Genomic DNA, 266333 nt, shown 5'->3' with positions numbered 1-266333 from the left:
ATTTCATTGCTATACACATTATTATTTGCTCATTATTTTTTACATTATTATCATTTCAAATAAAGAAATTGTTCTTCTTCAATATTGTATTTTTACACTTTTAGTATAGGTATGCTAAATCTGCTGAACAATTGCTGAATTTCAAAGTGCTTCACAATTAAATAAATAATTAAAAATATGATCAGTGATTAAAAATGGAGTTTACTATTTTTAAATAGGAAAAAATATTCTTATATGAAATCAAAGGACCGAAATAAATTTGAAATCGGTTAAGAAGTTCCAGGCAGCAAAAATAATATTTTTTCGGGACTGTGAAAGTAAAATAGTTCATATTTTAATAATGCTGAATCTAAATCTATATAAGCATAGTTGTAAAGGAATCTGTTTCGTTTTTACATTTAACCTTAATAAAGTTTTTATCAATTGATCGGATCTAGCAATCTTAATACTTAGAAAAATTCAACAAAAATGTTTTAATTAATTTCCCCTAGCGCAGAACAAGTCATCAGTGTTTCATGCTGTTATGAAATACAGCATGAAACACTGATGACTTGTTCTGCGTTAAAGGTAAAATTTTCCAAAACACGGCTTAATTACGAAGAATAATTTTTCAAATTTGCACTAAGTTAGATCGAATAAAAAATTATTTATGATTAAAATTTCTTGAATTTACAAACTCATTTTGTAATTAATTATTGATACATTTTTGAAAATGAATGAAAACAATTTTTTCCCAAACTACTTTTTTTTCTGTATTTTATATTTTGATACAAATATAATTCCGATAATCTAACAGATTATTTTCAGCAATTATTAGATTGTTTTTTTCGTAATTAAAAAAATATCAAAATATACATTTTTGCTCAATTAGAGCGTCAGGAAAAAATATATATAAAAGGGACATAGATGTCCCATCTTCGTCAAATGGTTAACCTACATGGCGCTACATTTTATGAATAATCTGACACTGATAGCCATTTTGAATTAATTATATATGTATGAGTATATTTTTTCATTAACATTTAAAATATATCTCACGTATTTATTCATAAAATTTTCATTTTAATATTTTTGCAGAGCTACATAAATTATTTACATATGCAATGGGAAGAAACTTAAAAAAACCCATTCATTGCGACTGGAATATTTAGTAATGTCATTGAGAGCATATTAAGAAATCACAGAATTAAATAGTATTCATGGTATAAATTTATTTTATCTTTTATATACAGGTTTTGCATAAGAAGTAAAATGGTTTTAAAAATATTGCGGAATTCGAAGCGTATGCTAGTGAACATAATCACTGATTATTCATTAACTTAACTATTCACGTCTTAATCAACGTACATAGAATATAAAAAAGTTCGCTGATAACAAATATAGATCACGTTCAAGACAATATATACTTAGTAACTTTTTACGACTTTGAGCTTTAATAGTGGCAATGTCAACCCACTCGAATAAAAACTTAAATTTATGCACCCCAATCTCCGCAACAAGAAATAATTCGACCCAATTTACATTTAATATCTTCATTTGCATCTAAATTACATTATTAAATTAATGTTTATTTTTTGTGAAACCAATAACAAACTAATAAATTGACGTTTGTGAGAATTTTTTTTCCCTCTAAACATTTTTCTGGTTACTTTACATTTCTGAGGGTTATGTAACGCCAGGAAAGTTTTTTTGTCGCGGACTGTTTACATTCCAGATCAATGACGCGATTGTTAGTCTTTCGATCCATTAGTAAAATGTCGTGCATCAGAATAATCATCACTGCCCCAGATTGTGTCAATCGCTTCCTTTTCTCTGTCACCAAATCTTCGGAGAAACGCATATGGACTGACCACTAAGGTGAATCACGGAAAATCTTTTCTCGAAATTTAAGATTTAACGATAAGGAGTTGTAACTGTAGTCGCATTTTCGCCAAATAAATTGTGGTCAAATTATGAAATATTTAGGCCTAAAGTTTATATTTGAGGGATTAAAAATGTAGTTTTAAATTTTTTTGAAGCATAAATTAAAAAAACTAAACCCAATATTAAAGTTAAGTTATTATTGTGTAGATTCGGAGTTAGATTTAGATTCTGAAGAAAACGAATGTTCAGATAAAAGCTTTTTACTGTTACTTTATGTTCCAAATTTTTGATTTCCGAACTTGAAAACTACTTTTTTATAATATGCGTTTTCAAAAAAAAAATAAATAAATAAATAAAGATTAGTTTTTTAATGAAATTAAAATTTCATTGTATACATACCGATTTTTTGACTGCTATTTTGCATTCAGAATTTGCATTTTTGAACTTAAATACAAAACCTTGTTTATGTTTATTAGCAAATATGCAGATTTTACATTTTCAACCCAATATACAATTAAGTTATTATTTTTGTAGATTCAGAATTTGATTGAGCTTTTCATAAAGATTATGAAGAAACTAAATGTTCAGATATGATTTTTTCGTTGTTGCCTTATGTTCCAAATTTTTTTTTTAATATTACACGTTTTCAAAAGAAAGCTTAAATTTTATTTTTTTGATCAACTTCAAATGTTATTGTTTACATACATATTTGTCTGATACTTCACATTCTCTATTTTGCATTACGGAACTTAAATACTAAAAATTGTTTTATACTTTTTTTGTAAAAGAAAAAAGGTTGAAATTTATTGCAATACTGTATTACTATTTTTAGATTCGTTTCTAGTCACTAAATTAAGCACATCAAAATTTCTAAGATATTTGCATACACGATATAAGTCTGTTTTAATGTACTAACGAATTTTATTATTTTGTTATTTTGCAAAATTGTTTGAAGATATATCTTAGGCATTGCGGGATTTGTTAGATTCGATTGACTTTTGGTACATTTCCTTTTTCGATAAATCGCCAAGAATGGATCTCTTTCACTGTTCAAAAGCGTACAATGTTTCTCGAAGCTCTTTTGCAAAGAAAATCATTCGCCAAAGAAAATAGTTATTCACCAAAAATAAAAAAAAACAAAAAAATCCGAACTTCCAGTGCCTTACACTTGAGACAAAGCTATAATTTTAAGCAATATGTTTTTTTTTCGAATGGCAGGCACTGAACTTTATTCGTTTTGCCTTAGAAGATGCCAGAGGTGTTACTCATTTCGCGTTACCCAGTGGGCACCTGCAAACCAAAGTCACGGAGGTGAGTAACATTGCCCACACCACACTGCCACAAACCCGTTCGCAAGCCACATTCACACATTCATGGGCCACATTCGCACATCACACACTACAGAGGACAACACAAGAGAGAGAAACATCCATGCCCAGAGCGGGATTCGAACCATTGACTTCGCGGTCAGGCGCGCTCACCGCTCGGCCACCTGGCCGGCTTAAGAATATGTATCACCCTGCAATAAAACACTATCTGGGATTTAGAACGGAGAAAAATTTTAAATAATTTAAAATTTATTTAAAGAAAAAAAAACTTTTTTTAATCGCTGATTCGTCAAGAATTTTTCACCTGGTCTGAAATGATCAAAATCGATAAATAATTCTCAATGTTTGCCAGTTTTTATATACTCAGATAATGAAGAGTTGAAGTAATTTTTAAAGGGTTAAAAAATTAGACCACAAATGCTAGTCATTTTAACAAAACTGTAGTTTTTTTTTTTTCATTTTGAAGTTCCGCACCATTTTTATAAATAGCCTTGAATTCGCTGGCTAAAGATACGGTAACTTGACAGTCGTGCAAAACTGTTGCAAAAACAGTTATAAAATAATCATATTATTCGCAAAAAAAACTTATTTTATGTGGCTACAAAATCTTTGGAAAGCAGCCGGGTTTTGGCTTTGCTTTTTTCCTCAACTTGACTGTCAAGTTCTTTCAAAAATGTAAAAATTATATATCTATATGCTTGGTTTTCTTTTGATAACCATTACTACACTATAAAAGATTCCGGGTCAAATTACTGTAAAAAGTATCGATACTCAGGGTGCCAATACTTTTTATCGTTTAATTTTACCGGACAAAAAATCTGATACACTTTCGCTTTTACGGTAATATTTATTGCAAAGTCAGTCACTGAATTCCTGTACTGAAATAAATATTACTGTAAAAATTACGTCATAAAATATTACGGACAAATAACTTTTACGTAAGCTGCACTCAAAGTAATAGCATTTTTTGAAGTAATTTAATCCAAATATTTTTTACAGTGGAGACTATTATTGCTAATAATTAGATAATTATTAATTATTGCTAATAATTTAATAATTATTGCTATAATTGCTAAAGAAATTAGCATACTGGTGAAAATACTAGGTACCATTATTTTTACCGTAAAACCACTGAATCCCTGTGATTAATTAAATATTACTGTAAAAATTACGGCAAAAAATGTTACGATAAAAATGAATTTTAAGTAAGCTGCACTCAAGGTAATAGTATTTTTTACTGTAATTTGATCCAATTTTTTTTACAGTGTAGTCACTTATTGCTAAAGAAACTAGCATAAAGACTGGAATAGAAAAAGAGTCATTGCTTTGGATTCTGTGTCTATACATTAAATAAAGTATTCTGAATTAAAACGCTTTCTAGATGTAAAAAACATTACTCACGACTTACATTAAAATCATAAAAACTATCACAGTTGCTGAAAATAGAGTAGTTCAGTTACAAACTAATAGTGTCGAGTTCAAAAGCACGCTATCTCAAATTCAGTTCTTCAACACCTTATATAATCATTCTTCAAAAAAATAATAATTTGTTTCAACTCAAACAGAATACTCCATTAATTAAATCGATTTTGTGCGTGTGCGTATTTCCTACCGTAATGTGAATACATAATGCTCAAATCAACTCATTCGCCCTTCACATGCAGTTTTGCAATATCGATCAATCGATATTTTTGATCTAGTTTCTCGTTCGAAAATGTCTAGGTGATAATTGCGTAGAAATAATGTCATTTTCTATCCTGTATCCGATTTGAAAGAGGTTTTGTTTTTCATCCAAAAGGAAATAACTTTCACTTCAGCACAAACCTTTAGATCTAAAAGCATGAATATAAAGATTAAAATCGTCAGTTTTAGAGGCTACAATTATCATAATCGGTTCGTATCTGTTGTCTATACAAAGATGAAGAAAAAAACGAAATAAAGGGACAATTTATCAAACGCTCTATGAGGAAGATCTTTTTTATGTGTACCGGAAGTAAATGCTATATAATTTGTACCATACCTTAGGTTGTTTACTTTTTTTTATTATGTATTCTTTTGAGTGTGATATTATCTTTAGGAGTGCGTGTTAAAGGTAATAAAAAATGTGAGTTAAGAGCTGTCATAAAGTATAAACATTGTGTTTAACTTTACAGGATTGTAATAGAAATGGGCTGTAAATTTTTAAAGTGAGATTGTTAAATTCTGATGAAATAAACAAAAGAATGAACCTAGTTCCTCATCCTTTAATTTTCTTGTACTCTTTTATTTATCCTTGAAAGGGGTTAGAAGAGATAGTAGTCATATTTTGGGAATTCTTACTGTTAAGGAATTGAGTAAATCAGAATTCTGAAGAAAAACTTTATTATATAGTTAGTCAATTGCATAAATTTTGTCTGAGGGATGAAAAATAAAATAGCAGCTGAACACTTCCAGATATAAATTGGTACAATTTTGCTACAACCTTAATAAGAACCTTAATGAACAATTACAAGTTTTCCGTTTAAGTTAAACCATAGTAATGTGCAATCAAAATAAAGAATTACGATAATATGGTTAAACCGCTTAAGGTCGTAGCAAATTAGTCGTTATTATGATTCAACAAACCCCAAAATTTCTGCACAGTTTTTTTCGTAGATTCCGTTCTTCTTAGGGGGTCAATGGGAACCAAAAAATCTATAAATTTGAAACAAGGATGAAAAACTTTTTTTAATAACTAAACAGTTAAAGAAAATTTAAAGAATTATGACGTGTTTTTTAAGGAAAGGTCAGAATTTCAGAAAATTGATTCGTACAGGATTTGATTCATTTTCAAAAAATAAAATAATTATGCTCGGAAATAAAGTTTTTTGAAGGTCATGGTGGATTGTAAAAGACTGCGCACAAAATTAAAATTTCCGCTTGTTAGATATTTTTTTTGGCTCTTAAATCTTTGTATATATACTTTAAAATAATAATACAAATAGTTCTTCAGCACATTTAGTTTTTTGCACATTTCATCCAAAATAAATGTATGCGGCTTAACATATTTAAAAATCAAAGAAAACATGGATAAAATTTTTAAATATTTTAAATATATCCTAAAATATATTAAATATTTTAAATAGAAATGCAACTCGTTAAAAGATTCAAATATATTTCAAAAACTTAACTTTTCTTAAGGCCTAAATATTTCTTAGTTATGCGAAGGACATGCAAGCAATGTTATAAGGCTCATATGTGTTATCCAGAAAGCTCACAAAAGGGTCATCAGACTTTACTTAACCTCCCCGGAAAATTCAATGAATTAAAAATTATATTTTAGTTTTAAGTATTGTATTAAATTATTAAAAAATACGTGTTTCTCAGCATATTAAATCACCTTTGATTTATAAACTGGGCATATAAATTATATTTTTAAATTTAATGCTAAAATTAGTTTTTTTAAATGATTTGTTAATTCACAAGTATAACAAAGAAAAAACTTAAATAGAAAACTAAGAAATGATAGAATATTAGAACTCATCGTTTTTTTCTTGCCCTCGAAACATATTTAATTTTAAAAGAGATCAATAAAAACATAATTTTAAAATTTAAAAGCTCTCTAAAATGTAAATTGGCTGTTAATAAACAATTAAATAAGGGAAATTGTTAGTAAAAACTTATAATGGCCGCATGAAAAATAGTTTTCAGCAAAAAACAGTATTCATGCAGGATTTTTGAAATATTTTAATTCATATTTTCCCTGATTTCATGCCTTGGAGAAATCGTTTGCAGTCACTCATTTGTATTATATGTATAAAGAGGGAATAAAAAGAACATAATTTAAGAAAAAATTATTGTAAACCTTTGATAGCGAAAGCTTTATAGTTAGTTATTCACCTTAGAGTCTCAGTTTTTTTTTGTTGTTGTATTCTTTTAAGTGAGGTATTTCTTTAGGCTGCTCACAAAGAGTAACAAAATCTACGAGCTAATAACAGTTATCAAGCTTAAACATTATGTTTTACTTTAAAGTATCATAATAAAATCAGTAATAACTTTTTGAATCGAGATTAATGCATATGGTGGAAGTCAAACAAAGGAACAAGCTTTATGTTTTATCTTTAATCTTATAATGCTCATCTTTGTTTTCGTAGTTTCCTCTTTGTCTTCAAGATAAATGTATAAGTATTCATTATATATACATAAAATTTTGTTTATTGTTAAAATAGTTTGTTTTGTCATAGAATATTGTTCTTTTTTTAATTATTTGCATAGCGTTTTCAAACATATACTCTAAAAAATTCCGGATCAAATTACCTTACAAAGTACCAACACTTTGGGTGCATCGTTTGTAAAATCTATTTTCACCGTAAATTATTATACAATAATTTATACAGTATTTAATTAGAGTGAATCAGGGATTTCACGGTAATTATTACTGTAAAAATTACAGTATGTCAGATTTTATGTTCCGTAACATGTCAGATGTAAAATAGATTTTTTGGTAAATTGTTCCAACTCCTTGAGTTTCGGTACTTTCTACCGGAATTTGATCCGGAATTTTTTACAGTGTACTTAGTGATTATTATTTAGGTCATTCTGCTTAGACCGTTCTGGTGTTACACTGATTATGCTATTTGTTCGATCAATGTTGGTATAGTAAAATTTATATAAGCTTATTACTAGCAGTGCGTTGCTTTCAAGCCAACTTATACAAGTGATCAAACTATCGGAGGATTAGGAATCATTGTTTACATCGCTGATTTCAAAGAAAACGTAACCTGTGATGTTATTGAAAAAAATCAGGAAAACTTTAATGCTGCAGTTGAATTTTCTTCAACGTGTTTTGAACACGTTTTTGATTAAATTGGAATGCACATTCAACATATACTCAAACTAAATCAAATTTTGTGTCTCTAATTTTTGCTGCCTTCTTTCTCAACTGGTGGTCGAAATTTGAACCCAGTTTTATTGAACCAGATTTATTTTTCCAATGTGACGTATACATCAAGTTTCCATATTCGTTCGATAGAAGGGACTTTATGTTAGTCTGAATAAGATAACTTCAATTACAATCACTTTACATAACGATAACTTAGTAAAAATGTTTGTACATCGATTTGTAGACCAGCAGAGGCATTTGGCTAAGAAATTCAACGTATGGATAGATGTTGTTCTTGCTCCTGATGTGCATAAACAGAATTTCAAATCAATCATTTCCAAGAGTAAGATTTGATTTTATAATTCAACGTAAAAGTTCTCAAAAGGCAATGTCATAACTGCAGAGCTTCTAGATAAAACGTATAACACTTTTTAAATATAAAATCGAATGCAAATTCTGTAGATTTGAAATATACATCAAAGTAGAGAAAAAGTAATTCAATTTAACACATTCTGTTTCTACCAAAAAATTTAAAAACTGGTTTGAATTGTGATAAAAGTTGAAAAATATTTTTTAATTGTTACTGGGGAAATGAGGTACTCTCAACTCGAGAAGAAGACCACTAATACACACCAACGTCAGCGCCAGCTGGTTGCTTATAAATAAGATGGCATGTTAATATTTTGGATATTGCTGGCGAAGGTTGAGCTAAATTTTCTCAGCATAAGTTAGAAAGTTAATTAAATACTACGCCGTATAAAGATAAAATATAATGTAGAATAGATAAATATAATTAGTACTTGTCCATGAATCTAGATTTATTATTTGCTTATGTATTTTATTATAATGATTAATTTTGTTTTGCATACCTGGCAACTTTGTTGCATAATTGTTTTGTGTACATTCTACATGGATTCGTGACCGTCTTTGTGTCAAGTAAGAAATAAACCGAACATTTTTTGGAGGAAGAATATAGAAAGCATCACTTAAGAGAATTCATATTTGAGGGGTAGGCTTACTCGATGGAATGAAAAGAACAGTTGCTAGCATAAATAAATACCACAAATGTCATTTTCCAACAGACAATCAGGATCCATACCTACAATAACGTCTCTTGCAGGTATTCTATTGCAATTACTAACAGTTTCACAACAGAAAAATGACATTAGCTTTGAAAAAAATTTAGATTGTACTAACATTGCTCATTAAATTCGCTAATTTTCATAGCAAGACACACACACACAAATATAAAAATAAACGAATAACAAGGAAAAGTAGTTCTGAAGGTGACCGAAGTTATTGCCTTAAGAGTTTTCCAGAGCACTAATTAAGCGCTGTTTCGGAGACGCCGAAATGTTAGGCGGTTGTGTTCGATTCATTGCATCTGCCGAGTTTTAAAAAGTTCACCAAAAATAAGAGACCCAATATTCTTTCATCTCCCATGTATAATAATAATAGATAAATTTTAAATCTTATCTATCAATATTTAAAAAATATCGAAAGTCATTCAATAGTTAAGTTAAAATCGCACAAGTACAGAGTAAAAACTGCCTTTTTGCTAACATTTATTTTAAATCCCGAGTGACCACCCCGACTGCTTTCCTTGTGGGAGGGCATTCTCGTAAATGTGTTCGATTCATTTTTTCTTCAACTTTTTCTTATTATATTAAGAGTGTATGGCACCTGTTTCATTTTACTGTAGGGGTGAATCAGCTATGATTTGAAACCAGAATATTTTTAGAATTTTTTCAAACACTATTTTTGCCAACTGTTTAGTTAGACTGAGAAATAAAGTACGGTCAAAACTACCAGAAAACGTTAAAATGTATAGTGCTTCTGGCTCTATGGGATCACGAAAAATATCGATAATTTCTTCCGAAGCACTTGATTTTGGTTAAATTGACTGTAAAATATGGCTTTATAATATGCAGTTGGTAAAATTTGGTATATGATACCTTAAAGCATGGCACACAAACCATTTATTCGATTCAATTTGCTTTTCAGTTTTGTATTTTTTACTAACTGTGTGGTGATAAGAACTGTACTTTTGAAAACTAGAATTTACGGTAAACACTATGAACGGAAAATTCACAAACTGAATGATTTAAATACATCATATTTTGGCTTTATTAATCAAAATTATGCTTTTTTTTCCCCAGAAGTGTCGTTATCACACAACACGGTAATTTTACTAGAAATTTTTTTGTGTAGTTTCCATCTTTCCGACCTAATTAACTGCACACTCCTTACCATGGAGTTAAAAATATTAATTTTAGTCTTTATCATTAAATTATTTGAGAGCCAAACATTTGTCAACTTTTAAAGCAATATTGTGCTTTTGAAATTATTACTTCTATTTGTGCATCTGTTCCTCCCTTCCTATCAACTATGCACCAAGATATGTAAATTTTTATTAAACACCTCTTTATTCGATACATTCAGTTTTAATTCCACTCTGAATCTTGTCATTTATTCTCATGGTTTTGGTTTTTTTAAAATATATTTTCAATCCAACCTTTCAAACATATTTTTCAAAGATTTTTGCCATGAATTACAGATCTTCAATTTCGCTGGCTAATACAAACAATTGCTTGCGTTTGCTTAAAGGACGGTGATTAAAAATAAGGTGACATATCGTTTTGTTTTAAAGAAGGCTGCATTTAAAGAGATACAATCTTCAACTGTTTCTTCGAATGACTTTGCTTCCTAATGATATATAATATTCTCCTGGTTAATTGCTTACTTTTGATAAGAAAAAAAATTCTTTTTTTTGCAAGTTTATCTACCGCTGTATGTGGTTTTTTATACTATACAAAATACCATTTAGAATTTTGGTTCATTCGTATTTCAAAAATTGGAACAATTACAGAGAGGTCACGCTTTTTCGAAATAAGAGGAAACACAATATATCCTTGCTGAGAAAAATTTTTTTTGAAGATCACAAAGAAATTCCTAAATGTCTGGCAGCAGTTATCAGAATATTTCTACTTCGAAATGAACTTGTAATTCTTCTGAAATTTCACTGGCATTAAATTTTAAATTTTTAAAAATTTTAGTCTTAAGATTATTGTCTTATATCCGAATAAAATCATTTTTTACTATTTCAGACGAAGTGATGCACTGAAAAAAGAGATTGAAATTAATTTTACTTATTATTTTTTCCTATTTTTAAGTTTATATTTAAATTTATCTTATTTTTAAGTTATTTTAATGCGTAAAATAGTACGTAATTTTTTGTCACTATTTGCATGCTTTACCATAGTTACTACACTGTAAAAAATTCCGGATTCAATTACGGTAAAAATGGATGTTATGGGAAATTAGTGGACGTTACAGCACATGTTGCGGAAGAAATAATCTTATATTCCTAATTTTTACAGTAATAATTACTGTGTAAAAGCATTGAATTACTCTAATTAAATAAATATAAGTGTGAAAATTACGGTAAAATATTTTACGATAAAAATGGATTTTATTGTAAAAGGGATTTTACGGATGATGCATCCAAAGTGCCGATAATTTATACCGTAATTTGATTCAAATTTTTTACAGCATCCAAAAAATATTAAAAACAAGAGGAAATTAAAACTTATTTCTTAAAAAGCATCTCGCAAGGTGAATGATTTGAAGTTTTAGGCTAACAAAAGAATAAAACCAAACGTCTTCTTCAAGGCGTTTTAGTCCACAGTGGACCTCGGCTTGTTGGGCAATGTTGTAACGATTTTTTCTGTTCTCAGACATAATGTATCAGATTAAAATTTTCATTTTGGTTAGATCTTTTGTAGCATCTTCAAACCACATCTCTTGTAGATCTTTCTTTGCCTCTTAAATTGATTTGCTTCAAATTTTGGAATTTCTAAGTCCCTTCGTTTAGTGCGTCTGTATGGCTCAGCCCATACCAAGTGCGTATGATTATCACATAAACAGGATTAAAATTGCATAGAAACCTATATCCGTAAATGTCTTCATACGTCGCTAGGGGCAATTCCCTATTTTGAGCTGTTTCTTCACGAGCTTCTGAACAGATCACAATAAAGAAGCGCCCCATGTCGTGTACCACGCATGGGATCCTTTGGCATGGGCTCTAGGCATTAACTACCCTAACTTTCATGAAAGTTAGTTGCAACACTTATGTGATCCCCTGTTATGTATGTTTTCAAACTTGTACAGAGTGCCAAAAAGAAACGGATACTATGAATAATTTTTGACCTTATTGGATCGTCACGCTCTAAGATTCATTCTTAATAGTTCGAGAGGTGTCCTCAAATATGCTAATTAATCAGTACAGACGATATTTTAAGTAGCGAACTACCCTAACTTTCATGGAAGTTAGTTGCAACACTTATGTGATCCCCTGTTATGTATGTTTTTAAACTTGTACAGAGTGCCAAAAAGAAACGGATACTATGAATAATTTTTGATCTTATTGGATCGTCACGCTCTAAGATTCATTCTTAATAGTTCGAGAGGTGTCCTCAAATATGCTAATTAATCAGTACAGACGATATTTTAAGTAGCGAATCAGTCACAAAAACGTACTTTCTCTGAATAAACGTGCCTTTTTTTCCACGGATTCTGATTTCTGACCCCCCAAAATATAGGGGATATCTGCAGTCTGGGAAATATGGTTCCTACAGTTTGGTCAGGAGAACGAGCTAAAGTTCAGGACCCTTAATGTTCTAAGCAAATATTAAAAATTTTACACGCAATTATAAAATTTGTTTTTCCAAACATAATTTCACGCAAAAAATAAATTTAAGTAAATAATTATTAAGAATCTGAAATCGTTGAGAAAAAAGGTATGTTTATTCAGAGAAAGCACGCTTTTGTTTCTGATTCCGTAACTTAAAATATCTTTTGCGCTAATTGATTAGCATGTTTGAGGTCACCCCCTCAAATCATTGAAAATGAGTCCAAGAACGTGAAGATCCGATCATTAGAGCAAAAGTTATTCAGGGTGGTCCGTTTTTTGGGGGGAGGGGCGCATTGACATAAATTTTGACAAAAATTGACCAAATTGTCCTTTAAAAAAATCTAGCTTTAGGAGCAAAGCTAACTCCAGATTTGAAATTCCCATACTCGGATTAGACAATGTCAAGTATTTACCTAAAATTTGTTCCACAGTGTTAAAAATCTTACTATAAGAGATACTACCTAAGGAGATTCGAATTTTTTTTTAAAACTTACTTAAGTTACTTTTATATTCCAAATTAAAATTATTTCAGAACCTAGGTTTTACCCCAAAAATATAAAATATAACTCGTTAGGCCAAATTTTTAATCAAAACGAAGTTTAAGTAACGCTGCTTTAATTAAAAGCAAACCAAGTTTCTTGTTTTAGAAAATATGTAGATTAGAGATAAAAATTGAGAAATGAAGCTAAACTCAAATTTAATGTTTTTTTAAAATAAAAATTATGTGATATTTTATTACTCTAAACTAAAATAACAATGTTAAATTGTCTCTATTAATTTTTTATACTAACTGTTAAATCTTTACTTATATTTGAAAAGCTACAGTTTAAGGTAATGTCCTTTTTTCCAAGTTCTATTCCAAAAAAATAGTTTAATGAATAAAAATAATTGTATTTTTTTTACTTCATTCGGGTCACCATTAAGCAACAAAAAAAAGAACAAAATGTATAAAAATATTTCTCTTCAGAAATTTGCTAAATATTTAGCCTTAATGATTTTATGTGTCTATGCTCAATCATTTTATAGCTTGAGGCGAATTTAAGGCAAGAACTTAATGATTCATAAAAGTCAATCATCAAAAAAGTGGAAAAAAATTCGGTCGTAAAGTCATTTCAGTTGCACTCGCCCATTCTCTTACACTATTGTTTTTTATTTATTTAATTTATTTCGAGGTTCAAAAACAACTTTTTAGCTATTTCGCATTCCCCGGAAAGAATAAGCTTCTTAATAATGAATTATTGTTTCTTAATTTATTTTAAAATAGATAAGGAAGTTATTAAATTTTGAAATTCGATCTCTGTAAGTAAGAACAAATAAAACAACGGATTATATCCGTTCAAATTTAATCCATTGTTTACAGGATATTCTAAAGTATAATTAAAATCCAGATTTTTTTTTTAAACATGGGTTTTACTAAAAAATGATAAATAATTATAAATATTTAAAATAGTTATTTCATTGCTTAGTAAGATTAAATCTTTGCAGAGGTCCTCAGAAACTAGTTTAGAAGAGAAATAATAAATCATCTCCTTGCGCAACATACGTTACATGTTTCGTAAAGACTGAAAGTTGGTCTATTAACTAGTTATTCGAATCATGATTCATAAGCAAGATGATTATAGATACTTAACAAAGAAATTTCTGATGGTACTGAATTCCCTGAAAACTGTTACAAAAGTCAAAAATGCTTCTTTCAACAAAATGATCAACATTTTAAATAAGACAAAAAACGTTGAATGATGTGCTTTGATAATTTTTTCTTTAGTTTCAAAATGACCTGAGTCTATTTTTATTCAAACATATAGTACATTTCAAGTATCAATTTAAGTTTTCTTAAGGTTACACGGTGAAAAAAATCATTCTTGTAAAATCACCGCACTGGATAGTAATAACAGCAAGCACTCCCGCAACAGCCCGTTGTGAGCCAAGGGGGTCATGGAGATTAAGGCTCCACAATTTCGTGACCAGCAGCAGGAGTGTGGCAATGTGGTCAACGTTTCGCACAGGTCGCCTTAATAAAAAATACGTAATTTTAAAACAGATGGCCTTAGTTGGATAGTAATAACATTTCTATTAAGAAAACATAATGTTGGTTAACAGAACCGAAATATACCATTTATAAACCATCCATTTGGTAATATTTTTGTTCATATTATAAAGCTTTGCCGATTTTTAAAATTATAGTTTTATTACCTCGTATTTAGTATAAAATACTAAACCGAATGGTAAATTTATCCGAATAAATGGATTTTATGCCCATGCTTTCAAGTCCCACGATAAAATTATCAAATTTTACCGTATTTACCAAATTTTAACTCATAACATAAAACAATATTTTATTGTACATTTTAGCAAAATCGTTACCAGAGTGAGCCAATAAAAATTAGCAAGCGTTCTTGTGTTCCCATAGAACCGGGAAAATGGTAAATTTTATCATATTCTGAAAGTTTTTGTTATACTTTTTTTCTCAAAGCAGATTATAAACTCAAGAAAACGAATCACGATTTTAAGGTTAAATATTTTATATTTTTAAAGTACGCTAAAGTTTAAAAGATAAGGAACAAAAATATTTTTGCCGACTGCTCAAGAAATAATGAAGCAAATAAAATGAAATTTTAAGTAAAATTAAATCAAAATATAACAAAAACAAGTAATAGCAAAAAGGTAGTGGCTCGAACTGAAAGTTATGAATTAGTGGGAATCTGAGTAATATAGTTTAAAAAAATGTGGAAAAAAAGGCATTTGTTTGGAGTTCTATATGGAACAAAACCACTTGAAGGCAATACAAGGTTTGAAATATACAGCCATGCAGTTTACAAAATAGTTTATATGATGTTGAGGTAATAAATCTATCCCAGTAAGAAGTTTTCTAAGAAAGTGACGAGCTGCAAACGCTCCGAAAAACGCTCTTCCGTAATGATATATAGAATTCAAGTCTAGATATCTGGCAAGACATTCCATCCTCGGACTAGTTTCGTTTTCAATGTATTTCCAAGCATGGAAAAGTAAATTTTTCAAAGTAACGTGTAAAAGTACTTAAAGAAATAAGTTCAGTAATATTTTAAAAAGTACGTTTATTTGTTTATTTTTCAATTTTTAAAAATAGGGAGTAAAAAATACAAGTACTAAGCAAAAAAGTAACAATTTTTAAATACACTAGGAGGAAATCGAAAATTAAAATTAATCTAAATATTTATTAAAAAAGAAAGAACAAAATATAAAATTCTTACTGAAAATGTAAAATTTTTATATTTTGTTACGAATTTTCTTTATTTAATTTGCAAAATAATAAAATGATTGCATTTCCATAAAAGAAACCCTTAGTTGCATTTTAAATGCTAATGATCTAACGAACTATCATGTGATTATATGTTATAAATCGAAAAATAAAAAAAAATTATCTTCACATGCCATGTCAAAATCAAAATAATAATAATAATAATAATAATAGAACTCTCGACCTTATTTGACGACCTTATTTTACATTTATCTTTATCTCGACCTTGTATTAAATTTTATTTAAAGAAAGCATGATCATATGATATTTCATTTTTTTAAATTTGAATGCTAAAAATGCAAAAATAAATTTTGTGATGAAAACTCTTGGGTTTGTAGCATTACATAAATTACTGAAATTTTTCGGAAAGCTTTCGATACGAACATGTAAAGAAAAAAAAGTATTCTAAAAAACAAAAAAATCGAACACATATTTTGCAATGTTTAAACGAATATTTTTTCTTGTACCCCCGCTCCTTGCCACGTAATAGTTTCTGAGGACGACTTCGGTACGATTGACAAAAAAAATTGCTTCACAAGCTTAAACAAAGCATAAAACAAAAGTATTAAAACATTTAAATCTAAATTCGTTTTTTTAATTGTTATTTTAATAACAATTTTGCAAAGAATTATTTATTCTACTTATAAAATAATGCCAGAGTAGTTGCACTGATCAAAAATGTCATTTAGATTTAGGCCTCATAAAAATGTCATTTAGTCACATATGGAGTTACTTTGTATTCAGTTTAAGATAAGGAAAATTCTTTAAATTGTGAATTGTTAGTTTTGTAATATTGCTTATCTTTTTTTAAAAAAAAGATAAAGTGTTTAAAAAACTTCTGTTTTTACTGTTTATAACAGTTTTAATCGAAAAAACAAACTGAACTTATGGACTTACATTTTCTACTAATCTACTACATGATCTACTATATTAATTAACAATCAATCACTTAATCAACTACATTAATCTACTTCAACAATCATGATTATTTCGTAATAATGAAAGAGAAAAATAGCTGAAAAATTTCATTCTAAAAATGTTTAAAATATAAAACTATTTTCTACTAAGTTATTTTAACATCAAATTTTTTTCAAGAAGTTAGAAATAAAAACAATTATAAATTTGCATGGTGTATAGCATCCATACTGAATTTTCTATCAATGTTTTTCGAAATTGTACTAATTCTTACTCCAGTTTTCATAAAATATTAAATAAAATAATAATAACAATAATCGGAAAATATGCCTCATGTTTAGTGACATTTTACGTGCATTAACGTAACCCAAAAAGTTAATGTTATCTTAGCTACTTATGTAATCATAAGAATGACAACGTGTCACAAAACTAACAAAAAATGGCCGCATTGTCGCAAATATTTTGAAATTGTGACGGAAGTATTATTTTAATTGGAAAAGAATAGATAGATTGCTCACAATTTACTCTCTATTGCTCACTATTTACTTTCAGGACGCAGTTGTAAGGACCACAATCTTCAAAATTCATTGAAGTAATTTTATTTTTGAATTTTAAAGAAGTAAGTTATGTTACACTTATATAAATTTTATGAGTCCAATTCCTAAAGCTCAAAATATAGGTACACAAAATATAGGTATAACACTTCCGGCATCTTCCGAGATGAAGAACCTGTTCAGTGCCTGCTGTGAAAAAAATTAGTCGTAGCTGATTTTTTTTACATTAATCATACCCTTTTTAAAAAAAAAAAGAAAAAGTTCAAACTTTGCAAGAATATTTTTCTTTTAATTTCTTGATGTATTTTTCTTTAAGTAAACTATACAACCAAGGTTATGATACTAATAAAACTCAAATATTACTCGAACTTTCAGAGAAATATAGCTGACGAAAGTAATGTAAGCCTGCTATAATTGCAAAAATATTTCGCTTGTCACATTAGTAATTGTGGAGAATTAATTAATAACTTCTAAAAAATTCATCTTTTTGCTTTAAATGGATACACAATCGCTGTTTAGATCATAAATACTCAAGAATGGGGCAATATTATTTTTATTTATGTACATTTTAATACATAATTTCAGAGAAATATAGCTGACAAAAGTAATGTAAACCTGCTATAATTGCAAAAATATTTCGCTTGTCACATTATTAATAGTGGAGAATTAATTAATAACTTCTAAAAAATGCATCTTTTTGCTTTAAATGGATACACAATCGCTGTTTAGATCATAAATACTCAAGAATGGGGCAATATTGTTTTTATTTATGTACATTTTAATACATAATTTCAGAGAAATATAGCTGACAAAAGTAATGTAAACCTGCTATAATTGCAAAAATATATCGTTTGTCACATTATTAATAGTGGAGAATTAATTAATAACTACTAAGAAATAGCACCTTTTTGCTTTAGTTGGATACACAATCACTGTTTAGATCATAAATACTCAAGAATGGGGCAATATTGTTTTTATTTATGTACATTTTAATACATAATTTCAGAGAAATATAGCTGACAAAAGTAATGTAAGCCTGCTATAATTGCAAAAATACTTCGCTTGTCACATTATTAATAGTGGAGAATTAATTAATAACTTCTAAAAAATGCATCTTTTTGCTTTAAATGGATACACAATCGCTGTTTAGATCATAAATACTCAAGAATGGGGCAATATTGTTTTTATTTATGTACATTTTAATACATAATTTCAGAGAAATATAGCTGACAAAAGTAATGTAAGCCTGCTATAATTGCAAAAATATAACGCTTGTCACATTATTAATAGTGGAGAATTAATTAATAACTTCTAAAAAATGCATCTTTTTGCTTTAAATGGATACACAATTGCTGTTTAGATCATAAATACTCAAGAATGGGGCAATATTGTTTTTATTTATGTACATTTTAATACATAATTTCAGAGAAATATAGCTGACAAAAGTAATGTAAACCTGCTATAATTGCAAAAATATTTCGCTTGTCACATTATTAATAGTGGAGAATTAATTAATAACTTCTAAAAAATGCATCTTTTTGCTTTAAATGGATACACAATCGCTGTTTAGATCATAAATACTCAAGAATGGGGCAATATTGTTTTTATTTATGTACATTTTAATACATAATTTCAGAGAAATATAGCTGACAAAAGTAATGTAAACCTGCTATAATTGCAAAAATATATCGTTTGTCACATTATTAATAGTGGAGAATTAATTAATAACTACTAAGAAATAGCACCTTTTTGCTTTAGTTGGATACACAATCACTGTTTAGATCATAAATACTCAAGAATGGGGCAATATTGTTTTTATTTATGTACATTTTAATACATAATTTCAGAGAAATATAGCTGACAAAAGTAATGTAAGCCTGCTATAATTGCAAAAATATTTCGCTTGTCACATTATTAATAGTGGAGAATTAATTAATAACTTCTAAAAAATGCATCTTTTTGCTTTAAATGGATACACAATCGCTGTTTAGATCATAAATACTCAAGAATGGGGCAATATTGTTTTTATTTATGTACATTTTAATACATAATTTCAGAGAAATATAGCTGACAAAAGTAATGTAAGCCTGCTATAATTGCAAAAATATATCGTTTGTCACATTATTAATAGTGGAGAATTAATTAATAACTGCTAAGAAATAGCACCTTTTTGCTTTAGTTGGATACACAATCACTGTTTAGATCATAAATACTCAAGAATGGGGCAATATTGTTTTTATTTATGTACATTTTAATACATAATTTCAGAGAAATATAGCTGACAAAAGTAATGTAAGCCTGCTATAATTGCAAAAATATTTCGCTTGTGACATTATTAATAGTGGAGAATTAATTAATAACTTCTAAAAAATGCATCTTTTTGCTTTAAATGGATACACAATCGCTGTTTAGATCATAAATACTCAAGAATGGGGCAATATTGTTTTTATTTATGTACATTTTAATACTTAATTTCAGAGAAATATAGCTGACAAAAGTAATGTAAGCCTGCTATAATTGCAAAAATATATCGTTTGTCACATTATTAATAGTGGAGAATTAATTAATAACTACTAAGAAATAGCACCTTTTTGCTTTAGTTGGATACACAATCACTGTTTAGATCATAAATACTCAAGAATGGGGCAATATTGTTTTTATTTATGTACATTTTAATACATAATTTCAGAGAAATATAGCTGACAAAAGTAATGTAAGCCTGCTATAATTGCAAAAATATTTCGCTTGTCACATTATTAATAGTGGAGAATTAATTAATAACTTCTAAAAAATGCATCTTTTTGCTTTAAATGGATACACAATCGCTGTTTAGATCATAAATACTCAAGAATGGGGCAATATTGTTTTTATTTATGTACATTTTAATACTTAATTTCAGAGAAATATAGCTGACAAAAGTAATGTAAGCCTGCTATAATTGCAAAAATATATCGTTTGTCACATTATTAATAGTGGAGAATTAATTAATAACTACTAAGAAATAGCACCTTTTTGCTTTAGTTGGATACACAATCACTGTTTAGATCATAAATACTCAAGAATGGGGCAATATTGTTTTTATTTATGTACATTTTAATACATAATTTCAGAGAAATATAGCTGACAAAAGTAATGTAAGCCTGCTATAATTGCAAAAATATTTCGCTTGTCACATTATTAATAGTGGAAAATTAATTAATAACTTCTAAAAAATGCATCTTTTTGCTTTAAATGGATACACAATCGCTGTTTAGATCATAAATACTCAAGAATGGGGCGATATTGTTTTTATTTATGTACATTTTAATACATAATTTCAGAGAAATATAGCTGACAAAAGTAATGTAAACCTGCTATAATTGCAAAAATATTTCGCTTGTCACATTATTAATAGTGGAGAATTAATTAATAACTTCTAAAAAATGCATCTTTTTGCTTTAAATGGATACACAATCGCTGTTTAGATCATAAATACTCAAGAATGGGGCAATATTGTTTTTATTTATGTACATTTTAATACATAATTTCAGAGAAATATAGCTGACAAAAGTAATGTAAGCCTGCTATAATTGCAAAAATATATCGTTTGTCACATTATTAATAGTGGAGAATTAATTAATAACTACTAAGAAATAGCACCTTTTTGCTTTAGTTGGATACACAATCACTGTTTAGATCATAAATACTCAAGAATGGGGCAATATTGTTTTTATTTATGTACATTTTAATACATAATTTCAGAGAAATATAGCTGACAAAAGTAATGTAAGCCTGCTATAATTGCAAAAATATTTCGCTTGTCACATTATTAATAGTGGAGAATTAATTAATAACTTCTAAAAAATGCATCTTTTTGCTTTAAATGGATACACAATCGCTGTTTAGATCATAAATACTCAAGAATGGGGCAATATTGTTTTTATTTATGTACATTTTAATACATAATTTCAGAGAAATATAGCTGACAAAAGTAATGTAAGCCTGCTATAATTGCAAAAATATTTCGCTTGTCACATTATTAATAGTGGAGAATTAATTAATAACTTCTAAAAAATGCATCTTTTTGCTTTAAATGGATACACAATCGCTGTTTAGATCATAAATACTCAAGAATGGGGCAATATTGTTTTTATTTATGTACATTTTAATACATAATTTCAGAGAAATATAGCTGACAAAAGTAATGTAAGCCTGCTATAATTGCAAAAATATATCGTTTGTCACATTATTAATAGTGGAGAATTAATTAATAACTACTAAGAAATAGCACCTTTTTGCTTTAGTTGGATACACAATCACTGTTTAGATCATAAATACTCAAGAATGGGGCAATATTGTTTTTATTTATGTACATTTCAATACATAATTTCAGAGAAATATAGCTGACAAAAGTAATGTAAGCCTGCTATAATTGCAAAAATATTTCGCTTGTCACATTATTAATAGTGGAGAATTAATTAATAACTTCTAAAAAATGCATCTTTTTGCTTTAAATGGATACACAATCGCTGTTTAGATCATAAATACTCAAGAATGGGGCAATATTGTTTTTATTTATGTACATTTTAATACATAATTTCAGAGAAATATAGCTGACAAAAGTAATGTAAACCTGCTATAATTGCAAAAATATTTCGCTTGTCACATTATTAATAGTGGAGAATTAATTAATAACTTCTAAAAAATGCATCTTTTTGCTTTAAATGGATACACAATCGCTGTTTAGATCATAAATACTCAAGAATGGGGCAATATTGTTTTTATTTATGTACATTTTAATACATAATTTCAGAGAAATATAGCTGACAAAAGTAATGTAAGCCTGCTATAATTGCAAAAATATATCGTTTGTCACATTATTAATAGTGGAGAATTAATTAATAACTACTAAGAAATAGCACCTTTTTGCTTTAGTTGGATACACAATCACTGTTTAGATCATAAATACTCAAGAATGGGGCAATATTGTTTTTATTTATGTACATTTTAATACATAATTTCAGAGAAATATAGCTGACAAAAGTAATGTAAACCTGCTATAATTGCAAAAATATTTCGCTTGTCACATTATTAATAGTGGAGAATTAATTAATAACTTCTAAAAAATGCATCTTTTTGCTTTAAATGGATACACAATCGCTGTTTAGATCATAAATACTCAAGAATGGGGCAATATTGTTTTTATTTATGTACATTTTAATACATAATTTCAGAGAAATATAGCTGACAAAAGTAATGTAAGCCTGCTATAATTGCAAAAATATTTCGTTTGTCATATTATTAATTGCGGAGAATTAATTAATAACTACTAAAAAATGCACCTTTTTGCTTTAATTGGATACACAATCACTGTTTAGATCATAAATACTCAAGAATGGGGCAATATTGTTTTTATTTATGTATATTTTAATACATAATTTCAGAGAAATATAGCTGACAAAAGTAATGTAAACCTGCTATAATTGCAAAAATATTTCGTTTGTCACATTATTAATTATGTAAAATTAATTAATAACTGCTAAGTAATTGCACCTTTCTGTTTAAGTTGGATACACAATCACTGTTTAGATCGTAAGTACTCAAGAATGGGGCAATATTTATGTACATTTTAATAGATAACCATACTAAAAATCTACGAATGTTACGTTAGTCACTATTATTGTGTGAGCCTAGACAAGATTCTCTTACCCATGCCTCTTTGATCTTACAACAGTCTTTAACGATAACTATTAAAACACTTTATTTATATATTATTTTCATAAAATGATACTATATTGAAAGACTTCAGAAAAGTCAATAATATTAATGAATAAGTTAATTTTGGAAAACAGGTTTTGTTTTTATTAGTGAAATTGTAAAAACTTACTGTTCTTTAATATTCATTTGTTTCTTGTATTGTTAAATGAGTGACAATATCTAGCAATGACAGAGTTGTGGAACAAATGAATAGTTTAATAATGGTAAAAAATAATTACTCTGCTAAAAAGAACTTTTACTGAATCTTCATTTTTATAAAGGGTATCATTATTTTTAATGCCTCTTTAAATAATCTAAACCAAGGACGGACAAAAATGGCTTTAAATTTTATAAGGTACAATTATTTTTCTTTTTGTTTGAAAAATCTAAATGTTTTTGCTTCAAATAGGATATTTTTCTTTTATAAGATTCAAAATAGGAGATTCATAACAGTTCATTGTTGAAATAAGCAATTTTCTCTGCCGTAAACTTTTTTTTACTTGTCGAGTTGAAGTTGATTGATTTTGAGCACATTGTTTGCTCTGATTCAAAATATGACTCCGAGTTTTTCCATCTACTATATTTTTTAAGATAAATTTTTTTTAATTCTATATTTTTTTAAGAAAAGTAATTTTGTTTGTTGTTTCAGATTGCTTAAGTTGATTCTGAAACTGCTAATTTCTGAAGACAAAAATATTTTTCCATCAGCAAATTCATTAGAGAATCGGCTGAAATTCTGAGTTAAAATATTTACCGTGAAAGCTTGATCTCAATCACCATTATTTACCAAACTCTCTCGAAATATGCTTTTCAGTTTTGTGTATAATTGCGCAGCGTTGTTTATTAACGCTTGATTGGTTACATATATTTTTTATTCCGAAATAAGTATAGGTATTTTACTTGTAAATAAATGAGATCCATAATACTTACAGTAAAGGAAAAAAGAATAAAAATAGTTAATTATAAAAATAAATAGTGTGAGACACAATCTATTATTTTAATGCTTCGTGAATAAAATGGGAGAATAAATGTAAAGGGAATAATTTTGAGTCTGGACCTCATGGGGATACTTATAGAATCTTTAGAGAATTTTATGGGAAATCCATGTTGACACACACGATTTACAAGTTTATGCCTATTTGGGAATAGGCTCGTGAATTCAACCCATACCTATCTACATCGCAAAGCATTGGCGATTCATGTAGGCAATTCATACAGGCCTTGAAAATGAGACAAATTCTTTTTAAAAAATCTGACATACCGCAATTATACAGTAATGAAATAAATATTACTGTAAAAATTATGGTTTAAAATTTTTCAATAAAAATAGATTTCACGAATGCTGTATTCAGGGTGCGATAACTTTATAACCAAATTTTTTCAGGAAATAATTACATTGTACAACACATTCAAAACAAAATTAATGTATAATAATCCCATAAAATAATATATTTATAAAAAAATGGAAATTAAATAGTTGCATTTAGAGAGCTTTGGAATGCGTACGATTAAAACTTAGACCTGTGAAACGTTGTATAAGAAATGAACTCGCTCATTTCTTCGTAAAATTTTTAAAAAAAAATAATAATATTTATAATAATAATAAAAAGTTCAAAAATTGTTTTTATGATTTCTTTTAAGTAATAAGGAAACATATACGTGAATATAAAAACGTGGCTGTTTTTATATTCACGTATTTGTTTCCGTGGATGTTTTTATATTCACGTATTTGTTTCCTGTTGGCACGTATTTGTTACCGTGGATGTTTTTATATTCACGTATTTTTTTCCTGTTGGCACGTATTTGTTTCCGTGGATGTTTTTAGATTCACGTATTCTGTGGAATGTGTACGATGAAATCTTAGACCTGTGAAACGTTGTATAAGAAATGAACTCGCTCATTTCTTCGTAAAATTTTAAAAAAAAATAATAAAAAATAATAATATTTATAAAAAAATGAAAATTAAATAGTTGCATTTAGAGAGCTTTGGAATGCGTACGATTAAAACTTAGACCTGTGAAACGTTGTATAAGAAATGAACTCGCTCATTTCTTCGCAAAATTTTTAAAAAAAATAATAATATTTATAATAATAATAAAAAGTTCAAAAATTATTTTTATGATTTCTTTTAAGTAATAAGGAAACAAATACGTGAATATAAAAACGTGGCGGCTTTTATATTCACGTATTTGTTTCCAGTTGGCACGTATTTGTTTCCGTGGAAGTTTTTATATTCACGTATTCTGAGGAATGTGTACGATGAAATCTTAGACCTGTGAAACGTTGTATAAGAAATGAACTCGCTCATTTCCTCGTAAAGTTTTAAAAAAAAAATAATAAAAAATAATGATAATTAGAATAATAATAAAATGTTCAAGAATTATTTTTATGATTTCTTTTAAGTAATAAGGAAACAAATAAGTGAATATAGAAACGTGGCTGCTTTTGTTCCAATGTATTTTGGTTCCTAAACTAATAACACGAAAAAAAGTACGCTAAGTGTAATACCTACATTGTAAAAATTTCCGGATCAAATCTTTTTGCCGAAATCTTTTTTCTGTAAAATAAGTTTTTTCGGAACATAGTAAAAAACAAAAAAATCAGACATACCGTAGTTTTTACAATAATAATTACAATAAAGTCACTGAATCACTCTAATTAAATAAATATTACTGTGAAACTTACAGTATAATATTTTTCGGCATAAATGGATTTAACGGTAAAATAGATTTTATAATGATGCATCCAAAGTGCAGGTACTTTATACCGTAATTTGATCCTGGATTTTTTAAAGAATATTGTTTAGTCTCCTAACATATAACAAGAGTGAAAGTTTTATGATACATAATATTCACAAGTGAGTATGTGTGACGATGTGCATAAATATTTTATCATATTTAAATCCCGCAACAATCTAAAGTGGGATATGTACAGTGTATAAAAAAACAGTCCTCCCTGAATAACTTTTGATCTAATGATCGGATTTTCACGTTTCAAGACTCAATCTTAATGGTTCGAGGGGGGGAGGGACCTCAAAGGTACTAATTAAGTGCAGACGATAATTAACTTACAAAATTTGAAACAAAAGCGCAATTTCTCTGAATAAATATAACTTTTTTTCGACGAACTCAGTTTTCTAACGCCCGAAATATAAGAGGAAGCTACAATCTGGCAAATATAGTCCCAATAATTTGGCTATTAGAGCACTCCAAAGTTTGGATGTCTTACTGCTAATTTTACCTTTTGCGTATTTCGCTATATCTTGAGAATTTTTTAAACGAGCACACAATTATTTTTATTATTTGCACACAATTATAAAATTCGTTTATCCAACGATAACTTCATGCAAAAAATAACATTTAGTGAATATTTATTTTAATTTTATTTAATAATGATCGAAAAAATTTTGAATTGTAAGGTATACAATTTCTTTTTCGAATTTTTTTCCTGCGAATTTGAATTTCAAAAAAATTACATTTAAAATTCGATTTCTCAAAAACTATTCGACCGATATTGCTCAAATTTTGTATTCTGGCATGTACAAATATTTTCTCTTAAACAAGGGAAAATATTATAACTTATGATTCAACATATTTTTTCGACCATTATTAAGTAAAATAATAAATAATAATAATAAATAATAATAAATATTTACTAAAAATTATTTTTCTAATAGGAACAGTCTTAATTTAGGAACAGTCTTTGGATAGACGAATTTTATAATTAATTGCATTTTCTTTTAATTATTAATATTACATAATAAAATAAAGTTTAAAAATTAATGTTTTTTCTCAAAGTTTCTTTGTATTCTGAAGTACTAAAAAAAAACTTAAACTAATTTGACAAATTTTTACTAAAAGATAGCTGAAATAAATTAAAAATATTCCGCTTTAGAAATATTCACTAAATTTAATTAAAAAAAACTGTAAAGAATAAGAAAGATGAAAGTGAAAGCAAAACTTTCTTTTGTTTACATTCAATCAATCTTTTGTTAGAGGAGAAAACGAACAGAGTTATTGAAAGGTGATGAAAATAGGTAAAGTCGTGGTGCATGACGGTGACGAACTAGTTTCGGAATAAAATGGCTATACTTTCTCCCCAACTCTCTCAAAAACTTTTTTGACACCCGAGTGAGAAGACTTCAATAATTTGTGTGCCAATGTCTTGATAATAACTAGGATACGTGAACTTGTCATATTTGTGTTATTTTACTGTGTGTGTTTGTTTTATTGCCAATTTCAAGGACTATTTTAAAATAAACAATGAATGAATATTTAAGAAAAAAGTAAGTGATATTTTATTTTAATTTTTAAAACATTTATTTTCGCGTATAATTTGACTTTGAACTGAATTTTATGTGTACTCCTCGAATGTAATTTGAAAAAAAAAATTATAAACTAAAATTTAGCTTTTCTGCAAACAATTGTGTAAAAGATACATTTTAAAAATAAATTAATGTAATTATTTGTAATTGAATCATTTTAAAATTTATTCACATTTTAATTTTGATTAAACACTAACTGAGCATTATAAATTTTGTGGATGATATGTATGCTTAACCTTTGTATTAATGTTAAGATTTTAACACAACATGTCATAGTCTTTAAGCGTCTGCATGTTCATTTCATAAATGTCATGAAATGTTCTACAAAATAATTTGCAAACTGTGGAATAGATAAGCATAATCCTCTAAAATATTTTATATTATTGAGTTAAAAATATCATGCATGACATTGGAAATTAATTTTTTTATCTAGTTCTTTATAGAAACTATTATTCGTTTTTCTTAATTTAAAAAATGTTATCATCGTTCATCTTTATATCAAGTTTTTCAAAAAAAATTTATTATAAAAAATGCGCGTATTATAAGAAAAATGCATCGAAACATGGATAAAAAATTCTAGTAAAATTACCATTTCGTAAGGTAATTACATTTCTGGTAAAAAAAATTCATGATTCTGGTGTTAAAAACCTTAATATGCGGTATTTAAATGATTAATTTGGTAATTTTTCCGTTGATATGGTAACGGTTTACCGGAAGAAATTTTGGTTTTCAAATTTATAGTTCCTATTGCCACACATCTAACAAAAAATACAAAACTGAAATATAAATTGAACCAAATAAATAGTTTTTATTGTTATACCGAGCTCTGAAAAATTGCCAAATTTTATCATCTCTACAAATTTTATCACACATTATACAACCATGTTTTATTGTAAATTTTACCAAAATCATTGCCTAAGAGAATCGGTAAAAACTACCAAGATTTTGGTTGTACCTATAGAACTAAAAACACAAAACATTTTACCATATTCTGGAAATTTTTCTTTTTTTTCCTCAGTTCAGCTACAACATAAAAAATATAATCTTTCCTTACAAATGTATTGAAAGTATTGCAAATTTTATACTTATTACGTTTTTGGAAATCATTTCATTTGCAATAGTTTCCCATTACTTTAGATCTTCTTGAAAAAGCACATTTTGTCATCTGACATCTAAAACAGAAATTTGATGTAATGTTATAAAATTTCATTTTTGAAGCTTGATTTGCTTAAACTTTAATCGTTAAATTATTGTTCTCAAAAACATATAATATATTAAGATTTTGAAAAATTCAAATTGACACATTGCTGTAAATATTAATTTTTAAAATTTGTCATTCACTTCATTTAGAATTTGATATTGAAATACATTAAACATGTGAAGTCACCAAAATAAATGATCCCAATTATGTATTATACATAAAATTCATATTATAGCATTTGCATTAATCCATTTCTTAATATATTTCCTTAAGTTTTCTGTCATCCATTTTCTTAAATTCATATTTAATTGAGAGCATATTTTTTTATCAAAAGAGGGATTAAGTTAGAAAAAGGCAGATAAAATAAATAAGTAAGAAAAATTCTTAATTTTAAGTAATGCTTTGAAGAAAAATTCTTTAGGATAAGAGCATGTAATTATAATTAATAATGCATACTTATAATGATTAAATGCATGCAAAAAATAAAATATATTTTAATTAACTTCTTGTTAAAAAATAAATGAAAAAATGCAAACCAGGAGCATTATGTTTGGAGGATTTTACAGAAAAAAAACTAATGAAACAGCATCATATTTGTATCAAAGTTCGATTTACTTAAATTTTGTACCAATAAGTTCTCTAAAACTAAAGGTTAAACTTATTTAGGGCAAAAATACTTGATGTAAAAGCAAAATAAAAAAAGGTTATTTTTTTTGTTCTCTTGAATAAAAAACGTGTGAAAGATTTAGTTATTGAAAATTTTAACATAACATGCAAAAATAATTTTAAGGTGTTAAAATTAAAAAAAAAGACCAAAACAAAATTAAAATGACAACAAACATAAAATAGAAACTTTTCATCTCATGACATGCCTTTTTTATATTCATCACCAGATTAAAGGAGGCATTTAACAAAAGTTCTAGAATTCACAAATTTTGAGTCGGAACAACACTATAAAAATTTTTTTTTCCCTTTCTAACCTTTTCAAACACTCTAAAGTGTGCCGATTTGAGAAAACACACATGGAGAAATGAAATCTGGAATAATTACCGTACTGTTCGGTAATGACATTTCTGTCAAAAAAAAAAAAACATAATTCTGGTTAGCAAGACTAAAATATACGGTATTTAAACCATTCATTCACAAAAAATTCGAAAAAAATACAAACCAGAAAAATAAATTTAACCAAAGAATGTGTTTTGAATCCATGCTCTAAGATATCATGATTAAGTTACAAAATTTTACCACATGCAGCAAATTTTATCGCATATTATAAGACCTTATCGTATTATTAATTTTATCATAATCATTACCAAAGCTTTTCGGTAAAAATTACCAAGCTTTTTGGCGCTTCCATGGAGACAGAAACACGGTCAATTGTATGATATTGTGATAGTTTTCCCCACACTTTTTCCCCAGTTTAAAAAATTTTGACAATAATCAACGTTCATCAACTTTCAATCAACTTTCTTCAACGCTTTATCAAAACACTCTCTTTATACTCAGAGTTGTTAAAAAAGTTTTCTCCATTTTCTACCATTTCTTCGCTTAAAACCCAATGCCCAACATATTGGACAACATTAGGTACAATTTTTCCACTGATAAAATTTTTTTTTTTTGCTTGTATGTTATGCGTTTGACTACATAAAAATATAACTGTATTTACCCTCGCTTTTTGGAATTTTTAATCTTAGCAAAAAATTATAAGAATCTTAAGAAATTTGATCCAAGTAACATTTCGGACAGTTTTGTGGCACATAAATATCTAATTATTTGAGTTTGACGGATTTCGTTTCATGATTCAAATGTGAAGAAAAGTATTATAAAAAAAACCCACAATCTTTTAAAAATGATACAACTTATTTTCCGTGAAAAAATTAAAAATGTTTAAAAAAAATTAACTAAGCTAAATTAATTAAATTTTTTAAATAAAATATTTTATCGCATTTATGAGTTTTCCTTCTTTTTAGCTACATTTTTCTGTGTAAAAATCGTTTTTTCTGCCATTATTTAAAGCCATTATTTCAGGTGGTTTTACACATAAAATGCTTGATTAAGATTTTCTTTTTCAAATATGGCTGAAATACTTGTAAAGAATGTTATAAATATTTTTGACAGTGCTTTTGAATTGCTTCGTAATTTATAAGCATAATTTTCAACGATGCAACGATGCATCGTAATAAACTTTAAATAAAGCTATTTTGAAGAGTAAAAAAAAACAATTTGTCTAATTTCAAATAGCCGTAAAATCCATAAAAATTCATACAAATTGCTCTAAACTATTTAGTTTGAAATATTTAGTTTTCAAATTGAGATATAAATATTTCTATATGCAATGAACAAAAATGACGAAAAAGCAAAACCTAAATAACTTTCATTAGCATGAATGAATTTCTTGATACTAAATTGTTGGAAACTAAAATGCAAGGTGTTCTGTAATGCGTGCTCTCAATGTTTATTATAATTTTTGTCAAAATTGAAATAAATAAAGTGCACATTGAAGTTAGCAAATTGATAATTTTGAGAGACATAAGAAACTGCCTAATACCTAAGACATGCTATTGTGAATGACGGGACAGAAGCATCAAATTCATGTGTTAAAATCATCTGTCTAATTGTATGGAAAAACTTCGAGGAGTTTTAAAAAAAACTTTTTTAAATTTTCTCGTTTTCTGGCAATAAAACTGGTTTTGGTGTATTCAGTCCCTTGTTTCTTCACTTAAATATCAATAACGACACCTAATGTGTCTACTTTTTATTACATTTTTAATAAAAACTAACAAAAATTTATAATGGCTGAAACTAGGGAGCACATTTTACCAATAAAGAATGTTTGTGAACTGATAAAAAAAAGCATGGTCAAAACTGTTAGAATATGATAAAATTTACCACATTTTTGGCTCCATGTGTACACCAAAAAATTCAGTATTTTTCAGCGAATCGCTTTGGTAATGGTTTTGGTAAAATTAACAATAAAATATGGTTTTACAATCTGTGATAAAATTTGGTAATTTTATCATGAAACCATGATATCAAGAACATGACATAAAAACCATTTAGTTGGTTAAATTTACTTTTTAATTTTGCATTTTTTACTAAAAGTTGGGTTATAAGAACTTAATATTGAAAACAAGAATTTACGAATTAACTGTTACCATATAAGCAGAAAAGTTACCAAGTGAATGGTATAAACGTATATTTTTCTATCATAAAACCAGAATTGTGTTGTTTTTTTTATCAGAAATGTCTTTACCAAACAATACGGTAATTTTACCAGAAATTTTTTTCTTAATGCAGGAATATAAGGATATAAGTTTTCTTTCTGTTCTTTAATGCTTTTGTTTAAATCTCGATAACATATTGTTAGTTAATTATTATTAAATTCAATCAAATTCTAAATTAAAAAGAAGTATTAAATTTTCTCACTTGGTTTATGCTTGAAGTTTAATGACGAAATTGTTATAATGATGTACAATTTTATGAACGTGCTATTGCTTTTTACACCTGGTAAAATATAACACGAGAAAGTGTGAGACCTACTTACACTCATAAATTCACCTCACGTAAAAGGTTCGTCTCAAATCAACCAATAAAAAACTATACATGACACTTTTACGGAACTCTTACACAAAACTTATAATTTGAAAAATGCATTAAAATTACAGAACTTTTGTAATATTCACAATTCACAAAAAATTTTCAATATCTAGAAGAAGTTTTTTGTATTATGAGAAAATGTATGTATTAGACGACATAGCTTAAAAGCAATGTATCGTCAGCCCTCATTTAACAAATTATGATTTTTAAAACCTGCAATTATACTTATTTACCGTAAAAAGTTCATCATTTCTTTAATATTTTTGTTATGTTTATGAAGTAATTTGTGTATAAAATGTTAGGGAAGATTATGCTAAGAAAAAAAGCTATAAAAAAATTAATGAAAAGGAGATGCAATTATAAATAACAAATATCACTAGCCTTTCTGGTCGAACTTTTAATATTCTAAATTATTAAAAGCTAAATTCAGGAGCTGAAATGTATATTTGTCTGAAAACTATTCTCAACTTTAGAAGCTCTTTTTCGTTTTCATTTCTACATAATCCATAATTCAGTTTATATCATTCGTTTTTAGAACGAAGAAAAAAAGTGGTAAAATTACCATTCTGTATGGTAATGAAATTTCTGGTAAATAGTAATAATTGTGGTATTAAAAACCAAAATAAAAGATATTTAAGTCATTCATTTAGTAATTTTTTAGTACATAAGGTAACGGTCTACTGGAAATTCTGGCGTTTAAAATTATATTTCTTATTACCACACATTCAATAAAAAGTACAAAACTTAAAAATAAATTTAACTGCATAATTGGTTTTCATACCATACTTTATGATATCATGATAAAATTACCAAATTTTACCACATTCACCAAATTTTATCTCGGGTTATAAAACTGCATTCTATTGTTAATTTTACCAAAATCACAAAAGTGCTTCTTTAAAAATTATCGAGCATTTTGACGTTCCCCCAAAACGGTAAATTTTACCATACTCAGGCAGTTTTAACCATATTTTTTTCTCAGTGAGTTTATGCATATGTTGCCCACAAAGTTTGAATTCCCGCATTATATAGAATGTCTAAGCATTATATAGAATGCCTGAAACTTGTCAGCAATGTATGAATTGATTCTTGCTTCACACATTTCCAAGCTTTCTATAAAATGTCAAATGAGAAAACGGTAATGTATTAAATATGTCTCCGAATCATTTCGAATGTAAAGAAATGTAATTCAAAATGTCATTCAAGCCTATCACGTTGCAACAAATAGGTTGTTTTTAATTTCTTGATTTTTATATGAAAATTTTGTTTTCCTTAATAAGAAAGCAAAATTTTTACGTTTGTTTGTCATTAATTTTTTCAATGACACATTCATTTTTTCAGAATAACATTTGCATTTTTGAAGAATGCACGTCATTCTGTAATAATCTTTTCTTATACTTTGCCTAAATAGCATTTGTCATTCTATAGAACGCCTAGGCATTATGTGCAATGCCTACAGAAAGTAAGTAATAATTTTCATCTTTCATACTTTATCTGAAAACGTCCGGCCTTCTATAGAATAGCGGCTTTTCTTACTTCGCCTGTAACACATGCACCAAAAACCTAATTTTAAACCTAATTAAAACCTGGCTTAAAACCTAATTTTGAGAGTAACTTTGAAAAAGTAATAAAAAGATTTTGATTCCTAAAAGATGGTCTTTATTTGGTTAATGTGCTGACAATTATTAATGAACTTGATTTAAAGTTGGGGTTACGTCAAATGGAGATCAATCATTTTGGTTCCCCAGCCGAAGAAAATGGTAACTGCTGATCTTGAATGTTATTCGCTTATAATTAGCAGTAAAAGTTAAATTTAATAGTGGAGACTGCATTTTACAGTAATACTTTCAGAAAACGGGTGAGGGAAAGTAGTTGTAAAACAACATTAACTCCCAGAATGCTCAGAGATGACACACGAGTGAAAAGATTGCTTCATCAAATATTTGAGAGTTTGCGTTTCATCAAAACTCGCGTCAATTCAATACGAAATGATTGTCAGTAGTAAAAAAATGCGTCTCAATAACTAATGACTCTTTAAAAGTGAGAGTTTTATTTCTAACTGGCTGAATACCGTAGAATACTAATTGAAAACTCCTCCCTACGGAGTAAAAAGAATTTAAATTATCAATAAATCAGTACTAAACAACACTATGAAATCAAGCACAAAGCTGAAAAACATATGCCAGCACAGTTGAAAAAGTTAAAACAATTCCAATTTTTTACCTTTTAAAGGTTACTATCTTTACGTTTTAAAAGCATAATTATGTAAAAAAAGATGAACACGTGTTTTCATATTACTTAAGGAATACTAGTTTAGTGACGTAGTCTGCTTATGCTACCTTGCTCACATTGATCGTTGAATTTATCAAACATAGCAAATAAAAAGTAATTAAATATCTAAGAACGTGCAACGCTTTTGATTAATGAGAGCTATAAACACGAAGCACCATTGTCGCTACCTTTAAAATTATTTACAGTTTCATTTATATCAATGGCGCTAGATCTAACCAATGAAAAAGCTGCATTTTTTAAAATTTTCTCTCCTGAAGGATTTAATTGACGATTTTAGGGTTTAGGATTTTTAGCATCTCTTGGGATTGGAGGGTTCTGGGCGGTTCACAATCGTTCTGGAGTCATAAGAGGGACATGCGCTAGAACTCTTTATTTTATTATAGATATTACAAAAATTCAACAAAACATTATTTTCATTTTATCGACCATTCAAAGAATATTATCCTCTTTCAGAAGAGTAAATCAGCTAATAAAAAATTTACAGACAGGTTTTTTCGCTTCAAATTTATCAAGATTTTTTTTTACGTTTGAGCAGAAAAATATAAGCCTAATTATTCTAACGTACAACATCACTCAAAAAAATGTAATTTTAAAAACTATTAGCAACTTTAAAACTAAACAATTGCAGCAGTAACCCAAATACAAAGAGCATTCACCACCAGTCTATTACGCTTTATTGAGAAGTTTTTTCCATTATTACTTTAGTATCTGAAATATGCAATCATTAGATAAAATGTTGCGTATCAACAATTCAATCTAATGATTTCATTTGAATAATAAACTTAAATGGTATTCAGACTTGTTAGTTCCTACAGTGATATACTCAACCAAGAAGCAGTACCCTTGAGGCATTAATTTACGATTGATTCGGTTCAGTACGATCATTTTTGTTTGATAGAAAGAATTGCAATTATTTTATAATTTGATTGTATTGTTCATAAATGTTTTGAAATTGAGTTAAACGAATGCGTCAAACATTTAGTGCAATTTTTTTGTCATCACTTATTTGAATATAAGTAAAACAATAAGTAATTGTCTGTTATTTTTCGCATGATATAGTTTTTGAGTAATGAATACACTAAGAAAATTTTCAACTAATGAAATATTCGTGATTGATTTCGATATTAAAGCTTTGCTATCTAGAGCTAGGAATCTAATTATCAAATAAATGGTTCAAATACCGTATATTTCGATTTCAGTAACAAAAAATACGTCTTTTTTTAAAACTAGAAACGTCAATGCGGCAATTTAACGAGAATTCATTTCTCCGTCCAAATACGCATAAATTTTTATGGTAATTTGAATTCCACTTATCTGGACTTTTGAAACCATTAAGGAAATGTTAAATTCGATGACTTATTAGGTATTTTATTAGTGTCTTTCATTATTCGATTTTCTGCGTTCTGATAAAAAAAAGTATGAACAAAATTAGCAAAATATGGTAAAATTTACTGTGTTTCTGGCTTTATGAGAATATCAAAAAGCTCGGTTATTTTTACTGATGTGCTTTGATAGTGATTTTGGTAAAAATATCAACAAAATACAATTTCATAACGTGCGATAAGATTTGACAAATGCAGTAAAATTTGCTAATTGTATCATGATACAATAAAGCATGGCATAAAAACCTTTTATTTGATTAAATTTACTTTTCAGTTTTGTATTTTTTACTAAATGTGTGGTAATAAGAAGTATAATTCTGAAAAACTAGAATTTCTGGTATAGTTACTGTGTAAACAGAAAAATTCCCAAATGACAAATTTAAATACCACATATTTTTATTTTATTAAATTCAATTTAAAAGTAATTAACATACGGTATGGTAATTTTGCAAGAATTTCCTTTCACCGTTCTTAATTAAATTAAAACCTCAATCAATTCCTTTCAAACAAAATGTCAATTTGTTATGATTGACCTAATTTTATTCGATCAAATATTATAGATTTGAGTAAATATTTATTTTCCATAAAAGCTTTTCTCAAATATATAATTAAATCATTCTAGTTATAGATCTAAGCAATATCATAATTATAATTTGTGGAAAAATATAAAAGCTTGATACACAAACGTCACTCTCTTATCAAGCAAGTGTCAAAATCAAGGTTATTTCCGATCGCAAGCAGTATGACATGTTTGTAGACAGTTCGGTTTCAAAGTTTCCGGGAATAATTAAGTACCTTTCACTAAGTTGCACTAATTCTTGCTTCCTAGAATCATTAGTGATATACTGGGCGTAAAGCCGGTTAGTTTAAACTGTACTTCCCCAACTTTCATGTGATATATTTAAAAAGACCTTGAATAGTCCTTGTTAAAATCATTAAAATGTGTTTTGAATAATTATTCTCACGATTGTCGCGACGGTACTAAAATAATGTGTTTATTTTCTTGCTTAAATGACTTTGAAACTGGGCTAGCATTTTAATAAATTAAATTTGTTTTCAGAAAGTAAATTTTGCATTATAAACTATTCGAAATATATAAATGCATATTAATTTTGAACTGAATAGTGAATAAATATTATTTTTGCACAAGCAAAATTAATAAATCGAAATTTTGATCTTTATAAATCAATCTTTATTTTGTAATAAATAAACAACCAAAGAAATCTTTGGAACAAAAATTAAGTTTTGAAAATAATTCAATTCTTGAGGAAAAATTTTTTAAATTAAATATATTTCTGAGAAAGGATTAACAGTAAAAAATAGTTCAATTCTTGAAAACATTTTTTAAATAATTCTATTTCTGAAGAAAGAATTAAATATAAGAAATTATTGAATTCACGAGGAAAGTAAAATTTTGATGATAATTTAATTTTTGATTTAAGCTTAGAAAATAGCATAAAATCTCAACAAAAAAAATTTCAATTTCGTCAAAAAAAACTAGTTTGTTTTTTAATTTAAATTTTATTAGAACTAAAAAAATTGATATAAAATTAAATAAAGTTTAAGAAAAATTAAAAATAAGTTTCTCATAAACAATGCGTTTGGGAAAAAAACAGATAGTTTTTAATAAAAATGCAGAAAATTTTAATGGAATCGCTTCAAAACTGTATTTTTAATTTAAATCTATCCTAAAAAGTCAAATTAAGAGCTATCTGTTTTTTTAATAAATAAATTTCATAAATTTGTACCCTAATATTTTACTTAAGTTCAGGAACAAAGAAATCATAAAAATAATTATTATGTGGTTAATCTACGTAACTAAAAATATCTTTTAAAAATAATTTTAAGAACTCAATAATTCGTACTATTGTATAAATATGTTCGTCATTTTGAAATGTTCGTAAAATCATATTTGTAAGAATACAAATCCTTTTGAAAATTTAAAAATTTATGTATAAGTATACTTTATTAATAATTACAATTTATAGATTAAAATTGAAAAAAATCTGCTGGCTCAAAATTATGAATTCTGACGATAAATGATATTAAAATTGCGAGAGTAATGATTTCAGGAAATGTAATTATCCACAACTAAATCTAAGTAATCAATCACTAGAAAACCTTCAATCTGAGAATTATTATTGATGACAAACTAAAGTTTTTCAAAAGAAAGGATTAGTAAAAATAAAAGTGTTTAACGTGGAAAAAAGCTGCATTTGATTTCCATGTTGAAATTAATAAGTATAAAAAATAATCGCAAAAATTATTAGAATAATTAATGAACCGAAAATAAAATTAAGCCGAACTGAAAGCAGGATAAACTTTTGGCTACAATCTTTCAACAGAAAAATAAAAATTAATTTTTGAACGAAAATTTAATGAAAGTAGTTTTAAAATAAAATTAAAACGAAAGCAAATGAATTGAGCAGATCTAATTTAATGTTGAATAATATGTCAATAACTGAATAAAGAATGAAATTTCAAATAAGTCATAATTCAACATTAGTTAAATAAATTTACTTTCTTGATTAAGTAAGGAATAAAGCTAATTTAATTTTAAATGAATTCGAAAACCCCAAAAACTTAAAGGGTATAATTTCTTATTTCAAGCCCTAAATAACAATTTTAAAAATTAATTAAGTATACAAAAAAAGATTTTTTTATTAACTAAACATAATATGTTTTGGAGCATATTAATAATATCGCATCAGAAAGAACTTCAAATATTTAAAAAAAACTACATTTTTCAATAAAAATAATAGTTTTTTTTCTCTAAGTAAACAAAAATAATTTAATTTTGAACAAAATACACAATATCATAATTAGTGTCGAGCTTTATTTTAAACCGCAAATCACAATATAAAAAAAAACTAATTAATTTAAGTAAATAAGCAATTATTAATTAATTGACGAAATACCAATGTCTTAATCGGGGATAAACCTTATCTCAAACCATAAACCACAATTTATAACACTGATAAAATTCTGATAGACATTGATAAGAAAATCAGCTTATCTACTTATTTGTAAAAGTGACGAATTTGCTAAGGTATGCAAGTGCCTTAAAGCAACATTTACAATATGCTATGAACAGGGTGAAGTTTTTAGTACCACTGTGTGAACAGGAAGGATAAGAAAAAAGAGTTTTGTCTTTTATAATCCCTTCTAGTCTTCCGTCTTTGAATAATTTGCAAGTGCTTCCCTCTAAATGTTATTTTGATCAAGGAAAACATTCGGCTTTACATTAAATTAAATATCGATTTTCAGCTTTAGTTCCCACTGGATTAGAGTTAAATCTTTTTTTTTTCATTCTGTAAGACAGTTACTTACGTGTTTTATTTCAATTGTCATCCCATTCCACAAAAATACAATATTTTAAAATCGTTTTTGACCTGTTTTGTTCAACTCATCATTATCCAGGGTCTTCTAGCATAATGATGAATCAATATCTAAACGTGTGTTCTTATCAAACTGTTTAAATTGCTATGAATGAATTGTTTCAGGGCTAACCAATTAATTTTAATTACAATGGATCCTTAACAACTTTTTATGTAATAATCATTTTATCAGCTATTATTGCGCTGGGCCCATGTCCGAGAATTCGTGGATTCGAACCCAGCCGGCCGAAAACTCCCCGTGCAGTAACGTGACTAATGCACGTTAAATCTGCCGAGTCGCAAAAGTCCTCCATGTTCCCATAACAAATCAATACGGGTACTGGATTGGAGATCGATCGTTCTCTGATTCAGGTCAAAATTACGATCTGTGGATGAATGAATGGGTCCACCCTATAAACGGGTGTGATGTATGGTGTGACAGAAGTCGAATTCTTGTCCATAGATGGCGTCACTGGAAAACAAGAACAATCGCACCCCCTCTGCCTAAACACGCATACGTCAACATCAGCTATTATTTGAAGGCCGTATTTACTTTAGTTAGTTAACTTTAACATAAAAGTAACACACTGTTCATAAGTTAAAATTCAATCAGAAGTTAAGGGACCAGAAATGTTGAGTAAATCAGAGGCAGCAATTTTGATATCTACAAATCAAATATATAGATTAATAAATGGACTGATATTTCCGACCAAATTAGAGTATAACTTGCAAAAACTTGCAAATTGTCCTCCAATATGTTAACTATAAATATGATCTTAACATAGTATTGCTTAGAGCAAATAGATCCTTGATTAAAAATTTTAGTACTTATTTTTTGACACATTTCTTTTTTCAGATTAAAAAGTGAACGTCAACTTTTTCAAAAATACCCATTGATGTGAAGAAATATGTACCCAAGATTTTTAAGAGGCAATTTTCAATTCAAACAATGCCACGTTAACAGCATGTACAATTAACATATAGAGTATATTTTGTGAATTTTTTGTAACTTCTTCCAATGAGTAATTCATTTGAAACTTGTTTCATAGTACAAAGAAAGCGCCAAATTTTTTAAAAATACCCATATATGTGAAGAAATAAATACTAAAATTTTTTAAGAAGTTTAGTTTAAACCATACCACATTAAGAGCATATAAATGGTTAACGTAATGGAGGATTGGCTAATTTTTTGGATGGTTAAATTTTTTTTAAAATTTTTTGCGTCGAATAATTCATTTGAAACTTGCTTCAGATTTCAAAGTAGATTCTCAAAGTCGATTCAGATTTTTTTTAAAAATACCAACATGTTTCAAGAAATAAGTACTCAAAATTTTTATGAAGAAATTTTTATTTATTATTATTTATGAAATTTTTATGATTTTTTTACTAGCAATATGAGCATATTTATCGATAACAAAATAGAGGACACTTTGCGACTGTTTCATAATTTTTTTTAATGAGAAATTCATTTCAAACTAATTTCAGATAGAAAGCAATTTTCAAATTTTTCAAAAACACTCATAGTTGTGAAGAAGTAAACACTGAAAATTTTTTAGTCACATAGTTTTTTAGTTCAAACTATGCTATGGATTTTATTTTGAGTATTTTTTAAATTTTTTTTCGATGAGAAAATCATTTTAAACTATTTTCAGATTACAAAGTGAGCGTGAGATCTTTCAAAAATTCCTATACGTCTCAAAAAATAAGTACTTGAAATTAAGAAGCATTTATCTACTCCAATTAATGCAACGTTAAGAGCACATTTATAGTTAACATTATAAAGGATAAATTCATAATTTTTTTATAATTTTTGAAAGGAGAAATTCATTTCAGACTTATATCAGATTACAAGGTGAGCGTCAAATATTTCCAAAATCCTCATATATTACAAAAAATAAGTACTAAAGCATTTGTTTAGTTCAAACCATGCAACGTTTATAGCATATCGATGATTACCTTGCACTACATGCAAATGTATTTCAGTATTTTTCAATTAAAAGCTGAATTTTACTAATGAATACTTAATTTAAAATGTCTCAATGTAGTATTTTTCTGATAACTTTCAATTTCAAAACACTCTCTCATCAATAATTTTTCAATTGATATTGATATAATTAACAGCATTGGAGAAGCGTAATATAAAAACCAATTGATTATTTCTTAATTTATAGATTTTATATTATACTGATGAAAAAATAGAGTGAAAACTGAAAGAATATGGTAAAATTTACCATATTTCAGGCTGTTTAATAACACCTAAAAGCTCGGTAATTTTTACCGTAGCACTTTGTCTGTGATTTTAATAAAATTAACAACAAAATACGATTTTATAATAAAGGATAAAATTTTGGAAATGTTTCATAATTTAGTTAATTTCATTATGATACCTTAAAGTATGGCATAAAAACAATTTATTTGATTAAATTTAAATTTCAGTCTTTTTTTTTCATTTTTTACTAGATGTGTGATAATAAGAACTATAATTTTGAAAACCAGAATTTTCGGTAAGCCGTTACCATATGAACGGAAAAATTACGAAATGAACGGTTATCGTAAAATTTGAACTACTGTAAAATTTGGTTTTCATTACCTGAATTATGGCTTTTTTTTTTACCAGACATGTCATTACCATACAGTACTATAATTTCATCAGATTTTTTTTTTTTTGCATGGCATTATATTACACCGTTTAAAAAAGTAGGCGCAAAAAAGTATTATGCAGTGAAACCTGCCAAGCTGACCATCCTTGTAACAAAGAATATGCATAGTGGAAGAAGTCTAGCTTTCATTGACATAATGCAAACCAGTCCCCCAATATTAGGTGCTGTCCTTGTGCCTGAAGAAAAAACCAACATTTAGGGGCATAACCAGAGGTTATTTAAAAGGGTTCGCACCCTCTTTTCCTCCTAATACTGGGATAGGGAAAGCGTTGGGGTGAAGAAGGTTTTTTAACCTTGGTTTGTTCGGCATTTTTACAATATTGATGAACAGTACTGTACTATTAATTAAGATATTTCTTTGACAATACATTTATATCATCTATGGTAATTAAATCTGCTAATAATTTTTTACATAGAAAGAAATAATAAAATGGCTGTTAGAGAGAAGCAGCTTACCCACAACCATGCATGTAAAGTTGTGACGTACATGAGACAGGTGACGTAATTCCTGTATGTCACTTTTCTTCTTATGCGCCTGCGTTGGATCTTAGTTCAAATGACGCTCTGCTAAATCTGTGCATGTTGCACACCCTATAAGTTGTTTTTATGCTACAGTGTACCACACAGAACAGTTCTTGCGTTAATTACGTATTCGAAGAGCTGGACTTCTCCTTTATAATCTTTTCTTGTAAGTTGACCAACTGTTTAAATTTATCACTATTATCAAGATAATAAAAAGAAATAAAGCTAAAAATGTTGGAAGATAGAAAAGAGCAGCTTTATTCTTTCAGCTAATGAAATCAAGTTACTAATTTTCATCAAGTTTCAAAATTATTAGCAAAGCTCAGTAGCAGATGGCACTGCTGAGTTATAAAACCTGAAAACGATGTTTTCTGCTGTATTTCAAGCCACTCTAGCTTAATGTAATGGATACCAAGTAAACTGTGAATGCTTCTCTTTCGTAATTATTGTCAAGAATCAAGGAATGTTCAGGTAGCTCTAAATTTTTAGGAATCAGACCTCCGTTCTTGCAAATATAGACTTCAAGCAGGAATAATTTATTCAGCAATTGAAGTACCTAGTAGTGATCAGTGATATAGTGGACAATAAATTTGCTTCAATTTGTGTTATACTAAAGATACTAACTTTTTATTACAAACGTGATTCTAAAAATTATTTTAATCGATATCAAAAACCTGTTAGTTGCTTGTAAGAGTGTTCCAAAAATTAATTAACCTCATGGAAGTGATTTAACTGAAATTCTTAGAACATGATATCTAGCTAAATTTCAAGTTAAACTTAAGATGGTTGACAGAATGTCTCACAATTTAATTAATACTTTTGAAAAACATTTATCTACAATCTACCACAAAAAACAACGTTGCAATTTAAACTTCATACCTAAAATCAAGCCTAAATAATCTTAGATATCATGTTCTAAGAATTGCATCTAAATCACTTCAATGAGGTTAATTAATTCCAAAAATTAATTAACCTCATAGAAGTGATTTAACTGCAATTCTTAGAGCATGATATATAAGTTTCAAGAAAAATTTCAATTTAAACTCAAGTTGGTTGACAGAATGTCTCACAATTTGATTAATATCATTAAAAAAATTTACTTTCAATCTACCACAAAGAAAAACGTTGCAATTTAAACTTCATCCCTAAAATCAAGCCTAAAAAATCTTAGATATCATGTTCTAAGAATTGCAGTTAAATCACTTCAATGAGGTTAATTAATTCCAAAAATTAATTAACCTCATTAAAGTGATTTAACTGCAATTCTTAGAGCATGATATCTAAGTTTCAAGCAAAATTTCAAGCTAAACTCAAGATGGTTGACAGAATGTCTCACAATTTGATTAATATCATTAAAAAAATTTATTTACAATCTACCACAAAAAACAACGTTGCAATTTAAACTTCATCCCTAAAATCAAGCCTAAATAATTTAGTGGACGTGCAGAGTAAATGGGTTTTAATCTAGGTCAGTAAACATGGGCGACGAATGCGAAGAAATTGATTCCTATTTCACACGCAAGCCTCTTTTAAGCAGATATCGATATCACAGTAAGGTGCTTAACGCATCATCGACTTCTTAATTTCGCCGATATATGTTATGTTTTCACTTTTCAATCAGTTCTATCTGGACTCGGTCCAATGAACTTCATCTGGAGAATTAGAAAATGAGTTGTTTACTGTAGCAATAAAATAATTTCACTAGCAGTTGGAGTATAAATCAAAATTTACGGAAAAGCCCCTATTATCCACGCAATTGGGTGGCTCGGACGCCACAGATAACAAAGATAGTGGATAATTCGAATGGTAAAAAGTAAGAAAAGTAAGGTGGGAGCTGGAAAATAATTTCAAAATGTGGATTTATGTATTTGTGTATAATTTACAACAGAAGTCTTTGTTCTAAGTCGAAATCACTAAAATAACGAATGGTAAAGAAAATAATTGGTAAACACATATTTCATAAACGTGTTTATGCATAAAATAATTTCTTCGAAAAAATCAATGATAAATCACGTGTAATATAATTTTTGAACCCAATGTAGATAAACCGCACGGCGGATGATCCACACACGTATAATCGGGGCTCTACTGAAATTTGAATAAAATTTTATTTCCCAAAATTTTTTTTCGATTTTTTGTGTTTGGATTCCTTTTTTCTTAATTTCCGCTGCGAGATAATTATTGTTCGAGCAAAAAAAAATTTATTTTTATAGCTGCTTACTTAAAATTGATTAACAAACACAGAGCTTGCTTTGCAGCTCAGAATAATCCACTTTCATCTTTCCAGATATTTTTTTCAAAAACAGTACCAAACATTTAACTTTTATTTTTTTCTTCCTTTTTCGGAAAGTGAAATTTATAATTATTTTACAATAATTGTTATTACATGAATCAGAAACTGTGCATTTTAGCAGAAATATTTTGCTAACAAGTTGAGCAGTTAAACTAGTTTTGCAATAATAATAATAATAATAAAGTCCCCCAGTGGACAGATCGTTAAGACACGGTTCCCAGCAGATCACCGAAGTCAAGCATCACTGACTACGGTCAGTGTGCGGGTGGATGACCACTTGGATCAGTCTGCGTAGGAGAGGGTGTGCGGTATTGGTCCTCGTTAAACTGTGCTACCGTAAAATGCTCGACTTCGCGCGCAGGTCATCGGGCTACCGAAGCGGGGGTGCCATCCCCTCCTCAGAGGATTAAAATTGTGATGGCATGTCTTCGGATCATCCTCCGGGATATTTCCCAGACCGTCGCCAATAGCCCATTGTGCAGCTCTAGTGTGACGTAAATTAGCAACAACAACAACAATAATAATAATAAATTAGTTTAAGAAACGTATTTTTGAAATATTTACAGGAAAAAAAATCAGAATTCCTAATTATGTATTTTTGAAAATGTATATAGAAATGCACAGAAGCTAAATTTGTTACAACGTTTAAAAAATCACAAATCTTAAAATAAATATTGAAAAAATGTTTATCTAATTGCGTGTATATATAAAAAAACATACATCTAATAATAATAAAATGGCCCATCTTGTTTGATTAGTAATACCCTCAGTTTAGCAGCAGAAATAAGTTATAGGTACACTAGTTAGAAATTTTGGAGTGTTTTAAACCATATATGTGATATAGATAAACGAATCTTATAATTGTTTGCAAAATTTTTCAATTTGCTCAAAAAGTTCTCGTGCTATAGCGAAAAGCCCAAAAATTAAATTAACATTAAGGGACCCAAACGATGGAGTGCTCTCCTGACCAAACTATTGGGGCCATATTTCCCAGATTGAGGATACCCCCTATATTTTGGGGTCAGAAATACGAATCTATTAAAAAAAGGGTATGTTTATTCAGTGAAAGGTATGTTTAAATATCGTCTGCGCTTATAATTCAGCATATTTGAGGTTATGCCCACAAGCTATCGAGTCCTAGAACATGAAAATCATTCATTCGATCAAAAGTTATTCAAAATAGTCCGTTTTCTTTTTGGAACACTGTACATATACACCGAAGAGCCATTAAATTATGACCACCCTCCATCTATAACAATTGGCTCGCCCAGGTTTTCATGGTTTCTCGCCCAGGAACAATGCTTTCATGAGGCACATTAGGACCCATAATTCTCATAGGACAATCCCTGACGTCTGTAAGCTACTTGAACATAGTTGCAGACCAGATTCACCCAATCATGGCAACAGTTTTTCCTGCGGGGGATGGTGCTTACCAACAGGATAATGTATCATGTCATAAGGGTCGAATCGTTATGGATTGGTTCAAGGAACATTCTAGTGACTTTCAAATCATGTCTTGGCCCCCAAATTGACTTTAATCCAATAGAACATTTGCGGTCCTACTTCGTGCAGCCACGCTACCCCCTCGCAATGTTAGGGAATTGCAGGACCAGTTGGTGAGCGCTTGGTACCAGATATCTCAGACTACCTATCAGCACCTTGAGGAATCAATGCCATGGCGGGTGCTAGCATGTTATTAGCAGGGTAGTCATAATGTAATGTTGGCTCTTCGGTGTATAACGTTTCAACGTTTCAATGATTTTTCTAGGAATGTAAAGAAGAGGAAAAAAGCTGGAAATATTGTATTGACATGAAAGTGACAGAAGGCAAATTTTATTTTGTGAAGAAGAGGAGTTTCCGTCTATTCATATAAATCTCGATATTAAAATTACTTCTCATCAAGAAAATCTTCATGAACTTAATCTAAGTGCAATGAAATGTTTCAATTGTAGTAGCAGAGAATCATCTGCAATCAATTAACGGAAGCATAGAACGATGTAAACTATTGCAGATATTTAACTGTGATATCACGGGATTAAGTAGGATTAGACATGAATGAAAGAGTAAGAAATAATTCAAGTATATTTTGAAGAATAACTTATAAAAAAGTATCTCATTGAATAGTAGAGTCATTGAACTTTATCACATATTGCAACAGAATTGCGACTTAAAAGTTATCTTTCGAAGTTTAAGACTGAGATAAAAAGTTTATAATTATTGAGTTAAGAGTTTAAGGAAAAGTAAAAAAAGAGTGGTTTTAGATTTTTTTTTTTTTTTTTTGAATTTCTTCGTAAATTAGAAATTAGTTACATTGCAGAGTGATTCTTACATTTTATAAACTGTATTAGCTCTACTAATACTAGTCATATTTGCTCTAGTCGTATTTGTAAGCTGTATAAGCTCTATTTTTTAGATAAAATCCTCTTTTTTCACCTTTTTCTTATTATTTTTATTTCGCATTTTGAAATACCACTTTAAGACATTAATCATATTTGTAAACTTATTATCAACACTATTTATAAGATAAAAACCTCCTTTTTTCACTTTATCTCCTCCTCAACTCTTTTTCCGATAATCCACTTGAAAACTTAAGTCATATTTGCAAACTATACCAGCTCTATTTTTTGGATAAAATCCTCTTTTTTTTCTTCAAATCTGTAAATCAAATTTTTTTTGATTTAGTTACAGAATCTTTGGCAGCTGTTTTCAACAAATAATTATCTGTTGTTAAGAATATTTTAAGAACCAGTTTTGTCAAAGAAATGAGATTACCTCGAAGCTTAAATTTTACACTACTATGATTCTGAAAAATTTAAGGGGGATGCAAAAAGGCAAATATCTTAGGTGTTTGAAAAGTTTTTTTAAAAAAAATTGCGGACTTTTCCATACTTTTTATCCTGATTTTTCCATATATCAAATTCTTCAAAATTAACAAATAATCATCAGTTCTGGTACATTTTATGATCTTAAACAATGTAGGGGTGAAATAATTCTTCGAAAGCTTTTTATTTTTAAATAATGTGGTGGATCTTCCCTTAATATTTGGTAGTTTTTTAGAAGCAGGATATGAAGTCACTGGTTGGGAATAGATAAAATATAATCTAACACTTCTGCACAATGGTTAAAGCTTACTCACACGCTTTTACTTTCAAAAAAATTTAGAGAGAGATTGAGCGATTTCACTTGACATTCCTCACGTTCAAGTATGAATTTTCTGTGCATGCTCTTTGGAGAACCGAGATTGATTTGCAGTAACTGCGCCACGCAGAACATGCGAACATGAACGTGCGTGAGAGACCTCTTTAGAAAAATAAAAGCTTTTTAGATGATAAAATAAAAAAAATTATTGAAAAAAAAGGCTGCACTTCTATTTGTGAAAAACTTTGTTGAAAATTGAGAGTTATTTTTATTATAAACTAATTTTTATCCAAAAGCCTTATAGAAACTCCGAAGAATGATTTGAAAATATAACAAATATTTCAATATTTAATAACAGCCAGTATCTATTTAAGATAAAATTAAAAGTAATCAATTCATATAATAGGATTTTATGAATTGATATGAGTATTTAATTCTCATCCATAAACTAGTTTATGAATATAAACTAGTTTATATCTTATCTAGTTTATATCGTACTATACTTATACATAAATATAAGTATAGTACGTTACAAACAGTTTTGTAACGAAGTTTATACATCATAGATTTTTCTTCAACGCAAATAAATGTTATCAATATTCTTAAAAAAATAGGGATGTTATAAATAATCTTCATTAATTTAATGTAGTTAAATAAATAAGATAAATTTTCATTAATTAAATATAGCTACAATTAATCGATAGTTAATAAAGTTAATCTAAATCTAATAAAATTAATCTATAATTAATATAAAAATAATAAAATTATCCGAAAAATTGCTTAATTTTAATTTTCAAATAAATGTACGGAAATTAATATACTAATGGAATTGACATACTAGGCAGAAATTAGGCACATTTCTTTATTCGTGAAAAAACTTCATTAAAGAATTTATCAATATTTTCATGAAAAACTAACTTATTTTTTAAAAAAGTATTTAGGAATTCGAGGAATGCGTTGAAAACATAATAAATATTTCGATATTCAGTATCCACCAATATTTATTTAAAATAATTTTAAAAGTAGTCAATGAATATTTAATAATCATTGATAAACTAGTTTGTAACAGCTTCAGTACGTCACAAAATGCTTTTTAACATAATATATTCATAGAATTTCCTTGAAAATGAATAAATTTAATCCACATTCTAAAAAAAACTAGGATATTTTAATTAATCTTCATTATTTTAACAAAGATATAATTAGTAAAATCTTTGTTAATTTAATGTAATTTTAATTAAAAATTATCCGAAAAATTACTTAATTTTAATTTTCAATGAAAAGAACATAAAATTGATTTAATAACGGAGTGGCCATATTAAGCAGAAATACAATAAGAATTCATTTAAATAAATAAGGAAAATTACAGATATATTTGTTTTAATTATATAATAGATGCAAATTTTAGTTTTTTGTGCTTAATTCTATTTTTTATTGATTTCTTATGGAATAGGTTACTCTTTCTTTTATGCACTTGAATTTTTATTTTCAAATATACCGTTTTAGAAAACGAACAATACCGGTTGAAATAAACTTTCTTTTGTGGCTATTAACCCAAATGTTTTGACATTGACATAGAGAAAATATTCGAAATGGTGAAGGTTTGATGTAAAGAGTTTCGATAACTTCGTACCATTTTGATAAGAACACACAATAGCTCTTGCTACATTTTTTCTGCTGGTTTCTGAAGGACATTAATTCTTCGTAAATTAAAAACTTATTTTTACGAATAAATGGCCATTAAGAACCGTAAGTGACTCCTATAACTCCATTTAATTCAGGTCACTAGAAAAATTTAATAGCTTAATTTCACCTTTTCTCAGGTTTTTATGATTTCCCTCAGAAGAAAGACCATAGTTTCAAAGTTGTAATAAATTATGCTTAATGGGTAACTCTTATAGTCTATTTCCAAAAAAAAATTATTAAAAAAATTGATGCAATTAGAAAAAACTTTCGAAACAATAGTATATTAATAAATAAGACTGAAATAGGCTTAAAATCTAGTATTCTCAAATGAAGCTAGTAAGTTAACTACAGAGCTCCTTGTTCAGATTATATGTTTTTATTTTAATTTCCAGTACTTATTTCTATTCCTTTCATCAATTCTTTAAAATTATTAATTTTAATAATCAGAATTTTAACAACTATAATTTTATTAAAATTTTTAAGTTAACCATTACTTCAAAAAAATTATTAATCACGCTAAACTTAATTTACCTAAAACTATTGATTTTAATTAATATAATTTCAGTAAAAATATTTATTTTATATAATACGCTAATTAGTTTCTCTAAATTTTTCTCTTATTATTATTAGTATTAGTTTATTAGTATATAATAGTGTCAACTTTTTAAATATGTCATAATATAAACTCTCTTCTCGAATAATTTCTTGAAATTATTAATTTCAATAATCATAATTTCTTTATAGTTATAATTTTATAATTACTAAAATTATAAATTTTTAGGTTCATAACTTCACTAATATATTATTCTATATAATCTAGATGATTATTCTATGTAATCTATATTTAAAGAACAAACTGGTATTATAATAGAAATTTTTTTCGACAGGAATTAATTAAATAAACTCTACGATTAATTAATATAGGAAATCGCATTAGAATAGAATACGATTATTACCTTAATATTACTTAATAAAATAGGCACATTTAGAGCTAAATGTAGCAGTAAATTTAAATTTTTAAATTTTTTTTTATAAATGTTGAAATTTAATTGAATTGAGTTAAAAGATAAATATTGAGATACTTTTTTCATAAAACTACCGAAGCAAATTCTAAAAATAACTTTATTAAAATCACTTCCTGGTAACTTTAACTTTTGGACAATTTTTACTAACTTTTTAATTGAAAAGAATTTATTTTAACTAAGCTAATTATTAAATTTAATTTAAATTTCTAATTTAAAATGAGATTAAAATAAATTAATAAGAATTAAAATGAAAATGAATTTAATTAAAAAGCAAATTTCTTTCAAACTATGCTAATAAAAACTAAAAGTTAATTTTATTCAAGGCACTTTATGACCACTTTAACTTTATTTAAATAAATATTTAATAAATTTTAGCTTATTTTGAACTTAGCGAAATTTAGCATATTTCAAACTTAGCAATTTAATTTAAAATTTATAAAGAGCTAAATTGGAAATTGAAATTTAGCTTCCGATTTAAAATAAAATTGAAATAAATTAATACAAATTGAAATTTAATATAATTAAATTAAAAGCAAAAATAAACTGAATTTCCGTTTCATTAAAACTATGCAAACAAAGACCAAAAATAATTTTATCCAAGACACATTCTGTTCTATAAAATATATTTTCAACTAAATTTACTAAGTTTTAGCACATTTTAAATTAATGAAATTTTATACTAAGTTGGACTTTAAACTAAAATTAAATTCAAAATTTGAAGTTAAAATTACATCTAAATTTAAATTTACATTAGGAATTGAAATTAAGTTTAAAACTCAAAATTAAAATTAAGTTTTAGAGTGAAAATTAAAACTAAAATTAAATTTAAAACTTAAAGTAAATTTAAAATTGGAAAGACATTTAAATTTATAAAAAAAATTTAAATAAAGTAATAAATTTTTTTTTATTTAATTTATTTTAACTTAATTAAAAAGCAAAAGGAAACTAAATTTTTATTCAAGTAATTATCCAAGTAATGTTCTGCTCATGAAAATATATTTTCAACCAACTTCACTAAATTTTAGCATATTTTAAATTAAATACAATATAATTTAACTTTAAAAAAGGATGGGTTCAAAATTGAAATTAAAATCAAAATTTAAACTTAAAATTACATACAAATTTTAAATTAAAATTAAGTTTAAAACTCAAATTTAAAATCAAGTGTAAAACCCAAAATTAATATCAAAATTTAAATTTAAAATAAATTTAAAACTTCAAATAAAGTAAATTTGAAACTGGAATGAAATTTAAATTCAAAAATAAAATTGAAACGAAGTAATAAAAATTGAAATTATGTTTAATTTAATTAAAATCAAAAAGAAACCTAAGTTTCATTTAATTAAAACTACAGACACAAAGACTAACGAAAATTTTACTGCCGGCACGTGTCGCTCATTTTAATTTCATATTCATTTCCATAAATCCATCTGTTTGAATTTTTCCTCGTCTCACTTTCAACATTAAGAAACAACATGTGCTGTAAATAAGTTTGAATCATAATTTTCATTTCTATGTTGTAAGTACGCATTATTATTCAGATTTATTCTAGAAGTTTCGATTGCTCAATATGGATTGCTTTAACAAACTTTTAAGCCCGCATATAAATTCAGTTTGACTTATTTAATTAAATTCTTCGTGATCTTGCGCGTTTTAATTATTTTACGTTTAAATTTATACTTTAAATCTACAATTTGCATGCCTTCCAAATAGCTTGATTTTGTAGTATTTCATACCTTAAATTAATCTCCTTATAAGAACTCTTTGCTTTTAATAAGAACTTATTGCGCATTAAAGAAATTATTGATTATTAAGTTCATTTAAATGTGATTTTAATTTCAACTTTATAGTCATTTTTGTGGTTGATAATGTTGTTTTTAAAACATCATTTGATATTATTCTTATCTTGGAATTACTAAATTTTTTTGAGTACTTCAAATATAATGTATTATAGTTTTAACGTTTCCTAGAAAGAATATGCCTTTCGTAAAAAATTTTGAAGGCTGAAATATATATATATTTAAATTTTTTTTAAATATTTTAAACTTTCTTTATATTATAAATTTCAAATAAATGGTGAATTGAAGGCCAGAATAATGACTATCCTTTCTTCGGTGAAATGAAAATTTATTTAAAATAAGGGTCACCCTGGCCTTAATTAGTTAATAAAATACATTTTTGAAGTAAATGAGAAAAATCAAACTTACAGATTTAATCAACCGTTAAGTTTAGTCGTTGACTATTGTACCAAAATTTCTAACAAGTCACTTAAACTTTCACTTTAAATCTTTAAATCTTCGAATGTGTGACATACATTTGAAAACTGAGTATAAAATTTATTTAGTAGCTTTAAGCGAATATCAAATTAATTTTTACAGAATTAATTTTTGTTAACTATTTTATTTTGTTTCTTTATTTTACATTATTTTCTCTATTTTGGAATTTAATATATATTCTGAAAAAAATAAATTTCTAAATAATTCATATATTTATTTTAATTGCTTGCCAGACTCAAACAGTAAAAATGTTTTTTTAGCCTTTCATTTATTTCTTTATTTATATATTTTTCAGGATTCAAATTGTTATCTTATTTCTATGTTTTTTCTACAAAATTCACTGCCAAAGTACAATATGGAATGTAAGAGGAAAAACTATGTATCAACCACAAAGGCTGCATAGCTCAGGTATGAATTTATATATCATTTATTACAAATACTTAAACAGAGTATTTTTATACTATAGGTACAATGAACTTTGAGAGATGCGATTTCGGCATGTTTTTCAGACCTCTTTTTTTCTAAAACTGTATGAATTATTTTGAAATCCTCATACTGTTGCATGAGGATCAGAAAGCATAATTATATATATATATATATATATATATATATATATATATATATATATATATATATATATATATATATATATATATATATATATATATATATATATATATATATATATATATATATATATATATATATATATATATATATATACATTACAAAATTTGAAGAAAATTTTTTAAATTAGCAAATTAAAGAAAAAGCTGCGTTTTTACATAGTTATAATTATAATTTGCTTTAAATTAGCTGGTGTTTAGCACGAAAAGGCTCTCGATATTATATTTCCATATTGTTCTTACTTTTTTATTGCATGTATTCTGTCTACTATCATTTACTTTTATTTAAATTTAATTTACTGACAGAAGGCTTTCAGCATTTTTAGCAGCTTTTGCGACCACACTCACCTAATGGGAAAAAAAGATATTTGTTTTGTTGTCAGCTTTTTGTGTCCCAAATAATTCATTTACTCACAAGTGCACTGTTAGAAATTTCTTGGAAAAATGGTTAAATGACTATTTATTTAATTGTTATTTTACTATATTCAAATAAAACAATCAAATAACCATAAATAAGACGGCAACTGTTAACTATAACAAAAGCCATTCATCAACTGCTTTCAGATAATACGGTTAAACAATCAGAATTTTATCGCACCAACTGAGCCAACCTAATGAAGCCACTTACTTTATTGCAACTACGTACATATTACAGACGAGAGGGCCATAGTTTGTCTAAGCTAAGAACTCCTCCCGCCACAAAGTCTGAGGCCGTCTAGGGCTATGTAAACAAGAATGGGGACATTTTAGGGAGGGTAGCTTCACTCTAGGCCTAACGCAAGAGACCGAAGAAAGAGGTTCATTTTCTCTCGCCGATCAGAGCCGAAACCTCTCCAAAACAGTGACCCCGCACCCCTACATGAAATAGTCATACCTCGTTACCATAGTCACCGCCACAGGTCCAGACGAATGTCTGGGGGAGTTCTTATTTTTGACAAACTATACTTTGTCAGTCAGTCTTATAACTGACAAAACAGGGAGAGGATCGAGTCCCAAAGTAGATACTACAATATTTCCTCCATTCCCTTCACCCCATGAAGAGTTTCCCGTGTCATATACATTCAGGCACATAACGTTCTAAATACCAAAAGATTATTTTTTCTTAAAATAAAGTTTTGAAAAGACAAATATCAGTGTGAAGATTTTAGTATCAATTATTTTCGTCACGTTGAGATTTCGTTATCTTTGTCCTCCATAACAAAATTTTAAACCCAATACTTTCGCTCTCAGTCTCAAAATTTCAAAAATAATGCTTCATCACCAATATCAAGGATTCATTGCAAAATCCTTTATCATCGACATCAAGATTAGATTCCAATATCATATTTTGCTCATCAACATCAGGATTTCAATAGCAATGTCGTAGTCTTCAGTATCAAGATTTCAATATCTTCTTCATCTCTATCTGCATCACGTGAAATCAGTATCAAAATCTCTGTTGTCGGTATCAAAATTGAGTAGAAAGTGAATTTATTTTGAACAAAAAATTAACTCTAGCTTTAAAGTTAATGTAAAACATTATAATCCTTTTGTGCAACAAACTTTTTTTTTTTTGCAGATTATGTTGGCCTATTTGTTCCTACTTTAAATTCAGTCGGACACATAATGTTCTGAATAAAAAAGGATTAATTTTTGTTAAGTTAGAGTTTTAAAAAATACAAATCCAGTACGAAGATTTCAGATTTGATTCTCGTCTTCTCTTTATCAGTATCTTCAAAATTTATTTGTCTTTGTCCTTTATATTAATATTCTAATACCAATTTATTCACCATCTGTATCAATATTTCAAAATCAATACTTCTTCACCAATATCAAGATATTTCAACATCAATATCTTCACCACCAACATCAAGATTTCAATATCAATATTTTAGTCATCATTATCAAGATTCCAATAGCAATGTCTCAGTCCTCAGTATCGAGATCTTGATATCTTTGTCATCACTAACTACATCACGCGAAATCATAATCAAGATCTCTGTAATCGGTATCAAAATTGATTTGAAAGTTAATACATTTTGAACAAACTAAATAACCGTAGATTTGAAGATAATAATTGCAAAGTTATAAAACCCTTTTGTATAACCAAATTTGCTTGCAAATAATGAAAAAAAATAAAGTTAGTTTCAAAGCCGATTATAAAAACTATCTATTTAGAATATTCTATTTCATAGTAATAGCTGCACATGTAGCAATATACGATTACTTCGTGGCCACTGTGCAAATGGAAAGTTAAAGGTTACACATGATTATTGAGATAAGGAGAAAATTGGCTAAAAAAATGAGATTGTTGCGTGTTTTAACAAATCTAAAAGAACAATAAGTTGTAATTCAAAATGGGTCAACCTAGAATTCTTAATTCGAAAACAAAAAACTCATGCTTAATCTTTAAATTCAAAATGATTCTTTAACATCTGCAAATTCATCTTACACTAACGACGATTGTATTCGTAAACAATATGATAACTTATTACATCACAGCAAATCTGAAATTTAGGTACATATTTAAATTTATATATTGCGAACGTGAATTGTTAAAAGGTTTAGGTTAAAACGTGATCACCACCACATTTTGAATATTTTAAATTATAAGAATGATTTTAAAAAACAGTTATAGAAGCTATTTATTATCGATATTATGGTTCATGGAAACTCATGGTCAGAACTTAAATTCAAAATTATTTCTTTTAATCTGAAAACTTATCTTACAATGAGGGTTGTATTCTGAAACAATATAAGTCATTAAATCAAAGCAAATGTGCAATTTACGTGCATATTTAATGCATATATAACAAGCGTGAGTTGTAAAATGCTTTATTTCAAACTTGCACAAAACTATTTTAATTTATATTTAAAAATATTTGATTATAAAACAATTCAGTAAACTATTTTTTAAATATTAGTATAATTTATAAATTCATGTAATATTTTAATAATAATATTAACATATAAATTAATGAACATTTTATAATTATAAGAATGTTTTAAAAAATATTTTAGAGGCAAACAATTATAAAGAATTTTTTTTAAAAAAAAGGAAATACAATTAATCTGCTTAAGGAGAGGATTCTTATGATTCTTGATAATCAATGAAATAAAAGATGGAAATGTTATAACTTTTCATTCTATTTATCAGATTTTAAAATATAAATACATAAGTTTCGAAATTGAAACTGTATCAGTTCATTTCAGAACTTGAACAGCTCTCAGAACCAAGATTGTCAGATTTTGTGATCTTCGTCCTAAGAATTTATTAAATATTCAATTTAATTTTGAAAAATAAATAAAGATTTCATAATGGCTGAAATAATACGGAAACCTTAAATTACAAACACAGACTCAGTTGATTCGTATCGAAACATATGTGTAGCATTTAGAGTTAGCAAAAATGTAACTAGAAACGCTATGATTAGAGTTGGGCAAAAATGCGTAAAGAATGCGTAATAGGATAGTAAATAATAAACAACTTGAATGTGAAAATCAGGTATTTTATCATAATTTTAATTGGGATCGTTTGGTTGGAATATGAAATCATGTTTAACTGCTACAAGCAGTCATGTACTATGTGCGAAATTCCAGATCAAATTACAATAAAAAGTACTGGCTTTCTTAGTGCCGGTACTTTTTGCCGATTATTACCGGAAAATGTCATAGAACAAAAAATTTGACATACCGCAATTCTCACAGAAATAATTGCAGTAAAATCATTGAATCACGGTAGATAAATGTTACCGTAAAAATTACGGTATAATATTTGACGGTGGAATTGATTTTATGGCTGATGCACCGAAAGTGCCGGTACTTTATACCGTAATTTGACCTGGAATTTTTTAAAGTGTAATAGTAATTGCATTGACTCGTCATTGAAATACATAAGTTGCATATTTGATGCCATGAATGCCCAATCTTCTCTGCCTCAGGAGAAATAAGTTACTTCGGAAAATATTCGAAATTCAGTTTTTATTCAGTCATTTATATCATTAGTTCGCTTTTATACTAGAAAAATGTTAACATCCAACAGTGAATGTATTGAAAGCAAACAAATAAAGTAAAAGATGTTCGTTTGCATTATTTTCCTATTATAATCAATGCCATAACTGAATGTCAACAATTATCTGTAAAAGTGAGAAATAATGATAGTTAAATTAAAATATTTTTATACCACGTCTTCACTCTGTAAAATATTCTGGATCAAATTACGGCATAAAGTACCGGCACTTTAAGACCATCATCCGTAAAATCCATTTCACCGTTAAATACTATACCGTAATTTTGCCATCAATATTTATTTATTTAGAATGATTCAGTGATTTTTCGATAATTTTTACTGCAAAAATTATAATACGTAAATCAGATTTTTTGTTCCGTAACATGTTCCAGTAAAAATTGATTTCACGGTAAAGATGTATCGGCACTCTGAGTACAGGTATTTTTAATCGTAGTTTGATTCGGAATTTTTACAGTGTTTCAGTGAATGCTGAATATCGACATTTGACGGAACATAAGGATTAATAAATAATTCATATCGCAAGTCTTAATTTAGACTAAACTTACATTTTGAAAGTACTTAGTGTAATTTCTATCACTGCTTATGTTTAAATTATCATCTCTAATCTCGATTGATTCCTTGTATAAGATTATCGTAATTGCTTACAATCATGACTGCTTGTAATCACGATTACAAGAGTTATTAGTAAAGGTAAATTATGATTACTTGAAATCACGAAAGCAAATTATTATTTAATATGCTGTAAGCAACTATAGCAAATTACAAAATAAGGTAGATTCAGAACGCTTCATATACAAAACCTAACAAAAATAGACTATTTTATTCCAAATTCGTCTCAGATTTTAAAAAAAATCTCTTTTTATAAACTTATATGAAAATTAAAATAACTTTTGTGACGTAAACTACCTATAATAAAGCAAACACCGATTGATTCAGTTGACGAAAATACCTATTTCAATTATTTAGATTTTGTTCTTGTTTAGAAAATTATAACTTAGCTAAAAAATAAGATTGTTACCTATGATTTATGTCTCCAAACTTACACAAACTCAAACTTACAAACTGTTACAAACTTACGATAACAATATGATTTTCATCAAAACCCAGCTCAATTTAAATTTTAACTTTTGTTTAAAAATTTATGTAAAAATAAATGAATTTACGATTAAAATTATAAGAAAATTCTATAATACGCTTTTTCTGAAAAAAATTCTTAAAAAACAATTACCCAAAGATAAAATACCGAAATGAAATGTGTGTTTAATGGATTCTTTTGAAAAATATCAGAAAACAAAATTAGCGGTCAGTTTCTGAAATTAAGCGTCTATTATTTCGTACATATAAAATACCATTATGTAATTGTATATTTTAATTTCTTTGAATATTGTAGAATATCCAAGAAGCCATATTTACCCTAGAGGTAGTGATGAGCTTGCAGAAAATTCATATTATTATCAGCCTGTATATGGGCCTCAGCGTCAGAATGATGCTTGCAGTATGAAGTAAGTATCTCTCTGTAGCCATATATATTTATTTTTTCACTGTTAATATGTTCCCAGCATAGAATTAACATCGAATAATTGCTTGGTATTTTTCAATTAAGAATATTAAATGTAAAAAGAACAACGTTTTATGAGCTGTTTTTAAGAGAACGGTCGTTTTAAGTTAATAAAGCAGAAAATTCATATCGTCTTCCATCAACTTTTAGCATCAGAATATTGCAATATGAAGTTAGTATCTCACTGTAACATTATACAAATATTTCCTTCAAATCACATGTGTGCAATGCATGGAATTTCCGAAACATATTTAAATATTTGCTTGGTTCCTATCGATTTAGAACATATTAAATGTTTAAAAAGAAGGTTTTATAGTTTATTTTTATGAAAACCGTTGTTTTACATGTGTGAAATTTAAATTTCTTATCATTATCAACCACTATCTATTTGCCTCAGCGTCAGAAGGAAGCATGCAGTATAAAGTGAACAGCCATATATTTATATTTTTTCAATTTTAATAAATGCAGAGCATAGAATTACCGAAACACATTCGAATACTTGATTGGTTTCCTTTGACAATAACTGTAAAAAAGGAGGGAAATGTTTTATACGTTATTCTTAAGAAAACCGCCATTTTAAGCTCATAAAACGGATGATTCATATCATTATTTACATGTGTGAAGGCCTCAGCGTCAGAAAGATTGCAGTATGAAATAAATAGCTAAGTGTAGCCATATGTTATTATTTTGTCAATTTCAATAGTTTCAGAACATAGAATTATCGAAACATACTCGAATACCTGTTTGGCTACTTTCGACAATAAATGTAAAATAAAAAGGGTAAATAGTTCTATAGGTTATTTTTAAGAAAACAGCCATTTTAAATTCGTAAAATGGATTATTTACCTGTATATGGGCCTCAGCGTCAGAATGATTGCAGTGTAAAGCATTTTCTGATTTAACCATTTGTTATTACTTTATAAACTTTAATAAGCTCAAAACATAGAACTACCGAAACATATTCGAATACTTGCAAGTTTTACTCGTTTTTTTTCTTTTTTTACTGATTAAAAACCGAAAGCCTCCATTTTAAGTTTATTAAACGAAAATTTTATATCATTATCCACCTTTATAAAAGCCTCAACGTCGGAAAGATAGTAATACATAGTAAATATCTCAGCGTAGCTATATGTAACTATTTTATTAATTTCAATAGGTTTAGAATATAAAATTAAAAAGGAGTTTCTTGTTATTAAAACAGTCGTTTTAGCTGTGAATAAAACTCATAAATAAAAATTAAAAGATAATAAAGTCATTTTTCTTTCTTAAATTAATACATTTTAAAAGACACTTTCAGCCCCCCTAAAAATATGGGCAAGACATAAAGCATACCTAAAGCAATCTCATGACTGTTTGTGAGTTAATGACTTTTTTATGAATCTTATGCTCGAAATTTTAGAATCATTCTAAAAAGTATTTTTCGCCCCCCAAAGATGATATTAAGATTTCGATATTGTTTTCGTATTAATCTAGATTAAATAATAATTTACGAACAATAAGTTAGTAACGCTAGTGATATGTTTTTCAAGATATATAAAATAATATAAAAATATTCTTTTCTTTATTTGATTTTTCAGAGCATCGATATTGGATGAGCGAGCGATCGATGCAACACGAGAATCCATAAGACAGTGTACACAAGACCACGATTCTTGCTATTATGCGAAACACAGTAAATATCGCGCCATCGATGGCAGCTGTAACAATATCAAAAATCCCGAATGGGGAAAATCAGAAGGATGTTTACAAAGAATTTTACCATTTGATTATGCCGATAGTAAGTACATATTTAAGATAATTTTTCCCCTAACAAGACTCTTAAATCCTAAGTACTTTTTAGTATTTCAAAAAGCAACAAATTCTCAAAAATGCAACAATTCGATCAAAACTTTGACTTTCCAAACTATTGCATGAACCTACAAAAATTCAATCTTCTATATGTTATGCTATCATTTCACTTACAAATATTTTGTTTTATTTAGTTAAAAAGCATTATGTTTTATTTAACTTACAACTCGGCGCTGAAATTATTATTTTGAACATAGTTCAAAATGATCGGGGTTTTTTTAATACTTTTTTTTATAACCGACGTTGAGCAGCCGACCCAATTTCCTGGGTTTACGGCTACTAATGTTCAACTCCGTAGCCATGTAGTCTTGAACCCAATCCAGAAGACAAGGGAACTCCTGGATCAAGTATAGGGAGAAATTTTGCCTTCGCGTAGGACTTTTTGATAGAACTAACCCGCATTTGCGTTAGATGGAGAAGAAGACAACGAGAACCTCCCACGGTTAGCCTGACGGCAAAGAGACTCTAACCTATGATCAGTCTGCCACTGAGGATATTTTACGTCAGCACTGTTGTCGGTGCAAGCCGGATGCGGAATTTGTATCGACCAGCCGTTGCTGAGATTCGAAGCCGGTTCACCTCATTGGAAGGAGAACGCTCTATCTCCTGAGCTACCACGGCTCAAAATGATCGTTTAAAAAAATCGAACGTTTAAATAAATGGATGTAGCTCAGAAGGTGTGCATAGGAAAATAAACAAAACTTGATACAACAGCATGTGAAAAAATCAAAACGCGTGTTAAAGAAATTTAATTTAACGGTGTATGAAAAAATAGACGTTTATGAAAATGCGAATTTAAGAAAATAAAGGAGACTTGAAGTAATCCTTGGAATAAATTGACCAATCGTTATTTGCGGGTTTGGCAAAACAATGGATCTAGCTATAAATGCAAGTAAAAGAAACTTGGCATATCAGAAAATGTTGCATACCAAATAAATATGAAAATGCACATAATTTTATTTCATTTTATTTTATATATTTAAACACTTCGGGCAATCATTACTTAAATCACTTACGGATCACCACTTACGGAAAATTATCTCATAAAATAGTTGTAACAATATTTGAAACTGAATCAAATGCTTTGTCTCTCATTTTAAAAAAAAAGAAAGAAACACGCATTTCTAACTATGGTTATTTTCTTTAATTTAAAGCACGAAAAACAACTACATTACCATTTACTACACTGAAGAAAATTCCGGATCAAATTATGGTATTGAATACCGAAACTTTGGGTGCATCATCATGTATAAACGTAAAATCCATTTTAACCATAATTTTAACTGTAACTTTAATTCTTATGTAATCAACCGTAATTTTAATTTTTATGCAATTTTATGTAATTAGGGGGATTTAGTGATTTTGAAGTAATTATTACTGGAAAAAAAATCAGATTTCTTTATTCCCGAAAAAATAGATTTTATAGTAAATACTACTGGCACCCTGAGTGCCGGTACTTTGTACCGTAATTTTTCTCAATTTAAGAGAAATATTTTAATGCATGATGCATGCTTTCTTACTTTTTTTGAAAAGTATTAATTTTATCACACAAAAGGTGTTATGACATGTCTAATGAACAATATAATTAAGTATAAAAGAAACAAAAAGAAAGCAAAAAATGATGAATAGAGGGTGATTTTTTTTATTTATTTTTTTATTTGTGTCCTTTCCGAATTTCGGAATTGGAATTTATGTGTTTTAGTTTATGTGCTTTGAAGCAGTAAGAGTTTTAAATAGCTTCATAAAAAAATTTACAAGTTGTTAAAAACTGGTAAGCTGACATATACCCATTTTTTCCCTACGTTATACCCACATGTAAAGCGTTTTACAGCAACTCAGCATTATGTGTATAGATTTTAATTACTTGTATGGACATGAAAATCTACTGTATGAATCTACTATATCCACTTTATTAATAAATACATTTTTTTCCACAGGAATTTCAAAGCCTAGGGTATCTTGTACTGGAAATCCACTGCCAAATCCTCGATTAGTATCAAATGTCTTTCATCAACAAAAACACTCCAAAAAGGATGATCTTACCACAGCCTTCATGGAGTGGGGACAGATGTTGGCACATGATTTATCTTTGAATGATGTTTTCAAGACTCCAGGTAATGTTTCATTGATTTTTTTTTATTTTTACTGTCATCGCTCACGTGAGCTAATTTCCCGATGTCTCAAAAAGTTACCAAAATTCTTACTAAGCCATTTTTCATATTATATCTTTTCTCATAACTCAAAAAGTTTTTCCAACAGGAGAAAAAGGAATTTCTTCTTATTTAGTTTTCAATAAAGAAAATTAATATTAAATTTTTTTTTAAATTTAATTTGTTTAATTAAAAAATTTTTTAGATATTTTTTACTGAGAAATAAAAAAAGTAATCTTAAGACTAGCAAATAAATCAAAGTTTTGAGGAAGAGAAATGTTTGAGATAAAATTTTTGAGCTGTAGAAAAAGGCAGGCTTAGCAAGTTTTGCGTTTCAACCATATTTTTATTTTTATTTTGTCAAAAAATTAAAAAAAATCTTCAAACTGCTTAATATTATTTTAGCTCAGTAGTTAATACCAGTCTTAAAATTAATACACATATGCATGTAGAAGTGGCATATTTATAAGGGCAAGCATTTAGGAGGATGGAGGCAATTGTAGCGAGTTCAAAAAAGTTTTAAAAAAAAAAGTTGTAATTGACGCAAATGTTAGGTATATGATCATTTTCAATGCAACAAACATACCTTTTTGAATCTAGGAGACAAAAAAAAAAAAAAAAAAAAAAAAAAAAAAGAATTTTTTTGAGAATTGGATATAAAAAAAAGTTTTTTTTCTAAACATTTCCATAAAGTATCTTTATAATATGAAAAAATAAACCTTAAAAAGCTTTTGTTCTTTTAATGTGAATTTATTCTAATTATTTATTATGTGTATTATTATTGTGTTTAACTATTGTGTTTTTTAAAATTTTTTCGTTCCTTTATTGTGAATTCTGTTTAGATTATTAAAATTTGAGAAAGAGTTATAGAACATTTGAATTATTTGCATTATTATTATTTTGCTCATTTAAAAAATGCATTTAATCCATTTTTAATTAAAATATAACACTGCGCACAAGTAAGCTGACCAGCGTCCACCCAAAAAAAAGAAGTAAAAAAAGAGGTAATAAATACTAAACGTATATTTCAAAACTCACTGATTTACATTCTCATTTTAATAACTGAAATCTTTCGCAGAGATTCTCTAACAGAAATATTCTTTTTAAATAATTGGAAATGTAAAGAGGTGAGATTTCAATTGTTCCTTTAGAAATTTGGCTGCAATTTTTTTAGTTTTTGGAGGAGACTGGTATAGTACAAAGCACTGAAATCCATCGTCTTAATAATGTTATTCAAAGGGACAGCTTCATCAAGTGATTAAAGAGATGGCGCTGCATGTTACAGAAATAAATATGGAATAAGACATTAAATACCTACATAGATAATTTTCCTTCCATTATTAAGCCAAAACTGTATTTTATGTACGAAACACTTTTTTTTTTCTAATGAAAGTAAGCAATTTCTTGAATTTCGATTCAATTGCAACGCATCCAAAACTCACTCTGAGATTAAAAACAAAAATATTTTAGTTACATTATGATTAAAAATGAAAATTAAATCAGTAAATTTAAAGTTGCAGAAAGCGACATCTATGTAAAAGTTTTGAAATAAAAACAAATCATGTAATTGGTTTGTGATATTCGAAATATAATAAAGCAAATAACTACGTGGTTTACTTTGGTATTTTACTTGTTAAGAAATTTAATATTTTTATATGAAGGAAGTTTAATTGCTTGTTAGAGCGTCTTTTTCGTAAGTTTTACAAATAAAAATAATTATTTATGTCTTATTCTAAAAATCCAAAACTGTAAAAAAATTAAAATAAATTCCATTTTTTCAATAAACTTAATTTATTGATTGGTAATTAATTTATTGATGTTGGTACATTTTGATATTCAATTGATATTTTTGATAAGCTTTTTTTTTCTTTGTTGATTTATTGAAATAAAATTACGACTGATAAATTTTTAGAGAATACAAGTAATTTTTTTTTTTAACATTAACATTTAATTATTGTGATGAAGTAAATTTTTTTTAAACCTTAATAATGGCAAATTTAACAATGTTTTTTTGTTTCTGCTTTAGAATCAGGGTACAATCTTCCAATCCAATGCTGCAATCCAGGACCAGTCATCAATGACAGGTGTTTTTCATTGCCAGTCCCACCAGGCGATCCCTTTTACCCAAAATATGGAGTGACTTGCATTAGTTTTGCTCGAACTGTACCTTGTCCTGTTTGCAGAGCCGGTAAAGTATTTCTATATTTTTACCATGCCTTTCCCCCCCCCCATATCTCCCAGCCTTTTCAAATTTCATGAAATATTTATTAATTCTCTAATTCTTTTCTCAGTGGGAAAAAAATTTTAATCTTATTATTTAAAGTAGTCGCAGATAAAGGGAAATCAAATTTTATTATTCTAATTTTCTTTCTCTAGCTGTAAACACATTTGCCTAAGAATTCCTATCCAGAATATGTTTGTCACTTGTTCCCACAAAGAGGGGTATACTATTAATTTTAATTAGGCTAGGAAATAATGTAACCACTTATCATGCTAAGAAGCGATACGCGCTATTACTGTCCAAAAATACGTAAAAATGCTGAAATCCCGAAATTTGTTGGATAATTTGGGCCATTGCCTAGGCTTCGCTCTATCCTCTGCATGTCACTGTTCATGTATTATTAAGTTACTGTTGCAGGTTAAAATATTTTTCATGAACATTTCGTTCTCTAGCTGTAAACACATTAGCCTAAGAATTCTTATCCAGAATATGTTTGTCACTTGTTCCCGCAAAGAGGGGTATACTATTAATTTTAATTAGGCTAGGAAATAATGTAACCACTTATCATGCTAAGAAGCGATACGCGCTATTACTGTCCAAAAATACGTAAAAATGCTGAAATCCCGAAATTTGTTGGATAATTTGGGCCATTGCCTGGGCTTTGCTCTATCCTTTGCATGTCACTGTTCATGTGTTATTAAGTTACTGTTGCAGGTTAAAATATTTTTCATGAACATATTCCTGAACGAAAGTTAGTTATCATATTCCCACAAAAGATTCTATTTTTTCATAAAATGCAGTTTTTTTTTAATTAACGGATTTTTATAATTTTTTATTTATTTATTTTAAAATGTAACGATAATTGTCTTTTGGTAGGCCAACGAGTACACTGGAATCAAAACACCGGATACCATGATCTTTCCTTAGTATACGGAAGTACTCCTGATGAAGCTCAAAAACTTCGAAGTGGCGATAGAGGTTAGTAATAATCACATTCTTCAATTATTTGAGCAATAGAAAATTTTTTTGTTGTTTCTAATCCCCAAGAGGTCTATCTTAATTAGACCAATTCCATAAGTCCAAAAATGTCCAGGAAGTCTAAAAACAGATGAGGTTTTGAAAAAACCTCGTCGATCTTAAAATCGATACAGTTTAGAATATGCTCGGGCGAAGCCTGAGCAGTCCTACATTTAGTGCAAAGTCCAAAAGTCTTTTGCCCCTGAACATACGAGAGACACCTCAAGTGACCACTTGAATCAAAGCAAAGCGAAGCAGCAAAGCGAGATAAACAGCAAGATTAAACAGCGAGATTATCAGCAAAGCGAGATAAACAAGTCTGCTGGCTTCTAGGTCCCTCAAAAAGCAAGGCACTTCCAGGTCGTTTTCTGAAATACCAACTATGCGGAGGAGGAACCCTCCAGAGGTCCATAAAAGAATTTTTGCACTCTGCAAAGACCTCGTTGAAAGTGGAAGGTAAATCTGGCTGTAAAGGTTCCAAAGAAGCATCTTTAGCCAGTGAGTCCGCCATCTCGTTACCTTTGATTCCAACGTGTGATTGAATCCATTGGAAGTGTACTCCAAAGTCCGCTGAGAGCCTGGAGAGCATCCCCAAAATTGAAGCCGCAGCCCTGTCTCCAACATTCATCCAGTTGCTAAGGTGTTGGATTGAAGATTTGCTATCCGTCAGTATCCATATATGCTTAAAGTCAGGCTCAGCAATATTCTCAACATGTCTTAGGCCATTTTCAATCGCAATAAGCTCAGATCTGAAAAGCGAGCGAAATTCAGAATTTCTAAATTTGAGACTCATTGTGTACGAAAAATTTTTTTAAGAACATAATACACCAGAATTGTCAAAATTAGTTTAGTTTTTCACTAGTAGAAAAATATATTTAAATAAATTTTCACATTATTTCGATTAGCATTGAAAAATCACAGCCTATCAAAGAGTTAAATGCTTTATTTTCAAACTGCATGTCATTAAATTATGCTTTTCTTATTATTGTTTTGCTCATTTTTAAACGTATGTATATAAGTTATTTTCTGAGAAACATTGCGCATGATTTATTAAAGTTTATAAGAATGTTTATAAAGTAGATTAATTTTGAAGTTAATTTTTTTGGAGAAAATAATTTTTCATGATTTCTGATTATTTATAATTATTATGATAACAATTAAAATGATAATGAATAGCTAATATTAACGAAACAGATGAATCTACTTTAAGAGAGAGAAATTTATCTAATCTTATTTAATATCCTACAACAAAATTAACTCAATATTAAAAATTATTTTCATTGAAGGCAAACATTTTGTAAGCAGATAAATTCTTTTAAACGAATGATAAATGCTCTTGCATAAAGTAAACAATGCTCTGCTTGAGAAAAAAAATGTAGAACCTCAATTATCAGAACCTCCTTTATCCAAATATTAATATTAATAAGACATGGGTAAGTACTAATTTTTTATGGCATTAATTACAAACTTATAGCTGTATAAGTGATTATCTTTTATTTAAAAAAACAAAACTTTTAATATCAAATACAATTCAATCTTAAGAGGGGATGAAAATAATTAAGTAAAGATTTCATTGCTTTTAACATAATTTTCAGTTGATGAGTTAAATCTAATACAAGTTCAGAAATATTTGTTAAAAATTACATATTTAACAAGTTCTTAATATCGCCATTTCCAATTAGGTTATAAAAATAAAATATGTATACGGATTCGTATAGGATATAACTTATAAATCCATGTATTTATTACGGCTACATAACAAACTAAACAAGGCTCTCAACAAATCATTTTTCGTACTATTAAATCTTAGAATAATCTAGATACTTCAGACAACTCATGAGAAAATATTTTGGGAACCTAATTTAATTAAAAAAATTTTTTTAACTAAATTGCTTTTAAAAATCATGTCAATGAAATATTAAAAAAAAAAAAGAAAAGAATTATTAATCCTAACAATTTAACATTTTCAACATCAGTTCAAAAAGTAACTACCAGTTCAATCCTCAAATTGATGCGAATTTTGATGAGTCTGCAAATTAGTGATCCGCATATTGATCTGAGTTTGCAGATGAATAAAATTTTATATAAGTTCAAAAAGTAAACGATTCGTTCATAAGTTCGTACTTTTCAAACTGATACGAGTTGAACTGCTAGTGAAGTTGACAATTGGATTTGTTTTATCCTTGGCACGCAAATAGTAGTATTCTGGTGGCCAAGGTTTTATCTAAATAATGCGAGCTCGTATTCGGTTTGGCCGAAGAATAAATTTGAAATTAAAAATAGTGCTGCCATCTAGACGATAAATTTGTAAAGATTAATAAGTTATTATCCATTTGTTTTGGCGATTTTACTTTTTTTTTTTACACGTTTGAAATAAACTGATTCAAAATTAATTTGGTAATTTCAAAATGTATATATTCCAAGTACTAAATTTTGGTGAATACTAAGAGTAAAATATGAGATGCATTGATACAGACATATATCTGATGCATCAGGGTCGAATTCGAAATGTTTTTTTCTCGACAGGTCACTTTATTATTTTTAAATATTTTATTTTGTTACATAAATATTTTTTCTTACTTTTTAAATGTCAATGCAATTTTATGTGAATTTGATGAGTCTAGATACCTTGGTTTTGTTAAAGAAATCTGCAAGATTTAATTTACATTGTTTCATCCGTCTATTCATTATTAGCGCATTTGCGTATTTTAATTTCACCACACTGTTCCACTACCAAAAGAAGCTGGTTATGCAAGAAAAATATAATATCGTAGTGCAGATGGATTCATAAAGTTTTATAAAGGTTCCAGATAAATGCAAATGAATAAAATCAAGTTCAAAAATGAATAAAATCTACTAACGATACTGTCTTAGATCAGGGCCGGCTTATGCATGTCGCGGCCCCTAGGCAATGCTCGTCTCGGGCCCCCATCCCTATCGTCTTCTAACTTCCTAATATATTTTTTCGTTTGATTCGCAACTAAATCCGAGTTTGAAAAGGTTTTGTGTTTTCTTCAATTGTTCATTAAGCTTATTTTGTTGCTCTTGCCGCTTTTTACGTTTTTCTGAACCACTTTGGTGTTTTTTCTTTACGGGTACCTCCGACATTTTGTTCCTGAAAAAAATAATCTTTCGGTTTAAAACAGAAATGAAATTTTCACCTTAGCAGCTCAAACATATTGAATTTCCTGCTTAATAATAAACACCCAAACTAATAATATTTGATAACGTTGAAATTAAATAAAATATGTAAATAATTGAATAATAAAACGGCACTTCACATTTGTCAAGTCCTGTAACTTCAGTTTACACTACACGGATTTTTACTCGTCGTTTCACCGATTTTCTCGAAGCTCGAAGCACTTCTGCAGTCTTTATAAATAAATATCCAATACTTAGCTCTAAATTCGTAAGTTTTGAAATACAAACTGTAAAACTCTCTTTTCATTCACAGCCGTAAAACTCGCAAACAAATTGCACGAAGTGAAAATTCAACGATTACATTAAAAATGTTTCAATAATGTTGTCTATGACACAATACAACGTATGTATTTAGCGGATCGGGGAATTCCCCAGTCATGCGACGAAAGAACCAGTACTGCCAACCTTATTTTTACATACTTTTTGGTAGCTTGGCCATAGAATATACATACCTATGGTAGGTACCAGAACAGTAAGTGTGCATTTACAATGTTGAATTTTGCGCGTTTTTCAAGCGTGATGTGTTAAAAAAGCTGCTCTTGCTGTATAGTCATCTGATTAGTCGGCGTTAAAATTACCGCTATAAAATTGCTTGCGATTATATTACTGCGTTATATATGAACTAACTACCATAATATTAATATCTAATTTGGAATGCGTTCAGAAATGAAATACGGTCGATGTAATGTACAGAGCAAGACAATCGTCATTGAAATTTCGAATTAAATTTTTACTGTTTAAGAAACATTGTCAATTTTTTTCTCTGTAACACAGGGCCCCTGAACGTGGCGGGGCCCCTAGGCAGTTGCCTACAGTGCCTAATGGATAAAACGGCCCTGTCTTAGATGCTGCTTTGTTTGTGGTTTATTCAAAGAAGGCGTGCGGTCTTGTAGGGCAAAAGTGCTAGTGAATTAAAAAATTACAACAAATGTATTTGACAAAAATATATTAACTAAATGTTCATATTAAAAATAAGTGTAAATATGATGTAGCAATTTTATTAAAAAAAATAACTCGATTTTCAATGTTTATTGATTATAAAAGATTAACCTCTATAATCCTAATATTTCGATTATCTTTAATAGGCTAAATAATTACTTCGGGTGAACAAGATCAGAATACATTTTTATTTTTGATTGAGAAACAATATCTTGAAGATAAAATTTATTTTTCTTAAGCGTTTCTGTAAAATAACTATACCATACGCAAGAAATTAAACGAACTTAAAAAGAGTGAAATTTGTAATCAATTTATGTTTAAGATAAAATTTATTTAACGGTTATTACTTTTTATTTTCTGAAATATTTTTTCTGACAATAAATGTTTTCGGGGATGATTTTTTTTTAAAAAAATTATACAATGAGCAGAATTAATAAAATATTATTTGATTATTGATTAACATAAATTTTACAGATTGTGTAAACTGTACATTACTCTGAGACAAGTAACTCAGAAAAATGTTAATTTAAGTTTATACTAAAATGTTATTAAAAGAGTAATATGCATTAAATGATACTTATTTTGAAATTATCTAACGTTTATTTTTGTTAGGAATGTTGGATGTAGATTATACCCCTAAAGCGGGTCCAATACTCCCATCTGTGCCAATAGAAGACCTATGTGTGTCACCTCCAGGTCAAAGTGCATGTTTCAAAGCAGGTATGGTGTGGTTCATTTATTTATTAGAAAAAGCCAATCATTGAAATATTGTTCTCTGAGATTTCTAACTGTAATAGCAAATGCTTTTGGATAGTTAAATTTTAACTCGTTCTGTTTAAAAAAAAACTAAATTTATTTGTTTTTTATATTATAAAGAAAATTTTAAAATTATAAAACCATGTCTTAATCAAAAAGAGCCGAGAAGATTTATTTTCCTAAAATATAATATAAGGAGGCTTCAGTTTCTGCTAACTGCTCTCACCACTTCCCGAAAATAATGACGCAGCTTCTGTAATCCAGCTTTGCATAAATAGTGGTACTCTTTTCAAAATAAAGTTGTAAAAATATGTAGTATATGCAGTACCTTATATATTTACATAAATTTTGGTATTATTCAGTCTCGGCGGACCTTAAAGAACCTATTACCACAGTACCGATATTAGTATATTAGATTCTCCACAAAAACGGTTGCAGCTATATTACTACAATTAATTAAGCATTATGGCTGTCAGTATGAGTTATTCAATACTTTACGACCCACAAAACGAAATATAACACTACTCTTCCTTCGTGAAATGTATAAACTGTAAAAAAAAAAAAGGTTTAGAAAAATAAAGGAAGAAGCACTAAAATAAAAAATTTGATAATTGAGATACGTAATTCAGAAGACCAATGTGTTTCTTCTCACAGTTGTAGCATGAAAGTGGTCTAATCTGAAAATTTACGTACGCAAAATTATCTGCTGTAAAAGAAATCCTTACAGCAGTATTTTCTTTATTAAATTAAAATCGGTATCCGAAATACAATGAATTTAGTTTTTTTTTAAAACTCGCAATAAAACAGCCAGCTAATCCTTTGCCATAAAATATTCAAGCATCTATCTCACTTGTTTTTTTCACGATGAGAGAGTATAAAAAAGAAAAGGAAATCTGCGCTTTACTGCATAGAATAATTTATATAGAATAAGGTAAAACTTAATCAAGACCATCAAATTAGTAATCAAAATATCACGCCATTTCACGACGAAATGACTGCCGGATCATGGGTCAGAGTCCCTTGGCAGTCAGGCTAACAATGGGAGCTTCTCGTGGTTTTACTCTTCGAATTAGTCCCATCAATAAGTCCTTCACGAAGACAAATTTTTCCTACTACTTGATCCAACAGAACCCTTGTTTTCTGGATTGGATTCAAAATTGCAAGGCTACGCAGTTGAGAATTAGGAGTAGTAAACACAAAAACTTCAGTCGTCTGTTCACCGACAGTTATAAAATAAAAATATATACACACCATTGTAAAATACTTTTTATGCGCATTTAAATTTTTACCTGGCTTTCATTGTAAAATTCACTTTTCCTTACACATGAATTTTTTTTTAAACTTGAAAAAAAAAGAGTCTGTTTGATCTGCCAGTATGGTTTCGTTTATGTCTCCTCTACATTACATTTTATCACCGGTCTTGCAAAGCTCATAAACATAATAGAAGTACGCTTTTTCATCCGCAGCCAGTAGCCTTGTAATTTTGAGTACAATTCAGAAGATAAGGAAACTTTTATGGACAAATCCGTCGATACCGTTACAGATTCGTCTTATTTTGTAAAAATAGCCTGTATTGACTAGGCAGCGAGGAAAGTCACAAACGGTTAGAACGATAGAAATTAAATTTTAACAACCTCTACCACTTAAGGTATTTGCCTTAATACTTCCAGGTAGAATTTTTAAAAACATGCAAAAAAATTTAAAAACAATTTACTCTAGAAAAGTTTTTGAATAAAATAATAGTTACTTTAAGAAATTAGTCTGCTATTGTGAAAATTATCTTTTATAGGTGATACTCGAGTCAATCAGAATCCATTTCTTATTGTTGTTCATACTTATCTGATGAGGCATCACAACTTCATATGCCAAGAATTGAGTGAAGTAAATCCACACTGGGACGACGAGAAACTTTATCAAGAAGGAAGGTAAGTTTTAGATTTATACCATTTGTAATTTGATTAACGTGCTTTTGAGCACGCTCGACCAAAAACCTTTAAGCATAGAGCACGCTCTACCAAAAACCTTTGAGCACAGAGCGAGCTCAAGCAAAAGCTTTTGAGCATAGAGCACGTTTGACAAAAAAAAAAACCTTTGAGCACAGAGCTCATAGAATTTTGTAGAAAATCTCGTTTTTTTCGCTCGTAGAATATAATAGGTATCCTAAAAAGTATGAAAAATAAAATTTGAAAATAACTAAAGGATATAGAAATGAATATATATATATATATATATATATATATATATATATATATATATATATATATATATATATATATATATAAGTTCAAAATGAAGAATAAAACAAAGAAAAATTATAGACAAATGAAAAAAAGGGGGTAGGAAATAATAAGTAAAAAATAACAAACAACATTTTATTTAAAAAAAAAATTAAATGTTAATTAAAAAACCGGAAAAAAAACCGGAAAAAAAAATCGGAATTTTTTTTTTTTTTTTTTATAAATAAAATGTTGTTTGTTATTTTTTACTTATTATTTCCCACCCCCCTTTTTTTCATTTGTCTATAATTTTTCTTTGTTTTATTCTTCATTTTGAACTTATCTAATGAGTGCTGTTTACTTGCAGTTTAAGCGCAATAAATGAAACTTATTGTTTTTCTTAACTTTCTTAGTGTTTTCTTGTATTTATTATATATATATATATATATATATATATATATATATATATATATATATATATATATATATATATATATAGAAGCGCTCCTAGTGGTTTACGATTGCATATCTAGCCATGGTTGCTTCATAATTTTCCCTACCTTCCTTTCTTGTTTATGACTGTTTTGCTGTACATTTATTGTGCTGTACTGTACGTGCATGGCGTAAAGTTATTGCATTACTTAGAGAGGAAAATAAATGTATTTTACTCTAAGACTTTCCTTTTTCCTTCATAGGCGTCTCAACATCGCTATAGCTCAATTCATAACATACTCAGCTTATCTTCCAAATGTACTGGGTGAAATTATGCAAAAGGAAGGTATCAATGTTTTACCTGGTGCCAAATATACTAAATACGATCCAGAACTCGAACCTACTATTGCTGATGAATATGCCACGGCTGCCGCTCGATATGGCCATACTTTAATACCTTCTCGCTTGTCTCAAATTGACCCTAAGACTAACGAAGAACATGGTGCTTGGCTGAGAGACTTATACTACAATCCCTTTGGGTTCCGATACGGAATGTATGATGAAACAGCAAAGGGAATGACTGTTGATAGAAAAGAAAAGCATGATGTTTTCCTAGGTATGTAATTCCAAGTTCAAAATTAAGATTTAAAATGCTTGAAACATTATTCTGTTTTTTATGAAAATTAATAATCATATACAGAATGACACTAAAACTCAACAACTGTCAAATGTCTTAAATATGTATCGAACTGAAAAAAATTTAAGCAATTATCTCAAATTTCACAAGATGTTATCTATAATTTTAAAATTAGCACCGCAACTTTACTTCTAGAGGTGGGGTACGGAACAACTAGAAAAATCTTAAATGGAAATGCTTCCATTTTAATGCAGATTTCGATTCTTCAGAAAACAAATGCATCAATTTTACTTTTAGATTTATGCAGTTTAATTTGGAGGTGGTGCTGTAATTAAGAAACATAAAAATGTTGAACAAGTTGTTTAAATTAGAGATATTAAGAAAAATACTCGACGAATTAGAAATTCACACGCTTATTATTTTAAAAATAAAGTTTTATTATATTGACGTCAAAACCTGGTATTTGAAATTAGGGTGGGGAATAATGTGAAAATAATTAATGTTTCTAATTTTTTCTAAACTTATTTTTTTGCAGAAGTTTAAGATTTTTAATACAGATATGAAAATATCTTTGAAACATATTTTTCCCAAAATTTTTTGCTTGCTATATTTTAATTCAAGTAGAACTATTTTGCAGTATTTTTAAGCACGAAAGGATTAAATTGCATGATAACAATGTTAAAATTCAACAATATTATTGTGTTATATATTGCTCGAAAAATGAACTTGCACAATAATATAGCTCAAGTTGAACTATTGTTAATATGATATTTTTGAAAGTTGTATTTCAATTAAAATTTAACTACATTAGAGTTTTGTTAAGAGCAGAAAAGATAAATTTGCATGAAAATATGGTTAAAATTTAGCGTTATTGTTGTGTAATCAATTGCAATGAAAATTTTACTTGTACGGTAATATAGTTAAAATTGAGTTCTATTATTTTGTTCTTAAGTATCAGAAGAATTAATGAAGAATAACACCTTTTAAAGAAAGCAGAAAATTTAAACGATAAAATAGTTACAAACTAATCCATACTTCTAATATAGTATAGGATAAGGAAGCATATGGTTTGGATTAAAGTAATAAACATGAATAACAGGGAAACATTTAAGTAAATAATATTGAGTCTCTATTAGGAAAAAACATAAACAACAATATTTTTATTATCATCCAAGAGCTTTCGTTTCTCTTAAAAACGTGAAGTTAAATTCTATTTCATATTTCTTATAAATAAATAAAATTAACTAATCGTCATTAACTAGAGGTTTTCATTATTCTTGGGGAAAAATTTTATATAATGGTAAAATAGTGAATTTGGAAACTTCAAGTTGCATGGAAGTGACGAATTTGGTTCATGTATGGTATCCAAGTCTAACAATATTGTCTAAGTTAGTTCAAATTAATTTTTATTATCTTTTCTCAAGCTATTATAAACTTATAACGACCGTTTAAAGAAATAATTAATTACAAATTTGGCGATTAATTTGTGAAGTTGGTAATTCCAAGCTACTTCGAAATGACCAACTTGATTCCAGCGGCTTATGTATGGTTTTTAAGTTATTGTCTATGTTATTCAAATAAACCTAAACTACATTTCTACAGCTTTAATTAATAATTTACAAATAAAAATATTTGGTTAATAATAACAAATAAAAGTATTTGGTTATATTATATAAAAAGATTTTTAAAAACTTAGGGGATCTTCTTGGTGACTCCGTTTCGATCGTTCAGCCTAAATTGCACCAATCAAATTCTCGATTTTTTAAAGCCAATATCATAAGTATTGTTTTCATACAATAAAAAATGCAATTGGCTAAATACTAGAAAATGTTTTTCATTACAAAAAAATTTGTATTAAAATATTTTATTTAAGACAAAATTAATTAGTTACAAAAAATGGAGGCGAATGGAATAACTCCACGCTTCTGTCAATTATTTGATCTCTGTGAAAGATCTGTGAACTTTTTAAACTCGGTAACTGTTATAACTGCATAAACGATTTATAGCTCGCTCCACTCATTTCATGTCGCTAAACTCTCCCTATGACAGATTAGCTTAGATTCAACCAGCTAACAAAATCTTCGAATATCTTTTGTACAAAATGCGTATTTAATAGGAATATTTACATTAATTCAATTATTAAATGCCTGCTTTTTTTCAGTTGATGACGTTAGAAACTATTTGTACCGCCGTACTTATTTGAATGAAACTACAGGTCGAGATTTGGCTGCCGTTAGTATCTTAAGAGGTAGAGACCATGGTATACCAGGATACACATACTATTTATCTTATTTTTTCAATATCACTATTCGAAGTTTTGAAGACTTGGAAAAGGTTTTGCCTGCAAAATCTGTGGAATTGTTAGAAGGACTTTATGAGTAAGACACTATTAGCTTATGAATATTTTCAAAATTAAAAAAAAAGAAAACTATAATAACGAATATATAATACTTTATTTTTCCTCAATCATTGTTTAAAATTACCTGCTAAAACTTTGATACAATGTTTTAAAATTCAAATTAAATTTCGTTATAGTTTACTTTTTTTTATTATTAAAATCTGAAAAAATGATGAAACTTCAGAACATACATAATAAAACTCTCTTTGTAAGATGTTTGCAAACATGACACTTTATAACTGAATATATTTTTGTTTGTTTGTTATAATTTCATAACTGTTGGCGCTTTTGCCTTTTTAGGAAGGTTTTTCTCTGTGATAGTGATTAAACAGAAGAAAGCTTTCAAAACCGCTGGAATTCTTTAATTTCATTGGTTATCACTTATTGTCACCAAGAGAATATAGAGTTTCTAAGCAAGTGATTCAATTATTATAAATAATTTCAAACTTAGTTTATTAAACTAAGAGCCATGCAATGAATTTTGTAATATATTTTATAACCGACGTTGAAGTTTACATCTATCAATGCTAATTTCCTTAGCCTTGTAATTTTGAACCAAATCCAGGTGACAAGGGAACTCCTCTATCAAGTATTGGGAAAAATTTTCCTTTGTGGATGATTTTTTGATGGAACTAACCCGCGTTGTATGGAGTGGGAAACCACGAAATTCTCCCACGGTGAGCCTCATGGCAAGGGGACTCTAAACCATCATCCGTCTGCAACTGAGGATATTTTACGTTAGCACTGTGGTCGGTGCATGCTCGGTGTGGAATTCGCATCGATCGGCTGATCAATTTGCTCGGTGTGGGATTCGCATGTACTGAATTGCTCAATTTGCTGCAACTGAAAGATATTGTAAACGAAAATCGTTTAATCGGTAGCTATAATATTTAGAGCATTTAATTTTCTTAAGTGTGGTTCAGTTTTTATTTGTCTTTTGTGGTATCGTAATTGGGGATATTACTTTAATATTATACTCTAACAAAGGCTCCAAAAATATCGTTGGTTAACCTTAAGTAAGTTTTTGTTGTTGTTGTTGTTAATTTACGTCGCACTAGAGCTGCATGATGGGGTATTGGCGACGGTCTGGGGAACACCCCTGAGGAAGATCCGATTACAATTTTGATCCTCTGCAGAGGGGATGGCACCCCGCTTCGGTAGCCCGACGACCTGCACGCGAAGTCGAGCACTTTAAGGTAGAGCAGTTTAACGAGGACCAATACCGCACACCCTCGGTCCCTACGCAGACTGATCCAAGTGATCACCCACCCGCACACTGACCGTAGCCAGTGATGCTTGACTTCGGTGATCTGCTGGAACCGTGTCTTACTTATCAGTTCACTGAGGGACAAGTAAGTGTTTTAATAGACTGTATATTTAAAATACAACCATTAAGTTGAACCTGTTAAACAAAACTTCAAATTAATGATTAAAGTCTGGAAATAAAAATTTAAAAAAAAATAATAAATGGAAACTTATTACAAGCTAAATGTAAAATTAATATGTAAATATGTCTTTCTGTGGCTATGACAAATAAAATATTTCTCAAAACTTTATAATTGATTCGTTCTTAAAAAAATCTTTTATGCTCTATTATTTTATATTATGAAATTTATAATCAAAAAACATAATACATACAATAAAATATTGTAATGAAATAATGCATTTATTTAAAACTTAATTGATCAAATTCTTTCAGATCTCCTCATGATATTGATCTTTATTCTGCTGGATTAGCTGAGTATTACGTGCCAGGAGGTTTTGTTGGCCCAACATTCGGTGCCATTCTAGGACAACAATATAAACGTATCAAATTTGGTGACCGATATTGGTTTGAACATGGAAATGAAGCTGGATCTTTTACGCAAGGTAAAAAATTAGAGAATACAAATAAATAAAAGTTCAATCATAAATTTACCATCTTTGATCGTACCAATTGAAAATTTTCAAATAGAAATTGAAATTCATTCTCGATTTTAAGTTATATCTAAAAAATTATGAGCCAATATGTGCATCTGAAAATTATTATTGACCCAACTTTCGTTTCCACATTTTAAGACAACAATCCAAACATTGATGGCCAATATTGGTTTGAACATGGAAATGAAGCTGGATCTTTTACACCAGGTAAAAAATTAGAAAATACAAATAAATAAAAGTTCAATCATAAGTTTACTATCTTTGATCGTACCAATTGAAAATTTTCAAATTTAAATTGAAATTCATTCTCGATTTTAAGTTACATCTAAAAAATTATGTGCCAACATGTGCATCTGAAAATTATTATTGGCCCAACTTTCGATTCCACATTTTAAGACAACAATCCAAACATTGATGGCCAGTATTGGTTTGAACATGGAAATGAAGCTGGATCTTTTACACCAGGTAAAAAATTAGAAAATACAAATAAATAAAAGTTCAATCATAAGTTTACTATCTTTGATCGTACCAATTGAAAATTTTCAAATTTAAATTGAAATTCATTCTCGATTTTAAGTTACATCTAAAAAATTATGTGCCAACATGTGCATCTGAAAATTATTATTGACCCAACTTTCGATTCCACATTTTAAGACAACAATACAAACATTGATGACCAATATTGATTTGAACAACAAAACGTAGCTGGATCTTCTTACACCAGGTGAAATTTGAGAAGAAATATTTAAAAATCCTGCCATCAATAATTTCAAACTGTGGATATGGCAAGAGGAAAAAAGAACTGAAGACATTAATCATATATCAAAACTTTTTTTCTTTAAAATTTGAAGTTCTTGATTTCAAATTGAATCTTAAAATTGTGTGCAAGGTTGTTTTGCTAGCCCAATATTCAGTTTGTTTTTAGGGCAACAATATAAACGTATCAAATTCGGTGACAAATATTGGTTTGCACATACAAATGAAGCTGGATGTTTTAGCAAGATAAAAATTGAAAAAAAAAATTTATGTATTGTGTTTCTGTATACAAATAAGGGTAAATATTATATTATCGCTTGCATCTTAGTTAATTATGCTATTAAACTAACCTTTTTATATTCATGAAAGTTACCAATGAAATATCCTAATTGATAAAAAAATTTTGTTACAATTTCAGAGCAACTTTTGGAAATAAAGCGATCTTCAATTGCAAGAATATTTTGTGAAACAACTAGGATACGAAAAATTCAAAAGAAAGCATTCAGACCGCCATCAGCAAAGTAAAAATTCAATTGTTCTTCCTTATTCACTTGTTTTAACACAAAACTTATATTCTGTTTCTTTTTCATACGAGAAATATATTTAAAGGAAAAGATTCTAACGTTCCTAAAAAACAAATGATAAATAGTTTCTAAGTATTATTTAATTTGATCGATTTTCTCTTAATTTTAAAAGCGATATATTTCATTATATTAAAAAATTGTTAGGGCCGCCACTGATTTGGGAATTCAACTTTACGTTACGTTTCGTTTTGCTTTGTAAAAACTGTAAGACTTAGAAACTTGAAATTACTAAGGTGTAAAGAAAAGTGTACAGTGATTACGATGAAAGAAAAAAAATAACATTCTATAATTAACTCAAAAGTTTTTAACTGTTAAACTTGTTAAGAAAAGTACCGTACTGGCAGCTCTACAGGTCCCAGGAATACTGAGTTAAAATTTGGCACACTGAAAGGGTCATATTTGATTATAAACTTAACGCAGAGCTTTTATTCTCGAAGTTTCAATTTACTAAAACGTTATGTTGTTCTTGTTGTCGTCCGCCATTAGGGCAGAGGAAGTGCGATTGTTCTTGTTTTCCAGTGGCCAAGAATTCGACTTCTGCCACACCTATACGTCACACACGTTTATACGACGAACCCAGTCATACATCCAGTCATTCATACACAAATCGTAATTTTGACCTAAACTAGAGAACGATCCATCTCCAATTCAGTACCTCCATAGGTATTGATTTGTAATAAGGACATGGAAGACTTTGTGACCCGACATATTTAACGTGCACCAGTCACCATTTACTGTACGGGGAGTCTCGGGCCGACTGGATTTGAACTCTCTTTCTCACAAACGTAAGTTCAGTTCCCTGCCAACCAGGCTACCCCGGTACACTAAAAATAATTTTTTTTTTTTTTTTTTTTGCAAATGTTTGTCACTTTTTTTTTTCTTGGTTTACTTTAACTTTGCCTATCTGTTCAAAATCTGCAAAACTTTAAAATTACGAAAGTGTGTAGAAAAATGTATCAGGAGTTCACTGGAAAAAAAATTGCTATTTAATTATTAGTTCGAGAATTATTAACTGTTCAAAGTGTAGTAAGATAAACCGTAATAGATCTTCTGTCCGCTGAAAGGAAGCTACGGAGTTGACATTTGACATGCTGATAGGACCAATTATAAACTTGAAAAGAGTTTTTTTTTCCCTCGAAATTCCAATCTGTTCAAAATTGCAATTTAGTTTTGCAATTTTGAACTATTAGCAATTTAGTTTTGTTACTATTGCAATATTGTAGTTTTTTTGGAGGGCATTTTTTTCTTTAAATAATAACTATTTATCCAACGTGCTATAAAAGTGTATCCCTTCTGATTTTTATTTCATAAGCTCACGCTTAACTTGATGTGAGATGTAACATAAAAAAGAATAACTAAAAAAAATAAGAGAGATTAAATGTTGCCAGATATAAATTTCTATGTTCATATCGAATACAGATGAGTGAGAAAAACTGTTTTGAACAATGCGTTATATGTTATATGACAAAGGTTATCGTAATATATTGTTAAAAAGCAAAATTACTTCTCATTTATTACTTCTTATTGTGTCGCACATTCTGAATTCCTTAGTTTAAGTTTTTTTCAAGTTGATTACTATTAAAACAAGCTATTCTAGCATTTCGTGTCGATTATTAGCGTATTATTAAAATATACTTAGACAAAATTATAATTATTATATACGTTATAAACAAAATTATCTTTCTTATGAATTTTAAGTAAAAAGACTTTTGTAAAGATGAGGGGGGAAGAACGGTAATTCTGAAAAGCTAATTCTGAGAAAGAAAAAAAAAACTGGCTCACGGACAGGAACTCTACAGCACGGTCCATCTTCACTATGTATTAACTCTCGGCAGAAGCCGATTTTTCCTGTTTTTAATTTTTCAAAACTTAGTAATCCTCAAACTCACTAGATGACAATCCAATCGTAATTTTTGTAAAAAATGACATAAACAGTATTTCCCTCTTCATCTACAATAATGAATGAGAATCAACCACGGGGGTAGGTGAACGAAGTGAACAGGGGGTGGGGCTTACTAGTAAGTTAAAATTATTTCACTTTTACTGACATTTATGTTTACTTAAAATATGCATACCATTTCCCCTGCAATATATGTAGCAAAACCATACGAAAGCTGTTCATAGAATATTTATAAATTGGATGTATTTTACTTGAATTACTTTCTTTTTTGGAGTTTTATAGACCACACGTGAATAATAATTTAAGATCTAATACTAGATTTTAAAAACCAGTGCACAAATATTAAATCACAATAAAATTAATATATATAATGTAATAGCAATAAAACTTATACACTACAACATAGATTACTTTTTACTTAAACCCCACCACATTATTAAAAAAAAAATTTTTTTCCTAGTCTTTCAATTTATTCCATTTTTTAATTTCTACAAATCGTAATTTTTCAATCTTTTTTTTTTCCTAAGTAAAATTTAAGGATTTTAATAATAGTAAAATATTAACTATTTCATATTTATTTATTTATTTTTCAAGGACACATTTTGTCCCAGAATAGACGATTGGGGACGAATTATTGTAGATTTCTCTTTTTACTGTACTCTCATTTATCTTTACGTTGCCGCATTAAACGATTGTATCTGCCCTTCATATTTTAATTAATGAAAAAGTAACATCACTAAAGTTTACTAATGTATTTATATTCTAATTATTCCGTAAAACATCGAAAAAAATGCAATATTTTTGATAATGTATCAATTGTTTTGCTTTGTTTCCCCGAGAAGAGAAGAATGGTGATAAGCAAATTACGGTTACCGCCATTGATCCTTTAATAACTGTAACAGCGGTGGATCATTTTTACTTCCAAACATACGACAATGTCGTATGACAATCGCAAACAATGGGATACTTGCAAGTGTCGTTGTGTGGGTGTCTCGATCCTCAGATCCTCATTGGTTGTTCAAACGTGGGATTTGTTCACGTTAGCAACTGTTTTTACCATTTTATTTCGAGCAAGCCAAGTCCGTCAGAATAAATTCTGTCTGACAGTAAAAATTATCTTAAGTGACACTTTCTATATTTATTCTTACACAAAGATTTCAATTCTTTCACAATATATTAGGAAAGTATTTTACTTAGCACAAAGTGAAGCATGAAGTCATGTAGAACATAAGCGAACTAATTATGCACTGAGGTTGCCAGGTGCACAAGGCAAAAATATATTACGGTTGCAATAAAATACAGAAACAAATAATAAATCTGAGTAACGAGAAATACGTAGACGGGAAAGTATAATGTTTCAACAAATTCAATGGGTGATGCAGTTAATTAACTTCCCGTTAATTAACATTCTAACTTATGTGGAGAAACTTAGTTCAACTTTATGACGCCATTTTGCTTATAAACGATTAGCTGGCGTCATAGGTCACGTGTGTTTCTGTCGTGATCTTCTTCTTCTTGAAGTGCAAGTACCCAGTTAGAAAGAAAAAATATGTTTCTGTGCACGAATTGAAATTGTGCTTCAACGTGTTAAAATAAAAAAAAATACACGTTGAGCTGATTTTTAGTATATGTTTTAGTTAAAAAATTTAGAGACCTTAACAAGTTGAGCATCGCGTCAGCCATCGGTGGCTGACACTGGACTTTCCATTTAGGCTGCGTTAACCACCGGTGGCTGACACTGAAATTACATTTAGGCTGCGTCTGCCACAGCTTGCTGAGACGGACCTTTCACATAGACCGCGAAAAACAGCTGGCTGACAGCGTATAACATGATATAAAACTATAAAATTTACACTCTTTTATGGAATTGCAGAAAATTTATTCAAAATTTACTTAATTATTGTGATTCTTGGTTTAATAAATTCAATTTAGTAGATTTTTATCCACCACTATTTCTACATAATTCGTAGGCTTATATAGTTCACCGCTTTTGTCAGATATGTCGTGATAAACCTTCGAAAAAAATAGCAAAATCCGTCTAATATTTGCAATTTTAGTTTGTAGTTAACTATACTGTTTGGCCAAGCGGACAAGCCATGTAAAATTAGCGTGGCGTTCAACGCGTTAATTATCAATGTAGAATCTATTAAACTATTTTATATACTACAATAATAAAATTGCTGTATTATTTTTATTTTTAGAAATCCTGTTGTTTCTTGCGAGGAGATTCATAGGTTTAACTTTGAGTTATGGAGAGAATAAGTTGCCAAAGTTCTTAAGGTAGATTGTAATATATAAAGTTTTATATAAGAACACATTATATTTTGTTATGATAATCATATTAATTTTGTTTTGTTTTTTCAGGTCCAAATAACTACCACAAGGATCATTTGGAAATTGTTGTGGATTTGTCTATAAATATGTTTTTTTGCACAGTTTACTGAACTTGTAAAATTTATTGTTTGATATTTTTTTATTTAATAAAGAGTTTCATAAAGTCAAGTTTTCTTTGTTTGGGTTGATTTATCAATAAAGGTAATTTTCAAAGATTAAAGTATGGTTAATATTTTACAAGGTAATTTTTAAACGAATTGTATGATTCGAAACGAACTGCATGATTACGTTCAACAGTATTATTAAATCCGATAATTAATTGCCTAGATCTATTCATATAGATTTATTTAATGCTAATCAATGAACTTAAAAGTAATTTGTCAACTAACCTACGAAATTTATGCAAACCAAGCTCGCTTCGCTCGCTACTAACTTAGGTCCATTGCAAATGCACAAAATTCTAAGAATTCAAAACAATCATTCAAATCCATATAGCAACTTTTTTTAAAAAAAAAAATTTGCATCATTTTTAGTAAATACTAATTCATTAAAATAAATTTGAATTTAAATAAAGACTCATTGACCGAAACTCATTTTTCAATGAATAACTAATAACAATATTAAAACAAAAAAATTCGTGATATAAATCAAAAATCGTCAAATAAATTCGTAATACATCAATTCGGTAAAAAAAGCGCTTTCGACAAAATACTAAAATAGAGATCTATCGACAAAGACTACTCACTTCTGCCTGGCTTAATAGTATGATCCAGGCTAAACTCGATCTGCCGTCAAGCTCTGGTATGAGATTGTCGCAGCTGAATTGTTATTTCAGTTTCCGTTTTTAAATGTGTTGAGCCACCGTTCCGTTTTCAGTTCCGTATTCAGTTTCCGTTTTTAAATGTGTTGAGCGCTATGTGTTGAGCCACCTCAACTAGATTTGGCATGTGACATTTTCAGCGACAATCATTAGTCGATTTTCTAGCGTTGCCATTCGGTGAGTTGTAATGAGGCTTTTTTTTTTGTCGTCGTGTAAGAGAAATATATAGAATTTTTTTTTCATATGAAATTGCAATACACTCTATTATCATTTTTTAACGGGTTGCTTTTATAGTCACGAGCATCAAAATTGAACAGTTCGTAAAAGTATCTGAGAATTTTAATGGAGGTAATAAATTACCAAGATCGGTTTAAATAGTTGCTTTTATATTTAAAAACTTACTAGATTTACAATAAATGTTTGAAACGCCGTCCTCTTTCGCAAATACCACAACGAGATCATTTCCCGATTTAGAAAACAGATTTAAGATCTTACAATAAATGATAAAACTGCAGTTGTCCTCGTTCATGTTCGAAATGTCGCAAACCATATTATTTGTGTTGGTTTCCGAAAATTTTAAAACTTTTGCTTATATTTGCATTTGAAAAATAATCCTGTTGCCCGTATCTTGCACTATATACCCACATATAAAGTTATTTAACTTATATCAATCATAAGAATCGGACAGATCAATCTTATTTAAGAAGTTAACTAGAAATATTTGACCTTAGTTATTTCTAAACAGCACAAGTAATCGCTTTAAACAAAATTCATATGGAATTCTGATCAAAGCGATTTCTTGTGCATGTTTCATCTAGTACAAAATGTTGATAATTTTAAACCAAAGAATTAAAAAAACTGATGTTCAAATTAGCAGTGTGTCTTACTTTAAAATTTCACTAGTTCTCACACCTATCACTAGTGTCTCGTATATTATATTTTTTAATTATTACAATTAAAAAAATCTCTCCCTAAACATACAAATATAAGTATAATTAACTCGAAATAAAAAATATTGAGCTATATAGTATAAATACTACTTCTTAAAAAGTACGTTAAAAATATCAAAGTAAAATTTAAATTTGTGACCTTAATCCCAGAGTTAGATTGCGTTTTGCGTAATTGCGCAAAATAATGAAATATGTAGCTCTGAAATTATGTATTATAAATAGCGGACTCCCTTTGCACGCTTTGCTCGCCAATATCCACACGGAGAAAAAAGTTCTCCTAAAATTACGGTAATGCATGATAAGAACATATCTGGCAGAAAAAACCATAATTCTAGCAATAAAACCAAAATATATGGTATTTATAAACTATTCATTTGGTAATTTTCCTCTCAGATGGTGAGGTATTAGCTCCCTTACTCTCATCACTTATCAATCCCTACGATTGCTTTGCAATAATCTTTTTTCCTGATGACTCCAAGTGAATGCTTTAAATGCTCCCAATGAATGCTTTAAATGCTCCCACAATATCTTATTAAATTTCCACTTTAACAGAGTTTGAGTAAGAAAAATTAAAACAAATTATTTTTTCACGGTTACCATAGAAATTTCTTAAACAAACTTCCTTCTTACATTCATTTTTAATTTTTTGAAAACCAGAAAAAAAATTATTTAACTTTTTTCGTGGGAAAAAGATCATTTAGCATTAGGGCAATAAGGTAATTGTGAGCAATATTTTACAATTTTAAATAATTATCTTATTTTTCTCGTTTTTCATGCGTTTTTTTATTATAAATTATGTAACTTATTGAAAAGTAAATATAACTAACTCATTTATCATTTAATAATTGTAAAATAGGGTATCTAAAGATGTGTGTCATATGCGTGATAACGTTATAACAACTGAACATTAATTTTAGATTTTTGTCTTTAATTTTAGATAATAAATAAAATCAAAAACATAAAAATAAAAGCAGAAGAGCAAAATTTTAGAAAAAATTACACACGTCGAAAAAAATTCGTTAAAAATTACCGTACTTGTGTGGGAATGACATTTAAGGTAAAAAAAAAAATATATGCACTATTTAAACCCTTCATTTCTTAATTTTTTCGTTAGTTTGGTAACGGGATTTACATGAAATTCTGGTTTATTAATTATAGTTTTAATTGCAACACGTTTAGTAAAAATACGAAACTTAAAAGTAAACTTCATCAAATAAATGATTTTTACGCCATGGTGAGAGAATAATTCTCTAAGGCAGGGGTTGCCAAACTTTTTTGATCGTCGACCCCTACATAATTTTTCGAAATCTCCATCGACCCCCATAAAAGTAATTTTCTGTTAATTAAAATAAAACTCTATTAGATACTGTGTTTGTACATTTATTTTATGATTTTGAACATTTATTAAAATAATAGTACATAGTGTATCAAAAGTTTTATGAAAAATATATTAATGATGAAATTTAATACCTTAATATTTATGAAATAATAAGTAATTAGAAGTAAGTAGAAATAATAAGTAAAGTAACTACGGATTTATTGCTTCTTAATCAATGACATGGGTGTGTCTGGTGTTTTTTTTTTTTTTTTTTTTTTTTTTTTTTTTTTTTTTTTTGCAAGGTTCGTTATATTGGGTTCAAAATTGGTCAATTTTAATCTTATCCCCTCGAAACTCCACATTTAATTTATTTCTGTTCTTAGTTAAGATTGAATTTACGTGACTGAAACCGGCTTCAACCATATAGGAACTTGGAAATGCTATCATAAATGGCTGAGCTATTTCTTAAAGTTGTACATATTTTTGCATTATATTTATATTTGTCCAAAATTTGCTTATTGTTAAATTTTTAAAAAGCGTCCTTGCTTCAAATCCCCATAATAATTCAGCAAGCTCATCTTGCAGGTTGATGCCCACGTTTTCAATTTGAGCAGAAAATGGCACAATAATCCAATCAGGGATGTCAATGTTTTCCAAATCAACAAAACGCAGTTTAAAATCGTCGCCCAATTTTTGAAGGTTACCTGTATATATTTCCAAGTCTTCTTTTATTTCTAATTGTCACATATCTGAAAAATACTGATAATCCTTCGACCAATCGACCCTTCCGGTTCGGATCGACCCCCATTCGACCCCCTGGCTCAGATCGACCCCCGCTTATGTTAAATAGACCCCTGGGAGTCTATATAGACCACTTTGGCGACCTCTGCTCTAAGGTATCGAGATAAAATTACCAAATTTTAGCACATTTATTACCAAACAGGATAGTAATAAACCATATTTTATTATTAATTTTACTAAAAGTCCTTAACAAAGCGTTTCAGTAAACATTACCGTGCTTTATGGTGTTCCCATGGAGACAGAATCTCGATAAATTTTACCATATACAGTTAAACCCCGCTATAGTGAACCTTCAAGGGACCGAAATTTAGGTTCACTATAACCTGAAGTTCATTATATCCGTACTGAAAAAAATTTTAACTAATTTTTCCAAACTGCCCACATTATTTAAATAAATGAATCAATTGACCAATGAAAAGAAATACAAAAATGATTAAAAATCAATATGTTGTAACAAAATATGTGTTAACTTTTATTTTTATTACTCTTCGTCTTGTGTACAAAAAATTTAGGGATGGCTTTTACTTAGGGATGGGAAACTGAGATAGAAGAAGCTAACAAGAAAGAATACTTATGCCTACATTCCACTTAATAGATGGTTTTAATAATAGATATGTGTATTTTATGTAGAAACTTCAAAATTACCAAAAAATGAAGAATAAAAATCAGTCGAAGACAGAAAAAAGTTCATAATATCCAATTTCCTCTGTTCTTTTGGTTCACTATATCCACACAAAAATATTATTATATGGGTATAGTAAGGCACGGGAGCGAACATTTCATTCACTATATCCGGAAGTTCACTATAAACCATGTTATGTCAAACCATAACGAGGTTTGACTTTAGTAGTATTGACCATATTTTTTTTTCAATGTGAATAAAAATTGCAGAAAAATACTGTCAGTCATAGAAAAAATATATAATTTATGCTCAAATATACTTATATTTGCGCATAAATTATTATATAGAGTTATATAAGAGTAAAATACTCTTAATTTCATACTGATGATAGCTACAGGTATCAAAGTCTTTTTAATATTCTTTTTATGTCATAGGTCTAACAGATTTTCATTGGTTGAGGCATTATAAAATAAATTCTTTATACATGACTAACTATACATTAAATAATTGCATCTAATCATTCAATCATGTAAATGTAATTTTACCCTACAATCCTTCATTTCATAAATTAATATAAAGATTCAAAAATAAAACATTGCTTCAATTGCCTATTCGAAGGTCATGTTTAAAATAACATTAAGTTCAGATCAAGTTAAGACAAGATTCAAGTTAAGATATCAAAGTCTTTTTAATATTCTCTTTACGTCATAGGTCTAACAGATTTTCATTGGTTGAGGCATTATAAAATAAATTCTTTATACATGACTAACTATACATTAGATAATTGCATCTAATCATTCAAACATGTAAATGTAATTTTACCCTACAATCCTTCATTTCATAAATTAATATAAAGATTCAAAAATAAAACATTGCTTCAATTGCCTATTCGAAGGTCATGTTTAAAATGACATTAAATTCAGATCAAGTTAAGACATTTCAAACTTTTAATAAATATTTCCCTTCTCAAAGCTGAAAATGTCATTTTTATGGAAATTGCCCATGGCATAAAAAATAGCAAGTGGGTAACAGCAGTAAACTAGTGAAGGTTATTATTGCAACTTTATTTTATGAAGCCTTGGTGAGTAAACAGAACAACAACATTTCTGAAATATTGATTATTTGGTGGCAGCATTTAAGCTTTCGTGAAAATTAATTAATTATCTTCATTAAAAATTATCATTTATCCAGAACTATTTTATCTTTTTAAGAAATACAGTTTAGAGTAAATTGAAATAACTTTTGTGCTCTCAAACTGAATATTGTAAGGAAAGAAAATACGTGAAAGAAAAGATGCCTTTATAGGGAATGACCCCCAGCAATGCCGGTGTCATTCTTAATAAATCTTGTTTAATAGCACAAAATGACATTAGGGCAAACCCCTTAGCATTTTGAGCTTTCTTTTAAAAAGTATGAAAGAAAATTACTTCAAATTTCTTACATTTTTAAGATATTCAAATCAGACATTTTTTATTAGTTGTATATAAATACTATTCACTAGAAAATTATGAGAAAGAAAAAATTTGTAAGTTTTTTTCCACCTACGCAGCACACACAAACACACACACAGATACATATATGTTTATATATATATATATATATATATATATATATATATATATATATATATATATATATATATATATATATATATATATATATAGAGAGAGAGAGAGAGAGAGAGAGAGAGAGAGGTATTTATATATATAGTATATTTAGTACTTGTAAAATCATCATTCAGCACAGTAGTAGTAGTACCTAGTACTAAAATTAATTAAGCATCATTGGCATCAATAACTATATCCAATTTTTTACGCCTCGAGTGAGTACATTTTCTTCTTTAATTTAGCATTTTAATGCAAATAAAGTACAAAAATTTTTTTAATCTGTACCTATTATCAAAATTAATTAATTAAAATTCTCGAAAGAAATTAGTAACGACATTAACATTATTATAATACTTTGGCGAACAATTAAATCGGTATTTATTTTGAAGGCGTTAAAAATAATCCAACTATTATTGCCGCCAGTAACGTTTAATTAAAGTGGTCTTAAATACTTAGATATTACCGTTATAAGTACTAAAGTAAAGAGAACCTATTATACCTAGATGCATAATGTAGGTACTGTGATAGTAATTTTTTTTACCGCCCTCCGAAACTATAATTAAATTTCTTTTCTAAAATTGATTTAATCAGAGCAAAAATTTATGTTCTAAGAATAATACTATACCAAACATAAAGCAAAATTCTTTAACCCTTCCTTTGGGCTACACCTATGAGTGGCAGTAAATCAATGTTGTTAAGCAAATGCTGTATGAAGAGCAAAGATTTTTGTTTCCTATTTTCTTTTTATCTTACCTTTACCAATAAAGATTAATAAATGACAATAATCGTGCAACAGCGTGACTTAAAATGAAAATATACATTTTAATTTCGAAGGCTGAGATCAGGAAAATCCCGTTGCACTAGTTTTTGTAATCAAGATGTCTCGGAAACGACATATTTTGGAAATGAAATTTCTCCTCGAAATGTTCATTTTTGTTGTATTATTTACATTTATAAAAACGTAATCATTTGAATATTGTACTTAATTTTATTTAAATCCATTTTTTTTAAACTTTCATTTCGAGAGAGATTCGGAACCCCTGAAGTGCGTTACTAAGTTACAATAACTCAATATTACTAAGTAAATACATTATTCAAAAAGTAAATGTTTTCTTTCCCCATTTACATTTTTATCTCTTTTTTTAAGTGAGAGAAATGATAAATTATTAATCAAGAATAATATACCTTCGTATTATAATCAGCTCGATCAAGAATAAAAGTTTACATTTTATTTATCAAGGTTTGCGTAATCAAAAAAAACAAACATTAGTCAAGTTTTTGTGATAAATATATCTCGGATATGACATATTTAAAAAACGAAATTTCTTTTAGAAATATCCAATATCATTTTCAATATCATTTATGAATCAATACCTTCATTTCAATACATTTCAATACATCAATACATTTCAATATCATTCAATATCATATATCGTTGCATATTGAAATAACCATTGTAGAACATTATATTTAACTTTTTAATCCATTTTTTTAATCTGTTTTCTTTCTTTCTTTTTATTTCGGGACAGGCGCGGAACACTTGAACATCCGAAATGAGTTACAAATCACACAACTAAATATTGCTTTTAAAAAAAATAAAAGTTGTTTTTTCCTATTTTCATTCTTATCTCTTTTTTTTTAGTAAAAGAAATGATAAATTAATAATCAAGAATAATTAACCTTTGCATTGAAATCAGTTTGGCAAGTAATAAAAGTATGCATTTAAATTATCAAGGTTAATGTCTTTAAAGATAAGTTATGTTTCTCAAGTTTTTGTAATAAAGCCTCCCGGAAATGACATGTTTAAGAAATAAAATTAATTTCTTTTAGAAAATATTCATTATCATTTTCAGTATCATTTACATTCTTGAGCAAGGCGTTTTCGCACACTGAATTAACATTATATTGTAAAATTGTATTGCAGGACTGGATATAGTGACCTTCATAAAAGCGACCTCATTCAAATTCTATCATGGTCGATTTAAGCGCGAGTAATTAGTGTTTTAGGTTTTCTTGCTGACTAAAGGAGAGTCGATTTCGAGTGGTAATTTTCCTTGCACCACTTCTCTTCAATTAGAATATTTATCCGAATTGTGAAAGTTGTCTACAATTCCAAATTGTGAAATTGAGTTCGCTTTCTGCTGAAATCTGATTTCGATATAGAGAGAGAGTTAACATCAAAGCATCCCCAGAAACAAGGTAATTGCTAATTTCATTGATTTTGGCAGCTGTTAAAATATTCGCTTTCCAATTTCAATACAGAAAAGGATTATTTTTCAATTATATTTTGAATCTTCCTTATGCAAATTAAATTGTGGTAACGTTTCGAAAAATCGTGGAAGGTAAGTCTTTTACAAAATACTCTGCAAGCATTTAGAATAACATTTCTTTATCATAATTATTTGCTTATATTATATAGTTGTTACCATAATTTTTTATTATGTTGTGTTTTTATTACTTCTTTTAAATATTTAAAGTAGTTCATTTTAATAATTTAAATAACTTCTTTCTACTTTTTTTCTTTAAAAAAAGGGGAACAAAATTTTTTTTTAATTTTAAATTTAAAATTTTCTTTCAATTAAAATTTTCGTAGAAAATTTCTTTTTATAATTATAGATGGCCTTAAAATTTTTTTATTATTTTAGCTGTTTAGCTGCACGTCGGTGAAAGATCGAATATTTCATTACATTCTTGTACATTCGGACCCTCACCGGTGCATGTCGACAATCACAAATATGCTTTGGTGAATGTCCGAAATATTTATTACATTCGATTTTATATGAATTTATTAGTGGATATAATTACATTTATTCGATATTTTAACCCTACACTGATGTTTTTTTAAGGTAAAGTGCCACTGCCCGATATACATACATTCGATTTGATATGAATTTATTCGTGGATATAATTACATTTATTCGATATTTTAACCCTACACTGATGTTTTTTTAAGGTAAAGTGCCACTACCCGATATACATTTACCCGGTATACCCTACACTGATGTTTTTTTAAGGTTAAGTGCCACTGCCCGGTATACATTTACCCGGTATACCCTACACTGATGTTTTTTTAAGGTTAAGTGCCACTGCCCAGTATATATTTGCCCGAGACTCCAAACACTGATGTTTCTTCTAATCTATCGTCAGTAAGTACTAAAATATAGAATAAATAAAAATTTATCAAATAAATATAATAATATTAACGATTAAATTAATATAAAATTGGATATAACAAATATTTCAGACATTCACCAAAGCGATTATGTGATTGTTGACAATCACCGGGGAGAGTCAGAAATAAGGGTATTTAGCAAATATTTCGGACATACACAAAGCGACTACGTGATTGTTGACATTCACCGGTGAGAGTTGACATTTTCCAGATTGCGGTCATTCACCGTAACATATATATATATATATATATATATATATATATATATATATATATATATATATATATATATATATATATATATATATATATATATATATATATATATATATATATATATATATATATATATATATATATATATATATATATATATATATTTGAAATTCTAATTGAAAAGACATGTTGTAAATCATATTAAAAATTTTATTTTTAAACTTTAATGATATTTTTTTTCCAAAGCCAAACCGTATATTGACATTCATCATTCGGGCATCAGAAGTTACTATATTTTAACTATATTTTTTTCCAATAACTAACTATATTTTAACTGTATTTTCCCTCCAATGCCGGCCCTCATTTTGACATTCGCCATTCGCGTATCAAAAGGGCATATGAGTTGACCACTCTTTCAGGGATCATCATATTCGGTGTGCTTACTTACAATAAGAAAAACAGACACAGAGGAGAATGAAAGAACATCCATGCTTCTGATCGGGATTCGAACACGAGATCTTTCTGAAATGAGGTCATATCCCTGACCCCCATGCAGGCAGCTGGGCCTTTAACTATATGGCTTAAAGACATTTGTTAACCTAACAACAATAATGGTCAGCTATGTACTCATTTTGACGAAAAAGTTTATAAACTAATTATATAAAAATATTTAATCTTCTGATTTTAAATGTTTCAATTTTTAACAAAATGTGTGATGTCATACTTCCTCTCAGATAGCAATGTTACCGGATAGCAACAAAAATACGACAGTGACGGAGACTCACTTTTGAAGTCACATGTGACCTCTGCGATGTCGATACGTGAGTTTTTGAAGGTTACTATGTCCACCTTTGGGAATGCCAAATTTTGACGTTACCCAGACATCAACACGAGACCACAATGAGACAGATAATTGTTACAGTGAAATCACCGTGCGACAAAGATGTGACATATTCACGTCGCAACTTAGTCACAATGTGACCCTGTTGAGACGTAAATGCCACAATTTTGTCACACTGTGACCCTGTTGAAACGTGAATATGTCATATCTTTGTCACACAGTGACCTATTTGAGGCGTAAATATGTCAAAGTTTCGTCCCACCATGACAAGTAACTGGTCTAACTTTATTGCAACAAGTCGCAAAATATACCCCAACTTTAGAAAGACAAGTCGTGAAATGGTTTCATGTGACTTAAAGTGATAGAAGTTGCAACAAAGTTTCTAGGTGACTTTAGTCCCAGTAAAATATATATGTGACTACCAAGTGAAATGTCACAATAAATAGTCATGGAGACTTTTATAAGATATCACAAAACAGAGTAACATTAAAGTCACATTATGACCTTCTTGGGACGATTCGAAACGATCACAACTGTGAGTGCTGTGACCGTTTTTGACTTTTATGACGTCGTTGTGACAATTTCTGCTATCTGGGTTGGTACACCTTCCTCCCTCTTGTTAAAAATTGTCATAATTTTAAGCACCCTTCTTTCAAGAACTTTTCAATTATAAATAACCCCAATGCATTTCCATTTAATATTATGTAGATACGCAATTTGTTCGAAATAGTATGAAATCAATAGTATACACTATAATTTAGTCTCCTAATATTCAAATAAGAGCCCACGGAGGAAGTTTGAACATGAAATTGAATAACTAAAATTTTAATACTTATGAATAAAATTGTTTCTTGATAGACTAATTTATGATGTTATATTTACAGTGAGTATGAAACAATATTTTATATTTTATTGTAATAGAATTTCGCTTTTTTTTCATTCCATTCATTCCAATATTGACACGGTATGATTATTATATTAAGTTATAAATAAAAAACAAAGAATTAATAAATTATTAAATCTTAACTTAAATTAAAACTACATATCTAAGATAAATGCGAAAAAAAATTTAAATTGAAAATCTCCACAGTTATCTGAAATTCCCTTATATAATTCTGAAACCTAACTGCTATTCCTTATGAGTAATATAACCATATTCAGATAACTATGTTTGCTGTTACCTCTAACAATATTAACTTAAAAATTCTTTTAATGGAAATAAGAAAGGAATTAAAAATATATATATCTATAAAACTATTACTTATAAAACTATGCTTATCTCTCTCTCTGTGTATATATATATATATATATATATATATATATATATATATATATATATATATATATATATATATATATATATATATATATATATATATATATATATATATATATATATATATATATATATATATATATATATATATATATATATATATATATATATATATATATTTATATATATATATATATATATACACAAATGACTTTGGATTAAAATGCAAGCTCCAAGAATTGAAAAAAAAAATTATTAAATCTAAACTCCTAAAATTGTTCTAGGAAATCTGCAACATCAATAACTGTAGAGCTCAAATCTATTCACTTAATATTCTCAATAATCATAATAATTATCAAAAAATAAATCTGTATAAATGTATTAAATATATTAAATCTTTATAAATATTAATCTAAATAAATCTTTATAAATATATTAAATCTAGATTTTTAAGAATCATTTGATTCATTCCTAAGTATTCTGTTTTTGCTTCATTATTATTCAGAAACCCATGTTTGTAATAATCATTATCTATTTCATCTAAAGAATGTTCTTGGATCCTTAGACAAAAAAACCATCAAATGAAGTTTAAAAAAATTTAGATATTTTTAAGAGTCCTAAGTACGGAAGTTCTTCTTCTCGCTTTACAGCAGCCATTCAAATAATTATACATAATCGTTTTTCTAAGGTTATACTTCGAAAATTTAAGAAAAACTTTTACTATAAGATAAAGATAATATAAAAAAAATACATAACCTTGAAAATTGATAGAATTCCAAGGCCGATTATAATATGTATAATGCTTTTGAAGGCCAATATGCAAATCATATACTTGCTACCTTTTATGTTTTAAAAATCTATCACGTACTGATAAAATGAAAACAGACGTAAAATACCAAAAACAAAACTAGTTGAATAAAATCTTCAGAAGTTAATCGTAGTGGCTTCAGTGTTTAGTTTAGGCTTATCTTTAGTTTAGAACTTAAATATCTGATCATAAGACACGGCAAATGTTAAAAAGGTAAATGCTTAATTATTTGTATGTGACGTAATTTTTTTGATTTACAATATTTCTATAAGTACAAATTTATCTTATGATGAACTTGAATTGGACATAAGTACTTACTTCATTTTTAAGTTCAGTTTGAATATTTGTATGTCTAGAACACCTATTGTTTGCGAAACAAAGTCTACTTTGACAATACAATGACTTCGTTATGTATAATCTTGAATTGTTCGTGGAAATGTTAAAAAAATTTTAAAATATCCGACATTTTTTGTATATTTTAGTTTTTAGAGCAGATTTGACTTCGTCTTTTTTCCTTTTTTTTTGTAATATACAGCTAAAATATTTATTTGCGTAAAAGAATTATGTGTGTAAGTATATACTGCCTAAACATTACTTAATCTCCTTCAATTTCCAAAACTTAGCAGAAGTTTTCCTTTTACACAATGTTTGGAGAACTAAATGAATATTGGTGCTTTTCTTTGTCCAAGTTTATGATGCACCATTTTTCAAGACTTTCATTTACTTACATGTAAAATCAAAAATTTTCATGAATATCACATAAATGATTCTTTATTAACTAAATCTCATACTAATATACTTCCAATATTTCTTCAAACTTTGTACTATATTACCAAAATTTTCCAGAAGTGTACTTAAACCATGTTTATGGATTTTATTTTATTTCTTAACTTCTTGACGCAGAATGTTTATTAAATATATTTTTCATACTTTTTTTCATTATTTGGCATTAAATTAGGACAAAATAAATGAAAAATATAATTTTGGCATTTTAATAATTCATAGTTATGAAATATAGCATGAAACATTGGCGTCTTTCTCTGCATTAAGAATAAAATCTTCCAAACACTGCTCACTTCGAAACAATAATTATGAAAATTTGCACTTATTTACAGGTATTTAGATCAATAAAAATAGTTGTCTATCGTTGAAATTTCTTTAATTTACAAAATCAATTATTGATAAATTTTTTAAGATGAATAAAAAAAAATTTTAAAAAATTTTTTGGTTTTAAGTTTTAATACAAATATTTTTCCGATAATCAAACTGATTTTTTAGTAATTGTTAGAGTGTTTTTTTATCGTTAAAAAAACACCAAAATATGCTAATAGAGCATCAAAAAAATGTATATATATATAAAAGGGAGACTCTTTCGTCTTAGTTTTGCTTCCTAACCCTGCTATTATACTTAATTCATAATTTTCATACTTCATTTTAATTATTTTAGAGGCCTCGTCCCATTTTCACTAACGCTCGTAAGACTTTTTTAAATTCCTTTCGAAAACTAAGCTTGCTTTAATCACTCACTTCAACTTTATAGCATCAATAGCACAAATTACGGGTGAAGCAGCAAAAAATCAAGGCATTAGGGTGCATTTTTCGTAAAAAAATACGAATTCCTTATTTAATTTCTCCTTAACCAATTAAAGAAAGAGTTTAAGAAAAGTAATTTAAGACGCATTGTTAATATTCCAAAATGGTGACTGTAAAAGACTATAATTCTACGTCTAATATAATTATTGTAAAATTAAATTAGGCCGGGTAGAAACTTAAAATAATTTCAACTTTGAAATAAAATAGTTTGAAAATTAATGTTACCTATACATCTTATAATCCTAGCTTATATTATATCTATGTAGACATTATAAAATCTTCGTAGACATCATAAAATAAGCTATACGCTTCGTGAACTTCGCTTGCTACACTTGCTCCAATCACCTCATTCCCATTTTTACCTTTTTACCCAACACCTTTATTTCTTTTATGCTTTATTTTAAAGTACATTAGACAAGTCTGTTTCCTCTCTGCTAGTTCAAGAGATTACCACCTTGCCATGCGAGCAAAACAACTTACTTAAACAAAAAAGCTACGATAGAATTTTAAAAATTTCTCTTGACTGGTTTACAAAAATATTAGCATCAAGTACCCTATTTGAAATAATTCCATATTTTTTTAAGTCAAAGCAAATGCTTTTGCCAAACTTTCTTCCTAAAACAAGCTTTCTTTTGCAAATCGTTCGGGATTGTATGAATTTCATGAAAAAGCTTTAAAACTAAACAATTTTGAAACTAATTCAAGTTCAAACAAAACGAAACTGAAAATTGCCCATCTTGAATTTTAAAAGTACACAAAATTTAAAAGTAAAAAAATCAAATTTCTCCTGAAAGTCACGCAGCTTTTTTTAAAAGTCTTACTTAATATTGACATGAACTAACTCAAAAATGAATGATCGAGTCTATCATATTTTTATATAAGAAACATTTAAAACTTCCTTAAAAATGCGCATAATTTCACGCTTTTTTAAAAAAAAAATATCCGATAGTTTCACCGCTTTAAGAGTGAGAAGCGACGAGAATTCTTTGCTTTTTAGTGCAGAGGTATTGTTCTGCGTTTCACATATTGCCTAAGACAGTAAATAGATATTGTTAACAGTCTTCATCTAAGTTTATTTAAAATGAAAAATGAATTTAAAGGCATTAAATTACTCATCAAAGAATTTTCTAACTTATAATGAAAGTTGGATTGGCTTGTAAGTAAAGACTACATGTTACATTTGTAACTCAATTGCGATTTTTATTCCGTAATTTTCAGAAAACTTATGATGATTTAAACTCAGAACATGTTAATGCGGGCAAGAAATATTTGCTTCAAAAATAATTTCATTCCCTAAATTTTTTAATAGTATTTAAAATAACCAAAATTCATTGCTAATTGTTTTTTTACTTATAGTGTAATATTCTAATGAAGTGAAAAATAAATATTTCTTAATGTAAATTTGAATAACCAATAATCTTATTAAATGTATACCTTAAAAAAACTGTATTAAAAAAGAATAATTGCTGTTACATCAGGTATGGACGACTCGTGACCTTCGAATTATCAATGTAAGGTCACCCACTTTCCAACTAAACATTGATTGTAAAACTGAACAATAATTAAAAAGTCTCTTTCCTGAAAATTTCAATCAACTTAAAAAAAAAAAATCCTATATATTATAACATTAAATTTCTGGACCATAATACCGTTGTGTTTTATCTAAAAATATTGATAATTTGAACTTATTATCGTAAACCTTATATACAATAAGAGCAGAAACATAGTTCAATTTTACCCCTTATTAAGGCTCGCACCATATTATAGTTCAACGTTCTGAAACTATTATTATATTATGTATGAAAATAAATAATGAAATTGATTTACCACAGTGAAGATTAAAAACTAGTTTTTAAATTAATTTGATTAAAGAAGAAAAAATGTGCTGATTTTAAATTACGTTTTAATTCGAAAATATTATACATATACATATTTGAAAACATATACCTTGTCTCTTAATTATTATATTATCTTTTAATATTATTCTTAGCATACTGAGGAATAGTTAGGTTATTATCTGAATTTAGTGTGACCCCCACCAATGCATTTCTCCATTAAAAAAGGATTGGTACCCTAATAATACTTAAACCATGTTCCATATACCACTAGAGTCCGTTAATACGACAATCCGCTATAGCAAGTGGAATGGCCGTTATAACGAGATTTTCTTCATAAATACCATATTTAATTTGAAAATAGCAGTATAAAATATTAAAAGTTCGCAGATAAACTCTACGCATCATTGATGCCACCGAATATTGTTTTCAGTAGCTCTGGATGCTCTGTCAAGAAATGCGTAGTCAACAAAAACGGGCTAATTTTTTTTTTTTTTTTTAAATAACAGTAGAAAATTTTTTACTCTGTAAGGAAAAAGTGTTAACTAAGCAGTTGATCGCCCTCACATGTTTGCTTTACAAACAGAGAGAGTTAAGATTGTAGGAAGGAAATCAGGTGAAATTATTGATACCAAAAATAAATTGTTATCTTCTATTTTGTTCTTTTTGCTCTAGTATTCTTAACTTTAATAGAAAAAAAGCATTTCCCTCTAAAAAGATACATAAAAAAAATAAAAGAAAGTCTTTCCATTGTGGAAGGCTAGTATTTATGAAACATTTTCGCAATTACAGAATTCCATAATACGTCAATCTTGTTATAGCGAGGTTTTATGGTATAAATAAATAAATTATGTAAACAATAATCCATTCATAGATTTCCATAACGTTTTTAGTCAAGAAGTGTATTTTTATATGCAAAATTGTAATTGCGGAAATAAAAGTAAACTACTTCACCATCCATTAATAGCGATATAAATCAAAAACGAGATAAAAATGAGTTCAGGTTTAAAATTATTTATGAGATGGAATAAAAATAAAACTCTTACTAATCAGTATAATTTCACAAAAATTTATCTCATCATTCTTTTGCAAAACAAAAAAAATCGTTTCTCATTAAACCAATTAAAAAAGTGTTTATCATACTAGATAATTGCATATTTGGCATAATAAAAATAAGTATTCCATTATGTTATTTTACTCGCATTCCTATGTAGATATTTAAAAACCAACAATCAAACTTTATTTTCGAAAATTATTCAGAACAAAATTAGAACTATATTTTGGAAGGAAGTCGATCAATCAAGGAAATAATATATAAACAAGTATATTGCCCATAAAATTATTTTTAACCAATACCAGAATTTCTGAATTTAGCTGTTTAGAAGTATGATGTTCAAATACAACTATGTCACAATCTATTTCTTTCCAAAGATAAAACTGTAAGATATAGAACCGATAAAGATATGCGGATTTAAGTTACTGATTAACGTAAAAGAAACTAAATAATTCTTAAAATTTTACATTGATATTCATTTTAAACTTGCCTCAAAAATAAAAGTAATTCTTTTTAAACGAAGTAATCATTTTTTTATTAACTCTTTTTATGTAAAATAAAGCACTATAATTTTTTCTCGCATATAGATGTGCATACACGGTTCTGCAATTGAATATGATTTGTGCATTGTTGGTGCTGGTATGTTTGGCAGCGCTGCGGCTAGACATGCATCCGTTAATCCCACACTAAAAGTTTGTTTGATAGGACCTGAAGAACCTACGGTAAGTAGAATATTCAGTGCGTTTGAATTTTATTAATCACGCATTTAATTTTGTTAATCATGCTTTTATTTTTGTTATTCATGCAGTTAATTTTGCTAAACATGCATTGCAAATTTTAATCATACCTTTTATTCTGTTAATCATGAATTTAATTTTGCTAATCATACATTTAATTTTGTTAATCATGCTTTTAATTTTGTTATTCATGCAGTTAATTTTGTTAAACATGCATTGCAATTTTTAATCATACCTTTTATTCTGTTAATCATGAATTTAATTTTGATAATCACGCATTTAATTTTGTTAATCATGCTTTTATTTTTGTTATTCATGCAGTTAATTTTGCTAAACATGCATTCTAATTTTTAATCATACCTTTTATTGTTAAGCATGAATTTAATTTTGTTAATCATGCATTTTATTTTGTTAATCATGCAGTTAGTTTTGTCAATCATACAGTAAATTTTGTGAATCATGCATTTAATTCTATTAATCATGTCCTTAATTTTATTGATCATGCATTTAGTTTTGTTAATCTTGCATTCAAGTTTAGTAAACATGTATTTCATGCCTAAATATTCTGTACTGAATTTCTTATCAGTTACAAATTGGCATAAGCGATTAAAAGACCTCCTGTCAGAACTCAACTATCAAAAGAGAGTAGATGGAGGAGGGCAATTTTAAATGCGCTTTTAATCATCTTAATTTAATTTTCACACAAAAACTTTTTGCGTGTTATTCATACGTGTACTAATGCACTTCTGCAATCAGCAAGGTAGTGCAGTATTATTCATTTGTCTGTTGTTGTTTTTTCTAAATTTTTAACAATTGTGTTTGTTTTTCTTAAATTACATTCAGAAAACTTTTCACGATCACCCAATCAAAAATTAAATTGAAAAAAAAATTAAAAACAGGCAAATGTGCAGTGCGCAAAATAAAAAGCGGACTACCCTGAATAAAATTTAATTTAATATTTGGATCAATCTTAATGTAATGGGGGTGACCTCAAATATGCTAATTAATTAGTGCAGACAATATTTTAAGTTACAAAATCAGACACAAAAACGTACTTTCTCTGAAGAAACGTACCGTTTTTTCGCCGAATTCTGATTTCTGACCGCAAAAATATGGGGGGTAGCCGCATTTTGAGAAATATGATCCGAATAGTTTCGTCAGGAGAGTGCTCCAAAGTTTGGACTCCATAATGATACTTTTACTTTTTGAGTAGTTCGCCATATCTCGCAGAATTATTAAGCAAATTGAAAAAATTTGCACACAATTGTAAATTTCGTTTATCTAATTAAAATTGAATGCAAAAATAAATTTTAATAAATATTTATTATTTTTTTTAATAAAAGGTGAAAAAAATTTTGACTAGTAAGGTATACAATTTTTCATACTATTTTAAATTATGTAAATTTATATGGCAATATGCGAAATTTGAGCGAAACTGGTTGAATAGTTCCTAAGAAATCGAATTTTAAAAATACCATATATTTAAAATTAGATTTCTCAGGAAGTATTTAACCGATTTCGTTCAAATTGGCAATCTATATTGCCATGTAAAATTACATACTTTGAAATGTTGTGAAACAGTGTATGCTTTACAATTCAAAATTTTGTCGACTATTGTCAAATAAAATGATTGAAAAATATTTATTAAAAATTATTTCTTCACATGGATTTGTCTTTTGATAAGCGAATTTTATAATTGTGCGCAAAATTGTTTTAATTTGCTTAAGAAGATCTCGAGATATGGGGAAATACGGGTTCGAATCCCAGTCGATACGAATTCCGCATCCGGCTTGCACCGACCACAGTGCTGACGTGAAATATCCTCAGTGGTAGACGGATCACGGGTTAGAGTCCCCTTGCCGTAAGGCTACCCGTGGGAGGTTCTCTTAGTCTTCCTCTCCATGTAAATGCGGGTTAGTTCCATCGAAAAGTCCTCCACGAAGGCAAATTTCTCCCAATATTCTATCCAGGAGTTTCCTTGTCTTCTTGATTGGTTCAAAACTACAGGGCTACGGAGTAGAACATTAGTAGTTATAAAACCAAAAACTAGGGTCGGCTGATCAACGACGGTTACAAAATATAAAATCAAATCATTAGATTAAAATTATTCAAGGTAGTCCGTTTTTGTCCTTTTTTCTTGGCGCACTGTTTATTGTAGTATATTGAGAAATTTTGAAACGACCGGAAAAGTAAAAGTATATGCTAACCATCAGGGATTTGACATTTGGTTAAAGAAAAATGAGTTATAGAGGAATATTTTCAAAATTTATTCATAACTGTAATAAATAATTATTATGATATTCCGCTGTGTCTGTTACCATCTGTTAACAACACGGCATTCTATTAAATACATGTTCATAGTATAGAATGCCTAAAATCGGCAGGCATCGTATGGCATGATTAATATTTCACACATCGCTTAGGAATTCTGTAGAATAACTAAATGCGCAAAGAATTGAACGATCAATTATTGAACGACACACTGCCCATTGTATAGAATGACTAATAAGAAACTTGCAGGTATTATGTACAATGACTTAGCTATAAATATATTATAATAATTCTCATGTCTCACACCTTGCCTAAGAACACCAAGAATTTTACAGAATGCCGGTATTTCATAATACATTGTAAGTGACACATTTATTATAAATGAAAGTTTCGCATTTATATTGTATTATAAATGAATTAAATTTTTTCATTAATTAAGGAAGAAGAGTTCAAAAATCGTGAAATCTTTGGAGCTCACTACGATGAAGGAAGAATTGTTCACGCAAATGAAACTTGTGAAGCATATCAAACTTTAAATAGAGAGTCCATTAGCAGATTTCGAGAAATCGAGAAATTATCAGGTAATAATTAAGTACAGCAATATAATCGAGTATCAAGAAATTATAAATCGATACAAACTTTGATTGATCACATATATTTGAACACAACGCATATTTAAAAAATAATTTAGCGCACTAAATCTCTAATTAACAACGCGCATTAAAGCAGCTGGCGAAAATCAGTGAGAAAATTATTATAAATGTAAATTATAATTTAATCAACAAAAAGTGCATAAATTTATCAGCACACATATGCACACTACCCACCTGAACTATATATATATATATATATATATATATATATATATATATATAAAAGCACTGCTAAATGAAAAGTCCGCAAGGGCAATAGCTAAATCGAACCCAAATAAAATCGCTGAATGGTTGGATGAAATCACGAATACGAAAACTTCTATTTTGAGAACAAAATAGTTTAAACTTCCGTCCTCCAGCGAGTATACAACATTATCATTTATATCTAAAATACTCTGCATAATACGGTATGAGGCGTAGGATATAAGACCAGATATTAATATACCCGAATAATTTTTTTAGCCAATTTTGAGTAAATTATCAAATTTCATATTCTTACATGGAATAAGCGAATTGTTTTTTATCTATCGAAATTATTTGAAACCATTGTTCAACTCTAAGTAGTCTGTAATTTTGAACCTAATTTAGAAGACAAGGGAACTCCTGAATAGAGCATTGGAACAAACTTGCCTTCGTAGAGGTCTATTGGATGAAACTAACCCGCATTTGCGTTGCATGGAGAGAAAGAACACGAAAACCTCACACGGTTAGAACGACGGCATGGGAATATTAGCCCACTTTTCGGTATCACTAAGAATATTTTTCGTCAGCACTGTGGTCAGTGTGAGCCAGGAGCATAATTCACTCCAACCGGCCTCCGTTGAGATTCGAACCTGATACCCCTCATTGAGAGGGAGCTCTCTATCTCCTGAGCCATCGCTGCACAATAATCAAAATAATATAATAAGTATGATTAGGATTAGTATTAAAATTGTTTTTTCAGTGCATCATTTGTGGAGTACAATTATGCGGAAATATTTTTAAAATTATGTGCCAAAAATGCATAAAATTTTAAAACCAATGTCGATTGGTTGCAGATTGAAAACAAATTAAACTGGGGGAAAATTTAATTTAAATAAAAAAAATATATACATTTTTCGAATAATGAAACAGGGATATAACAAGTTATTTAATGAAGTCAAGGATACATTGGTAATCGGATTCTTAAAATTGAAAAAGAAGATAAAGGTGAAAGAAAAGGAAAAATAAATTACGAACACAAGTTCAAAGAAATGAAAACATTTCACGGAAAAATGAAAATCATGCGGTTACTTGCAGTTTAAGCGGTTAATTGTAAATACTATGTGGTTTTCCGCATCTTTGCACAACTTGTACAGCCTGAATTTATATGATATTAATAATTTAGTTGCAAATTTCTTTCATTTTGATACTAAAATATTCATGACTCAGTTTTATATCTAATTTTACTTAATGCATTGCTGTATTAATGTTTTATTAAAAACTAAATTTAAGAAAAATTTATTTAGCATTGTTTTTCGCATTTTATAATTTTTTATCAAACGAAGGAAAACTAATTTTTTTAGGAAAATGATATTTAAAATGATATTTGTTATTATTATTTATTCATTGCATTTTCATTCAAGATATCAAATTCTACAACCCATGCGGATCAATGTTAATATTTGACCAACACCATTATGAAACTTGGCATCTTTTGGACAAAAACACACCTGGGTGCACTCAGTGCGTTGATCTATCTTCAAAAGATATTTTCTACAGAAGGTATGTTGTGAGATATTACACTAATAAAAAATTAATGACCTAATTTTAAAAAATATCAATAATATAAACTCCTCTAAAATTTATACGCAATATGTCGTGCAAAAATTACATTTACTTATTCCCAAGATCTTGTAAAACATTGACAAGCTCGTGTTAGTTGAGTCAAAGAGTTTGTGATGAAAAACAGCAATTTAGAGAAAATATTTATAAATATTGTTCTTAGTTAATTTTTCCTATGTCCCCCTTTTAAATTCAGCTCCTTACTTTGACATTGGCTCTACAAGGGTTGACCTAATGGTTGTTTATCATTTCTACAACAGGAACTAGCCGTGGTTTATCCCTTCAATTGAACCACTGAACTCATGAGGATATTTTTTCAATATGAAATTCATTTTTGTGAATTTTTGCTTCAAAATCCAAAGAGTTTTCTCAGACACTCTTATAAACATGCAGGAGAGTTTTGCCATACTGGCTATTTTATTTATTTATTTGACAAATATATTTCCATTTTGGGAGTAGAAAATCTTTGTTAAACCAAATGTTATTGAAAAAATTAACCGTTTGGGTGAAAACCTGTTATTTAATTTTGATTAAACAGTTTGGTTAACCTGTCTGTCATTATTTTCTTTCTCTAGTCGCTATTTTTCCTTTCTACAACAAAGATCTCTGTGCTTATGAAGCTATTTTTTTAAAACTGGAATACATTTTTGAGATCGTACATCCAAATATTCATAGATTCTCCTTGGGATTCAAATGCGGAGAGTTTCCTGGTCATTGTTAAACAGCCACTTTATTTTTGGCAATATATTCCTACACGTTTTCTTTACAGGAATTGGCAAGGAGCTGAATGTTAATGTTCCATTCAAGATGGAAACCTCTAGTAAACTCTGCTTCTTTTCTGACTGTCATAACTTACTTGTACTATTCCCTGTTAACTATTTCTAGAGCAAGAGCGAGTGGTTCTACCCTCTCGGACGAAAACATAATTCCAAACAAACAATGAAAATGTAAAGTTTTTTTCGTCCCACCATCATTGGCACAACAATCCATGGTAGGACTAGGCCTTTCTCCGAAACATTTCACCACTCAGTTCGCTTTACCACCAGATTTTACCATTTCAACACTCTAACTGTTTTGAAAACCGTGGTAAAAGCGTCCAGACATCGAAGTTTTGGATGTCCTCTAGCTCTACTACCAATTGGTTAGGAAATCTTATGTATTGGTAGTATTTAAACAGCAAATATGCAAATTTCCTTTTCTTCAACTTAATAATTTTTTTTTAAACTTCTGAAATACTTAATTATTTTAAGTAATACAGTTAAAAAAATCAATATAAATATAAAATACTTTTTTGTCTTGCCGCTATAGATATATTTTTGATAATTATAATAATAATAATATGCAATTACAAAAAATTCTGCTAAATTATGACTAACTAATATAATTTTAAATTTAAGATATTTAAAATAATAAAAATTGTTTTTAATTACAAATTGTTTAGACTTTCTTATGCTTTGTTTTTGATTTAGCAATGCATGTTCCATAAAACGATTGTAATTCAGAATAATTATTAATTAGTGTGGCAGTTTTATTATTCTTTATACTTTTTCTATATAACCAATGTACAGATAGTTTTTTAAAACGTTTGTATTTACGAATTCATAATAATTATTAATTACCATGATATTTTTTAATGCTTCCAATCAGAATATACAATGTTCAGATTGTTTCTTTAAACGACTGTATTTAAGAAATAATAATTAATTATTATTAAAAGTAGTTTTGCTTTTTCTTTATATTGTATTTAAAACGATAATATTTAAGAACAAATAGAAAATCAGCGAAAGTAGCTTAACCTACGCTGGATAACGCTATAGGACTCCAAAATTTCATTTTCTAAGACTGAACTTCATTTTGTTTATTAACCATTAATAATAATAGTATTTACATGGACATATGAAGTTGATAGTATTATTTTTATTGGACATATTTTTGTTTTTCTTTAAAAAATCTAAGTTCTGAAATTTCTACTAACCCTACATTTACAGACTAAGATTACAAAGCTATTGATAATTATCAAAAAGTGAAGCTAGAGGAAATTAAACGATTAATAGCTTAACAGATATGCAATTTTTTAGAGCATGTAGAAATGGTATTTTCTAATTTTAGAACAATTAAAATAATTTATATCTGTTCATAAAATTTTAAAATTTGTTTTAATTAAATTTGAAAAAAACTATTTTGCTTCGAATGTAAGGTAAAATGATAATGGAATATAGGGTAAAATGGCAAAATACTTCGCCAAACAAATGGTCTTTTTTGTTTAGAACGAATCTACGTTTTAACCGTGAAATATATTCAATAGGAAAATATAAATTTTTGTGCATATTATATTATAATATTTTATTAGTTAGCAAAATATTGAATTCGTGATTTTGAGTTATTCAATATCGAGTAAATTTCTAAGCTTATTTAAATTTCTAATTTATAAATCTGATTTTAGTCCTCGTGTGTTCTCTACTTAGGTTTCCGTTTTTCAAAGTAAAGGAAAATGCATCGATATTTTTTGATGATATGGGATCTGGTTATATTAGTCCGAGGAATATGGTTGCTGCGCAGAAGAAAGTCGCAAAAATGCAAGGATGTCATATAATTGATGACGTTGTCGAAGAAGTTAGAGAGCCAGTTAATGGACTGCACGAGGTAAAAATATTGTAAAACAAATTTAACTTTAAGGGTTAAGAAGGTCTTATAAGTATATTTGTTAGAACAAATGTTTTGAAATTCGACTCCCCTAAATGTTTTGAAATTCGACTCCCCTGAACTGTGAAGCAGGGGCGGATTCAGACATTTTTCCTGGGGGGGGGGTTCATAGACTCAGATCCCCCCCACAATAAATATTTTTATAAAAAAAAATTTTTTAAATATTTTTTTTGAAAAAAAATTGGGGTTTCTAATGCTAGTCTTCTCATTTATTTTTTTCATAATGAACAATACATAAATAATTCAAGTATTCAACATCTTTAAATAATAAATGTAATGCGTTTCTTAGAAATTTCGGCAAATCTGTCAATGATTTTTTCAACATCCAAATCAATTTCTCACTTCAAGTCCTGCTTCTGTGTCACGCTGCCATTTTGCCACCTAAAGATGAAATTCTGCTTCGACAACTTTCACGGAAGCATTTAAGAGATTCTTTAATGTTTACAATGAAACTATGACGAATATAGTTTTAATCTTTTAGATTATGATTCTTGAAACAGTGAAGAACATGTAATTAATTAGATGGAAAAAAAATCGATTTTTCGACCTACTTAGGTGTAAATGCCCCCTTAAATAATTTTTAAAATATTTTATTTCGTTTGTAAACTAATAAAAAAATTATTATTTTTATTTTTTTCAATTTGGGGGGGGGCATGACTCCTATTCTGTTTCGACAACTTTCACGGAAGCATTTAAGAGATTCTTTAATGTTTACAATGAAACTTTGACGAATATCGTTTTAATCTTTTGGATTATGATTCTTGAAACAGTGAAGAACATGTATTTAATTAGATGGAAAAAAATCGATTTTTCGACCTACTTAGGTGTATATGCCCCCTTAAATAATTTTTAAAATATTTTATTTCGTTTGTAAGCCGTTAAAAAAATTATTATTTTTATTTTTTTCAATTTGGAGGGGGGGTCATGACTCCTACGACAACCCCCCTCCACCACGCTGGATCCGCCACTGCTGTGAAGGAGGCTTATTGAATTTTGTCAACACTTTAAATAATGCATTCATGAGTTACAAAGTTATTAAAAATATTTATAACATATGTACAATACCAACACCGATGTACAATACCATGAAAATTATGGAAGTATATTTTCAGTTATGGAAGTATAATTTCATAAGTGCTTTACTTGGTGGGCCTTAGTAAATTCAAATAATGCGTAAGATTTATCACTATCAAAGCTTTTTTTTTAGGTGGAGTATTTCGAAAGATCAGTAAAGGTAGCTAAAATGTGAAATTATTTAATTTGTAACCATGGTTTAAATATTCTTTTCAAATAAAGGTTGGATAAAAGTCATTTACCCACTGAGAGATTATGCCTTTCTACTCTCCAACTTTGATAAAGGCTTAAGCATATTAAAACTACTTCTATTTAATTTAATTTTCTAATAAGCTATAACTATTAAATTCATCAAATTAATATATACCAATAGTTCTAATTCAGAATGAAGTTCTAAATGAAATTGTTTTTTCTTGGGGTTAAAATAATAAAAGCCGTTTAATAGGTATTAGAAGGTGAATAGGGACAATTTAATATGTGCATATTCGCGTAGGCCTTGAGCCTACTTCTTCTTTCAATCGGGCCCTGCAAATTCTTAATTAAAAAATTTTATGAAAAGGGTACTTCATAGAAAAAAATTTTATGAAGCGTAAAATTTTATGAAGTGGGTGCAATATAGAAAAAAATTTTATGAAGAGGGTACTATACAGAAAAAAAATTTATGAAGCGTAAAATTTTATGAAGAGGGTACAATATAGAAAAAAATTTTATGAAGCGTAAAATTTTATGAAGAAGGTACAATATAGAAAAACATTTTATGAAGCGTAAAATTTTATGAAGAGGGTACAATATAGAAAAAAAATTTATGAAGCGTAAAATTTTATGAAGAGGGTACAATATAGAAAAAAATTATGTGTAGTAATTGCACGGAAATTTTTTTTCTTGTCATGCTTTTTGTGACGACAACTAACCATTTTCGCTAAGAAATATGAAGAGCAAATTATTTTTGAGTAGTTAGAAAATATTAGTTTTAAGAATATGTAAATTAATTAATTTTAAGAATGATTTTAAAATTTTGGTGATTTTACCTCATTAATGTTTAATTAAAATTATTCATATCTGCAAGGTTCACTTTTAATAGCAATTGTATCATAGTGAGAGCTATTTTATTTCATATTTGTAAGTACGATTGACGAAAGCAATAAATCAAAAGCATCTTTTTCTTAAAGTAATTGTTTTTAGTTTATTATAGTTTGCATAAGCCAAGTTCAAATATTTACTTATTTATAGACATAAGTATAAAAATTCTGAATTTGTCATTAAAATATTTTTTTGTATTTATTTACATACGTTACGCATTCGCAGTAGAATCTTACCTAAGCCGCAGTTTTAATTTCTTACAAGGAAGTTTCATTTTTAAAAATGCCCATGAAACTTTCAAATTTATCACCATAATCCTTTACGAAAATAGATCTGACTAAAAATCCTCTGACATTATAGTAAGCAGAGTATTTTTAAAAAAAATTCAAATGACACAAACGATAATCAAGATATTTGCAAGAAGCTATATAATAAAAACAAAAGCTGTTTTGAATTAAACTAGATAACAAGAGTTGATCAAGGATAACTATTAGCATGGCTTTCGCATTTAAGTTCCGATTTCTTGTTGTTTTACCTTGAAAATAATAACAATAATAAAAACTTATCATTTTAGACATCAAATATATTTGTAGATTTCTATCTGCCTTTCTGTTTATTCATTTGCATAAAATATTCAAAGTGAGCTAGTTAGAATGTTTTTCTATTGCTTTAGGTCAATGACGTTGCATGTTTATTGACGTAAACACAAAAATGTAAACAAAATCAGAAAAAGGAAGTATTTTTTTAATATATTCAAATATTAAAACGTGTAGTGTTTATGAATTCATACGTTGCCTATCATTATTTGTGTTGTTCATTGTAAAATGTGATAAAACTTTATATGTTTAAAATGCTTTTTTTTTCTTTTGCTTAATTGTTTTACATTCAGTTACATGATTATTTTAGTTATATTTAGTTTCATTACAAACGCGAAGCAAAAGTAAACACCCTGAACAACTTTGGATCGAATGATCGGATTGTAATGTACTAGGACTCAATCTCAATGGTTCGAGGACCTCACCTTAAATATGCTAATTAATTATTGCAGACAATATTTTAAGTTACGAACTCATACACAAATATGTTTACCCACAGGTAATTCTATGAAAAACATAATTCTTAATAAAAATTTGCTCTTTTTATTATTTTATTTAATAATCGTCAAGAAAAATTTTTAAATTGTAAGGTATAAAAATTTTTACATTATCACAAAATTTAAAATTTTAACAAAATCGGCCGAATAGATCGTGAGAATTCAAATTTTAAATATACAACTTTAAAATTTAATAACTCAGAAATTAATTTGAACTCAAAATTTTAACTCAAAATTTTAGCATAATTTGACCAATTATGCTAAAATTTTGTATTTTGCCATTTAAAATTACATTCTTTAAAAATCATGTAATTTTTTTTAATTTTACAATTTAAAATTTTCGACATTATACATAATTTTATATTTCGAAGTATAATAATATATTTCGACATTATACATATATTTACACCCAGTATAAAATAATAAATAAGTAAGTAAAAATAAATAATAAAAATTAAGTGGTACAGACTTTCGACCGCTGTCCTGACCAAACTTTTGAGACCGTATTTTCCAGATTACGTTTACCCTCCATATTTTGAGGGTCAAGCATCCGAATCTGTTAAAAAAAATGTATGCTTATTCCGAGAAAGTACGTTTTTGTGCCTGATTAGATAACTTAAAATATCATCTGCACAAATTAATAACCATATTTAAAGTAAAGCATTGAAATTGAGTTCTAGAACTTGAAAATTCGATCTTTAGATCAATAGTTATATTTTGAGTATCAGGGAGCTCGCTTTGCACCCTGTACAAACAATAAAAAAAAAATAATGCTGACTTAAAACTTGTACATTTCATTCCTGCACATAAGTTTGCAAATACGTTCATGAATGAATATGCTCAGTTTGCAATGATATAATTTAGTACAATTTATGAAAAGAGTCGAAATGGGGGGTCACGATAAACTTCTTAAAATACTTAAATTTTTTGAAATATTCATAGTTTTGAAACTTAGAAAATTGTGAATGAATGTGTCTGTTTAATTTGTTAAATACTTAAATTTAGAGATAAACCCTTTATGTTTTAAGCAACAAAAAGACAAGTCTAGAAAACATCAGTAAGTAACCAAAATTTGCTCATAGCAAAAAAATTTAAATGAAGTAAATAATATTAATTCAAATTTGTAAGAAAAAATATATAATTCACTAAAAATTTAAATTCCGATGGTTCATTCAAATGTACCAACAAATGTACTTCCGATGGTTCATTCAAATGTAACTTAGTAACTATAATTTTATATCTCTAACTATAATTGATAACCATAATTTAAGGGCAAAAGCAAGCTGTGTCTAAAACCACTTACTAACATAGTAATATATTTCAACTGTCAACTTAGTTTAAACATTATTTCAATTCAAATTATTTTCCTCCGAATTTTTAATTAAAAATTTATACAGGGTTATTCATAATTCCCTCCGGGGTTTCGAAGCGTTATAGTAAAAAAACGAAGACGAATATGGCAAAAAAGAACAGATGAAATTATTCCGAAAGTATTCACGTTTTAATTTAAGCAGTTGCCGGTAGATGGCAGTAACATGTACCACTGAAGCCAGTTGTAGTAAATATAAGGTTGTAATAAACAGAGGAAATTATGAATAACCCTGTATTTTATAGTATATTCTGTTTGTTGCAGGTAATAACTGAACACAACATATGTATAAGAGCAAAAAGAATTCTATTGTGTCCAGGAGCTTTCATAAACTTAAAAAAGTTTTACCCGAATAAACCGCTGAAAACTTCTTTGCGTAAAGAAACAGCCACATTTTTGAGCATACCAAAAGAAGAAGCAGTAAGACTAAGGTGAAAATATGTTTTAATAATTTACTTAATTACTTTTATAAATATAGCTAGGATTTCAAAATATTTTTGATTAATTTTAACTACTTTTTTTTCCAATCATATACAGTGTTTTGTGATGATAGCCCTAGATACGGCTTAAAATCCGTGCAAAAACAAATATGTATAGAACGCTGTGAATGCGGTTTCTATCAAATAGGTATTGCATTACAATCCCTCAAGACAAAATGGATTATGATGACTTTAATCCATTCTTTGTTCATTCTGACTTCCACAACGATTGATAAAGATTTGGAAACGTTTTGTCTTCATTTAAATTTTATGGCCTTAGATTTTCCTAATTCATAGACTTCACCTTATCGCGCTACTACAGAACTCAAAAGTAAAAAAACATGCAGTGTGCTCTATAATCGATACCTCATACACTTATTGAATCCTTGTCAAAATGAAATATAAAAAAATTATCTTATTCAAGGCAGCAAATTAGTATTTATGCTGAGAGATATATTATTATAGGCGGCTATTGCAGGATACAAAAGCATATGCTGAGTATTCTGTAAACAAGGTCCATAAATATAGGTTGTCAGAATCCTTTTCAAAAATGAAGGTGGAAAAAAAATGTGCTCATTAAGAGCTGTGAATTAGTATTTATGCTAAATCGATATAATTTGAAGGATCACTTTTGAGGAAGGAGAGTTTAAAACTGTTTGATTTCACGGAAGAACAGAACAGTTGAAAGGCTGTTATTAGAAACACCTTCAAGCTTAAAATCAAACAAAATTTGATGTTTTTTTTAATCATCTGTCTCTTCTTTAAGTACAATTTGTCAGATTTAATTTCGGTAGTGCTTTTGTTTCCTCCTCACTGAAATACTTGCAAATATGTTTGAGTAGGATTTCAAAAATATATATTAAGGGCGTAAATTACAAAACACCTTGCATGTATTATACATTATTTTACATAGTGTGTTACAAAGCTGAACAATTAGTCATATAGCTTGCCAAAACAATCAGCTTTCACGATGCAATGTGAAGTCGCAAAGCAAATGCTTTTGCACTCGCTTTTTGAAAAATCCATCATTCAACTACTATTTGTTGCCAGCTATGCAACAAAGCAAGGGGCTACAAACGGCAATCCTGCTGACGAGGTAAGATTTTACAGGAATCGATTTCCAGAGTGCTACCTGACCGAATTAGTGTTGCATTTGCAAACCTTAGAGAAAACTCGGAAACATTCCAACGTCTGCGTAAACTGTTCTTTGAAGCCTATATATCAGTAGCTTATTTTAGCATTTAAGTTTTTAATAGTCAGGATTCCATATTCTTTACGTCTTTATCGTTTTCACCATGCAAACTGGCTGCTCACGCTTTTCTTTCCGTTCTTATATTGTATGGTTGTTAAAGTTATATCACTCTTTAGAATTGTGATCATTTGATCTGCTTGACCACGAAGGGAGCGACGTAATAGGATACAACATTAATCTGTATAGGTACAGGTTGATCTGTACAGGTATAGGCAACTACAAATAACCCATGTCACCCATAGTTATTTATAAGGTTGCACTGGAGCTACACTTATAAGTTACTGGTAACAGACTATGATTCATGCACGCGCAATAAACTACACTACCACAATTTAGATCAGATGGTAAGCGGTAATATTCAGTTTCTAAAGCTTCTACACCAAGACCCCAAACTAATAGATTAACATGGCCGGATTATATTTGGAGAAGCTCAGAATGTAATTCATCTAAGACCTTAATGTTCAAAAAACCTAAGGAATCCCAGGTAGAAAGAAGACACATCTAGATGGTTGAATAACTTTGTAACAATCGGAGAGATGTCGCTGCGGATAGATAATGCTAGAAAGAATGTATGCTTGAGGCGACGAAGGAAGACCTGCAAGGGGCTGTAGTGCGTGAGTAGAAGATTCTCCTAATCAGATTTATAATATCTAGATACATTTAGTTTAAGAAGTATCAGAGCTCTTGTAAATGAAAAGAGTAATTATTTGTCAGTAGTAGACATTAGATAAAAAAAAATTGAGCAGCACAATAAATGATAAACAGATATTTTTTAGATTATTAACAAGACCGATGCTCTTGTTGGTCGTAAAACATATACTAAATCTTATTATTATAGTGTCTCGGCAGCTTTAATGTTAAATTCAAAAAATATTTTTTTTAGTTCGATGCCAACTGTGATAACCCGTAACGAAGGTCCTAAAAATCAGCCAGATATCATTGGTTCCTATATCTTACCGCCGATTAAATATCCTGATGGTATGCTTTTTCTTTATTGTTACAAAACTTTTTTTATTTTATTTTAGAAGCTGTATAAGAAAATATTGGCATTTGTGCTGTTTTAATTTAATTTTTGCACCAATACTAGCTTGCGAAATTTCTTTTCATTAAAGTGTCACTTACAACCATGAATTTTACAATCGAAATTTGTAAAAATAAAATTTATTTTTAGACAAACACTACTTGAAAATTGGTCACATAGGAGAGATAGTAAACTCAGAATTAACCACATTGGATGAAGTTAAGAAATGGTATCAATCAACTGGCAGTGAAGATACTCTGAGTTTCTTTTCTAGAATGCTTAAGGATTTATTGCCAGGTGGGTATAATGAAATATAATATAAAAAAATATTTTAATAGTTAACTATAAAGTATGTTATCTGTCCATAAATATGTATACAAACAATAATCGAATATGATGTAACAAATACTTCTGGCCGCAGAACATAGGATTGAAAATACCCAGATCTACAGCTACAGTACTACTATGTTGGTAAATTAATCCCGAATTGATTTATCAACTTTATTAAAAAACTATTAAATAAAATAAATAAATATTTGGCTAAAATAAACACGTCAGAATGGGTAGTTAATAGTATATATAACCAGTTCTTAGCAAAATTGCATGAAATATTTTAAAAGCATAGTAAAACTTTATTTTTAGGAAATCAATAATAATAAAAAATACAAAAATATTAATTAATAAAAGGCATCGTACACTTTTAAAATTTTTTCCACATATTAGTAAATATTCTAATTTTTTTTAATTAGTACTTAGTAGAACATCCATCAACATTTACAACACTTATTAAAAGGGGAGAATAAATTAACCAGCTTCTTTTTATAATTTCTGCATCAATGTTCCTCTATTTTTTTATTACTTTTGTTTTTTAGTTCATTTTTCGTTCCATTTCGTACACTAACTTCTAATCTACAATTATGTTATATTGGGTTTAAATCTAACGATTGAGATTGTGCTTTTTAAACTTGTAGGCAATTATGGAGATATCAAAGTTAATAAGCAGACACGACAAAAAAAAAAAAAAAAAAAAACAGTTAATAATATTTCTCAATGTTAATAACAATTTCTAAAACTCAACAAATGGCGCTTTGCGCAGTAATGTAAAATCAGTAATTGTAATCAGTTTCCTCCATGACACTGTATCATGAACATCTTCCATGTTTTTGTTATTAAATATATTATGTTATAGGCGTTTATAATGATTTAAAACCCCGTGATCATCGTATTTAACAACCAGAAGCGAACGTTGAGAACCGTATGCTTAGGATCGTTATTTTGGAATAAAACAATGCCGAAGTCAATACCTAAATTTTGGGAGGATAAATTTAAATTGTTTCTTAAAATATTTAAATAAATAGCATGATTTAATATACCATCAATAAATAGTAACTTACCAAGTTTTCATACTGACATACAGCCCCACACAGAGCACATCCACCGTCATGCTTAATTGTTCCAACAGAGTTCTTAGGATTAAGTTTATTTTTTCTTCTCCATACGCCCATTAGAACCAAAGAAGTTAAATTTGTTTTCACGAGCAAATAAGACATTCCTGTAAGTTTGTGGTTTATTTAACATTAATCTTGCAAAGGAAAGCGTAAACTTTGTTTTCCGCAGTAAAAAAACCATGTCCAAACCAAAAAACCTGAGCGTCCATGTAATCCAGCTGCTCTGAAAGCACGTCGAACAGTTTCTGGTATAATTGTAGAAGAAAAACTTCATTTAATTCTGCAGAAACTAACAGCACTCAAACGCGCATTTTTCACAAATTTTGGAACTTTCTGATCCCGTTTCGTTAAAGTAATCAATTTTCGAATGATGTTCGTTGTTTCTTCAGGAGCCATTTTATAAGTAAGTAAAAACGAAGCAAGAAAAAACGAAAACCAAACGATTTTTTCAATGCCACCATAGTGTAGAAAAATAAATAAAAAGTAAGAAAAAAAGTAAATAAAGAAATAAAGCACCAGACGATAAATTTAATTTTAAATGGTAATATTTCAGTGTATGCATGATAACTCGTTGCTGCAATTTCTCTCATTTTTCTCTAAATCATTCAATATTTAAAACAGAAGGTTGGGTTTCAGACAGAATCACGTATACAATAAAAAAAAATGTAGAACTTATATTGGTATCAATTTCCAAGGTATTTCATTTTCAATAGCATAAAAAAAGCAGATATTTTTTGAAATAGCGTAAATACTTATTACAATATTAATAATTACAATAAATCGCTCCAACTGGTAACAAAACCGAATATAAATATATGCTTATTTTGATTTGCTAGCTTTTAAAAACGTTTATTTTAAAAAAAAATTCTTGATCATATCAAAAAAGAAAGAGAAAAAAGTGACAATAGCATACAAGCGGTTTCAGGAAAATGTCAGCTCCTCTTAGTCCCCCATGGTGTTTGATGACTGTATTGAGGGCTAATTATTTACGCTGGCCTCCACTTTATCTCAGGTATTACAGCCAATCTTTGGCTAACAGTTATGAAAGATCCAATTTATCTAAAATAGGTACCTTGCATCTAACATAAATATACAGTCGGACTTCTATTTAACGAACTTCCATTTTACGAATTTCTCTATTTTGCGAGGAACAAAGAACACTTAAGAAATTTCTTCGTAAAATAACTTCCAAATAGCGAAGTGAATTTTTAATTTAACGAACTTTTCCTTGAGATCCACTCTCCCTATTTCCCAAAATATTTCAGAAGATTTCACGCATGTTAACGCATTTTATGGGGGAAATGACCTTGAATTGATTTTTGAAGCCACTTAACTCTTAGAGAAAGCAGAAAATCCCTTTCCTAATTTTGTCTGCATTTCAAACGAAAAACTCAGACAAAATCAAAAGATTTTATCAGTAGCAATTAAACTTATGAACGCATGTGGTAGTGTATGTTTAAAATTACTTTGCAGCTATACATATTACACATAAATTTTGCTTTTTCTAGTTGAAACTGTATTTAGCAAGATAGTGTAACACTGGATAATGTTTTGCTCTATTCTTGCTTTCCATGCAGATTTCTTTTATGGTTAAGATTTATAAAATAAATAGTTAGATGCTAGTTTACAAGACAAAGGTGTATCAATTGCTGTTTTAATCATGTCAAGTTTTTATGAATTTAAAACCTCTTTCGTGTTATTTAAGCATTTTAAAAGTTAATTTTCTATTTAACGAATTTTTCATATAACGAACTCATTAATGGGATTTAGCAACTTTGTTAAATAGAGGTCCAACTGTGTGTATATATATATATATATATATATATATATATATATATATATATATATATATATATATATATATATATATATATATATATATATATATATATATATATATATATAATTTGTAGGGAGAATTGGTGAATTTGTGTTTTAGTAATTCATAAATAATAAAGACTAGAAATAAACTAACTCTAAATATTTATTGAAAAGGACAAAACACATTAAAATAAAAACAAGAATAAAAAAAATACCAGAATTTGGAAGAGGGGTTAAGGGTTCCGAATTAAGGGTCCGTACTCGATGGCGGTTCCTAGCGGACTGTCTTATTTCACCGCTGAGGAGCTGCAATAGTGGGGGAAAGAAGAGAGTTCGTCATAAATTCCAATTTATTAAAATATAGATACATTACCCTTGCTACCTTTACTTCTGGAAACTACGGAGAATGCGTAGCAGTTGTAGTCTCTGGTTTAATACAATTATTTTTCTTAAAAAAAGCTTTTTATTTTAAAATTTCTGCCAAACACATGAAACTGAAATTAAATTTCACAAAAAGTTTTAGAAATGCAGAACATGTGGTCAAATTTTGGCTATATCGGTATAAGTCACAATTACACAGCAGTTCAAAGGTCCATTATACCATAATCCAACTTTGAATGAGAGAGCTGTTTGTACAAAACTATATCTTAACTATGAAGCATGATAAAAATTTCAAAAGAAAGTTGCACTCTGTATATTTTGATTATAAAAACAGGTACACTGTTTATGTAAATATCCATAATTTGAGATGAATTAAGGATGCAAAATCATAATAAATTGCTTCGAATTAGTAATAATAAGCTTCTAATTAAGTAAGCAATTAAAAAAAACTATTAAGAAATGTGTAACTACAATTTCTCTGTCATAGAACATCAGTTAAGTACAGCATAGTGCAGAAACAAAATAAGGGCTCCACTTTGAACAGGGTAAATGGCTGACATTGAATTGAGTTTGTGTGTAAAGAGTTAAAGGAAAAATATTTTCATTCCAAAAAGCAAATCTTATTTATATTTATGAACATTTAATTTATTTAAGAGTTATTTTAAGTATTAATTTTCCGTATGCTTTTGAAGAGCATTATAAATATAGCATGAATTAAAATTTAACTCAAAATGTTAGAATTATGTCAAAATGATTAACATTTTTATCTATTGATTTTTTTCCCTTCTAAAAGCTTTGAATAAAAGTAAACAGATAATGCTTGAAAAAGATAGCAAAAAATAAGTAAGCACATTAAATAAAAGTAATTAAGTCACTAAAAATTTAAGTCTTAAAAAAATCAAATTATCTAGCTTATTTTTAAAATTTAAATTTCAGTATAATTTTGAAAACTAAACTTTAAAAAAAAGCTAAGCGATGTTAAGATACATCAGAACAAAATATTTTGAATATAGAAAATGAATGTCAGTTAAACTAGATTTTGAAAAACAAATTTATTTCAAAAATTGAAGGTAATCTATATAATAAACGTTTTCCATTCTGGTTCATAAAATCAAACGAAAATAAACTAAATCCTTAACATATAAATTATTTTTTATTTTCATACATGTAATAGAACAATTGAAAAATATTTCCTATTTTTTTGTAACAGGTTTAAAAGTTGAAAAGATCTTTAATGTTCCATGCGTCACAGCTGACAGTCCTACAGGCTTTCCTTACATAGATCGATTAACACCAACCGTAACTGTGGCAGCTATTGGAAATTCTAGGGGTGCAGCTATGTGTGAAGAAGTTGGTCGATTAGCAGCCCACTTAAGTGTTACCGGAAAATGGGATTCCAAAATCTCAAAATCACTTTTTGAAGTTATCTATGAATGATCAGTCATTTCAAGCATGTTTAAATTATTTTTCATTCAAGAATTGATATTGTATAACTGTATATAATGCAATTTTTTAAAAAAAAAATGGAGAAAAATTAAGAGTTACTTATTATGAAAATAATTTGTAATCTAATTTAGCTCATTGGATTTTGTATAAATCTTTGGAAATATTGAAAATGTTGCAATCTGTATGAATCTTTGGATTATTGTTGAAAATGTGGAAAATGTTGCATTTTGTATGAATCTTAGCATTTGTATGAATTCTAAATGCATATTTTCATGAAGGTTGGTTTTAATATGAATTTTTCAGGGAAATATATTTTCAAGAGACATTTTAGAAAGTTAGTTTTAACTGTACAGGCTGTCTCATAAATTGGGACTTATCTTAAACAGCAATTATGACGTACATACCATGAATTAAGAAAATGCACCAGAGAGATTTATAAAAAATTTCACATTATAATTGTTTTAGTATTTTTAATGATAAAATTACTTTCGGAAACATAATGTAAATACCCTATCAAATCAGAGGTGTACAGTTTAATCTATACCATGTGCTACTTTTTTTTCTTTTTTTAATCTCCATGCTAACAAATGATGCTTATTAATACTTTTAATTTTGCAACCTATGCCATATGGTGAAAAGAATTTCTTTCCCCATCGTTTATCCTTTATATTACCCTTCGATGTAAGGGGTCTTTGACCCTTTGTGCTTGCAGGTCACATCAATAAATTGCACAGATTACGCATCTAAATAATATAGGCATAAAAATTCCATAATATTGAAGAGAATCAGAGCACAGTTTCCTATTTGCTATGGTTTCTAAAATGTGGTGTTGTGCTAATTGTAATAAAATTCTACTAGAATTAATTCATTTTATATACTAATATTATAACAAAATATGATTATATTATATTGTCATAATAAATACAGCTACTGCACTAATGCGAATGAAAAAAAGATATTATGAAAAAATAAACATATTTGAGGCTTGAAACTGTTTTCGCATAGCATCAACAACTTGCAAAATATTAGTACAGTAGAGAACCATTTATCCGGTATCCAGATAACCGGGAAACCAGAAAACCGGGAAAAAGTTTGCTCGAATTTCCCGCCATTTTAAACTAGAACGAAAAAAGCGGAAATTGGACTCATCCTTGTAGTTGAGTAGAGGTAAATGTAAGGAAGGGGAAGATTTTTTTCCCCGTTTACCCAGAGAAACGTCATTTCCTCCGTGACCTTGAAGGCAGGGAAGGGAGGAATGTTTTATTTTTTAATTTAGGCCGTCAATCAAACTCAAGGGTGTGGCATGCTGATTTCGTTTTCTGCTTGATTTACGAGGGGGGTGGGGAAAATGCATTGCATGCATATCAGTGAATAGAAAAAGAAAAGAGAAAAATATATTTATTTGACATCGACTAATAAAAATAAAATCTTTTTCTTTTGAATAAATTCTTATTCTTTGGAAGTGCGGTATCAATTACAAGTTTTTCTTGGTGTGGAATCACATCTGCTGTAATTAAAAATCTTGTTTTTATCAACAAAAAAATAAAATAAAAGGAGAATTGTTTATTATTTTAAACATAGGATTATTTTATGAAGCAGATTGTAGTAATGTTTCTCTGATTCCACTACGTTTGATTTTTTTTCTTTTCGCGATAAATTTCGCACTCAATAAATTAATTCTTTTTATTCATAAATTTTATCATTAGGTTTTTTTTTTTTTTTTTTTTTTTTTTTTTTTTTTGAATTCCGTTGATCTTGCCTTGTTTCGGGTTTTAATATTTATGCTAGTGCCTTTTTTAACTATCGTTTTGGTTCGATAATTTTCAAGTGTTTTTATTTAGATTAATAAGTTTTCCTTTTATTTTATCGTTTCCCACGTATAATTAGGTATGAAATATATTGCGTTATTTAATCATTGGTTTTGCTTAGATTACTTAATTTAGGAATTGTAATTATTTTTAAATAATAAATATGAGAATTTTGTATTTTTTTAACTTGATTTTCTTGTCTAAACTTGCAAATTTTTTTGTTCCTTTAAATGTTATATTTCTACCATTTTTTTTTCTTTTTAAAGTTAAGAGTACCTTTCTTTTTTCTCTTACTTTATGCATTACACTTTTTCCTTGTACTTCGGGTTCGATAAAACATCGATTAACAACACTTTTTGGTCGATCCAGAAAACCGGGAAATTCAGATATCCGGGATAGCGATGGTCCCGAGCATCCCGGATAATTGGTTCTCTACTGTAATTTGAAAATTTCAATCATTTTTTATAAGGATCACCCATAATTTATCCTAATCAGTTATCAGAAATAATCATCCTTCTACAATAACTTTCATTTTTCCTCATCAATTGTTATTTTAATCAGAAGGAGATACTTCACCAAGGCACAAAAATATCATCAGTGGATATATGTTTTAAAGAGTATCTTGTTAGACTACACTTTCATCGAAAAGTATTTACTCACCTCATAATCACATGCTATCTTATGATAATCTTTATAATGGATTTTTTTCCTTCATTTTTATCATTTAAAGCAAATCATATAATAAGTACTGAGAAGTTGTACAGAGTATAATGTATTTCAACCTGATATATATAATATTTTTTTAATTGCAATACTCAACAATTTGAATGCAATTCTTTGACAATGTTCGTATGATAGATCTAGTACCTATCACTAAAATTATTGATTAATAACTGTTTTATACCTAAATAAATATTGCATGTTTAAAATATTGAAGTCTTATTTTTTTTGTAAGTGACTGATAACAGTTTTAATGTCAAATTAAGTGATATATATGGATAAACTGCATATATTGACACATCATTTTTTCAAAACACATTTTTAAAATTTATTAAAAACTAAATAAGGTTACTGACAATATATTTTGTTCATTATAAGTGCTCAGTGTCATATCTTGACTATAAATATGAGTTAATTACTTATTAAAAATCAACAATTTAAAATCTTAAATTGTCTAAAAAGTCAGATAGCAGCTAATTTTATCAATACCTCTGAAAAAATTCATCCAATTGAATATATTTTTCATAGTAAAGATTCATAGTAGTCAATTTAACAATCATTACAAAACTAAAGATTCCTGAAGCCTTTTTTGATGGATATGAAAAATTTTAAAAATACATTTATTTTAACTAGTATTTTAAAATACTGATACTTCATGGATATAAAAGTAATTTATACTTTTAAAATATTATATGATACCTTTAAAAGAGTACTACACAAAAATTTCATATCATATTAAGAAAGTATTAAAAATTTAGGTCTTAGAAGAGGGCAATTAAAATATGTTTTGGCAATTTATTGATATATCAATTTAGAAATATATATTTCTTAACAAAAAAAGTTGAATTGGTAATTTAAAAATAAGTAAATAAATAAAACACTATTCTAAGTAAACATTTTATGTAGAATAGTATAATTTTTGCTTTAGTAGTAAAAAATTTTAATGACGAACATGATTTAAATTATTTATTTACTGAATATTCTGTTAATTTTTTGCATTCTAATTCATGCAAGAAACAAATGAAACTTTGAATGCAAATAAAAGAACTTTGAAATGATACTGTAAAAAATTTAAAATAAATTTCATTAAGTAAAGATACAGAAAAAATAACAATTTATTTAAAAATATATTGCAAATACAACAAATATATGTATTGATAAATATTTAAAACCCTAAAAAAGATGTAAAAACAATTCATTCTTTTGCCATAAAAGAATGTAAAAAGTCAAATTTAGATCTTAAAATAAAACACCCCTTTGCATCTTGATTTTATAATAAAATTAAACATAGAATGATTGAATTCATAACAAATTAATTAATTACATATATAATAATTGAATTCAAAAGATTATAATTAAACAAGAGTATCAATTTACATTTTAAACATTAAGTATCACAAAAATGAACAGCAAGGAAATAAAAATAGATCAGTCAAAAATTTGATGCATTAATAACATGTGTGTGTATCAGATATTTGTTTAAACAACCATTACAACACTTACTATAATGAAAACTATGGATGTTCCCTTATAGGAATTTAACAAAAAACCTAAAAAGAGAAACACAATAAAATCATTTAGAAAGTTTTATGTCATGTTTCCTTTTAAAGTAACACTTTATCATTTTATATGATAATAATTATTATTACAAATTCATTTTAATGCTAAAGCAATGAAGTCAAAACAGAAAAACAATATTCTCTAAAAATAATAGTTGCAATTGTATGACATTTGTTGCTAGTACTACACATTGTAACTATATTTTTATAATTAACCATTTCTACATGTTCTATTTTAGAAATAATTTAAATCTTTTTCCTGCTGGATGTTACAAAAACAGTCATAAATACAATTTGCAACAAAGGAGCAATGATTTCATAAAAATGTAAGCAGACTAGCATTGCTCGCCATTAATACAAATTTATAGAGCTATTTAATCGAATTTGGATTGGAACTTCTCTTTTTAAATTGGATATTGATCAAAATTGAATCATATTTTGATTTAATTGTTATTAAAAGTTTCGTTGAAAATTTGAGGATTCTTAAAAACAAAATCAAATAATTAGGAAGATAAGAAATGTAGTTTAGAAAATTGATTTCAATTTATTTTTACAATTAATTTTATTGCTTTACCAGCTAGATAAGAGAATTATTTTTGTTACTAAATATCACTAGAGAGTGGTATTTAATTTTAAATTTGGCAAAACTAGTTTCAATTTAATTTTTATAGTAGAACAATTCACACTTTAGCATCAATTTTTAATTAATTTGTTCTAGAATTGAAAGTTATTTGCAGTGTACCTGAAAAGTTAAATTGTATATAATTATATTTAATATAATTAGCTTAATTGACCACTTTTTAGAATTAAAAACAATAGAGACAAATGTGAAAGCATTAAATAGGCACAGCTATAATAAAATCATGACACATATCAGTTGAAAGGGGATAGAATTAAAATTTTAATAATTTCTTCTCACATTGCAGTTTATTTTATTTAAAAAAAGCATCAAGCATCAAGTTAAGACAAAATTTTAGCATCAAGTTAAGACAAAATTTGGGCAAAAGTTCCTTAATCTGTAATATTTATATTATTAAAAAACAAGAGAAAAACATATTTATCAGTTATTTGGTTAAAATAAATTAATCAATAACAGTTTCTTTAAAATTTTCTAAAGATTTGTCAGAAAATTATGCAAAAAGTAATACAATGGTTTTGAAACTTGCAATCATTTTTAAGTTATTAAGAATTACAATGTAGAACAATTTTAATTAATTTTCCTAAAAATAATGAAAATACTTACATACATAAAATTTGATTTCATGAAAACTTCAGCACTCTTGTCAAGCAGGATCTAAAGAAGAAATTTTCATCCAAAAAAGGACTGTCAAATAAACGAACCATTTCTGAGTTCACAAATGTCAAAATTGATAGAAAATCTAAAGTTTTACTATGCTTTCTCAGTGCATGACACAGCAATAGTATGAAGTTTGAAAACCTTCGTCCGTTACTAAAAGCATTAGATCCTACAAACATAAATTAAACATTTCACTAAAATAAATCCACAAAAAAGAATAATTTTATTAATGCATATGAAAAAAAAGAATTGAAAATAGCAAGCAATATTCACAACATTAAAACATTATAATTTAATTTGCATGGATGGTGTTTTTAATACAGTTTTAAAAAAAAATCTCATGCTTTTTACCTTCACAACTTCTGGTGAGACAGTTTACAGCTGCTTACTAAAGCTCGTTGATATTTTTAAACATATAATTATTTTTTTCATTTAAGATAATTTCTGAACTCAAATCTGCTACATTTCATAAGATAATGATATCTTTGGTCGTTTGAAGCGAAAATTTGTTTTACTTATTTAGAAATACATTGTTAAAAAGGTGACATGGTTGATATATTTAGAAAGAGCTTGCTTTTTTTGGTACTCCTGATTTGGCTTCTTTTGACTAGAATATTGCAATTTATTCTTGTTGCAATCAGCACACTGTGATTAAGTTAGAGTTAGTATTTAGTTAGGAAAGAAAAAAAAAAGTTTAATTTGCAAATTATTGTTTGGATACAAATTTCAAAGTTACTATATTTTTGAAAATGTAATAATTGTTTCATAAAGAATTTTATTACAATATTAACTTAAAATTTTTATTACCTCTTAAACAACATGTGTCCTATCTTTTCCCATTTATGTTTATATTAAGTAACTAAATGTACTATCTTCACTATTTAGTGTCCTTTAATAATTTACTTCGTTAATTCTTAAAACAACGAGGCATTTGGCCTCAAAATACATTGGGTACGGTAAACCAGAAATATGTGTAGTAAAGAGTCTGCACACTGCTACCTAGTGCGAAAAACACCATCTATATTCTTATTAAAAAAATTAATTGTTAAAAGAGAAGAGAACCTAGTGTAATAATCTATCTTTTGTATCAAGATAAATAAGTTTTTAAGGCATTATTCTTTTAATAAGAAAATATTATTTGACTTTAACAATTTAAAATTAATGACTTTTTAATGAAAAATTTGAGGTTTCGCTATGTTTCAGCCATGCATACTATGGTGAGAAGCTTGAGAATATTCATCTATGTGTAACAACATTGAATCATACAAAAAGATCCTATAACTATGAGACTAAAAGAAAGTCACAAAAGGCAAGCATGTAAACAAACACAAAAAATAAATAAATAAAAATTTGTTAGTCTTATCACAGCATATCATAAAGGATTTAATTTCATATAATCTAACCATAATTTATTCATTCAAAAAGTTAAATTGTTTAAGGAAAGAAAAAAGCATAACGTGATGAGCATTATTTTTTTTTAATCAGGCGAAAGAAAGTTATCTTTTTAAGAAGTTTTTTTTTTAAAGAAACAATTACTTTAATTTAAAAATTGTCTTTAAATGAAACACATTAATTGGCAAGTTTATTTCCAAAAGTAAAAATAAATATTAAGAATATTAAACTCAAACACAAAATATTTCAGAGTGACTTTTAATTACTATGCATTTTATAAATTATTTTAAATGGTACACACAAACAATTAAATTTTAACTTTTCTTAATACTCTTCTTCTAACATGTGCTAAATGAGTTATCTAATTATATCCCATAGCACTACGGACTCAAAGATAAGAAAATGGACTAAAACTAGTTAACCCTTTGAAAAAAATAAGGTAAAAAATAATATTAAACAGACACTAGCATCTGTTTCATAATATTTTTTTCTGACGCTCTAATTACAAGTGAAAATATATTTTGATACATTTGTAATTATAGAAAACAGTCTGATAATTACTAAAAAAATCTGTTAGATTATCGGAAATACAGTAGAGTCCCGGTTATCTGAGTTTCCGCTTTAACCGAGCTATCAAATATTTCAAGGATTTTTTTTTGTTCTAGTTTATTTTTAAAAAAACCGCTGAAAAATAAATCTGAATTTTATCTTCCAAACACTCAGAAAAACAAAATCCAACAACTTGGTCTGATGAAATCATCGTTAATATCGTCAATAATGATAATGAATCTAGCGAAGATGATGAAGACAGTGATTATTAAAATCAACATATAAAAATCTCTCATACAGATGGACTAAAAGCTATCAAATGTACTATTGAATATATAGAACAACAAAAAGAGGCGACACCAGCCTTCCTGTTATCCCTAAAAAAGGCGAAACATTACTACAGAAAAGCGCCAAAGTTACGTAGAATGAAAAACGATTAAGGACTTTGTTTAAGTAAAAACTATTAATTCTTGTAAAGTATGCTTTTTAAATGTTTTTAAGTAAGCTTTTTAATTATAATATGAATTGTATGTGGTATACTCGTATACATTTCGTATTTCTTAAATATATTTCTTATAAATCTTATTATAAATATATTTCTTTCCGTTTTTATACTCTTCGCTTTAACCGAGTTTTTCAGTTATCCGAGTTTGTTGCAGTCCCCATTAACTCGGATAATCGAGATATATATTTATACTAAATTGTCTATTGTGTATATTTTTACTAAATTATTAAATCCAAAAAAAGTAGCTTTAAATTTTTTTTCCATTCATTTTCAAACATTTATGAATAATTGATTTTGTAAATTAAAGGAATTTTAATGATGAATCATTGTTTCTTTTATATCTAAATAACCGCAAATCAGTGCATATTCGAAAACTTAATGATCAAAAGTGATTTGTGTTTGGGAGATTTTACCTTTAATGCAGAAAAAGATGTCGGTGCCTCATGCTGTATTTAATAACCATTAATTATTAAAATGCTAAATACAATATTTTTTACTTATTTCAACCATAATTAATGTAATACAAAATAATTAAAAAAGTAAGAAAACTTTGTTTAGTTAAATTTCTGTATCAAAGGCTCAATAAAATGGGAAAATCAAAAATTATTTTTCAAAACACTTATTCATCTACAAACATGCATGAAATGTATCAGAATATTTAAACATTATCAGTGTTAATTGCTGAAAGACCATGAATAAGATTTCTTAAGATTTAGCTCTTCACAATAAACTAACTTTTAATGGACAGATAAAATTCTTAATAATCAAAAACACGAAAACAAAAACGAAACTTAAACAAAAATACGAAAATAAGAATCAAAGTAAATATAAATAAATAACAGTAAAAATAAATATAAAATGAGAAAATGCATTTAAAATAATTTAAGATTTCCAAATTGATGGTATGGTAAACATCTTTCAAAAAAGAAAGAAAAATCCTAAAATCTTATGAGGAAAAAAACGTTTTTTTTTAAAAGAAAATGGTGGGGAAATTTATCGAATTTTGTTCTGGTTTTTTGATTTTCCGGTTTTTTGATTTCTGGATAACGGGTTCTGTACTGTATCTATATGGGAATCTTTCCTTTCTTTCAAATACAGAGTGCAATCTAACAATATATATTAAAGTTTTGTCTTGCTTGTGACATCTAATGCTATCTAACTTTGAAAAATGTAATGAGTATAGAATCATCTTTCACATATTATTATACATTGTAAGGTGAAAAACAGAGTTTAATTTAAACTCTTAAAACTTGCCAGTTTAAAAGTTTTACATTAAATTGCTAAAACTTTATTTTAAACTATCAGTTAACCAAGATTTAATTGAGCATATTATATAAGCAAATCTTTTCACCACCAACTAATAAATAACAAAAATTATATTTCAGAATTGAAAAAGAGGAAATTAATCTAACCTGAGAATGTAGACAAAGCAATTAGGAAATCTGCAAAGAGAGGAATTCTTTTTGAATAATATTTTTTCCCTTTTAGGAGATCTACTAGACCAGCATCTTCTGACTCCCGAGAAGTATGAACACTGAAATTAGGTTTTTTTGCCTAAATAAAACAAAAAATTATTTATGAAAAATAACTTATTTACTTAATTAAAACGACAAAAAGAAGAACAAAAACTCATATTTATAAAATGTGATAAAAAGAAATGAATACAGATTTTCAGCAATTTTGAAATTAACAGTACAATTTAATGAATAAAATAATAATATGTTAAAAACTAACAATTTCTAGAGTGCTTAAATGCATACTTTTTTTTAGTAAAATACATTTTATAAATAAATATCTGAATAAAATAATAGTAGGAAAATTTACTTTTAGATTTTAACAAGGTTTGTTTTGAACAAGAGCCAACTAGGCATGCATAGTTCAATATGAATTTAATCAATTTTCAGTAATATTTAAGAAAATATAAATAAAAATTACAAACATTAAAAAAATTTTTTTTTAAAAATTAAAAATGCTGAAGCATGTTTAACCCTTTAGTGTTGAATTAAATGAAACAGTTTGTAAAAGAGGATTTCTGTTGAATATTCAGGTCTAACATATTAAGAAATTAGTTTCTTCAGAATTAACATAATAAGAAATTAGTATCTTTCTGTGTGAAAAATAACCACGTTTAACTCCAAACTGAACTCAGATACTATACTCTAAATGTTCAAAAAAAAAAACAAGTTTTTGTGTTTTGTTTATTTGGAATTTTTAATAAAATATTTTCATCATAGTTAACAATTGTAGGCTTTGTTGAGGGTCAAAGAGAAAAATAGGAAATTTTTTATAAAAGTATAGATGTACCATACGACTTTTAAAAAAGGAAAACTAGAAAAAGGACAATTTAAATTACTTAACCGTAATAAAAGCAAATTTTATCGCAAAAGAATAATAAAATAATTATTTTTCAGATTTCAGAATTACTTTATTTAGAAAAGAAAATTTTAACATTTTCCAGCATAATTTTATTAATTCTGGACAACTTAAAATAGTTTAAAATCAATGCATGGGAAAATTTTAATACTACTGATCCATTTAAATAAAAATAACCAGTATCAATTAGTTAATATTCCCTCATTACAATGTATAATTACAATTTGTAGCTGAGTTTAAGATTTCCATAATCAGATAATTTTAAAGTTGGGTTTCAATAATCTAAAAATGAAAACTCAGTGAATATGCCACTTAAAATTTTTGAACAAAAGCAATTTCAGTGGATGATCCTGCAATTCACCATTTAAAATTCTATGATATAATTACTGTATTGTTGATGGGAATCGATAATTTTTAAAATTGGATGAAATAAATGAATCAATAATTGTAAAATTATAAAAGACTTAAACCCCACTAAATTTATTACAGCATTTGACTGAAATGAGTAAGTGTATGACCCCTAAAATCATCACCATAAAAATTTATGAATAATATTATTAATTGAATTTCAGAATTAATTGATTGGAAAGCAGAAAATGTTCTCTTTACTTTATAGATCACTTTATTCTTAATTATTAATTTAATTATTAATTTAATTATTATTTTTAAAGAATAAAGTAAATCTAGATTCACTTAAATCTTTTCACTCAATTAAACAAGCACTTCTATTATTTCTTTTTTCAGAACTGACCAATTTAAAATTTTTCTTTTTTATACATATATACAATTTAATAACCTCCCATGATTCGATAAATACTACACTAATTATCTGAATTTATTATGCTTTTATATATCCTTTTAAAACTGTCTAAGATTTCTCTTATACAAAACACATATTTTTTAGAGATATGAACATGATTTTACATTAAAAGATATTTTTTTCTAAAAAACTGACACATATTTTAAAAAAAATCATCTTTATGCTCTTTATCATACCGTTAGATTTTGTTTCAAAAATTCTGAATTCAAAATTTTGTGTAAAATTAATAATAACTTCTACCTAAAAGAGTCAATTTAATCAATTATAAGAGCTGGTAAAATTTTAAACACACACTACTATCTCTCCTATTTTGAAATCAAAATTACACAAGTTTAAACTTTGCATGATGGAAAAATTTACTATCTTTCTTTCTACCAGCATAACAGTCTTATACAAGTCAGAGCCATCCTAACAAGTCATTTATATTTGGCACAATCAAAACCTAGGTTTCTCCATCTATTAATCTCAATGGTTTTAAGGATTTTCCACAGCATCAATCCGTCTGGTGTTTGGTCTACCCTTTTTTTAGCTGCCAGTAAACTTTCCAAAAGTCAACTTCTTAACTGGGTCACCATCATCTTTTCTACAGATGTGACCCAGCCATCCTATCCAATAAGATTTAATGGCTGAAGTAATGTTTGGTTAATTAAATTTTGAATATAATTCATAATTGTCAATTGAAGCTGCCAAACATCACTTTCTTTAACAGATCTGAAGATGGCTCAGAGTATTGAAAAAATTGGCAGTTTATTATCATCAGATTTATTCAAAAGCCAGCATTGGCTGCCATAAAGTAATAAAAGTTTAATTAGTGAAAATGTACTGTTCTTTTGTAAAATAAAGGATTTCAGATTATGTAATGATAAGTTTTTCGGGCATAATCTCCAGAAGTATACCGCAGAAATTAAACCACAATGTAAAGAGTGTTTTATAATAATTTTGGAACATTATTAATAAATTTTATCTTCTTTGAAAACATTTATACAACAATATGAAGTGGCAGATATTACAGACGTAAAAAAGCAATATGTAAAAAAAAAATCAATATCGAAAATTAAACATTTATTTTTTAAAAAAAAATTTAATAATGAATACAAATTTAATGACTGAATTACATAGAAAATTCTTAGATAGGAGATAACTAACAGTGACTAAACTAAAAAAAAGTTTTTATAAGGCATTTAACTTTTTTTTTACTAATTCTCAATTGCAAAATAATTTTTTTTGAAATAACGATAACAAAATATGAATAAATTCATAACAACTTAACTACTTCATAAAATGTTTTTGTATTTGATTTGAAAAGAAGCTGGAAATTAGTGGAAATAAAATGCCTGTATAAAAAAAAAATATTTACATTAAATAAGTAATTATGGACATAAAATATGGTTATTTTTACAAATATTAAAAAGGATTGTTTTACAATTAAAAATTTTTTATGAGTCAAATAATTTCATTCACCTGGAAAATAAATATTTTTGGCTTCCCAGGTAAAGTAGCGCAGAAAGGTGCCAAAACGCTATTTATATTATAAGACTGATCGGCTGCATAAAGTTCTGCTTGGTTTCCATATGATAAAAAACAACAAACTAAACAGCTAGCTTTCCTATGATCTTTCTCACTAACTAAAATTAAAACAGAAGCAAGAAATAAGAGGGAAGAAAATGCATGCAACTTAAAATAAAAACTTATTTCAAACATCAAGGATATTTTTCGAAAAAATAAAAGAAGTTTTGGTATCAAAAGAGAGAAAAAAAGGAAACAGCTTGGTCTTCAATCTAGACCAAAATAAAAAAATTTAATAGAAACCAAAGTCCTCCTCCCCTCTTACAAGCCATGTTTAGTTTAAAAACTATGCATGAGTGGCAAAAGAAGGCCTTTTATTAATATTAAAACAATAATAATACAAGGACATTAAAAACAATAACCATCATTTATTTTTAGAGTTTTAATAATTTATTTAATTTCTTAGTTTTAAAACGTCCAGAAATAAATGAAAATTAAATAAATAAGCAAACTAAAACTGACCTCTTTTCAGTATTATTCAGTTCAAATATTTAATAATTACAAAATAATTTTCCTGTAGAACTTCAATCTTCAGCATGAATTATTATGAAATACTTTTAATTTCTTAATATAACTAGTAAGTACAAAATTTTCTGATACACCATGACTTTTGACTAATCAATTTTTAATCGCAAATAATTAAAAAAATATGGTAAAAATATTAAAATAACTCAAAAATATAAGCTTTAAGCAGCAATAATAAAATCTAAACCTTCCGACTGAAGGTGTCATTTCATGCATTGCAGGGTGCGCAACCAGATTTTTCAAAAAAAAATTAAACATCCTTTAAGCACTCAAAAAATATTTTTAATCATTTTCCAAAAAAGAAATCATAATTAGGATATGTGCAGTCATAAAAATTATTTCTTTCTAATTAAAGTTATAAATATATGAACATAAAATCAACAAAATGTAAAAACATTTTCAAAAACATTTTCTCGATATTAACGATATCGATCGATATTATTTCGTGAATTATGACGACAATCGACACGACAAAGAAAAAAGCTCCCTTTGAAAGATAGAAAATTAAGCACTTTTTACAAATCCCAATTAAGGGCTTTTAAAAAAGGTAAATCAAAAATAAGCATCTTTAAGTACTTTTTAAAAATACTATGTAACCGGCATTTTATTTCTTCAAGCTTAAAAATAGCTCACAATGATTGATACTCTTTTCATTTCACATCTAAAGATATTAAGCACTCTTCTTAAGAGCACATATTAAACAAAATTTATCTTGATATTTTTAACAGTTGACAATATTTGTGATAAGATTATGGAACTATTGGATTGTATGGCTAAGATAAGATTATGAAAAAGATAAAAATTAATTTAAATTCAAAACCAATTTATATAAAATAACACTAAAAGAAAAATTAAATAAAAACCTTTAGCAATCACTTTACGAATATCTTTTAACGAGTAATCTTCATGCAAAGTAACAACAAAGCCAAGTTCCTTAAAGGTTTGGTGTAGTAAATCTGTATCTAGTTCAGTCTCTTCAATAAAGCTACATCCTAGACTTGAATCGAATCTCTAATGAATGAAATGAAACAAATCTTCAGAATAGTAATATTTTAAACCATAATAAAAGTTTTTAATATTTAATATTAAAAAATTTAAATAGCTTGGATAAATAATTTTTTAAGACTAACTTTTTGCTTTTTAAGCTTTATTTTAAGACCTGCATACATTCTAGTGGAATAAACCAGTAGAGGACAAAAACAATGCTTAAATCTACAAATATAATACATACATTAATAAAGCAAAGGAATCTCCCTGTTACACTGGAGTATTAGTTTCAGCAACAATAAAACACAGAAAACTGGTGAAAAAAATATTACAAATGAGAGACAAGAAAGAAACATACCAAATGAATTAGTACACAAGAATATAAGACAAATAAATATACATCAAGGATTCCATCTGTTTTTGGTAATGAAATAGACAGAAAAAAGCAAAGGGATGAAATAAAGAAAAAACACATAATTATTAGAGCTTGAAAATTATGTTACCTGGCATACTTGTGTTACGAAAATTTACAATCGGGCTTACTCTTTTCGATAAAAAAGTCACAAAAATTTTGAAATAAAACTTATCATACACATTTTGCCAACTCAAGTAAATTCAGCTATATTTTATATTTTTTCAAAAGAACTAAATAAATAAATAAAATGCAGTCATCAAAAAAAATTTAAAAAAAAAGAAGTTTAATATACTTGCATGCCAGGTTACTTTGGTTGGTTGCCAGGTTACATTGATCAGGCTTTACTGCCTGCACTGGTAAAATAGAAAAGTATACCCAAAATTTGATCAGAAAGTGTACCTTATGACTAAATATATGACATTCTCCTCTGTTTTTATAGTCCATAGAATATATTTCATCCTTCCACTGGCCAGAAACAAGGTTATCAGGTTTTCCTCTAAATAAAGATTCAATTTTTCTAAAATACAAGCAAACTACATTAATAAGCAATATGCAAATAAATTATACAAACAAATAATTGAGTTTTCATGAGAATATTTGCAAAATGTATGATTTTTAGAAATATAATTCTTGATTAAATACTTAACCCACTGAACCCCCAAGACTGGGAAGGCATTCATCTTCACTGCCCCTTTTTGTGAAAGCAGGTTGTTTTTTATTATATACTTGCACGTATTTTTATTGTTAGAAAAACGCAAACATGTTCCTTACTTTTCGTTATTCATTTTTGTACATTAGTTGATACAGAAATATATAAAATAAACTAAATTATCTATATTTCATGGGAGCAAATTCTCAATATTCTCCCTACCTTTAGTCCTTCTTTCTTGCTCTGACTTTTTCTTTATTTAAAAAAAGTAAAAGAAAAAAAATAAATAAAATAGTAGAAATAAGGTAATTTTTTAACTCCCCCTTTTTTTCATATAAATTAAGAATGCTTAAAGTGAAAAAAGCACATTACCTTTTTCATGTTTTATATGTTTCTTCCTTATTTAAAATAGAACAGAGCATAGCATAAATATATATATTTCTTAATTAATAAAACATAATAGTTGTTTTGATTGTATTGCCTTTTTAAGTACTAACATAACTGTCTGTTATTTTTCTTTCAGATTAAAAAAAAAAATTATTAGAAAAATGAAAGAAGGATTATGATATTTTAAACATTTTAAAAACTGACTGTTACATTATTCTTGCCCCCTACTGTGTACTATTATATCTAACCAGTTAATTTCTTAAAATATTACTTTAAAAGCAATTTTGAAAGTTTTACCCAATCACGAAATAACATTTAATTTATTTCTCAAGAGTGACACAGGATTAAAGAATAAATATCAATATAAAGAATTTTTATTATAATAAAACATACCTAAATAATGATCAGTGCTCTTATACATACTCTCTTTTTTAATACATTACTTATACATTGAAACCTATGTTAGTTGATCATTTGAGAGCCGATAGTTCACTTAGACAAATAGATAACACATAAAAAGGAATTTTAATTATTTTAGTCAGGTTGCTGATTATTACGATAAAAAAAGACAGGTTATAAAATAAAAACATCAGCTTAATAGGTTTCACAAGGACATTTCCATAACATGATCTTTACAACAACAATTGCCAAGGTGCCAAATGGATTTTAAACTAGTAATTTAAAAAAAACAAGAGGTTTTCCCAAGGGTGACTATGAATTATAACCTTCAAGTTGGTTGCTGTCAGGATTGAATGTCATACCTTAATCACTGCTCAGAGGTGATAGTTATTCTTCAAAAATGTAGATAACTCTATTTAGTATAAAGAAAATTCAGAACTTTATTAAGAAATTGAATTTGGACATAAAGAAAATTTTAAAGTATTATTGTATGTAAAGAAATATATATATATAGATTGCCTCCTCAACTTCTACCCTGACTGCCAGCAACCAACTCCTTTTTTCAAGATATTCGATCTCGCTCTGTTCCAAATCTCATTTTTGGAACTCCCACAAACAATTTCGCTTCCTTAATCTGCTACCTTTTCTTTTTACCTGCTGTCACTAATCATTATTGTCCAAAGGCTAAACTTCGGTAAATGAGAAGAAAATCTTTAAATCTCCAACTATCAGGGTTCGCCAAGTGGGCCCACTTTGAAAAAACCTGCCCGGGTTTTATTGGGTGGGCCCACCTTGAAAAAACCCACTTGGAACGATAAGTGGGTTTTTTGAACAAAAAAATGTTCTTATTAAAACTTATTGGTGCTTGTTTAAGTTTATGTAATTTATTGTGCAGCATAAACTTGTCAAATAGAGTTGCGTGATTTATGTGATTAAGTTTTTAATATTTGGAAAAGTAAAAGAAACTCGAATCTATAATTTTATAGTACTATTGCAAACTTTAAGTGGGTTTTTTCAAAAAGTTATATTTTAATGAAATTAAATCAAATAGAAATTTAAATAATATAGTCTGAAACGATCAATTTTTCAAATACCGTTGCATGCTTTATGTATTAATATTATTATTAATTCATATGTTTAAACAAATTGAAAAGATACAATTGTTTTTTTACTAAGTGATACATAAACAGTTTTATTTTCTGGCCTTAAAAAAATAAGCTAAAACTTTTTAAAATTATTCATCTAAAAATGAAATCATTTTCCTAGGGTTAATTAGTTGAAAAAAATGGGACAACTGATAACTCTTTATAATTATACATAATTTCAATTTCTTTTAATCTTATTATAAAAACATGGAAGTTTGGAAACATGGAAAACATTAAATATTTATTTCAGTTTTTTAAAGTAAAAAGTCAGATGAAATTTTAGTTTTTACTGATTATTATTTTATGATAGGTAATATAAAGCTTGAGTTAAAAATTGTGAAACGTTATGTACTTAACAATAAGGAAGATTCAAATATGTATTAGTGATAATACGTTATTTAAATTTAATATAAAGTATATGTAACAAAATTAAAATAACTTTTTGGATTTAATTCTATTTTTAAGCTTATACAACACGTTTTAATAAATAAAGATATTTACACAGTAAAACTTAAAGTTCATGAGCAACAAATGAAAAAAAAAAAAAAACAATTTTCCCCGGGTTTTTTCAAATAAAACCCAATTTTCTCCGGATTTTTTCAATAAAACCCAGACGGGTTGGATTTTTTCTAAAATACCCGGTTCTTTTCAAACCCTGCAAACTATCCCCATTTGTTATTTATTTTAGTTTCTTGTGTGGGACAAGATTTCGAAAAATCTTCCGCAGATCACGATACGGAAATCTTATCGGTTTTAGTCAGGGTTGGGTTTTTGACGTCAAAAAGTGGTTTTTGACATGACAAGGGTATAATACTGGTTTAAACCGTCAAAAACCCGTCAAAAATGTCAAAAACTGAAGTTTGCCAAGAAAATATATAAACTTCAAAACTACCAACAGTTGCCATGCATTATATTGAAATTTAATTATACTATAGGTAATCAGCAGGTTTTAAAATATTTTTTAATTAAAATTAAGGTAAAATAACAGATTTAAAATCTCAGAAATTTATATTCAAATGCATGTGCAGAAAAATTTTGCACAAAAATTTTTTAAATATTTATATTTAAAAAAATTTTTTTCTTCCTTTTGATACTTAAGAAAATTAAAAGTTTTTTACTATGTATTTTTGACATATAAGGAACATATAACTAATATTTATAAGGAACTTACAAGTTATGTTGTATAAATACAAACTTGATATAAGATACAAGTGTATAAAAATTTTTTTTTAATGTTATACCGAATATCTTTATTATCCAGTATGTTAATTTGAATTTAAAAGTAGTTATATTTATGAATAATGATAAATATAATTCATATTGTTTATTATATTTATTTATAATTATTACACTTATCATTTTAAAACAATTTTTATCTCTTAATTTTTTTTCTCCACTTGTATTAAGAATACAAATAATGCATATCTTGAAAGCAGGAAGTAATTATTCAACAGCTGAATATTTAGATATTCAACAAAACTATATCGTATTCAGCAAAATGAAATTCACAAGTATTTGGATAAACTAAATTTTCAGCATAGTAAATGAATAGGCTGAATATACTGTAAATCGACACTAACTACTCTGTGTATTTAACAGAAAGCACTTAAATTTATATTGTCTTATGTTAAAAAGATTATTAAGAAGATTTAAAAGAATATTAAAAAGATTTTTCTTTAAAAGATGTCTAATGTACAAAACTGCTAATGTTTATCTTTAAAAATGTCTAATTTTTAGTATAATCTATACTATACACTAAATTTGGTTATAAATAAATTTCTTAATAATATCACTGCAGATTTTCAATAACACATGAAAATTAATGCATAATATTACAAAAGATGTGAGTTTTCAAAAGTACAAGATTTTGGTTACTATTCAAAATATAAGTGTTTCTTCAAAATTTTAAATTTATTTTTTCTAAAACATATTTAGAAACACTATCCTTTAAAAAATATATAAATTTTATGTATTAATTAAATTTCACATATGAATAAAGGTTTTTGACATTTTCGACATTTTTGACAGTGAGGTTTTTGACGTGACGGTTTAAACCATGGTTTAAACTGTCAAAAACTGTCACATGTCAAAAACCTGCCAACCCTGGTTTTAGTGTATCAAACATAAAGTTTATTTCAATCATACTTTCCAAACTTGCCATCAACTTCATCATATTCTGATTGAGAGTCTTCAGTGATCTCAGGCTTATGATCTGAAATATTTTATTCATATACATTAAAATAAGAATTATTGAAAACAAATTATTAATAGTACTTATTTTAAAAATTCCAAAAGTGAAAGAAGATTATTAGAGGCAAAATCATAGATGCAATTACATGCTTTGAAATTATTTAAAGTATTAATTGAATTAACATTATGCAAGGGTGATTGTGAGTCAAAGTCAAATTTCCGGAAAATTTCCTGAGTTTTTTAAAAAGAAGTTTAAATTGAAAAAAATTTAAACAAGGCTTTTTTTTCCTTATTCTCAATATTTCTTAGATTACTTAAAATTTTACGCATACCTATACCATTTACACATAGGGTAACCCGGGGTAATTCACGATCACTCTGCTTCTGGGGTAAATAATGATCACCTAAGTCTTATTTAAAAAAATAATTTTTTTTTTAAATTTGAGACATGGACAAGAATGCTTGTACACTTTACTAACATATAACTACATTTACTTAATAACAGTTTTTTGTTTAATCTAACAAAATAAGAATCTTTTAAAATGCTTTCTGTATTTTCCATTCCAAAGATGGGTTTCAAAATGTGCACATTTCTGCAAAGATCCCCCTCCTTCTCTTAATAATAAATATTTTGAGTTACTTTCTTTTTCTTTGATATAAAAATACTGTAGGCTTTTGCTTAATTATTCCACATCTACTGTAAACATTATAATTGATTATACGAAACTATATCAAATGTTGCTCCTTACAGATGGGGTAATTATTGATCAATGGGGTAATTCCTGATCATTGTCATTTCTTCTCATAAATAGTATAAAAAATAGCTAATAAATAGTCAATTGTCTTTTCTTAAATAACAGTTCATATTTATTAAGTGGAACAACTATAAAATATATTTTAACTATAATCACAAAATTTGTTTTTAACTGTATACAAGAAAAATGTGTTCTGATATGCACCATTTCTAGCTTGTCTTACCTTGCTTCTGTCTTAAATTTATGTGTGTACATAGTTAGAATAATTTTTAGGTTGATAAATTAACCTAATATAAATATGGTGAGAAATTATAAGCTTAAAAAGGATACTAAGCTTCTAGAAAGCAAAAATAGTGAATTTCTTTTAATGATTGAAAATGAAAATTTCAGTGTGAGAGCTGCTACCAGAGCTGAAGTGTTAATCTTTATTCCTGATTTTAAATAAACAGTTTTATTAGCTGCTTAAACATATCTTTTTGGTTTATTTGTTTGATCTTAATGTCTTATTTGTTAATTACCATTGTATAGTTATTTTTAAACAGCCCATTTACTATAAAAACTGGTGATCAGTAATTACCCTAGAAATGATCAGGATTTACCCCAGAATTGATCAAGAGATGGGGTAATTCCTGATCACTAAAAATTTAAAATCTTTTAAATTCTAATTAGAATTTCAAACAAAAGAAGATAGCATAGGACTCATCTCATATAGCCTCAAACTTCCAGAAAATATTAAAATTCCATCTTGAATAGTTTTTTCACAAAATAGATGTTTGCATTTTTTGATCAGGAATTACCCCAGGTTACCCTACCTATGATGACCTAGAGAAGTAATTAAAATTTACAAATATGTCTTTCTTTTTTGAGTTTATGATTATAACAACTATTTACTGATAAAAAATGAATATTAATCATGAACATAAGCTAATAAAGTATCTCTCTGGCTCTCCCTTACAAACAAATAAATTAAACTGTGTTTTTAAGTTCCACCTTTGAAAGTTTGATTTCCGGAAACTTCTGCGATTAATGATTTTTTGAAACATCTGGACCTTCGAAAACTTCCGGATCACTGTTGGAGAAAAATCCTGAAATCCGGCACAATCAGCCCTGATTATGGGATGATTAACCATTATAATTTTGTTAATTATAAATATTCTAGAGAGATATTTATACCACAAAATATGCTAAGTTACTTTAAATTCATTAACGATTTCACTTTTATATAAAATGTCACAAAAAAAATTTTATAGTACCTAATACCTTTCATTCATATTAAAGTTGTTAAGAGGGTTATTGATGTGTATAATTCAGTTTTAGTTTCTTTTCAGAATGGAATTTCAAGCAGAAAAAAATACACTATAATTTTAAATTGCACTTACCCATTTCTATACTAAATATTTTTTCCCTAAAGTAATTTTCTTTCTGTTTTTATTTGTAAATAATACATTTCGAACTGCCTGTTTCTGTTTCATTTAAGACTAGTGTTCGTATTTTTTTAAAATATTCATTTAATTATTTATTCAAATTTTTCTGCAGATCAAATTGAATTAGAAGCATGAAAAAGGAGATATTCCATCTCAATTCAAAAGGAGAGTTCCTAACTCAGTTACGCATTACTTAAAATATTTTTATTTGAGATTACTCTTTTATACAAAAATACGCAGCTAGAAGCGATGTAGTTTAAATTAAAAATAATAACACCGGCAAACTCCGAACAACTGAATTAGTTTCACTTTGGATTTTGATTGATGTAACGCTATTTATCATGGGTAATATCTTAAAACCTGTTCCTTAAATATTTGCGCCTCTATATTATTATAATCTATAATGATATTCGCTAATTTTTCCTGGATGCTTTTTTTAAATAGATTGTTTTTATGATTTTTAAAACTGATGTAATACTTTTATGTTGTTAAATAAAATTCTTTAATGGTCTTTGAAGTTCTATCACACCATGAGATAGTTAAAATTTCAGTTGGATGAGATAGTTAAAATTCAATTCGAAATTAAAACTTAAATTGTTTTTTTTTAATGGAGGAATTTGTAATAAACCACGAAAAAGAAAAATTGAAAAGAAAATAAATAGATAAAAAGTGAATGCAAATTTTTGATTATATGTTTAGTCTCTTGTATTATCTATCACGTATCACTTTAATTTAGATATGCATAAATCTGGAAAATGTCAATTAAAAATTATTTTTTTAGCAATTTTTGAATTTATTTAGAAATTTGCCTGAAGTGATTGTTGGGGCTTTTTTTTTTTTCAAAAAGCCCTGAGTTTTTTTTTTTTTTCAAAAAGCCCTGAGTTTTTTTTTTTTTTTCTTAATCTGAAGGCTGTTATAATAATGAAAAATGGGGCAAACCCTAACCAGGCTGAGCTAGAAAGCTTTATATAGCTGCCCCCTGAAATTCAGTTAAAAAGAAAGCCTCACTTGTTGTCAACCATGAGTCTTTTATCTGTGAATATTTTGGTATTTTGATCTACATTAAAATAATCACTAAATATTGTTGACTACCAGGGAAAATTCTTTTTAAAAAAACATAATTATGAAGATGGACTATCTCCAAGGATTAAACTTCTAGACACCATTCGATAAACTTCTACATAAGTTTTTTAAGAATAAAAATTAAAATTCTCTTTGGCCATCCTTTATATATGATCACGATTCTGTATGGCAGAGAGTAAGCTGTTGTATTCTAATACAGTTCATGTCTTAACGCTAATTGAGTATCAAGTGATTTGTCTGCTCTGTCAGAGCAATCTAGGGAACTAAGCAAAGTAGAGTAGTGCTGCCATTTAATGAAAAATGGGAGAACTACAAGTTTGTTGTCTATGCTCCACGTCCATCACCAGATTCTCTAACCACTATGTAAAAGGGTTTATAATGTACAATCTTGTAATCAGGAAGCATTGCATTGAGAATCTTTATGTAATTACAAATTAAATTTTTAAAATAAAAAAAATTCCTCCATTTAAAAATTTTTTTCAAGAAACTTATAAAAAATGATTAGCTTATGTCTTTTAATTAACCTTTCCTTAACAATTTTAAAATCTTTCTGTCAATATTCGAATTTTTTTTTATTATTATTTATTTCTATGATAGTAACATTTTAAGTTTTTTAATCTCTTCTTTGTAGCTTAACTTGTTGCTTTGTAGCTTTCTTTGTTGTTTAACTTGAACTTCGAATTTCAGCTTCTTCTAGGACTACTGATTCTATACAATCAGAGAAGGATGAAACAGACTTATTTAGGTTTGCTTTTTAATATTCTGGAATATTGATATATAAATATATATATGTAACATAAAAAGCTTTAATTCATCTTTTCATGTTATTCTTTTTCTGTAAATCCTTTTCTTAATTTACTATTCAAAACAAAACACTCTTTCTCTCACTTTTAAATTCACATCCTGAACTTTAATCTATTTTTGGCTCAAGTATGCATTAATTAAAAGTAAGGCATTTTTCCCTTTGCTTTTTGTGGGAATTGCGCAACCTATTTAATAAACCAATTATAATTATTTATGTTTACCTTTTTTCTTGAGATAAAATAAAATAGAGGGAAATTCATTTGCTACTTTCCCTAGGATAAAAACTAAATCACAGAAATTTTGGGGTGCAATTTGAGCTCCACTATTGCTAAAAAAATTCTTTGAATATACTGAAGTATTTTGAATATGTGAAGCTCAATAAAAATATTTTTGCCTGTGCTTTGAAAAGCATTGCATATAAATATTGTTCATAAAATTGCAAGGTCCCTTTTCGGTTACTCTACAATAACATTTCATAATGCTTATCTTTGTTATTCGCTAGCAAACTTGATAAAAGCTTGAAAAGAAATTGTTTAAAAAAAAACTACCTAACTAGCGCAATAAATTTTATTTCAAGCAACTTTGAAAAAAATCTCCGTATTTATGTTTGTCATTAAAATTCATTCCAATTATAAGGTTCCAAAATTCATCTCCAGTTGTCAAAAAATATAAATCTTTTGTTTTTCTTTTATTTGTAAAAAAAATTTTAAATATTGCCATAAAATGGAATCTTTTGTTTTAAATATTGCCATAAAATTAACTGATATTTAAAGCAAATGTAGTCTGAGTATTTATTTAAAGGTGAAAGTACTTCTGGTGTTGAAAATGTAATGAAATTGAGTATTCTACAAAGAAAGTTTGAAACCTAAATTTTCTTGACAAATAAGTACAACAAACTTTAGTCAAAATACATTTTTCTAATATTTTTATAGTAGGCATTATTTGCTATACTTTCTGTTTTAGTTTTTGAGAAAAACTTATATTGCTCTTATTATATCAAGTTATTTTCAAATTACTATCTTTAACTGAAACAAAATTCAATGGAACTTCTTAAAACTAGTTTTATTTATTTAATTTTATTTTTGTGATCCTTTTCTAAGCTTTCAAATTGACTACTCTGTATATAAGTAAGGCCGTACTCAAGCTGGGGATCATGAGATTGATGAAGATAATGTTTTATTTTATTTTCATGTATTTTCTTCTAGTCCAGAGAATTACTGCTTTGGTGATTCTCCTTTTTCAAAGCTATTGAAGTCTGCTGATGTGTTAATAAATACTGATGATTTTGTTTTTTCCATGGCTTATGATAAAATTGGAAAATGCCTTATCTTCAATCACACTGTATGTATGCAATTTTTTTATTATTGTTTTTTATAATTATTTGAAGAATATTAAAAAAATGCTTAAGAAATTTTGTCCTGGAGTGATTTCATATTTGCCGAATTACAGAAAATTGTGTATTTTTGTTTTAACTATTTAAATTATGTTTTATGTTAACTGTTATTTGCCTTTTTTTTTGTTGCTATTATGTCACTTTTATTAAAATTGCATCTCTTAATAAATAGATGTTACTAAAAATAAAATAGTATACTCTTATAGATTTAGTATTCTTTTATAGATATGTTATTTGTTTTTTTATTTTTTAACAATTTCGATAAAAATATTTTAACTTCATATAATTTCAGTTTATGTAATTTTAAAAATCATTATAAGTAGAGTAGTTTCTTTATTTATGACCAATTGAAGCTTTTTTTTTATATATATACATGCTCTTCAATTATTATTGTAGACAACCAACCAAAATTATAATAATGTTCATTTTGAAGACTATATTTCTCTTCTCTCATTTTAAGCCTTCTTTGGAATATTTCACCTTTAGATTGCAAACATATATATTTAAGATGAGGAAATTAAAAATTGCTTAACTTATATGCATGTTATGAATCATTTATTTAGTTTCTAATTATTAAAACATTCATTAATTTTGTATTTTAGTAGATGACACCACAGATTCTAATCACACCACAGTTTCTAATCACTTCATAATTTTTACTTCCTTTTTGTTCGTTTGGTTAATTAAAGATATGATTTATTTACAATTCTTAAAGTTCTATGCTTTGGGACTGAGTACTAATTTTGCAACGCAGCATAACGAATAGAAAGCATAAACCTTTAGCATTTTTAATAATATGCATTTTTTGTAAAAAATTACAAAAATATGTATATATATAAATATTTGAATAAAATCAACCACTTATTGAAATTGTATTTATTAATTATTGATAAAAATGTGACTACAATTACCCACACTTCATTTCCCCCCCTCTTGAGTTCTTGTTGAGAAATCTTCATAATTTTAATTTTAGTAAATTGGCCCATTTTCTAAATGTACCTATATGAAGCTAAACCTATATGTACCTATATGAAGCTGTACCTATATGAAGCTAAGTGTCTATATTTTCGGTCTGTACTAAACATCTGTGTCTATACTAAAACATAACAACAAAAGTGGCTATACTAAATGTCGGGTTGATCTGTTAATTGATATGTTTAAAATGTTTTATTGAAAATTAATTACTAGCGATTCTAATTCCAAAAAAAAATTTTTATGGCTACTTTTGTTTGTCAGTTAGCTTCAGCTTTATTTTGCTGAATATAAAATGCTTTTTTTATATTCTCTTTATTAGGCATACAGCCCAAATTTAGAACTAAAACCAAGATCTTGTGGTGATCCTGATGCAAAAAGATTTAAACTCCTGTTCGAAGAGCTAGATTTTGATGTCGAAATATGCAAAAATCATGAGTATTGTGAAATTATGAAAGAATTATCTGAAGGTTTATAGTTATACATTTTATCATGCAATTTAATTTCTAATGGGAAGAAAATATTTAAAAGATTAGCTATTGTGAGATGATGTACATAAAAATAAAGTTCAGTACTTCTGAGTTTTGACTGACAGATGTTAAAAGAATTGCTGTATACCATACTATATTTGGAGTTCTCAGGACTGCCAACATCCCAGATTTTGCCTTTTTTTCTAGATTGTGGTAAGAACTTAGAATTGAGGCTGTAATAAATATTCTTCCACCATTCAGTATTTGACCTATTCACCGAATATTCAGTTGGCCGAATGTTAGGCCGAATATTTTTTGAAAAATCATTTTTTTACTGAATTTTTTTTTCAATTTGAATAGATTAAATAAAGAATAATCTAAAATGGTATTTTTTTTTTTACTATGTACAGTGGTGCCATTCTTCAGTCCTGAGGACTGAAATCGGTCTTGAGAAAAGATCAGTGGGATGAAATCCAATTTCATCATTTTTTTACTGAATTTTTTTTTTAAATTTAAATAGATTAAATAAAGAATAATCTAAAATGGTATTTTCTTTTACTATATACAGTGGGCCATTCTACAGTCCTGAGGACTGAAATCGGTCTTGAGAAAAGATCAGTGGGATGAAATCCAATTTCCAATTAATATTTATTCCCATTTAGTTGTGTAAATAAGTTTTGGAAATAAAAATTAAAATGTCTTTTTTTCTGTAATAAAATATTAACTAATATTTTCTGCCAAATCAATAAAAAATATAGGATTATTTTTAAAAAAAAACAAATCCTACAGAAAGGGTCTTGGACATAATTAATATGGTTAAGTTGTTTAACACCCCTGCATCTTGTAAGAACTTGGTAGGTAGACTTGTTTGGTAGGTAACAAGACTTGTTTGGACCCTCAGACTTGTTTGGTAGGTAAGCAACATCCCTACACTTAAGCCACTATGAATATCTTAGAGGCTCTTCACCCTGATCCAGTCAGATTTCCTCACTGAGTATTGATTTAAGAGAAATTAATCAATATTTTTCTTAATTATCAAAGTTTAACTCCATTTGTAATCTTATCTGTAAAGAATTGGTGTTAAAATTTGATTTGCTTCATATTTCAAGAAATAATAATTAATTATTTAAATTCTCTTAAAATTATTACAATAGATCTGTAGTTGATATCTAATCTATGTAAAGATAGTGGTTTGATTAAAATTTGATTTGATTCATGTTTTAAGAATTAATATTTACCAGTTATTTATTAAATTATCATTGTACGGCTTTATTCATAATAGCTCACATAGGGATTTCAATTATAATTAAATTATTGTGACTGGGGAAGACTGATTATTTCATTTCCATTATTAAACAGTTTTCAGTGATGTAATTTTATCCGCCTGTTGATTAATTGGTTCTTTAAATGTTGCTGTTTGAATATCTATAAATTGCATAAATATTTGTAATTTGGTGTAAAAAAGTAATAAATTATGCTATTTCATTTCCATTATTAAGCAGTTTTCAATGATTTAATTTTATCCGCCTGTTGATTAATTGGTTCTTTAAATGTTGCTGTTTGAATGTCTATAAATTGCATAAATATTTGTAATTTGGTGTACAAAAATAATAAATTATGCTAAAGTTAAATTTGATTTGATCTAGGTAAAAAATTTTTTTTTAAAAAACTGTCTTCAAATTGGCATGTCTCAGTATTTTTATAAATGTATTTTTTGAAAACTTGTGCTTATTTTGTTATAAAATTTAAAATTATAACTTTAATTTGCATCCATAACGTTGTTTATATTATTTTAAAATATATCTTTTTTTCTTTTTGAAGTTAATGAAGCTGGCTTTGATAATTATGGTTGTTTTGTATGCTGCATTATGACTCATGGTTTTTGCAATGGAATGTTGTATGCATATGACACCGAGTATCGTATAGATGATGTGTGGGATTATTTTTGCTCTGATAAATGTCCAACTTTGGCTAAGAAGCCAAAAATATTTATTATACAAGTAATCATTTTGTATTTTTATGTAAAGTCTTTTATTTTGTGCATTTGTAATTTTTTTTGTAGCATTTTGTATTATTCATACAGTAGACTCTCAATTGATTAGGAAATGCTTCATCCCAGATAATCCCATTTATTCAACTTTTGATGAAAAATGATAAATAATGTAAAATAATTACGCAATAGAGCATTATTCGTTAATTTGATTCAAAAGAAAAAGAATTAACGAAATTAATAATTTATTATCTGTTGAATGGTGTGATGACCAATCTCATATTCATGCATTAAGTAATAATTTAACTGTTTTTCCATTTTTTTAATTTCAATATTTTTAGCTTTTGATTTATACTAAGAATGATTCTTTTGCAATTTGACATGTAAAAAATACGAACTGAATGTAAAGCTTGCAAAAAAAATTTTAATCTGAACAACTGTGATACCTTGGAAAAGATTGAATCATATCTCGCCTTGTTGCACCCGCAAGTGTTCTAGAATGGGAGCTAAACTGATTGGCTGTACTCAAGGTCAGCTGTACAAGTCCAATAAAATAGGAAGGAATAATTATGAGTAAAATATGTATGTACTTTCCTGTACATTTTAAAGGCTGGAATCCTGATGACTCGGGAGATAGAGCGTTCGCCATCCAATGATCAATCCCGGTGATGACTGGTCGATACGAATTCTGCATCCGGTTTGCACCGACCACAGTGCTGTCGTGAAATATTCTCAGTGGTAGACAGATCATGGGTTAGAGTCCCCTTGACATCAGACTAACAGTGGGAGGTTCTCGTGGTCTTATTATCCATGTAACGCAAATGCAGGTTAATTCCATCAAAAAGTCCTCCACGAAGACAAATTTCTCCCAATACTTAATCCAGGAGTTCCCTTGTCTTCTGGATTGGGTTCAAAATTACAAGGATACGGAGTTGAACATTAGTAGGCGTAAACCCAAGAATTGGGTTGGCTGTTCAACGACGGTTATAAAAAAAAAGGCTGATATCCTTGCTTTTTCTGGAGTGTTGTCCTGGATAATTTGATCCCATTAATCGAGCATTGTTAATCGACGTCCGGTTAATTGACATAATTTTTATAATATAATTTTTTGTATTACATATTAAATTATGCTTCTAGTAACATATAAACATTACAGCAAAAGCCTTTTTCTTACTCTGCAGCAATTTTCAAAATTTATGTTTTGATGTTGAAATGCTATTTTTTTTTTATTATATTTGAATAATTGTAATTTTTAGTTTTGAAATTGGTTTTTGAAGAATAAAAAAAGGTACATTGTTGGAAAAAAAAGCAAGAGATATTTTAAATATGATTCAATCATTTTTTTTTTACATCTTAATTAAAGTAGTTTGTTTTAATTATATATTTAGCTCAATGATTTTAAAATTCAATGTTGTTTCTTGATATTTAAAATTTTTATATTAGAACAAAACCCAATTAATCTTTAAAGCCCATTAAGTTTCCATTTACAAAATTATTACTTAATAATAAAAAAAGTTTCATATTTTGGTAAAAGATTTTTTTTTTTTTAATTTAACATGCTTGAAGTTTAAAACAAATGAAATTATATCCTAATAGTTTATTTTCATAAATGTAGCTTTGTAGAAAAACAGAAACTTTTATTAGTCAGTAGAAAGTTACTTACTTATTTTGTGGTACCAGATTTTGTAGGGTAATGAAACAAGTTATTTAAATTGTTTATTATTAGGTATTTGAAATTTATTTATTTTTAATTATAACTACTACAGTATTAAGTGATCTAAAGTATTTTGTGTTTCATAATTCATGTTTTCTGCTTTCACCTCGAAAACAAATTTTCAACTTAGTATTATATTCTGCATTACTTATGGCATACTTGAAGCTTTCTTTTTTGAACCACATAAATTGCAATTGCAAAATTTTTAGGTTAAACATTCTTCAGATATTTTTGTTGATTGTACATACCATCATTAATGTGATTTTCCAAATTATTTGGTACCATCATGTGGGGCTACTTTGTGCAAATTCGAATTTGGCACTTTTCAAGTGCTGCTATTCAGTATTGTGTTTTTTTCATGTTAAAAATGAGTGGAATTTGAAGATAGAAGTCTCCTCTATTACTACAAACATTTCTTCGAATTTTAAAACAATCTCAGAGTGTGTTTTGTTTATCCAATGTCAACAACTTTCCGAGAACGTCGGACGTGGAAAAGTGTGCGTGGAAACTTTAGCTGTGAAAGGCAAAGACGTTGATAAAAAAATTGTCGCAAGTACAAAATTTTTTATTTATATATTAATAAACAATTATATCATGTTAGCATTAAAAAATTTTGAAAATTAATAACAAATAAACGGAAAATTAAAAAAAATGCACTGTGGGGCTATTTTGTGCAAAGTTTCATTTGCTTTTTTTTTCGACAGGAAAATGGTCAGATGTTATAAAAAAATACCTGGAACGAGAAACTACCGTGATTGCACTTTAGAAAAGCTGCAACAATGTTTGCAAGCAGTTGCTGGTGGTATGTGGATTGCAGAAGCTTCTCAGAAGTACAAAATCCACAGAAATACTATCTCTAATAAAATTCACAAGAAACACATGAAACATGCTAGTAAACTATTATTTTCCTTCTACAAAGATTTTTCAATGAATTAATCAAATGATTCAACACATAAAAATATATTTTATAGGTTATCATCAGGTGATTTTGACAGAAACTAAAGAGCAAATTCTGTCATATTCATTCAAGCATGTTATGTTCAAATTTATCAATATTATAAATGTTAATGAATATGTAATAATTATTTTTTTTTGAAATTTCATCTATTTCAATGTTCAAAAATGTATATGGTTTCCTTTTAAACTCAAATATTTTGAAATAAACATTCTTTTTAAGAAAAAATTCTTTATAAAAAATGGTTTTTTAACGCTGAAAATTATTTTCATACTAATATCTTTCCATATCTTGATGTTTTTGTTATTAAAAATGTCAACAATTAACTTTTTTAACAATTTTATATCAATATTTTACTAAAAACATGATTATTAAACTGAATTCCTATCGCTGCACAAAGTAGCCCACTTGGGGGCTACTTTGTGCAAGGTATGTTTTGACTTATAATTTGTAAATAATACATACAAATAATGCCAATATTGATCAGATTCACTCGTCTGAGTCCAGTTATGAATATAATATTCATAAATTTTACTGAAGTTTGAATTAACATAGTTTTTTTACATGTCAGAGTTCAAAAACTGCGAAATCCTGCACAAAGTAGCCCAACATGACGGTACCAATGAATAACCAAAAACCTTTTAATTGCTGAAAACAAGAGCATCTGCAGAAATACTATCCAAAAAATTTTCACAAATAATTTAAATAATTTGTTTAATGTTACAAAACCTAAAGCCTATAGGATATAATTTAAATTTTATGCATTTAACTTTTAGAAAGTAAAAGCTAATTATCTGTAAACATTGTTGTCTTGAAAATAAATATAATTTAAGCACAATAAAAATAGACAATTTTGTGTTTTATTAATTTTTTTTTTAAATTTTGAAATAATACAAATACTATATATAAAGTTGCAAGATAAACCATGGTAATATATAATAAAAATTACACAGTACACACATATTTGTTCATCGTAAGATACTATTTAAAAATACAACTTTTTAAGATTTCGATTAAAAATGCAAATAAAACTTAAAAATCAACTGAGTCTATAGCACATTATCATACAATGGAATTCTGGTCTTATTTAAAATAAATTAAATATTATCATTTAAAGATAAATATAATTTTAATTATGTTAGATTTTCTGGGAATACAAATGTACCCTCTTGACCTTTGCCTTTAAAGCTGGGTTTTATGATGAAGCACTTTAAACAAAACATTCAAAGATCAACAACATCATGACATTACATAAAAATAGTTTTCTGTTAATGAATAAGTTAGAAAAAAAAATGATGAAAATACAGTCCTTAATCTAGTTGCCATGCCAAAGAATTCTGTAAGTGTTGAAAACTTCTATATCACTATTTTATTGAAAGGCAAAATTCTGCATAAAACACATTTTTGCTAAATCACATTGATTAGACTTAAAATGCAATTGAATTGAATTGAGTTCATCACAGCACTAAAGAAGAAAATAAATTGATAAAGTGATAGAATAAATAAAAAATGCTAATTTAAGTTTTTTATTTCCATAGTTTTCTATAAAAGGCTGCATGCTGTTGAGATTAATTTAAATGAAAATGTACCCTTTTTTTAGAATCAGAGTATGCATTTAATACCCTACTGTTTGTACAGTTATTACTAATAAATTTTTGTTGCTAATTGTTTAAGTGGAACTAATTTATAAAAGTAAAGGAAGAAAAAAGCTTAGAATTTGAGAAAAGTTTTAATTTTGAAATTTACAATTTAGGCATGCAGAGGAGAGGACCCTAACTTTGGACAAAAGGTTTCATTTTGTCGAGAGTCAGAGGATTTGGGAGACTCTGAAGAAGCGGATTTGAAAAATATTGAAGATGGAATTAGTCTTATTCCAGATTCTCCTATTTACAGCGATTTCCTCACTGCTTATTCAACATATGATGGCTAGTAAAGTTTTGATTTTTTAAAATTTTATTTATTATAAAATAAACAAGTATGCTTATTTTTACCTTTCGATTTATGTTGTTTTTATATTTATAAATTATCAAAATTGTGGTTCAATTTATAAAAACTCTAATGAGGAAAAAACGGGCAACTTTCTTAACTCTGCTTAAATGAGTTAACTCTACTTAAACTGGCTACTTTGGTGTCCTAGACTGTTGACACTCTAGAAAAAATCACTGTCTTATCATCAGATAAGTGATTGTGCACAGATCACTTCTGAGGAGTGATTTTTCTGCAAGAAGTTTTTGATATCTATATAGCAGTTTTTTTTCTTCATGGATTAGTCAGTGAGAAATAAAGAATATGAATTTGTAAAAGTGAAAAAACACCACAGGTTTGACAATACAGTGTTTAGCATTAAGAGATGCAGTTTTGTGGACACTTAAGCAATTGCTTGCAATTAATAATTAAATTTTTTCTTGGAATATATTCCATTCAAAATAGGTCAACAGTGTACAACAAGTTTGTATGAAGGAATTGTCTGACCATTACAAACAATTACATTTCGTTACGAATAGAGTAAACTTATATTCAAATTCAGTCCTCTTAATTCATATATCATAAGATAAATTGAAAGACTTACCCTTATAAGGAGGATTTGTAAAAGAGAAATTGTAGATTCAGCTATTGAAAAGGAAGGTTTTCAAAGCACTTTTGAAGAAAAAAAAAAGCCTTTTATTTTCAAAAGATTTCACATGTGGAGCTACAGTTATTGGTAAATTGAAGATATTTAGTAAAAATCACCAAAAAATTTTTTGCATCGTGCAAAAAGTCAAAAAAATATTTGATTGGGAAATTGCTTAAGAGTTGTGAAAGCAATTTGAAATATTTTAAGTTTCTGCAATGTCTAAAAATTTCTGATGAGAAAAGTTCTCTTTTAAAATCATGTTAAGGAAATATTTGATTTGGAAATTGTTTTAGAGTTGTGAAAGCAATTTAAAGTATTTTAATTTTCTCCAATGTCAAAACATTTCTGATGAGAAAATTTGTGAAAATGTTCTAAAAATCACTAATTGATTACCAAGATCAATAAATCTAAATGAATGGCATTTACTCCAAATTGAAAAAATAAACTTAAATCATGATATTAGAAATGATAATTTCTGGTGTACAGTACTTAAAATGAAAGATGCTGTTATCCAGACAAAATGAGAAGAAGGTACTCAAAATGTATTTTGTCTATTAATCATATTAGCATTAATAACTTTTTATATTTAAAATTATTACACAAGCTAGTCGTCATACTGCACAAAGTATAAAATTAGGCTTTTATGTGGGTAAAGTGCAATTGTAAATCAAAAATCATCATCATAGTTGGCCAGACAGCCCAATGTGAGCCAATGCCTTTCTCTGAAGATTTCTCCATGACGACCTCTGATTCACCTTTGATCTCCAATTCTTTTCATTAATTACGAGAAAATCAGACTCCTGAGTCAGCCCATCTCAACTGCGGCCTTTCCCACTCTCTTGTTCCAGTGGGTCTAAAAAGCAGTATCTTTTTTATTGTATTGTCACCACTGATTTGAATCACTTGGGCCATCCGATTCATTCTATTTATTTTTTATGTATTTAGTAATATCAGTTTGTTTATAAATCTTGTACAGTTCAAAGTTAAATCTCCTTCTCCAGTTATGGTTTTCATTTACACCACCAAGTATACCCCGCAAAATCTTTCTCTCAAATATTACGATACAATTTTCCTCCTGTTTTGTCATTGTCCAAGCTTCTGAATTGTATTTCAAGACTGGCTGGGTTCAAAATTGGCAATTTGCTTGTTTCAAAATTGTAATGTATACATTAAATGCATTTTGCAACAAATATTTTTTAGTATAGTTCTTTAAAGTCTATGTTTAACTAAATTTTGTCAAATACTTTGATTATCTTTATTGCTAAATTGACTTTTTTTAGCTATAGATTATTTCTAATATGATTTTTTTTAAAAAATATAATTTAATCTAAGCAAATAAAAAGGTTTGCAGAAAGTGGCTATGAAATGAAAAGGACTTATCAGTATTGGTCACTGATTCATTCTGTTTGATAAAAAAAAAAGAAGTGTCGTAGGGAAATAAAATTAATCTAACAAAGCAAGCAATGATTCCATGATTACCAATTAACTTCTTTAAAATCTATGCATATATTATTTAACTGAAACTGGCAGAATTTTTTTCGTCACAAAATAAATGAGGCTCACGTTTTATTGTAACATTTTGTAATGAATTGGAAAAAAATCACAAGAAACTATACTTGGTATCAATTTAGACAATGGTCAATATTAATGAAGACAACAGAATTAAAACTTATTTTAAAAAACAAAAACAGTAAATCGGAAAGAAAGCAATGATTCTGTGTCATTATTGTACTAATTAACTTCTTTAAAATTCATACTTTACTAACTGACATTTTTTTTCAATTGACAGGATTTTTTTCATTCAGAAATTCACATTTCTCATATTTTATCACAGCATTCTGTGATAAATTGAAACAAAATCACAAGAAACTGGATTTGGTATCAATTTTGACATTGGTCAATTTTGAAATTGCCTACAATTTTAGAAGTCACAGTAAGGATCCCTCAGAAAACAATCTAAAACAGATGACGTGCTTTGATTCTTCATTGACAAAATTGGTTAGGTTTCCATAGTATATTTTTGCCATGTAAGTATACAAGACTTTTTTTTATAATTAATGTTTTTATTTTATTGCTTTTATAATAATTCATTGCTTATAAATTTATCGGTAATAATAGTATTTATCTCATTTTATTACTCATAAAATAACTTTATTTAATAATAAATTGATAAATATTAGTGTCTTTGTGAAAATCGGGTACATCAAAAACTAAACATTTTTGATGTTTCAACTCCAGCTTTTCTCCCAGATGATAAACTAAGGCTCCAGCAATTTTACTACATGCGTGATTTTGAGTTTGATTTTAATCTGAAATTTGGCATGCATAAAATTGCAACATAATAATCAGCTCACACAGATTTAATTTATAGTTCTGATAATGGGATTGGATGCTGGAAATGGGAAATCTCCAAAGCTTTCCGAACTCCTGTTCCAAGTTCCTGATGAGCCAGATTTAGAAAATCTTTTTTTTTTCTACTGATGAATCTTTTATTTTATTAAACAAGGAAAAGCTATCAAAGTGATGCAAAGCAGTAAATATTGTATGCAGGGTTGGCAAGATTTTGCCGCAGGTGGAAAAAACCATGGTAAATACCGGTAAAAACCGTCCTGGCAAAAACAGGTTTTTGCCAAGCAAATTGGCAAAAAGTGGCAAAAACCTATATTTTCCAAGATGAGAGGACAAAAACACATTTTTGATACAAAATTATTCCTAAAATTGAAATATATACTATGAATATAAATAATTACCAAAAAATGAACAAAATTATTATTCCATAATAAAATGATAATGTAATAATATATCACTTTAGTAGTTTAAAGCATTATTAATTGGAAAATTTGCGATTATTCTCTTTTTTCCAGTGAAATGAACTTATTTTAAAGTAATATAACTATAATTTAAAGCATAAAATATCTATCAACATGTGTAGTTAATTATTATAGAAATAATAATTTTTTATAATATATGATAATATTATACAAATAATAATATTTATTTATTTGTAAAAAAACTTATTTTAGGATTCTAAAATGAAAAGAGATCAAAAACTTTCAATGTTTTAAAAATTATTACCCTTATATTAATTGTTAATATGTTAAAAATAATTTTTTCATGTAATGTATCAAAATTATTATTCCTTATGATTTATTTAAATTTGTTTCAAGTATTTTGTAATAATATTTAATCAGCAATTTAGATAATTTGGTTTTTGCCGGTTTTTACCAGTTTTTGCCGGTTTTTACCAGGTTTTTGCCACTGTCCTGGCAAAAACCCCTTTTTGCCGGCAAAAACTCCAACCCTGATTGTATGTATACATAATGAATGTGACCAAACTCTGATTCAGTAAGAGCTTACTTTCAAATGTCTTAGTTACCAGAGACTGCAAAACATTTTATTATAAAAAATATGTTTTGAAAAACTGCAGTAAATTAGTTTATTTAGAATTCTGATTTAATATGATTCACGATTTTGCGAGGAATATTTTTACTTTTTTTCAAGTTTTAAAATGACTATGTAAACTTTGAACATAAATTGAATATTATAGAGGAGTTTTATAAAAACATTTATGAAAATTCTTTTATTGAAATTATCAAAAGAAAGTACTGTTTGTGGATATTCCACTTCCCTCAAAAAATTTAAAAAAATCTTTTAGCTCAATTTGTTAAAAAATCATATCTAGATAAGCTATAAAGAAAAACGATTTAACGTTCTTCATATATCTTGCTATACTATACTTGCAACTTAAATAATATAACTTTAAAGGTGTTGCTATGCATACCATTGCATAGATTCTGCATACCATTGAATAGAACTTTTGCAAATCGCAGAAACTGACAGAGAAGAGGGAAGAAAAAATTAAACCATCCCCAGCCACATTCGAATGCATGAAGTTATCCGATACTTTATTTGCTGGTCACTTTAGTTTTGCTATGCATTTTTGTTGTCTTCGACTGATGCAATATAATGTAAACTTATTGTACTTATATACTTAATGATGATGCTTATGTTCTTTTTTCATTTAGAAAATATTCTCATAAAATATTCTTGTTCCCCAAAAATGAAGTACCACTAAATATAATCGGAGTTTTACTATACAGTTTTCTAAAAAGCAAAATGGTTGTTTTCGGACACAGACCACTAAATATAACAAGTGAAGATTAAAAAACTGTCTTCCAGTTGCCACTTTATTGTTAAAAATGCACCCATGTTGTGCAATTTATTATTATTTTTTAAAAAAATAAACATGAAATTGTTATGAACTAAAAAAAAAAAATGGTCATTTTTGGACACAGACCACTAAATGTAACATGTGAAGATTAAAAAACTATCTTCCAGTCGCCACTTTTTTGCTAAAAATGCACCCATGTTGTGCAATTTATTATTATTTTTTAAAAAAATAAACATTAAATTGTTATGAATATAGTATAATCAAAAAATTACTTTATTTCTCGCTTGTTTCTTAAAACATTTCTTAATTTTTGAAATGAGCCTTGTCAATTTTAAATGTCTTGTTCTTTTTAAAATTTTGAAAACATGGCTACTTGTTTTAAAAAGTCATTACTGTTAAAAAAATTTCAACTAACCAATGACAAGTAGCAGGATTTCTTTACTTTGTCCTATGCAATGTTCTTGAGGGTGCCTCTTAGCAAACTGAATAAAAACACTGTAATGTATTTTAGAAAATATTTATTTTAGTGTTTTGTACTCTGAAAATCTTTCCACCTTAGATTTACTGATGGGATATTTTCTACTAGAAGCAAACTGCAGGTTATCTGCTTATCATGTAACCAGGTGTTCAGTGTATTTACATAAAATCGAGTAATACCTTAATGCCTTTAGAATATAATTCTTCTTTTTTGTATATGTTTTTTATTTGATCACAGTTTATATTTTAATGCTTCTTATTTTATAAAAAATTAAAGTAAGAAGAAGTGGAACATATTGATCTTAAACTAATGAATATCTTCAAATTCAATGTCTTCTTTTTTTTTAGGTTTTAGCTTCACCTGAGATGTACAGTACAGTACAGTTTTTGATATTTTTTCACTTTTTATGTATTTTTCTATGTTGCTGCATCACATGTGATTGCGACTGAGTCTGCATACATACTTTTGGAAACATTTTAAAAAGGAAATATTTTTTTAAAATAATGTTTTATAAATATGAATTATGAGCTTTAAATTTTAATGTAAAAAATAATATTTTTATCTATAAATATTTTAATGAATGTTTTTTGTTGAATTTTTTTCTATACTATTAATTTTAAAAGTGCAAAGATTAATTTGCATAAATTTTGCTAAATATTAAATTTATTTGATTATTTATCTATTTTATTGCATGTTGTTCTTTCTAACTATTTAATTAAATTTTGCGTATTGAAAAAAAAACGAAATTGTTACTTTTAATCACTTTGTGCACGCCATCTTCTGTTTTTTCTAACGACATACTTCTTGCTAAATTACAAAATTATAAATAAATCAGTTGGAAAGTTCTTGAAAAATTAAACATTTTTAAAACGTGAATTTTTAAAATTATTTATGAGAAATTTGAATAATTTTTCGTGAAAGTGTTACATTTTATATTTAAATCAAAATTTATAATAGGTGATCTGTTTTTGTCATAGTTGAACTTGGAGAATTTAAAGCTTAAGGCTTTATGAAAAAAATTTAGATTGTTTAAAACTTAGAATTGCATTAGTTACACACATTTAATGAAAATTATAAATACTTTATACAAACATCCCAAAAGTAACATTTATACTTTATATTAAATCTTAAAATAATTAAAGAAGATTCTCTAAAGGAGTTTTAACTGTTAAAATTAGACTCCTGCTTTTGTTATAGAACAAAAAACCACATTTATAATTTAGTATTTCATCCTTCAAAGTACAAATATGATTAGCTGACTTAAAAAAGGCAAAACGTTAGATTTCGCTCCCTTCTTTTCATAAACTTGAAAAATTTTCTTCTTCGTACTCTTCTCATTTAGAAATTCTATTGAATTGAACTTTTCTGCCAAATCTAAAAGTTTTATGCTAAAAAAATTAACACGATTACTGAAAATTCTTTAATTTTGATTACCTTTAATTGATATTTTGTAAATTATGTTTAATTTTTTATATTTAAATTGTGCTTGTGTATGTTACACATTTGAATTCATGCGGTATCATACTTTAAATGCTATAGAATTTCCATAGTTTCCTGAAATATTTTTCTTACTAGTAAAAAAGTTAATTTATTAATATTTTGAATAATAATTTTAATTAGAAATTAAGAAATTTTGACTGTCTCTGTATATAAATACTTTAGACAGATATATAAAAGATCTAACAGTTGAATTTTCATGTCATCAGTTTTGTAATAGTCTTATAAAATTTCTATTAACTTGAAAAGTTTCTGCAGTAATTCAGTACCACTGAAAAAAAAATTAATTTGAGGCTCTCATAATGAAGAAATGATATGTGAGAACCTTTATTATTAAAGGTTATGAAGTCTTAGTCTTTTCTTATTATTTCTAGTGGGGATTCTAAAAAACATGGCAGAGCTTTTTTTAGTTGTATTCTGAAAAACTCTTAAAATTTTGTATTATCTATAGTTTTAAGCTTGCTATTACATTGGGTAAATATGTTTGTAAAACTAGTTATTTTATTCAAAAATTCTTCGAGCAGCAAACCTATTCCAGAGATTCCCAACCTGGGATTCGTAGTCAAGTCAGGGTTTGAAAATGCCTAGCCTATCTAGGTTTTTTTTCGAAATATTTTATATCTTTTTATATGAGTCCTTAATGAGATTGCAGAATTCGCTTCTAACAACAAATGAAATGAAAGTTAAATATTTGGTAACTATTTATAACTTCTTTTGTTGCAATAGGACGAAAGGAAGTTTTGGTTTCATGCAAATTCAGTTTTGTTACATTCTTTTACTTAATATATCGTACTTCGTGCCGAGTATCACCAGGGGTCTGTCTAGGTTTTTCTTAAAAGTACCTATTTTGTGAAAATTTTGACATAATTTGTGAAAAATTAAAAATTATATTAAAAAGTCAACACTAAAACATGGTAAAAATATAGATTTATCGTTTCTTAAGGGAGACAAAAATAAAATTTTAAGAAAAAGTATTTTGTGAAAATACCGTTTTTCCTAAAGTTGAATTTGTGAAACTACCGTTTTACCTAAAATTGAGCTTGTGAAGGTACCGCTAAACGGTAGTAAATTCGGCCTGGACAGACCCCTGATCACATAAGGCCTTTATCTTCTTGTGCCAGCTCACTCGGTCTTTTGCACAAGATCTCTCCTCGGATCAGCTAGTTCATCCTGCCTGTCCTCTTTCTTCATGTTAGCAAGGGTCTGCCTCTTTTTCGTTTGCCTTCTAGTGCCCATGTTAAGACTACTGAAGGTATTCTTCTAGGAGGCATTCTCAATACACTCTCTATCCATTTCCATCTTTATCTTTTTATACTGATGGTGATTGGTTCTTGCATGGTTTTACTGTAGAGTTCTGAATTTGATATGGTCTGAGGCCAGAATATTTTTAGAATATTTCTCAAACATCTGTTTCACCAACTATTTAGTTTTATTCTCTGAAGTTTTGTTAGTTACCATTTTTCTGACCCATACGACAGTACATTCCTTACCATTGAATTAAGATGTTAATATTAGTCTTTAGCATTAATTTTGTTCAGTACATTCCTTACCATTGAATTAAAATGTTAATATTAGTCTTTAGCATTAATTTTGTTCAGTACATTCCTTACCATTGAATTAAAATGTTAATATTAGTCTTTAGCATTAATTTCGTTTGTTAATTTCGATTTCATGAAATTGGCTTCGTAAAATTGTATCAATCGCAGAACATTGCAGAGTTCATGCAGAAAGATTTTTCTTTTGAAAAGTTTAAAAAAAATTTCTTTTCTATCCTACAGAAATTTGCACGTAATATTTGAATTGTGTATTTAGATAATAACTTTTTGACACGCTCAATTTACGCTGGTAGTGTCGTAAATCGATGTAATTTTCCGATTGTATTTTTCGCAGTTATTAATATTGATTTTCACATGGATTTTAAATTTCCCTATACATTTCAAACAGTATGGAAAATCCCAATCATGCATTTGAGTATTTTCTTTTTAAGGCAATAATTATATTGAATTTTCGGCAGTTATTTGCTATTGATTTCTCCATAGTTTTTAAACCTGATATTTTTTATTCAATATTTATTACAACAACCTAATCTCGAAACAAAACACGCATGTGAGAGACCCTTTTATGAGAAGCCCGATTCACGAAATTACTTCTGCGGATTTCGTGATTTTAAATTATTAATTTTTTTACTGTGATAATTATTTACAAAATGCGAAGTAAGAAATAATTAATGCGTTCCCTCCCCCTAAAAAATGCAAAAATATCACCCATAATATTAGAATAAAAAATTATTTCATGTTTAATTAAAAAAATTGTATATAGTTTTTTTTGTAAACACAGCGCTTTTGTTCTTTTAAATTTGTAACATGCATGTTTGTTATTTGTAAAAGTATCTTGCAGGAAGATATTAGTGCTAGAGAGTTTTGTCGCAGACAGCTCAGAGAAGTTTTGCCACAAGGGAAATTGGTGTGTTCTAGTTGATTAAAAAAATGGTTTATGAAATCAATTATTAAAATTTCGTACTTTATTTGTTCAATAAATATTTTCATTTGTACCTAAACTTTTGTGCAGTCGAAACTGGTCAAAAGGTGAATATTATTTTTATTTTCAATGTTTTAGGTATTGTTTCTGTTTTATCTGTTTCTATAAATTTATTACACATTCAGTAAAATTATTGGAAAAAAATATGAATCATTTTAGAATTTATAGAAATATTTTATATCTGCTTAAACGTTTGTGGTGCATTGTATTTAAAAAAATTAAGTCTGTGATTTGTTTAAAATTGTATGTTTATCTTATACATAATTTATTGTTTTGTTTTTGAATTTGTTAAAAATAAAATTTATATTAATTTAATTTTGAGTTATCAATTCAATTCTGCTTTTCAATACATCAGAAATTGGTGTTGTTGACTACATTATTTTTTATATGGTGTTTTCTCTAAACACTCTGAATATTTAAATTATCTTTGAGGAAAATTAACTAATGATTATCTGAATGTGTCAATTACATATTACATTACAATTCTAAATTCAAAAAATAAAAAGTATCAAAGCACATAGACTTATGTCGTGATATTTTTAATCTATATTCTGCATTTGTTAAGTTTTTTAAATTATTAATACAAACAAGTAGTGATGGAATCTGTTTTTAAATTTTCATGCTGTGTTCTTAGAGGATAATGACTGGAACCATAATTTACCCTTTATAGTGTTTGGGTACTGTACAGAGCCTAGAATTACTTTTCATTTTTCTGTTTTAATTGGTCATGGACAGAATGCTCTAAGTCATTATAAGACTGGTATTTTGTTCCAATCATGTGGGAGCAGTATCATATTCTATAGAAGGTAATCATATATTGTATATATAATAGAAAAATTTATGTTGCATGTTGACATACATTAATAAAAGATCCACATAACCGTTTTAGTGTTTTTCAGTACGTTAGGTGTATAGCTACAAACAATCTCACAATTCTTCTGAATGAAGTCTAATCCAATCAAATAATCTTAATTTTACATTTGATTGACAGATTTTAAGGATTTAACTATTGAATATAGATCTATTTTTAGAAGTGTGCTTTACAAATTAGCTCATGAATTTAATTTATGAAAGATGGTTATTAAAAAAGATGGTTATCGGAAAAGCAGTTATTTTTAGGGTAAATTTAAGTAATCATGTTGCGTTTATCATGCTTTTATAATTATGACTTGTAAAGGTAAGATTTAAAAAAAAAATTTTTTTTTTGAATTCGATTTCTTAGGAACTACTTGACAAATTTTTGTATTTTGCCGTGTAAAATTCTTTTAAACATGTAAAAACACTAAGTACCTTTAAACTCAAAATATTTCAACTATTAATAAGTAAAATATTTTTTCTATTTACTAAAAGTTATTGTTTGCATAGAATTATCTTCGGATAAATAAATTTTATAATTGTGTGCAAAATTTTTTAAATTTGGTTAAAAAGTTTTCGAGATATGGCGAAACCAAATAAACTAAAACTAGCTTTAAGAATCAAAACTTTGGATTACTCTCCTGACCAAATTATTGGGAACATATTTTTCGATAGCAGTTACTCCTATATTTTGGGGCTCAGAAACCCGAATCCGTTAAAAAAGTATTTTTATTAAGAAAAAGTACGTTTTGTATCTGATTTTGTAATTTAAAATGTCGTCTGCTCTTATTAGCATATTTGAGGTAACCCCAATTGAACCATTCAGATTATGTCTTAGAACGTAAAGATCTGATCATCAGATCAAAAGTTATTCAGGGTGGTCCGTTTGCTTGTTTATTATTTCATTCGAGCACTGTACATCACAGAAAGATTACAATCCATGTGAACAAATGTGTTAACATCTTTGCGTGTTTTTGATCCTTTAATTTGGTCTCCTAAAGAAAAAAAAAAACTCTTGAATTTAGGATATATAAGAAAAAGAAACGTTAAATGTATTTAAATGCAAATCAGTGGGCTTGTATAGCCTGATTTGTAGGCAGTTGGGGCCATGCCCGAGAGATCGTGAGTTCCTGCCCGCAAATTGGTGACCAATGCAAGCTAAATCTGTCGGCGGCACGAAGTCTTCCAAGAAGTTTCCATAACAAATCAATACCTCGGGAGGTACTGGATCGGAGATTGATCGTGCTCTGATCGATGCTGGTCAAAATTATGATCTGAGGATGGCGTATGAATGTGTCCTCTCTGTAAAACAGGCTGTGTTGTACGTGTGTGGCAGAAGTCATATTCTTAGCCATAGATGACGCCCCTCTGCTTTTAAATATATATATATTCTACAATTTCGACATATGATTTTTTTTGTGAAGGTGTTGAAGATTCTCTGCATCAGGAAAATTTTTGTCGCTAATTCAATATATATAATTCAGATTCGCTAATTGAGGTAAGATGGAGGGGGATATTGAGTGGAAATTATTTCTTTTTTAGGGGGTGTTTTATAAAAGCGTTTATTTTTGTGAAATATTTTTTTTAATGGAAGGTTGTTGTTCATTTACGTCGCACTAGTGCTGCACAATGGGCTATTGGCAACGGTCTGGGAAACATCCCTAAGGATGATCCGAAGACATGCCATCACAATTTTGGTCCTTTGCGGAGGGGATGGTTTTTTTTAAATTATGATTCAGACTTGTGAATTGAAGAAAAGGGGGGGGGGGTATATTGAGCACGACGTATTTCTTAAGGGGGTGTTTTATTAAAAATGTTTTTATTTATTTATGAAAGATGCGTTATTTTTTAAATAGTTATTTGAAAAGGGGACTGAAACTGTTTCTTGCATTTTGAAAGTTTTTCTCGCTAATTTTAACAAATATTATTCAGATTCGTAAAAGTAATTGGTCAGACTTTCACGGTCGAGACTTCGCCGGACAAAACTTCGCGATCGCAAAACCTCGCACTGACTAAGATTCGTGTGAACATAACTTCGACTGGACAAAACTTAAAGTAAAAAAATTCTGAAATTAATAATTAACATTAAATTATTATAAATAATTTAAATAGAAACAAATTTATCTATTATATAATTTTAATTAATTCAACTTCAAAATTATCTTAGAATAATCGCCATAAATAATTAAAATTAACCGTTATTTATCATTGATTATTGAATTGGAACAATAGCAATCATATTACACTCATTAATAAGGTTAAAATATAAAATAAAGCAAAATTTATTATAATTAGCTATTTAATCCTGTTCTTTTCCGTCCTTTTATCTTCTATTCTTGCATTTTTTTTATTCTCATTTTGCTAATAAGTTTGGTTTCTATATAAATATTACTTAAACTTTTATATAGTATCAAATGCCAAATTATAAGCTGCTTACCGTTTCTGGCTAAATTACTAGACGCACTATAATATTCTAAGATAAATTATAATTATCTGGTGATATTATATAATCTTGATTGTTTTTATGCGACTGAAACTGGTTTGCACTTGTTTATGTTCGTGTATTAATTAATTAAATTATAAAATAAGATAAGTTTAGACGGTATATTATATAAAATATTTATTATATCAGGTATTATATTAGTATGTTATAATAATTCGACCAAATTATTCGACACACTGCAGTTTTTTTAAAAATTATCTCTTTTGCACGTATTTATATGCAATAATTTTACATTTGAACATACATGTAATGTGTTTTTATTCGGGAAATTTTTTATGTACTTCCTATTTGTATTTATTTTTAACGTATTGCATTACAATGTTAACAACCAAGTAACGTAAACAAGTGCAAACCGGTTTCAGTCATGTAAAAGCAATAAAGCTGTATAGTATGACCTCATAATTAAGATTTGACATAGACTCTTCAGTGCGTAAAATAATTTGGCCAGGAACTGTAGTTTTATTCAACTCATTGCAAATAATTTTTTAATTAAGTAGTTTTGATATCTATCAATAATTTTTTCCCCATTTAAGCTTTAAAAACAGATTACACAGTCAAATAATTATTTATTTTCAGAGAATTTGCTATAAAAAAATTCTCCTCAGTTACAGCGTCCATTTCTCAAAAGTATTCAGTATAAATGTGAATTTACTAGTAAGCAAGTATTGTTATTTTAGAAAGCAGCAATAGAAAAAGTAGATAAGAAACCATTCATTTGAGAGTTAGTAAGGTGTGGTTATTCAAGGAAGTGAACAATTCGCATTCGACATTGATGAATGGGCAACATATGCACTTAAGAATAAATTGCTCTGAAATGTACGGGGTTTAGCCTTATGAGTGCAAGGATCCTCAAGAAAAGAAACATAGTTTAGTGTACTCAGACGAAAGTGAGTAGGTGTTTAAAATTGTAAGGATGGAAAGTTATGCTATGGAAAATGATAATGGTAAGTACTTATGCCCATTCTATATATAGTTAACTGAAATATAATAAAATACTAATAAATAATTTTTAATGCGAAGATTTATTTTCGGTAATAAAATTTACTTAATTGTAATGTGAAATAGAAAAGTATTTCTTATTAACTTAGGAAAAAGAGTTTTGTTCGATTTTTTTAAAAATATAAAACGGAGATGTTATTTCGCTCTTATATATGCAATACTTTTTATTAAAAAATTATTAATTTTTATTTAAGCTACTAAATTTTATTAAAAAGTATAATGCAGATTATATAATTATTTAACAAAAAATTTTGGTGAAATTGCAATCGGGAATTTGTATTGCAATCGGGAATGCAAATTCATGTTTTAATAGTTTATGAATACATTGCAAATATGCATTTGTTGATTTATTCACACACGTGTTCAACATTTTTTTGTATCAGCCATTGCGACTGGTTTTCAAAAAAATTTTAAGAAATACAATTAGATTAATTTCATTGTAAGTAAATATGCTATAATAATATTTCAATTTTTTAATAAGAAGTAAAATGCAAACTACTTATTTGACTTCAATTATTGAATATGAACTTACAGTCAAAAGTGATATTTTAAAATATTACGTAAATGAGATATATAGATCCAATTTCATAAGAATTATAATGTAAATTGCTTATAATTCTTGATTTGTGGATTTAATAACGTTTCCGTCATCAAAGTTTGAATATATCAGCGATTGCGACGAGTTTATGAAAATGAAAAAAATTTAAGAAAATCTAGTTATGGGAACTTTTTTTTATAAAACTTCAAAACTTTTTTTCAAAAAAGAATAATTGCTACACAAATTGCTCTCGCTCTTATCATTTATTTTTAATAATTGCTATTTTTAAGAGCATTTTTTTCTTTTTGCAAAACATGCGTTTTTGGAAAATATAAAAATTTATTACTTAAAAGCTACGATTATTTCATATTTTACAGCCTTTAAAAAAAAAATTCTGTGTAGAGAACTAAATGCCTAAAACATCAGCCGTATGTAGTTTTTTAACAAAACATTTTTATTTTTTATTAAAGTTGCGATGCAGTTATTTTATACTTCCAGTACTTAAGAAGAGAATTCAACATTTAAGTTTATTTATTTTAAATAAAAATCTTTTATGCAGGTGTATAAGTATTAAAATAGGTTATTTTCTCTAAGCTTTTTAATCTTTTTACACATGGTTACGTTGGAAAAGTATAAAAGTAATAAGTTATGTTATTTTTTATATTTTTCATGTTATTCACTTTGCTCGTGTTATGCGTTTATATCTTTCCCATGTTCCTGTTACCAATCAAAATAAAGATATATTTAATTTATTTTATGACATTAAATATTTTTTTACTAAATGCCCCATGAATCATAAGAACTTTTATTAATTGCAGTAATGAATTATAATTTGCGACATAAATTTATAATTAAACTAATTAATTTAAGAAACAAATGCTTATATTTTGTTAGTGTTGTATACCAGGTATTTACTAGAAATAAATTTCTTAAAATACTAGTACCTAAAGCAATAAGAAAATGTGTTATAACTACACTAATAATATCAATACCAATTCAGTAGTATATAACCAAGGACTTATATAGTACATCTATGTATATAACACTTGTTAACTCGATTCTATATAGAGGTACCCTTTGAGAGGTGAAAAAAGACATAATAAACTCCCCACATTAATGACTGTACTCAGCAACATCGATAGATGGTCCCCATCAAGCAGTTGATTTGCACACAAAATTGCGGTCAAAAATCCAGTGAAGTAAATAAGTTTCTCCCGGCTAATAAATAATAATGGGATAAATAATATAAGTAGAAAAATCTATTAATAAATAAATAAAACAGCATTAATCGACTCGTGGTATTCATTCATCAAAATGTATTACAGATCAAAATTCTGGAAGGGGAGTGTAATGTGGCGTAACTACCACTAATAATATTAAATATCAATTCAGTAGCATATAAGACTTGTTAACTTGATTCTATATTGAGGTACTGTTTGAAAGACATAGTTGATTTACATACCCCACTAAATATATTAATTTCAACACCTTGAAATCAATGATGTTATATGTACTTAAAATCCAGCTAGTTACAAAAGCCCTTAATAATTTTCTATATTATCATTCACAAGGAGGTGTAGGTTATATTTTTATGTAATTTCATCAAATGAGTAAATTTTGAACAACTAAACTAATGTCATAAAAAATTTCTTCAGAACTTTTCTTAGTTAGAACTTAGAAGTTGAAAAAAGTGTATATATATATATATATATATATATATATATATATATATATATATATATATATATATATATATATATATATATATATATATATATATATATATATATATATAATATAAACATTTATAATATATAAAAATATAAATTCTATTATTTTTTTACAGGTTTGTGAATTTTAATACTTCTGTAATTTTAAAATACAAACTATAAATAAACTAAGAAAAAAAATTGTCTAGTTCATTTTAAGGTGACATATGGCTTTCAAAGTTTCGAAAATCGGTCAAAATTTTAATTACACCTATGTAATTGTTTCAAGAATATTGGTTAAAAAGTTAAAAAAATATATATTTGTTGCCCACTTCTCGTCGTAAGTTGGTTAAAAAGTGTAAGTTCAGGGTGCAGTATAATTATATAAGATTAATATAAGCTTTATGCTTTACTCTATAATTATATGCAATACAAATATGAACTTAAATCGCGTTTTGCTGTCAATACCAAATTTAAAAAGGGGAATAAAATATTGGAAGCAATTTTTTTTTAAAGGCAGAATCTTTAATCACTTGATAGAAATCCTAATATATCCTATAAAATAAAAAAGCTTAAAAAACAAATTTTCGAAGGTTTTGTTAAGAAAAGCAAAACTTAAAATACTGAGTGTAACTTTCTAACTAATGATAGTCGAGTCAGTATAGTCTCAGTACACGTTTTTTTTAAATATAACTTCATAAAAGGCGTTGCAAGAATTTCTTATAAATTATTTTTTTTAAAAATAAAAGTTGATATCTTGTTTGATATTTTTATATTATTCGACTTTCCTTCTTTATTTTTAGAGTTAATAAGAAAATCTTGCAACAAATTTTAAGATAAAATTTCATAAAATATTATAATATGAGAAAAATTAACTGAAGCTATGTTAACTTGATTTTCCCAAAATTAGAAAGTTACACTCAATATTCTAATTTTTACTTCATGAAGTAAAACCATAAAGGAGTTGTTTTGTAAAACTTTTAAAAAATTTTCGATTCTTACTCTTAAGCAATCTCGTGATTGAAACTGTTTCTTAATTTTAACTACAAAACACTGAGTACTATATTTAAACAAAATAATGCGTTTAAATGTGTCCTAATCAAATTCTTTTATTCACAATAAATCAAAAGTTGAAAAGAGAATAACACAACATTCGCAAATGGCTAAGTTCACCCGTTCTTTAATTCCAAAATTTATAATTCCGCACATTTGTAAATTGACTAACCCATAAAGATTATAAAATTGTTTTGATAAATGCAATACTATCAGTAAATGTATTATATTCTAATTATAAATCTAATCGTGCTTGCAATATCTCGAATTTAGTAACTTGTCATAATATATTTTGATACATTTCTTGGCTAAGTAAAAGCTTATTGTCAAGTTAGTGCTTGATTTTTATAAATTGCACCCCTCACGTGTCAATGAGAAGAGGGATCTACCTGGAAACGCAACCAACTAGCAGCACAATTGGCATACTGTTACGGGTGGGGGTCATAATTGAGACAATTACGGAGCGCAGTCCACCACTTCCCAAGTAACTTGATCCTGATTGATTAATCAAAAGTGGCATTTTTGATCAATCATTCGAAATTCTTTATCAAAGATTTCAATTCTTTTATTATATATTTACGCAGAGATTTAACACAAAGACAGGCACGAAACCATGTGGAACATAAACAAACTAATTATGCAAAGAAGTTTGCCAGGTACTCAAAATAAAAATATATCGCGATTAGAATAAAATATATAAACAAATAATAACTCTAAGTTAAGTAAAAAAAGTAGTTGAGATAGAATTATATTTCAGCAATTTCGATGTGCGATACAGCTCTGTATTAATTAACTTAACAATAATTAACTTTCTAACATGCATACAGAAACATAGTTCATGATGCCGCTGATGTCATAAGTCCCATGTGTGGGTATAGGAGGTCTCCTTCTTCTTAAAGTGCAAGTACCCAATTGTAACACTGATAAACATTTGTAATTATTTAAACAAAAATTTAAATATTACACCAAACCAATGAATATTAGGCGAAATTAAAATAATTAGAATTGATATATAGTACAAAAGAGAAGTATTATTATTACAACTTGAAATACAAGACTTTTAACTGCATGTAATGATATATTTAATGATCACCCTGCTGCTGTCTGTTATGATAATGAATGTTCTGAAAAGGAATGGCCATTTGCAGCATTTATTTTATTTTAAGCAACAATTCTAACTGATGCTCATGGAGAACTACGTATGATTAGTTTTGAATCAAGTACTCATTGTAGTCTGTCTGTTATGATAATGATTACGAATGTGCTTAAAAGGAATGGCCCTTTGCAGAATTTATTTTATTTTAAGCAACAATTCTAATTTATGTTCATAAAGAAGTATGTATAATTGGATTTTGATCAAGTACTCATTGGTTAAATTTAAACTAAATGTTTTTTTTTTTTTTTTTTTTTAATTTTATTAATTTAAGAGGCTTCAATTTTCAATTCATGTGGTTGTTTCTTTTTCATCATTGTTTTTTATTTCCATTAAACGTTGATAAAAAAGATCATTTTGTTTATAAACTATCAAATTAGTATAATTTTATGCAAAGCAGTTTATTAACATGTTAATTACAACGAAATGAATGGATACCTAGATTTAAAAAATAATCAACTGTACTTGAGAAAAAAATTGTACTTCAAGAATATAGAATGAGTGGCGCGATAGGAAGTCATTTTACTTACTAAAAATGTATAACTTGTGTACATAATAATATGTAACGATTACTTTAAATCACATAACAATTCAAATACGAAACTGTTTTTTTTCTTCTTCTTCTCTTGACTCATTTATATAGCCTAAAAAGTTCAATACAAATGCTAAAATGTATGCCTGGAAACATCCAACCAATCGCATTTTTTTTATTATACTTATTTTATTAAAGTTTACATGAAGAAAAGAGCGAGCTTATAAAATTAAGATCTCGAGGGGAAACTTTTTTTTCTAAAGCAATAGTCATTGTTTATAGCAAGGAAAAATGGAAAAAAAAATGGCTAAAAACGGCACTTAAAACTGCAATAGCTTTCGAAAAAAATAGAAATTCCGGAAAAAAATAGGCTTAAATTCATAATGGAAAATGGACTTTTCAGCAAATGCATTTCTGTAAGTTGCAGAGAGTCCCACGTAGTATTTTCTAGTACAATTTTAACAGTTGAAAATTCTTGAACTATTTAACGACTGTTAATTTTTTTAAATTCTCGAAATTTTTCTTCACATTTTGTAACTTTAAGTGTCCAAGTTAGTTTTTGCCGAGTAAAACAAATTGTAAAGCATAGCAAAAAGAGTTAAACAATTGGAGAGAGAAAAATACAATTACAAAAACTTTCAAACGAATTAGAATTTTGAAAATAAATAAATAAATTCAGCCCGTCAAATTTCAATTTTGCAATTACCTTCCCTTGGATTTCAGAGTAATGGCATTTTTTACAAGTTTAACGAAATTCGAAAAATTTTCGAAAGAAAATTTAATAGTTTTTATTCCATTGTACTCCTTGTACATTTTTTTTCATACCTTTGTAATTTCAAGTTTCGAAATCTTGTAATTTTGTGCAGCAAGCAATTGCTATTGTGGTTTATTCCTCAATGTCCAGTTGCAAGCTAGACCATTTTCAAGAGGTCATGAATGCTTATCACATTCTAGATAACGATCTTAACTACCAATTTCTTTCAGTCAAAATTTTGAAGCTTGCCCCTGTCTTGTGCGATGTAGCGAAGGTTGGACTAGTAACGCATTCATTCTCTGTTTCACTCTCGGCTACCGCGATTTCTCTAATTTTTTTTCTCTTTTTTATTTTCCATTTTTTTCTTAAGATACTTTACTGGGTTTTTTTTCAGGTTATTTTTGCTTTCCTTATTCACGTCTGGCGAATCTTGAGAATGGGTCCCCCTTTTTGAGAGCGTGAATTATTTGTTTTAAACAATCGAATGAACATGGTAATAAAAGTTTACAGTTTTCGAGAGGTTAAAAATAAGTTCCCATTCTCCAGACCTGCCAGACGGGAATGACTTCGTGACGTGAACACTAGTAACACAGTATATTAAAGTTGTTGTTGTTGCTTATCCTCTTCTGGCCTGACGAAGTCAGACCAGATCTATGAACCCGTTGACCTGAAGAAAATCGAAGACCAAAAGAGGAGTAGAGTAAATGTCTTCCCAGAGAAGACCAAGACAGTTCAGGATGGGATCGAAAAATATGTATATTAAAGTAAAATACTGAATGCGGTATTAAAATGAGTTATACGTAAGAAAATGGTCATAACTTTTAGATTGAAAAAAATATTTTAGTCAAAAAACTATTTAAAAAATCAATGCAATGATTTTTTTTACTGCTTACCTTAACAAAATAAATTTTTTTTTAAGGATATCGAGCAATTAGGTCTACAATTGAAATTTCAAAAGTTGAATGACACAGTCACATGCGACATCGAAACCAATTTGATTGAATAGTAAAACTAGAAGGTGTTTTTTAAATCCGGAAATCAATCAAGCTTCAATTTTTTTTTTTTTGTCACGAAATTTATCAGGGGCTATTCGTTAGATTTCAATATGTGTTATGTTTTTTCATAGATTAAATATTAAACATTAACAAATATTTGTCTTTTAAAACCTTTCACTCTATAATAATTATTAATTCTATATTAATTCTATATTAATTCTATAATAATCTTATAATAATTATTCTATAATTGTAATTCTAAAACTAATTGATATAAAGCGTTAGTGTGTATATATTAAATGTCTTCCATCGGCGGAACCCCGACATTACGATTAAAGTTTATTAAGGTAATTACGAATATTATAACCTAAAAACAGACTATTTTTAAAATATTTAATTCGAGGAATGTAGATTTTTCCTCGTTTTACCATTTTCAATCTTAAATAAGGTTTTATATCCGACAGTTAAGTTTGCAGTCCTTGAGTTATATCTAATCTAGTTTTGAATAATTTTTGGTGTATATATATATACATAAGCTGAAAATGAATAAGATAAGCCGAATTATGGTTTACTTCTAAATGAACTGATCAATTTGGAAAGCATTTTTCAAGAATGTTAAGTATCCAAATGACTTAATTTATTGAATTTAAAAAAAATTTTTAAAAAATATCCACAAGGCAGGTTTGTATATTTGGGGCTGATGATTATGAAATCTAACACAAAACTGTGAGATCGGGGGCTCTATTCCAGCTGATGGCAGTTTTTAATTATTATTTCTTAATACTGAAAAATGTTTTTCGTATTTTTTTAAGTATGCATGTTAATAACTAGTAATTTAACAATTATTTGAAGAACTGGAAGGCTCCGCTACCTGTTCATTTTGCTCACTAACCCTCGTGGTTGCTTCTGCATTCATTGCAGGTTTAGAGGAAAAACGGTTTATTTTCCATTTTTTCTACAAAAATTACGATTGAATTCCCATTTACATTTTGAAGGTGATTAAATTTTAGTAAATCAATAAAATTGGTACCAATCAATAAAATTGGAAAATTGGTACCTGCCGCAGAGTTATTACTCAATAAAGTTGGACTCAAGGGATAGAGCATTCTCCTCCGAATGAGGTGCACCGAGTTCGAAACCCAGTGATGGCTGAATGATATGAATTCCACACCCGGCTTTTACCGACCACAGTGCTGACGTGAAATATCCTCAGTGGTAAGCGGACCATTTCTTCCCTTGGTATCAGACTAACCGTAGGAGGATTTCGTGGTTTTCCTCTCCATGTAACTCAAATGCGGGCTATCAAAACGTCCTCCACGAATGCAAAAATTTCTTCCACTACTTGATCCTGGAGTTCTCTTGTCTGCTGGATTAGGTTCAAAATTACAAGGCTACGGAATTAAACATTAGTAGTAGTAAGCTCGAATTTTTAGAATTTTTTCTAGTTGTGCATAAATTTTTTATTGTTTGAGTTGCATTGTTTGAGTAGAATATTTAATTGAGAACACTGTAGAATCTTATGATGGATGTGCATATACTGTTTATTTAGTCAGATATCACTTTTATATTTTTTCTTTGTTAATATTTGAATCATGATAAATTTTTTATCAGAACAAATATGTCTATGTAATATTAATTATTTTTCGCATATTAAAAATTATTGCTTATTTTCAAAATTATCTTAGCCCCCCTGTCGGGGCATTGCTGACGCCCTGTCGGGCTAAGTCTAGCGCCACTCTTGTCCTTAACTAGTAACATGCATATTAAATATATGACTTAGGTTCGTTATAAATTACGTAAGCATCATGTTCTCTCTTTTTATTCGAATCTTTAATTCAAAACTAAATTTAAAAATTGTATTTTACAGATGGAGTCCGCAAAGAAAAGAGATCTGGAAGCTGGACACTCAAAACTTCTAAAACAGAATCAACTGAAATCGACTTCATAAACATTTTTTCTGAACCTCCTTCCCTGCAGCATATAGCAGTAGTGTCGATTGCAATTGGGCTATGGACGGCGCCTGATATAAGGAATGAATTGACATCTTCTTTCTTATCTTCTCCCTCAAACGATAACGCAGTCATGTATGAGTTAGAGAGAAGAATATTGAACAAATTGTCCAATAGCTCTTTGCCCTCATCGCTGAGGAGCGAAATCTCATACGTTATTCGACCCATTCAGTGGCAGTTGTGGGAATTGTTTCGTAGTTACTACAGATGGATAAGACATCAAAGAAAACTCTGTGAGTATTACATGAAGCGTGGTGCAATTTATTGGACAGTTGAGGGGACAGTTGACATAGTAAAATCCCTTAAGGAACTATTCGATAATGGAAGCTTAGGAAGCTTAGATATTCGTGATTTGTATGAGATAGCCTGCTCTCATTGTTTAGAGGAATATGTTTCAATTTTGTGGGAGAACATTTCAGAACAATTTAGTAGAGACAGCTTTAGAAGGCACCGAAATTATTTGATAAGATATTGGACATGTGTCCTCGACAATAATTTAGGGAGTTTTCTAACTGAACTCATGGCTTCTGAAAACATATACGATAATAAGGTTAGTATTGATGTAAATATGATTACTTTCTCGATTCGTATTGGTAACAAAGTTGCCCTAAAGTATTTTTGGAAAAAATTGTCGGAGCAGGAGAAAAACGATCATTTGAGTCAGTGGCTTTTACAAGCTACTGAAGGTATGAGCATTCCAAACCATATATATTGTCAGTATTCTTCAGAAACTGTAGATGTTTTATGTTTTTTATTATCTCGTGTCAATCGTTCAACTCAAATGACCGAATTTTTTCGGAATCATTCTGGTGTATTAACGTTTTTGTTCGAAAGTTGGCCCTATCGAAGAATATTCTTGTCCACTGTTTTTGAACTATTAGACAATCTGCAAGAAGACATTTATGCATGTATGATGGAGAATATTAGTTTTAAGAGGAGGGTAAATGAAATGATGATTTTTAAAGAAATATGGAGTGCCAGTCCTTTAAGACTAAGACGATCCTTTCTGAAAAATAAATGTCTTTGCAAAGTGTTGTTGCGTTTGATGCGATTAGGAAATATAAGCATCGCTGATAGGATATTAAATGATGCTTCCAAAGAAGAGATTAATCTATTTATCTGCTTTATGTTTGGTCGGCCTGAATTTAAGCGTGTTATTTATTCAAGCAATCTGAATTCGCTTCACGTGATGTTATCAAAATCTACCTTGCCACCAGAATGTTATCCCTATAAAATCAATCTTATAGAGCAAAGAGAGCAAGATAGACTGATAATATCGTGGCTTGTTGGAGTTAGCGATTGGCATATTTGTATTGAGTGGATATGCGATGGTAACATTCAAGCAGCTGAGTCCTTCTTGAGATGGGTTTATCTATCTGTGGGAATTGAAACATTTAAGAAAACTATGTCGTCTCCGGATGTTATCTATTTAACATTAATATTTTTGCCCAACCATGAGCGTGTGGACCAGTTCTTGAATTGGTATTTCCAGACGGTAGAGGAAATTCAACAATTTAAAGCAGATATTTTGCGAAAATGGGGTAATTATTATTTCAAGCGATTCATAGACGCGCCGTTCATTGGAGGCGATGTGTTTCAAAAATTTATAAATTACAACTTGTCTTCTCTTGAAAATGTTGCAGAATTTCGACTTATTTGTCGTAGTTGTATAGAGTATGCACTGAGTAAAGGTTTTCTTGAAAGGGCCACCATACTTTTGAATGCATCTTTTGATAACAGTATCGATGAAGTGAAGCGATACAAAAATGAACTTATACTATCTGAGAGAGGAATTAAGAAGAATCTAATTTTAAAGCAATCACTTACTGATGCTGATTGGAATCACGTGAAAGAAATCGTAATGTGGTCGTCACCTCTATTCCTGAGTACAGTCACAGAATTGCAGTCGCTAGTTCTGGAGCAAAAAACTAGTCACTCTTTCCAAGATGAGTTGAATCCACAGATTTCAGCTCTCCTTGATTTACTGGAGAATGTTGTTGAGAAAGATACTACATGATTGTACATATTTTTGCGATCAAAAGTGAATGCAAATAAAATCATATTTTCTGTCAAATCATGTGCACTGCGCAATCACCGTCAAACGATAAATTGACTTATAATAAATATGTAACTCCATTTTTTAGTGTTAGTTGTTTAATGTTAATGAAACAATATAATATCTCACAACTTCAATAATTAATTTAATTGTCACAACTTAATTTTTTTAGTTTCGTTACACCTGAAGAAAAATCAGCAATTTTACGTGATTTATTTTTCATCACTTGTCCCAAAAAAAACAGTCACTGGGAAGATATACAGTCATAGAGGAAGGCATTCTATTACTGTTGATAATATGTGAGCTTAACAAAGATTTTATTTCATATAAATGTTAAATAAGCTGAAGTTAAACTAAATTTCATGTTGAGATGATAAAAGGTTATTGTAAATATGTTTTTTTATTTAAATCGGTAATATTTTTTAAAAAGAAAAATCTAAGGGAATTAAAATTGTTTTGTCTATTTTACTCAACTGTATCCTTCAGAATAAGCAATGTTATTACTCAGATAAAAGAAGAATAATTTTTATTGAATAAATCATTCAAATATTATTCTACTGTCAGATTTTTTTTCGAACTACTTTTTTTTACAAGATCAAATAATTATAAGCCAAGTAAGGGGCCGAAGTTCTGCTATTTACATCTTATTTTAGATTTTAGAAAAAAATCACTACAGTCCCTAGCATAATCATTAGACGTACTATAAGATTCTATGTAAAATCTTAATTATCAGGTAATACTATACAGCAGTGATTCTCAACCTGTGGGGCGCGCCCCCTAGGGGGGCGCGAGCACACTAGAGGGGTGGCGCGAGAATATTCAAGAGAAAATATTATTTAAAAAAAATTGATTAACTGTATGAAAGGAAAGCGCACAAACACATAGAAAACAAAATACATTTCGACATATTTAATAACTTATTAAAGTGAAACAACTTATTGAATCACAACTTAAGGTAGGGAGCCAAAAATGGCATTGCTTTGAGGATTTTTCCTAATTTTCTGGTTAAGTCTGTGTGGCTGAAATTTTTTTTGTAACATCTTACACCTATCTCTAATATATATCACGTATACTTTTAATTGTAAAATAAAATTTCATTTCTTTTATAGTACAATTTCAAAATTGTAGTTTCTGCGCCTAAAGTTTCCCACAGGTTCCAAAGATGAGCCATATATTGAAATCACTTTTTCACTTACTCAAATTATCCTTAGAAAAAACATTTATACTGGCAAACGTTTTTTAAAAAGGCACTTTAAGTGTCTTGTTAGTAGGAACAAGTTTTCCGATTTTGAAAAAGATATTTGTTTTTTCAGAGTATATAATTTGTTTATTGATTTTACATTGATAGTTCTTGTGTGAAGTCACTAGCGATTCTTTTAATCTTTATTACTGAGTCAATTTTTTCAAAAGGATTAACTAACAAGAATTAAATAACCATACTAGAGTTAACTAACCTAACCCATAACTAGTATAAAAATACCCATATTTACAAGAAAATACCAGAATCGACCACAAAAACACTCATAATTACCAGAAAAATAAAAAATAAAAATACCTGAAAAATTACTTTGAAATGCAAACAATACAAAAAACTTGTAACAAAATATCGCAATTTCTGCTAAAATGCAGAGAACTTCAAAATATTATAAAAGTTTAAAAAATACCAAAGTTCCATATTTGCTTAAAATGAAATAAATCAATTGGCATTCAATTCAATCATTCCTCTTTGAGAAATAATATGCTACGTAATGATTTATAATGAACTCTTTTATAGATTTCACGTTTGTTTCCGAAGGTGGCCCCTGTGTCCCCAAGATGGCACCAGTGTCGGGTCACCTTGATACATGCATATGGTCACCATTAGCACGACTTAAAACTATTAATATGATAGATTAATTAGAATTAAAGTAATGCGGTTAAAGAAAAGGAAATAAACTTTCAAAGTTCTAAGAATTTGAACACATATAAATTACAATATCTTCTCACCCGGAAATTAGAACAACTGCAAAAAATTAAATCACTTCATAGAGTGGAGGCCATTCAAGGAAATATCTTCCAATTCAGCCTCGTGCACCTCAGATACAAGATTTACAATGCAGCAGGGACGTCTTATGATTCAAAATAAATTTAATTTTACTTTGAGGGGTGGGCTACGTTAGGAGCACTGACCACCTTTGGCTTACCCACCTTACTTAATCAAAGCATACTAATTTAAAAAAGAAATTAATAATTTTTAGTGACTTCCTTGGGCCCAAAGAGCGGAAAAGATTCTTTATCTCAGGGCTCTCATTTTTATATAATTTGCAATCGTTACAACCATAGTTAACACAATATTAAAACCAGGGACGCATTTCTTTTGAAACCAAAGCTTCTCTGTGGATCATGCAATGTGTCTAGACGCATGGAGGCGATTTTTTACAAGTTTACAAGTGCTTGTATACTTTCGAACCTTCCGGATATTGAACGAGCACCATCGGTGCATATTCCGATGCAATTTTTGCATTCTATGTTTGCCTCATTCATAACTTCATTTGAAATAGCAAATAATGGCGCTGTTGTTTTGAGTTCTATTGATTTGCAGAAAAGTAGTTTTACTACTGACATATTATCACAAAATTAAACATTGACAATTAAATGAGCATCTTTATTATGCTTCATCAAACTGTATTGAAAACATTTTGTCACGCAACATCGAGAAAAGCTGACACTACATTTTCAGCTGTATCACCAATTCGAGGAGCAACAGTATCGTTTGAAAGAGGACGGTAATTCTTTTGAAAAATTAACTCCAAACATAGTTTCTGCAATCTTAATTGCTGCTGGCTTTTACTTTACTTTTGTTTTGGCAGTTAGTTAAAAATATTTTAAAGACAGAATTCAAAATACTCAATATACATTATTGTTGTATACATTTTACTGTAAATGGGGGGCGCGATGAAAATTATGATTGAAAACTGGGCCGCGAATACTGAAAGGTTGAGAACCCCTGCTATACAGCTTTACTGTTTTTATGTGACTGAAACTGGTTTGCACTTGTTAACGTTAGCGTATCAATTGGTGAAATTAGACAATATATAATATAAATTAGGTGATAGATTATACAAATATAGAATATGTATTATATTAAGCATTATATCAGTACATTATAATAATTAGATCAAATTATTTGACGCACTGTAGTTTTTTAATAATTATATGAGTTTACATGGAATATTTAAACATACATGTTATGGGTTTTTATTCAAGAGATCTTTTTTAACGTATTGCACTACAATGGTAACCAATTGATACAGGAGCGTAAACAAATGCAAACCGGTTTCATTCGAGTTAAAATAATACAGCCGTATAATATCAACTAATAATTATAATTTTACATAAAATCCTATAGTGCGTCCAATAATATGGTTAGGAACTCTAATTTGGCGATGTGAACCAGGGACTGTATTTTGGCGAAAATAGAGCGGCTGGCATAGTCTGGTTGGTAGGGCACTGAGTCCATGTGCAAGAGGTCGTGGATTCGATCCCCACCAACTGAAGGCTCCCCGTGTAGTAAATGGTGACTGAATCAACGTTATATCTGTTGAGTCACTAAGTCCTCCATTTTTCCGTAACGAATCAATACCTCTGGGTTTACTGATCCAGGAGTTTCCTTGTCTTCTGGATTGGGTTCAAAGTTACAAGGTTGAACATCAGTAGTCGTAAACTAAAAATTTTGTCAATGACGGATATAAAAAAGAATTAGAAGATAGAGAGAATCGATTTCTCAGCATCTTAAGATAATTTCTCAGCGTGGTCCCCCTATCAGGTTCAGCCAACAGTGAAAAGAAACTTTAAAAAATGTGTTGAGAGTTAAACTCGTACAAATGTGCAATATTTAGTTGCTAACTGAAAACTACTGACAGCATTCTTTGCATTGAGTTGCTTTGCATGTTAGAGAATTCAAAAAGTACTGATTCTCTAATAACTTCTCTAAATTAACATAATGAAGTTTTTATTTTACATACCTGCCAACATTGGAGAAGTCAAATAACGTAGATTTTACTACCGGCATTTTTTAAGTTACGAGTAAAGTTTAGATACATCATGCGTAATCATGTAAGTCAAAAAGAGAAATTCAAAATTGGAAATAATATAAGCACTTACTATTTAGCGAATTATGAAATGTGCAAGTAAATCTTAACCTAAATAATATTTTTTGAACCATTATTTATAATTACTTAAACAATTTTATAACCGAGGTTGAACAGCCGACCCAATTTAGGGTTTACGGCTACTAATGTACTCTGTAACTTTGTAATTTTGAATTCAATCTAGAAGATAAGGGATTGAGTATTGGAAGAAATTTGCCTTTTGATGGAACTAACCCGAATTTGCTTTACATTGATACTGGCTACTTAAACTATTATCACTCAACAAACAGTAGTACTGGAAATAGCGCTATCTGTTGAGGAAGAAGAGAAGTAATTCTCCCAATACTTGATCCTGGAGTTCCCCTGTCTTCTGGATTGGGTTCAAAATTGCAAGGCTACAGAGTTGTATATTTGTAGTCGTGAACCAAAAAATTGGGCCGGCTATTCAACTAATGTTTTAAAGAAACTGAGCATAACAGGTTTACCATGCATGGTTAGTGTGCACTGCGCAAAATTCTCCTGATCGGATTTTCACGTACAAATAGCATTATTTATAATACCATCATTTTAAATTACTGTAATAAAAAAAGTGGGTGACGCAAAATAAATAACTCAATTTATAGACTAATATGTTATTTAATTTCAAAGGTTTTTACATACTAAGTTTGAAACACAACTTTTTAAAAACAAATAGACAGTTTAACTGACTTTTTGTCATTCTAGAACTAATTTTTTATCAATCTACAATCAAATGTTTTCGAAAAAATGACATAAAAGAAGATACATTTACTGTAGTACTTTTTTTCGAAAAATAGTAAAAGGTGCACTCTTGAAGAAAAATGTCAAACTTTCAGAGGATTAAGTGCAAGACGTCCTTTTTTTCATGATCTGGATTTTAAATAATCCTTCTTTATTTTTTTTTTCTTTCGCCTTAAAGTCTTGAAACGGCTGCGAAAACTAAATCAGATTTTCTTTGCTTTATTGTTTGAGATGAAAATCGATTAAAGTTGTCCACTAAAAGACGCATTTTTCAATCCGTATTTCTTAAGAACTCAGATTGATGCACCATTTAATTCAAGAATTACATTTTATGAATAAGCAAATTACATAGTATTAATTATCGTCTTCCTCAACGCAAAATAGAAACAAAGAATAATCCTTTTGAATTTGTACGCCAAAAAGTAATATCTTTTCTTTTTTAAATGAAAAGCTAAGTATTTATACTATAAAGATATGATGTTTTTTATTTGAAAAAAAAAGCAAACTTGTAAGCTCTATTATTTAACGGTATCTCTGATTTAGTTCTCCAAATCATGCTATTTTTCATATTATAGCCGTCGTTGAACAGCCGACCCAATTTTTGAGTTATGACTACTAATGTTCAACTTCGTAATTTTGAACCCAACTCAGACGATAAGGGAACACCTGGATAAAGTATTGGGAAATATTTTTGATGGAACTAACTTGCATTTGCGTTACATAGAGAGGAAAACCTCACACGGTTAACCTGACGGCAAGAGGACTATGATCCGTCTACCACTGAGGATATTTTATGCCTGCACTGTGGTCGGGGCGAGCCGGGTGTAATCTTTCCATAACTATGGGTTTCAGTCAAAATTAATCAGCTTGTAATCCTTAATTTTTATGACCACCACAAAAGCAAAATACTTTATTTTCTCGGTCGTTTAGCAGACTATCCATATTAGATTTGCGGCTAATCAATGTTCAACTTGCCATGTGTACAATTTCGAACCTATCCCAGAAGACAATGAAACTTCTGGATCAAATATTTAGATAAACTCACTTTCATGGAGGATATATAACGCCGTTCGTCAAGGAATTTTAAGTCATTTTATTTTCTATTTCCCTGAGGGTTTCATTCATAAACTTGTTTTACTTTAAATTTCTCATGATTATGTAGAACATAACCAATATATTTCCATTTGTGTTTTTTAATTTCTAGTTTAAATGGTATCTGTTTTGCGTTTCTAAGGATTTCAGCTTTACAAATTCTAGGGAACCACTTGATACGTAAAACTCTTTTTAAACTGATGTTAATAAATACTTGAAATTTTTTCATGTTATTTTTATTTCAGTGCTATGTCACCAATCTGTAGAGTCAGATTTGGCATTGAAAATTCTACATTTTACTGAATTTGTTACAATTTTGCTTTTCCAGAAATCATGGAGAATAGCATAAGTGCTTTGAACTTTGTCTAATCTATTTAGTTTAACTTATTCTATTCCTTCTTTGTTGCTTATACTTTCAAAATACGCAAAACTTTTCACCTCTTTTAATTTGTTATTTTGGAAGACTATGTCATTTAATTGTTTGGGATTAATTTTCAAAATTTTAGTTTTATATTGAGGCCGTCCGGACTGTTAAGTTGTCAGAGAGCTGACCTCACATCATAAAGTTCCTGGGTTTGAATCGCGGGCAAAGATTGATAAAAATTGATATTTCCTTACGTTTAAAATGTTTGCATGTCTTGAAGGGTGTTGGTCGATAAAGGTCAGTGAAATCAATATCAGAAAGAATTTCTGCAAAGTTCCATCTTATAACCCTTTCTTTCTCTGATCTCATTCTTTCATTCTCTTCAAAAACCAATTAATAACAATCAAGAAGATTGTAGAAAGTCTATCATCTAAACTCACCTAGAAGGATTCTGATTGTTGGCCGGCATGGATTACTTATATAATGTAATTTTTGCATCTGATAATGTTTGCAGAACTTTCAAGAGGTTCATAGTACTTCAATAGCTTCCAGAGTGTATTGATTAAATAGTACTTTAACTTTGTTGATTAATAATGAAGATCATTCTTGATGATTAATAATCATCAAGAATGATGTGTACAATTTTTTTCACTTCACAATATCAGTAAAAGAAATAGCCTGATTCAATGATGAAACACAAAGAAAATGCATAGTGCTGCACTATGTTCTTTTTCAGTATTTCAGCAAACTGGGATGTATGCTACTCTGGGAGAAAGCGTACAGATGCCAATGAGAGTTGTCAGTTTTTACAATGAGAGTCACCAACAACAGTTCCAAAAATCGGCAATTTATTGGATTGATTTTGTCTGGTACAGGAAAAATCAAATTTTAAAAAAAAGATTCCACTTCCAAACAAAATTTTTAATAATTTCTTTGAGTCTGAATTTTAGCATTAAATTTTAAATAGCAATGCAATTAGTAATAATAATCGAATTAATAATACTATGAAAATTAATAATAGAATTAGTAAAAAATGAAAATAATAACATATTATGTCTCTATTCGTAATCAAGATATTTATTCCATGTGCTAGAATCATGTTTTAGTTGATTTTAATGTAGCTTTAAATTAGATATTCCAAAGTTACTCCAACAAAGGCGGTGACTTTTTTTAAATTTTCTTAACCATTTAGATTAAAGTTTTATCTACCACACGGTAAAAAATAGTTGTGCAGACATATTTTGTAAACTATTCAGTGGATTACAATGCAATTTAAATGAGATGCGAGAAACATAATCTCAAAAAGTTATCCTATTTTACGGTATATTTTTTTTATCTTTTAAACTTTTCGCGCTGGAATTTAACGCTTAAAACTGCCTTGAAACTTTATTCTATTACGAAGTAAAAATGGAATAAATAAATATTATTTAAAAAAAACAGTATATGCATAAATCAAATACTTTATTACTATTATGATTTATATTCAGTTATTAAATTTCGCATTAAATTTTTCTTACATCGTACCTTTATAAAGCAGATATAAATATTGATTGGTATAATTCTAAAAGTAGTAACTAGATGGCAGTATAAGTTTTTATTTTGTAAATGAAACACGTGGTTTCTGCAAATGTATCAACTCTCATTCGTTTTACTTCAGATCTCTAGATTTCTATTTATTCAGAGAGAAAGATTTTCACTCGAATCTATTAAATATTGACTTCATGGTGATAGCTAGGAAAATTTTGACTGGAAAACATAAAATGACGATTAAGATTAATGAACGATTTAATGATTAAGATGAATAAACAAATAACATAAATTTTTTTTAATGTATGAATATACAACCGTCGTTGAACAGCCGACCCAATTTTGAGTTCACAACTACTAACGTTCAACTCTGTAGCCTTGTAATTTTGAACCCACTCCAGAAGACAATTGAACTCCAGGATTAAGTATTGGGAGAAATTTTGACTTCGCGGAGGACTTTTTGATTAAAACTAACCCGCATTTGCGTTACATGGAGAGGAAAACCACGAAAAATCCCTTCAGTTAGTCTGAGCACAAGAGGTTAGTCTAACCCATAATCCGTCTGCTACAGAGGATATTTTGCGTGGTCGAGTGTGGAATTCGTATCGACAAGCCATCGCTGGGATTCGAACCCGGGGCATCTCATTGGGAGCGAGTGCTCTATCCCCTGAGCTATCACGGCCTCAAAAAATACATAAAATGCAGTAAAACCTCGATATAATGATTATGATATGTTACAACTAGTCCACCGACAACTTTACGATACGCCGTCAAAATGCTAATATTTAAAATATAAAACATTGCTTTTTATAACGAATTAATAATTTTCCGGCATTACGATAAAATTCTGTTTGTTACTTGCTAATTGTCATTTTATATTTTAAATGAACTTTCATTGACAAAATTTATTGTACTACATTTTATTTTCTTCTTGCTAAAACTTATCAAGTTTTGGAAACTTTTGATTTAAATGTTCCTGTCGTAGACATTTCTTTCTTTCACTAACACGGGAAACTAGGGAAGTGTGACTCGCCAATTTTAAAATAAACTAGTGGGATGTATGCCTTATGAGGAATAATTTTAAGGGGCAACATTCGTTTCGGCCCATAGAAGGTCCTGTGAGAGATAAAAAATAATTCAATGTGTAGAAAAATCGATATTTTATTACTTCAATGCAGACTATTAGTTATTGTAATTGTCTCATACTCTAATTAATTTGTAATTAATTGGTTAATTAATTAATTTTCTAACTAATAAATCAATTAGCAAATTACTTAATTATTAAATAAATATTAATTATTAATTGAATATTAATTTATTAATTATTAATTAAATATTAATTAATTAATTAATTGATTGATTTGCAATTACATACTCCAATTAATTTGGAAAATTTTTGAAGAAAAAAAAAGTAAAAAAATTTGATGTCAATTTTTTTTTTTAAATTAACCTAACAGGTTTTTCTGAAAAACTACAGATATATAAAATTTTCAAAATCAATTTTGAGAATAAATATGCATTATATAATACGTGAAAGTAAGTTCCACAAAATTAATTGGAGTATGAGAAAATTACAATAACTAATAGTCTGCATTGAAGTAATAAAATACCCATTGTTCTATATATTGAATTATTTTTTATCACTTGCAGAACCTTCTATGGGCCGAAACGAATGTTACCCCCTAAAATTATTCCTCATAAGGCATACATCCCACTAGTTTATTTTAAAATTGGCGAGTCACACTTCCCTAGTTTCCCTTGTAAGTAAGGAGCTAAATAATTCATTCAGCAATGTGTAGACCAAGCTATCTTGTCTACTCTAGATATGCATTTTAAATCGAAATATAGTTGTTCAAAATAAAATAAAAGTGTTCTATTTAATTTTTTAAAATCTTTTTAATGCTATTTTTAGCATAGTGACTAATCCTATTCGCTTATAATGATTTAATGACAATTTCATGTTCTTTTTTAAATGTCGTTATAACGGACTTTTACTGCAATTAGAAACATAGCTTAAAAAACTAACAATAATTTTAATAAAAATCTACTTACAGTATTCGAAGAATACCATATTGAATAACTGAAGCACCAACTAGTAATTTTAAACATTTTATGAGTACAAAAGGCATTAAAAACTAAGTCAGATATATAAAGGTATTATTCAGAGAAAGTACGCTTTTGTGTATGATTTCGTAATTCAAAATATCGTCTGCATTATAGAATATTTGAGGTCCGGTCCTCGAACCCTTAAGCATCAATCCCTGGATCAAGCATTGAGATTAGACAAACCTTCGTGGAGGTCTATTAAATGAAACTAACCCATATTTACGTTATATGGAGAGACAAGACACGAAAATCTTCCACAGTCAGACCGACTGCACGGGATTTCAGAACCATGATGCGTCTGCCACTAGGAACATTCGACGTCAACACTGTGGTCGGTGCGAGTCTGGAGCAGAATTCGTATCAATCAGCCACCCCTGGGATTCGAAGCTGAGTCACGTTATTGGGAAGCGAGTGAACTATTCTCTAAGTCTACACGACTCATGGTAAGATAGTTAGTTGTAATAAAAAATATTTCGTTTTCACACGTGAAACCTGCCAAGTTGACCACCCTTGTAAGTTGGGCACCTGCATAAGTTGACCTCAATTATCAAGAACGGAACTTTTCCTATATAATATAAAGAAACAAAACCTTTGTAACTTGACCACCTGTCTATCTTGTATGTTGACCACTGAAATAAGTCAATTTTGTCTAGGAGTATTATGAAATTCTATTCTAAAAACCTCATAAGTTGACCAGAAAAAAAATTCAGAAAATTTTCTGTCATTTTGGCAATGTATGTTAAAATTTCACTTGTTTGGTGAAATAGTGTAAAAAGCTAATCTAAACCCTTTTGTGAGTTGACCATCAGGGGAAACTGTAAGGAGTTAGCTTTTTACCATTTCTTTCATCCGTTCAATGAAAACAGGTGTGTTAGTTGAAAAGTTGCTCTTACTGTTGCAATAGTGAGCATTTGAATTAATGAATACTCTGAATCTTTGATCTTTAAGTGTAGTAAATAAATTTTAAAGTGTCCAAATAATTTTATTTTGTGAAAGATTTCAAATTACATGTTTTCGTGTTCTGATATTTTAAGAAATTATATTTATTAAGCACTTCCCATGCATAACTAACCAAATAATTTTTTAAAAAAAAATTAGTTAAATATTAGAATTATATGTATCAAATTGAAGTTCATTCAGGTTTAAACACATTTCTTAACATATTCATTTGCATATTTTCTGAATAAAATTTTTAAGTCAAGTAAAAAAAAAATTCAATATATACCAACATGATATAGGAAAAGAAAAAGTAAACAATGACCCACCCCCTCTATAAGTTGACCACTAAAACAATGCACCACAAGTGGCCAACTTACACAAGTTTTACTGTAATTTTATTTTATATCGCCGGCTCATTCTAGAGCAGTGTTTCCCAAACTTATGACTTTTGTGTACCCTTTCTAAATTTTTCGTCACGCTGTGCACCACTAATAAAAAAATGATTGTATTTTTTAATATAAAAAAAAAATTGCGCAAAAGTTAAAAATCACAACTGGCTGTTGACACCACTATTATTAACTGTTAACTCTGCAAAAAACAGCCAATAGAAAATGCATAGTCGTAAATTTTCATGGCTAGCTTTGTTTTTAAATAACATTTTTAAATTTTCGCTTGTTGCAAGATATTTTGCATAAGAAAGCGTACCCCAGCTAAACTGTTCCCGTACCCCTGAGGGTACGCGTATAACACTTTGGGAAACACTGTTCTAGAGTTATCACCTATCATGCTCAATTCCGTTACCTCCTAAGGTTAAACACAAGAAACATCACGTGATTTATTGAATCCCTGAGAGAGACGGAGTTATGATTTTAAATTTAAAATAATATTTATAATGATTTAATGATGAAGCATTTGGTGCTGGAACTAATTGGCATAGAAAGAAAGTGACATTTTAAGGCCAAAAATAATATTCATCGTGTTTGAGTTTAAATTGAGATAAATCACTAAATTGAGAAAAATCACTTGCAAATTTTGCATAGAATAAATTAAAACTGCGATGAAAATAAGAGTAAATAAAAGTTTTAGAAAATATAATAATATTTGTTTTAAAAAAGAAGTAATTGTAGCAATACAGCAAAATTGTGACTGTCGGTCTGGTAAAAATGTTATAAACCCTACCAACTATCTATTCATGACTCAGTCAACCGTGTTGTGTTAGTTTTTCATGGAATTTTATACAAATGAAACTAAAAAAAATAGATTTGAAACAGTCGCAAGCATTTTTACTAGTTTCAATGAATTAGAATATTGATTGATATCATCATCAGCATTGGCATGACAGCCCTTTGTGAGCCTGGGCCTTCATCAGAAGCTTTTCTCATTGTGCCCTTTTCCCAGCAATTCATTTCCAGTCCTTTACTTTTAGGTCCTCATCCACAAAATCCTCATCCACACAGTCTTTCCATCCCTTTTTGGGCCTTTCTCTTGACCTTTTATTGGAGGGGGTTGCATTAAAGACTCTTAATGCGGTTCGTTCTGGGCTCATTCTCACTACATGCCCGCCCCATCTCATTCTACTTAGTTTGATAGATTTAATGATATCATCACTATTAAAGATCTTATATACTTCAAAATTATATCTTTTTCTCCAGTTGTTGTTATCGAGGATAGCACCAAAGATGGTTCGTAGGACCTTCTTATGTACTCAGAAATATTTGTTAACTTTCCGTTAATATAACCATGAGTCTGACCATCACGTTATTTAACTAACCTACATCATTTACTTAGGAAACTTAAAACATATTTTTCAAAAAAACACATTTTTTTTATAAACTGCCTATATTTCTGCTAGTTTATGGAAAGAAAATAATTTCCTTTTTATTTCAAGATGTTTTAAACCATGAATTTTTCTTCTTCTTTATAACCGTCGTTGAACAGCCGACCCAATTTTTTGGTTCACGCCTATACTAAAGTTCAACTCCGCAGCCTTTTAATTTTGAACCTAAGTCAAAAGACAAGAGAACTCCTGGATTAAGTATTGGGAGAAATTTGCCTTCGTGGAGGACTGTTTGATGACACCAAACCGCATTAGCGTTACATGGAGAGGAAAACCACGAAAACCTCTCACGGTTAGACTTGACGGCAAGGGAACTCTAACCCATAATCCGTCTATTGCTGAGGATATTTTACGTTGGCACCGTGGTCGATGCAAGCTGAATGCGGAGTTTGCATCGACTAGCCATCGTTGGGATTCGAACCCGATTCGCCTCATTGGGAGGCGAACGCTCTATCCCCTAAGCGATCACGGCTCTAACCATGTCCATCACTAACTAAGCCCATCAATAAATTTTATAACTTTAAACATGTTTAACAAACATCACATTTTTCACACAATCGCCAATATTTTTACAAGTTTTATTGAATAAGATTAATTTTTCTTTTATTTCAAAATGTTTTTAACCATTTGGGTTATGATTCGAGCTGAAATATATAATTAAATACAAAAGAAATTAGTTTTCGATCGACGTAATTTCTCTTAAGGTATTATGTTAAAATAGATAATTATCTATTTTAAAACGCTTCGTTTCTGTAAATTAGATTTTTATTTCTTCTGATTCCGTTAATTTTTTTTAACATAATGCATAATGAAAAATAACTCTTAATATTCTCTAAAAATATGCTACCTACCGATTCGTTAAAAAATTATTTATGCATCTCTTAGAACTCACTTCCGCTCAAAATCAAATGTATTTTTTTCTTTCATTACTAAAGAAATCGCCGAAAGCAAAATAAACGTTTTAATCCCTTTTATCTCATTTAGTTGCTTAAAATCAAAGGCGGAATGAAAAAATGATTTCAAAAGAAATATTTAAAACTTGATTCCCTTTTTTCAGCGGTAAACAGTTGATTCTAGAAGTTTTTACTTTATTTTGGAAAACCATATTTCTTTAAATCAGGATTTTATAGCTTCAACGTTTAAAAGCTCTGTGACACTTAAAAGAAAGCACTACTTTATGCTAAACTTATCTCATCTAATTAGAATTAGTTTTAGGTTTCTTTTCAAAATTGTACATTTTTATTTTATTTTAATAGAGTAAAATGGTTTTTAAATATACTTTTATTAGCATCGTTATTTGTCTTTAAAATAAAGTTTATTTTTAAAAGCTTTAAGGAAATTAAAATCTTTTAACATGCGTAAGAAAAGGTGCGTGTAATTATTTACGCAAATTAATGTATAAGGGAAGATGAATTTAAAAACAAATTATGTACATTCTCAGAAGATTTCGTTCAACCTTAAAAAGATGCAAATTTTCTTCTATCTTAATTAGGTGTTAAATTGAACTATATAACAGTTCAAGTTGAGACAGAGCATCATGTAATCAAGCTTAACGTATTTATGTTATACTTGATTACATGATGCTATTGCCATTGGGACTCCCTGCGAACTGCCATTTTCTGCCACTCCTGCTGTAAATTTGGCGCTTCCGCCCTGGGAGTTTGGATTTGGCGCTTGTGTGCTCACAAGTCTCATCTGCCGTTATTGTGGTACTCTTAGTCGAGCGTGATTCGAGGCCTTGTATTTGATGGTCCGCTTTACTCAGCTCTGATGTTGGGAGGGGCTGCTTCGTCAAGGCATCTAACTTTTGGTGCATGGGCGTAGTTAACTCCCTAATGTATTGATGTTCAGTCACGAGAAACGTCTATGTATGAAAAACATCTAAATGAATAAAGTAGTACATAGTACATATTTATTTATACTAAGTTGATATTTTCTTCTGCTACCTACCCCTTCAGTTTTAAAAAAGCTTTTTGCTTTTTCACTGAAATGCTAAATTACTAACGAAAATAATGCAAATATTTTTTAACTTCATTTTATAAGAGATTTAAAAAGATTATATCATGACAGCGGTCATTATCATACGTCCTTCACATTTTAATACTGTAGATTTTGGTGTATAAAAGACCCAATCTTGCATTTATCTCATTGTTAATTAATCTTGCATCACAGAGCATTTTAATCTTAACAAAATGGGGGAAAAAAGCCAAGTCCAATATGTATAGGATTGAAAATTTGAGACATGAGCAAAAAGAGTTGCATCGATTACAGTTAACTATGATTCAATCAATATCGTTCAATATACTGTTTGTAAATAGAACAGATGTCTCAAGGTTACTCGATTCTCACATTCTCCCCACTTTTCCCTTCTCTGTTATCTATATCTGCAAAACTATCTTTTCCCCCACGCCAGTATCTTCCCTCTTCTTTCTGAAACACACCGCTGAGGGGAAAAAATCTAAATTTTCTGTTACCATGGTGACTGAGATGGGAAAAGTGTGGAGAAAGGAAAAATCGCGTTAGCTTGAGAATCTTTTTCTATTCATAGAGAGTATATTTGAATATTTATGGAACAGGTAAAAGGGAGAAAACAACTAAAAATTAAATAAAGTTTCAACCCGAATGCAAGTTGCGAAAACTAAGTTAAGTGAAATGTCTTGGATAAAATTGAATCATTAGGTCCAATAAAACGTCTTTAGAAATTTTTTTTTGTGCATAAGCAGATTATTTTAGTTAAATTATTTTTGCAATTGAAATAAGGGGTTGGCGAATTAGAGAAATAGAGAATACGAATTAGAGAAATGTACGAAAAACTGAGGAAGCTCTTGTGCCAAAAATATAATTAATTCTTAAAATACATCTTTAAGAAACTATCTACATACATTAACATTAAGTTTGTTCATTAAGTTTGTTGAAAAATTAAACAATGTAACAGATTATTATTTTGATCATATATGATATAATATTTTGATATATTTTGAACTGAAATGAGATTTTTTGACTTTAGCAGCTGATTTAATTTCTTCATGATACAAATCTTCAAAATGTAGGGTATATTTCGCCGAATAAAATGCAAATCCTGAAGGAAAATATCCATCTCCAAAAGGTATTAAATTTTATAAGAAACTAAAATGATCAAAGAAAGCAAACATAAATTTAACTGGCAGCTTAATTGTTCTATTATATGACACCTATAATCGATTTTTTTTCTTTAGTTTACAAAAGAATAAAAGATTTCCTTACTCTACGAAAAAAATTCTGACAACTTAAGTATTGACACTGTTTCGATTTTTTTGCCTCCCCCCCATAAAAAAAGGAGATCAAAAAAGTCAGTATCGAGTATTTTTCTAAAAGTCACAATTGATATTTTTAGGATATTATCTGAATCGATATTTTTTTTTCCTTCCTTTTTTGAAGAGAAACTAAGGCACTTTGTTCTTTATTAAAATATATATTCAGCTGGTTGTGTACGCCATTATTTTTATTATAAGAAACGGCATTTGTTTTAGCTATTTCCCGGCTCTATGTCATTTATTTATTTTTCATATTTGAAGAAGTTTAACGTTTTTTTTTTATTTTACTACTTAATTTTAAAAAAAAGAGCGTAACAATTCTCATGCTTCTCTTGTATGACCATCGTTCGACATATTTTTGAAGTTTTATCATTATTTATAATTTGATAATTTATAATTATTATAATTAAATTATAAAATACTCTTCCTTTTAATGGTTTTTCAAGAGTGCACAAACCATCTTAGGTATATAACCATCTAATATGTATGCTCTCCTTATAATGTATTTTTAAGGCAAGCAGAATTTTCGTTTGTAATATTTATCTTAAAAGTCTATAATCTAATTACTCTTAATAACAAAATTAATTATTAAAAACTGCTGTGTCATGATCAACCGCATCAATGCTGAATACTTTCAATAAGACAAGGAAGCATATTATTAGTGATTTAAAGTCAAGTTTGCTTGATGGTTTAAGCAACGAATTAATTTCATTAATAATGTAAAAGACATGATCATGACATATTTTTAAATTTTTATAATTATTTATAATTTAAATTATTAAGGAACATTTCTTTTAATGACTTTTCAAGAATGCACAAACCATCTAAGGTATATAACTATCTAATATGTGTGCCCTCTATATAATGTAATTTTAAGGTGCGCAAAACTTTCTTTGTAATATCTATCTCAACAGTCTGTCATCAAATTACTCTTGATAACAAAATTAATTAATAAAAACTGTTGTGTCCTGATCAACCGCATCCATGTTAAATATCTTCAATAAAATATAGAAGTATATTATTAGAGATTTAAAGTCAAATTTGTTTAATACATTAAGCAGCTAATTAATTTAATTAATAATGTTAAAGCGTTTTAAATTACGTTGGGTAAAGTAAGTGCTTAACACATAAATTAATGAACTCTTCTAGAAATTTAATGCTGGAATCATCAAGAAAGTACTAGTAATTTAAGGGAAACTTTCTTTTTCTTAATCTATTAAGAATTTATTTTGCTTTTCATCATCTTTAAAAAATCATTTAAGAACACACTTCACTTCCTGTTAACTACCAACTAAAACTTTTTTCCCCCGAAATTTCCATTTGTGGTTTCAAGTCGTTAGGAAGAATTGAAGATGATAATGACTAAGAGAGCAACTATTTCGCTTTGCCGCTCAAGCTTTGTCTCTAATGATGCCAATTATTTCTCCATTTTCTGAGATTTACCGATAACTCGATCGAAACTAGGTATAGAGAAGAAATAAAAATAACTGACAGGTCTCTATTAAAGAATAAAAGAAGGAACCCCAACAATAGATGTTATTTTTCTATTTGTGAAAACGTTTCAGTTTTGGCGTGTTATTTAAAGAAGTTACTAGGCTTAACATAAATCCCTTTATGAGCAGTTACACAGACATTACTTATATTTCATGCATACATTTATATTTTATACATTTGAAATTGTTTCTTAATTTTTTTGAAACAGTGATCTATGGTGGATCACTTTTTCACATAGTGGATAACTGATTCAACAGTGATTATTATCGATATAAAGTCAAGTTTGTTTGATGTTTTAAGTTCAGATGGTTAAGTTTGTTTGTTTAGACAATACTTAAATTTCAATACATTATTTCTGAAATTGTTTTTTAATTTTTTTGAAACAGTGATCCATAGTGGATCGCTGTGACACATAGTTGATCACTGATCCAAAAGTGATTATTAGTGATTTAAAGTTAATCTTTTTTCTTTGTTTTTTGAAATTGTTTTTTTATTTTTCTGAAACAGGAAACGTTTTAATAAACTAAGATGGATAATTGGATTGCAATAACGATAAATATTTTTCACTATAAGGAAACTATACATATATTGTTACGACATTATAGGCATTACATGTTTCCTATCTTTCTTTTAAATTTCCTTTATTTCATAAGTTTAATCATTCCTAATCCCTCTTTAAATAAACATTTCAGTAATTTATTAATTTCAATTTTACAAAAAGCGAATGCAGATATTTCTATTCTCAATAAATGTAACGGCTAATCTTTTATTTCAAATCAATTGTATAACTAATCATTAGAGCCCGGATTTTGATGACCTAAAAAATCTCAACTAATGCCCTTAAAAAGTGCAAAAAATGCCCTTAAAAAGGGCCAAAAATGCCCTTAAAAATGCAAAAATTGCGCAAAAAATGCCTTAAATAAAATTAAAATATTGAATTAAAAAAATATTTTGGTCTTTAAAATTATTATGAGTCATTTAAAAAATATAAAGCAATGCAATACTTGTTATACGTTCATTAAAGTTTGAAAAATATGTTTTATATCCTAAAATAACAAAAAAAAAGGAAAATATATTGACACCAAAATATTTTTATTTTGTATAGAAACTTTAATGGATATAACAACTTCCATCTCATAATATTACTAAATATCAGAATTACATTGGATTATTAAATGTTTTTTGATAATTTGAAATGTAAACGAGCTCTTGTCTGAAAGTAAATTTTCATTCCTGCAGAAGCTTCTTTCAACATCTACTGATGTTATAGGTGCGTACTTGAAAAAGACAGTCTCACTTACTTACAATTCTTCCTTAATTTGAAAAGATTTTGCTTCACCTGTTAATATTCTATAGATTTTCTTCATTGTTTGGAAGCCAGTGTAATAATGAAAATTGATAATAAATAGTAAAAATTGGAAAAAATTAACAAAAAACTTTAAAAAATGCATTAAAATGAAAAATACACCCCAAAATTTAAAGAAAAATGCCCTATAAATCTAAAAAAATGCTCTAAAAGACAAAAAATGTCCAAAAATGCAAAAAATGCAAAAAAATGCAAATGTCATCAAAATCCTTGCCTTACTAATCATCATTCAATGCCACGACAGCTGTATACAGTGGTGTAGTTTTGGGGAGGGTTCGGGGGACAACCCCCCCCCGAAATTAAACATTACTTGATTAATGAACTATTGTATGATAAGTAGGATGAAGATCGAACTCAGGACCTCTTTGACATGGGTTCAACACCCTACAAGCCAAGCTATCCCAGCTACAAGGAATCTGTCCAGCCAGCCTCCGTTAAGTTTAGTTCCTAAGAGATAGAAATGAGTAAGTTTCCTCCGCAAAGCTAATTCTGCCTGGCTTGTAATAACAGGGTTACATCCCTGCTATCATTTATTACAATTAGCTAAAATAAATCAGTCGTGAGTCAATTATTCCTTCATTAGTTTTATTTATGGGTAGGCTGGTGGATAACATTTCGCATCCACTCTTCACAAGGGAGGGGGCGGACAAAACTCCGGATGGTTCCGGCACATCTTACATGGAGCACATGATACAGCAAGATTAATGCGAAAACAATCGCTCCTGGATAGTAATAGAAAAGCAGTGAAAAAGCTCAGTCTTCACATACCTTGCGTCCTTACGCATTAAGGAGAATCATTTACTGCTTACTAATATGGAAGTGAAAGAGGGAGAGATTCTAAAAATAACTCCTTTGAAATATAAATCTAATTTTTATTTTTTGGTATGTTTTCAGCCTTGAAGTCGAAATAGAATATCACTACACCTATTCGTTACCAAAGACATTTTATGAAAAGAGTTTTAATGCTTTTATTAATACAAAAGTATTTATAATTTTTGTATTTTATATATATATATATATATATATATATATATATAACACATATAACGGATCTCTCCTGTACTCCAAAAGCATTGATTAAATGCTACTTATGATATCGGTTTCCATTAGGCGGATCATGATGGTCCTTCCTTACACATAATAGGCAAAATTTATGATTTTACTTGAAATGTAAGTAATAATGATAAAACTTTGATAAAAATATTCTTTCTATTTTGCATCTCGAGGTCTGCAACGAAATAATTTTTTGTTATATTTATGATCTTGTTTTTATCATCTGCTTTGTTTTCCCTTTCTCATCGACAATTTCCAAATTTTTTTTATTTCTACCTCAATCAAAAAAAAAAAAAAATATTTATCTATCTCAATAAGTCAATCAACACCAACTGCCACATGTAATCCATAACACATATATATTTTTATTTATTCACAAATTGAATTCTGTGTTCACCACTCTGTTTGACCCCATTCACTGATTCTTGATTAGCTAATACGCTGATTCACATTTTCGCTCGTTTAGTGATTCGCTTATTCATTCTTTCCCTGATACACTTATTTGTTTGATATCTTTACTTCATTTATTCATTCTGTATATTAAGAAGTATTTGTTTTAATTGTTTAATGTAATATTAACTTACAGTTATATTAATTAACCGTGGTTTAAGTTTTGATCCTCTTACCAGAATAAGTTAACATTGTAATATGTTGGGCAAAGGTAAAGAAAAAGACAATGGTAAATTAAACAATATAATAAAATAAGAAAAATAATGAATTAATGAAGTATGGAAAAAAGAAGAATGCGTCCATAGTTTATTAATCTATAAAAAGTTAAAGAAAATTAGGCTGCGGGAATTTTCCTTTCTCATCTAATTAACTATTTAAAATTATATTCATGTTGTGGAATGATGTAGATATAGTGATCTTCGTTTAAAATAAAACTGGTGAGGATATTTTTCCAAGTGGTACAGCTCCTGAATTAAATAAATAAGGTTCTACAGATACCATAGCCCACATTTATTTTATCGATAAAAACTAAGATAAATACAATTCCTTTGGGCAATCTTTTCATACTAATTTAAATGTTTTTGGTCGCGCAAAATAACGAATTGCAAGAACTTGGTTATCGCGTTGAATTAATATTCCAACATATTTATTCAGTTAATTCATTTTAACTTAAATGATATTCCCTTTTAATTAATAACTTTTACTTTTAATTTGAATAAGACCATGCCCATGCCCTTAAGGCACGTTTATTTTTCAACTTATTCAATTGAGAACTTCTAACGAATGTAAAAATTTAAGCTTTCATTTTTTGGCTTATAATTCTTTCAAATTCAAAATTTATTTTGCCAACTCAAACCCCAGATAATAAATACATACCCGTTTAGCATCATTAAGGCTAGGAAATTTTTAAGGTTGATGACAATCTGCAAAAAAACGTTTATGTGAAAAGAGCATTTCCAAATTTTGATTATAATTCTCTCTTTTATTTTATGTGCTGTACATTTCAATGCCTAATGTTCTTTCACAAAGCAAGCGGAACAAAACCAGTAACTAATTTCTTACATTTTTATCAATATATGCTTAGATGCAATTCGGTTTTGTATTTCATAAATATTCTAATTCTTTATCACGACATTTAGTGAAACGTACAAACCTCATTGCATTACTGCTATTTGATTTCCATGATTGTTCTAAAAACTTAATATTGTGAATACAGACCCACTTACTATGTTTGTAAGTAACCGGCACCTGTTTTCTATATGTACTTTATTTGGTTCTAAAATGTGAAAGTTACAGATATAGCTTTTAAAGTCTTCTTTTGGAAATATTTTCAATTCCAAAGTTCTTAATCTCTTCGTCATTCTTAAGCATTACTCCTTTAACTATTTTTTTTCCATTTTAGAGGTTGTTCAGAGGATTCCTTCATTATACCCCCACTTCTAGAAGAATTTTCGTTTCTGGAAGTGATAAATCTGTTAAAAAAACAAGGCTTACGAATGCTGAAGAAGTTATGAATATAAGAATTGGACAGATTCCTAGTGGCCGAAATAGCTAAGCTGATAGGGTGTTGGACCCATGTCAAAGAGGTCCTGAGTTCAATCCCTGCAAGCCAAGGATTCCCCATTTAGTAAAAGCTGACTGATGCACATGAAATATGTTGAGTCATAAAGTCCTCCAAATTCCTATAACATGTCAATACCTCTGGGGTTACTGAATATGACATTGATCGTTCTCTGGTCCAGGTCAAAATTACGATCGGTATATGAATGGTTGGGTGAATGCCTCCCCCCCCCCCTCTGTAAAAAGCTTTGACGTGCGTCTGTGAGACTAAATGCTGATTCTTGACCCTAGATGGCGCCACTAAAAAAGAAGAAACTCACCCTCTGCTTTAAATTCGCTTGGCTTCACCAAGCAGGCTGGCTGGCCTTGGCAAGAGGCATTAGAAACAACACAGATTCCGAAAGAAAACTATATAAGTTGTTTCTGAAACTTTTGCTGATGCGTACAGAATTTCATGTAGAAAGCAGGTGTGGGTTATTTCAAAATGCACTGAAGTGGTCTGTATATTATATATAAAATTTTCGTGAGTGAGTGGATCAGTCCTGAAAATTAAATAGCTGCACCTTGTAGAACCATAGCATTACATTAGATTCTAATCGCTGTTTTAACCCTTTAAGAAGGTTGACTGAACGGTTAAAGCACTGAGCTTGGAGGTGGATCCTCTGTATATTTAAAAGCGAGACTATGTAATATTTTATTGAATGAATTATTTTTTATTAGTTCATTTTCTGTATCTGTTTCAATTATATCTGTCCTTTTTTTAAATAAAATATTTTTTATGAAAAGATTTTTTTTCCAAATATATATAATTTATAAATTATGTTATGTCAATGTAAGGACATTGCTGTTGAAGAAAAGATTGAACAAATTTAAGTTTCACATGCTTCAAACTTAAGTCTGACTATATTTGAAAAACAAACTTTACTGTTTATTTACTAAAATAGAAGGAAGAAAAATGTTTTCTTGAAATAAACTCAGCGTAAAAAGGAAAACACACATCACATCAATGTAACAGAATAAATTTGAAGCGTCACGCTATCACATTTAAAGATAGCGTTAAGAAACGCAACACTTTCTTTCGATTACATCATACATCTTCTTAATGAATGAAAATTCATAAAAATGCAAAGAACTTTCTTACTTTCTTTTTGAAAATGTAACTTTTTTCTGCATGCTGGGAATGATAAATCCACACGAGAGGGATTTTTTCCCCACTACTTTATATTTTTTACAGTTCCAATAAGTAAATAAATAAATAAAACAAAATAGTTTATTGCAGCAAAGGTAAATTAAAGAAAACTCAAAAGTTTTATGTAAATCATTTTCAAAGTAAACAAACAGTTCATTTTTAGATACATTTTTGCTTTTGTCATTAATTCTTTAGCTTTTTAACTTAATGTGTTGAAAATAATAATCAAGATATTACATTTAAAAATCTTTATATTTTTATGAACTAAATTAAAAATGAATTTTTAAGAAAATGCATGCCCTTTTTAAACTTTTTTAAAATTTTATTTTTTCACTAAATCAATTTTCCTAATCAGTCTTCACTTCAAATTATTCTATTATATTATTTCGCAAGAAAGTCATATATATATATATATATATATGTGTGTGTAATGTTATGCCTTTAAGGCTAGATAATTGAAGAGACTTAAGCTAATACATTTAAAAAGGCATTTTATTACGTTATATGGAGTATTGCAAACATAATTCGTGGGATATTTACATCGATGGTTTCCCCATTGCAGGAATTGTTTGGCTTTTGGCCCAGAAGAAGACACGCATTTTTGCCTGTCCCGAGCTTTTAAAGTGAGATTTTGAAAGGGAGTGGTTGTAAGGATCTTCTAATCTTACTGAAACGTCATTCAATTGATAAAATTTAAAGATTTTGATTCGCTAAAAGGATAGCGCCGTTCTGGTGCTGTGACGTTCTTGCGACTATCTTAATGTGTACTTCATCTACGAATTATTGCCCAATAACTTCAGAAAATAATCTTTTATCTGGCCTTATCTGGTTCATCTTGACTTTTTATGGCTCTTTGTGAGACACCGACTTCTACATCTTAAACTTGATAAGAAACATATGTTTTAAGCTTATCAATTAATAAGAATGACTCGCATGAGAAATTCCATATTATATATATATATATATATATATATATATATATATATATATATATATATATATATATATATATATATATATATATATATATATATATATATATATATATATATATATATATATATATATATATATATATATATATATATATATATATATATATATATATATATATATATATATATATATATATATATATATGCGCGCCAGTCTAGGTTCTTTTGTATATTAGCATTGTATTGCGTATCATGCCAAATTAACCTTTGATAGGTTGAATAACTTTTCAGCTAAATTAAAAAATTAAATTTATGTTATTTGTACTTCAAATGACTACGTTTTCTCCTGCTTATAAGGATTGTGACGCGTGCCGTGTATGAAAAGCTTTTATAGTAAATTTATTTTTTATCCGTTAATAATTTTAAGTTTATAACCGTTAATAACCACTAAGTTTTTCCGCCTTGTTTGAAAATGTATTTAAAAACAATACCAACTTTTTTTTATACTGTTTTAACTTGTTGTTATTTGCAAGCATTACGCATATCTTTTGAATGTATAAATAAAAATTAATTTCTGAACGAGATTTTAAAACTACTGTCGTTCAAATGTGTATATTATAAATTTTTACACTCATTCTAGTAATTTAGAATGTTACTTTGTTCGGATATGATGCGTGGCTGAAAAAATAAAAATAAAATCGGCTGTACGTAGTAATTAAAGCATAAACTTATTTTTGAATTTACCGAATTACATTATTTACTTAACGCTCGTATTTAAATTAGTCGTTCTGATCTAAGCTTTAAGATAATTTTTAAAATGAAAAGCATCAATGTAAAAATTAAATAAAAAATACTCCTGAAATGCCAATAAAAAATATATTACTGCAAAGGAATTTTCGCAACGAACGTGTGTGCAATTTCGGTCAAAAAACACAAACTAATTACAGTGAAATGCTTCAATTAAATCATATGGTGGTGTCACATAGCAAAAACTAAATCTCTAGAGCAGAAAATCTAATTATTTCACAGAAATATGAATTAAGAAAAATTCAAGCATGACAGAATTTTTTAATTTCTTAGTTATGATTTCATATTTGAAGCTGCTTATTTGAGCAAATTAGCGATGCATTAAAACTGTGAAATCTTGGAAAATTTTTTTTGCACATTTCATTCATTCGATTGTCTCTTAATATATCATTTGCATTTGAAATGCATTTTACACTTGTATTTATAAAATAAAAACTGTTGTGAAAAATCAGCATATAAGCACAACGAAAAAAGCACTCAAACATCTCTAAACTTTCTTCGTCTTTGACGAAATTATTTCCTAGTGTATGCTCCGAGAGAGTTTTAAATCAAAGTGAAATAAATATCGTCTCTTCTAGGAAATGAATTACGTCAAAATTAAATTTAAGAAAAAAGTTTTTACAAAGAAAAAAAATTAGTGCCTAAAGTATCTAACTTTTCTAATTATTATTTTATCGTCGCCACCACATAGGTTGATCTATGCCATCTTAACAACACCCGAAGGACAGATAGAACACAGAGATTAATTAAGCCCATGCCCTAAGAGGGAGTCAATCCCAGGATCTTCCTCATGCGAGGTCGATTCCTTAACTGCCATGCAGTCCATTCGACTTTCTCCATCATTTTATTTTCAATTGTCTAATTTTTATTCGAGTTTTATCATTCTAGTAAACAATCTCCCATCTTGCACAATGAAGAGTTGAAGAAACATTTTTGTCAGACATTTGAAAGTTCGCGGTTCGTCACAGATCACGTGATTTCGTGACGAAATCATTCTCAAAATCAACGAAATGTAGCTCAAGAGTTGTTGAATCGTCAAAAGCGAGAGTTTAATTTCTGAGAGTGTATGATAATTTAATTAAAATAAGTTAAAAACAGTTGCGATTAGTGTAAACAACTAATATTCTTTTTATTTTCAGTAACTGTTAATTTCGATAACACATTATAAAATAATATTACGTTACGATAGAATACAGCTATAACTTTTTGACTAGTATTGCATGTATGAAACATTTCTTCTAATCTGGTATCAGGTGATTTATTACTTTCTAGACACTAATTAAATGTTTGTTTGATTTATTACTATATATCCTGCAAAGTTCTTTTTCAGCGTATGTGATAGAAAGAACTACCCTCAAATCTTAAGTGGTTCATGTTGAAAGTTTTATTAAAGCAATACAGACAAAAGAAACTAGAAAGAAATGAAAACGATTCTAATTCTGCTCAAATGGCAACAGATGGAACATTACTGGTCCCCTGAAACAACAGCTGATACTAGATGAGACGACCACATCTTAATAAAAAAGATAAATTTTCTCAATTCCATACTTCTTTGTTCTCTAACTTAGAAGGTTTCGATTTATTTTATTTTTTTACTTTGAGAGAGCTACCTTTTGAAATATAGATATTTATGTAAGCATTTTTTTAATTTAATTTCCGTTCTTGAAGTAAAAAATAAATGCTTTAATTCTTTTCATTAATTTAAAAACTGTTTTCTACTTAAAAAGTTTGCGATTCGTGTTAAAAAAAAGTTTCATGAAGTTCAAAGTTTTCTTTATGATAGTTTTTATAAAGAAATAGTTTTGAAGAAGTTTAGTTTTTAAGAAGAACTTGTTTTTAACTTAATTGGAATTTCGGTAAAATATTTAAAGTAGAATATTTTATAACAATAATTTTTAATAATATTTAATAGTAAGAAAATATTTTTATAATTATAGTTTTATAAGAAAAACGCATGTATTAAAAGCCACAACACGATCGTAACTTGCACTTTTATAAATGCAAAAATGTCAACTTATACGTATTTTGCGTAAAATTTTATTTTCGCATTTAAATTGGTAGTAAAACTTATGTTTTTTTTTATTTCTTGGATTTCTAAACTAAATTTAAAAGGATTTGGTCCATTGAAATATAATTTGGTGTATAGTAGCCATCATTTTTGGTGTTCAGGTAAATTAAAATTACTTACAGTGCTTGGTCACATATTTAATCTACTTTTCCACGGTTATAGTTTTATCTACTTATTTATTCAGATTTTGTTTACTGACAACACATATTACCATGCGCATTAAAATCAATTTTATTTCTTTATCACAAGAACATTTCATTCAAAAAACCAACATATGTATAGTAATATATTCGGGTTAATTTTTTCAAACAATTTTTATTTTGTCAATTTCATGTATTGCTTTGCACGATAACTACAGTTCTCTACTTAAAAATGCATTTATTTCGATTTCAAAAATTATGGCAACTATACAGCAAAATTTTTTTGAAGTCTATAAATAAAAATTCTTTTAAACATGTAAAAACATTAAGCACCTTTAAACTCAAAATATTTCGACTATTAATAAATAAAATAATAGCTATTTACTAAAAGTTATTGTTTGCATGGAATTATCTTCGGATAAATGAATTTTATAATTGTGTGCAAAATTTTTTCAATTTGGTTAAAAAGTTTTCGAGACATGGTGCGATCAAATAAACTAAAACTAGCATTAAGAAACTAGCATTGCTCTCCTGACCAAATTATTGGGACCATATTTTCCGATAGCAATTACTCTTGTATTTCGGGGCTCAGAAAACCGAATCCGTTAAAAAAGTATTTTTATTTAGAGAAGGTACGTTTTTGTGTCTGATTTTGTAATTTAAAATATCGTCTGCTCTTATTAGCATATTTGAGGTAACCCCATCGAACCATTCAGATTATGTCTTAGAACATGAAGATCTGATCATTGGATCAAAAGTTATTCAGGGTGGTCCGTTTGCTTATTTATTTTTTTCATTTGCGTACTGTACATCACAGAAAGATTACAATCCATGTGAACAAATGTGTTAACATCTTTGCGTGTTTTTGATCCCTTAATTTGGTCCCCTAAAGAAAAAAAAACTCTTGAATTTAGGATATATAAGAAAAAGAAACGTTAAATGTATTTAAATGCAAATCAGTGGGCTTGTATAGCCTGATTTGTAGGGAGTTGGGGCCATGTCCGAGAGATCGTGAGTTCCTCGCCGCAAAATGGTGACCAATGCAAGCTAAATCTGTCGGCGGCACGAAGTCCTCCAAGTTCCCATAACAAATCAATACCTCGGGAGGTACTGGATCGGAGATTGATCGTGCTCTGATCGATGCTGGTCAAAATTATGATCTGAGGATGGCGTATGAATGTGTCCTCTCTGTAAAACAGGCTGTGTTGTACGTGTGTGGCAGAAGTCATATTCTTAGCCATAGATGACACCGCTCTGCTTTTAAATATATATCTATTCTACATATGATTTTTTTTTTTGTAAAGGTGTTGAAGATTCTCTGCATCAGGAAAATTTTTGTCGCTAATTCAATATATATAATTCAGATTCGCTAACTGAGGTAAGATGGAGAGGGTTATTTAGTCAAGGCCGTCTTAATAGCATGCAGGGCCCCCGGGCACAAAAACATTTTAGACATCTATAACATATTATAATGTTTAAAAACGAACTAAAAAATGTCACACGTATAAAATAAATCATTTTTAAGATACGATGCAATAATTTTAACAAATTTAAACACATTTTAATTTCTCCAAGAACTCAAAAAAAAGCATTTTTAAACTATGTATAACTTGAAAAAAAAAATTGATATGCTAAACAGTTGTAATTCTCAAATAATAAAATAATTTTCAAATTCATGGAAGTTAATGAAAATAAATTAAATTAAATAAACACAAGGGTACATCAAATTAAAATTAATTCAAAGGTTAAAAAAAAAGTATGAAAGGTTAAAAAAAAAAGGTATGAATTATTTTGTCAAATTAAACAGTTATTAAAACATCTTTCAATGCCCAAGTACCTAAAATTTTTATTGGAACGTAGAAAAAGAGATTTTTTAAGTTTTCTTGTTGAAAAACTATTGAAATTACTAGCGTTTGCATGATAATCAATCACTATTTGTAGAAAAAAATGCACACTTTATGTAATAGAATATATTTATTTTAAAAAATATATATGGCTATGTTGTTTATTCTTAGCTATTTTAAACGCAATTTATATAAAGTGGGATTCTCACGGGCCCCTTGACTGCCCAGGTGTGCCTATGCATAAAGACGGAACTGTATTTAGTGGAAATTATTTCTTTTATAAAAGCTCTTATTTTTGTGAAATATTTTTTTTATGGAAGGAGCAAAAATGATATCTTGCATCGTGAAATTTTTTCTAGCAATTTAAATAGACATGATTCAGACTTGTGAATTGAAGTAAAGAGGGGGGAGGGTATATTGAGCACGACGTATTTCTTCAGGGGGTGTTTTATTAAAAATGTTTTTATTTATTTATGAAAGATGCGTTATTATTTTAAATAGTTATTTGAAAAGGGGACTGAAACTATTTCATGCATTATAAAAGTTTTTCTCGCTATTTTAACAGATATGATTCAAATTCGTAAAAGTAATTGGTCAGACCTTCAAGGTCGAAACTTCGCCGGACAAAACTTCGCGAGGGCTAAACCTCGCACTGACTACGATTCGCGTGAACATAGCTTCGACTGGACAAAACTTAAAGTAAAAAAATTCTGAAATTAATAATTAACATTAAATTATTATAAATAATTTAAATAGAAGTAAACTTATCTATTATATAATTTTAATTAATTCAACTTCATAATTATCTTAGAATAATCGCCATAAATAATTAAAATTAACCGTTATTTATCATTGATTATTGAATCGGAACAATAACAATCATATTACATTCATTAATAAGGTTGAAATATAAAATAAAGCAAAATTTATTATAATTGGCTATTTAATCCTGTTCTTTTCCGTCCTTTTATCTTCTATTCTTGCATTTTTTTTTATTCGCATTTTGCTAATAAGTTTGGTTTCTATATAAATATTACTTAAACTTTTATATAATATCAAATGACAAATTATAAGCTGCTTACCGTTTCTGGCTAAATTACTAGACGCACTATAATATTCTAAGATAAATTATAATTATCTGGTGATATTATATAATCTTGATTGTTTTTATGCGACTGAAACTGGTTTGCACTTGTTTATGTTCGTGTATTAATTAATTAAATTATAAAATAAGATAAGTTTAGACGGTATATTATATAAAATATTTATTATATCAGGTATTATATTAGTATGTTATAATAATTCGACCAAATTATTCGACACACTGCAGTTTTTTTAAAAATTATCTCTTTTGCACGTATTTATCTATATTATCTATACATAATAATAAAAGCGGCTGTGTGTGTGTGTGTGTGTGTGTCTGTAATCACAATATATCGCCCCAGAAGTCTCGCCCGGGCTCGAAACTCGACACATAATTGTGTTTTGACATAATGAAGAAGTATTTTTTTTCTTTTTCAAAATTTTGGATTAGTTTTTTAGTTATCAGTCATTTTGTAAGAAAATCTATGCTTTTTCGTCTTCAAAGAGCCATATTCAAAAAACTATTAAAAAATGCATATCTCTTATAAATGTATGCTAATGCGAACCTTACAAATGAAACATTAATTTTCGACAACTTAAACCAATAATATACGAAGGAATTAATAATTTAATTGTAAGGTTCGTATTAGTTTACATTTATCAAAGTGGATAAAACTTTAACTTTTGTACTAAAAATGTGGCAACATATTAGATACGAAAATAGAACGCTACGCTTTGATATATTTATCGCTGCTCATAATTGTTATAATAAGTTTTTTTTCTTCTTTCCACGCTCTTTTTTTTTTCTTAAGCGAAGACGATAAGGGAAAATTATACTTGAGGATGCCCCTTGGCGAAATTGGTGACTTATGTTTGGCGCTATTCCTGTATGCGCGGAACACCGTGGTAACAGAAATAACGGCCAAAACATAATGATATTTCAAAACACATTGGAAAATTTCAACAAAACATCGGATAAAGCTTGCAATGAACCCAATATAAGCAAAATTAATAAATCCAATAAAAAGGATTTTGAATCGAAGCAAAAATTAATGGAGTAGGTGCAGAAAGAAAAGGAAAAAAACAACAACTCACTTCTTCATTAAGCTTGAATATTCTCAGATTTAGGCGCACAGAATTATCTAATAACAGTTAGATACTGTCTAAATTTATCGTGAATAGAATCTGTGTACCTCCATCGTCACATAAATTCGGCGAAATATGAATCGAAAATGGCGTTTGTGGTACCGAACTGGTGATGACATTTTTTTATAAAGTCCCTTTTTATGACTGCCCACATACCTTCGATCTTATTGACCAGAAGTAAAAGTAACCTTACCAGCCGGTATCTAACGAAGAACTAATGGACCTCTGAAATTACGTATACCGTTGAACATTAATAACGCTAAAATCTAAACCGTTGAGAATCACGATTGGGTTTCAACATCACCCAGCTTGGCGATCACAACTTGGCGAGAATCAAGGGGCACCCTCAAATATAGTCTACCCGACGTTAATTTTTGTAGCGATATAGAAATAGAAATTGATACCATAAAAAAATTATAGAGAAATAGATACCATAAAAAATTTATTCGTTTTCGTGTTCTTTTCATGTATTTAAAGCAACTTTTGTATGCTTTTACAATTTCTGAGGCCTTTTTTTAAGAAAAAAAAACAAGTCTCCACCTGATAGTTATATTATAGGTTAGGTTACCATAGCAAAGTTACATCTTTAAACATCCTCAAGAGCTATAACACATCTGCAGCAGAACTGGATATGAAGACAAAATTGCAGGACAGAAACACTTTAATTGTCCACTAATCTTCAGATTTCCTGCTATGTTTTAAAAAACTTTATTTGTGGAAACCTTTAGCGTGGCGGACAGCTGGCCGCCTTTGCGGCTAGTATGCAATAATTTTACATTTGAACATACATGTAATGTGTTTTTATTCGGGAAATTTTTTATGTACTTCCTATTTGTATTTATTTTTAACGTATTGCATTACAATGTTAACAACCAAGTAACGTAAACAAGTGCAAACCCGTTTCAGTCATGTAAAAGCAATAAAGCTGTATAGTATGACCTCATAATTAAGATTTGACATAGACTCTTCAGTGCGTAAAATAATTTGGCCAGGAACTGTACTTTTATTCAACTCATTGCAAATAATTTTTTAATTAAGTAGTTTTGATATCTATCAATAATTTTTCCCCCCATTTAAGCTTTAAAAACAGATTACGCAGTCAAATAATTCTTTATTTTCTGAGAATTTGCTATTAAAAAATTCTCCTCAGTTACAGCGTCCATTTCTCAAAAGTATTCAGAGTAAATGTGAATGTACTAGTAGGCAAGTATTGTTGTTTTACAAAACAGCAATAGAAAAAGTTGATAAGAAACCATTCATTTGAGAGTCAGTAGGGTGTGATTATTCAAGGTAGTGAACAATTCGTATTCGACATTGATGAATGGGCAACATATGCACTTAAGAATAAATTGCTCTGAAATGTACGGGGTTTAGCCTTATGAGTGCAAGGATCCTCAAGAAAAGAAACATAGTTTAGTGTATTCAGACGAAAGTGAGTAGGTGTTTAAAATTGTTAGGATGGAAAGTTATGCTATGGAAAATGATAATGGTAAGTACTTATGCCCATTCTATATATAGTTAACTGAAATATAATAAAATACTAATAAATAATTTTTAATGCGAAGATTTATTTTCGGTAATAAAATTTACTTAATTGTAATGTGAAATGGAAAAGTATTTCTTATTAACTTAGGAAAAAGAGTTTTGTTCGATTTTTTTAAAAATATAAAACGGAGATGTTATTTCGCTCTTATATATGCAATACTTTTTATTAAAAAATTATTAATTTTTATTTAAGCTACTAATTTTTATTAAAAAGTATAATGCAGATTATATAATTATTTAACAAAAAATTTTGGTGAAATAAATCATTATTTTATTGCAATCGGGAATGCAAATTCATGTTTTAATAGTTTATGAATACATTGCAAATATGCATTTGTTGATTTATTCACACACGTGTTCAACATTTTTTTGTATCAGCCATTGCGACTGGTTTTCAAAAAATTTTAAGAAATACAATTAGATTAACTTCATTGTAAGTAAATATGCTATAATAATATTTCAATTTTTTAATAAGAAGTAAAATGCAAACTACTTAATTGACTTCAATTATTGAATAGGAACTTAAAGTCAAAAGTGATATTTTAAAATATTACGTAAATTAGATATATAGATCCAATTTCATAAGAATTATAATGTAAATTGCTTATAATTCTTGATTTGTGGATTTAATAACGTTTCCGTCATCAAAGTTTGAATATATCAGCGATTGCGACGAGTTCATGAAAATAAAAAAAAATTTAAGAAAATCTAGTTTTGGGAACTTTTTTTTATAAAACTTCAAAACTTTTTTTCAAAAAAGAATAATTGCTACACAAATTGCTCTCGCTCTTATCATTCATTTTTATTAATTGCTATTTTTAAGAGCATTTTTTTCTTTTTGCAAAACATGCGTTTTTGGAAAATATAAAAATTTATTACTTAAAAGCTACGATTATTTCATATTTTACAGCCTTTAAAAAAAAAATTTCTGTGTAGAGAACTAAATGCCTAAAACATCAGCCGTATGTAGTTTTTTAACAAAACATTTTTATTTTTTATCAAAGTTGCGATGCAGTTATTTTATACTTCCAGTACTTGAGAACAGAATTCAACATTTAAATTTATTTATTTTAAATAAAAATCTTTTATGCAGGTGTATAAGTATTAAAATAGGTTATTTTCTCTAAGCTTTTTAATCTTTTTACACATGGTTATGTTGGAAAAGTATAAAAGTGATAAGTTATATTATTTTTTATATTTTTCATGTTATTCACGTTGTTCGTGTTATGCGTTTATATCTTTCCCATGTTCCTGTTACCAATCAAAATAAAGATATATTTAATTTCTTTTATGACATTAAATATTTTTTTACTAAATGCCCCATGAATCCTAAGAACTTTTATTAATTGCAGTAATGAATTATAATTTGCGACATAAATTTATAATTAAACTAATTAATTTAAGAAACAAATACTTATATTTTGTTAGTGTTGTATACCAGGTGTTTACTAGAAATAAATTTCTTAAAATACTAGTACCTAAAGCAATAAGAAAATGTGTTATAACTACACTAATAATATCAATACCAATTCAGTAGTATATAACCAAGGACTTATATAGTACATCTATGTATATAACACTTGTTAACTCGATTCTATATAGAGGTACCCTTTGAGAGGTGAAAAAAGACATAATAAACTCCCCACATTGATGACTGTACTCAGCAACATCGATAGATGGTCCCCATCAAGCAGTTGATTTGCACATAAAATTGCGGTCAGAAATCCAGTGAAGTAAATAAGTTTCTTTTAAAGGCAGAATCTTTAATCACTTGATAGAAATCCTAATATATCCTATAAAATAAAAAAGCTTAAAAAAACAAATTTTCGAAGGTTTTGTTAAGAAAAGCAAAACTTAAAATACTGAGTGTAACTTTCTAACTAATGATAGTCGAGTCAGTATAGTCTCAGTACACGTTTTTTTTAAATACAACTTTTATCATAAAAGGCGTTGCAAGAATTTCTTATAAATTATTTTTTTTAAAAATAAAAGTTGATATCTTGTTTGATATTTTTATATTATTTGACTTTCCTTCTTTATTTTTAGAGTTAATAAGAAAATCTTGCAACAAATTTTAAGATAAAATTTCATAAAATATTATAATATCAGAAAAATTAACTGAAGCTATGTTAACTTGATTTTCCCAAAATTAGAAAGTTACACTCAATATTCTAATTTTTACTTCGTCAAGTAAAACCATAAAGGAGTTGTTTTGTAAAACTTTTAAAAAATTTTCTATTCTTACTCTTAAGCAATCTCGTGATTGAAACTGTTTCTTAATTTTAACTACAAAACACTGAGTACTATATTTAAACAAAATAATGCGTTTAAATGTGTCCTAATCAAATTCTTTTATTCACAATAAATCAAAAGTTGAAAAGAGAATAACACAACATTCGCAAATGGCTAAGTTCACCCGTTCTTTAATTCCAAAATTTATAATTCCGCACATTTGTAAATTGACTAACCCATAAAGATTATGAAATTGTTTTGATAAATGCAATACTATCAGTAAATGTATTATATTCTAATTATAAATCTAATCCTGTTTGCAATATCTCGAATTTAGTAACTTGGCATAATATATTTTGATACATTTCTTGGCCAAGTTAAAGCTTATTGCCAAGTTAGTGCTTGATTTTTATAAATTGCACCCATCACGTGTCAATGAGAAGAGGGATCTACCTGGAAACGGGTGGGGGTCATAATTGAGACAATTACGGAGCGCAGTCCACCACTTCCCAAGTAACTTGATCCTGATTGATTAATCAAAAGTGGCATTTTTGATCAATCATTCGAAATTCTTTATCAAAGATTTCAATTCTTTTATTATATATTTACGCAGAGATTTAACACAAAGACAGGCACGAAACCATGTGGAACATAAACAAACTAATTATGCAAAGAAGTTTGCCAGGTACTCAAAATAAAAATATATCGCGATTAGAATAAAATATATAAACAAATAATAACTCTAAGTTAAGTAAAAAAAGTAGTTGAGATAGAATTATATTTCAGCAATTTCGATGTGCGATACAGCTCTGTATTAATTAACTTAACAATAATTAACTTTCTAACATGCATAGAGAAACATAGTTCATGATGCCGCTGATGTCATAAGTCCCATGTGTGGGTATAGGAGGTCTCCTTCTTCTTAAAGTGCAAGTACCCAATTGTAACACTGATAAACATTTGTAATTATTTAAACAAAAATTTAAATATTACACCAAACCAATGAATATTAGGCGAAATTAAAATAATTAGAATTGATATATAGTACAAAAGAGAAGTATTATTATTACAACTTGAAATACAAGACTTTTAACTGTATGTAATGATATATTTAATGATCACCCTGCTGCTGTCTGTTATGATAATGAATGTTCTGAAAAGGAATGACCATTTGCAGCATTTATTTTATTTTAAGCAACAATTCTAACTGATGCTCATGGAGAACTACGTATGATTAGTTTTGAATCAAGTACTCATTATAGTCTGTCTGTTATGATAATGATAATGAATGTTCTGAAAAGGAATGGCCATTTGCAGCATTTATTTTATTTTAAGCAACAATTCTAACTTATGCTCATAGAGAACTACGTATGATTAGTTTTGAATCAAGTACTCATTGTAGTCTGTCTGTTATGATAATGATTACGAATGTGCTTAAAAGGAATGGCCCTTTGCAGAATTTATTTTATTTTAAGCAACAGTTCTAATTTATGTTCATAAAGAAGTATGTATAACTGGATTTTGATCAAGTACTCATTGGTTAAATTTAAACTAAATGTTTTTTTTTTTTTTTTAATTTTATTAATTTAAGAGGCTTCAATTCATGTGGTTGTTTCTTTTTCATCATTGTTTTTTATTTCCATTAAACGTTGATAAAAAAGATTATTTTGTTTATAAACTATCAAATTAGTATAATTTTATGCAAAGCAGTTTATTAACATGCTAATTACAACGAAATGAATGGATACCTAGATTTAAAAAATAATCAACTGTACTTGAGAAAAAAATTGTACTTCAAGAATATAGAATGAGTGGCACGATAGGAAGTCATTTTACTTACTAAAAATGTGTAACTTGTGTACATAATAATATGTAACTAAAAACTTAACCCAATAATTAAGCATGAGATCACAAGAAAATGAAGCCACATACCTGGGTGAAGGTTGAAACTGGACTACATATTTTATTATAGAAAAGAGGTTATATTAAAGACAACACTGCTGCCATCTATGTCAGCATTTGTGATGCCATCTATTTACAACAATATAAACTAATTCTTTCAACACTCCCACTTTAGTTTACATTTTTGGGAATACTAAAAGAAAATCACAAATGTGCAAAAAAAAAATATCACTAAATCATTTTAGTCTCATTGATCTTCCACAATATTCATACTTAGTTCTATTAACAGTTTTTGTTAAATAGTCCACATTTATATTTATCATATTCACTCCCACTGTCCGAAGCAATCCTTCTCCTTTTTTTTGGGGCGTTTTTCTTCTTCACTTTGACTATTGTCAGGTGTAATTCTCCTCTTGTTAATTCACTGTCTGAAACAATTTTTCTGTTCTTGCTTGGCCTGTCTTCATCACTCTGTCTGCCATCACTTGCTCCTTTTCTTCTTTTAGATTTTGAATTACCACTGTCAGAATCTTCACTTCCACTATCAGAAGCAACTTTCCTCTTTTTAGGCCCACTGTCTTCATCACTTTGAGTAATATCGCTAGTACTTGCTTTCCTCTTTCTTTTAGACTTTTCTTTTCCACTGTCAGACTCCTCACTTGAAAAAATAGTTGCTTTAGAAACGATTATACTCCTTTGCTTGGATTCCCTATCTTTCTTACGTTTTTGTCTTTTACCACCTTCTTCTCCTTCATCATCAAGTTTCACGATCATCTCGTGGCACACGTTTTCTCTGTCAGAGCCTGAAGCCTTTGCTTCTTCATCTGATTGTTCTATATTAGAATTTTCATCATCTGATTGTGCCTTATTGGAACCACCTTCATTGTCAGATTGGGTTTGATTTAGGTTAATGGACCCTTCTGATCTATTACATTCTATTTTAATCCCTAAACAAGAATTTAAATCTTTCATTTCAAATCTTTTACTTAGTTGCCTTTTTGCTAAATTTTTAAGCCTTACTGAGTTGCTAAAAATTAATAAATAATCTGCATAAATATCTACAATTACAAGTTCTTTATCATTTAGTTTAATATACACAAAACTATCAAAATAACTTTGCCTAAATCTCATTTCAACTAAGCCTTCTTCTAATGTCAGATACCAAAGCCTGCCACTTTGCTTTAAGCCATCTAGAGCTTTATTAAGAAGTTTCCCATTTAAATTTTGTTCTTAATACTCACTAAACCCATCTGGAATTTTCATATATATTTCTTCATTTAGTGTCCCTTGAACAAAAGCCATAACAGCATCCATTTGATCGATTTCCCAATCATAAATAGCTGCATAAGCCAACAAAACTCTTAATGTTACATAATGAACTACTGAGGAAAACGTTTCTGTATAATCTATTCCTTCGATCTGGGAGAAACCTTTAGCTACTAAACGGGTTTTGTACCTTTCAATATCTCCATTAACATTATGTTTTCTTTTGAATACCCATTTGCAATCAACAATGTTTTTATTTTTAGGCTTATTTACTATGTCCCAAGTTTTGTTTTTAATGTGACCCGCTATTGTTTCACATAAAGATTCTCTCCAATGCCTAGCAATTCTACCATTGAGTACCTCATCAATAGTATTAGGTTCAGAAAGAAGTTCATTTATTGCCACTAAAGCATCGGCAAAGCAAATAGGATCTAAATTTGGCATTTGCAAATCTGGCATACCATTGGTATCAAAATTTTGATAACGAACAGGAAGTTTAACTATTCTTCCTATAGGTGTCAATTTCGGCATGTCATTATCTACAGTTACATTATTACTCTCATCATTATTTACAAAATCGCCTCTATTCAAACCATTAATGTCATCCTGACCTGCATTAATATCATTTTGGAAATTTAATTCATTATCACCCCTGCTAACATTATCATCATTTTGGAGTTTATCTGATGTGTTGTCAAAATCAACAATGCTCCCACTGAATAAAGAGTCATCACTGAACTCTGGGGAACTTTTGTCACTGTTATTGTCATGATACATATCATGTTCCAAAAAATGCACATCTCTGGCTACAACAATACTATAATTAGTTGGATCAATTAGACGATAGCCCTTCCTATCCTTACAATACCCAACAAACATTAACTCCCTAGCTTTCACGTCCCATTTTAAACGCTTCTGTTTGGGAATATGAACAAAAGCCCGACACCCAAACACCCTTAAGTATCTCAAGTTTGGCTTTTCACCACTCCACTTCTCAAAAGGTGTCATGTCTGGAACCGCAATGGTTGGAGATATATTTTTACAATGAGCTGCTGTTTCAACTGCTTCAGCCCAATATTCCTGGCCAAGGTGGGCATCCACCAACATAGACCGAGCTCGCTCAACAAGTGTTCTGTTGTTGCGCTCTGCAACCCCCATTTGCTCCGGTGTATAAGGGATAGACTTTTGATGCTGAATCCCTTTGGAAGCTAGAAAACTATCCATCTCATTATTAACATACTCCGTCCCATTATCGGAGCGTAAAACCTTAATAGGTTTGCCAGTTTGTCTTTCTACATATGCCTGAAAGTCTTTGAATTTTCCAAGAACTTCAAATTTATTCTTTATAAAGTAAACAAAAGTCATTCGTGACAAATCATCTATGAAACTTATAAAATACAGAGAACCGCCTATTGATAAAACACTCAGGGGTCCACAGAGGTCACTATGCACTAAGCCTAACAATTCTTTTGCTCGTTTAGCCTTACCCTTGGGAAATGGTTGTTTATGTATTTTACCTTTAATGCATGGTATACAATCATTAATTTTCCCATTAAAAGAGAAACCCTCAACCATATCTTGCAATCTAACCATCCCTCCTTCACTTAAATGACCTGTTTTCTTATGCAATATTTCATTTGATGAGTTTTGAGCAGTAATTAGAGCCATATCATTATGAATATCTAAAGAATATAATCTATCGCTTACACCTGTTCCACTAGCTACTAAATTATCACCCTTATGAACAAAACATCTTTCCCCTGTAAAGGTAGTAACCATCCCAAAAGTTTTGTTTAAATACTTAATGGATAACAAGTTAGCAGTTAGTTTTGGAACATGCAATACATTATTAAAAGTTACTTTTGCTTTCTCCCCATTTCTAGATGAAAGAAAAGTAACACTCCCTTCCCCCTCAACTTCTATAACAGAGCTGCCTGTTTTAATTTGACTAATACTTGCAGTTTGATAATCTGTTATCAATTCTTTATATGGGGTCATATGGAACGAAGCACAAGAGTCCATGTACCAAACATTAGGATTTGGATTAGAATTTGCAACATAGATACCTGCTACATAAGCTTCTTCCTTCATAGGAGTCTTACTAGAAGTAGGCTTTACATTACCCTTTTTGTTAAATTTATCATACGCATTTTTCTGGCGTAGGGGTCTTTGACAATCTATACTTTTATGCCCAAACAAATTACATTTGAAGCATTTCCCCTTAAACTTATTCCTGCCTTTAAACTTCTCATTAAGGAAAGCTTGATCTAAATTCCCATCAGAATTTGGTTTATCATCCTCAGCCATTAATCTAGTTTTAACGTTATCAACAGTTATCTCTTCCCCACAATTTTTCAAAGCCATAATAAGGGGTTCAAATCTATCAGGTAAGTTAGCTAAAATTATTCCAGCTATCAATTCCTCATCTGCTTTAACTTCTGTTGATTTTAATTGCTGATATGCTGAAATTACTTTATGAAGGTAGTCACACATGTCTTTACAATCTGTGTACTTAGTATTAACCAATTCTTTAATTACAGACACTTTTCTAGTTATTCCTTTATCATCATAAGTTTTTGATAATACTTCCCAGGCTTCTTTGCCACTAGATAAGTCCCTCAAATCATTAAAAATTGTTTCACTAACCCCTTCAACTATGTATGACAAAGCTTTGGCATCTAAAGCTGCATCATCCTTTTTCCCTTCAACATAATCCCATAAATCTCTTTTAATTAAGTGCATTTTCATGGCAAACTTCCAATCAGCATAATTTGCCCTCCCAGTTAATTTTTTATGGCTAAAAGAACCTTCTCCCCCTGGCATGATTATTTTTCTTTGTAAACTTTAAATTAAACTATCAAAAAATATAACTATAAAATAATAAATTTTCTATTAAAACATAGTTAAATTAAATTAGTTACAAAGTTTAAAAAGAAAAAACAGCAACATTTATTTAAGTGTTATGCATTTAAGCCTAACCATGTGTTAACACATGCTACCATAATTTATCTATCTTTAATTCTAAAATTTATCAAAGAATTTGAAAATAAATATATTAAACTTAATAAATGTTAGCTATAAATTTCTTGGATCATCCTGGGCCCATAACCTAAAAACTTAACCCAATAATTAAGCATGAGATCACAAGAAAATGAAGCCACATACCTGGGTGAAGGTTGAAACTGGACTACATATTTTATTATAGAAAAGAGGTTATATTAAAGACAACACTGCTGCCATCTATGTCAGCATTTGTGATGCCATCTATTTACAACAATATAAACTAATTCTTTCAACAGTAACGATTACTTTAAATCACATAACAATTCAAATACGAAACTGTTTTTTTTCTTCTTCTTCTCTTGACCCATTAATATAGCCTAAAAAGTTCAATACAAATGCTAAAATGTATGCCTGGAAACATCTAACCAATCACATTTTTTTTTATTATACTTATTTTAATAAAGTTTACATGAAGAAAAGAGCGAGCTTATAAAATTAAGATCTCGAGGGGAAACTTTTTTTTCTAAAGCAATATTGTTTATAGCAAGGAAAAATGGAAAAAAAATGGCTAAAAACGGCACTTAAAACTGCAACAACTTTCGAAAAAATAGAAATTCCGGAAAAAATAGGCTTAAATTCATAATGGAAAATGGACTTTTCAGCAAATGCATTTCTGTAAGTTGCAGAGAGTCCCACGTAGTATTTTCTAGTACAATTTTAACAGTTGAAAATTCTTGAACTATTTAACGACTGTTAATTTTTTTAAATTCTCGAAATTTTTCTTCACATTTTGTAACTTTAAGTGTCCAAGTTAGTTTTTGCCGAGTAAAACAAATTGTAAAGCATAGCAAAAAGAGTTAAACAATTGGAGAGAGAAAAATACAATTACAAAAACTTTCAAGCGAATTAGAATTTTGAAAATAAATAAATAAATTCAGCCCGTCAAATTTCAATTTTGCAATTACCTTCCCTTGGATTTCAGAGTAATGGCATTTTTTACAAGTTTAGCGAAATTCGAAAAATTTTCGAAAGAAAATTTAATAGTTTTTATTCCATTGTAGTACTCCTTGTACATTTTTTTTCATACCTTTGTAATTTCAAGTTTCGAAATCTTGTAATTTTGTGCAGCAAGCAATTGCTATTGTGGTTTATTCCGCAATGTCCAGTTGCAAGCTAGACCATTTCCAAGAGGTCATGAATGCTTATCACATTCTAGATAACGATCTTAACTACCAATTTCTTTCAGTCAAAATTTTGAAGCTTGCCCCTGTCTTGTGCGATGTAGCGAAGGTTGGGCTAGTAACGCATTCATTCTCTGTTTCACTCTCGGCTACCGCGATTTCTCTAATTTTTTTTTCTCTTTTTTATTTTCCATTTTTTCTTAAGATACTTTACTGGGTTTTTTTTCAGGTTATTTTTGCTTTCCTTATTCACGTCTGGCGAATCTTGAGAATGGGACCCCATTTTTGAGAGCGTGAATTATTTGTTTTAAACAATCGAATGAACATGGTAATAAAAGTTTACAGTTTTCGAGAGGTTAAAAATAAGTTCCCATTCTCCAGACCTGCCAGACGGGAATGACTTCGTGACGTGAACACTAGTAACACAGTATATTAAAGTTGTTGTTGTTGCTTCTTATCCTCTTATGGCCTGACGAAGTCAGACCAGATCTATGAACCCGTTGACCTGAAGAAAATCGAAGACCAAAAGAGGAGTAGAGTAAATGTCTTCCCAGAGAAGACCAAGACAGTTCAGGATGGGATCGAAAAATATGTATATTAAAGTAAAATACTGAATGCGGTATTAAAATGAGTTATACGTAAGAAAATGGTCATAACTTTTAGATTGAAAAAAATATTTTAGTCAAAAAACTATTTAAAAAATCAATGCAATGATTTTTTTTACTGCTTATCTTAACAAAATAAATTTTTTTTTAAGGATATCGAACAATTAGGTCTACAATTGAAATTTCAAAAGTTGAATGACACAGTCACATGCGACATCGAAACCAATTTGATTGAATAGTAAAACTGGAAGGTGTTTCTAAAATCCGGAAATCAATCAAGCTTCAATTTTTTTTTTTTTTGTCACGAAATTTATCAGGGGCTATTCGTTAGATTTCAATATGTGTTATGTTTTTTCATAGATTAAATATTAAACATTAACAAATATTTGTCTTTTAAAACCTTTCACTCTATAATAATTATTAATTCTATAATAATCTTATAATAATTATTCTATAATTGTAATTCTAAAACTAATTGATATAAAGCGTTAGTGTGTATATATTAAATGTCATCCATCGGCGGAACCCCGACATTACGATTAAAGTTTATTAAGGTAATTACGAATATTATAACCTAAAAACAGACTATTTTTAAAATACAAGGAAATTATTGTATTTTAAAAATATTGTATTTATTTGTATTAAATTCGAGGAATGTAGATTTTTCCTCGTTTTACCATTTTCAATCTTAAATAAGGTTTTATATCCGACAGTTAAGTTTGCAGTCCTTGAGTTATATCTAATCTAGTTTTGAATAATTTTTGGTGTATATATATACATAAGCTGAAAATGAATAAGATAAGCCGAATTATGGTTTACTTCTAAATGAACTGATCAATTTGGAAAGCATTTTTCAAGAATGTTAAGTATCCAAATGACTTAATTTATTGAATTTAAAAATTTTTTTAAAAAAATATCCACAAGGCAGGTTTGTATATTTGGGGCTGATGATTATGAAATCTAACACAAAACTGTGAGATCGGGGGCTCTATTCCAGCTGATGGCAGTTTTTAATTATTATTTCTTAATACTGAAAAATGTTTTTCGTATTTTTTTAAGTATGCATGTTAATAACTAGTAATTTAACAATTATTTGAAGAACTGGAAGGCTCCGCTACCTGCTCATTTTGCTCACTAACCCTCGTGGTTGCTTCTGCATTCATTGCAGGTTTAGAGGAAAAACGGTTTATTTTCCTTTTTTTCTACAAAAATTACGATTGAATTACCATTTACATTTTGAAGGTGATTAAATTTAAGTAAATCAATAAAATTGGTACCAATCAATAAAATTGGAAAATTGGTACCTGCCGCAGAGTTATTACTCAATAAAGTTGGACTCAAGGGATAGAGCATTCTCCTCCGAATGAGGTGCACCGAGTTCGAATCCCAGTGATGGCTGAGTGATATGAATTCCACACCCGGCTTTTACCGACCACAGTGCTGACGTGAAATATCCTCAGTGGTAAGCGGACCATTTCTTCCCTTGGTATCAGACTAACCGTAGGAAGATTTCGTGGTTTTCCTCTCAATGTAACTCAAATGCGGGCTATCAGAACGTCCTCCACGAATGCAAAAATTTCTTCCACTACTTGATCCTGGAGTTCTCTTGTCTGCTGGATTAGGTTCAAAATTACAAGGCTACGGAATTAAACATTAGTAGTAGTAAGCTCGAATTTTGGAATTTTTTCTAGTTGTGCATAAATTTTTTATTGTTTGAGTTGCATTGTTTGAGTAGAATATTTAATTGAGAACACTGTAGAATCTTATGATGGATGTGCATATATTGTTTATTTATTCAGATATCACTTTTATATTTTTTCTTTGTTAATATTTGAATCATGATAAATTTTTTATCAGAACAAATATGTCTATGTCATATTAATTATTTTTCGCATATTAAAAATTATTGCTTATTTTCAAAATTATCTTAGCCCCCCTGTCGGGGCATTGCTGACCCCCTGTCGGGCTAAGTCTAGCGCCACTCTTGTCCTTAACTAGTAACATGCATATTAAATATATGACTTAGGTTCGTTATAAATTACGTAAGCATCATGTTCTCTCTTTTTATTCGAATCTTTAATTCAAAACTAAATTTAAAAATTGTATTTTACAGATGGAGTCCGCAAAGAAAAGAGATCTGGAAGCTGGACACTCAAAACTTCTAAAACAGAATCAACTGAAATCGACTTCATAAACATTTTTTCTGAACCTCCTTCCCTGCAGCATATAGCAGTAGTGTCGATTGCAATTGGGCTATGGACGGCGCCTGATATAAGGAATGAATTGACATCTTCTTTCTTATCTTCTCCCTCAAACGATAACGCAGTCATGTATGAGTTGGAGAGAAGAATATTGAACAAATTGTCCAATAGCTCTTTGCCCTCATCGCTGAGGAGCGAAATCTCATACGTTATTCGACCCATTCAGTGGCAGTTGTGGGAATTGTTTCGTAGTTACTACAGATGGATAAGACATCAAAGAAAACTCTGTGAGTATTACATGAAGCGTGGTGCAATTTATTGGATAGTTGAGGGGACAGTTGACATAGTAAAATCCCTTAAGGAACTATTCGATAATGGAAGCTTAGGAAGCTTAGATATTCGTGATTTGTATGAGATAGCCTGCTCTCATTGTTTAGAGGAATATGTTTCAATTTTGTGGGAGAACATTTCAGAACAATTTAGTAGAGACAGCTTTAGAAGGCACCGAAATTATTTGATAAGATATTGGACATGTGTCCTCGACAATAATTTAGGGAGTTTTCTAACTGAACTCATGGCTTCTGAAAACATATACGATAATAAGGTTAGTATTGATGTAAATATGATTACTTTCTCGATTCGTATTGGTAACAAAGTTGCCCTAAAGTATTTTTGGAAAAAATTGTCGGAGCAGGAGAAAAACGATCATTTGAGTCAGTGGCTTTTACAAGCTACTGAAGGTATGAGCATTCCAAACCATATATATTGTCAGTATTCTTCAGAAACTGTAGATGTTTTATGTTTTTTATTATCTCGTGTCAATCGTTCAACTCAAATGACCGAATTTTTTCGGAATCATTCTGGTGTATTAAAGTTTTTGTTCGAAAGTTGGCCCTATCGAAGAATATTCTTGTCCACTGTTTTTGAACTATTAGACAATCTGCAAGAAGACATTTATGCATGTATGATGGAGAATATTAGTTTTAAGAGGAGGGTAAATGAAATGATGATTTTTAAAGAAATATGGAGTGCCAGTCCTTTAAGACTAAGACGATCCTTTCTGAAAAATAAATGTCTTTGCAAAGTGTTGTTGCGTTTGATGCGATTAGGAAATATAAGCATCGCTGATAGGATATTAAATGATGCTTCCAAAGAAGAGATTAATCTATTTATCTGCTTTATGTTTGGTCGGCCTGAATTTAAGCGTCTTATTTATTCAAGCAATCTGAATTCGCTTCACGTGATGTTATCAAAATCTACCTTGCCACCAGAATGTTATCCCTATAAAATCAATCTTATAGAGCAAAGAGAGCAAAATAAACTGATAATATCGTGGCTTGTTGGATTTAGTGATTGGCATATTTGTATTGAGTGGATATGCGATGGTAACATCCAAGCAGCTGAGTCCTTCTTGAGATGGGTTTATCAATCTGTGGGAATTGAAACATTTAAGAAAGCTATGTCGTCTCCGGATGTTATCTATTTAACATTAATATTTTTGCCCAACCATGAGCGTGTGGACCAGTTCTTGAATTGGTATTTCCAGACGGTAGAGGAAATTCAACAATTTAAAGCAGATTTTTTGCGAAAATGGGGTAATTATTATTTCAAGCGACTCATAGACGCGCCGTTCATTGTAGGCGATGTGTTATAAAAATTTATAAATTACAACTTGTCTTCTCTTGAAAATGTTGCAGAATTTCGACTTATTTGTCGTAGTTGTATAGAGTATGCACTGAGTAAAGGTTTTCTTGAAAGTGCCACCTTACTTTTGAATGCATCTTTTGATAACAGTATCGATGAAGTGAAGCGATACAAAAATGAACTTATACTATCTGAGAGAGGAATTAAGAAGAATCTAATTTTAAAGCAATCACTTACTGATGCTGATTGGAATCACGTGAAAGAAATCGTAATGTGGTCGTCACCTCTATTCCTGAGTACAGTCACAGAATTGAAGTCGCTAGTTCTGGAGCAAAAGACTAGTCACTCTTTCCAAGATGAGTTGAATCCACAGATTTCAGCTCTCCTTGATTTACTGGAGAATGTTGTTGAGAAAGATACTACATGATAGTTGTACATATTTTTGCGATCAAGAGCGAATGCAAATAAAATCATATTCTCTGTCAAATCATGTGCACTGCGCAATCACCGTCAAACGATAAATTGACTTATAATAAATATGTAACTCCATTTTTTAGTGTTAGTTGTTTAATGTTAATGAAACAATATAATATCTCACAACTTCAATAATTAATTTAATTGTCACAACTTAATTTTTTTAGTTTCGTTACACCTGAAGAAAAATCAGCAATTTTACGTGATTTATTTTTCATCACTTGTCCCAAAAAAAACAGTCACTGGGAAGATATACAATCATAGAGGAAGGCATTCTATTACTATTGATAATATGTGAGCTTCACAAAGATTTTATTTTATATAAATGTTAAATAAGCTGAAGTTAAACTAAATTTCATGTTGAGATGAAAAAAGGTTATTGTAAATATGTTTTTTTATTTAAATCGGTAATATTTTTTAAAAAGGAAAATCTAAGGGAATTAAAATTGTTTTGTCTATTTTACTCAACTGTATCCTTCAGAATAAGCAATAGACAAGGTTATTACTCAGATAAAAGAAGAATAACTTTTATTGAATAAATCATTCAAATATAATTCTACTGTCAGATTTTTTTTCGAACTACTTTTTTTTACAAGATCAAATAATTATAAGCCAAGTAAGGGGCCGAAGTTCTGCTATTTACAAAGTTCTTATTTTAGATTTTAGAAAAAAATCACTACAGTCCCTACCATAATCATTAGACGTACTATAAGATTCTATGCAAAATCTTAATTATCAGGTAATACTATACAGCTTTACTGTTTTTATGTGACTGAAACTGGTTTGCACTTGTTAACATTAGCATATCAGTTGGTTAAATTAGATAATATATAATATAAATTAGGTGATAGATTATACAAATATAGAATATGTATTATATTAAGCATTATATCAGCACATTATAATAATTAGATCAAATTATTTGACGCACTGTAGTTTTTTAATAATTATATGAGTTTACATGGAATATTTAGTTATGGGTTTTTATTCAAGAGATCTTTTTTAACGTATTGCATTACAATGGTAACCAATTGATACAGGAGCGTAAACAAATGCAAACCGGTTTCATTCGAGTAAAAATAATACAGCAGTATAATATCAACAGATAATTATAATTTTACATAAAATCCTATAGTGCGTCTAATAATATGGTCAGAGACTGTAATTTGGCGATGTGAACCAGGGACTGTATTTTGGCGAAAATAGAGCGGCTGGCATACTCTTGTTGGTCGGGCAATGAGTCCATGTGCAAGAGATCATGGGTTCGATCCCCACCAACTGAAGGCTCCCCGTGTAGTAAATGGTGACTGAATCAACTTTATATCTGTTGAGTCACTAAGTCCTCCATGTTTCCACAACAAATCAATACCTCTGGGTTTACTGATCCAGGAGTTTCCTTGTCTTCTGCATTGGGTTCAAAGTTACAAGGTTGAACATCAGTAGTCGTAAACTAAAAATTTTATCAATGACGGATATAAAAAAGAATTAGAAGATAGAGAGAATCGATTTCTTAGCATCTTAAGATAATTTCTCAGCTTGGTCCCCCTATCAGGTTCAGCCAACAATGAAAAGAAACTTTAAAAAAGGTGTTGAGAGTTAAACACATACAAATGTGCAATATTTAGTTGCTAACTGAAAACTACTGACAGCATTTTATGCATTGAGTTGCTTTGCATGGTAGAGAATTCAAAAAGTACTGATTCTCTAAATTAACTAAATGACGCTTTTATTTTACATACCTGCCAACATTGGAGGAGTCAAATAACGTAGCGGCACTACGAGTAAAGTTTTGATACATCATGCATAATCATGTACGTCAAAAATAGAAATTCAAAATTGGAAATAATATAAGCACTTACTATTTAGCGAATTAAGAAATGTGCATGTAAATCTTAATCTAAATAATTTTTTTGAACTATTATTTATAATTACTTAAACTATTTTATAACCGACGTTGAACAGCACGTGTCAGGGGTGTTTCACCGAATGTCTCTGCTTTCCCCTTTTCATGGGCATGGGGATGATCAATTACAATACTCTCAACTAAGTCTAGGTTTTATTACCTACTAGATTGGCACTCTTTTTCGCCCCATTATATGCCAAATGATGATCGCCAAAGAGGTGAGTTTATACGAAGGAATGGCTCTTTCGTAAAACCCAACCGGTATATTTGCTTGTAGTCGTCTGCTGTCGAAGTACCAGGAGAATGTGTATATGATTCTCAAGAACTCTCATATTCTGAGGAAAAAAAGATCACAAGCTACGTTCCTGAGACGTTTGCTTTATTAATGCATTTGCAGATAATTTCAATGGTTAAAACAAAAACTATATCTCAAAACTTTCTTTTAAAGTTTGTATCGTGAGCCCTTTTTACTTTTTTTATTAATTTATTTTGTAATTAATTTATTTTATTATATTTGGTTTTGTTTGTTTATTACTTTAAAAAACAAGATTTTATTTCTAAAATGACATTAAAAAAGGTTATATCCTAAAAACAAGATATTACGCTGATCAAGAATCCTCTCCATCCGATTTGATTGATTTTTGTTTCCTGACACGAAAGTTTATTTTTTTATTTTAAGTTAAAACCATTCACTTTATAACTTCTTTGCAGACATCTTTGTTTCTGAAGAACTATAATTATTCTCCTGTTTCATTTTGTGCCGGTTATGAGCTTCCTAACCCGAATTAGCACACTTTATGAAATAAAGTATTCTATATTTTTCATTCGATTTATTTTTATACGATTCTAAATAGAAATATTATTTAATGTGCGTAAACATCTTGGCCTAGTCATTAAAAAAAAGCATCAGAAATAGACTTGTTTGAAATTATAACAATTTTAAGCAATATTAATTAAAAGCAATAATATTTGAATAATATTGCTTTTAAGCGTATTCAATGTCGCAGTTGATTATTGTTAGAAATATAAAATAATTACAAAAATTTTTTATCAGACTCTAATACTTTCACTTCAGATAACTCAAAAAGGAAATTGGATTTAACCATGTTAAAATGGTGAAGGAGGAATTATGGAAAACTGATTTAATTATTCATAGTTGCAATTTAAAGTTTTCCACACATGAAAATCTTACTCTAAGTGTAATAGAAAGAACAATTTGTCTATTTAGAATAAAATATTATTCCTTATTAAAAATTGAAGAAAGCTGATATTTAATAAAAAATAATTAATTTCTGCTAGTTTCTGACTGTAAGCAATCTGAACGATCAATAAAATAAAATTCTAATAAAAAATAATTAATTTCTGCTAGTTTCTGACTGTAAGCAATCTGAACGATCAATAAAATAAAATTCTAATAAAAAATAATTAATTTCTGCTAGTTTCTGACTGTAAGCAATCTGAACAATCAATAAAATAAAATTCTCACGATATAATAAATTACCCAAAAGAGCTCAAAACGAATAGTCATGACTAGGACTGGGCGATATTAGAAATTATATATCGTGATGCATCGTCAGTTTTGCATCGCGATATAGTATTTTTGTATTTTGTATCGCGATATAGTATTATTTAATTTCATTTACTTCTAAGGCACAGAAAATCAGATTTCTATCAAAACTCCATACTCAAATTGATTTAAATCAATTCATAAATTTGAAGATACATATGTTTTGCTTAAGAAAGATATTAAATAAATTGACTACAATGTACAAATCTTGCTTAAAATATTTATTGAAAAAATGTGTGTAGATACAATATTTGCACCTCTTTATCGTTTATAAGGTATAAGCAGTCTTAATTTAAGTTAGATACTTTACTAAGCTTTTAACTAGAAATCAAAGAAAGTTTAAAACGATAGGTTTATGAATTTATTCGGAAATCAATTAGTTTAGGTGAATTAAATTTTGAAAAAAAAAGTTTGAAGCTATAAAAAATAATTTTACTAAATGAGCCATAGCCAATTGAGCGAAATTGAAACTTCATATGAAATTTTTATTTTGAAATAAAAATATATCAACATTTCCGAATGTTTAAATGATAAAAGATGCTCTGTTTTTTCGAACATTACCCCCAGTACTAAACACCCTCTCTGTCGCTTTTGAAACATCACTAATTTTTATTTACTATTATTATTTCACATAAATAATTAAGTTCGTTTGACTAGAGCAGGGTTCGAATTTTAAAGTAAAAAGTAAACATAAGTTTTGTTATAATTTCTTAAAATTTTCGCTCCTTGAAAGATTTATCAGTTTAAAAATAAGAAGGGAATTTCATAAATATATCTAGTTAAAATTATTGAAGGAAAATTTAGAAAATTTTAAAAAAAAGCTTGTTGAAAAATTCATTATACGCTTAAAACAAAGTGTTAAAAACTTTGTTTATTTTTTAAAAAAGCGTTTTTTACAAATCAATGTTTCCTTGCACTATTTTGCATAAATAATTACATAATTATTAAGTTCGATCGTAATCTTCAAATTCAAAATGAAAAAGTTAACGCAAGTTTTGCTACATTTTCTAAAAATGATCACGAAAATAACGAAAGATCTCTTAATTTAAAAATAAATCAAATTGAAATTTATCAATATATTTACCCAACAGTATAGAAAGAAAATTAAAAAAAATAAGTTCGTTAAAAATATTTGTATGTTTAAAACAAAGTGCTAAATAAATTTTAAAAAACGCTTTTAAAACACCATTTTTTTATTATTATTATTTCACATAAATAATTAAATCAAATTGAATAATGACCGAATTATGAACGAAAAACAAAGTAAAGTTTAATTTCTTAAAAATAAAAACAAAAGAATTGTGATATTGGATAATATATTTTAGTTAACTAATAATATTAAAAGAAAATTTAAAAACAAATTATCATACTCTCTAATAAAGTGCTAAATGATTAAATTATATAAATATAATATTTTATACATATGTTAGCATATTTAGTACTACTTACTTAAGCCTTCATAAAATAACCTTTGGATAAACGAATATTATAATTCAATGCAATTTTTTTTATTTCATTTAAAATGTTCTCGAGATATTTTAAAATACGCATAAAGTTAAAGTACGTACAAGAGTCCAACCATATTTACGAGATAGCGATTACCTCCTTCTTTTAGGGATATCAAAAATCGAAATCCGTTAAAGAAAATGTATGTTTATTTAGAGAAAAAATGTTTTTGTGCTTGGTTTAGAAACTTAAAATATCGTTTACCCTTATTAATTAGCAAATTTGAGCTCACCCTTCAGCCGAGCCATTTAGGTTGAGTCTTAAAATATTAAGATCCGACTATTCGACCAAAAGTAATTCCGGGTGGTCCGTTTTATTATGCACTGCACATATGCATATTTATTTTTATATGTATTTAAATATAAATGTATTCTTAAAACTCAAAATAGACGAGCAGTTTTTTAAAAATAATAACCGTGATCTCCACTGGCTACGCTCATGACTAACACAACAGAATTTTTTAGATTTTTAAAGGACCGTTTGCACTGAATGTGATTTTTTTCGGATGCGACAGAAATCTTCAAAACTCACTAATCACGTTGCCGCACGAGTGTAAAAGTGCATCCAGTGAGGATGACGTTGTAACGAATAGTAAGGATACTTTTAAGAATTTTAATTAAAGATAGATAAAATTCGTAAATTAATTTTCCTGCTGGATGTGAATAATTAAACATTTAGTTTTAAAATCATTATAATTAAAAATGCACATTAAGGACACATTTTTTTAAACAAAATATAAGCCAGGCAACCGTAAATTTGTTAAATTTATATATGTTATATTACATTTGTTAAATTATATATATATATATATATATATATATATATATATATATATATATATATATATATATATATATATATATATATATATATATATATATATATATATATATATATATATATATATATATATATATATATAATAATTTAGTCCGCGTAAGACTATCTACCTTGCTAATGAATTGCCCACAATCAATAAATGCTCTTCATTTTGTTTTGTTTTAACAAAGAAAAAAGATAAAATAACTTATAATTTATGTAAATATTTAACCATTGCTGCCTTTGTGAATGTCTTTTTTTTTAAAGAAAACAATCATATTTTGCGTTACACGTAAAGGGAAACCACGAAAATATCATTCAGATTGCTTGACGCTTAAAGAGTTCCTGCGAAATGCTCAGTAATCGTAATGAATTTTATGCAATAAATCATTTTTTTAGCGTCTTTGACAGACAGCCAATTCTTTCGATGAATATAACGAAATGCTCTTCATATTTTTTTGTAATTTTAAATTCATCCCAAAAATCAAAGTAACGCACAATTTAAATATCGGCGTGAAACAATGTTTATAAAAGTTATAAAACTAATTAATTTTAACCAAGATTAAGTTTAAATTAAAATAATTAAATTTTGCGTTGCACGCAAAGGAAAACCGCGAAATTGTTCTTCGGATTGCTTGGCGGTAATAGGATTTCAACTAAATGTTCATCCTTATCTCAATGAAATAATTTTTTATAAGCAACCATTTTTGATTATTATTTAGGCCTAGCCGTTGTGGCTCAGAAGATCAGGAGTCTCCTTGAGGTCAGGTTAACCGTGGGAGGTTTTCGTGGTTTTCCTCTCCATGTAACGCAAATGCTGATTAGTTCCATCAAGAAGTCCTCCACGAAGGCAAATTTTGTTCAATACCTGAACCAGGACTATCCTTGTCTTCTGGATTGGATTTAAAATTGAATTTACGGAGTTGAACATCAGTAGGAGTAAACACAAAATTAGGTCGGGTGTTCGACGACGGTTATAAAATTATGAAACAGATAATGTATCAATTTATTGAATATAAACGAAAAGCTCCTCTTTTTAATTCAACCAGTAAAACAAAATAAGCTACAATTTAAGTATCTAAATACAATTATATACTTATGAAAGCTATAAAAACAACCTATTTTAAATAAAATTAAATTATCAAATTTTGTGTAACAGGCTAAAGAAAACTACAAAAATGTTTTTCAGATAGTTTTTATAGGTAATAGGCATTCCAGCCAAATATTCATTATCTAAAAGAAGTTATTTTTAAATAATCAAGTTTTTTTTTCTTCCCATCCTTGATAGATGGTTTATCATCTTTGTGAATATAAGGAAACGTCATTATTTTTAATTCAACCCAGAAAACAAAATTACTCATAAGTTACTTGGAGTACAATCATAATCATTAAAGTTATAAGAATAACTTATTTCAATTAAGACTCAATAAAAATAATCAAATTTTGCGTTACATGCAAGGAAAAACCTCAAAAAAGTGTTTTAGATTCCTGAACGGTAATAAGATTCTAGCTAAATGTTCTTTATCGCAATGAAATTATTTTTTTAACCATTAATTTTTTTAATCATCCCTGACAGACAAATTGTCATCTTAGTGAATGTTGTGAGACACTTTTCTTATATTTTTAACTTTTAACACGACCAAAAAATCAAAGTAACTTGCAGTTTAAGTATCAGAGTAATATAAAAGCTATTGTAGTAACCTATATATTAACCTATATATACGAGTAATAGGATTTCTTCTCAATGTTTATTATAGCAATGAAATTATTTTTTAATAATCAATATTTTCTTATCATCCTGGATATATAGTCTATCATCTTAGTAAATGTTGTGAAATGCTCTTCTTATTTTTGTACTTTTTTCACTTTCTTGTACACAACGCAGGTATCAAAATAACTTGTAATTGAAATAGATGAGTAAAATCACATTTTGAAAGACTTTTTGAATGAAAATAATTAGAATTTCCATTAAGCATAAATGAGAACCAGAAAAACATTTTTACAAACTAATTGAACGCTAACAGATAATAATGAGACTATATATCAGCAATTATTATCATTTTCCAATTTCTTGTGCTTTATATGAAATTTAATGTTTTGGGCAGCTCAGATTGCTCACTAAAATGTTCTTTATTTTATTTATTTAATTTAATTTATTTATTTTTTGTAAGTACATAAATTGTGTTTTTTTTTATTTCAAGTATTTGAGCTTCAGAATGATATAAAGAATTAAATTTTAAGAACATATTAGTTTCTTTTTTTTTAATTTTAAAGTTTACAAATTATAAATCCTTCAAAAATTCGAGATAAAAAATGTGTTATAAAATTTGCGAATTTTCCTATTTTTCTGCAAAGAGACAGAATGTTATGAATTAATATTAATCATTACAACTTATAAAAAAAGGAATAAATTACAATAAAGAAGCACCACAGCTCACTCGAGTGCATGGATATAGAGTAAAACTAGTTACTAGATCAGTGCTGTCAATACTAGTGTAAGGTTCGCATAAGTTTGATTTTATAATTGCAGAGAATAGTTTAACTTTCATATAAAAAGGTGGCAACATTCAGAGATGTAAATAGAACGCTTCGCAAACGCATATATTTCGCTGTTATTATTTTTCATTAAATACTTTTATAAAATATCTCTTCGCTTATTTACTGTATTGCATATTAATTAAATTCCTTGTCATTCAACTTTATCTTATATGGCGCAGTCGTCTTTTTAAAAAAGAACCTTTTTACAACTTCTTCTTTGAACATCGAACTTCTTCTATCGCTACATTTTAAATTCTTTCCATGAAATTTTGACTGCCAACGAAGCAAAAAAGTATTCATCATTGGCTGAAACTCGCCCAGGTAAACCTATTTTGACAAAAAATAACATTTAACCGAAGAAAATTTCAAAATTGGATTCCATTGCATACTGATTTCTTCTCGCCAATCAGACATCGCCAAAACTGATTCGCAGCACTTTTCTCGCCAAGATGTCAACAGACGTGAATTCTGTTTTGAATGCCTTGAATGTGGAACGACTGACTCATTTAACTGTCGCCCAGTTAAAATCAGACTTGCGTTTAAGAAATCTTTCACCCAATGGAAATAAAAATGACTTAATATCGCGCATAGTTAATGATAATATAAAAAGAACAGATGATGGAACTTTAGATGAACTTTTAACTCTTCGCATGCAATCGCCAAATAATGACAACAATACACAGTATTCCGAAGAAAATTGCTTCGATAACTCAGAATTATTGACTAAAATTGAATTACTTCAGAAACAAGTGGAATTTTTAAGCAGTCAACATATTCGTCAACTCGCCCCTTCACCTCCACTCTCGCAAACTGATTCTAATATTGCAGCAATTCTTGCTACATTTATGGAGACTCAAAAACAATTACTGGACAGACAAGTAAGTCAACCAAATATCATTCAAATTACATCCACTAATGATACCGCAAATTCCATTTCAATATTTAAAGGAGATGCTATTGATAATGCTTCTGAATGGATAAAAGAAGTAGATAGAATTGCGACACTAGCTAATTGGTCAGATGATCTTAAGTTAACTAATGCTATTTCTCGCCTCGCTGGATCTGCAAAAAATTGGCAAATATCACGAGGTAAAATTTATAATGACTGCCCTCGCTGCCAGATTTAAAAGGCGTATTACAATGCAAGAATTTTTAGCTCATCAGAGCGCTCGTAAATTAAAAATTAATGAAAGTTTAGTTGATTATATTTATGCTAAGGATGCTCTTCTTGAAAAAGCTCCGTTTACTATACCACAAGCTGATCGCATTTCTATGATAATTGGTGATATTACAGAAGAAAAATGGCAGATTGCATTAGCTACTCAGAATTCCATTACTGTCGAAGATCTAATTGACAGAGCTGCCGCACTTGATGCAATTCGAAGTTTCAAACAAGAAAATATGTCACGCCAATCAGCTAACAACTTCGTCCATATCACATGCGAGATACGCCAGTCACCCAGGAAGAAGAGAGCTCGGAAGAAGAGGAAGAATCAGTTTCCGAATTACATCCAGTAGAAAACATCCAGGATTCTGAAAATTACCCGAACATCATATCGAGCCGCTACGATCTGCGACGCAATCGACGCCCGCCCGAAAGACTTATTATTTTATTTATTTTTATTTTATAACCGTCGTTGAACAGCCGACCCAATTTCTTGGGTTTACGACTACTTACGTTCAACTCCGTAGCCTTGTAATTTTGAACCAATCCAGAAGACAAGGAAACTCCTGGATCAGTACCCCCAGAGGTATTGATTTGTTGTGGGAACATGGAGGACTTTGAGACTCGACAGATTTAACGTGCATCAGTCACCATTTTACTACACGGGGAGTCTTCGGCCGGCGAGGATCGAACCCATGACCTCTTGGATATGGGCCCAGCGCCCTACCGACCAGGCTATCCCGGCCGAAAGACTTATTAGACAAAATCTCTCCTAGAACCTTAATGTTTACGCTTCAATATAAATATCTACATTTAGCATTGAGCGGGGCCGAATGTAAGGTTCGCATAAGTTTGATTTTATAATTGCAGAGAATAGTTTAACTTTCATATAAAAAGGTGGCAACATTCAGAGATGTAAATAGAACGCTTCGCAAACGCATATATTTCGCTGTTATTATTTTTCATTAAATACTTTTATAAAATATCTCTTCGCTTATTTACTGTATTGCATATTAATTAAATTCCTTGTCATTCAACTTTATCTTATACTAGTCACAACTGATCTAGTATTTCGATTTATGGTTTCGATTTGTCGAGCATGCGCAGCTAATTCGTGTGTAAAAGGGAAGGTGTAGTTTACAAACATATCACTGGCGAGATTTTTGACTTCATATTGTTATGCCAAAAATGAAAAATCAATCTTATGTTAACCCCTGTACTTGTTTTCGATGTCAGTATACTGTTTGTCTACGATAGGTACTCTGTCCGCCATTCGTCTGGAGGGGTGGCGGGGACTATGGTAACGAGGTGTGATTATTTCAAGTAGGGGTGCGGGGTCCCTCTTTAAGACTGGTTTCGGTGGGAGAAAAGGAGACTTCTTTCTTCGATCTATTGTATTAGCCCTAGAGTTAAGAGAAATGAGCATTCGCGCCTGAAACATCGTTTAGAGCGTGTGATTCCTTTTTTTAATCTTTTCTCTTTTTCAAAAGCTTCTGTTTCAGAAAAAAAATTTATATGTATGTATGGAATATGTATGGAAATTATATTAAATTGTTTAAAGCAGCTCAATGTTTTATTAATAAATAACTCATCTATAAATTTATCACACATAGTAAATTGGTTATTAAGAAAAAAATAAATTTGCTAATAAAAACTGTTTTTAATAAATAGTGAAAAAAAAACTGTGCAGGTTACAATAAAATATGAATAAGAAAACGTAATTTAAGCAAAAAAAAAACTTCAGATAATTTCAGATGGTTTGATGGGTGCTGATAAAAATCATCGTTGATAGTTTTAGATTTCATCCTAGTTGCGGTCACTTGCTTTCAGTTTAAAAATAAATAAATAAATAAAATATTTAAAAATTAATAATCAAAACAAAGATATTTAATATTTCTCCGGCACAGATAACGTGAACTATTTTTATTTTCAGCAAAAGTTTTATCTCCTTTTAAAATCAGAGTTATTAAGTTTAAGCTCTTCACTTTTTCCAGAAAATTCAAGTAACAAAAGAAATTAACTGCTTTAAAAAATGTGCAAGTTTAGAAATTAAACCATCTAACAATCAATGAACATTCATAATAAATATCGTAAAATTAAAAAGTAATATTAAAAAAACCTGTACTACCCTTAATGTCAGAATTTGTTCACTTTTTTTCCTTTGTATTTAAAAAATAACAACTGATTGAATCGAGAGAATTATTTTAAGTAAGAAAGAAATATTCATGCGAATCTTAAAAAAGTTCTTGAATCAGATTAAATAAGTCTCCTACTGGTGGCTGAGTCAGCCAATCTGGTATACTCCCCATACAAGCTATCATCGAAGGCGAAAGAAAAGGAGACCTCTTCATCGAAGCCACCCTCCCTAAAATGCTCTCTTCTTGTTTCCATAGCACCAGACTGCCGTAGACTTTGTGGCGGACAGAGTACCTATCGTAGACAAACTGTACCTACCTCAGGAGTTCCTTTCATTCTGTAGGGGTGGGGGTAAAGACCACAGGTGGTATGTTCGGTGAAACACCCCTAGAACCGAACAGCCGACCCAATTTACGGTTTACGGCTACTAATGTACTCTGTAACCTTTGAATTCAATCTAGAAGATAAGGGAACTCCTGGATCGAGTATTGGAAGAAATTTGCCTTTTGATGGAACTAACGCGAATTTGCTTTACATGGATACTGGGTACTTAAACTATTATCACTCAACTTACAGCAGTACTGGAAATACCGCTATCTGTTGAGGAAGAAGAGAAGTTTTTTTGCCATCAGTGGATATTTTATGGACAAAATTGTTTTTAAAAAATTTCTTAAAACAAATTATGAGAAATTGAGAATATATAGGCAAACAGGAGAAATACAGGAGTCTACGTTAAAAAAATAGGAGATTTGGCAGATATGATTTTACTTCTTTTCTTGAAGGATATAATGATGCTAGGTGAGGATGGGAATTTTAAAATATTATTAATATGTTCATAAATGTTTAATATTCAATAAAGAATATTTTGACAGCTTGGTTAAGAATCAAGTAAGGGACCGTCCACAAATGTTGCTTTGCTATAAGGGGAGAGAGAGTGCTGTGACAAGGGGACAAATGTAATAAGTGTGACATCACATAGTTAAGTTAAAATTAAAGCATTTAAAACAGTGGATAAGACATTATTTTTTTTTCTTCATAAAAATAAGTGCACATCCATACCTACCCAGCCTTCTGTTTTTTTAACCAAGACTCCTGTGTTTTACAACTATCTCCTGTTTATCTGTATATTCTCAAATTTCTCCGTATTTGTTGAACAAATTTTAAAAACTATAATTTCATGAAAAAATATTCACTGATGTCGAAAATACTTCTCTTATTCCTCAACAGATGGTGCTATTCCCAGTATGTTGAGTGTTTTCAGAATTCTTTAAGTCGAGCCGTGATGCCTCAGGGGATACCACTTTCGCCTTCCAATGAGGTGCACCTAGGTTCGAATCCCAGGGATGACTGGTCGATATGAATTCTGTATCCACCGTGCACCAACCACAGTGCTGGCATAAAATATCGTCATCGGTAGACAGATCATGGGTTGGAGTCCCATTGCCTTCTGGCTAACCATGGGAGGTTCTTTCTGCTTTTCCTCTCCATGTCACGCAAATGCTGGTTAGTTCCAGTCTTCCCCGAAGGCGAATTTCACCGAAGATTTTATCCAGGAGTTCCCTTATCCTCTGGTTTGTGTTCAAAATTGCAAAGTTGCGGAGTTGAACATCAGTAGTAGTAAACCCAAAATCGGGTCGGTTAGTAACATCTCCGTAATTTTACTTCTCAAATGTTGGCTGGTATGCACATCTAATAATTGTTGCCTTACTCTCAAAACAAACATAAGTAAATAATAAAATTTTACAAATAATTTTAATTTGATCTATAACATGTGCTTTGTTTCTTAATTGTTCACGCATGTTTAATATAGTGGGACATGTGAAAGGATGGAATACAGGGTGGGTAAGATGAAGTGTGACACTTTCAGACAAAATGGAGGAGTTTTCAAAATATATCAAAAAAGTGAGACATCATTTATAGACGGACCCAAAATGTATCATATAAAATTTTAATTCTGTTTCTACATTCAACATTTTGAATTTCATGTTGCAACTTTTTGATTGTCACTTCGCAATGTGTTTTTTTTTCGTTTTGGCAAATTTTCTGTCAACAGCAATTTAGCCTAATATTTAACTAGGCGGTTATTTATCCAATGATATAAACCTAGTTATATATGCCATAAAGTGACAACCGGCTCTCTGTTATCTTCAAACTCATTACTCTCAAACTTTTCTATCAGGGCCGGGATAGCCTGGTCGGTAGAGCGCTGGGCCCATATCCAAGAGGTCGTGGGTTCGATCCTCGCCAGCCGAAGACTCCCCGTGTAGTAAATGGTGACTGATGCACGTTAAATCTGTCGAGTCTCAAAGTCCTCCATGTTCCCACAACAAATCAATTCCTCTGGGGGTACTGATCCAGGAGTTTCCTTGTCTTCTGGATTGGTTCAAAATTACAAGGCTACGGAGTTGAACGTAAGTAGTCGTAAACCCATGAAATTGGGTCGGCTGTTCAACGACGGTTATAAAATAAAATAAAAACTTTTCTATCGATCCGCGATGGCTCAGGGGATCGAGCGTTCGCCTTCCAATGGGGTGAACCGGGGTTCGATCCCGGCGATGTCTGGTCGATACGAATTCCGCATCCGGCTTGTACCGACAATAGTGCCATGGAATACCATGAAATCCGGCTTATACCGACCATGAAATATCGTCAGTGTTAGACGGATCATGGGTTTTGTTTAAAATTGCATGTGTATTTTATTGTTTTGTTTTTGAATTTGTTAAAAATAAAATTTATATAAATTTTATTTTGAGTTATCAATTCAATTCTGCTTTTCAATACATAGAAATTTTTATCAGAAATTGATATTTTTGAGTACATTATTTTTTATATAGTGTTTTCTGTAAACACGCTGAATATTTAAAATATCTTTGTGGAAAATTAATTAATGATTATCTAAATGTGTCGATTACATATTGCATTGCATTTCTAAATCCGAGAAGTAAAAAGTATCAAATCACATAGACTTTTGTCTTGATATTTTTAATCTATGTTCTGTGTATGTTAATTTTTTAAAATTATTAATACAAACAAGACGTGATGGATCTATTTTTTAATTTTCATACAGTATTCTTAGAGGATAATAACCTGAACCATAATTTACTTTTTATAGTTTTTGGGCACAGTACAGAGCCTGGAAGTATTTTTCTATTTTAATTGCTCATGAACAGAATGCTCAAAGTCATTATAAGACTGGTATTTTGTTCCAATTATGTGGCCGCAGTATCATATTCTGTAGATATAATGAAAAAATTTATCTGGCAAGTTGACATACGTTAATAAAAGATCCACATAGTCGTTTTAATGTTTTTCAGAATATTAGGTATATGTCTGCAAACAATCCCATAATTCTTCTGATAGAAGTTTTATCCAATCAAATAATCTTTATTTTACACGTGACAGGCAAATTTTATGGATTTAACTGTTGAATATAGATCTATTTTATCTTTACAAGTGTGCTTTACATTTTAGCTCATGAATTTAATTTATGAAATTTTATTTTAAAAACAATTTTTAAAAAAGATGATTATGAGAAAAAGTTAATTTTAGGGTAAATTTAATTTTTCGCGTTGGGAGTTATCATGATTTTATAATTATGGCTCGTAAAAGTAAGATTTAAAACATATTTTTAAATTCAGTTTCTCAGGAACTATTTGTCAGAATTCTTTCAAATTTTTGTATTTTGCTGCGTAAAATTCTGCTAAACATTCTTTAAAATATGTAAAAACATTGAGTACCTCACAACTCAATATATTTTCGACTATTAATAAATAAAATAATACTTTTTTAATAAAAATTATTGTTTGCACGGAATTATCTTATGGATTTTATAATTCTGTGCTAAAATTTTTTCAATTTACTTAAAGAGTTTACGAGATATGGCAAAATCAAATGAACTAAAGCTAGCATTAAGAATCAAAACTTTGGATTGCTCTCTTGACCAAATTATTGGGACCATATTTTCCGATTGCAGTTACCCCTATATTTGGGGGCTCAGAAAACCGAATCCGTTGAAAAAGTATTTTTATTTATAGAAAGTACGAGTTTGTGTCTGATTTTGTAATTTAAAATATCGTCTGCACTTATTAACTTATGTGAGGTAACCTCCATCGAACCATTAGGATTATGTCAAACAATAAGTTTCGAGCCGGGATGGCTAAGGGGATAGAGCGTTCGCCTTCCAATGAGGTGAACCGGGTTCGAATCCTGACGATGGCTGGTCGATACGAATTCCGATCCTGATCTAAAATATCCATCTCCAAAAGGTATCAATTGTTATAAGAAACTAAAATGACCAAAAAAAGCAAACGTAAATTTAACTGGCAGCTTAATTGTTCTACGAGGGTTGTTATTTATATTTCTGGCTTTGGCAACAGTAAGTGTTGCTAGGCGACCGCGGACGATTTTAATCGAAAGTTTGATATTTTTAAACATAAATTCAGCAGACGATTTACCATTATAGCTTCATTCGTGTTGTTGACAGTAAATTGAAAAGTTCTTCTCTTTCAAAAACTGGAATTGAATCGTGAACATTTTCGTGCCATTATTTTTCATAACTTTCGACGTGTATTGTCAAGACAAGAGTGCTTCGATGAACTTAATTCTTTATTCAGCGATAAAGCGCCATCCTACAGCACTGTAAAAAATTGGTATAACGAATTTAATCGTGGTCGATGTTCGATCCAGGACGAATCCCGTGCAGGTCGTCCAAAATCCGTTGTTGTGCCAGAAAAGATTGATGCTGTGCGTGAACTGATAAAGCAAGATCGTCATGTGACATACCGGGAGATAGAGGCGTCTTTGGACATTAGTATGACTAGCATCAATAAAATATTGCATGAACATTTGAGCGTAAAAAAAATTTGTTCGCGTTGGATCCCGCATAATCTGACAAACGCTAAAAAAAAGGCTCGTGTCGATTGGTGCAAGGAAATGTTGGAAAAATACGTTCAAGGTACATCAAAGGCTGTGTATAAAATCTACACAGGTGACGAATCATGGATCTATGCATATGAGACGGAAACAAAACAGCAATCAACTGTATGGGTCTTCCAAGACGAGGCAAAACCGACAAAAGTTGTTCGAGGAAGAAGCACATCAAAACAAATGATTGCCTGTTTCTTCGGCATTAACGGTCATGTGGCAACAGTGGCGTTAGAGCAACGCAGGACGGTCAATTCTGAATGGTACACGACCATTTGTTTGCCAGAAGTCATCGGAGAAATTCGAAAAAGGCAGAAGAACAGGCGAATCATTCTTCATCATGACAATGCGAGCTCTCACACATCGACTCAAACAAAGGCATTTCTGACGGAGCGAAAGATCAAATTGATGGGTCATCCGCCGTACAGCCCTGATTTGGCACTCAATGACTTCTTCTTATTCCCACACATCAAAAATAAATTACGTGGACAACGATTTTCGACCCCCGAAGAAGCGGTTGATGCATTCAAAACGCATGTTTTGGAGTTACCTCAATCGGACTGGAAAAAGTGCTTTGAAAATTGGTTCAAACGCATGCAAAAGTGTATTGATCATCATGGAGAATATTTTGAAAAACAATAAAACCAATTTCGATCCTACATATTTATTTTTTCATTATTAGACCAGAAATATAAATAGCAACCCTCGTATTATTTGACAATAGATTTTTCTTCTTCTTTAGTTTACAGAAGAATAAAAGATTTCCTTCCCATACGAAAAAGATTCTGACAACTTAAGTATTGACACTGATTCGATTTTTTTGCCTCTCCCCTAAACATAAAAGAAGGGAGAACAAAAAAGGCTGTATCGAGTATTTTACTAAAAGTCACCATTGATATTTTTAGGATATTATCTGAATCGGTAATTTTTTTCCTTCCTTTTTTGAAGAGAAACTAAGGCACTTTGTTTTTATTGAAAATAGGATATTCAGCTGGTTGTGTACGCCATTATTTTTATTACAAGAAACGGCATTTGTTTTAGCTTTTTCCCGGCGCTATGTCATATATTTATTTTTCATATTTGAAGGAGTTTAGCGTTTGTTTGTTTTTATTTTAATGCTTAATTTAAAAACAAAAAAAAGCATTACAATTCTTACGCTTTTCTTGTATGACCATCTTTCGACATATTTTTGAACTTCTATCATTATTTATAATTTATAATAATTTATAATTATTATAATTAAATTATAAAATACTCTTTCTTTTAATGATTTTTCAAGAAAGTACAAACCATCTAAGGTATATAACCAACTAATATGCTCGTGTTTTCCCTATGTAATTTTAAGGTAAGCAGAATTTTCCTTGTAATATTTATCCTAAAAGTCTATCATCTAAATACTCTTGATAACAAAATTAATTAATAAAAACTGCTGTGTCTTGATCAACCGCATCAATGTTAAATATCTTCAATAAAATAAAGAAGTATATTAGTGATTTAAAATCAAATTTGTTTAATACATTAAGTGGCTAATTAATTTAATTAATAATGTAAAAGCGTTTTAAATTACGTTGGGTAAAGTAAGTGCTTAACACATAAATTAATGAACTCTTCTAGAAATTTAATGCTAGAATCATCAAGAAAGTACTAGTAATTTAAAGGAAACTTTCTTTTTCTTAATCTATTAAGAATTTATTTTGCTTTTCATCATCTTTAAAAAATCATTTAAGAACACACTTCACTTCCTGTTAACTACCAACTAAAACTTTTTTCCCCCGAAATTTCCATTTGTGGTTTCAAGTCGTTAGGAAGAATTGAAGATGATAATGACTAAGAGAGCAACTATTTCGCTTTGCCGCTCAAGCTTTGTCTCTAATGATGCCAATTATTTCTCCATTTCCTGAGATTTACCGATAACTCGATCGAAACTAGGTATGGAGAAGAAATAAAAATAACTGACAGGTCTCTATTAAAGAATAAAATAAAGAACCCCAACAATAGATGTTATTTTTCTATTTGTGAAAATGTTTCATTTTTGGCGTGTTATTTAAAGAAGTTATTAGACTTAAAAATAAATCCCTTTATAAGCATTAACACATACAATACTTATATTTCATTCATACATTTGAAATTGTTTTTTAATTTTTTTGAAACAGTGATCCATAGAGGGTCACTGTTTCGCATAGTGGATCACTGATTCAACAGTGATTATTAGTGATTTAAAGTCAAGTTTGTTTGATGGTTTTAGTTTAGATGGTTAAGTTTGTTTGTTTGGACAATACTTAAATTACATACATTATTTGGAAATTTTTTTTTAATTTTTTTGAAACAGTGATTCATCGCTGTGTCACATAGTTGATCACTGATCCAAAAGTGATTATTAGTGATTTAAAATCAATTGTTATTTTTTTAATTTTTTTTTAAAGTTAATTCTTTTTGTCTTTTTTTTTTTTTTGAAATTGTTTTTTTATTTTTTTGAAACAGGAACTGTTTAAATAAACTAAGATGGACAGTCGGATTGCAATAATGATAAATATTTTTTACTATAATGAAACTATACATATCTTGTTATGACATTATAGGCATTACATGTTTCCTATCTTTCTTTTAAATTTCCTTTATTTCATAAATTTAACCATTCCCAATACCTCTTTAAATAAATATTTCACTTAATTAATTAATTTCAATTTTATAAAAAGCGAATGCAATTATTTCTTTTCTCAATAAATGTAACGGCTAATCTTTTATTTCAAATCAGTTGTATAACTAATTATCATCCAATGCCACGACAGCTGTATACAGTGGTGTAGTTTGGGGGAGGGATCGGGGGCACAAACCCCCTCCGAAATTAAACATTACTTGATTAATGAACTATTGTATGGTAAGTAGGATGAAGAAATGAAAAGTTTTCCTTCTTCATATATATATGTACAGACCTGCCAACTTTTAATCCCTTCCATTATCATTTTTCACAGTGGTATTAAAATGGAATTAAAACTTCAATTTTAAGCAAACAAATACGTTGTATTTGAAAAAAATTAAGTTCACAACCATGATAGTAACGAATATTGATATATAAGCTTAATTTTTATAAGAATAGTGGTGATCAAAATCATTTAAAAATTAAATTTATAAAAGAAAAAATAGTATATATTTACTACCACTTTAAATATGAAAATAAAATCTCCCGCAAAATCCGGGAGAGTTGGCAGGTATGTATATATATATATATATATATATATATATATATATATATATATATATATATATATATGTGTGTGTGTGTGTGTGTGTGTGTGTGTGTGTGTGTGTGTGTGCGTGTGTGTGTTTTTTTTTTAAATATTTATTTTCAGCATGCTCCATAACAAGAGTTATAATACATGCATTGAAGAATAAGAATAACAAATTTAGATCAAAAATACAAAATGAAATACAAATATAAAAGCGCATACAAGTAAAATCAAACAGAAAGAAAAGGAATATTATGAACAAACTTTTGAAAAATTGGTAGACAGTCAGTAGTGTGTGTGTGTGTGTGTGTGTGTGATAACAGGGCTACATCCCTGTTATCACAGGGATGTAGCCCTGTGATAACACTACACTACATCCCTGTAATAACAGGGCTACATCCCTGCTATCATTGGTTACAATTGGCTAAAATAAGTCAGTCGTGAGCCAATTATTCCTTCATTAGTTTCATTTACGGGTAGGCTGGTGGCTGTAGCATTTCACATCCACTCTCCACAAGGGAGGGGGTGGAAAAATTTCCGGATGGTTCCGGCAGATCTTACATGGAACACATTATACAGCAAGAGTAATGCGAAAACAATCGCTCCTGGATTATATACTAATAGAAAAGGAGTGAAAAGGCTCAGTCTTTGCATACCTTGTATCCTTACGCATTAAGGAGAGTCATTTACTGCTTCCTAATATGGAAGTGAAAGAGGGAAGGATTCTAAATGAAGAATAAAACAAAGAGAAATTATAGACATATAAAAAGAAAGGGGGGGGGGAATAATAAGTAAAAAAATAAGTTTAAATAAATAAATAAATAAATATATATATATATATATATATATATATATATATATATATATATATATATATATATATATATATATATATATATATATATATATATATATATATATATATATATATATATATAAAAAGAATGAAATTTTATTCAAAAACCGGGGAAAAAAAAAGATATAATCTTTTCTTCAGCTCACACGAATATATCCGCAAAACAGAGTGCTTTCTGTTCTGTTCTATATCAGAAAGCACTCTGTTTTGCGGATATAATCGTGTGAGCTGAAGAAAAGATTATATCTTTTTTTTCCCCGGTTTTTGAATAAAATTTCATTTTTTTTTTTATTTTTTATCTATATATATATATATATATATTTTTTTAAACTATTGTTTGTTATTTTTCTACTTATTATCCCCCCCCCCTTTCTTTTTATATGTCTATAATTTTTCTTTGTTTTATTCTTCATTTTGAACTTATCTAATGGGTTCTGTTTACTTGCAGCTTAAGCGCAATAAATGAAATTCATTGTTTTTCTTAACTTTCTTCGTGTTTTCTTGTATTTTTTTATGTATATATATATACATTTGGTTGTGTTCTTTTACTAACGACAACGCACATATAACGAATCTCTCCTGTACTCCAAAAGCATTGATTAAATGCTACTTATGATATCGGTTTTCATTAGGCGGATCATGATGGCCCGTCCTTGCACATAATAGGCGAAATTTATGATTTTACTTGAAATGTAAACAATAATGATAAAATGACTTTGATAACAATATTCTTTTTATTTTGCATCTCTAGGATTGCAACAAAATAATTTTTTGCTGCATTTATGATCTGATTTTTATCATCTGCTTCCTTTTCTATTCCTCATCGACAATATCCAATTTTTCTTTATTTCTATCATAATCAAAAAAAAATCTATCCACTTCAATTATTCAATTAACACCAACTACCACATAACACATATATATTTTTATTTATTCACAAATTGAATTCTGTGTTCACCACTCTGTTTGACTCCATTCACTGATTCACATTTTTGCTCGTTTAGCGATTCGCATATTCATTCTTTCACTGATACACTTATTTGTTTGATTTCTTTGCTCCATTTATTCTCTCTGTATATTAAGTATCATTTATTTTAATTGTTACCATGGAATATTAACTTACAGTTATATTAATTAACCATGGTTTAAGTTTTTATCCTCCAACCAGAATAAATTAACATTGTAATATGTGGGGCGAAGGTAAAAAAAAAAGACAATGGTTAATTAAACAATATAATAAAATAAGAAAAATAATGAATTATTGCAGTATTGAAAGAAGAAGAATGAGTCCACAGTTTTTTAATCTATAAAAAGTTAATGAAAATTAGGCAGCGGGAATTTTCCCTTCCCATCTAATTGGCATAGCTTGAATTTTGTGGAATGATATAGATGTAGGGATCTTCGTTTAAAATCAAACAGGTGAGGATATTTTTCCAAGAAAAGGTTTCTTTAGTACAGAGCCTGAATTAATTAAATATGGTTCCACAGACACCATAGCCCATATTTATTTTATCAATAAAAACCAAAGTAAATACTATTCCTTTGGGCAATCTTTTCATACTAATTTAAATGTTTTTGATCGCTCAAAAGAACAAATTGCAAGAACTTGGTTATCGCGTCTAATTAATATTCCAACATATTTATTCAGTTAATTCATTTTAACTTGAATGATATTCATTTTTAATTAATTACTTTTAATTTTAATTTTAATAAGATCATGCCCATTTCCTTAAGGCACGTTTATTTTTCGACTTATTTAATTGAATACTTCTAACGAATGTTGAAAGTCAAGCTTTCATTCTTTGGCTTATAATTCCTTTATATTCAAAATTTATTTTGCAAACTTAAACCACAGATAATAAATACATCACCATTTGGTATCATGAAGGCTTGGAAACTTTTAAAGTTGATGGCAATCTACAAAAACACGTTTATATGAAAAGGGCATTTACAAGTTTTGATTATAATTCTCTCTTATATTTTATGTGCTATACATAAAATATTTATTCAATGCCTAATGCTCTTTCACAAATAGAGCGGAACAAAACCAGTAACTAATTTCTTACATTTTTATCAATATATACTTAGATGCATTTGAGTTCTGTATTTCATAAATATTCTGATTCTTTATCACGGCACTTAGTGAAGCGTACAAACCTTATTACTACTCTGCTATTTGACTTCCAGGATTGTTCTATAAAACTTAATATTGTGAATACAGACCCACTTACTATGTTTCTAAGTAACCGGCACCTGTTTTCTACCTGTACTTTATTTGGTTCTGAAATGTGAAAGTTACAGATATAACTTTTAAAGGCTTCTTTTGGAAGCATGTTCAATTCCAAAGTTCTTAATGTCTTCGTCATTCATAAGCATTGCTCCTTTAACTATTTTTTTTCCCCATTTTAGAGGCTGTTCAGATGATTCCTTCATTATAGCAACACCTCTAGAAGAATTTTCGTTTCTGGAAGTGATAAATGTGTTAAAAAAACAAGGCTTAATAATGCTGAAGAAGTTATGAACATCAGAATTGGACAGATTCCTAGTGGCAGGGATAGCTTGCCTGGTAGGGTGTTGGACCTATGTCAAAGAGGTCCTGACTTCGATCTCCGCAAGGCAAAGACTCCCCATGTAGTGAAAGGTGACTGGTGTACATTAAATATGTTGGTCATAAAGTTCTCCAAGATCCAATAACATATGAATACCTCTGGGGTTACTAAATTTGACATTTTCTGGTTCAGGTCAAAATTATGATCGGTGGATGAATGCCTCCCCCCCCCGTAAAAAGCTTTGACGCGCGTGTGTGAAACTGAATACTAATCTTTGACCACGGATAGCGCCACTGAAAAACAAGAAACTCACCATCTGCTTTAAATTTGCGTGGTTTCACCAAGAAGGCTGACTGGCATTGGCATGAAGCATTAGAAACGACACAGATTCCGAAAGAGAACTGTATAAGTTGTTTCTGCAACTTTTGCTGATGCGTACAGAATTACTTTCTTAAATTATGTATATTATACATAATATTTGATGACCGTACCCGTCATCAAATATTATGTATAATATACAGACCAGTTAAGTGCATTTTGAAATGATGACGGGTACGGTTCGTCACAAACTTATACCCCCCAAAATGAACAAAAGGCATTGTAAGGAGTGTTACAAAGGAACACCTGCTACTAAATGATGGTCAAGATGACCCACCTAACATGCTCAAAATGTTTCCCCCACAGAGTTACAGAGGCTATAGGGTTATCCTTTTTAAGGGTATGTTCTGAATGCAAAGTCATAAACTTCGTCCGATCTAATATTTTAAAATTAGTTGCATTATTTAGATTGTAATTAACTAATTGTAATTATTTAAATCATTTCCGTTGTTAATGACTATGATTTAACTATTACATTCACAGCAACAAATTAGTTAACAAAAAACGATTTATCAATCGAAAACAAATTAAAAAGAAAAAAGTGCATTAACATTTAATTAATTTTGTAATTTTACTCCTTTAAATTTGTTAATATTGAGCAAGACATTTTATAGATGCATTCTAATCATAATGAAATGAAATGTTTTTTCGCTCCGCAAAAACATATTGAATCAGGAATAATTTGTGATTTACATATTGATTCTGACATAGATTTGAATTTAATCATGAATATAAATTTTCAGTATACAAAAAATTAAAATTAACTTTATGATATTAATTTAATTTTAATGATAAAGCACAAGGTATAAAGGAAATAAAACAAAGGAAGGAGGTAAAAGAGATTGATTTCTCAAACTGAATTTTATTTTAAAATGACTTTGAATTTTAACAAGTCTTCTGATTTTTCTGATTTATTCCAAGGTGAAAAATTAATTCAATTATAAAGGAGAAGGGATGAAAAAAATTAAAACAAATGAAGGAATTCAGTTTAATTTTAAAATGACTTTTAATTTTAACAAGTCATCTGATTTCTCTGATTTAGTCTAAGATAAAAATTAAGTTTACATAAAAGGAAATATATATATATTTACACAAATTAAAATATATTTATATATATCTTCCAGCGTGCCATATTTAAATATGTTGCTTATTTAACGAAGTATAATCTAAACACATTGTTAATTCTAAAATTATAACCTAACATTTGTTGTATTTTAGAGTGTATTGTATATTAGAGTATATTGTATGTTATACATGGTTATTATTTTTTTTAACTTAACAATAGTATTATTTTTTGAATTATAGCAATTCGAAACAAAATTGGATAGCTAGATAGCGAAAAAGACTAATGAAAATTTTAAAAAATATTTTTAAAAACCTAATGATATTGGGAAATTATGTTATATACTTTTAAAATATTTAAAAATTTCAAGTATAAATTGAATGAAATATATTTAATGACTTTAAATTATTCTAAAAAAATATAGAGAAAACAATTTACAAAAATATCACTAACATAAATAATGTAAAAGTTAAAATCCTATGAAAATGAAGTTCTAAAAAAATATTTACAATTAAACAAGAAATAAATCTGAAAAATTTTTGTACTCCATAAAACTATTACAGAGTTTTCATGAAGACTATTTTATTAATAAGAATTAAGAATTACGGGTTACAAAATTAATCCCAAAAGTGAACAAAAAGTACCATTTAGTTTAAAAATGTTTGAAAAATAACATAGACCGAGGAATAAAAATTATTATAGAGAAATTTTCAAAAAACATCATTTTCTTCGGATTTTCATTAACTAACAAAAAATCAAAGTAAACTACGAAGTTTGAAAATTAAAATGTGAGGAAAGCATTTCAAATTTACATGACTAAATGTAGAAAGTAATAAAGTCAGACAAAAATAATTACTATACCAGACATACTGACAAAAAATGCATTAAACTATGTCTGACGCACAAAAGGAAAGGAATAAATTAAGAGATTACTGAGCAACCTTAGAATCGTCAGCCCTGTGTATAACTAAAAATTGCAATGCTAGTAGTATGCTAGTGAAAATTGAGGTACGACTTTACTATCAATAATGGAAATCAAAATAAAATATCTGAAGTCTTTTTTAACGGAAATTAGAAATATCTATAATCAAAATTTCTTTATATAATTTTTTTTCTTTTTTTATTTTGATAATATATATATTATATATATTCGCACGTGTTCATATCACCCTATAGATAAATCTATTATGTAAAAAATTAAAATTTTCAAAATTATAATTAACTTTAGTATGTAAAACCAGAAATATATGCAAACTAAGAATAAAGAAATTTATCTTTAGGCAATATTGTATTTTGTATATTGCATTAACATAAAGTTTTGTTGACGAAATTATTCTGTCGACATCGGCGATTGTATACACCTTGGCTATTGCATTGGCACTTGCTGGACAAAAACAGTGATGATTTTTTTTAGAAAATAATAAATAAAGATTTATTTTTCAGTTTTAAATTATAACATTAAAATATTATTTTAAATTATAACATTAATATATATTAATTAATATATAATTGTAGCATTTATAGCAATAGAAAAAAAACTTTAATTAATACAAAAAGTAGGTTTTTGTTAGTAAAAAATTATATTATACCCTAATAGCGACGAAAAATGTAATAAAGAAACAAGGTTTTATTAGTTTTTATAATACGTTAATTATTATCTTTAAGATTTGAAATGAAAACTCATTTTTAAAGATTAAGAGTTCGTTAAAATATGCCTTATATTGTAAAAATACTGACGGTACTTACTTGTAATACTTACTGACACAATTATTTATTGACTAAATTTTTTCAAATGTAAGGTATGTATGTATGTATGTATGTATGTATGTATGTAGCATAATACAATAACAGCAAATACAAAATTTTCTGTTTTTCAGCAAGAAAAATTTGCAATGAATAAAATCTTTCGCAGGGCATGACATATACTGTGATGTATATATTGTGCAGCTATTGAAAGCCCGAGCATAATTTTTCATTTTATAAACCCTTCCTGTAAAGAGATAAGGCTTTCGATTTAAATAAATGAATATATAACTTTTTTCTCGATTTCCATGTGTATTTTTTATAATTATTAATACATTTTGCTAACCGTTAAAAACAGATTTTCCTAACATTTACTTCTTTAAGAAGAGATTACGAAATTATTCGTATGAGAGTTATGCTACAGTTAAATTTCCACGCATAGCCATGATTGAAAAATAATAAAAAATCAAATATAATCCAAATATTCACAAAATATATTTTTAATAAAACAGTAGTATAATTGTAAATTAACGAATAAATAAATATAGATGATAGAGATAAGAAATAAGTTTAAATGACATGATATCAAAATAATGAAAACTTTTGACATTTAAAAAATTAAAAAATTTTTCGTAAAATTTTTTTACAAAATGTTGATCAAAGATCACTATATTTAATAAAAATTTGCATTGTACGTAAATTAAACTAAATAACTACAATTAGGAGAACTTAACATTAACATCATTAAGTTACAATCGAAATAATGAAGAAACTGGTATAAGTTGAATATCATAACTAGGAAAAATTAAAATGCGCATAAGTGTAAACCAAGGAAAAATTGAAACCAACATTAAAACCTTTGAGAACTTATATTTAAGAATCATTACGCAATGTTTATAAGAAATTAATAATAATTAATAACTGAACATTAATAACATAGCATAAATTTAATTAAATAACTGCAAACTAAAATTATTAACTGACATTAAGTTATAATTCATGGAAATGTATGATTTTTAAAGCACCATTTACATTAAGTGATAAATATAGAATTATTTTATTTCATTTTTGATAAATTGTCTGAAATTAAATAATTTAAACTTAAATCAAGAATAAATTTTTGAAATTTTAAGATAATAACTTTCAAAAAAGCACTTGCTTTCCTCTACTAATCAGCTTGTTGTAAATAATTTGCAAATAAGAGGCGATAAAGGATAATCCTCTAGCACCCCTCTCCAAGCTTCATCTTAGTTCTTCACCCCTCCGATTTTCCTTCTCCGATTTTGACAGATGAAGATTGATTAAGGATTACGCCCACTGAAGAGGGGGAAAATACGATGGAGCATGAACCCGTAATATTTTCATGAGTGATTGGATCTGTCCTGAAAATTAAAAAGTTGAACCTTGTAGACCATAGCCTTACATAAGATTCTAACCGCTATTTCAACCATTTAGGGTGGTTGACTAAACGGTTAGATCATTCAGCTTGGAGGTGGATCTTCTGTATATTTAAAAGCGAGACTATGCCATATTTTATTGAATGAATTATTTTTTATTAGTTCACTTTCTGTATCTGTTTCAATTGTATCTGTCCTTTCTTTTAAATAAAATATTTTTTCATAATTTTTTTTTTAAAATCTATGTAAGCTTATAAATTATGTTATATCAATGTAACGACATTGCTTTTGAAGAGAAGATTGAGCAAATTTAAGTTTCATATGCTCCAAAGTTAGCTCTAACTGTACTTGAAAAACAAAATTTTCTGTTTACTTACTAAAATAAAAGGGAAAAAATGCTTTCTTGAAATAAGCTCAGCGTAAAAAGGAAAAACACACATCGCATCGATGTAACAGAATAAATTAGAAGCGACACGCTATCACATTCAAAGATGGCGTTAAGAAACACAGCACTTTCTTTCGATTAAATCATACATCTTTTTAATGAATGAAAATTCATAAAAATGAAAAGAACTTTCTTACTTACTTTCTGAAAATTTAACTTTTTTGTGCATGCTGGGAATGATAAATCCACACGAGAGAGATTTTTTCCCACTACTTTATATTTTTTTCTGTTCTATTAAGTAAATAAATAAATAAAACAAAATAGTTTATTGTAGAAAAGGTAAATTAAAGAGAACTCGAAAGTTTTATGTAAATCATTTCTAAAGTAAACAAACAGTTCATTTTCAGATACATTTTTTTTCTGTCATTAATTTTTTAGCTTTTTAACTTGATGTGTTGAAAATAATAATCAAAATATTACATTTAAAAATATTTTTAACTTTTTGAACTAAATTAAAAATGAGTTTTTAAGAAAATAAGATGCTTTTGTTAAACTTTTTTTAAACTTTATTTAAATTTTATTTTTTCACTAAATCGATTCAATTAATTCTCCTAATCAGTCTTCATTTGACTTGTTAAGTTATTCTATTATATCGTTTTGCAAGAAAATCAGCCCTGGCACCATTTCTGATGATTTTTATATAAAATGACCCTCCTAATCTGAATATGACCCCCTTTCCAACTATTATGCTTAAAATTATTTTCTTGATAATTTTATGAGCATGATTTCGAATCGGGTGCGGCAGATTCCTTAAAACGTTTATATTTCTTCTGAGAAACTAGATAGAAAATTCTAAAACCGTCAAGCAACAGTTAACTAAATTACTAAACTAACTGATTAAATTAACTAGCGGACTAAATTTACAGTTGTGGAAAGTAGGGCCATCAATTTATTTGTGATTGTAAAATTTGTTTCCTCTTTCTAACAGTTTTAAAATCATATCAAGTTAATTAATATAAGTTTTGAATTTTCTCAAAAAAAAAAAAAAAAAAAAAGAATTGCATTAAATAAAAATGACGAAAATGACTAAAAAACTTTGGTTTGTTTCATATTTGTGTAAAACTTTTCCTGAATTTTTATAGTGCAAATTTAGTTTTTTAAATGTCTCAGTGAAAAAAATGATGTTATAATTCAATGATATTGAATACAGAAGTTTCAATATTTGCAAGTATTTTGTTAAATTCAATAGTTAAATTTACAAGCTATTAGTAAAGATTAAACGGAATTTCTCTTCCTATTTTTTTTTTAAATAACACATAAGAATCTTAATTTGAGGTCAACACTTACCATTCATCAGACATGGGCAAAAATCACATAAGTTAAAGATTAATTTATGGATTTTTTTATGAGTTTTAAATTGAGAAAGATCAATGAAAAAAAGGCAACATTTTAGCAAAATAAGTTAAATATTTTTCCTAAGATATAGGAGTTGTGATATTTGACTGATAAAAAATTGATACTTGAAATTAAATTTCTCAAGAAATATTGAACCGATTTCGTCTAAATTTTTGCAATTCGCAAGAAAAAACTACAATCTTTAAAAGAATCTTAAAATTTGTATAATATATTCTCTATGTCTATTCATTAAGGAAATCCAATATAACTACTATAAACATTTCGTAACAGTACTGCAAGAAACATTTACAAAAATTTTTAGAAGTAACTATTTTGCAATTTGAGCTACAATTTTCTTACAATATTACGTTGACTTGAATTTTTCACAGTTTTTGCGTTATTATTTAGTTTAGTTTTTTATCCAATTTTAAGTTTACATTTTAAACTATTTTTACCTATTAGTAAACAGATCCTTTACAGTATGCTTTTGAATTTTTTTGTAAAGAGGAAATTTCACTTGTGGATCTGTCTTCTTTCAGTAATTTTTGCTACACTCTAAAGTAATTCCAAACATACGTGTCTTCCTACAATTATAGTTTCGTTCGTGAAACGTAAAATGTTAAATTAGCAAACTCCATGATTTCCTTAAAGAAAGTAAGTGATTTGATCAAGTACCAAGTACCTGACTAGCTAAATTATCATATATATATATATATATATATATATATATATATATATATATATATATATATATATATATATATATATATATATATATATATATATATATATATATATATATATATATATATATATATATATATATATATATATATATATATATATATATATATATATATATATATATATATATATATATATATATATATATATATATATATATATATATATATATAGTTCAAAAGGAAGATAAAACAAAGGAAAATTACAGACATATTAAAAAAAGAAGGGGGGGGAGAAAAATAATGATTAAAAGAATAACAAACAGCTGGGGAAAAAAGGACAAATTTTTTTTGAAAATCTGGATAATAAAAGATATAATCTTAATCTTTTCATCAGCCCACACGATTATATCCGCAAAAAAAGTTACATCCGCAACATATATATATATATATATATATATATATATATATATATATATATATATATATATATATATATATATATATATATATATATATATATATATATATATATATATATATATATATATACATATATATGTAATATAGAATTTCTCATGCGAGTCTTTCTATATTAACTGGTAAGCTTAAAACATATGTTTCTTATCAAGTTTAAGATGTAGAAGTCGCTCTCTCACAAAGAGCCATAAAAAGTCAAGATGAACCAGATAAGGCCAGATAAAAGATTATTTTCTGAAGTTAATGGGCAATAATTCGTCGATAAAGATAGTCCCAGAAAGTTCCCACCGTCAGAGTGGTGAGATACTTTTAGCGAATCAAAACCTTTAAATTTTATAAATGGAATGACGTTTCATTGAGATAAGAAAATACTTGCAACCACGCCCTCTCAGAATCTCACTTTAAAAGCTGAGGACAGGCAAAATTGCGTGTCTTTTTCACATTTTCAATGTCTAGATAAAGCTGGGCCAAATCCAAACAATCCCTGCAAAGGGGGAAACCTGATGTAAATATCCCACGCATAATGTTTGCAATACTCCATCTAACGAAATAAAATGCCTTTTTAACAGAAGCCGCCTAAGTCTCTTCAATTATCTAGCCTTTAAAGACATAACATTACAAGCCGGCAGTGGCAAGTAATTTGTTTGGTAATAATGGCCCTAGAAATAAACAGCAAGGAACATATCCATCATATTATCTCTTCAACGAAAAGATTAGAGAATTCATGTGTTTTACCTTCCGAAAAAGAAGATGAAAAGAAACAACAAATAAGTCAACAAGTTCCGATACATGGGGTGAAAAAGCTGAATTCCGTATAGTTCCCACCGCAAAAGAAGTAAATAGAAAAATATGCAAGTGGGTCGTCAAATCAACAAAAAAAAAGGAACTTTATCGCCTGCGAAAGTCGAAATACAACCATAGAAAAAGATTGTGTCACAATAAATATTCATTCTAAAGTTCACCACCGCATCTGGATCAGACAAAGAATCATCAAAAGCCATATGGAGAATTTCAACTCCAAAGAATCCCCAACCCCCCAAGAGAAGAAATGATATTACATCTTTTTACAGTTCAAAATAAAGCAGCGTTCTTCATCTAGGTGTCGACATCTGAAAGAACACTTGCATCGAAATCATAGAAAACATCTGGAAGGAGGATCTGGACTTACAAATGCTCAGAATCAAATATAAACATTATCTTCAAAACTCTAGAAGTAGTAAAAGTATTCCGCGCATCTTCACGTGAAATGTTTAAGTCAAACCTTTTAATATATAAGTATAAATTTGCAATATGACAACTAAACACGGCATTCTTCTAAATGGGTAAGTTATTTTTATGAAAAATATTCAATTTCTATAAGAATTTTCATTTAGTTTTAAAAAGAAGTACAATTCTTATTATTTAATTGATTGATTTTAAAGGAAAAAGAAAAAATTTTTTTGATAAATTGTAAGAAATGAAAATTCTAAAACATAATGAGCTAAAATGGTTCAAAATATTGAGGTATATTATATTAATATTCTCTTATTGTTTGCATTATTTATTTTGTCATTATTATTACTTGTATTATTGTTTACAAAATTTTTGAAAAGGTTTACATATAAAAATATGAAAAAAGAAAAAATTCATGAGTGTAATATCAATGATAATCATGAAAATATTAAAAGTAATTGTGGAATATATAGGGAGCCGAATTCAGTTAATTCTAAAAGTATACAAACTTCTAATAATTTTAATAATACTGAAATTTCTGCCAATGTAGAAAAAAATAATTCAAAGGTAACGCAAAATGTAAATGCAGTTAAATTTAGGATAGATTTTTCAGATTTTGAAACAGTTGTTCCACTTTTTAAAGGAAAAAGAAACGAAAACGTTAAGTGGTGGTTCGAATTGGATGAAGATCAGGCTAAAATTTTTAATTTATCTCCTTTACATAAATTTGTATATGCAAAAAGGTGTTTACGCGAAAATGCATTGATACTTCTTTGTAGCCATCTTAATATTAATTCGTTTGTTCAATTGAAAGGATTATTAATCGATGAATTTTCTGTTACCTATAACTCAGCCGAAATTCATGAAATTTTAAGAAATAGGAAAAAGCGTACTCATGAATCAGTGAAAGAATATCTTTTAAAATTAAAAGAAATTGCAATTCAAAATAAAATTGATGAACAATCTTTAATGAAATATTGTATTAATGGCATACCCGATACCGTAGATAATAAAGCTATATTATATGGGTAAACTAATTTAAATGATTTTAAAAATAAACTAATGCCTCTATCACACGAGAGAAAAATATGTGCAACTGCAAGTGTAACTGCAAGTGTAAGTGAAACTCTAAGCGCAATTCCTCCGTTCGGAGTTGCCGAAAGGGTTGCTTAATTGCCTGAACGGTTGCATGTAATTGGGTTACCATATTTTGTTATTTATCTTTACTTTTGGCTCATATTTTATTTTATCATATTTTATTATATCATAGTTTCTGAACGATGTTCGTAAAGGGAGGAAAAAGAAATCACAGACGCTGTAGAATATTGATTGATTTTGATTTAATTTTTTACATTTGTATTTGTGTTAAGTCTTTTTTTCAGCAGCAAATTAAAATTCTAAAAAACTTTATTTCCTCAATAGTGAAGTAGCATAGTATAAAAAGGATTATGATTTCTACCTCATAATATGAGATGATATTAAGATATCATTGAATTTCATGCTGCGTCTCTAAAAGGATAAGGGGGTGAAAGGGGGATGGACTTAAATACTATCTAGAATTTTGACAATTTTTTTTTTATCTTGATTTGAGTGACTAAGGTATAAAACATGGTGCGTAGCGTTTTTGAAAAGTGCTTAAAGGTGCTTATTTTCGATTTTCATTTTTTAAAGGCCCTTAAAGGTGCTTTTCTTAATGGGTGTTTTTAAAAGGTGCTTTATTTTCCCTTTTCGAAAATGAAATTTATGAAAGGGAATGTCGATTTTCGCCACGTATTATGTAAAAACGTGTTTTTCACATTTTTCTATTTCACGTTTTCAGAATTCATTCAACCACGATCAATTTCAGCGCACCGTCAGTCCATAGCGTATGAAAGCGCCAATCATTTTACAGGTTTGGTGAAGTACTTGCGAGTCCGCATGTGCGTCTAGTGAGCTGGGTTCGGTGAGATCCTTGCTTTCTCATGTGCAACTCTGCTGTATTTTGCAAGATATTCTCAATTTCAGGCTTTATTTTTCACCCTCTGAAATCGAGCCGAAAAATCTCTTGATCATTTTTTAATGGCTAATATAATCAAGAAAAGAGTTCTTTGTCAAATTCTAGTTATTTTATCATGATCATGTGAAGTCTGAGATTTATTTTGCATTTTGTCAATTTACATAGTGCTTAAAAATATTTTTTGAGTGCCTAAAATGTTCTTAAAAGTTGCTTATTTTTTGTTGAATTTGGCTCCGCACCCTGTAAAAGCATAGTTTATTTATATATATTTACTATCAAACATGCTAGCTAGGCAAGTGCGGTATCGTTATCTATGTATACGCTAAATCGAATGAGAATAAAAACAAGCTGTCTGATTTAATAGTTTAGCTACTCGAAAATTTATAAAAGTTTGATGTGTAGAAAGGACAATTTTATTACTTATACCATTTTATGCAACTGACATTGCTATCTAAACAAGTAAGGCATTTCTTCAAATTTAATTTTTTAAGCTTAATTAAAAAACATAGTCCTTTGAAATAATTCTTTAGAAGAAATGAGAGTTTAATGTATGAAATATACAATTTTTGACTTTCCTTTTGCTCATAAAATATTTATAACATCAAAACTATTAGTTCTATCAAATCAATTCTATTTTTTTAATTTAGTCTAAAAAATACATAATAAATAATGTCTATACTACTAATGTCTATACTTGTCAATACTACAATGTGTCAGAATTTTATTGTCATCAAATTAATTTACATTGCATTAAGGAATCATCACGCCCGGTGACTGAGCGGTAGCTCTTCGCGCTGTCGTGCCATAGGTCCCTGGTTCGATCGTCGGGCCGAGCAAGGTTGACTCAGCCTTTCATTCCTTCAGTGGGTCGATAAATGAGTACCAAGCATACTTGGGAGCTAAACACTGGGGGTTTCACGTATGGCTGACTACCTAACCGGAACAAATGCTCCTGCATCCCAGAGCCCAAAGGTCAAGAAAACTGAGATGGGCACAGAAGGCCTTGGCTCTCTGTGGGCTGTGCCGCTGAGTTTAGTTTAGTTTTTAAGGGATCATCAATTTTATTCATTTACACGTTGCATATCAGGAATATCACTTTTATGAAAATTATTTTTTCCAATTTCTTAGTAAAATTGTTTTTTAAATATAAGAGGATTTTCAATGTCATACTTACAATTTATTATTGTAAAATTTAAAACATTCTTTATTGATATGAGATAATTTAATTAAAAATTATAGGATTTATTTTAGGACAAATTTATTGTAATATACAGTTTTAAATTAAAATTTATTTATAACTATGAAAAAAAAAACAATATTTTATTAAGAACATACTTTTTATGTATCATATTATTTTGTTAAGACTTTTACATGTTTTGTTTTGCATTTTAAATAATACAAGAATCAATTTAAAAAACAAAACATTTATTGTCAAGTGAAACATTTAGAACATTATTCATTTTCATTTCTTATTTTTTAATTTCTTTCATAAAAACAGTATTGCATCTCTTTCCTTCTTCACCAGACAAACCTTACAGGATTATACGAAATATCTGAAATAAAAGAAAGAAATCACTTTCATGATAAAATTTTACCAACACATTATTAGAATAAGAGAGATTAAATACCATTAATTTGAAATCATTTAAGTCCTTAGGTATCCCCTTTAAACTTATTTTAAGTTTGACAGATATTTTGATTAGAGTTCTAAGATTATTCTATACACTAACGAAAGATGGCAGGTATATTTGGTTTTGTAGTTCTTATGTTTGGATTGAAATTTGTTTTAAGAAAAATAGATTGTATTTATGATCGAAGACTATTAAAAATTTATGTATATTGAAAAATTAGTAAGGTACACTTACATACTTACTGTCATTGTAGAAAAGCTAAGTATCAAAATATAAATGTGAAGTATAAATAAAAAGTAAAGTATCATTAGTAAATCATCCCACACACAAAAAAAGAAAAAAGAATTGAGGGGATGAATGTAGAAACAGACAAGGAGATTGGAAATTTGCATTTTAGATTTTCAAAAATTAAAAAAATTCTTAGGGAAGAATAAAATAATTAATTCACAAATAATTATAATAATAAAAAAATTTCAAATAATTGGACACATGCTTTTACAATCAACAGTAATAAAGTTTAAAATTTGAAAATAAAGAAATATAATCATTATTATATTTTATGTTATAATAATGTAACAAAGTTTGGCGAGTTGCTTGGCGAATATTTCACAGTAAAGCTTTTCGCCAGTATAAATCTTTACATATATAAAAATAGAAATTATTTCTATTTAAAGTAATTAAAACTTTGATCGGAACAAATTATAATAAGTTTTAATTTTATTAGCTTAAAATAAATAAATATTTTAAAAGAAAATTTATCTAGAAAATAGTGTACTATACTCATCGATACTAAAATGATGTGCAGGTTCCTGTTATGGTAGTACATCAACTGCATTGAGATGGTTATTTCATAGTGTGAAAGTATTTTTAATGCTTTGATTTTAAAGAAAATGTTATTATTAAACTAAAAAACTGTTCCGTTTCGTCTATAAAAAAATTTCATCCGATCATCATCTTCACCAACGTCGCCGCCATTTTTATTTACATTTGTATACGTCATCACATAAAATTGAAACGTCATAAAAGCAAACGATCTGATTGGTTCATGAAAGAAATTGCCTGAACGGTCGCAGATATTTCGTGCAACCGTGATTTCTATATCACACGAGAAATTTTTGGGGAAATTTCACTTACAGTTGCACTTACACTTGCAGTTGCACATATTTTCTCTCGTGTGATATAGCCATTAGGATATATGACCAAATGTGCATAGATAGAGAAAAAAATAAAATACATAATAATGGCGTACGTTACAATACTCCTAAATTACAAAAGCAAAATGAGGTTAAACTGCAATTAAGTGATTATAAAAATGATGAAAATCAGGTGACTCATGAGGTGCGAGATTTGCCGCCCAGACCTTGTAAATTTTGCGAAAAAATAGGCATACGAAAAGCATATCACTGGGGGCAATCCTGTTCAAATAATCCTGCTATAACTAAAAATAAAGCTGGGACATCAGACACAAATAAGTATCAATTACTTGTGTCAGGATACATAGAAAGTGAAAAATCCGTACAAAAGGATAAAAAAGAAAAGAAGGATAACTCGAGTTGCATGCAAAAATTAATGCTAAACTTGGATACGGGATCAACGATAAATTTGATACCCGAGCATATTGTATCGAAATTGAATGTTCCTGTTAGAAGTTGTAAAGGGATAAATGTTATCCAAACAAAAGGAAAATTAACGCTTGCAAAAAAGTGTACTCTTAATTTTAAAATTGGTAATATGGTTAGATCGACTGAGTTTCTAGTACTAAACAACGATCTAAACTATGCCTTATTAGGGGTACAATCTTTATGTGATTTTCGCATCGTTATAAATTGTGTAAATCAAATTGTTACCCAGAGAAACAGAAAACTGATCACTTTCTCACCTCTGGAAAATCGCGACTTGACTTTACAAATGATAACTGAAAATCCAATGAAAATAAGTGTTAGTAAAAGTAAACAAAAAGAGGATGAAACTGAGAAAGGGGGCATTAAACAATCAATTTAAAAAATAAATATGACAAATAACGTAAACGAAAATAATCGTTGTACGGAAAAGAGAAAAGAAAAAGTTAAAAAAGATCTAAAGATTTCGAATGTTTCTGAGATAAATTCTGGTAATGGAGACACAAATTATGAGACCGTCATCCACGAAACAACTGAATCGATAGAAAGTGTAAAAAATTCGGATTTACTCAGAATTCTAAGGGAATATGTGGACATATTTGATAAGAATAAATATAATGTAGGCAAAGTTAGAATAGAACCACAACGGGTGAGGTTGACTTCGGATTTACCGATCTCGTTAAGGCCATATAAAACATCTCCGAAACAACAGGAAGAAATCGATAACCGAATTCAGGAGTTATTAAAACATAATATAATAAAAGAAAGTTCTTCTCCATATTCTGCGCTAGTAACATTAGTATTTAAAAAGGAGGAAAATAAAAAAAACGCGTTTATGTGTAGATTTTAGAAAATTAAATCAGGGGACAAAGTCGGACGCTGAACCGTTACCCCTCATGGAATCTTTAATTGATAAATTAGCTCAAAGTTCTTATTATTCTTCTATAGACCTCATTAGTGGTTATTAGCATTTACAAATTCACCCAGAAGACACAGAAAAATTAGCATTTGCAACACACAATGGGTTGTATGAATGGTTACGTTTACCTTTTGGTTGGAAAAATGCCCCAAGCATTTTTCAAAGAACTATTCGTAGAATCCTTACTAAACATAAAATTAAATTCGCTGCAAATTATTTTGACGATATAATTATTTTTTCAAACAGCTATTCTGAACATTTAGATCATATTAAACGAATTTTTGAGATATGTAGACAAGAAAATATTAAATTAAAATTTTCTAAATGTTCCTTTTTAAAACAAAAAATTGATTTTTTGGGGTATGAAATAACAAACGGCACTGTTACACCAAATAATAGTAATATTGAAGTTATTAAAAAATAAAACCTCCTACAAATGTAAAATCCTTGCAAAGATTTCTAGTATCCATTAATGTTTATAATAAATTTATAGATAAATATGCATCTATTAAAGCTCCACTAAATAATTTGTTAAAAAAGGATACTAAATGGATATGGACAGATGAATGTCAAAAATCTTTTGAAGCTCTTAAATCAGCTTTAACTAGTAAACCAATATTAAAAATATTTAATCCTTCTCATGATTGTCATATTTTTGTTGATGCCAGTACAAATGGTATTGGTGCTGTACTTAAACAATGTCATGAATCTGGTGTTCTGTATCCCGTAGCTTTCCACTCCCGCTCATTGAAAGATTATGAAAAGAACTATTTTATCACTGAGCTGGAATGTCTCGCTATTGTGGACACTTTAAATAAATTTCATCACTACCTTTTTGGAAAGAAATTTACTATACATACGGACCATGCAGCCCTTCTTTGGCTTAAAAATGTTAAAAATCTTAAAGGGAGATTATTTCGCTGGTCCTTACACCTTAGCATGTATGATTACGTTGTAAAATATACAAAAGGTAGTACAAATAAAGAAGCAGATATGCTTTCGAGAAAAATACCAGATTCAAAGGTAAATGTAAACAATCATGGAAGTCAAGTATCACATCTTTTGCAATTAAATGAAATAATAGAGGCTCAAAAGTGTGACAATTTAACTGGAAAATTTGTAGAAATTAATGATGTATTATGCCTTCGTAAAAAAGGATTTACTAAAATTGTAGTACCTTTTTCATTACGGTTAAAATTACTCAAAATTGCTCATGAAAAATTTGGGACATCCGGGAATTCAAAAAACGATTAATTTATTAACTCCGGTATATTATTGGCAAAACATTACTTCTGATATCACTAAATTTATTAAACATTATCACACATGTCAATTAAATAAGAAGCCCCGACAAAAAAGATTTGGGCTTTTACAATCAATGCCTCCTGTTGATAAACCGTTTGATTTGCTTGCAATTGATAGTGTTGGTGGTCTTAACCATTATAATTCAACAAAAAAGTATTTGACCTTAATTATTGATCTTATGACGCGATATATATGGGCATTCGCTTCAAAATCTATTACAACAGAAACTTATACCACTTTTCTTCATCAAATTTTTCAAAATCAAATACCTGCAAAACTCTTAAGTGATAGAAATGCAGCTTTTACATCTTCGCATTTCAAAAAATTTCTTAAGCATCATAAAGTTAAACAACTTTTGACTACAGCCCATAGGCCTGA

At 28.4% G+C, this 266333-nt stretch overlaps 6 protein-coding genes across 19 annotated transcripts; 5 read left to right on the top strand and 1 right to left on the bottom strand.

Moving 5' to 3' along the window:
• Positions 1-27218: 27218 nt before the first annotated feature.
• Positions 27219-84649, top strand: LOC107449056 (immunomodulatory peroxidase). Of its 5 annotated transcripts, none has more exons than XM_016064464.4 (15): positions 27219-27491; positions 53275-53387; positions 59005-59116; positions 60750-60949; positions 62958-63134; positions 65197-65358; positions 66268-66369; positions 71161-71268; positions 73094-73229; positions 74216-74568; positions 76751-76967; positions 78687-78856; positions 80082-80184; positions 84349-84427; positions 84512-84649. In XM_016064464.4, the coding sequence occupies exons 1-14, from the start codon at positions 27469-27471 to the stop codon at positions 84407-84409; spliced, it is 2037 nt and encodes a 678-aa protein (XP_015919950.1). In that variant the 5' UTR covers positions 27219-27468; the 3' UTR covers positions 84410-84427; positions 84512-84649. The 5 variants fall into 5 exon arrangements, with proteins under 5 accessions (XP_015919950.1, XP_015919951.1, XP_015919955.1 ...); XM_016064465.3 differs by lacking the exon at positions 27219-27491 and adding an exon at positions 52081-52222; XM_016064469.4 differs by lacking the exon at positions 27219-27491 and adding an exon at positions 52249-52428.
• Positions 84650-92616: 7967 nt separating this feature from the next.
• Positions 92617-124762, top strand: LOC107449057 (putative sarcosine oxidase). Of its 4 annotated transcripts, none has more exons than XM_071184534.2 (9): positions 92617-92798; positions 101982-102116; positions 104842-104983; positions 106660-106798; positions 109324-109501; positions 114442-114608; positions 116792-116886; positions 117080-117226; positions 121790-124762. In XM_071184534.2, the coding sequence occupies exons 2-9, from the start codon at positions 101982-101984 to the stop codon at positions 122014-122016; spliced, it is 1230 nt and encodes a 409-aa protein (XP_071040635.1). In that variant the 5' UTR covers positions 92617-92798; the 3' UTR covers positions 122017-124762. The 4 variants fall into 4 exon arrangements, with proteins under 4 accessions (XP_071040635.1, XP_071040634.1, XP_071040636.1 ...); XM_071184533.2 differs by lacking the exon at positions 92617-92798 and adding an exon at positions 92806-92941; XM_071184535.2 differs by lacking the exon at positions 92617-92798 and adding an exon at positions 97016-97125.
• Positions 124763-125644: 882 nt separating this feature from the next.
• Positions 125645-143571, bottom strand: LOC107449048 (caspase-7). 5 transcript variants are annotated; one of them, XM_087153929.1, is made up of 8 exons: positions 143446-143571; positions 141267-141333; positions 136941-137037; positions 136003-136150; positions 134510-134673; positions 131268-131409; positions 127356-127578; positions 125645-126103 (listed from the first exon to the last, which is right to left on the bottom strand). In XM_087153929.1, exons 1-7 carry the CDS (start codon positions 143447-143449, stop codon positions 127373-127375), a joined length of 828 nt encoding a protein of 275 aa, XP_087010055.1. In that variant the 5' UTR covers positions 143450-143571; the 3' UTR covers positions 125645-126103; positions 127356-127372. The 5 variants fall into 5 exon arrangements, with proteins under 5 accessions (XP_087010055.1, XP_087010053.1, XP_087010051.1 ...); XM_087153927.1 differs by having other exon boundaries at positions 136941-137058; positions 143446-143570; XM_087153925.1 differs by lacking the exon at positions 143446-143571 and adding an exon at positions 143327-143348 and having other exon boundaries at positions 136941-137058.
• A 48-nt stretch (positions 143572-143619) lies between these two features.
• Positions 143620-164484, top strand: LOC107449050 (caspase drICE). 3 transcript variants are annotated; one of them, XM_087153922.1, is made up of 8 exons: positions 143620-143835; positions 145261-145318; positions 146583-146718; positions 148065-148212; positions 150034-150212; positions 154625-154796; positions 157275-157512; positions 160482-164484. In XM_087153922.1, exons 1-7 carry the CDS (start codon positions 143832-143834, stop codon positions 157496-157498), a joined length of 921 nt encoding a protein of 306 aa, XP_087010048.1. In that variant the 5' UTR covers positions 143620-143831; the 3' UTR covers positions 157499-157512; positions 160482-164484. The 3 variants fall into 3 exon arrangements, with proteins under 3 accessions (XP_087010048.1, XP_087010050.1, XP_087010049.1); XM_087153924.1 differs by lacking the exon at positions 160482-164484 and having other exon boundaries at positions 154625-154800; positions 157275-157410; XM_087153923.1 differs by lacking the exon at positions 145261-145318 and having other exon boundaries at positions 143773-143835.
• Positions 164485-168302: 3818 nt separating this feature from the next.
• On the top strand, positions 168303-179405 carry LOC147802508 (uncharacterized). The gene is made up of 2 exons (XM_087152974.1): positions 168303-168471; positions 177128-179405. Exons 1-2 carry the CDS (start codon positions 168441-168443, stop codon positions 179284-179286), a joined length of 2190 nt encoding a protein of 729 aa, XP_087009100.1. The 5' UTR covers positions 168303-168440; the 3' UTR covers positions 179287-179405.
• A 32441-nt stretch (positions 179406-211846) lies between these two features.
• Positions 211847-226642, top strand: LOC147802507 (uncharacterized). The gene is made up of 2 exons (XM_087153152.1): positions 211847-211996; positions 224355-226642. The coding sequence occupies exons 1-2, from the start codon at positions 211966-211968 to the stop codon at positions 226094-226096; spliced, it is 1773 nt and encodes a 590-aa protein (XP_087009278.1). The 5' UTR covers positions 211847-211965; the 3' UTR covers positions 226097-226642.
• The last annotated feature ends 39691 nt before the right edge of the window (positions 226643-266333 follow it).

This window comes from Parasteatoda tepidariorum, chromosome 10 (assembly GCF_982258835.1).
Source record: "Parasteatoda tepidariorum strain Cologne lab strain chromosome 10, Ptep-v5.0, whole genome shotgun sequence".
In the NCBI taxonomy this organism is placed as follows: domain Eukaryota; kingdom Metazoa; phylum Arthropoda; class Arachnida; order Araneae; family Theridiidae; genus Parasteatoda; species Parasteatoda tepidariorum.
Note: the sequence above shows the minus strand (reverse complement) of the source record. Positions and strands in the feature narration are given on the sequence as shown.

Coding starts and splice junctions, on each gene's coding strand:
- LOC107449057 (XM_071184534.2), top strand. CDS start 101,982: ATGTGCATACACGGTTCTGCAATTGAATATGATTTGTGCATTGTTGGT. Junction 106,799..109,323: donor AAAGATATTTTCTACAGAAG/GTATGTTGTGAG, acceptor TTCTCTACTTAG/GTTTCCGTTTTTCAAAGTAA. Junction 114,609..116,791: donor GAAGAAGCAGTAAGACTAAG/GTGAAAATATGT, acceptor TATTTTTTTTAG/TTCGATGCCAACTGTGATAA.
- LOC107449048 (XM_087153925.1), bottom strand. Junction 137,059..141,266: donor GTTGATGGCAAGTTTGGAAA/GTATGATTGAAA, acceptor CTTGTATTTTAG/AAAAATTGAATCTTTATTTA. Junction 131,410..134,509: donor CAAAAATATTTATTTTCCAG/GTGAATGAAATT, acceptor TGTTTTATTTAG/GCAAAAAAACCTAATTTCAG.
- LOC147802508 (XM_087152974.1), top strand. CDS start 168,441: ATGGAAAGTTATGCTATGGAAAATGATAATG. Junction 168,472..177,127: donor TGCTATGGAAAATGATAATG/GTAAGTACTTAT, acceptor TGTATTTTACAG/ATGGAGTCCGCAAAGAAAAG.
- LOC107449050 (XM_087153922.1), top strand. Junction 148,213..150,033: donor TATGAAAGAATTATCTGAAG/GTTTATAGTTAT, acceptor TTCTTTTTGAAG/TTAATGAAGCTGGCTTTGAT. Junction 154,797..157,274: donor TGCTTATTCAACATATGATG/GCTAGTAAAGTT, acceptor TTCAATTGACAG/GATTTTTTTCATTCAGAAAT.
- LOC107449056 (XM_016064464.4), top strand. CDS start 27,469: ATGAATGAATATTTAAGAAAAAA. Junction 66,370..71,160: donor ACTTCGAAGTGGCGATAGAG/GTTAGTAATAAT, acceptor TATTTTTGTTAG/GAATGTTGGATGTAGATTAT. Junction 73,230..74,215: donor AAACTTTATCAAGAAGGAAG/GTAAGTTTTAGA, acceptor TTTCCTTCATAG/GCGTCTCAACATCGCTATAG.
- LOC147802507 (XM_087153152.1), top strand. CDS start 211,966: ATGGAAAGTTATGCTATGGAAAATGATAATG. Junction 211,997..224,354: donor TGCTATGGAAAATGATAATG/GTAAGTACTTAT, acceptor TGTATTTTACAG/ATGGAGTCCGCAAAGAAAAG.